General features: G+C 39.6%; 5 protein-coding genes and 1 long non-coding RNA gene across 10 annotated transcripts; 4 read left to right on the forward strand and 2 right to left on the reverse strand.

Annotated features, from left to right (window-relative positions):
* Positions 1–47,294: 47,294 nt before the first annotated feature.
* On the forward strand, positions 47,295–96,002 carry RAB3GAP2 (RAB3 GTPase activating non-catalytic protein subunit 2). 2 transcript variants are annotated; one of them, XM_082050079.1, is made up of 35 exons: positions 47,295–47,438; positions 57,903–57,967; positions 61,411–61,534; positions 63,058–63,139; positions 65,151–65,198; positions 65,316–65,391; positions 65,582–65,683; positions 66,774–66,873; positions 69,431–69,529; positions 70,409–70,557; positions 71,552–71,631; positions 71,744–71,833; positions 72,614–72,753; positions 74,505–74,721; positions 75,044–75,187; positions 75,445–75,527; positions 76,068–76,132; positions 76,532–76,622; positions 79,286–79,413; positions 80,145–80,358; positions 81,460–81,557; positions 82,420–82,525; positions 83,522–83,682; positions 85,152–85,368; positions 85,934–86,107; positions 86,235–86,341; positions 87,356–87,422; positions 88,228–88,298; positions 89,832–89,867; positions 90,433–90,507; positions 90,732–90,950; positions 92,622–92,711; positions 92,796–93,014; positions 93,690–93,848; positions 94,121–96,002. In XM_082050079.1, the coding sequence occupies exons 1-35, from the start codon at positions 47,330–47,332 to the stop codon at positions 94,265–94,267; spliced, it is 4,152 nt and encodes a 1,383-aa protein (XP_081906205.1). In that variant the 5' UTR covers positions 47,295–47,329; the 3' UTR covers positions 94,268–96,002. The 2 variants fall into 2 exon arrangements, with proteins under 2 accessions (XP_081906205.1, XP_081906206.1); XM_082050080.1 differs by having other exon boundaries at positions 69,437–69,529.
* A 223-nt stretch (positions 96,003–96,225) lies between these two features.
* Positions 96,226–124,917, reverse strand: IARS2 (isoleucyl-tRNA synthetase 2, mitochondrial). Its single transcript, XM_082049219.1, has 23 exons — positions 124,531–124,917; positions 123,930–124,052; positions 122,731–122,887; positions 121,439–121,587; positions 121,301–121,350; positions 121,093–121,202; positions 120,916–121,006; positions 120,426–120,541; positions 118,667–118,836; positions 117,688–117,778; positions 117,334–117,485; positions 116,200–116,360; positions 108,435–108,537; positions 107,742–107,835; positions 101,972–102,080; positions 101,094–101,196; positions 99,889–100,014; positions 99,377–99,508; positions 98,609–98,715; positions 97,619–97,764; positions 97,263–97,453; positions 96,729–96,873; positions 96,226–96,597 (listed from the first exon to the last, which is right to left on the reverse strand). The coding sequence occupies exons 1-23, from the start codon at positions 124,774–124,776 to the stop codon at positions 96,446–96,448; spliced, it is 3,024 nt and encodes a 1,007-aa protein (XP_081905345.1). The 5' UTR covers positions 124,777–124,917; the 3' UTR covers positions 96,226–96,445.
* Positions 124,918–125,083: 166 nt separating this feature from the next.
* BPNT1 (3'(2'), 5'-bisphosphate nucleotidase 1) lies at positions 125,084–139,698 on the forward strand. The gene is made up of 9 exons (XM_082049220.1): positions 125,084–125,243; positions 128,474–128,598; positions 131,893–131,997; positions 132,233–132,340; positions 132,837–132,885; positions 133,869–133,960; positions 134,942–135,139; positions 136,001–136,106; positions 137,470–139,698. Exons 2-9 carry the CDS (start codon positions 128,482–128,484, stop codon positions 137,616–137,618), a joined length of 924 nt encoding a protein of 307 aa, XP_081905346.1. The 5' UTR covers positions 125,084–125,243; positions 128,474–128,481; the 3' UTR covers positions 137,619–139,698.
* A 1,173-nt stretch (positions 139,699–140,871) lies between these two features.
* Positions 140,872–181,119, forward strand: EPRS1 (glutamyl-prolyl-tRNA synthetase 1). Of its 4 annotated transcripts, none has more exons than XM_082048783.1 (34): positions 140,872–140,998; positions 143,585–143,669; positions 149,343–149,442; positions 151,297–151,453; positions 152,635–152,774; positions 153,439–153,533; positions 154,824–154,950; positions 155,496–155,688; positions 156,072–156,243; positions 156,853–157,086; positions 158,506–158,590; positions 159,079–159,138; positions 161,474–161,584; positions 163,228–163,364; positions 164,181–164,388; positions 164,805–164,917; positions 165,538–165,655; positions 165,756–166,127; positions 167,024–167,254; positions 167,784–168,032; positions 168,867–169,097; positions 169,429–169,694; positions 170,825–170,876; positions 171,750–171,959; positions 172,101–172,173; positions 172,713–172,792; positions 173,136–173,237; positions 173,893–174,048; positions 174,170–174,367; positions 174,721–174,894; positions 176,121–176,281; positions 177,258–177,336; positions 180,430–180,494; positions 180,752–181,119. In XM_082048783.1, the coding sequence occupies exons 1-34, from the start codon at positions 140,953–140,955 to the stop codon at positions 180,900–180,902; spliced, it is 5,031 nt and encodes a 1,676-aa protein (XP_081904909.1). In that variant the 5' UTR covers positions 140,872–140,952; the 3' UTR covers positions 180,903–181,119. The 4 variants fall into 4 exon arrangements, with proteins under 4 accessions (XP_081904909.1, XP_081904910.1, XP_081904911.1 ...); XM_082048784.1 differs by having other exon boundaries at positions 165,547–165,655; XM_082048785.1 differs by lacking the exon at positions 167,024–167,254 and having other exon boundaries at positions 140,874–140,998.
* Positions 181,120–192,076: 10,957 nt separating this feature from the next.
* Positions 192,077–197,516, reverse strand: LOC309437265. The gene is made up of 3 exons (XR_014183517.1): positions 197,270–197,516; positions 193,639–193,743; positions 192,077–192,171 (listed from the first exon to the last, which is right to left on the reverse strand). It is a non-coding gene; the product is annotated as an uncharacterized lncRNA (long non-coding RNA).
* Positions 197,517–197,617: 101 nt separating this feature from the next.
* On the forward strand, positions 197,618–208,369 carry SLC30A10 (solute carrier family 30 member 10). Its single transcript, XM_082047448.1, has 4 exons — positions 197,618–198,250; positions 198,711–198,794; positions 202,252–202,488; positions 203,244–208,369. Exons 1-4 carry the CDS (start codon positions 197,761–197,763, stop codon positions 203,717–203,719), a joined length of 1,287 nt encoding a protein of 428 aa, XP_081903574.1. The 5' UTR covers positions 197,618–197,760; the 3' UTR covers positions 203,720–208,369.
* The last annotated feature ends 79,989 nt before the right edge of the window (positions 208,370–288,358 follow it).

The following is a 288,358-nucleotide window of genomic DNA, read 5'->3' on the forward strand; positions in this document are numbered from 1 at the left end:
GCTTGAGGAGTGCTGGACACTATCAGCTGAGATGTGCCAAAAGTGTTTGTCAGAACAAGTTGGCAATAATCTGTGTAGCTCTTTTTTTTTTAATCAGCATGTCTTCGTCAAATGTTCCTGTCCATATATGGTATGAACTTTTTGCCTTTATTCAGGAATTTCCTTTTCAATTTCTGCTTTTCTTAAGGCAGCCTGTACTGTGACAACAGGAAAAAATTCTGGACTGTGATCCAGTCCCTTGCATTTGTATCTGATAAACAGATGGTTCTGTGAGCCTCAGGCAGTGGAGGAATATCATCACATTTATAGAGTTTTAGTGAAAACGCAGATAGTTATTCCAAAACATCATATGTTACACCAATATTTTGCACCAACTGAGTAACTTGGGGTGTTCTGCCAAGGCTCCTCAGTGTGCTTTTTCACAGCTGTGATGCTGTCAGCCCAAAGACAATGCTTGCAGTGAGGAGCCCAGTGCTCCTGCAGACGCTCGGCTGTCTCGAGGCTGTATCTCAGCCAAAAGTCTCCTGGAACATTTTCCAAGGGCTGTGTCCTAATGTATATTGCCTGTGCAATATACAGGTCTTTCTAATGGGAGGATGGTTTTCAGGATAGCTGCTGGGCTGGCTTATAGTCCCCTCTGGAAGTGTGTAAGGCAGACGCCCCCACTGTAGAACTAGCATTGCATTATTTTCTATGACAGCTATGAGTTTACACATAGATACTGTGTTGCATTACTTTGTTTGCTCAAACCTCATTAAACTATGTGGTGTTTAAACAAATCCAAGCCATGATGGTTTATAGTATCCTCCTTGTTGACCACTGTGTTGACCACGACCTTGTTTGACTGCACGGCATGGTGTTCTGGGAAGACAGCCCCTGGTGTGATGACATGCCCCTTCGTTCTGCATCCACCAAAGGGTGGCCACCACAAAGTACAGGGGCTGGGGGCTTGGAGATTCATGTCCCTGCTTCTTCTCTAGGTGTTATGAAGAAACCGAGCGCGTATTTCAGCAGAGCATTTATCTGCAACAGCTCTGCTCAGCGCGGCATCACTTTGGGTGCAGTGGTGGGTGCAGCAGGGTACAGATGCCATCCTGCGATCACCAACGAGAGTGACCATTGCACAGAAGGGCTAAAAGCGCCACTCACACCTGCATCAACAGCTGCCACGCACACAGAGCTTCTCTCCAATTGCTACTGCTAATGGAATCATAGAATAATGGGTGTAGCAAGCAAGTTTTGCAATGACTGATCAACAGTGGAGGTTGTTGTTGTATAGACATTTGTGATTTTGTGAGAAGGTTGCTGCTATGTCACTTAAGAAGACATAGCAATGCAAAGGAGCTTATTAGTTGCACTACGTTTCAAACAGTTTAGAAAAAAATCCTTACTGACAAGTGGGCTTTATCAGGTGTCTGTAACAGGTGACACATTCGTATTTTGATTACTAATAATAACAAATATAAGATGACTACAAAAAATTGAATCACATACCCCCAGTAACAGGCTTCTTCTTTGGTGAAGAGGTAATTTATGCAGATCTGAGTTGCTTTCACACCCTTCATGCAAAGACATAATCAGTAAGAATGGTTATTTCCTAAACAATTTTGACATATGTTGGTTTAGTGTTCCATGTCATTATAGAAAAAACACCTTGTGTTATGCTTCTCTGCTTTCTAAAACTTTTAATCTGTTGGCTGGACAGGAGAAAACAGTGGTCTAATTCTGAACTGTGTGTTTGCAGAGTGCGATGAATACATACTGGAATTGCTGAAGTCAGTAGCAACATCTGTGTAAAAGCTGATGTTTCTTGACATCATGAGTCTGTCATGCTAAGTGCCTGATGGCTTTTGCACATTTGTGAGTGTAAGAGAAAGAAGCTGAAAGACTGCTGGGAACAGGAGGTCAAGAGATGGTCTGGACATATGTAAGCCAAAGAGGGTATGTTAGCGAGCTGCCTCATGTGGTCAGAGAAACAGGATCAGGAAAGTGTTATGCTCCCATTTAGAGACCAGAAAATAGTTGGAGGGAAGGAATGTTGTGTAACCAAGAATATGTGTTCACATTTGTTCATATTTGGAGTTAACAGCATGGAAGGATATTATGCCAGGTGGTACCACAATGAAGTTTTGCAGCTGAGTGGTATCAGAATATGTTTGTTTTGCAATAAAAAATAACAGAAAATAAATGTAAAAATATAGGTAGCACATTGTTTCTTGAATAACAAGCCCCTGGTGAACTGTGCTTTCAGTAATTAGATAGGTAAGTAATAAAGCAAGCAGATGGTATAAGTTAATTGAATACAAATCAGGACTTCTGCTGGAAAAGTCCGCGAACCACAGACCACAGGTTAAGAATGACCAGTGTAGGTAACGCATTTGTTCTTGTTCACCTTCTGAGGAGTGGGATTGCACAGTGCATGCTGTGGAAGGGCCCTCCAGTTACGCCTGAATGGTGTATCTTCTCCAGATTGCAGCCCTCGGGGATGCAATCATTAGAGCTGATCACAAAATAAGTTAATCCATGACATTCCTCCACTGCAGTGCCTGTGTCAGGGCTCTTCTCAGGGCAATGAGCTCCATTTCAGTCCTCTGAGGATTCTCCGGGAAATGCTTTAGGGCCTTCTGTTGGGTTAAGTCCAGTAGTTGCTGGAACAGATCCCTCTCTTGCTCCTTTTTCTTTCTGAGCTGCCTGTTGGCCATTCTGTCTGCGTGCACTGCTTACCGTTTTGGGGGAGCTGTGGCATCAGAAAGCCTGAAGCAGATTTAAAAAAAGAGGAAAGAGCTTAAAACTGTGCATTCTTAATATCAGTCCTCATGCTAAATGCAACAAAACTGCTCCCTTAACACTACCCCATCTTCAGTTCATACTCTGTAGTGAAGCAGTAAACTGTCATACAAAGTGCTTTCGCTTGCTGTAGGTCTTCATGTAGCAAAGACAAGATGTTTTGGAATATGGCAAGACGGGGAGCAATTAGCAGTGATGGGGCTGTGGTGGCTCATGTAGACAGAGGACATCAGTCTGCAGGTTAACAATTCCGCTGTACCCCAGGTTCTCTTTGTACAGGAGGATGTTACAGCCTCAGGAATCAGAAAGACCCTTGCAAGGGTCTTGTGCAAGAGAAAGGACTTTGTCACGACAGTGGCTTGGTGGGTTCAGTATTCCTCTCTGCGCTGGACTCTTGTGCAATTCTCAGCCCTGTTGGATTGTGCAGCATTGGCCGCTCTCATAAATCTCCCCACTGAATCCCAATGCACACACAAGATCAAAGGAGCTTGCAGTGGGTTTTATGCTGTTTGTTTGGCTGCCTTCAGTGCCTGTGCTGCAGCCTTGGGTGCTTTGTGAATAGATAACCACCACCTAAGATTCAGAGCCTCTGCCTGCAATACTTACAAAAAGGTGGTTCAGCTTGTCCTTGGGTAACTCGCCTGCGGCTCTCTAGCTTTGCCTTGTTAGAGCAGCCAGCGCGGTGTATTTATTATTCCCTATTTGCCTTGAAAGTATTCTCTAATGGTGTCTGCACTCTGGTGGTTCTTCTGAGAGAGACCACAAAGGTCTGTACGACTGCCAGTAAAACCTTATCTCAGAAAAGTCACACTATGGCATAGTTGCTACAGTGCTGGCAGTAACTCTTCTTTAAAATATTGAATAGTAGTAAACTCACACATAATATTCCAACCTGGGGGCTTTATAGACCCCAAAACTAGCCCCACGGGAAATGCTGACCCCAAATCCTCTAGCTCCTAATCTAAGTCTAGCCTGGGAAACTTAGCAAGTCCCAGCCATAACCACAGCTTGCCAGCTCTTCCATACCATGGAGCTGTGTGGGGTGAAGTGGTAGTGACCGTGGCCTATATGTGAGTCCACGAGCTATAGCAACAGTTTTGGGAACTAGAGGTATGGAGAACGTGACCGTAACATCTGAGGTTTTTTTGCTAAGTTGTTCCTGATGGTAACTAACTTTGCATGACACATCTGCTTGCTGCTTTTCTAGTTTTCATTTTACCTGGGAAAATTTGTTTTAAACTCGAAGACACCACAAGATAATTCAACTTTGCTCCATTGCAAGACTGCAATCCAGCATTTTGTATGGCTGCTTGTGATGGTCACAAGCCACACACTGCCTCTTTACAGTCTGCACTTCTGTTAAAAGAGCAGCTAGTTCTGATTTCTTCAGACTGAATATTTGCATGTGTGTAGCAACCTGCTCCCTGCCTGCCTGTGTGAAAATACAGGTTCTGTCATCTTCTAAACAGCTATCCACATGTTCAGTGTTTTCTGGAGACTTAAAGCTAAGTGATCAATGCATGCATCTCCTATTCCAATCCAAAAGGTACAACTTTGCTGTTTTGTTAAAATCACAAATGACCATTATATATTACCCTTTCCCTGTGCAAGTTATAGAGAAATCGGTGCAGGCTGGTGATGAGGTTTCTACCACCATGTTGGACAACCTTGTCCGCAACAGTGGCCTGTCGGGCATTCTCAAGCAGGAAGCAATAGTATACCAGCACATAGGAACACTTAATTTAATTTTAACATCCATAAAGGGGACATTTCCATCTCTTCTGAAAAAATGAATGCTGATTATCATTCGATGAAGTAATTTGACGAGCACACAGGGTTATGGCAACAAAAAATATTGCAGCAATTATCTTTGCCAGATGATTATTACAGTGGAAGAGAGTGAATTAGGAAGTTGAACAAATTATCACAGAAATATATATCGTAGAACCATAATTTTCAAGTGGTGTTGTTCTCTTCCAACAGCACCATGTACATAATTTAGCAGAAGAAATTAAGACAAATATAAGCAGTTACTGCTGGAGGAGAGCAACATATCAGTCTCTTAAAAATACCACTGACTGACTTCACATTCCAGAGACTCCACATAGCTTATTCCCTGGATAGTGTTATGAATCATTTACCCATCCCAACATTTTGTTCGAACTACAACTCTACTAGTCATCTGATTTGTCAGACAACTGGATGATGTCAAATTTCTCCTCTGTGTCTCACTTTGTGCCCCCGAGGCTGAGAAAATTGATTGATTTTAAAATGGGACCTATTGTGCCAAATTTCCTGAGCACTTCAAATGAATACTCTCACTTGGTCATGACTAATGCCTTCTCTGATTCTGAGAACATGTCCATGGCTTGTGTGCTCTCCTTTTGGTTGAATAACAAAGAACCTCCATTCATAGAGACATCTTTCAAGAAACTTCTTGTAAATCAATCACTGACAACTGCATAAGTCAAGTCTTCTTGGTCTTGTCAGTTTTTAATTAAAAAGCAACGAGTGATGACAGACACGAGCAGCACAGCCTGCTTCAGAATGTCCAAATATGTCTGAGGGTGAGCACACAGGATGGGTTACTGTGCCACTCACAGAATACCAGCTGAAAATGACCTGCCATGGAGCAATAAAAAACAAACGTTAAAAGGCAGATTTTAGTCCTTTGCAATTTGCATGTATGCAAAACTAACTTTCTGCCCTAATCAAGGCCTAGATGTAGCCCCGGAACAAACAAGGTGACTGTACTGACTCTTCTGTCATTTGATGGCACAACAACAGCACTCACGTGGTGGTGCTAGCCTACAAGGAGTGAGGGAATGATGGCTTCGTGTTTCCATCCATGTATTCTCATGAAAAGCACTTTTCTGTTTGGATTTTAAATTAATTAATTTGCTGGAGGAAGGAAGCCTTGGTTACAAAGCTATCCAGCACTGAGCATGTCTTTCCCTTCACATCACAGTTTTAACCAGCATGTGAGAAGTATTGATACGCATCCTTAGAGGATGCCAGCAGATGTTCATGCAGAATTAGTGAAGACCCAGAACTGACAATCCAGATGATATAAGGTGAAAGGAAAGGCAATACCATTTGAAGGTTAAATCTTCTCAGGCTGCATTTGAACATCATAAAGAGGGAAAGGGAGAGAGAAAGGACAACTCAGTTTAAAATCATTTATTTCAAGGCAGATAACCTTAAAAATTAAGAGCAGAAACCTAGTGATTTGGGGCTTGTGAAATCTTCTGTCCCTAGACTCGCAACTCATGTAGTTTTTCTGCTTGCTCAGGGAGCAGAGATTAAGGGAACTGGACCAGAATCACAAGAAAACGTGAAGCTCATTTGGAGACTTTTTTTTATCTTTGACCACAAATATGAAAGTTTACTTTTTTATCATTCAGCTAGTCAGTTCCAGATTACCTAAGATATAGGGGCTTACTGAGGATTTGTAGAAGTCTTTTCAAAAGGTTTTTGTTTCTATGCTGTCAAGTAGTTCAGGCTGGCAATTTCAGAATTTCCCACTGGTTTTATTGTTGTTTTATGTCAAGAGGTGTGTCATACAGCTTAATATGAATGTTATTATTTGATGTCCATTAATAATTCAATGTCCTAAGAAAATGCCATGATTTTGTCTATTTTTATCTTTCCATTCTTTGTAGCAATGTCTGAGAGTAAAGTAACTGGAGGAGAGTAGAGAAAAAAAAAGCTGTTTTCTCGACTTTATTTTATCCCAGCACATTGCATAGCTTTTACTTTCTCACTTTCTATGGTATTTCACCTGCACTGCCAGTTAGGGCTCAGTTCTACCCGTGGATTGTATTGACTACAGCAGTTTTGTGGTATTTTATTCCCTCAACCCCGTTTTCCTTGCATTCTGAGTAGATCATGGCCTTAAAATGTAACTTTCTGCCTATTCTTTCACTACAAGAACATCCTTTTAGACTGTGCATGTTTCCAGCAGTGCTTGATGCTTGGTGTACCCAATATATGCAGTGAATATATGTGAGGTATTTTACTTGCATGGCCCAGCACATTTTATAGCTTATACTATCTGAGAAATATATTTCACTGTAGGAAAGGCAGAACACAGTGTTAAGCAGGCACATAGATGTTCTGGGAAAGCAAATGAAAATATTAAAAAGAAAAAAAAAAAAGAGGAGAGAAAAGGTAAAAGACTAAATCAATGCTATGTAGTTAACTGCATAACGATCAATAAAACCCTGCACTTCGCAGAGACAGGCAGGGCAACCACAAGAACATTTACAGAAAAAATTCAATAATTACAGATCAAGAAACGACATGCTTATTCATAACTTTGTCATTACAAACAAGTGATATATTTGTAGGAAGAAGCCAAACATATTACCTTTCTCCCAATAAATGGCTTTGCCCCTCTTTAAATAGCCAGTAACTTCCCAGACAGAGAACTGCTTGTCCATATCTACCATACTTTATTTTCCTGAGGTTTGCCTTATTGCTTAAAAAAAAAAAAAAAATTGAAACATTTTGGCTTGACCCACAGCTTCTAGACCTTTCTGTAACTTGAGGAAAGGATAGTATTATCGTTAAGGTATGGCATTTGCACTCAAAATATAAGGCAGCAATTCCCTACCAGTTATCCCAGGCCTTCTTTGGCAGAGAGCTGTAGGGCTTGTTTTCAAAACTGGCTTCTGATGTTCGTTGTGTTTGGTTTTGTTTGCCCAGTTGAAGGCCTGGCCTTTAAAGCCTCCAACTTAATATGAAGTACATGGGTCCTAGGGCTTTTACTATGTGCAAACCAAGATCAAAATGTTCCTGGAACAACCAGAAATGGCATCTCCCCAGATTAGAAGCCATGCTTGAAAGTCAGGGTTTTAATATCTTTGTGATAATTCAGAATACCGAATTTAGGTGACTGTGGACTTGACTGATGCTATAAGGACCCCAAGGCTCCCATGTGCCAAGCCAGAAGCTTAAAGGTTGGCAGTGTGAATATGCAGTCCCTTGTAAAAGGGATATCCTCCCATCACACAAGGCTATTGTGAGGTTGAACCCTTGCATGCTTTTGAAGTGCTTGGACACTACCATGTGTACATCAACAACAATATATAGAAAAAGTAGAATAGGGCTCTGATGAGCCTTCGGTTATGCCAACTGCAGGCACAGAGCACTATGCCATCAATTTCCCCCAACAAAATCCCTTGAATAGGCCCCTGTTTATCTACATGTAGAAATCACAGCAGCATTGATGTCTGTATGGGAGGGATAAGGAATGATGGTGGGTAGCCAAGCAGAAGGTTAATTTATTAATATTAGGGTACTGATTCTCATCCTTTTCCTGTACTTGTTCAAACCAAGAGCATCTCTCCTGAAACTGATGGATTTGCCTCTGTGAAATTCCTTCAGTTAAAATGAAAAAGAGGCTCTGACTGACCGAGACTCTTCTCCTCAGCTTCAGATGCCAGTACATAGGCAATAGATATTGACAGTGAGAAAGAGCTTAAATTTGGTTTAATCCTCTTACTGACTTATTATATGTTCTAGTTAGCTTGATGTCATTTTGGGATATTATCCAAGACTAATAATAATTATGATACTATCGCAGGAAGGTTGGCTTTTACCCTTACCAGAGCCCAGCGCAGCAGCAAGGAGGAGAGAGAAAAGACCCTTCATGACTTTTCCCCATCAATGCAGAGCACAGGCGTTCAGGGAAAACTCACTCTTCTGCAGCACAAACATGCTTTGGATGCAGGTCAAAGAGAGAATAATGGCACTGCCAGTGGCTATAACTCTGCCAAATCCCTTCCTGATGTGGGATTTACGAAGGTTATCATAGAGTGGGGAATAATTTCAAAGGACTTCTTTATTGCTATGGCCTGAGGTCAGGGGAATAAACCTTCTGGAGCAGAGGAGGATTCCCTTTACCTTAGGCTATTCACTCTAACTGTGAAAACAGAGCAGAATTGGACCTACCAGTCTCTCCCCTCCAGAGGATCCCCAAAGTCTCTTCTCACAGCACCTAAAGAAAATCAGCTGCTTCTGGAGATGAAAAGATTAGAGCTGAATTTGCCACTACCCAAAGCACATTGTGTAACACTGTGGAGGGAAAAGGCTGGGCCAATATCAGGGGAAATACATGCTCCTATAAAGGCAACGCCAGCAGAGAGAAGCCAGGAACTGATTTACAAAAAAAAGACAACAAAAAACTGTACAAATAAACTGAACAGGTTTTTTTGTTGGTGGTTTGTTTGTTTATTTGTTTGTTTGTTTTTAATTCTCTGGAATCTGTGGTCAGAGTCAAACAGCTTGTCACCTCTTTCAAAATTTTAAAAATTACTTATATTTGTTAGCAGATGGTTATTACTTTTTTTTTAAAGTCAGACATCACCTAAAGCTCAAGCCAGGCAGTTATTATAAATACTGAGCTGTTTTCTTCTTCCTAAAATCGAAGTCTGGGTGCTTCAGAGTAGACACAATTATACTGAGGCAACAAATGGGAAACTCCTGGAGTAGGTGTCTGATGCTAGGAGACCACCCTCGCCAGCAGGACCTCCGCAAGGGGTCTGGCCTTATCACAGCATTTCTGTTCCCTTTTGTCCCCCAGCCCCTTGTTTCATTGAACTCTGGAGACTGCTGGATCACCATGGCTGGTTGAACTCAGTATATGCCTTTTTTTTGCTTTCTAATGGAGATGCCGTGAGCTTGTGTGATCTCTGCATCCTGGGCAGGTAGACATAGTTATGGTTTGTAAATGAAAGAAGGCTGGAAACTTTCTTTCTTTGCTGTTAGTCAAATGGCTACAGCACTGTCACTCTGTTTTGATTGTGCTCTACATTCTAATGTTGCAGAAGTGCTCAGAGGCTGATTTCTGGTTTATTGTGGAAGATACTAAAGCCACAATTTTTTCTCATATCCTTTATTCACTTTTCCAGTGTCTTCTTTACGTGACTATCACAACTGCCATCACTCTGCCTAAAAAAACACCCCATCCAGTCAGGAAACAGACTGAAATCCTGGGAGTGGCCACATGGTGCTGTCAGCTTTAACGCACATCCTTCTCATCCGCGTTAAAGCTGAAGATCACGTGGAGCAGATCATCGCGGACCAAGGACAGGGTATGAACGTGTGTGTGCAATCACAGGATTTACCCCTCAGTGGGAATATGAAGCCCATCCCCAGGACATTATTCATTTGGAGTCCTGCCTTTTGATCAGTTAATTAAGACCTACATTTGGATGATGCTATGTACATCTAAACTCCAACTAACTTCAACAGGACCTAAGACCAAGCCTTCCAGACACTGAAGACAGAAAGATAACAAGAAAACTCACCCCTGACCAGGTCTCGTTACTTTGTTGATTCCCTGCTCAGAAATGCGCTTGTGACACAGCCTCAGAGCAGATCGTCTACTTGTCTTACATGGTAAGACAGATGCAAAAGAGGGTTCCTGCTGCAGATTCCAGCCTGAGCAGCTCCTTCTTGGAATGGCTTCTGAAAATGAATTTACAGCTTCAAGACTACACCTGCACAGGAGATGCCTGTGGCACTTAGTAGGGAATGTGGCTAATTAAATAGGAACAGATTTTCAAAGATTACTTCATCCAAGAAGCGAAAGCTAATAATTATATGGAACATGATGATTACCTGGAACAAGATGATAAAACTGCTAATGTTCCTGTTTATAATATGACTGTGAAGCTTCTCTGTTAAAGCTGCACTGCAATGCATTCCAGTTTATTGTCTAATATTACAAGGAATAATGCTGGTGGTATTCTGACAGAATCACGCTTTTCTTCCAAATAAAATTCCACCTGGAACTGACGTGCCCAAGTAATCCCCATGGTTTTCCATGGGTTATCCTCACTTGGGAGGAAGGAAGGCTTAAGAAGGGAGAACTCTGGCTGCACACAACAAATGTATCCAGGAAGTTTGGTAGATACTGAAGGATTGGTCCTTTCTTTACAGAAAAAAAAAAAAAAAAAGAAAAAGAAAAAAAAAAGGCACATTTCTATGAGACAACAAGTTGCGATCAGTGGGGTAGATCTGTGTTCCTTTGTCTTCTCTTTTGTGTGATGAAAATGTGCTGATGCAGTGGCCAGAGCTACCCCTGTCTCCTGGACGTTGTTTTAAATGGAGGGATCTTCCACTGTGTGGGCACAATCCAAAACTATAATACCAGAGATCTTTTGTTCACTGTCAGCTGGGGGTGTGATTGCAGGGTGTGCCTGGTCCACGCATCCAGCCATTATACAGGAAAATATAGCAGTTAAAATGTTGATATTTCATCTATAGTTGCTGAGCTAATTCCTCTGATCTCTCTGTGGCAGAGTCCCAAACTCTGTGCAGGCTCCGGTCTGGTCTCCACCCAGCCTTCATGCCTTTTTATTTATATTCACTTTTTTCCTACATTTCTGTATTTCTTTTAAAGAAACCTGAGATTCTGGAGAACAAAATAGAAGCTCGCAAGAGGTGCCAATGTGTCATACCACGAGCATAGCTCAGTACTAGTGCTGTCTAGACTCAATCACAGTACTCTCTATATTTTACCCATGACCCTCTGCAGAACATGAAATTACAGCTTCTCTCAAAATTAACTCTTTCTCCTGCTTTACCGTCTCCCACATCTTCCCTGAAGCCATTTATAATGACTTCCGCAGGCTGGCTTCAAAAATTTGAAAGCATCTTGGTATCTACTAGCTTAAGTGGCCTCAATGCTGTAGCTGCACACCCATGTGAAACCCCTCAAGTGAACCTGGGCAGTAGGGGTCAGCACCACTGAGGTTTCAATGCATCACTTAGGTCTTTGGAAATTCTTTAATTCTTTCAATTTCCATCAGAAAGTTCACATCTTGAGAGCTAAGTATGACTTGAAAAGGCTTCTTGGACCAGTACTTAAGGCTTTACCTGAGACAGTATCTCAGAATTGGGACCTGTATTTCTATATGGCCTTTAGTGTGCCTGTGTAAAATCTCCTACAGGCAGGGATCCAGAATTCTCTGCATTTATAGGGCTGAGCAACCTATTTCAAGTTAAAAAAAAACTTTGATAAGTAATAGCTCTGTTTCAGTTGCTGTTTGTTTTTAACCATTTGTGCAATACCTCAAGCCAATTGGCAGGATTAATAAGTTAATAATGCTATATTAATTAATATCATAAAATTGCTTTACAGGAGGGAAGAGCTAATTAACTATGAAGCATTAATACTCCAAGCAAGAGGGAACCCAAGGGAAAAAGTCTATGGTGTAATTAAGAGAGAATACATTTTTATTCCCGCCCTACTGTCTCCCCATTGTCACAGTCACTAATGACTTTTGCTTGGCTTTCTGAAAGGTTTTCTGCTCTCTGTCAACCTGTGCCACACATAAAAATACCCAGAGGTGATTTGTATAATTTTTCTTTCTCAACTTTTTTTTTTTTTTTTCCTGATGATACCCTGGAAGCAAGCTATGAACTCTCCTCTTCGCTTTCCTACTGTGAAATACTTGTGAAGCAGCTTCTTTCTTCCAGGAGAATGGCCATGCTGGTTAAGATCCAGTCTCCAGCTGTCAGTAACACAGGCACAGCAGGAGAACAGGGCATGCCACAGCAACCCTTGCCATTCGCTACTTTCCCTTCCTACTGTACATCCCACATTTTTCCTGCGAATGTCAGATGACTCACTGATTTATTACAGCCTTTTTATTATTTTTATCTAGTTGGCAGTCAATCTGCTTCAAACCACACTGCATTTTATTCGTTTGCCGTTCTCTAGTAACAATCCTCGAGAAACAAACAAACAAAACGACAAATTATAGGCAATTAAGGGGGTAAAAAAAAATAACAAATATGTGCTTGCTTCTATAAAATTCCAGCTGTCTTGAGACAGGGTTTGAAATGAAAGCTTACTGCCCTGCTTTTTGTGTTTGGACTTCAACCACCTGCGCAGCAAACGTTTGTGAAGGTGCCCCCGAGTGAGGAGCTGGGGAAGGGCACAAGGAGAATTGTCAAAATAAACATCACATAAAGCGAAAATAGCTACCTTCTCCCTGCAAAAATATCTCCATGCTAGAGTTTGGGCTCAGTTAATTGATGGCATCCAGGAAACAAATGTTTATAAACATCTAAACCAGAATTTACAAACATTCAATAGCAGCTTCAGTGAAATAGCCATCAAAAATTAAAACCTTTGTCCAGACAGAAAAGCTTAAACTACATTGGTAAAATTGAAAGAGTAGAACAAACAAACAAATAAAACCCAACTGTAATACTGAAGCATTTCCACAATATCTAGGTTATTCCTTGGTAAGAAGTATTTTCACGCATCTGCAGCAGTGATTATGTCTAATTTTTCACTTTACAAAAATAAATCACAATAATCAATTAAATTTATCTTAAAAAAGCCCAGGACTCCTTCTACACAGTCCTTAGAAGTTATTAAGCATCCTCCATCTCTGTTTTCTTACTGGAAAGCAATTAGTACAATCCACACACCTGAGTCAGGAGGTTCAGGTCTGAGTCCAACATGGAAAATACAGCTGTGTGGTATCGCCAGAAGAGTACTGTGTCATTAAAGAGTCCATCCTTCAAAGAAGAAGTTAAATCAGGCTCCCTAATTTCTGGATGAATAATCTCATTATTTTCCTGAGAAAACCTCTCACTGAGCAATTACAGTTGAGTCTTGCCCAGACATGTTTTCTGTAGGTGGGAATTGATAATACGTGGATGAGGGTGTGGAACGGCCCTTCTTGATGAAGTCTCTCTACATTAATCATTACATGTCTCATACACAACAAAAAGTGTTGATGGAATAGGTTTGGACATACTTTTGAGTTAGAACAAAACCCATGTCACACCACCTCAACTAACATTAGTTTTCATGTTGGTGGTTGTCTGGTATGTGATGCAATGGAAAATTGTTTATAAAGTTCTGATGCACTGTCAGCTCCCGTGAACTTTATCTGCAGGCAGGAGGGTGTCACAGAACCAGAGCAGCTCCCCAGGTCTTGCTACAGACACCTTCTTAGGACAGGAGGACGGGAAGACTAAGATCACCATTGTGAGAGAGGACTTTTCTCACAAAAGGGAGTTTGACTCTGAGGGCTTTGCATCTTTATTTTATTTACCTAAGGCTGGATTTCCTTTGTCACCTTGTGTTAGTCTGTTTAATCCACGTAGGCCAAATTCACCTGTCAGCTTTATAGAGATAGGCAATGCACCGTGATCCCTGTCGCTGGGCTAACACTTCATGCAGTGAAAGGTTCCTGCCACCTATTCTGAGAAGCTCCAGCACCTTTCTTATTTGTCTCATGCTTTGAAATCTGGCAGGAAGAAAGTGATCAGCACAGAAAAATACCTCGTTTTTCTTCTGTGAATTTCTCTTCAGGTGTTGCCACAAAATAAATTATTGAAAACTTACTATTTCCTCACTCCTGGAGGAATTGCTGAAAGAAAAAGCATTGGCAGCACATCAAAATCATAGCTGACTACAGATATTCTCAAGAGAGGGATTCACGCACCACCAATGCAGCTGCAAGAACTGATATGGCACTGGCAGTGCCTGGAACCTGCCGGAACAGATGGACCAGCAAGTCTGGGAAGGAAGAGCGAGTCCAGGCTTCTCCAGTCATCACCTGGTGATGTTCCCCGCCTGAAAGACACACAGGATCCTCCAAGCTATTGCCTCCCCCATCCTCTCCCCACATTACTCCTTACCACGTCCCTGGAATAGAGTTCTCCTGTTATGGCAGACAGGCTGCAGGCTCTACTGCCTGATACTAGGTCCTTATACCTTTTTATAGAATCTTGCCTATTCTGTGGGCCACAAAAAGCCCAAGCTTCAGTCCAACCCCAAGCTTCTCACTCATTTTACTCTGGGCTGAGTGGTCATTGCCTGAGGGAAGAGTGTTGCAATCTGGCACTTAACCTCTTATCCTGGCCATCAGCCCAACTGGCAGGTCATCCGTAGCAGCCTTGGGAGAGAGCTGGAGTAAGGGTTTGGAGAGGAAGTTGTATGAGGAGCAGCTAAAGTAACTTGGTTTGTTCAACCTGGAGAAGAGGAGACTGAGAGGAGACCTCATTGTGATCTACAGCTTCCTCACAAGGGGAGGAGGAGGGGCAGGCAACAAACTCTTCTCTTTAGTGACCAATGACAGAATCCGAGGGAATGGCAGGAAGGTGAGCCAGGGCAGGTTTAGTTTGGACATTAGGAAAAGGTTCTTCACCCAGAGGGTGCTGGAGCACTGGAACAGGCTCCCCAGGGAGGTGTCACGGCCCCAAGCCTGACAGTGTTCAAGAAGAGACTGGACAACACCCTCAGACACATGGTGTGAACTGTGGGGTTGTCATATGCAGGGACAGGAATTGGACTCGATGATCCTTGTGGGTCCCTTCCAACTCAGGACATGCTATGATTCTGTGAATAGATTTGGGACTAGTGACAGCTTTCCTTGGTAGGGTCAGGAGGTAGAAGTAGCCTTGTTTGTGGAAGTAACTGAAGGTGGAGCCAACAGTCCCCTCCACTGGGCTGAACAAGTGTCCATGCAAGATAAGGAGTATCCATGGCTCACAGGGATGTTTGCACCTCCCATCTTGAGCTGCCTTGACACACAGCTCACAAGGTGGCAGGTTCAAAAACCAAACTTTTGACAAGCCCTTTTGTGATATTTCCTTACAATGCCGTTGTTATCATGTGTCATTTCCTGGAGTCCTTACAAAGTGGAAGTACAAAATGGGTAGAAATCCCTTCAAAACAAAGCAAACCAGTGGAATAGCAGAGTTCATCTCAGCCACAAGCAGTACAAAAGCCATGGCTTGCTTTATCTTCACAACCCACCCCCCAGGCTTCTCCAGCTTGTCAAGTTTAGTGCAGTTGCACACCTAACAGCTATGCCGAAAGTATGTTCGTTTAAACTCTAAAACCAGGAAACAGTTATGCAAAAACTTCTTGCAATATTCACCCAATTCTAGGGCTGCTTTTCTATATTTATTACAAGGGAAGAAAAACAGGTAGAAAAATCTATGTTGTATGCAATGTTCAATACCGTTTTTAAAATGTGGGATTTGAGCCTAAGGAAGCAAGCCACATCTTCTGCTCCTCCTACATTTTTGCAAGATCTGCATGATTCAAGTTTGAGTGTATGGCCAAAAAATAATGCAGATTTGTGAGCCAAATGTAATATCCCCAACTTGCTGGCACAAAGCACCTTCTCCCTGCAGATACTCTACACTGCTTCGTCATTTGGCTCTTTATTTTTAGCAGCTTCCAAAACTGATAAAATGTCTATTGTTACAAACATTTTTGGATGTACATCTTCAAGGCCTTATGACCATGAAGTCATGCTTGTGCATGTCATTCTTTCCATTAGTGATGAGCTCAAGGTGCTGAGTTTATTTCTGAATCCAGATGGGTATTTGGAGCCTGATTTTTCATCTGGGCACATGATCAGACATATTTCCTGGCTAAACATATATCAGTATCTGTATTATTTTGAGTATTCCGAGAAAACTATGGTCAGCTTTATGTTACTACTGAATGGGACGATCAGTATTTCTTTCCATGCAGAGGACAAAATAATGTGTAACTGTAATAAATGAAGATAAAAAGCGGAATCCCCGTGACCTTTTGAAAGTTTTTGTCTGTTATACGTCTGTCTGGGTTTAGCATCTTTTCACACTTCCTTATTTTTAGCTTGAGAAAGAGAGAGAAAGTGTTGTCTAGACTGCATCCTTAGAGCTGATTAACTGTTCAGGGGCAAATACACAGCAGGCTGTGGGGTGGGAACCTTGTTATGGATTTGCACACTGTCTCCTGCAGAATACTTCATTCCTTTGGGAATCCACAGAGTGCAGACCACTATATTGTGCTACAAAGTTATACTGAAGTTGGTATTTAGGTCTGTTGAGACTGCTCAGGCTCTGCAGAAAGAGCCTGGGCAGTCTCTTGGTGCTTGTCCTTGAATCAAAAGTTGCAGTTCCTGAAATCAGGAAAATGAATGTGTGTGATATTTTCTGCTATATATATGCCAGGCAAGCTCCCTTTGCCCTCAGCTTCAAAATTTATGACTTGCTGCAGAGTCCTGGTTTCATCTTCTACCCAGATCAGTGTTTTATCTGGGTAAGAGCTAGCGCTAGGGACCCAGAACCCTGGGTACAGGGTTTTTTACTTACACCACCAGCAGGGAGCACACCAGCCTTCTGGAGAAAACAGCAGCACACATCTGTAAAATGGTCATAATAATCCTTACTTGTCTCTGGTGTAGGAAGCTTAATCAGCAATTTCAAATCATCTTGAGATCCTCAGAGGGATGGCACATACGCTAGTAGAGTGAGTAATTTGGCGCAAATGTGTTATCACACCTACAACATTATTACCATGTAGATACACTAGGGCAAACGGAGCAGCATGTGCCCCAAATGCCGTGGAGACAAATAGCTCTGGAACTGCCCAAATGCCTCTAGCAGAAGAGAGCACACAGCACACAGGCTTTATCATAGCACATACCGATCTATCAGTAGCCCACAACTTTTCGGTCCTATAGACAAAAACATCCACAACCACAGGCTTTCTGGCAGCACAGGGATACACCTACAGTACAAAACCTTTCGGGAACCCTTAGGGATACAGCCACAGCCACAACTTACTGGCAATGCACAAAAGATATGTCTATGGTGTGCAGACTTTCTGGCAACACAGCTGCATCCCCAGAGCCTGGTTTCCTGCGAGCAGTGATACACCAATCATACCACATCCCTTAAGGCAGAGAGATGATACAGATGCCTTTGAAAAAGAAAAAGACTTAAAAAAAAGTACGCTGGATAACAGGGGCTCTTATTGTTACTTAAGTGCCAACAATGTCAAAAGCTATCTGAGCGTGAGGTGAATGCTCAATGTTAATAAAATACATCCAAACTGAATAGTCTGTACATTCTGCTGAACTGTACAAACCACGAGAACTCTCTGCTCTTGTGGTTTATGTTTCCATCAAGAACCCATAATAATGAAAGCACTGACCTAGCAATCAGCGTTTGGAGTGCAGGCCCTGAGATTGCTCAGCTGGGTGTAGTTTCTTTCTCTAGAAGAGAGCATGTAATGCATTAATCCAGCCAGTGGTACACGGCATGTTAGGGAATGGCCACTCCTCTGTGTGAAATAAACAGCTGGCGTTTGAGTATTTCCTTATTTCTGAGTACTTGACTGTCAAAGCTTATGATGTTCTTTGACATAGGGGAGACAAAAAGTAAGGGATGACTTATTCAATATTATACAGCAGATCCAGATTTGTTGTTATTTAGGATTATAGACAGAATAAAATACTCTGGGATTCACTTTAATCTCCACAAGTGAGTAGGACTGTTTGGCAATGTCAATGTTTATGCTATAGCTGATCCACTGAGGATCACCTAGATCCAGAGCTTTTCTCATGGTGATTGTCATCATGTTACACCCAAGAACTATGCAAAATGGGGTCTGATTTCCAGGTATTTTGCAGGCTGCAGCTAAGCTATGTAGAGGAAATGTAAAGGAGTTTTCTGCTACGTTGTGGCTTCTGCTCTCAGCTGGGAGGGCAGCCAGGAGGGCTGGAGGCAAGCAGCTGCCAGATTGCTGTTTGTCATCTTGCTCAGTCCAGAGCAGCCATGCATCTCCCCCAGCACCATGTCCTTCAAGGACTCCAGGAGCGGACAAAGCAGGATATCTCTGCCATGTTCACACCACCAAAGCAGGAGGAGAGTGGAGCCAACACTCTCTGTGCAGAGGAGAAAATTATCAGAAGTCATTATTAATGGCTTGCCAAGTAGTAAATAAAAATCACTTGAATTTTGTCTATCACACAGCAATTAAAGACGCCCATTACCCTGTAGGATGTGACTACACAAGGCTTCTGGAGAAATCCAGGTTCGGATGGGGAGTTTCTTGCTCAGGCTTGTCTCCAGTAGCCATAACTCACCAAGAGTGACTCTGCCTTCTCTCTGGCTCATTGCTATAGCCCAGTGGTCGATTAGCTGCATTGCACACATTAATGAGAAGACACTTTTCCTGGAGTATGCCTTCAGGTGTGTGACTGTGTGTCAGGGGTGGTATGTTCTTACGGTTGGTGCAGATTTTTCTGTAGCCGATGCTTATTCACCTTCTTCTGTGGAATGAAAGGCAGGAAAAGGCTCCGTCTGTAGGCATTGAGGAGTCATAGTGGCAGAAGAAATGTCCCATGGAGGCTCAAGCATTGCAGATAGAGAACTGTGAAGACCTATATGGTTATGAGTGAAGAGTATGTTGCTTCTCTCAAGAGCCTGCATAGACATATATGCCTTGAACCATGAAATAAACCTTTTCAAGTATATTTGACAGGTCTGGAAAATGCCACTTGGCATGACTGCTTGCAGCGCTGTCACTTGTATGAGAAGTTCTACGTGAAGATGAAAATGGAGGTGGATGAATAAGTGCACTGAGGCACTTACGTCCTTACACCTTTTCTTGGCCTTTATTGATCTTTCTGCTGCACGGTGGCTTTGTGGGGGCACTGACAGCATTCGTTGTGTGCTAGTGGAGCTGGGGAACTGTATCGGTCTTCTCTATGGTAAAACGCTATCAACAGTGTTTACAAAAAAGAAAATGGAGTTCCTATCTTTATGGAAAGCTTGTAAAATAAGTTACCAGCACAGCTTGTACTTAATGGCACTGAGAAACAAAAGATGCAATAATAATAATAACAATAATAATAAAGTAAGTCTTAAGGCTGGTATCTTGGACAGGAAATTGAAAATGAAATATTTCCAGTTTGTTGGGTTATGCCTAAGTACAGTATGTCTTGCTAGGCTATGTCAGGCTCTATTCCTACTTCAAAGTTTACTTTGATCTTCCTTTATTTACATTAGCCTTTGCCACAGTACTCACAAAGAGTTTTCAATGACTGCTCCGAGTCATGTATTACACTCTGCTAAGCCAAATTTTAAGTCAGTATTGTGGTGGTGCACATTATCTGGAATAATGATAATACCCTCAGCATTATGAACTATTATTCTTATTCTTTTATTGCACTCAGATCAGAAATTATACCACCTCAATGGTTGTTCCAGATAATCTGTAACAGTTTCTAACCAAAACTCCCCAAAGTTCTGTGAAGGTTGCCTTATTGATCCAAATCTTGTACTCAGTGTGGTTTTCACAGAGTATGTTCCCTCAGAATGGTACATAATGGTACATAATGAGCAAACTCATAGATTTCTTTGCCCAAGAGAGGTACATAGACAATGGCACTGGGACAACCAGCCAAGTAAGGATCAAGCTAGGCACCAAGTATGGTGGCAGAAAGTGACTCTATCCCGGCTATAGGTATCAGCAAGGCAGAAAATGTGCAGTCTTTACACCTTTTTCACTTAGGTGTAAGCAACCCATATGTTTGAGGGAAACAGAATATCAAGTTCTAAATGCAGAATCTCTTTTGCATCTCTTGGCCCTCCCTTGCCTGACACCATGGGTAAGGGCAGAGAGAATGGTCGTTGGCCAGATTGTTCCCATGGAAATCACAAGAAAATATGGCTTCTCCATCTTTCTAAATGTCCTGAGGACAAGGCAGGAAGTTTCAAAGTGTTAGATCATTATTTCATTACTTATAGCCAGGTCTATTTAGGAAGTATCATAATAATAGCATTGTAACAAGTGTCATGATAAATTAGGTAGCATTTTGCAATGCAAAATTTTTTCCCTGCCTTTGACTTTGGCTGGGTAGTTGAAAGGGTTACATAATGGAGAAGCTAATGAGATGATCAAAGCATTACACCATGAGCTTCATTTTCATTAAAGCCTTCTTAGGTCCTGTAGAGCAAGGGAATCCTAAATCAAGCAAGTATACCGGCAGAGACAGACCGTGTGAGAGGGCTATGGGTGACTTCAAATGCAGATTTTATTCTGTAATTTACACTAGTCAGAATGCTACAATAACTATATCGGTCATGTAGGGTGTGGAGCATGAATATTCCACCACATTTTCCAGAAACCAGACAGCTGCTACAGAAGACATTCTGTAAACATGGAGCTTCTCACTCCCGTTAAGAATCTGTTGCAATCCAAGTAATGTTCCTAAATTCAATGTGCTTAGGAAAACACAGAATTCTTTAGATTAAAAATCTTAGTTTTACTTATGTAGCAATCTACCATGTTTCCATCACCATTTAGAATAACAATAGGAAACTGAGTAATGTGTTCTGCCAGCCACACTGAAGGGTGAAGGGGAGAAAGCCAACCTGACACCTTGCCACATATGCATAGAAGAATGCTTAGGAAAATAAACTCTTTTCCATAATGCCATTTTAAGAACAATTGTATTCTTACCAGTTAAAAACAAAAACGTCACATTAATTACTGCAAAATGACCAAATAGTACTAAATCAAGAACGAGAAGCTATGGCAAAATATTTGGATGGTTTTATTTAAAAAGTGAGCTGGAATTACTACTTTGTGAGCTGCTGGTTTTTCAATTGATTGCATTGTTAAAAATGGAGTGCTAAATGCTAAGTAATTTTTGTTTGAAATACTGTAGTGTGTGCAAAGTGTGAAAGGAATGAAAAGACCATTAGAAATCCAGGAATTTAGATGTGATATTGGACCCTGTTCATTTTTCTATAATTCTCTTAAACTTCCCGTGTCCTAATTTTTCTGTCTTTCAATCTGAGAAAATAATGTATTCTTATTTTAATAAAGGTCCACGAGATCATTATATACAATTTTATTGATAAATACAAACCATTCTAATTTTACATACAGAAAAGATGGTCAGTATTTTCAGTGAATACGGACAAGTGGTTTTTCACTTCTCCTCTTTACCAACATCGCTAACAGAGGATTGGGAGCGATGCTGTATATAAACAAAAGTCACGCCCTTTCTGCTTTCATCGTGTGCTCAAGGGGATGGCATGCACTTTGGTGAAAAGACTCTATTACAGTGAAGTGCTGTAAAAATGAAGCAGGACGAGAGATGACTACGATATTCCAAACTGGAGGTCAAAGGGGAGCTGAACACTTTGCTTTTGTTGCCACTGAAACCACTCTATCAGTAAGGAAAATAAACAAGTGGAGAGATGCAGCTGATGCTGGATATTAGAAGTCTGCGTCTGCTGTGTTGTTCTGGGCTGACTGGTTATAAAATCAGCAGAGCAGCTGGAAGAAGAGACTGTAGGAGGTATCGTCTGTGGGAAAGGAGACCGCAAATCCTGCAGAGCACAGAGGCACCACAAATTAAAGGAAGGATGCTCAGATGGGTACATAAACATTTCTAGACTTCAGGATATTCAGATTCCAGATTTGGATGCTCCCCATTGGAAAATCCAGAACATTTTTTTTTTCGGGATCCAAATCCGAACTCCATCAAGCTCATAAAAGCATGAACCAAATGTTTTTTATACTTAAAGGCCTAATCTGCAGTGGCTATAAATCTTTGTAGGTCCATTGATCTCACTGAGAATCTGACCTAGAAGTTTTAATGCTCTATTTTTTCCTAAACATTTGTTTAGGAGATGTTAAGAGCATTATCGGTCATACACTGGAAATGTCAGAAATGGTTCATTAAAACTCACAGTACTGAAAATTTAATTTTAGAGAGGCATTAGTTGAAAAAATGTAAAGATGAGATCTCTGTGTTCGAGAATGCATTGTAGCCTACAGCAGGCAGGTTATCTATTTTCTGACATGTCTTTTTTTCTAGAGTCTTTATTGCATTGGATGAAATTATATAGCTCCTGCTTGTATACATTTTTCTCTTTCAAAACAAAAAAAGCATCACAATGCCCATGAAAACTGAATTGTGCTGTCAGGCCACCATCCCAGGTCGCTGTGATCAACAGGGGTTCTTGGAAAGCAGTATTAATCTGGGAGGCTTTTCCATAGTAGGATCAAAGCTTTGCTGACCTGCCTTGAAATCATCTTGGGATGTACAACTATAAAGCAGCACCAATTTTGTGTTAAGAGCAGTGTGAAACAGAAAACGTGTTATCCAGTCTGGGTGAAATGCCAGCCCATTTGGGTATCCCCATGCAGTAAGCCAGCACAGATTCAAAGTAAACTTCAACTGGGGAGAGGTTTAGTCAGAGAAAATACAAAGCTAACAATTCCCAAGCAACAAGCTGAAAAGTTTTAAGGACCTGTGCCAATGAAATGTCCAGCACCATCTTGTGGCATTATCATTAATTCAACCAGTTGGTCTTTCTACTATGGTAAATACATAACTCTTGTGTTTTTCTCCCCTAAGAGAGCTGATCAGAGATTTCTTGTTATAAAGCAAGCGTACGGCTACAAATCTGCTGACAAAAAGGAAGAGCTTAGGACTAGCAGTGTCATTAAAGATAAGATATGCTCCTCAACTTCAGATGGAAATGTAAACATTTCAACACTTGTCATTATTACTTGAAAAGTACTTAAAAGCTAATATTAAGGAGTGTTTGTAAAATGCTGTTAAGCAGGAACTAGAAGAGGTGGCATCGTGCATACCCAAAGCATGATGGGGCAAAAGGTGAGAACACCAATACCCAGGGTGAGATTTTGCAGCGCCTGCGCCTGTGATCTGGATCCTGCCTTCCCTTGCACTCCAAGGGTCCAGGAGGAGGCTGGGAATCAATCACTCCTTAAAAATAAGCTGGGGAATAATTCTCCTTCTGATGGCCTGGCCAACATTCCATTCTCCGTAGGATGGGATCGACTTTGTGCCAGCTATTAGTGAAACAGAGCTTCTGCCACATTTGCTTACATAGCTGACGCATTACCAGTATCTAAGTCATTGTTCGTAGAGCACTATGCAAGATGTTTTGCACAAATGTGTATATAAAACCACATCATGCTCTCAGCTAAGTTTATAAAATACACCCATGCAGCTTCACAGATTCAGTCCAGAGTTAAACCGGGCCAAAGAATGGAAAGAGTAATTTACAGGAAGTTTTCAATATTCTGTACTAATATTTCTTCATCTTTCTTTGTTCAAACAACGAAACCACCCAGCTGAATCGCTTTGTTTTCTCCACATCCATGTGTGAATTAAATACCACTGTGAGGTGCTTGGTTCACAGATGTGAAGGTTTTATCCAATTCAGAGGAAACTCTGGAAGCTCCCTCTATTATTGCTTGAAAGTTGGAGTTTCTCTCTCTCTTCTATCGCAGTGCCTCTCAGCTTGGACTTTAAAAGCCTGTATTTATGAATAAGATTTTTAGTTCACTCAGTCTTTGGCCTCTTCTGAGACTGGTAAAACATTCCAACTTTAAACAGCACCTGGCAGGGAGATTGTTTCTTTAATACAGTTTGTTGCAGCAGAAGCTGCATTATCATTACGAGATTTATTTCAGAGGTCATTGGATTCTTTGACCTCCACCCACAGCTAGTGCAAACTGGTATAGCTCCACAGACATAATATTTCCTGAGGATCTGGCTACATTTCTGCAGAGTGTTCATAGCTATGCTGCAGGTGTTGCTAATGCAGAATGAACGTGTGCGTAAATATCCACATATTTTTAAAGCCTTTGCTTTAAATTTTGAAGCTCATCCAAATAACTTTTATGACCACTTCTTAAATGGCAAAAAATAAAAAAGGCAAAAGGAGGTAGTACTTTCTCTAATTCTGTAATTATTAGTTAATCAGAAAGCCATGATCATGCCCTGAATTCAAATGATGGAGATGATGTCCTTCTTATAACAAAGACCTGCTCAGGTTAACTAACCTCTGACAGCCGGGAGTGTCCTTGTATTATAGCAGGCTGTACCCTTGCAGCCAGCTGCTGCACTCTTTGGTGTGCCCTTCCCCAGAAACCAAGAATGGGATTTCAAAGGCAATTAAAATGGAGCCTTAGAGTCAGCACTTCAGAGAGTATCCTCCTCCCCTCTGAGACTGCATTCAGAGCCACGGAGGATGCTGCGCCAGAACCTGGAGACACAACACAGGGAACCTGCTTATGAACTCGCGGTGACTTGCTCGTGCTCCAGTCACAGCAGTGGTGGATACTGGATAGATGCCTAAAATGCCTGCTAAAGGCTTGATAATTTAGATTTAATGTTTTGTTTTGTAATGGCCTTTTCAAGCCAGGAGTAAATGCAGGTTCTCAAGGTGCACCCTGGCAGTGTTGACACCTGCAGTCTGGTGCAGCTACTTTTAAAAGAATAAATTAATATTTTGGGATAAAACCAGTTGTTGACCAAAGGTAAATGTACACAGATATTTTTTAGACAAAACAAAGTTAATAGATATTGAATTTCAGGTGTACTTGATATTTAGTTTAGCTATCAGTGTACATACTATTTAAGCAAGAGAAGGCTGCACTTTGCTGTAAAACTTCAGTCCGTAGCTACTCCTTCTTTACATTTCACAATAAATCAGGTGAAATAGAGCTCTGAAATAAGACACATGCGGACACATGATGTGTTGTCAGTGGCCACTGCAAGGTATTTTAAGTCTCAAAGCAAGTGGATAAGATTACTTTACCAGAAACTTGAAATATAGTTGGGAATATATATATTAACCAGATGGGTGCCAGGAAGACTTCCCTGTGCTTTTATAAAAAATTACTTTATGAACAGATGTCTGATCTCTAGCTGAAGGGATTACAGAATAAATAGCAGATTTGTCCTTCTAAGTGCAGCTTAGTGAATCATTGGTAATATGTCAAACTTGATGCACATCAATAAATTCACTTGAAGTTTAAGTTGTTGGGTGTGTTGTTTAGCTTTGGTTTTTGGCAAATGTGATTTCAGTCTGTCAGAAATAAAGTAACCTGAACTACAGCAACAAAGTACCTTGATGTGCATGAAAAAATAAGGAAGAATTATAAAAATTTAGCATAGGCAAAAGCAATTATCTGCTTTAGGCTAGGAGAGCAAAGTGTGGTCTTACTAACTTATGCAGGATAACTAAATGAATTTATATTCAGAAAACAGTGCTAGAGCTATAAATTAATACATAATAATAATAGATAACCTCAGTGAAGAAAAAGTAATAGTTTTATTTGCAAAACTGTTAGAAAAAGATACAGTATTTGGTAGTTGATCATTGAAAGAAATGCTGCTGAATGCTTTGAATATGTTTTTAAGAAGTGATTCTCTCTCACCATTGTCTACCTGGTAACTTGACTGTTAGCTTTTAATGGAGGATTACCGAAAATGATTTTTCTCTAAGTTGTTATTCAGCAGCTATGTTGGCCTTTTTAAATTAAAATAAAGACAGGGCATAGACTTTGACAAATTTCTATAACGCCCACAACTATGCACTAAGGGATGAGGATGTTTTCTTTCAGACTAGAAATAGGCTGTTTCTGTGGGGCCACTTGGCTCTTCCTGGGAGCAATGCTTGTCCCAGGATACTTTAGAAAGAAGGAATTATGTATAATTTGACAAGGAGCAGGCCCACATAACCTTACAACCAACCTTAATAGAAAAGGCATATGTTTGATTCCTGTGACATTGAAAGGATTAACAGCTGAGATTGAATCCAAACCCCTGTATTAATCCACTGGATGAGCAGAACAGCAGTATGAGTGCTGGCAGCGCACTGGAGACATTATACTGTCACTGCTCTCTGTGCCTTAAGTCATTTTCAACATCAGTAACTGTGGCACATGGCATGCCCACGCTCCTGCAGGATGTTCCCCCGAGGGATGGGGCAGCTTCTGTTTTCACCTGCTCCAGCATCAGCATGGCTAAGAGGGCTGGTGATGGGAGGCTGCTGACAGTTCCATTTCTGTTGCTTGGAAACAATCTGTTGGAGAGGGTCCAGAGGAGGCTGAGATGATCAGAGGGATGGAACACATCTCCTGTGAGGACAGGCTGAGAGAGTTAGGGTTGTTCAGCCTGGAGAAGAGAAGGATCTGGGGACACCTTATTGTGGCCTTTCAGTGTTTAAAAGGACCCTATAAGAAAGGTGGGGACAGACTTTTTAGCAGGCCCTGTTGCGATAGGACAAGGGGTAATGTTTTTAAACTAAAAGAAGGGAGATTCAGGCTAGACATGAGGAAGAGATTTTTACAATGAGGGTGGTGAAACACTGGCCCAGGTTGCCCAGAGAGGTGGTAGATGCCCCATCCCTGGAGACGTTCAAGGTCAGGCTGGACAGGGCCCTGAGCAACCTGATCTTGTTGAAGATGTCCCTGCTCATTGCAGGGGTTTGGATTAGACGCACTTTGAAGGTCCCTTCCAACCCAAACTGTTCTGTGATTCTATGATTTAAAACACTTTTCTTCCAATTTCCACATCTCTGGTCTGCCAGGTGGCTCCTTGAGGTGATGTAGAGGGTGAGGTCCCCTCACCAAGGAGGGGACTTGAGCCCTACTGTGAGCAGGAGAGGACCCTTCACCACCCTTGGCAGTCTAAGCAGCATGGCAGCCTGGTACTCAGGGTGCTACAGCACTGGCCTCCCAGCAACCTCTGAAGCTCCTTGGCTCATTTAGGTGCTCTGAGCCTTCATGCATCCACTCTGCAAGTCTCTGCACCAGTAGATTGGCACCGACTCCTGCCCTGGCTGAGAGAGGGCTGAGGCTAGGAGCCAAGCAAGAGTGAGAGCCCTGCAGCCAGGCTGTGTGTCACCTGCTGCTCTGCAGCCCTTGTCCCCATGAGCTCGGTGCCCATGCTTCAGCTGGGAATGATCCCTCCAGCCCTGTGCAAAGGGGCAGCTGGAGGCAGTCCAGTGGTTCCCATTGTCTTCCTCCCAGTATGACCACCTTCTTCACCACTGGAGCAAGGTGTGTCATAGTTTCTTGATAATATCTGGTGGAATCTTAGTACTAATGTAGACATTTTCATGTAGGATCTTGCTGATGGTGCAGTAATCCTGTGGCAATTTTCAAGTGGAAATTTATTGACGGGATAATGCTGTTGTGGCATTTTTCTTGTAGGAGTTTGTCGATGGTGGAGAGTTTTTGTGGGAGTGATCATCCAGAAATTTGTTTATGGTGAAGCATTACTGTAGAAGGACTGCTGGATTTATTTGGAGGTGCAATGCTGGAGAGGACAATTGTGGTTTGGTATGAGTTCATGAAAACAGGACTCTTGTAAGGGGCTGGTAGGTGCAGAGTAGAGGGCAGAGCTGAGGTTGCCTGCGCAGTGCAACGAGACTGGAGTGGTGAGCTAGTGCAGGTGCTTTTCCAAAAGTGAGGAAAGCCAAGACATAGCTGGCTGCTTCAGCCCCTTCTGCCTGAGCTGAGGAAGGCCAGGTGGAGCTGGAGCGTTTCCCCAGCAACTTACTGCTGCAACCACTGTAAGTCTAAACTTCCAGAAATCTGAGAGAAAGCATAAGGTTTGCAGAAATGCCTATTTCTACGTTATACCATCTATTAAACACACAATGAATGTTCCTCTGCATGGAGTAGATTTGGATAGAAATGGCACTGTTTATTTCAAGAGAGAATTTGAAAATATATTGAAGTTTACTACAGGAGAGGCCACTGTAAATTATTAAATAAGATCACTTCTTATAGTGCTATTATAATATAATTAAATGAAGTTCAGAAAGACTCTGGACTTAATTAAAGAAGAGAAAAAGCAACACAACTGTCAGCTTTGAAGTGAAAATGAAATAAATCTTGTCTTTCATGATGTAGGAGAGTCTTTTATTGTAATGTCTTGCCTACTACTTTACTTTGTATAATAGACACTCAAAGTTCAAAGAAAATCTCACCTAAACCAAAAATAAATTGAATAAACCTGGTGGGTTTTGGTATTCAATGTAAATTACACCCACCTGAGAGAAACATGGGGGCTTGAAACTGGGAGTGGAGAATGTTACAGTCAAGAAGGGTGTCTTCTTTTGAAGAGGTGGGCTGTGCTTTTGGGAATGAGGGGGATGTGGTTAGAGCGGCACTCAAAGCTTGCCTCCTATTTAGGGGTGAAGGACAGTGCAGTTGTAGAGGTGGTAAGAAGGATAAGGGCTGTATCCTTTCTGGGAAAGGTGGGGTTTGTCGTTCAGAACAAGTGCAGGTAGACTGAAAATCGATTTTTAGAATAAAGTAGATATATGTTTCCTGGCTCAGGGTTATGCTGAGACAGTTGCCCTGGCTCCTTCTGCACAGTGACCTGATCTGGAACCAGGACGGTGTAAAAGAGTGTGACTGCTGAGGAGTCTGCATCATGATGAGAAATGGATCTATAAGCCACTTTTTAAATTCAGTTATGCTAGTGCAGTTGGGACCTTTTTCAGCAGGGATTTTCTTCCATGTGGCAGAAAGAGAAACAGTAAAGCAGACTCCCAAAGCTCTGGGGTGCGCAGTCATACTGCATGTTCCCTTGGGGCAGAAGTACCTGTTAGCAATAGAATGGCGGTTCAAAGGCACGGGATGCAACAGGGGCTCTAGAAAACCAATCATTTTACAGTCATTGCAGATAGTTGGGAAAAGTGAATGGGAAAAGAACATGCAGGCTATTGCTACACTGTTTAGATCAATTAAAAAATCCAAACCATAAGTCTACTGCAGTCAGTTCAAAAGACAGTTACACTGAACCCCAGAGGAAGACACTGAATTTAGTTGGAATACTAGTACAGGTTTGCTTCCCTACCTGGCTAGGGTATTTCTGGTTTCCCTAAGTTAGTCTATTTGCACTTGGTTTATTTTTTCTTCTGTTCTGTTCAGCAAGTGCTTGCCAGTGCCATCAAAAGAAATACAGAAAGGAAATCTCCACTGGAGGACCTCAGGGAGGGGGAAAGCTCCTGTCTCCCTGGGAAGGGGAATAAGTGCAGCTGTGTGATCTTAGTACACCTGTCTTGAATCTTTTAATCTTCCCCAAGCTAAAATAAAAGCCCAGCCTGCCGCCTATAAAGATCATAAGTGAAATTGTCCTTGGTTTCTGGGGGATTATGGGGTAATACCTGGAACAGCCTTGTACAGAGGTGAAAGAGCATTGCTGGCTCTGTTCCTTTTCTAATTCCAGATGAAAAGTGCTTTTCAGCCTTTGCTCGTGGAGGTTCAGCCTGTGCTCCCTGGGCTGAGGGAATGTGCTTCATCTACTGGTTTACATTTGTATGGTTCAGGCTTTTATTCTGCTGGTGGTCTGCAAAACTCAGCATCTCTCATTTTAATCTGATATAATGACTTGACATTTAAATTGCATTCCCCTGTCTGCAGAAACACAGCCAGAGAAAGCTCTCCATGACAGGCCAGTGTTAGCAAGAAAGTGCATGTGGGTTTATTCCCTTAGCTGTGAAGCAGGTTCAACTAGGACAAAGCAGTTAAAAAAATGAAAGAGTAAGGTTTTAGAGGTCTCATACAACTAAGGATTTCCAGCTACAGCCTGCCCCTAGAGCGACATCAGTGGAAGTTAATTAGTGGATATTTTGTCTGTCTGCTCAAACTATATCTCTGCATTCACAGAATCACAGAATGTCAGGGATCGGAAGGGACCTCGAAAGATCATCTAGTCCAATCCCCCTGCTGGAGCAGGAACACCTAGATAAGGTTACACAGGTCAGCTAGGTCAGAGTACCTAAATAATAATAATATTGTCTAGAAGTGATGATAGACTGCTTTTTTATCCTCACTCAAGCCTTTTTTCAGAAATTACTTGAAAAAATTTTGTAGCTAGAGGTGTCGGTGGAGACCATAGGAGAGCAGCCTTGCCCTCAGGCCAGGACCTGCTCCCGAATGAACATATGCTCCCACATACCCCAAGAGGAGCTGGATGTTCCAGGTTTTCATTCTCTGCCTTCTCTGATGTGCAACCAAGCCCAAAACACCTCACAGGAAGCTTTGCCAGGGGAAGAATCCTCTCTGCATCCGCTGCAGCCCCCACAAAGCCTGCAGCAGCAGGCGTGTGGCAGCTTAACCTGCACGCAGAAAGGTGTCCACCAGAGAAAGCTCCTGGATCTGGCACAAGGTAACAGGTGTTGATTTATTTTTTTTTATATATTTATTTTTCTTTATTTAATATTCTCATTCTGTTCCTATTGTTCTGAATATGAATAACCCATGCTCTGCTTGTTTTGTACTGTATTGTTTCCTTAAGGTCTGTTGTATTCTACAAATGCCCACAGGCAGTTGCATGTCTCCTGTTTTCTGTTGAGATGTCCATTGGCTACAAAGCATTAAAGTTGTTGCTATCTACCATATTCAGATTGAAGGCTTTTCCTTATTTATACAGGAAGTAAGTACCAGCTGTGGTATTGACGTCTGGGTGAACTTCTATATGCTATGAAAATCCAGGGGTATTTGTGTCTGGATTGCAGGTTGAAGCTTTTATTTGAGAATGCATCATTGTTAATTCCCCACCTGCAGTCTGGTCTCAGTGAAGCAGATAGAGAATAATTCCTAGACAGCCTCAGACTCTACACTGAGAAACTGGTGCATATAAACATTTCCTTTCAGTTAAAAAAACCCGCAAAACTACTATGTTGACATTTTCTCTTCTGCTTTCAGCTGAAACAAATTACTACTGCTGCTAATAGCTGTTTCTGCAGTCATGAACTGATTTATTTTGTAAAACTAAATGCATATATCAGAAATACAGTTGTTGCTGTCACTGACCTTGGGGTAATACCTGTGTACCAGGGGAAAAAAAAAATAGTAGTACATTAGGAAAGAAGAGGACTTTAAAAAATATGAGAATAAATAATGAGTTCTTAAATTACCACAGGTCAGGCAGAAATGCTTAAAAGAAAGTAAGATATTTAATGAAGTAATGAATAATTCCTTTAACAGGTTAGAATGAAAGTGGTACAGGAGCCTGGATCTTCTGGCGGTTGGCATATGAAACGATAAGGTGTTCTGTTTAAATAGGCTGTTCTTATTAACCACCCACAGAAATGAATGTTAGAAAGGAGACAACACTAGATTGTATTTTGCTGAACTTGAGCTCAGCTCATTCATCCAACAGGAGAGCATATGAATTTCACTGGACTGGCTGATGTCCACCCTCTGTCATCTTCACCACTAGAAAAACTCCTTGCAGCCCCTTTTCTCTGCAGCCCACACTTCCCTTCCTCAGCCCCTTTGCGTTCCCACTCCAGCTGCAGCTCTATGCTTTTACTAAACCCAAACCCAAATCCTAATGCTAAAAGTAATAATAGCCTGTGGATTATCCTTCAATGTAGGCAACCAGTCATCACCCAGAAAAAAGGGTTCTTACAACACAGGTCTCTCCACAGCCCACACATCCCTTTGAGTGCCTCCTCTAGCCCCCCTGCAGTTATCCCAGCTCTCTCTCTCTCAAAACTAAAACTAACTTTTATTTAGGCTGAGCCTATAAAAAAGCCTCCTGGTTATTGTCCAGATTAAAAATCTCTCACGGCACAGTCCTCTCTGCAGCCTACACTTTTCTCCAACATCCCTTGTGACATGGATTTTTTTTACATATTGGGGGTGCAAGTCGTCATTGCACTTGAAAACTTCTGACTTTCTTAATTTATTTGTGAGAAAACTTTTATATTCAGTATCTTTAATCAAGCTGGTGTGTTTAGTTAGGTTTTCTGAGAAAAACAATCTGAAACTAAGTAATTGCTTAAGGTCTTTTTTTTTGTGTGTGCAGTACACTAATTATTTGTGTATGTTCTTCTGAATAATTCTTCCAAAGGAATAGTTGTCCCTGAAGTGCAAAATCACATGATGAAGTAGAACTTCTAGGCAGAGTTTGCATCTGAAAATTGCATTACCAAAACAAAAATACCCAAAACCTGATGAGGTGAGATTCTGAACTCATAGGGCTAAATGTGGAAGAATGCAGACATTTATTTCCCTATCTTAGTTCTTTTATACTGGCTTGGTTGCACAAATCAGCAGGAACACCGTCTTCAAGAGCAAGAAAGGCATTGAGGTGCTGGTGAGAGTTCAGAGAAGGGTAACGAAGCTGGTGAGGGGTCTGGAGCACAAGTCTGATGAGGAGCGGCTGAGGGAATTGGGGCTGTTCAGCCTGGAGAAAAGGAGGCTGAGGGGAGACCTTATTGCTGTCTGCAACTACCTGAAAGGAGGTTGTAGCATGGAGGGGCTTGGTCTCTTCTCCCAAGTAGCAAGTGATAGGACAAGAGGAAAAGGCCTCAAGTTGCGCCAGAAGAGGTTTAGATTGGATATTAGGAAAAAATTATTCATGGAAAGGGTTGTGAAGCACTGGAACAGGCTGCTCAGGGAAGTAGTGGAGTCACCATCCCCAGAGGTGTTTAAAAGACACGTAGATGAGTTTCTTAGGGACATGGTTTAGTGCTACAGTTATGTTATGGTTGGACATGATCTTAACAGTCTCTTCCAAACAAAATGATTCTGTGATTCCTGTGAGTGTCCCTGAATAAGAAGGGCTGGGGGGCCCAGCAAGATGGGCTGGGGTGCTACAGCTGGGCCCCCATGGGCAGAAGTCACCAGTGCCCATAGAAGATCTATCAAGTACATGAACTGAAACGGTTCACTCCTTTGCCATACTGATAAATTTTCTTAACAAATGCTACTCTTCACTTCTGATTCAGGCATGGATTTTTTCAAAGGGTTTGCATCTGCTTTCTCCAAATTAAAATGTGGCCTGCATAAACCAAAGTTTACTGTCAGCTCATTGCTGAGTTTTCTTTCTTTTTAACACAAACAATGAAAAAAAAAAAAGTCTGTTGGTATTCCTCTTGTTCAAATTCTTTGTTAATGAGATGCCCCATATCCAACAAGAAGTATTAATTTATTTATTTAAATAAATCCAGCAATTAGTAATGGGTGGTAAGCAAAGAGCTTCCAATGGGGAATGTTCTTCTCTAGCTGAAACTGAACTTTCTGAAGAAGCTGCACTGAAGCAAGTGATTTTATTTCAGCAGTGAACTTGATCTACTTATGCACACACTCATAGAAATTTTAATAAGGCCTAAACCTATGCATCTCTGCACTGCTAAAAGGGCTTTTCTTTTCAATGCCTGGAAGAAAAAACTGTATTAATTTATTAAAATAGCAAGTTACAGTTTAAATTTTCTGCTATTTTATGTTGGGTGTCTACCACTAGAAAGATATTGTGCAATAACAAATCCCTTGAGTTGTTAATACAACCCAGAGATATTAAAATTCTAACTGCAAGCTGTTTAGTGGTACTTTCTAGGGGGCAAGAAGCCAGAAAGGAATACAACATCTACATCTTTTATACGCATTATTTTGGCTATGGTATTAATAACTCCTCCTATTTTGTGAAATGAATGGGAGATGCTGCTGCCCTTGCCATCAAAACACTGCTGTGGCCAGAGGAGAATCCATGGGGGCTGTGACCTCCCTACCAGCTTTGAAAAGCAGTTTTCAAAGTGGCTCAGGCACTCCATTACTTTAATATAGGCTCGTCCTGCTTTTCTTCTAGTTGGTGAGAATTTCTGATGCTTATTTAAATGGAATCAGGACCTGTGAGTACTTGGTTCACTCCTGGGTCAACAAGGTAAGTGATGTCCTTTTTTTAACAGAAGACATAACTCAAGCACTTTAAAATCAAGCACCTGGCATCAGAAATGCCAGAATTAATGCTGTGTGTGCACCTTCAGTTCTTCCTTTAGGTGCGTGTGTTGCAATACAGCCTATATAATGATGTTCTGCGTTTTCCAGGAGACACTTGTTCTCTCAGATGCACAGACAGAGAATATAGCAGGAATGTGTTTGGGATGAGCTGGTTCCTGTAGGATCCCTCTTACCTCACACGTGAATATTGGTTGGCAGATGATGAGTCATGAGATGTGGGGACAAATGTTCTTGCAGGTCTTGGCTATGAACTTAATTGTGGCATTTCCAGGTATCTGGTGTTTGATTATTTATGTAAAGTAATAACAAAACCAGTTTGTTCTTGATGCCGTTGACTGCACAATTTTTGAAAGAAAACCGAGGTTTCACACATCTGACTCTATGACACTGATGTGGAATGACAGTAGTGACTCCTGAATCCATTTATTAGATTTCTTGGGCTGTTGAGTTCAACCAGTCAGTAAAGTAATAAGCTATTATATTTTTTTAAAAAATCTATTTTGCATGGCACCTTTAGAGGGAGATCTAACACTTTTCCAGAAAGAAAATATTTTGAAGGCTCAGGCCTGAACTTTCTGCTGTTTAAACAAAAAAATCCAGAGCAGCCAATTAAATGCCTTTTTAGAGTAGCATTTATAGGTAACAGAGCTAGGTGAACAGGCAATTTCATTGGAAAGTGGTGTAGTTAAATGGACAAAAATTAAAGATGTACTTCATATACTTGGGAATTGAATGGGCAGGACTTAGCTCAGCTGCCGCAGGATGATCTCCTAGGTCAGGCTACACAGGTTTGCTTAGCACTTTAACAAATTGTTAAATCGACATCATTGAAAGAGTTGAAACTTTAAAAACCTCCAGAATCCAAGGCCAGTTTTTTGTTTGTTTCCTTTTCCCCCACCCCCAAGATCAGAGACATGTGATGAGAACTGAAGGAGAAGATGGACATGAAGGTACTCTGATAAAGAGAGTAAAAGCACAGTATTGATTAAATATCTGCAAGCTTAAAAAACAGATTTAAGTGGTTATATCAGAATTTTACAGTAGAATTCGGTATGTTTATGGAAATTTTAAAAAGCTCTGGAGTTCAGCATTATACTTTTCTAAAAATTTCACTTCTGAATGTTAGAAACATCAGGTGATTTGAAGAAATGTTTGGTAGGAGTATTTTTGGCATTAGCAGAAATGATAGATTTTAGATGATTTACCATGCTGAAGATGGTTGGAAAGCTGTTCAAATTCTCAAGAAAGCCTGAGTTATGAAAAATAGAGTGTGGAAAATATTAACCTGAAAAACTAAAACCTAGAAAATTCATAGCTCTCTAGACACCAAGGTTGAATTGAGTGCTGGGCAACATTTCTCTGCTATTGCAGATGCCACAAAGCCCTGGTAGAACTAGGTCATAATGTCCGGAGACCTTATTTAGGATATCTGCTGCCCTCTAACAGCAATATATGGGAATCACATATTGTTTTTCACTAGTAAACTAGAAAACACAGGACCAGATCCTGCTCTGAGCTGCACACCCTCCTGTCACTCTAGAAGCGTGTGCTGCTTCTGTTTCACTGTAGCTTAAAAGGCAAACCGCACTCTGCTTCTGCATATCAGCCATCACTCCTTTGATTTTAATCAGCCATCAGAAATGTAAAGAGATTATCAGTAAATGCATAGCTTGGAGTCTTCCCTCCAACACCATCCCACTTTAAAACCAAACAAAAATAACTCTTCTAGGGATTAAAGGTCTTTTGGGTTGATTTTTTTACTCCCTCAGTAGCTCTGCCTCCCGCACACATGCAAAGTCTAGTTGATACTGAGTGAATCACAGCTGTGGTTGCACTTAACAAAAAAAAAAAACAACCCTGCCAAACTAAATTTCAAAGGCATGTTATCTTCCTGAACCTGTGGAAAAAAATGTAAAGGCTAAGGTATTGATATCCATGCTACAGAACTCAGGAAATCTTCTCCCTACAACTACATGGCTGATATATCAAAAGAATTACTGTCATTTCTGAGATAAGATTGTGAAAAGGTGGCTGTGTTAGCTACTCAGTTTGCTTCTATTTCATGAACGTAATACTCTGATAGACTCTTGAAAAGATAATGGCAAAGGTAAAAATGCAGGAAATAAAATTTTCTTCCTGCAACCTATACAAATACAGTTGGATAAAAAGGGGGTTAGCATTTTTAAAAAATCATTTTAAATTAGTATAACAGGTATATCCAGATTAGATCATCTCTAAACATTTGTTTAAAGCACCAATTCAGAAAGCCATTTATGTAAACACTGTAATTGCACTCTTGTTTTGCACGATAAACACACACTCTTCTGGGCAGACAGTTTGAAAGGGGGGAGGGAAACTCCCTGACAACGTAATTTCTTTTAAGAATTTATTTTTCATGATATGTAGGTCTTCAAATCTGAAGGAGAGCTCTAGCTAAAATAATGAAGCTGAATAAGACTGTCATCCAGTATTTCAGTTCCAGTTTTGGAAACTAAGCAGCTAATGCTAATGGGATTAACTGTTAGCCCACTGGCACACTCGGTGCTTGTGACGCTGGCCAATCTAACAAGCCCATGGCACTATGAAGTTAAATGAATTACATAGAGCTTAAAGCTGGCAGCTGGTCTGTCTCCCTTCTCTATCTAGAGATGGTTTATTTCTCTCAGGAGGCACAAATCATGCAATGTTCATAGTTACAGCCAAGCCCTGGACTCCTAACCGTGTTAGCCAGCTCAGCAATACGCAGCTGCTTGCTTTGTGCATGCACTACATCATCTCAGAGGCATTTATAGTTGCTCCCTTTCCATATGTCTCCGAACAACAAGATATTGACTCTGGTCTCTCCACTTCTCCAGAGTTACATATAGAAGAAAAGTTAGCAAAATCACACTGAGTGACAGATTAAAACAGGATCTAAATTGGTCATATCTTAACAGACACTAATTCTCCATGATTACATAAACAGATGGTTATCTACTGATGCTCTTAATTGGGGATTTAAAAGACAAATTACTAGTCGCTTAGCATTTGGGAAAGCATGTTTACAGATCTTTAAGTACACCTTAATAAATGGCATTCTGATTTTGATGTGATTCACTACCATGGTTAGGTGGGAAGATGACAGAGAAAAAACTTCAGTAGAAATGTTATGTCTACAGCCTTAACGCAATTTGCAAGTCCAGTCACACCAACCACATTCACACTATTTACAATAATAGGTAGTACCAATCCTGTTTCTACTCCCATCATGAATAACCACTACTATGGATTGAAGAGTCAAGAGGACAAGCAAAGCTTTTTCCTCTCTAAAATATCCATGAGTCTCTTTGAGTGTTAACTGTAGATTTGTAACCTCCTGTGCATGCATAAATAAGCCGCTGCTACATTAATAATTATTAGGAAGAAAGATTATTCTGATGATGATAAGAGAAATTCAGTTGTTTCCTGCTAATAGGGTACTACCTCCACAGGGAAAAAGGAAATAATTTAGAGATCAATGTGGAAACAAAAAAGAGAAATTATAGACAGCATTGGGTATCTGTCTGCATCTCTAAGATAGACTTCCCTTAGTTTAGTTTAATCTTCTATCTTTTTCTTTCATGCTTCTGAATGTATAAAATAATAAAATGAATGTCGTATGGAAAGAATGGTAGTTTGCAGGCTCCAGTTTTGCAGAAACTTTTCAGATACTACCACTACCCTGATCACAGCTGGAAAAGGCTGCTGGCTTACAAACAGCAAATTTCATGGTTCTCAAATAAACACTACAGAAGACTACTGAGATTCAGTGCTGAGCTTCTCTGTTCTTAACCTGTGAAAGAAAACCAAATGTAATGCCAGGCTGTAAAGCTTACTCTGGCACAGCTGAGGTTGAGATTTCTCTCTCTGTATAGGAAAATGTGCCTAATAACCACTAACCAGCTATATTTATTTCAGAAAAAAAAAATCTCAAAACCAGGCTATACAATGTATTTGTTTAGGATCTGCTTTTTACTCAGCCTGCTTACATCTATGTAGAGAGGCATCTGCGATCACCCCTATTTTCATTCAGTGTTCCGTTCATGTCATCATCTAAGCTATTGCAGAAAACAGCTAGATTCAGGTCTTATAGATCTTACTATAATCACCTTTTAAGCTGGTGGTTGATAGAATGTCAATTTTGTTTTTATCAAAAACATAGAGAACTGCTTCCAGTGTGAGGGAGCTGGCTGAAGTAATTGCTAGGCCACTCTCCATCATCTTTGCTAAGTTGTGGGAAATGGGAGAGGTGCCTGAGGACTGGAGGAAAGCAAATGATAGTGTTTGTGTTAGGTTATTCATAAATTTTTACACAAACCCAATGTTGTACGCACAAACTTTAGGGAAGCGTTTCCCCAGTTTCTTTTGAACACTTGGGTAGAGACTGATGTTCTTTGCTCTTCTGCCGATGATGACAGACAGGTGATCTATGACAGCGTGATTTTTTGTTTATTAATCACTCTTTATCATTCAGTATATTTTACTTCTCTCTTTAAAAGGAAATTATGTGGGAGAAAATCCAACAAAAATTGTACGTAAGTCTTGTGTAAATTAAGTAAAATGTCACAGATCTGAAACGCATTGAAGAGAAGTTTGAGAACAGGCTGTAGATTGAAAATTATTAATCCAAACAATTCCACAAGTACTCAGAAATCAGGCCAGGTTTGCAAAGACATTGCAAACTGAACAACTCGGTAGAAAGCTTACTGGATAAGATATTTGCAGCGAACACTTTGGCTACTGGAAAGTATCCAGTTAGATCCACCACGCAGGCTAAATTTCTCAACCCTTCAGTCAGATTTATCAGCCCTAAATCCCCCAGATGGCACTGTGAACTCATCCTCTGAGATGGTAAAATTGCTTTGCTGACATTCAGGTTTTTGCTCATTAAGGATCACAAAGACTAGGCATTCATTCTTCTCTGTGTTTATATCTCTCCCTGATATTTCCCCTCAGATCTGTGACATCAAAGTCTCATTGTAATGAATAAAGACGTTGAAAAGATGAACTTCAAATGCAGAAAATGAGTATTTTTTTCCCTGATTGACAGCATGTTAGCAAAGTAGGAACGACACAACATCTGTAGGTATGGCAGCTGCATTCTTAACAATACCAAGAGAAGTCCCTAAGTTTCAAGCATCTCTCTAGAGAGTTCTAGCCTGCATACTGAAAACCTGGATATATAACATTCTACGGTGACAATAAATTATTTTTTAAAAAGGTACTTTGGTGACGTGAATTATATAAGAAATGCATCTTAGTGGACCCTGTCACTGAATAAACCTATGAGATTTAGATATCTTCCTTTATGTAAAACTCAAAGTAGTACCTGAAAGTTGTCTGAAGATATATTTGTAAACTAAGATCTCTTAAAAAACTATTGCTGACATTTAAGAGCAGGAGAGAAATGCAACAAATGATTGACTGATAGCCACTACAAGCAAAGCTGCATTGCTGAAAAACCTTTGTTATTTCTCTTTGCTCTTGTTTTCAATGTTCTGAATGCCAGAAAACTGTTAAGCTTGTTTAGATCCACTCACACGTTCATTGTAACAAAGAATTATTGGCCTGTCAATTTTAGAGTCTGAGTATTTGATATTTGAATTCTCATTCATACTGATCTGTCATGACTAGACCAAAAATTCAGTGGGGTACACATATGCTCCATGGCTGGGGGTGTAACTGGTAGAATCACAGTTGTAGTACAAGGTTTTTTTGGCAACATTCTTCAATATTTGCATACTTTTTTTTTTTTTTTTTCTCTAAGACTATTTCAGCCTGTGAGATTATTTGTTGAAATATTCATGAAAAGTGAGCATAGCTGGGGGTAAGTACTATTGCAGCAAATTAATGACAAACCATGAATATGCTTCTAAAAACTTGAATATTTTTGGCTTGGCCTTTTTATCTCTAGAAGAATAATGTAAGATATTGAGCCCAATAGCTGATGTACCTTTTCATGGAGTGCTACGATCTGGATTCTGGAGCAATTTAAAATTCTGGATTCTTGGGCAATACAAAGAATGAGATTTGGCCACGCTTAGTTAGCACAGAATGCCCTTACTGGAAGAAAAATTGTTTATGTTCTATGCGTGAATGCAGCAGTGACATTTGCAGAGTTACGAAAAAAATGTGGCAAGTCCCCAGTCACTGTGCAGTCACCAAGGCTGCTGCAGGCTTGATGTCATGCCAGCCATGGTGGCTCAAAGAGTCAACATAGGTAACAAACCCCTAGGACAGATGACTGAATTATTAAATTCCCTTACTTTTTTTCCCCATATTCTTTATCTCCTATTAGAGGTGGCTGTGAGGCTGTGTTTAAATCAAGACCAGCGAGAGGTGGAGGTGGCAAGTTCTGCGGCAGCACTTTTTGTTCACTTTTTTCATACTATGATAGTGTCATTGAAGACTCATATATTTGGAGCTTTGCTGTGCTAAGTGATGTACAGCTATGGAGACAGCGCTTGCCCTGAAGAACACCTGATTCTCTATTTATTTCTTCCACTTGGGTCACATACATCCCTCCCTCTTTGCTTTCAAAACTCCCCTTTCTGCTTGGACACCTTTTGTTCTCTAGTGCAAATCATAACTGCCTTATTCTTTTATCTTGCACCTGCCCGCTCTTTGGCTGTAAATTGTCTTCATCAAAACTAATTTAGTTAATTCTCCATTTTAAACCAGGCTGTGGTGCCTGGTCCATGGTTGCTTAGCAACAGCTACCCTCCTCAGGCAGAGATAAAAGGCAGGCAGGGATGCCAGTGTGTCAGTCTGGCCTAGGAAGGTGAGAAAAAAAAGGAATAAGACAGATTGTCTCCCTCTAGGCTTTGATGCTGCATGTCGTACTGCTCCGCGCTGACAGATAGGTCAGAGGGATAGGGTTTGCCTTCATTCCCAAAATGGGCTTTGGAATAAAAAATACTGGCTCAGGACACAAATTAAGTATGTACAACATTGTGTGTTTATATATTTTGGATGCATATATACAGATCTAAACCAGCATGAAGCATGGACCATTAATCACATCCCAACACTTGCAGCTTCACATGAGCCCAAGGTGTGCCAAAGGGGAATGTGGGTAACTCTATTACACAGAAATTAGGGGACTAAGTGTTGCAGTCTGCAAACAGAAGGCCTAGCATTTTCAAGATGGATATGTAGGATTTATGGTACAGATCCTTTCTGTCCCAAGACTGCCTTCCAAAAATGCAGAGGAAACTGTGGTAAGAAAACTTTGGGGGTTTTCAGCATTCTCTCCAGGTATTTGTATGTGGGAATATACCTTAGCTCTCTGTTAAAACAGTGTTTAAACCACATCTTTAGGTGAAAATCAAGAAATGCAAAAGATAAAACTCTGAGTGGGCAGCATCAATCATAAACATTAAATGATGAAAAAAGATACAGGTTATCTTAAAAATCTTATTGTTTCAAAACTAAAAATCTGGAATATGAATTCAGGATTCAGATTATCTAGCATTTGGCTGAAAATTTTCTTTTAATTGAAGGCCAGGACAGTAAACACATTTCTCCAGAAAGATTTGTGAATAAAAATCTCAGGAGTAGTCAAGCCAAGACACTAGTCTTCATGCCTTCCACATTACCTCAAGTTGCAAAGCATGAATTTGGAGAAAGGCACAGCCAGAATCTTTTTAAGATAAGTTCCAGATAAGTTCCAGATGGAGCTGCCTGGAATGTCCTGACTAAGTATGCAAAAAGAAAAAAAGGTTGCTTAAAACCAGACTTAACCCAACTCAGAATGATCAGAAGAGATGTACTGCCTTGCCCTCCCTATCCTCATTCCTATCCTGCCTTTGCTGTGAGTCAGAATACCTAATTTATGGACAAAATTGAAGTAATTTTGAAAAAAATTACGAAATTTCATAAGCTGTCTGTAACAGCAGTGATGAATCTTCACACTTCTAGCCCTGCCCCGGTTCTGCCTTTTGCTTATGTGGGAGCTCGGAACAAAGAATTCGATGCCTTGTCCACTGGATAGAAAAGTCTGTTACACATATCCCAAGATAGATAATTTTGTGACATACCACTCTTTTTTAGATTTTTATATATTTGTATTGTATATGTATTTTTCTAAATGTGAAGCTTTGCGAATCGTGGATATTTGGCGTGTGTGAGAGAGATGTCGCTTACTCAGGCCCCTGAGGATGCAGTTCTATGCTCAGCTGTGATTAGACAGCAATGACGAGCTTGGCACAAGCAGGAAGGTTTGACTGAGACTCTCTGTATTCTCTCTGTTCTCTGCATTTTATTGAACACTGACTAATTCTTGCTCCCTCCTCAGGAGTGCTAACTGCATTACTTGGAAGCCATTTACACATGTATTCAATAAGGTGACTGTATCAAGTTGATATTATGATATAGATGTGTCTGCTTTAACTATTATTAAATTGCTGGCTTCATTTTCCCTTTTTATAATATCAAAGACAAAATGCAGGGCTCTGCGTATGATAGTATAATCACATTCATTTATGCTAACTAGCATGAATGAACGACAGGTGGAGATCATAACTGATGATGAAGAAAGCAGAGTTTTACTCAGAGTACTTCACAGATCTGTGGACTGACACTAAGCAAATCACTTAATCTTTCATTACCTTCATTTTCCCAAGTGAAAATCTGTAACATCCATAATCATGCATTTTTGTAAACTGCATTAAGGTCTCCAAAAGACAGGACCTATGTAAATGCAAAGTATTGTTGTAACTGTAAACATATGGTTAATTTTAGATATTAAGCATTTACATGAATGGCTTCAAGAATTTTGCTTAATATTTATGACAGAAGTTTTTCAGTCCTTTTTTTTTTTAACAGCCTCCCACATAATTATAATGAATATTTAAAAATTAGTAACTATTTAAGAAGGTATAACAAACACACAAAAGGTAATTCAGTAGCCAAAGCAATAACATCAGTTCATCAGGGCTCAACCCTGCCTTGAAATATTAATTCATTTGCTGAATTATTCATTGCCTTATTTTCTGCATTAATTAGTATCTTAGCAGTTTTGTAACTGGACTTCTTCGTGTACAGCGAACTAGGCAGGGATATGACAGTGTCTTACACTCTTCACTAGTCTCTAAATAAGAAAATGTTCATAATGTGATGAAAGCATCACTGAATAATGACAAACCACGTTGTTAATTTTTTGCATACTCTGTATTTAGTCACTTGGCATTACTAGTGACTTTGCATGTTACACATTATTAAATGGTTTTTTTTCCCTACAGGTTTTACAAATTTAAAGCATCTACCAAGTCTTGGGCCATTCCTCCATACCAGTTGCTTTCAACCTTTCCCACACTGTGACCTTATTTTCAAAGCGCCTCCTTCCCATTGGTACACAGCATGTAATTTTATGCCTGTTCAGAAAAACAGGATTCAACAGCTCTGTAGTGAACAGTTACAGGATTATTCGTGTGCTTAAATTCAAACCTAACCCATGTGTTGTGGGTGGAGTCACAGATTTTAAATGTAAAAACCAAAATGTCCCTGCTGTTGCTAAGGGTAAAACTGCTATTGGGTCCTGATAACTGCAACAAAGTACAACAGCAGAAGACCTTTAAAATTGTCAGCCAGTTTCTTTGAAAATCTGACAGATTTTTCTAGAGTTTATAGCCTGTTACAGTCTGTGCCTTCAGGACAGTCCAAATGGATTCCAGTTTGGAATGAAACTTCTCGTAGTAAAAATGTGTCTTAGAAGGTGTTTAAAGACCACTCGAAAAAACTAGACCACAAACCAAACTTTCAGAATGACTTTGACTACTTGCTCTCAATCATTTCTACTTTCAACTATTAAAGACACACACACTGTTATCGACCAAATAAAAGACATCTGTGTGAAAACATGCAACGGTAGTTTATATACCTATAAAAAGCCTGATAAAGTAGGATCCGTTAAATAAAAAATTGTAAAGTCCTGTGGACAGGGCAATTGCTATTTCTTCAGGGCCCAGAAAACATCCCCTGGTGCTCTTCTTCCACTGTATAACTACTACTGTGTAACTACTCCTACATTTATACAGTCCTAAAATTACATTTGGCCCTTTGAAGGCAACCGTGAGGCTGATGCGGGCCCTGGTAAAAATGAGTTTGACACCTTGCCCTAAGGGGAGATTTTTGAGGCTGTGGATCAACTGTCAACGCTATAGTGATGGCACTCCACAGCAAATCTCACTCATCATAATTACCGCTGCCATTAAGATGCCTCGGTGTCCAGAAAAGAAATAGAAATTAGTTGACATTAAGCCCAAAAAAAGCTTTCTATTTGCAACAGCAATTAAGATTTAAAGAAAGCCTACCCTCGTTACCTGTTAAAGGTGTTCCCTGTTCATCAAAGCAACATGGACATTTAGGGCTGTGTTGGTTCATCATTAGGCCTGGATGATAAAATTGTATCAACACCTCACAGCACCTTCCTTTAGATGCAGGCTGGCTGGGAATCATGGAATCACTTTGGTTGGAAAAGACTGTAGGAAACCATCATCTTGCCAATATAATAGGCTCGGGTAGGATTTCTCAGCAAAGCATATTTTATTAATGATTTTGCAAACACGGGTGTTCTGCCTAAAGGCAGGCACACAGAACTGGGCAAAAAGCCCCTGCTTATATCCCCCCGAATCCCGGCTGCAAACTCCCTCCCCTGTTCCCCATTGGTTGGGTACTGCGGGGTTTACAGACTACCTGACACCTGCCTCAGTCTATCTATCTCATTTATCTAATTCTAGCAAGCCACTCTCCTTATTGATTTATTTAAAATATGGATTCCTGGCTCTTTGGCTACCCTTCCCCCTGGTTTAATTTTTTAAATACACGAATCAGTATGCATTCCGAGACTAGTTTGAAGAGACTTTGTTTTATACTGAAGATTCCTAGTCAGATGTCTCTCAGTCCTCAGCTGGGGTCAAGTGCCAGGTTCACAGAGACCCTTAAGATCACAGAGTCCAACCATAACCTAACTCTGGCACTAAACCGTGTCCCTAAGAACCTCATCTACACGTCTTTTAAACACCTCCAGAGATAGTGACTCCAGCACTTCCCTGGGCAGCCTCTTCCAGTGCCTCACAACCCTTTCCATGAAGAAATGTTTCCTAATATCCAATCTAAACCTCCCCTGGCACAACTTAAGGCCCTTTCCTCTCATCCTAGAAGCGGTTTTGGTTTCCCTGCCAAGTACATGCTCATTGTCATCAGTGCAACTCTCACACACCAATTACTGTCACTGACTGCAGAACAAGTTGGGCTCAAAATGCCAGCACAGGACTTGGCTGCTGTTCTTCCTCCTGGGTCTGTCAGGGCTGGGCGTTCACAGCTGCTCTCCGGTTCTACTGCCCGGGGCCGTGAGCAGAGCCAGCCCTGGGGGGCAAACAGCAGCTCGCACCCCAGCGGCTCCATCCCCAGGGACAAAACGGACACGCAGGCCACAGTTCTCCTCGGGAATCACGGTGGGGAGGCAGCAGCGCCTGGCACCGCTGATCCCGCTGAAGAGAAGCTGCCAAATTCACGGATACTGTGATTAAGTTATAAAAGATGTACCCATCATTAAGCAATTGACATGAGATAAATGCTTTCTGACCATCTGCAAGACGAGGGGATATTTTTCAAGTTTTAGATCCTTCTGCATGACAAGAGGGAGACAGAAGATTGTGATACATTGTTTAGAAGCAGAGTGCTTAGTTTATATTTAACTAATAATTAAGAGGTGTGTTGTAAGTGATAAACTAAACAATTATAGAATCATATGATCACAGAAGGTCAGGGATTGGAAGGGACCTCGAAAGATCATCCAGTCCAATCCCCCTGCCGGAGCAGGAACACCCAGATGAGGTTACACAGGAAGGTGTCCAGGTGGGTTTTGAATGTCTGCAGAGAAGGAGACTCCACAACCTCCCTGGGCAGCCTGTTCCAGTGCTCTGGCACCCTCACTGAGAAGAAGTTTCTTTTCATATTTAAGTAGAACCTCCTGTGTTCCAGTTTGTACCCATTACCCCTTGTCTTACCATTGGTTGTCACCGAGAAGAGCCTGGCTCCATCCTAGTGACACTCACCCTTTACATATTTATAAACATTAATGAGGTCTCCCCTCAGTCTCCTCCAAGCTAAAGAGACCCAGCTCCCTCAGCCTTTATAACTAACATCCTATTGTTATGGTTAGCTGCATTTTGCTTTGTAAACTGTATCCAAGATTCTTACCTTATCTTTAAAACTATGCAGGTTGTATATGAGTTTCATATTTTAGAGGACTAAAAGTTAGTACTTATCTTATCTTGAGAGGATAGGATGTGCTGAGAAGGTACATTTGCTATCATCCAAGAATTTATATAATTTTGAGAAAAGTGTGCATGTGCTGTGATGAAAGGTGAAAAGTACACTAGTGATGAAGACTACTTACTTCATCCTGAAGACCCCCAAAACGACCACCAGAGGACACTGCGCATGCTTAGGGTAGTTCCAAGATGTTGCAACTGATATTGTGAAATAATTGTGTAACCTAATGAATATGCAGTATACACGTTGTAATTCTAATGAACATGTATGTAACCAAACCGTATAAATGTAGTAGAGTTCAAATCAGTGGTCGAAGCCAGCTTTGGGTGCGAACCCCTGGTTTCCCAGCGCTGAAATAAAGCACCGCATATAACTATGCCCGTGGTTATCTGTCCTGATTGCTAACACTATTGTTTCTTAGTATAGATGTACTGTATGTCAAAATTTTCAAAAATTATAACGCATGTGTAACAATAATGCGAATATAAGCAATGCAGTCGCTGGAGCACTTATGGAGGATGGTCCCCAGTGTTCCCCAGAGCCGATAAAATAAAGAATGCCATTTAACGGTATAATTGACTCTGCTGTTAAGTTTTATTTCTTCGTCTCACCGCCACCGCCGATCCCGCCGCCTCTCCGCTGGGCCGCTGCTACGCGACCACGAGCAGCCACGTCGCTGCCTGGAGGAGAAGGAGAAGCGGGCTCCCAGCCCCGCCGTCACCTCCCGGACTGCGCCGCGACCGCCGCCCGCGCCCCCCTCCAAGTGCTGTGGCGCTCACGCATGCGGCTGCGCATGCGCCCTGCGCAGGGTGTCGCGGCGCCGGGCGTGAGGGAAGTCCGGCGAGCGTTTCCGGGTTGGGCGGTGGCGGTACCGGCACCATGTCGTGCGCCCTGGTTCCCTTCGGCCACTTCCAGGACCTGGAGGCGGCCCGCGACTTCCTGTGCCCGCACCGCCGCCAGGGCAGCGCCGCGGCCGGCAGGGAGAGCGGTGAGTCCGCCCCGCGGCGCGGGGGAGCTGGGGGCTCGCTGCGGCCCGGGGGAGCGTGTGTGGGGGTGGCGATGGTGGCCCCGTTCCCCGCGGCCCTTTCAGGGCTCTGTGCGGCGGGAGTCTCGACCCAGCCGGCGACGGCGGCTTCTCCCTGCCCCGGGTCGCAGCCCGGTGGCGGTGCCGGCTGTGGGCAGCTCGGCCCCGCTTTCCTCACCCGCCCTGTCCGCTGCAGGGGGAGCCGGGGGCGTGCGGGGGTGACCGCGGGCAGCGGAGCGCTCGGCGTCCTTACTGTGGTAACGGGCTGTGAGGGGGTGTCCTGCTGAAGTGCCGCCACTTCATCGACGAGTTCTGGTTTTCCTGCTGTCTGGAAGTCTCAGGTGTTCGTCTGTTTTCACCTGTCGGTCCTTATCCTGTACCGTGCATGGAAGCTCTTTGCTCACAGACCCTCCGTGGCACAGACTTGGAGATAAAAGTTTGTAATTTTTTCATTAAGAGAGTGTGCAGTTGTCTGAAGATGTTCTAGTACAGTTAACAAGTGCTGTGCGTGCAGGATTGTCCAATAATGCAGAATGCACTTAAACTACACTAAAGATTTAGTTTGGCAGCTTAAATTAAAATACAATAAATCTTAGAGCAGCTACAGTCCAAAGCTGTGGTCCAGGTTTCCATTGTGTGAGGCAACGCACAGAGCAAACTGAGCTGTCTGGAACAGAAGCGATATTCTCAACAGATAAGAGGAACCAACAGATCCGTGCCCAGGATAGAGAGCACAGGGAAGCAAAACACTGGGCTGTATGTTGTTAGTGCTGTACTGTGTTGACTACAGTTGGTTGATGTTTTGGCTTTCTGGCAACAGTGTGTAGGGAAGGCGTTTGAAGAGGTTAATGAAAATGCATGTAAAGTCTCCTCCACTGTAAACAGAGTGATGAAAGCAAGCAGCAACATGCTTATTTAAAAAGCTTTAGAAGTCTATAAGGGAATTTAAAAAGTGGGCAGATCATAGTATGATTTAGGTTGGAAGGGACCTTTAAAGTCTGTCTAGTCCAACCCCTGCAATGAGCAGGGACATCTTCAACTAGATCAGGTTGCTCAGAGCCCCATCCAGCCTGGCCTTGAACACTTGCAGCTTCTCTGGGCAACTTGTTCCAGTATCGCACCACTTTTATTTGTAAAAAAATTTCTTCCTTATATCCAACCTAATTCTACCTTCTTTCAGTTTAAACTGTTGTCCCTTGTCCTATCACTACGGATCCTGGTGAAAAGATGACACAACAATTGTGAAAAAGTTTTAAAAGTACACTATATGTTCAGCTAGTTAAGTTTGCTACTTAAACTTCTGTATGCATGTTGTTTTATTTTATTATTGCTTTCTTTTTGTGTTCAAGATTGAATTTAATTTATTGTTGAAACACACTTGGAAGAAAGGAATTCTGGAAGAATTTTATATAGCCAGTCATCTTTGTCCATAACTTTTGGTAGAAAACAGTTATGTACTGCTACCTGTGCTGCTCGTTTGACTCTAATAATGCTCTAAAAAATGCACACAGATTTCACAAGACTGTTCTTTTGGTATCATCCATATCTAAAGGAGGGATTCTGAAATGGTTAGGGTCTTGTTAGTGCCTCTTGCATAGTGAAGATAAAAGCAAAAGATTGTAATGTGTTTGTGTTTCTAAAAGTATGTGCTGGAAAAAAATTGAATATTTCTCTCATATTTGGTGGTACGTGTGAGAGAAGTTTGTGAAAAGTAACTCTTGGATAATTTTGATGGAGTGGATATAGCAACTGTAAAGAGAGAAAACATTTAGTATGTTGTAAAACCACAAAAATGATAAAGCAAAGAAGATACACGTTCTGAAATGTGCTGTTCTTCCATTTTAATGAGTCGGCTCTATTCTGGACTATTTTTATATTTGCTTATTCAGTCATTGAGGCAAAGTGTCAGGATGTTACTCATTTAGACTCTTTAAATCTTTTGGATTTATGCCTTTAATTTTTTGATACAGCAGCTGTTTTCATGGTTCAGGGTAAATGAGCATAAATGTAAGTGAGAGTTCCGAAAGTGACTTTTACATGAGATTATAAATTAGTAATTTTGAAGCAGAAATCCTTAGTGTGTTCATCTTTGATGAGGAGAAACACTGTTAAAACTTGCAGTTATCTTAAGTGAGAAGTAAGTAAATTGTGGAGGTATCCTAAATTAGAAAAAAATGGGTTTGGCTGCTTGGCACTGGAGATTCTTTTCCCCTTAGGCTTGTTCCTCCAAGTCCGTGTTGCTGCTGCCTTGTGTCCTGGCCAGCTAAACAGCCAAGCTGCTGCATTGTTTTGAAACTCAGGTTGTGATGAAATGGTAGAGATCCTGCAGTTGCTGCTGGTCTCCTGGTCTTGCACCCACAGTTATTGCTCTGGTTGGAAAGACTTTATTCAGTTTTTCATTCTCTCTTCCTTTTTTTTTTTTTTTGCCTATATACTAATCCACTCATTTATCTTGGTAAGCAGCTGACCTGTTACATGGCAGTACAACGTTACTCCCTTTTCTCTTTGTTAATTGTTGTGTACCTTGACTTTTACATTATTCACATGGAAGAACATTTTGCTGTAAATAAAGTCTGAGTGAGGAAGTGCGAGAACTTATGCACCAAGGAAGGAAAAAAATTCTGTCCAGACAAGTTTATTTTGTTGTTTTTTTTTTGGTTTTTTTTTTAAGTGCATATTGCCAAGGCAAATATTTTTAACTAAGCAAAATATAAATAAATGTTTTTTTTTATCAGGGAATGCTTTAGTAAAAACTGTTCCATTGGCAGAATGTACTGTTTTGAACCAGTAGTTTTTCCTGATAAATTCAGCAAGGAAAATGTATTCATTTCCTATCACATACAGTTTTTGTACTAAACTTAATATTTATATCATTGCTTATATATGAATAAACATGGCTCAATAAACACATGTCAAAGTTATAAGTATTTTTTATTTTAAACTGGAGAACTAGCACCTTTTATTTACTTTTTCTGGTTTGTGCATTCCTTTTTAAGTTATGCTGCATTTGTAGGGAAACTTTTTCACTAGTATTTAAACTTTATAGTTAAATGGAAAGTGCTGACTATCTTAGTAAAATTAATGTTTGTTAAATATTTTTACTTAACAAAGAGTATTTAAATTAAGAAATTGATTACTTTTTTTTTAATGAGTTATAACAGTGTTTTAGGTGCTTAGTAGAATTTTCAAAAGCTCATGTCACATTTTGCCTCACAAATGCTTTAGAAAAGGTGCCTCCAGAATCTTCAGTGTGTGGGATTAAAGGCTTTTTGTTAGAAGCTGTAGGTCTTTTTTTTTTTTTGCTATAGATCAAAGAAGTTTTTTCTGCTGTTTTAGCTTTGGCCACTTTTTCATTCTAACAAAGCTAAAATATTTTGTGTTAGTATATTTGCTACACTAAAATCTATGGTGGTTAATGTAAAAGCATTTTTCTAGATGCATTTTAAATGAAAAGAATTTGCTTCCTTCTGAAAATGCAAGAAGTGTGCATTTCTAAATCACTATGTGATACTATGATCTTAATAAAAGTTCATATGAGTAAAAACGCTGTACCTTCTAACCTAGTCATGTTTGACATAGCAGCGTACTTCATTTAATTATAGTAAGGAAACAGGTTTTCAATTTCAAATTTTATTTGAAAAGGCTTATCAAAGTACTATATAGATTAAAAATACAGATGTAGGTAACTGACTTCAAAAAAATCTGCATTTTTGTTCTAAGTGAACTTGATAATTTGTTTTTTCCTTCCGTTGAACATTTAAACAGTTGAAAACATTCAGTTGTAGAAAAAGGTGTTGGAAAGCATATTATCAACTACCACATCACTCAATCATTTTCTGTAGCCCAACAAGCCAGTTCTTCAGGTCAGGAAACACTGGAAGAAAGGGTTTGAGATGTTCTCCTTGCTTGTGTTATGCAATCATACGTTAAGATTGCAAATAATGCAATGCTGAAATAATGTAAATGTTCTTAGACTGTTTGAGGTGACCATTGATCGTGAAGTAAAATGTAGCTGCTTTTTTACTCTACATACTAGAATAAAAGGTGTTGGGGTAGATCTTGCCTCAGGTGACAAATAAAAACAGTATTATGGAGTAAACTGGTTAAAGATGCTTCATATGGAGTTCCCAGTCTTTTATTCTCTAGGAGAAATAAAAAGGGTTTGAATGCTTTTTCATATTTTAATGAACAGGAGTAATAAAGCACATGAATTTAATAGTCTTACACAAATCTTGTGTTAAACCTAAGCCTAGTTGTATTTGAATGGCTTTGAAAGCTGCTTTTTCAAATATGTAAATACTGGGAAAAGAAAGTATTTGCATTACATTTAATTTGACAGCTTGCTGTGTTGAAGGTGTTTTGGGATGCATGTTGGCTAGGTCAGAAAACAACTTTAACAGCTAACTCCATTATACAACTGTCTATAATAAAGCATACACATGAATGAAAAAATCCATCTTGTTTGCAAAATGTGATAAAGCTTCATAAGCACAACAATATTTTAGCATTAAGACATTAATGGATATTTAACTGAAAATGGAAGAAAACTGATCAATAAAAACACATAACATTTTTCAGAATCTTTATAATTTGATTAACTTCAGTTGATTTAAAGTGATATGTTTTTAGAATCTTTATAATTTGATTAACTACAGTTGATTTAAAGTGATATGTCTCTTCCTGTGGACTGTGATCTTGAATTGTGTGTTGTTTTAAAACATTTGATGGGCTCAGTGACAGCAGTTCACTGACATAGGTAGGACTACTGGTAGCTAAACTTTGGGGGTATTAATATGAAATAAAAAAATAGTACTTTTCTGGTGTGCAGATATTTTTAGTTCCCAAATGTGTTTATCTCCCGTTACTTAAATGAAATTAATAAGAAAAAAACCCAAAGCCAAACTTGTTATTGGGAGTTCCCAAGCAACGATACCTGCATCTGTGATAGCCAGCTGGTCGCTTCAGAGCAGTGCATTGCAGAGCACACAGCTTCGAGATGCTGCTGCTTATTCAGGGGGAAGGAAAAAAAACAACCCTCTGACTTGGGAGGTTGCTCGGAGCTATGAGGTGTCACTTTACTGCTTCTTTTGATAGTGGGAATGATGGCTTAAGCCTGGCAGAGAAACACTTCTCCAAAATCCAGCCCTCTTACACCGACAGCACCTTGAAAAGCGCTCTTCAGCCCAGTTCCACTAAACAACATCTTTGGAGTTGTGCCCACACACTTTGCTTTATGTGGACCAACTAATTTGATTCAGTAATACAGAAGGCCAGGCTTTTTATTTCAGAGTCACAAACAAGGTTACAAAGAAAAAAGTAAATTACAAAATCAAATTGTAGATAGCATTTAGCATGGGGGTTCTTCTTAACTGTTTCTGTATCTCTCTTATTGAATTTCCTATATTTCTATTGAAGAGTCTTTTGACAAGCTCTTTTGTATTGCCTCTTTAATCAGATCCTCCCTCTCCAGATTGCTTTATATAAATCTAATGTTCTTTCGGTTTCCATGTAATATATCATAAAAATACACACTCTGCCTCCATTGTGTTACATCTGTAATTATTAATACATCCTGAGATATGGGCAAGACTAAATGACATGCTCTCAACACACATGACAGAACAGTGTCAGAGTACTTTGTCCGGCTTATTTTTGCACCTGATTCTTCTTCTGTTTTAGCACCCTCTTTACTGGATAGACTTCATTCTTCTTGCTGTAACTTAAGCGAGCGGTTGCTTTTATCTGAAAGAAAGCTTAAATATTATGTTTTGTATGTAATCTGTTTGGTTTGTTACTTGTGCTATATAGCATCACAAAACTTTTTTTCCCTGCCCCCCTCCCCATGGTATCTCAAACTTTATTTTTGGAGTAAAGTTTACTACTGTAGGCCATGGAAACTTGCAGCATTACTTTAATGAATCTATGTAGTTGAAAGCAATTTTGACCATCTAAAGGAAGATAAATTGCTCAAGTGGTTCTTCAGATTAGTGAGCTTAGTTTGAGTGTAATTTTTTTTTTTCTCTCACTTATGGATGTCTGAAGTGATAAAGAGCAAACAACTGTAGTACTACTCTCAAAAGGGGTTTCCTAGTAATGCTGGCAAAACAACATTTTTGTCAGTCCCCATGTTGGAGGAGCTTTGGAAATAAATGGCCTATGATTACTGAATAGCAAGAGATTCTAAAATATTTCTAAAATTCCTTGGTCTGAATAGAAAAGAAACTGCTTCTAGTTCTTCGCTAATCATACAATCCAATGGTACCAGAATCACAGTGAATATACATAGAAAAAAAAATCTGAAACTGTTGAACTTAAATAATAGTGCAAGAAATGATTGCTTATTCATTTTAAAAATTCTTAAAGCATGGGTGGAAAACAAGCTGGAAGATCCCAAACCCAACAAACTACACGCATGCAGTTAAGTGTCGTACTTCAACCCTGGTAGGCAGCTAAGCCCACTTAGCCACTCAGTTGCTTATCCTACGGTGGGACTGGGAAGACAGTTGTAAAAGTGAGAAAACTTGGGGTTTGAGATAAAGACAGTTTAATAGGTAAAGGCTATAATAGGCTTGTGCATGAGTCAAAACTTTTCATATATATATTAAAAAAAAATCTGTGGACATAAACTTGTGCACTTCAAAACTATATATATTGATGTAGATAGGGGTGGTTTGACCTTTTTTGGCTTTGGAGGTCCAGTTTTCAACACATGCTTTACTACTTGGGCAAACATAGGCTCTTCTGGGCAAGCCCACCACTCCAACCATGTCCTCTGGTACCTGCTGCAGAGCTGGAACCTGGAGGTGAGGGCAAGACGGAAAGGCTTCTGTTGCCCAGCCCTGGTCATCACATGGGAAGTGAGGACACTGGCAGTTTTCTGTGCCCAAAAATATGTTCTGTGAATTGGGGAGGAAGTCTTAAACTGAGTGAAAACACCTTTCATACAGAATTTGACCTGTTAAATGCCAATTAGACCTTATTGGTATAGAGCTGTTGCTAAAGTTTCTCTCTCTTTTGTTCTTGTCTTTTAAACAAAACGTGCTTATTGGTAGAAATTGTTCTTTAGGGTATTGAGTTTATGATAAATATGCTTGAAATGAGTTCTCTTACACATCAACATCAATGCTGCAAATGGGCAGCGTTTAAAGCAGCTCTGATGTTTCAGCTGTGCTACTGATGAAGTTTTACTGCTGTGTGCTTCAAATTAAAGAATGAATTGGTTCTTGCAGACCCAGTAGTTTTTATTTTTGTAATGTCTGCAGTAAAGTGAAATCTGGTATATTGCCACTGCTTTATCAAAATAGGGAGAACTGTTTCCCAGACATCCACTACTGCTCAGAGATGGACATTTGCACAGGAAAGCTTATTTTTTTCCAGTCCCCTGTTGGGAAAAATCAATATGTTACAAGTCAAGAACTCTTTAGGGCTTGTTTAGGTATTGGTTACCTAGATTATGTCTTTCATTTCACAGTGGCTAGTTTTGATGTGTAATGTTACTAAAGGAAATGGTGGAGTGTTTCTTCAAAATCTTCATTGTAAACAGAACTTGGATCCTTGACCAATCTTATCAGGTGCTGGTGCATGGGAAAGTCTCTGCAAGCTGACAGCTTCTGTAAGATAATTTGTATTTTATTGGGACCTGTGAATAACAGTGTGCTTGAGTTAAAGAATGATAGGTGGAGTATTCCTCTGTTACTTCTTGTCCATAATTTCAGAGATTAGTTGCCTATTGTTTAATACCTGTCTTCACTAGTCATTGCATAGGTGAAGTGTCTGAATAATATGGATCAGGAAATACTTAAAAAAAAAATAATGAAGAATTAATATGTGGAAGAAAGGAAAGAATGATGCAGGGGCTTGAGAAATATGTATTATTAGTTTATACAGGGCATTCTGTACAATGTGGAGGATGGATATGAAGGAGCAAATTTGTAAACCCTTATAAGCTGGAGAGGATGCTGGCTTTGCAGAGCATGTCACAGTTCTGAAGGATCTCCCCAGCTTAATCAGTGGAATGGTGACTCACTGTTACCTCATTTTTCCATTGTTTTCTGATTAATCTAGCTCCATCCAAGGAAGATGATGACAGCCATGAAAATGTAGCTGTTTGTGAAGAGGCAGCAAGGATCCTCACAGCTGAAGTTTTATTTTGGGTGTTCCATTTAAGTAGCTGGGGTTTCCTCGAAAGATTGGTCTGCTCTGTGCTCTAGGGGGGGCATTGGCCCTGACTTTGGTTTTGGATATGATTATGTTCCTCTGTGGCACACTGACAGATTTCTTTCCTCCATGAATTTTATAGGATGGAGATTTTGTTGCCTTTTGAGATAATAAGACACAATCAGAGGTAGAGTTTTGTTAGCTATCTTAAACTAAACATTTAAGTTAGTTAATGTTTTCTTCTTGCGGATTGTATTCAAGAGTATTTGCCATAATTCTCCTTTATATATTTGTACACTGGAAACATTCTCAACCTCAAATACAAGATGAGATCATGACCCTTGGGAGCTGTTGCAATCAGATCTGTATTGATGATGATGAAGTGAAGTAAAACTGGCTGACTTGTTCATTTTGGAGACGGTACAGACCTTTCAATTTTAACAAGTTATTCAAGGAGTGGGCCTTTTCTACAGTCTTGTGAAATACCTTCTGAACAACATTGGTAGAAAGTTTCTTAGGCTAATTTTTTTTTTTAAGTTTTTTGTCTTCGTTAGCCATTACACAAGTTTAAAAATCTGCTTAGAGAGAATACAGATTTCTGTTTTGTTGTATTGGATTCTGCCTTTGGTGGTAAAGGAACTAGAGTTTTTAGACCAAATTAAGTGTTGTTGATAGAAACCTTCTTGTTTGTACTGTTTGACCATCCAAAATAGCAAAATCATGCTTGCTTAAAACTAAATTTAAACTAATTTGAGACATGGCATTAAACTATTTTTTACGGTCAAAGTAGCCACGGCACCAGTTAATGAAAAACTTGAAAGAAATCCTTGGAAAACCCTTGAAATCTAATTGATGTTACTACTTCAGATTTCATGCTTATGCTTCTAGGTGGAATTCAGTGTTTGCTTTTCTACTGAACTACAGTGATATCTAATTAACTTGTTGAAGTTCCCAATGATGGTGGTGTTTGAGAATTGTACATCTTCTACCATGAAATGCCTGTGCATAATTGCCCTTTGCATAGGCTTTTAAATTTACATCAAATTCCATATTTTTAGATGAAAGGATTTCAGGTGCTTTTAATGTAAATTTTTTACATTAACTCTTATAAGACAACTGAGAAGTAGGCCAGTCTCTGTGAATCTCTGTTTTCTCAGGTGTTGGAGGTATTTTGTAAGCTCATGGTTTCTCTGAGGTTTCTGTATGACAGAATTGAATCTGATCAATGTCTTGTTAATTTTCCTCTGTGGTGTCTTGCTGAACCCTGAGCAGCCCAAGGTCCTTGTGCTCATTTTCCCCCCAGAGGCCACAGCTTCAGCTTCTGCTTTGAGAGTGGTGGTGATCCTGGGCTTAGGTGTTTTGTCACAGATGAACTTCCATGTGCTGTCATTCCTGTTAAAATGAACTGGCGTTACTACTGTCTGATTCTGCAATTGACTTAAACCAAAACAAAATCCACCATTATGGAAAGGAAGATATTTTACTCATCTATAGAAATACTGTTTCTCATGAAATTGTGCATATGAGGTTCTCATGGTGTCTTACAGGTCATCTTATGCCAGTTAGTAAAACATCTAGGAGTCATATACTTGGAGTCCTGCAGGATTGGAGAGAGACTGCTGTCTCCTTTCCATCTGTAGCTGCCTAATGTGTACAAAATGGGGGGTTTGTAGTCTTTGGGGTTCTAATAATCAGATAAGCTAAAGCTTGCATTTTGCAGTAAGGTCTTAGGTCTCTGTACCCATCAAAGAAGGTTTTTGTCAAATGGACACATAGGGTTTTACCCCTATGCCCTCACTCTTTGCTTCAACTTGCTGTATAAAACTAGAAACATGTCTTGGCTCTCTTGAAATGGCTGTGGAGAAACTAAAAAAGACAAATTTGATTGAATAATTTGTTCTAGTAAACTGTGGAGAAGCCCCGTTGAAGGGTCACCTATGTATTGTACCAGGCACTGTAAGATGTTACTTGGCCTGAGTTCTAGATGCAGGCTGTCAGAATTAGACATAGGTGGTGTTACACCTGTTTCCAATTTGTACTTAGGTAACATCTTCTACTATGACTTTTCCATAGTGTCAAAAATGAAAGTACAGAGAAGTAAGACACATATTTCAACCACTTCATGGTTCTTTCTGTAGAACCCCGTTAGTATCTGCCATAAATGAAGTTATAATGCATTGGTGGGGAAAGGAAAACGACCACCAAAAATCCTTTTTGATTGTGTTTTTCCTTGCCTATGCTGTATCCATATGACAAATCTTTTTTTACTAGGCAAATCAACAAGCTGGGAAGATGGTGGCTGGGGAGCCTGGGATGAAGCAGAATTACAAGAACCTGTAAGTTCATATCTGTATATCTATATATATATATCTATATATATCTATATATATGAGTTTTCATTGCTATCTTGCTTACTCTAAAAGAGTTTTCCACTTGTTTGTGTGTTGCTTTTTCTCTTACGTAGTTATCACCTGGGCAAGAAGGATCTTGACCAGTGTTTTAAATGTCGCTGTTTGTTTGTCCCTTGCTCCTGTAATTGTTTCTAAATATAGCTTGGATGTTATCTATTGTTGTAATTATTCCTATTATTGTATTCTGTAGGTTTTTTTCTCACTAGAGTATACATACATCTTTCTGTGCTGCTGCAGCTGGGAGCATCTTTTTTGTCCTATAGCTAGCCACAGGCAGTAGGGCATGGCAGTGAAATTATAGTAATCTATCAGGTATTAAGATAAATTAAAAACTCCTAAATCCTGAACCACTGACACAGGTGTCTTTCTGATAATCGTGTAGTACTGCTTTTATGTTGTGTGGCTGTTGTCACAAGAGGGGTCAAATTCTAGTTGCAGGATGGGGCAGCACAGTTGCTTTTTAAAGGGAGGGAAACATCCCTCTGCCCAACTAGTTCACCTAAGAATAACGCAGCCAGTCTGTAATTGTTGGTAAGAATGAGGCTTCTAGTTGACTTGAATAAGATGTTAGGGAAGCTGTGTGTGTAGAAATTGTCCGCATCTGAATGAGTCATCTGAACAGAATTGCTTGATTAATTCTGTGTTAGAGAAAGCTAAGGGCGTAGAATGAGGAATCCAGACCTCACTTTGCCAACAAAACTCTCTTATCTGCTGTCTTTATCTCAGTATGCAGGAATTGTGTCCGAGTAGTTGGGCAGAATCCTTGTAACTACTTACCTCAGCAGGGAAACAGATTTTTCAGCCGAGATGACAAGTTGAAATGACCACGGTGTCTTGCAGGGATGAATCACTAATGCTGATGTCAGGGAATGACAAGCATGAGAAGTTTTAAATAGGACGAGTATTCAGCTCCACTATAATTGCCATGAAATGAATGTGTTTCTCAGGCCCCATCTTTGTTAAGCGTGCTGTAATGTTTATAACTTCCTTAATGAGGACAAAAATTGCTATATTTTCTACTTAAGTTTTAATTTGAAAGGACCATCATGTATTGCTAAATTGAAATTGTCTTAGTTTTCTCTCTTTTCTTTAAAATGTCAAACTCTTCTGCCAGGTAGATCATACCCTTGTTGTCAAAGAACCTCTTTCTCCTGCGCTTACATGTTTCCCTCTAAAATTGCTAATGGTTCCAGGTCAAACTCTTCAGAAAGAAAAACGTGTCATCCACAGCAAACAGGTTGTTCTTTGTAGGAGCATAGAAATACATGAGTCTGTATGTCTGAACACACACCAAAATGAGTGCATCAGTCTAGCACAGAGTTGAGAATTATTAGTATAATATAATAATTAATTCCCATGTTTAATCTTTTAACTGTTTATTGATTTGCATGACAGTTGGTGTAAAACTTGTTTTTTTTTTTTCTTGGAATTACTCAAGTCACCTGGACAAGTATCTATTTCATGGAACGTAGCAACTTTTGAGAAGGCATTGAAAATTAAAAAAAAGGGGGGAAAAAGTTTTCTTCAGTAAGGTTTCTTTTTATGGAACTGATTAGCCATTTTGTAGGGATGATTATGTTGAAATCTTAAGTGCTGATTTTAATAATTCTGTCTTTCACCTTTTAAAGTAGTTTCTTTTGCAAGTTCACTGCTTTTATTGTTTTAACCCTTAGCTTATTTTTGTCACTAGTATAAGATGGCCATATTTTGTCTTTAGATTTCAAGTTCTTTTTTTATGCATACAGATAATTTTATTTAACTTACTTGTCTGAAATAAAATTCTAATTCCTTTTAATTTTAAAACAAACCTTTCATTTCTGTTGCTTTTTCCTCAGTTTGAAAAGTATTGCATTAAAAATTAGTACAAGGCTTTTCTTTGGGTTTTGGCTATGTGTTTTGCATATGTTACATTTATCATTTATCTCTGTCATGAGAAGTTAAAGTTGTAATGAGTATCCCAGACAACTTCATCACCTTTTTGTAAAGTCTTGAAAAATGCCAGTAATTAGGAAAAAAATGTTACAGAACTTAGCATCCCTCAACAGACAAAAATGATATAAAAATTGGTTGTTGTCTTGCATAAATCAAAGATAGTTAGCAGAATGTTTGTAGTGTGCTAATCTAGACCTCATGGCGGATATACAGGGTATTCTTATGTGCACAAAGTGACTGTTTTCCTTAGGAAAGAAAATAAATACAGTGAATAGCTGATTAAGAGTATGATATGCAAATTCTTCCTACAGTTGTGCTGTGTGTTGTTTGTTTGTGTTGTGGTTAGTTTGGTGTTTTTTCTTCTTCTTCTGGAAGTAAATGTGTATATTTTCAAGTAGATACAACTTTATTACAATAGAGTAAGTCACACAGATCAGAAAATGATTACGCTGAAGTTGTTGTTTTTTTTTGTTGTTGTTGTTTGTTTGTTTTTTGTTTTTTGTTGTTTGTGTTTGTTTTTTTTTTCTTTCCATTTGTGCATAGCTGCTTTGAGATACTAGAGGATGGAGTAATATTTTGGAGAGCTGGGAGGAGAGGTAGCATTGGGTAGGTGGCTATGGAAGTGGGGACTGTGGACAAGAGAAGGTGTTTGTATTGCTGTGATCAGGGTAAAAGGATGGAGCCAAGAAAGCAGGGGTAGCATCTCTGAGAGTCCTTGCAGCAGCCTGCTCAGAACCTGTTAGCTACTTGCTGCCTTTGCACTATGGTTAGCAGGAGCTTCCTTGGTTGTTCTGCAATCAAATATTTGGCTTGTTTTTCCAAGGCAAAAAGATGCAATCTTTTTGCCTTTTTTAAATAACGATGGTATCTAAGTCTTTATGTACCCATCATTAAACTCTTAAAACTTGACACTTTGTAGTTTGAATTTGTTTCTTTGTAATGTTCCTTGGTGTGGAAAGGCATCTGGTACCTATTGGTTGTTACCATGAAGCTTTAGTGTGAATGCCAGCTTAGTTACTTTCTTCATATGTGAATATATTTACTTAGTGCTGGTCAGTGTATGAACTGGGATAAATTGTTCATTTTGAGTATGCCTTGTAATGAGAATGACTAAAGAGATTCTTACCAATCCTTAATCAATAATAAAAAAAAACTTTAAGTCTCATTCTTCTAGTTTCTCTTTGAAAGAGGATTTTGAGGAGTAGAGTTAGTGATGAGCACTTCTTTGTTTTCTATTTTGTAAATGCACAGATAGAATTAGTGCACGGTTGATGCATTTCTCATGGCTTTTCATGCAAGTTGGATCTCTAGTGTCTTGCCAAGTAACAGTCCATTCAGTGCTGGTGTTGAATGCAAGCCAAGTTGTTGTCATGAATCTTGCAAGTTCTGCTATGTTTAGAAATTGTTGTATACATTGACTAAAGCTTTACCTGTAGGAAGAAGAGGAATCTAACTCCAAGAACCAGAGAAATTACTGGCTTCAGGACTGTGTGTTGTCCTTGTCACCAACAAATGACCTGATGGTAATAGCTAATGAACAGAAAGCAGTCTTTTTAGTGCGTAAGTATACGTTCTCTTAAGTATATATACTAGTATGCTTAATTGTAATTAGGACAAGATTTGTTTCTCCCACACCCATCTGCTCCCCCGAAGTCATACCTTCAAGGATTTTTTTTTTTAGTACACATGATGCATTTTCTAGGTGCTGGTTGGCAATTAAGTTCTTTTGTCTTTACTTCTCAGCTGTATTTTGATCTGAGAAAACCATTTTGTCTTTTATAATTAATATATACTATACCTGGCTGTTTGAGATGCTCAGAGATATTGATATTAATTTTGCTCAATAAGGAAAAGGAAACTTTGTATTAATTTTATCCATTAAGAAATACTTGACCTTATTTTTCTTTTTTTTCTTGAAAAAAATGTGCCAACTAAGCTAATCACTTGTCGGAGGCAGTATTGAGGTGGATTGTTCTTGAGATTTCCACATTTGATAGAAAATTGTTCCCCATTTTGAAGAATGTGTGCCATTATATTTTACCCTAAAGTAGTGGTCTCAGTGGACTGATTGAACACCAATCAGTCAGCTGCTGTATACAAAGGTGGTGTTGCCTGGGGTGCTGGTGCTATTAACAGCTGCAGTTGCTGACACATGAGCATGATGAAAGGAAACCTCTTGATGTGGGGAATATTGTACCATTTTAAAACAAAACCAGGCTGTTGAAACTCAGAGTTGCATAATGAGACAGATTGCATTGAGTTGTCATGCTGCATTGGTCATTCCCTGCAAAAATGTGTATTCCAAAAGCGATACATGCTAGTTGCTAATTTTTCGGCAAAAATGAAAAGATAGCAGTGTGCCTTGGAAAGTTCTCACTGGATCAAGAATAAGGAGGTGATTTAGCTCATCTGCTGGAGAACTGCTTTTGCTGAACTGCACAGTGACCGCCACACAGTGGCAGAACCCTCCCTGTCTCTCAGGTTTTAGGTGTCAGATACATGGCACACAACACTTACTTTTTTTTTAGTTGTCCGCTGGCACCTGGGACATGATTCAACAGTGAAATGGCAGCTGTGCTAGCACCTTGTGAATAACATAGTGTTTTCTTATTGTGGTTATGATGCAGTGATTAAAAATTGTCAGATTTAATGTAGGATTCCCATGTCCTTCTTGGTGGTTAAAAATAAAATTGGCTATTTGGTTAAGCTCATCTTCAGTAATTTTCCCGGAAGTAGTTTTCTCTTGCTTAATACTTTTCTCCTAAGGATCCTTGTTTAATTAATTGAACCTTTAAAAATCTGATGAAGTAGATATTACTGTATAAATCTTTTTAAATGAAACTAGGCATTTCAGAATTTTAGTAGCATGTTGTTCCATGTAAATTTCTAAGAAAAGAGTTCTTTAGAAAAGTCACTGAAAATGTAGTAGTATTTTTATGGTCTTCAGGTTTTGTAATTGGTACTTAGTTGAAGTATGGTAGGATGCATTGCACAAAAGAGAAGGATTAGGAGTAGGATTAAATCTGTGAGATGCAAAACATATATAGATGTTTTATAGATGGTGTCTTTATTCCTAACTGCAGCTAAATGGAAGCACAGTGACAAGGGAAAAGAGGAAATGCAATATGCTGTTGGCTGGAGCGGCTCTCTGAATGTTGAAGAAGGGTAGGTGTTGATATGCAGCTCTGATTAAAATGTCGTTTTCACATTTAATAATTAGTAGTAAATATTTGTACTCTTTTTCTTTGGTTGTACTTTCATTCAAGTACATTTGTGGTCTCATGCATTTTAATGTTGAAATCAGAAATGGAATAACCAGGGTGATCAGAAACATTGTCTGCAAAGGTCATTCTTCATGCATAATGTGGTATCTCAGGACAAGTTCATACAAATTAGCCAAAGTACTTTCTATGCAAATCAATGTATTTGTATGTAACTTAGACATTTTAATAGATCTACTTATCATGCTGCTTATAAGTTCCTGTTATAGAAGGAAAAAAAAGTATCATTTTTGAAAAATCCACTTTTATAGTAGAGATGAAATTTAGTGACGGGATGTTGCAACCAAAAATGTATGAAGTTGTTTTAGAAATACTTCTCTTCATCTTCAAAACCTCAAGCAAATATAAAGTAATGCTCTGATCAAGGAATGCTTTTGGGCTCCAAGGCATTTAGTGGACTTGGAAAATTTGCTTTGGTCATACATTTGCTATTTATACAATATTTCTGCTTGCTATGCCTTCAAATAACCAGGCAGACATTTCTCAAGTGTCCCATATGGAAGAAGATTTTGCATTTTGTTATGGAGTTTGCAGCCTCGAGTTGCTGTCTGCCTTTGAACATGTTCCCTATTGGGTTCAACCTTCTGTTATGCTGCAGGAGGTGTTGACTTAATCAGCCTCTCTCCAATCTGTAAAAATCATAATCCTTTTTCATAAATCTGCTGCTGTCACACATTTGAACTGTTTTACGTGCATCTCTTTTTTTCCCCCATACTACCACTGAAATTACCCTGTCATCTTTTATTAAAAAAAGGAAAAGAAATTCTGTTTGGGGATGTGTTTCTTACTACTGGTACAGCCCCACGAGACACTATCCTATGGAACAGGTAGCTTTCTTCAGATAGACACGGTTATATTCACTACATCTTGATTTAAGGTTTGCAGGTGTTTCTTGTAGGTGAAGGTTTTATTTCTGTGGAACTGTAAATATGGCAATTGGTGTCAGACTGGCAAAAGACTTTTTTTTGTTTTTCTTCCTTTTGCCCAAAGTTGCCTTCAGCTGATAATATTCTGTGGTGGCTAATCTTTGCTATTGGAAGATGGGATTTCACTGAGATACTTAACATTGCTTTGAAGTTGTAATCAAATTGCAACTCATGTCAAACTTGCATTTAGAACGTGCTTTTTCCGTAATTGTCTAGCCTGATTATTTAATCACTCCTTGGGTATTGGAGATGACCTGAAATGCAAATACTCAACGGTACTGTAGGCATTTATACTTTAAGTGCTGTTTGGGATGTTGTTTTGAATTTATATGCTCTTTCATTAAACCTTTTTACTGCTTCTGTTTCCCTAGACAGCGTAAAATTTTCTATTCTGGTAACAGTTAAATAACTTTTGATTTGAGATAGGATGGCCTGCTCATCTGCTTGCCTTCTGCATGCTTGGCCTGCCATGCATTAAGCATGCTCGGTTATTGCATTAACTGGAAAGACTGTTAGCTCTTCAAATGCTCTCAAATTATTAAAGTGGTGAAATGCAATGGATTGAAAATCTACCTTATTGTGCAATGTATTTCAAAAGTTTATTTTGATAAGTAAGGTTTGGTTTATTTTTTTTGAGTGTTTGTTCTTGGTGTATCATTATAGCTACATGAGATTTAACTTCAATCTTTACTGAAGAGTACTGGCAAAGTAATCAGTCTGTGAATGATGAAAGACAACATTAAGAAGATGTAATAAGCACTTGTGCAATCTATTTGGGTGCTCTTGAACTTGTAATTGAAAATGTCTTCAAAATGAAAAGGTTTTTTTCACCTCCTTAGTATAAATTTGGTAAATTGTGTGCTGCACTAATATATTGTTAAAGTATTAAAATGGTGACTCAGCAATATCTCTTGAGCAAAATTTCAGAATTGGAGAAAAAATATGCTTATTTTATCTTTCTGTTTCTAGTGAATGTGTGAGTAGTGTATTGTGTATCCCGTTGGCAAGTCAGAAGAGGTAAGGATCAATATTCTTATGTGAATACATCTTCAGTCTCCTTACGTTACGTTTTTGTATGTCTACAGCTTTGAGCAGGATTATGTTTTTAACTTTTAGTATATCTTTGTGAAACAGGAGTTCCACGGGCCGTCCTGACTGGACCTGCATTGTTGTTGGCTTCACCTCTGGCTATGTTCGTTTTTACACCGAGGTGAGATTCTCAGCATGGCAGGCCTGCAAGCAAGCTGTTTAATAATAATAATAATAATAATAATAATAATAATAATAATAATAATAATAATGATACTCTTTCTATAAAACTTGTTTCTGCAACTAGTGCTTTTTGCCTTCCTTAAGAAATGGGACAGAAATGTTCATTCTCGTTATTCTTTCTCTTCTAGAGTGGCGTTCTGCTTCTTGCCCAGCTTTTAAATGAAGATCCTGTCCTACAGCTTAAGTGCAGAACCTATGAAATTCCCAGGCATCCTGGTGTCACAGAACAGGTTTTGTCAGATTATTTCAAAAGCGAAGTGGCAGTGTTATGGGGTATGGAAGGGAGTCTTCTCTGTGAATCCTCTATGTCCTTTACCAGTTTTTGATGGGTGGACAATTCCTTAGAACAAGATACTCTGGATTTCTTGTTCTAGAAGTATATACGCCCGTATAGTTTGAGGATTCCAAATTTCTTTTTATTTTTTGGAGCATTTAGTTAGCTCTACAGATTTCATTTTTCTCTGTGATAACCTTGCAAAGGAAGGCTTCATTCATTTCTTGTTTATTCATGTACGTGCACAAAATACAATAATGTATGGATGAAAGGACAAAATGCAATATGCCAAGAGCTGTATGTACTCATTCATAAGAACTTATTTTAATTATTTAATGGAGAAGATAGCTAAAAATTTAATCAATCTTTATAAGAGATAGTGTTAGGAACCTGCATGCCATTGTGAGTATTTCTTGCAGAGCTTAAGCTGTTTAATAGAAAAGCCAGCTTTCTTTACTGTTGGCTGAGTTTGCATGCTTTATGAAGAAAACTAATGAAGTTACAGAAGTTTCCAGCTTTGCTTTATAGAAATGCTCAAGTGATTTAGCGTGACATTTGGGATCAGTTTTGAAATACAGAAGCATTAAGGAATTTGAGTCTTGAATTTATATCACCAAATTAGCATTTATGTGCCCAAGTGGTAATTCAGGCACTAATCCAATTTAAGAATTTGGCTTATAAAACGTTGATACTTGCATTCTAGATAAACCTGTTTTTCTGTGTCCTTCACAAGCTGCTGTAACTTTTGTGTTTTCTCCCTAAGCCATGAAACATATTAAGCAAATGTAAAAGTCATTGAAAGAAGATAAAAATATAAAATTCTGTGCCTAAATAACTTTCTTATTCATATATTAGATGGCTTAATACTGAATTTCTGTAGTTTGTCCTTATTCTGTTGCCTGTGGCTTGTTAGAAATTAACTCTATGGATGTAATCCTTGTCTTCCTGTAGTTACTAGTATAAAAAGCTTGAAAAGAGGCTGTTATAATAGTAACAGTGATTTTTGTTTGTTTGTTTTGTCTCCCTTCTCTCATTTTCTGGCACAGAATGAAGAACTAAGTATCTTGTATCCAGCAGCAATTGTGACAATTGATGGTTTCAGCCTATTTCAGTCTCTTCGTGCATGTCGCAATCAGGTAGCAAGAGGTATGTTTAAGAGGAAATGTTTATTTCTGACTCCGTTAATACTTTAGGTGAGATTTACTTATGTTTGTTAAATATCAAATCAAGGTGGAATTTGGATCTTCCTTGTTTGTCCATCAATATATTGGCACCTGCTGCATACAAGGAAATTTCTTGCTCCACGGAAAATGTTTTCAGAGCACAAGTTGTCCGAGTAGCATTGACTGTCTCGTACATTCTCCCCATAATACTGTATACTGGTTTTAGCTGCGATAGAGTTAATTTTCTTCATAGTAGCTGATAGGGTGCTGTGTTTTGGATTGCTGTGTTGACAAAACACGGATGTTGCAGCTGTTGCTCAGGGGTGCTTACACAGCATTGAGGCTTTTTCTGTTTCTCACACTGCCTCACCAGCAAGCAGGCTGGGGGTTCACCACAAGCTGGGAGGGGACACAGCTGGGATGGCTGACCCCAACTGACCAAAAAGATATCTCACACCATATGATGTCCTGCCTGGTGATAAAAGCTGGGAGGAGAGGAGGAGGAAGGGTGGAATATTCAGGGTTCTGGCATTTGACTTCCCAAGTAACCATTGTGCGTGATGGAGCCCTGCTTTCCTGGAAACAGCTCAAATGCCTGCTGATGGGAAGCAATGAATGAATTCCTTGTTTTGCTTTGCTGACATGCAGAGCTTTTGCTTTACCTTGTAAACTGTCCTTATCTCAACCCACAAGTTTTCTCACTTTAATTCTTCCAATTCTCTTCCCCATCTCAGTAGGAGGGAGTGAGCAGCTGTATGGTGCTTAGCTGCCTGTGGGGGTTAACCCACAGCATAATGCTAAGGTGCTTCTTAGTGTGTCAGGATGGTGATTTTGCTGTCATTGAAATGCTTTTCTTACCAGTAAGGATGTTCTGGGAAGTGATAATGCTGTGATGATGATGTCTGTAATGGTCACTGGTTAATGTCTAAGAGCTTTTAATACCTGGTTTGATTGTGCAGCCTTTGATCCAGTTCCTTTAGTATAATGGCTGCTTATACTCTAATTTGGAGACAGGGTCAGTTTTCTGGTGTGAGAAGAGAACCGCATAACAGTACTGTGTGGTAGATTGTGTAAGTGTGGTGCTGTTACTATTCTGCAAGATAAAATGTTAAACAGGTGCTGTTGCTGATTTGTTCTCCCAAATTTCTTGATGGTGGTTCTGATTGAACCTCGGATTTGTCAGATTCTTGTTTCATCTACAGCAAGCTGCATCAACAGGCAATCATGAGGTGGTGTAGGTGGGAAGCACAATGGATTTACCAGCATGACAGCATTAGGAACTGGTGGGACAGCAGCACATTGAAACTAAGGCTTCAATCTTAATGCAGAAGGATGAGTGGTAAAGAACTGAGAAATGCTACTGTGGTGAGGCAGCTGTTCTCGGAATCATATGGGGTTAGCCAACAGGAATGGATTGCTCACTTTTTCTTCCAGTTCAGGATGAAGTGGCATAAAATGAAGCTATGTGGTAGTAAATTCAAAATAAGAAATAGCTGTGGGTTTATGCAGTGTGAGGTTAAATTGTGGAATTCTTTGCCTGAGGTTGATGTGGATGCTGAAAGCTTCCTTGGGCTCAGAGGGAGAGTGACACATCAGTGGAGAAGGTGGCTCTGGAGGTTTACTGACTGCTTAGAGCTTCCCTCTGGCTGAGAAGGACTTCTCAGAAGCTGGTTTAGAAGAGGCATCAGATATATGTCCTCGTTCTAATATTCTTCCCTAGACATTTGGTTTTAGCTTTGCTCAGATCCTGATCTACCATGCTAAATGGATCCCTGGGTCTATCTCATAATGTCTGTTCTTATTCTCTTAATGAAAAGGTAGCATTTCCATCAAATATAAGAGAAGGCAAAACTCCTGTAAATCAGAACTTTAAAACTTTATATTTTGTGAATCATGCAACACATACAAAAGGAAACAGACACTATGATGAGAAATATCCATCTATTTTCACAACCAGAACACACTCAACTCTTTCAATAAGAGATCACCATTTGCAGAGAAGCACTTACAGCTAGTTGTAGTATCTGCAACCACAGTGCTGTATCTTCTTTAATTCTTAATTATTTGTATTTGTTGTAATAAGTATTTTGAGGAATTTCAATCACTACCTTAGTTTTGTCACTGTTCTTACCTCATACTGTTACGTACCTGGGGAATGTGCTGACTTTGCAAGTAGTTTGACTGAGGGATTTCCACTTAAACGTGCCCAGACCACAGAGACAAATTGTAGTAGCATTTTAAAATTGTACAGAATATTAAACCATGAATGATTAGTAAAACAAAGAACTCTGCAAGAAGAAAATACAGTTGTGTTGGAATATCAGGTGCAGTTTTATTTAGTTACTTTTAAAAAACATTTTAATTGCCTTAAGGCAAGTATTTCAAAAGGCCATTTTAGTTCAGCGGGTGTTTAAATGTATGTTGATTTAAAACTAGGTTATTTTTTGGCTTCAGATGGCATCAGGTTTTTTTCCTCTGTTATCCTATTCCTTTGTCTTTGACTCAGTAGGAATTTTTTTTGTTTTATCAACTTTTGTCAGCTGCAGCATCTGGCAATGAGAATGTTCAGCCTCCACCATTAGCTTATAAGAAATGGGGTTTGCAAGATGTGGATACGATTGTTGACCATGCTAGTATTGGTAAGCATTTCTGTTTTAATTTCAAATATGTGGCTTAAATGAAACTGAATGTTTTCATGCTGTTAATTTTGGTGTGAGAGCACTTAGTGGTACTGGTTGGATAGAAATTAATAGTGGGAGAAGGCTGTCGTAGTGAATGATCTCATAAACCATCATCAAAAGTATATTTCACTTTCTCTTCTAGTCTGATTGAACCTCCCCTCTCCACTTGAGAGGGGAGAGGACGTTACAGCTGTAGCTGTCTTGTCCTCTCTTGTTTGGTAAGAAGCAGTGAAGAGAGACTAAATTGGATACTGTTATTTCCCTTTCTGCCAGGTTAAACAACTGTCTGGCAGGCAGGTGGAGACTGGTAGGGGTCTTACCTGAATCTACCACATGGGGAAAACTAGAATTTGAGATTACTCCTTTCCAAAAAAGACAAAGTGACTTCTAGGCTCTCAAAGACTTCTACTCCTTAGGAACTCCCAGTTTCTTGTCAGACAGGCAGATCTGAGGAACAGTAAGCTTCATTTCTTTTCCACCATTTTCACAAAAGCAGGAAAAAGGTCAGAAGGGGGCTAATGAGGCAGGTGAAGTGAATTCGGTAGATGTGCTTTTGTTGCTGAACTTTGCTTTTTGTTGTTGTGTGTTTTGGGTTTTTTCTTTTTCTTTTTTTTTTTAAATTCTCTTCTAAACAAACCAATTATGCTTTATAATTAACCTAATTACATTAGATTATTTCACTGTGTTCTTTGGATTTTCCGTGGTTAAAACTGCTTCTCTTCCATCCAGAATGTTGGCTGGTCAGTCAAGAAGGCTGGGATATATTCAGGCTCCTAGAGCAATTGCATGTCTTTGTTCTGAAAGTATAAGACATTCACTTTATAATGTTTTTGTTAGGCATCATGACACTGTCTCCTTTTGATCAAATGAAGACTGCCTCCAATATAGGTGGATATAATGCAGCTATAAAAAACAACCCACCTGCTATGTCTCAGTATGTTACTGTTGGATCCAATCCTTTCACTGGTTTCTTTTTTGCCCTGGAGGTATGTACTATAAAGCTGACTTACTGAAACTTTAAATAATTAATCCCTCTCTTTTCTGTATGGGTATTTCTGAAGTGTTCTTGTGTTCATTTTATGCTGACATTTCCCCTTCTTCTTGATCTTCTGAGATTGGAATGATTTGGAGTGGAAGTGATAGTACTGTCCACCACAGGTTCCCGCTAATGAGAAATTTTATTTTCTATCTTAAAATGAAGGTGTTAGACAAGTATTTTAAAATTTTTTTCAGTTGTTCATTTATGCTGATTAAGCAACCCAAAGTTTTTTTAAATTTTATTTTAAATTATGTTGAGATTGTGTAAACATGCATCTTATGGATTTTTTTGGAAGCCTTTAATGTACACATGTGGCCTGAGTAAACTGTGGTGATTTCATGTAGTGGAATGACTATTTGTAAAAGAAAACTGCAACTTGATGATAACCTGTAGCACAATTAACATCATCTTCTGTTGTATTGGAGGAGAAAGACGACAGTGTAGCTGTGTGTTGTGTACTTTCAGACCCTATGTGTGCGCTGTCCTTATCAGGACTGAAAGTTGATTGAAAATGCTAGAATCGGAATTTTGATTTGTAACTTGCTTTTCCATTATGCTTATGAAAAAAACTGCTTATGTTGATATTTGCAAGGATGCCAAAGCCATACACCAGCTAACTCTCCATGATAAATCATACACAGGGTTTTTTTAACTTCTGTTGCAGACAAACATACTGAGCTACCACTGACTTGCAGGAGGATTTTGAAATGGTAAAGAGATGTCAGAATGGCTTTTCTGGGGGCAATGAATTAAAATTTTGCAGAGTCTTAAAGCTATGGTTTCTGAGCTGAAAGTCCATAGGAGGCCTGAAAAACTATTCTGCAGTTGAGTTCAGTGTAAGAACTATTTCTTGGCTTTCTAAACACTTTGTTCCTTCATTTCAGGGTGGCTCACAGCTGACTATTTCTTGACTTGCTAAACACGTTGTTCCTTTCTTTCAGGGTAGCTCACAGCCGCTGTTGTCTCATGTTGCCTTAGCAGTTGCAAGTAAACTGACTTCTGCATTATTTAATGCTGCCAGGTAATAAAAAAGGAAATGATACAAAATTTTTTTTGTTGTAGTAGCTGCATAATAGTTTGAGGATTTTTAAGACCATTAATATGATTCTCCTAATGTGTTTTTCTGTTGCAAGTGGCTGGCTTGGTTGGAAGAGTAAACATGAAGAAGAACCTGCCCAAAAACAGAAACCAAAAGTTGAACCTGCAACCCCACTGGCAGTGAGGTAAGCTCTACCTACTGTGTCAATTGCTTTAGAGCTCTTGTGCTTTTAGTTATTGGAATTATTTTGAAAGGTGTACAATTGATGAACATGTTTGTTTTTCTTGATGATAATAGTTTGCAGGTCATTTGTTTTAAGCTTTGTTTCATTTCTGTTTATCATTCTGGACTCAGAATGACTCATCTCTTTCTCTTCCAGTGTGTGGGTTCATTGTTACTATAAAAGAACAGTGCGCAGTTTAATGATAGTAGAAATACATTAATAGAAGTCCTGAAGTTTATCACTGAAGTGCTTCAAAGAACCTTCATGAGGTGTTTGCTGCTTATAGTTTAAAGCCCCTCACAAAAACTAGGAGGTATCTTGCTTCTCTGTTGTGGAGAGGGGTGAATAGGCACAACAGGTTGTAGCCTAATGTTATCAAGAAAGCTGATAAAGGCTAAATTCCTGATTGTTTTTCCTGTTTTTTTTTAAAGTATTCTCAAGACTATTCAGCAATAAGAGAGCTTATAAAGTAACCCACTGCTCTGAGATCCTTGCCTGACAACGCATGACAAGGCAATCACTTATCCTTGTTTCTGAACTTTGGTTTTCAGTAGGACTTTAATAGAACTGTGAGATCAGACAGCACAACCTTTTTCATCATTTGCTCTTCGTTTTACCCATACCTTATCTTACCTTAAAAAAAAAAAGGAATCTCAGTCCTTATAAGATACTTTGTTTATTATTTCTGAAGAAAAATAGATACCTAGTATGTTTACTTTTTGTTTGTTTGGTTTTTTTTAGGTTTGGGCTTCCAGATTCCCGTCGTCATGGTGAAAGAATATGTCTTTCTCCTTGTAACACTTTGGCAGCAGTAACAGATGCTTTTGGAAGGGTTATTTTACTGGATGTTACAAGAGGACTTGCAGTCCGCATGTGGAAAGGTATGACAGTGTATATTAGTATAGCAAATAATATTCTTCAAAACAGTGTGGCTTCTTATGTTCAGACTTAGAATTCCAAGTGGTTTTCCATTATTAACACAGACTTTACTACACCGCGTTATTACAAAGCAAAGGCAGATGGAATAAAAAGTCCATAAGGGTATTGTTGTAGCAATCCCTGAAATTCTGGTATGGCTTATAGAAGAAAACTGTTCTGTTTGGTTTGTATTCAATAGATTTTTACATTTTTTTCCTCACAGACTGTATCCCAACAGAAAGCTTCTGACCAAATAATTTTTTAGGAAGAACTTTAGCTGTATTCTCCAAGATTCTTTCTCTCAATAAGGTCTAGCATATTTTTTAATTCTGTTGAGGAAGATAAAAAGGAGTTTGGAAAATCAGCAACAGGACGTACAGCTTGTTAGACTCTTAATTTCACCATGGTGACTGCACAAGAAGAGAGTGCTCAGTCTCTTCTAAACTGAGGTCTTTTGTAAAGTAATGCAGATGCTAAGTTCTCAAATTGTGATTATACCTAATGTTACAACACTTCTTATCTTCTCTATTGAATTAAAATTTTGTAGCTTTTTGCGAGATGGAATGTAAGTTTTAAGACCAGGTAGAAAATCTTTAGCTCTTATCTGTCCCCTGCACTACCAATTCAGAAGATTAGTGGTCATGAATGTAGTAGCTAATTCAGTGACATAGCGTTATAGAATCATTTTGGTGGGAAGAGACCCTTAGGACCATGGAGTCCAAGCATAATGACATGCTAACAGTGTAACAGTGGAATAATCATGTTTCCTCTGTGCATTCTCCTTCTCTCATATTAGCTATAATATGTGCTCCTTGATATTCTTGGACATTTTTTTTCCTTCATTACTGAGAGCTTGATATTTTCTAGGAAGTGCTGTTAGAGTCCCAAACAAGTGCTGTTAGAGTCAGACACATATTTACAATTTACCAGGTTTTCCCCAGTAAGGCTGCTGAGATATGAAATTGCTTATATTTTTTAAGCAAAACTGTCTGCTGAATGGAATACTTTCGATCCTACCTTTTCTTGTTAATTGAGTTGTGAATACTTCTAACCTTGTCAGTAGAATATATATTCTTATAAACTTGTTTTATACATTAGTATTTCACTTGTGGTTTGGAGCCTTCGTTTGTACTTGCTGAACCATTACATAGTTTATTGATGTCATTAGAGCATCTCTGCCTTTCTTGTTTAATAAGATTTGATGAGGGAAAGTATTTGTGTTACCCAGGGAGAACTGAGAGAGAAGATTAACATTTTTATTGGGTTACTAGAAATTGCATTTTAATGCTGAAAATATACGAATAAAAACTTATATCCTATTCAACAGGTTATGCAATTTCCTTCCTTAAATCTTTTTTTATTGTTTTGAAAAATGAGAAATCTGGGCATTTACTACAGACCTTTCCTCTCTGAAAAACTTTTGCATTGGTGTAAAGTCCAGAGCACAGACCTGATGAGTTTTGGGTTTTTTGTAGCTTCTCCCGGAAGAACTTGTTTCTCCTCAAAGCTTTGCAGGAGGCTACATTTGGCTCTGGTGGGCCCAGCTCCCAGTAGATAGACCAGGGACAGGAGTCCTGCTGCTGGCCAGAGTTGCGCAGTTTGAGACACAGTTTATAACAGTTTGCTGCTGGAATAGTACTGAAGTGGGCAGTGATGTCTACTTATCATGTATTAATTTCCGTACATGAATGAACTTTTGTCTTCTCTTACAAAGGATACCGTGATGCGGAAGTCGGCTGGATACAGACTGTAGAGGACCTCCATGAGAGGGAAACTGAGAAGATGGATTTTTCTCCTTTTGGAAATGCTCAAGGTCCCAGCAGAGTGGCTCAGTTCCTTGTGATCTATGCTCCCAGGAGGGGCATTCTGGAAGTGTGGAGCACGCAGCAGGGGCCTCGGGTTGGAGCCTTCAATGTGGGGAAGTATTGTAGGTAAGGAACAGTTAGCAGGTGGGCACATGGGCTGTGCTGCTGCAATAAAGTGATTTGTGGATAGTGCCAGTGGTAAAAGTGCAAGGTGCTATCAGGGACTTCTTGCATTGCCCTCAGTGTTTCTACTGAATGCAGCTGCTTTGTTATTTTATAGAAGGGGATTTTGTCACGTTTCATCACTCTAGTCTTTCCTGATAACCACATTTAGCAGTTGTTAAATGTTAGCTTTATAAAATTTCTGTTCTTTTTATTCAGTGTGTGGAAAGGGAAGGTGGCTAATTTTGTTCCTCACTGTAAAGGCTGTGTTTTTTGTTGGTTTCAGATTGTTGTATCCTGGTTATAAAATAATGGGTCTAAACAATGTTACCAGCCAGGGCTGGCAGCCCCAGACTTACCAGATATGCCTTGTTGATCCGATCTCTGAAAGTGTAAAAACTGTCCATGTACCTTTCCATTTAGCACTGAGGTAAGGAGCTTTTGTGCTCTGTATAACCAAATTAATATCATTATTGTTTTTGGAAACAATGTTTTATTTAGAACAATTCTGCTGTTCCTTTTCAAGTTAAATAGTCCTCTGCTAATAATCTCATTGGTTTGTATGCATTAGCTTAATTTTTATTTATGTGATGTTACCTTAAAGTAGCATAAATAATTAAAAAAATATATATTATTTCTGAATAAATCACTTTAGTTCTTGTCACTTATAAAATTATTTCCCTTCAGTGATAAGAAGAGTGAGCGAGCAAAGGATATGCATCTAGTGAAGAAGTTAAATGCCTTACTCAAAGCTAAAACCTCAGATCCAGGTAGGTTCTTTTGTATAATTTCTTAAGATTGTATGTTATCACATGGTTCCAGTATTACGTGTTCTGTAAGTGTACAAACACAGATATGATTGTGGTGCATTTTGAGAGGTGTATGTGCTATGAATTGTGATCTTCAAGTAGATTGTATTTTTCTTTAAGCTACTAGATTTAATTTATATTATACGAGGGTCCAGTATAAGCCTTGTCTGCTGTGTAAATCTTAACTAAACTCTATTTTGAGTACTTACATAAAAGCTGACCTATTTGCAATCTGTTATGCTGTGTAACAGAATTCAGCATTTGACTCTAGATATCCTCCTTGCTGTAAGTAATGTATATTTCTTAAAAAGACAAGTTTGGAGGAAGAGATGCCACTGAACTGTTGTTTTGTTTCATTTTCTCCAAGCTTATTTTGGCAACCTTTTTAGTGTCTTCATCTCTATAGCATGAACGCACGTGCATCTTAATTGTGGTTCATGTTGACTTGCTTTTCAGAATGCATTTGAAAAATATGAATTAAAGCCATGATTGTCTTTGCAGATTTGATTGAAGCTGAAGCAAAGGAATTAATACTTGATATCAAATACCCTGCTACAAAGAAACAGGTGAATATTTAGAAGACAGTATACTTTAATATTAGAAAAAAAATGTGTTATCAGGTTAGAGTACTAAATCTTTTTAAATCTTTCAGGTTATGCTATTATTTTTTCTAGAATTACTTGAAACAAATAATTGAGCTGTTTTGGTGGTTTTGGGTTTTTTTACAACATTTCGACTGGAATTAATTTTGACTTGTGACTTCCCCAAGGCATATGGCATAATAAAAGTCAAAATATCAAAAAGAGAGCAGATGTTTCAGTAGGATCAAATTATGCCACAAGTATATGTGAAGACAAAATACAGATGAAAAATCGTTGTCAAAGTTGTGCTTTGTTGGCTTACTTTATATGTTTTGACAGTAAAAATAAGTAAATGTTTAATTCTGTTGAACGTCTGCTTAACAGGCTCTGGAAAGTATATTGACAAGTGAACGTGTGCCACTTTCATCTCTTACAAACATCACTCAGACATTAATGGATAATTTAAAAAAACAGGGTAGGTGGATATTTATTTTGCGAATATGAAGAGGCATTTGCACTTCGTCTGCAGTGCTGTAAGGCTATTGTAGAACTATTTTATTCCACAGGGAGACCAGACTTGGTGTGCTTAGTTTTGCTGCTAGATATCTTAGGATGTTGGTTCTACATATATATACTTTTTTAAAATGCAGACTGCAAATAGCTTGCTAGTAAGTATGCTTCGCTATGCTTGCTATGTGCATACTAACTTGTCACGATATTAAAAAACAAACAGTCCCAACTGGGCTGAGTACTTGCATCCAGTAAAAGCTTCCTTCAGAAAGAAACTTTCACAGAGTTTTGCGTGTAGAAGTTTTTAGTCTGTTCTCTCTCTCCAAGGATGGCAGTAAGCACATGGTGTTTTAGATCTGCAAATTTTAATATACTGGAAGCACAAAATCCTTATCACTAAGGATCTGAGCTCTGGCCAGGTGCCTGGTATCTTTTCTTGGTAAACTTTGCAGAAGTTGCATTTCACGTTTTGCTAGAGATTCAGGAAATATCAGGAAATGCCGTTACACACTCAAAATCTTGTTTCTAAAAGTCTGAGATTGTTTCTTTGAAATGATACACTTGGATCTTTCTAAATTGGGAGAACCTTCTTTGTACTGGAGGTGATGCCAGTTTGGAGATCCAGCTGGATGTTGATGACCAGAGTGAAGAAGCATGTGCCTGCCCCTTTTGCATGTACTGAGGCTTCTCAGCAATAGAAATCTGTTGTGGTTTTTTTGTTTGTTGTTGTCACTGGGTTAATTTCAGCTTTTTAGAAGAAGAGGCTTTAGCAACAGGAGTCAAGAAATCCCCAAGGCTGTTGTGTGGAAGTCCTTAATAAACCATATGTCAATTAGGCTGTGTCCCCTGTCCTACCTCAGTGAGAACCTGACAACAGATTTTTGTCATTTCAAAGCCTTGAGAGGGAATCTTTCTTTCACTTGCATCCAGAGGGTTTGTTTTTTTTCCCACTATTTTCTTGAAGTAAGTAGAGTTGATCGAGAGCTTCACATGTGCACTTCTCTACCTAGTTTTGGCCTGGCATTCTAAATCACTAACATTACACATTTCTATTAGAACTAGCAAAGAAAAATGGAAACATGCCCATTTACACTGAAGAGAGATTGACAGAACTGTATACCGTGTTTCCCCGAAAATAAGACCAACCCCAAAAATAAGCCCTAGCATGATTTTTTCAGGATTTTTGAGGATGATCAAAATGTAAGACCTACTCCAAAAATAAGCCCTAGTTACAGTTCATAAAAAAAAGTAAATAGCGTCCAGGCAACTATACATGTAAAAAAGTAAAATTAATTGGCAATAGAAAGCAGCAGGGCAGATAGACCCTTCACCAAGAAAAGCAGACAAGTCCAAGAGAATTGCACTTGAAAATCCCCACAAGACCCAAAACAATAAGGGCTGGCAAGTGCCAGGCTCTCACACACAGATCAGAGAGTTCCAGAATGTGATGACATGACTATATTTGAATAAATGTTAATTTTCTTTTTTGTTCAAGAATAAATGTAAACTGTTGTTCATGGAAAAAAAAAGACATCCTCTGAAAATAAGCCCTAATGCATCTTTTGGAGCAAAAATTAATGTAAGACTCTGTCTTATTTTTGGGGAAACAGGATACTTACTGAGGTCTGTTTGAGTTTGTATTTTTCAGCATTAATCTTTTATTGTCATACGTAACATTAATTCCTCACAGTCACAAAAAAGAACAAACTTGGCTCATGTTCCAGCCATCTAATTTCAGAAGAGTAGCGGTGTATCCTTCTGCTTGTGCTTAGCAGGTGAAAGATAATGTGAAGCAGATGCTCGGCTCTGTCAGTACTGGGGTTGTGAAGAAAAGATCAAGATCTGTGTGTTTCTTTTTTGTTTGTAGGATTTTTAATAGCAATGTGTCAAAATGTGTAAGGGTTTGGAAGAAGAAGATTGTGTTTAGAAGCTGTTTCAGGTGAAGACGATATATTCAGAGATATATTTTGTATAGAAAGGTCCTTTTAGGATCTCTGTAAAATTCTTTATTTTAAAACAAGTACATTGGAATAGTTTTGTTGGGTTTTTTCCAACATTGTGTTGATGTCAGTTTCCTAAATTCTGATTGCTTTAATTGTAAATGAAATTTGAATGCCAATAGAGGCATGAAATTCCTGAGACTAAGATTGTAGAAATACAAAAGGCAGTGTCTTGCAGAGTTGAAATTGAATTGGTATCAGTAGATATCAAGCTCTCATGCAAGGAATATGCTTAAAATATTGGCAAAAAGAGTAAAATATTGTTGTTTGGTATTTTTGATAAATGAAAACATGTTTGAGACTTGGTATATTTCAATTTTTGGCAATCTCTGGTTTGGCCTTAAACCAGTAAAACAGTAAATTTGTCTTTGGTTCCACATCGTCAACCTCTTCAGGTTTAAAAATGAGCCTGATGCCTTTCTCTAATACTTCTCATAAAAGTAATTCTTTTTTTTTATACTGCTGTGAATGAAATATTATCATTGCAAGCAGCAGTGCCTCAAAAAATTACACTGAGCGACATAAATCCTCTGGTTCTGGTGAAGGAGGAGTTTAATGCAGCTGCAAGGTATGTTTCACTATTCTGGGCTATATATTCAAGTTCAAATGTAGTTTTATGTCTCCTCAGAGCTTGAGTGTGTGGATGAAGGACTGTTGCAGTTCTGTGCAAACAAGTTAAAGCTGTTACATCTTTATGAACTAGTTAACAAACTAAATTCCCAAAGCATACGGAAAGACACTCCACCCTCGGACAATGTGAGTAAATTCAAAATTCAATTGTCTTATAGAATCGTGTGATTTAAGCATAAAAATAGGTTTTCAGGGCCTCTGATAAAATAAATAGGTAAACAGGCTACCTCTTTTTGTGGCCCGTGACTTTTAAAGAAGTAATTATTTCATAATACCTTTTTTTCTTCATATTCAAATGCGTAGTAATTCGTCCACCTAATATTCTTTAGCAGTCACATGAAATTGAGATAGAAGTGCAAATAGAACCGGGATCTCCTGATTTAAGTCCTTTATCCTAAGTACATAGCATATTCTTAACTTTGTTTAGTTTTTGAGGACTATTTTTGAGACCAATAGAAATTACAAATTCTGACATTTGCTTGTGTATCATCATACTTTGGCTTGCTTTTGATATAATTTGTAAAACTGCTTATACATTTATAAAAGCAATACAGAGTGGTATGATACGGGCTTATTTGCTTGATTGGGCGTTTGTTATATTATAACCAGGATCTAAATATGTGAAATGTATGTGCGAAGTCCTTAAAAATGAAGCTCGACAAGGTCTTCGTTCGAGCTATATGAATAACTGATTTTGAGATTATTCCATCATTTTGGCCCTTTAAAAATAAAATTTAGTGTCCAAAATGAAATATTTTTACTCTGATGACTTTTGTTTCACCTTTTACTGTGTTTTGATAAACATCGTTTTGCATTAGTCATGTGTTGTGTGATTTTTGGGGACTTTTGCTCTTAAGGACTTGGCTAAACTGCTTCGACTGGAAGAAAAGGATTTCCATAGACTCCAGACTTTACTGGAGAACTACAAGAAAGAAAACACTCAAACCCCTGTTCAGTTTGCTGATGAGAAGGATGGTGCATTGTCTGTGAAAATGTTCTTAGAGTATTTGGAATATGAGAAGGACATGATTAATGTGAAAAATATGGAAGACGGAGAATACGTGGCTTTAGGTAAGAGATACTGAACTGTTCGCCAAATGATTTAAAGACTGATTATAACCTAAGATGGTATGAACATTTATCCTTAATTTGGGGCTTTAACAACCTGAATTGGCCTTGAGGTAGCGTCTGACAGTGCTAGTACATCACTCTTACCTTCAGCCATAGAACAAGTCTTTCTACCTAGATGGATATTAATACAGGCTAACTACATCTGTGGATATAATTATCCTAAAGCCATGTCATCACCGTTCATTCATTTATTAATGCCACTAACTTGGACAGTGGTAATTAGGTTCTTCACAGAGCAGCTGGATGCTGTGGTTCTTTCATGGTCACAGCACCTGAGGAGTTCACTTCATGACAGGACATCTCCCCTGAGAGTGCAGGGGGCTGACCAGGGACAGCACAGGACCATGAGGTGAGGGAATAAAGACCCCTCATTTGTGGAGTTGAGGAGGTTTTGGACAACATTAATCTGAAATATTAGGGATGGGGAGAGTGTCTGGGGTGTGTCTTGGTGTGTGGGATGAGGTTACTTTCTGTAGTCTGCTTTAGTTTGCAAATCTTTTCTTGACTGTCCTTGAGGGGCTCTTGAGAAATAACTAATGAAGGCAGCTTCAGTTAAATCTGTCTCAAAGGCACTGTCTTTCCAGGTGATTTATTTTCTGTGGAAATTTTGGTGCAAAACCAGATTTCTGTGCGGAGGTGTTGTATGGTGTTCACTTTGCAGCCTCTTGCTTTTCTTGGCTTTAATTGTCAGACTTCTGAGAGGAATTGGGGTTGAAAAGTCAGGCAGAAAAGCTTGGCTTTCATGTGTATGAGGGTCTGAGGCTATTTCTAAGTAATCTTAGAATTTGCATTTCTCTGCTATAACACCGTACTTGGTTTTAAGAACTGGTGTAGAAATGCTCTTCTCCCCTTGGCCTTGGACAGGGCTTACCAGCAACTTGTACTCCTAAGGGTAAACCGTCAGGGTATCCTGTGGGTGTAACTTGGTCCTTCATATTGCGCTCAGTGGGACCTGATCAGCAGATGATCTTTTGTATAAGTGTAAGGGGAGAGGCTGTGACTTCAGGTGTCATATATAACGTCAACTAATTTTTCCTTCAGGCAGCTTTTTCTTTTGGAAGTGTTTGTGTGGGGAGAGTTCCACGGAAGAAATGTGTCGTGTGTTGGAATCGGCACATTTTAGACCTCAAGGCTTGTTGGTAAGGTATTTTTAACATATTTTAAAACTTTGATTTAGAGTTTGGAAAACAAAACATTGAAAAGAAAAATTCTGAGTATATTGACCTTTTGGATTAATGCTGTATTCAGGCTGTGTTCAAATACGCCCACATTTAGTTCTTTCGGTGCTTATATTTCCCACTTAAGAGATTTCACCAAAAAAAGAAGAAAATCTTCTAGTAGAAAATGTGGGTAATCTGATAGGAACATTGGAGTATGGACTTAGGACTACAAATGATATAAAATTTTGCAGAACATTTCTTCTACAAAGCAGCAAAAATTATGACAGTAGTTGATTTCGAGCACTGATACATTTGTTATAATTCCTTTTGCAAGCAAGGAAGTTTAAAAAGAAATAAAAGTACATTTTTTTGAATCACTAGTAGAGTTCAAAAAATCATCTTTATCTTTCATCTGCATGTACTTTTAGTCTTTTGCTACTTTTCTTCCATCCACTACATAATGGTGGAAATACCTATTTCAATATAACTTGTCTGTGCTAAGATTTTCAGCTATAATATTAATAACTACTAATGTTTACCAATTTGAGATTGCTAACATACTGGTGTTAGCTGGTTGTACCTTCAGAAGAGGGCATTTCCTAAGATACCTTTCTGAATGAAAGACACAGGCTGCTTCATTTCAAAGTCTGTCATAGAGTGCCTTATGCAATATATTTTTTACTTGCTATGTTCATATATTAAGGCTTCATGGATATAACATTTCTGTTACATGACACAAAATTTGTTTGAGAAAGTGTTTGCATTAGGTATAGAGTATGCAGTATAGAGTTTCATTCTATTGCTTTAATTCCATGTGATCTTTTTGTTTTCTTTTTCACAGTCACTCCTTCTCAATTTATGGCTTTCCAAGGAAAAAGATATTCTAGACAAACCAGATTCTGTCAGTTGCCTTCACACTATGCTGTCACTTCTCAGCAAAATGAAAGGTGAAATGTGCATTTGGAACACTTTAAACAAAACTGATATTAATTATTATTAGAAATTTGCTACTCTGACTAGCCTGTATTATCACCTCAGGCTTTTTCCCTCCTCACAAATTCTGTCGCAGAGCTAAATGAAGCATGTTAATGAACCAACTAAATATACAATCAAAATTTGGGGAGTGTCACAGTTAAAGGCCCTGTAGTTTCTACTCTCCGCCAAGTTGACACAACTCGTGTTTGACACCAGAAGGTGGCTCTCCAGCTCCTCCTCCTCTTTTTGAGTGTATAGTCCTGTCCCTCTCTCTTGTGCTGACTGGCTCTGCTTTGAGCTGCTTTAACTTGTTTAGATGCCATTATTCTGGCAACATTTGTATATTGAACATCTCTATAACTTGAGGGGTACTCTATGAAGTCACCTTGCCATTATTTGGGTAAGTTGTGTGATCAATAAATACTGATCCTCACACAGAGCTGCTATGGATGCGTCTGTGCCAGGTTCCTTTATGTCTGGTTCACCATCGGGTACCATTATCAGCTTGAAACTGGAAGCGTGAATAAGCTCCTGCTGCTGTCTCAATAAATTAATTCCGATGAACATGAGGTAGCCTGAAGAGAGCCAGCTTGAGTACATCGAAAATGTGTGGCATCTTGAAATCACAAAAGAAGCTGTCTTCATTACGAAGTGTCATTTTGTAGTAGTCCTTAGATCTAGTAAGCATGCAGCAGGTTTTACTACCTTGTGATTTAGATCTATTGCCTGCTGCCCACAAATGGAACTTGGAGAATGAATAGTTCACATTCTGCTCTTTATTTTAAATTTGAGTTATAATCTAGAAATTATATGCTACATATTTAGAAAGAGGTAATGTAGAGTAATTGGAGATCGCTTCTGATATAAGCTGTATATTAGTAAGTGCTGCTTTCAGGGTTGGTTGCTGCTTTACTGTTGTTAACACCCGGTGGCAGAGATTGATTTCCCCTCTGCCCCTTGCTCCGCAGTTGCTATAGATGAGACGTGGGACACACAGTCGGTTTCCCCCTGGTGGCAGCAAATGCGTTCAGCTTGTGTTCAGTCTGAAAGTAATGCCGCTGCCTTGTTGTCTGCTCACATTGGACATTCTGTAACTGCACAGATAATCGACAGCGTGACAGAGAAAAAGGTAAGTCATCTTGGACCTCCCTCTTCTGCAAACTGCTGTCTTTGTGGTGGAATAACATCCTCAGCGTTCATTTGTCGACATTGTAACGTGAGCACAAACATGCTGTCCTGCATGCCTGAAAATTTGTATTTGAATAATATTATGCTGAGGAGAATGAATGAATGATATATCAGAATTTTACTAAATGTATTTAAATATATGATGGGAACTGTACAGTGAGATTTTTCTCTTGATAGCGAGTAATGTTGACAAACTTAAAGCATATACAGTTTCCACATAAGTTTGAGAAGTTCACTGAACTTTGAATGGTAAGCCTCTTTTACCGTAGTTGTGATTTTTTAAATTATTATTATTTTTTTAAATATACTGGTAGATTTTCGTAACAGTTCTGTAACTGTGCCTTAAGGTGATGGGTGTTTAGTTTTCTTGGCAATAAGTATCTTTTCACAAAGTTGGTATTAAGAATGTCAAACTACACACAGCATTGCAATTCAAACTGGAAAAAGTTATTCCATTCCAGGCATATGTGTGTTTTACTGCGTGTCTTAACAGATTAGATGGGGTTTAGGTGATGTTCAGTTTAGTAAATATTCTCCTTATTTATAACTAGATTGCCGGGAAGTGTTTTAGTTTTTTTGCACATTCATCTTAACTATTGCAATTCTCTATGTTAAAATTGTCAGCACTGCCCAAATAGGAATGTTGGTGTGTTGCAACATATTATGCTTTACCCATTTGCTCTCTCCTTTGTCACATTTTTTTCTCTTAAGCTCTTAAAAGAATAAAGAACAGCTTTATTTCCCTCAAAATATACCTTCCATGAAGCTGTTTATCTTTTACTCTTCATTTTCCTACCATCCTTTGGCTTGAATCCCAGAAGTGTTAATGGCCAGGCTTCTGAGAACTCTGGAGTTTGCTGTCTTGGTGCACAAAGCTAAAAATCAGATCTGCACCCTACTGGGAAGATTTTTGGGGTTCCTAGTAGGGCATTTGCTGATAAACATGAAAATTATCAAAATAATGCACAGAAGTGTGATGTGGTATGATGCAGTATTTCGTGGTGCATGTTTTATACTTTTTAATATGGTAGGAAATTGAAATATTGGTGGATTAATTGTATATGTAGGGAATGTGTATCTAGTGGAGGATTTAGAATTAAAGTATTTTTTAAGGGATTTTAAAGACTTTTCAACTAAATATGAACTTTGAAATGGAACTATAAGGTGATCTTTCAGGTCCTCTTATTTCCTTATGCTTTTGTTTAAGAATCTGTGCATCTTGTGAGCAGTGTGGGATATTAATTGATGGTTGCATGAGAGTTAAATGTGCATGTCTTGAACTAAATTATTCTTTAAAATGGAGTAGCTCTTAGGATATAGCTTTCTGTTGTAATATTATGCATTTTTTTTTTAAACAAAACTTTGCTACTTGAAGTGAGGAGATCTAAACCAGTTCACGTGTTCTGTTAGTTTTCCCAAATAACTGTAGGTTCGGACACGGAATCCTGGGACGCACTTTCCCTTGATAGCGAATATTGGAAGCTTTTGCTGAAACAGTTAGAGGATTGTCTGATACTTCAAACACTGCTGCATAGCAAAGTGAGCAACAGGACAAAAAGAGTTTCTTCACTCCAGACTGAGCCTTTGGGCAGGCTTTCTGTAAAGAAATTGCTCGAAGCTGGAAAAGGTACATTTTTTTTTCCTCTTGGAAAGACGGTTGACTGTCTTTCTAATATCCTTCTAAGCCATCCTTACCTTAATTTATGATATACAGTGCACTGGAAATTGTTCTGCTGGTTAATTTTCTTAATTAAAAATCAAAGCAAACCACACAGAATAACATTTTAAAATTGTTAAAGAGTATTATTGTAAAGACTGCATTGAAAACCTCTAATAAGTTCATTAGGAAGTTTTCTAATTGGCAAAGTTATCCTTATGCGATTAACGGTGCAAGTTAAAACTCCTTTCTCCTCTCCCTCTCCCTCCTCCCTCTCCCTCCTCCCTCTCCCTCCTCCCTCTCCCTCCTCCCTCTCCCTCCTCCCTCTCCCTCCTCCCTCTCCCTCCTCCCTCTCCCTCCTCCCTCTCCCTCCTCCCTCTCCCTCCTCCCTCTCCCTCCTCCCTCTCCCTCCTCCCTCTCCCTCCTCCCTCTCCCTCCTCCCTCTCCCTCCTCCCTCTCCCTCTTCCCCTTTGATTCTGAGCCATAAAGCTTCTGGGATGGGCTATACCTCATAATTTTTTTTTTAATGTCCTAGGAGGTATTGCTGACACTGTAGCAAAGTGGGTTTTTAAGCAAGGCTTCAGTCCTCTTGTACTGAATTTGGCCCAACACAGGAACAATGCAGATAGTACTAAAGAATCTATGGAAACACATACTAATATCTCTCTTGAGGAACCAGAAGCAGATGCAGGCTTGGAAACAATCCTAGGTAAGAAAATAGCATGATTTTTTGAATTCTAAATGTCTGCAGAGAAGTTCTACTTGCTACTGTTGTGAAATAGCAGAAATTATAGTGGAAGAGGTCTGTCTTGTAACTTCAGATTTTCTTTTTCTAGAGCTGCTGCAACTGGCGTATCGGCAATTTCCATGTAGTCTCAAGGTGGATGTGCTCCATGCCCACTGCTGTTGGGAATATGTCGTGCAGTGGAATAAGGATCCAGAGGTAAAAGAATTTCATTTGTGGGGAGTAATGGTTAAGACCAACTCAATAGAAGCAGTTTCACAAGTTTGTAATAGTTCATAAAAACTTTCATGAAGAAGTGTGCTTTGAAAGCACATTTGTTACAATTTTTCTGGGATAAGTGACAAGAACAAACTGAATTGGGAAAATGAATACAGGTCCTCAGCTGAGTGGCACCTCACCAAGACAGGACAGTTTGTTTCTAAGCTATCAGATTCTCAGAACTGGAAGTGTGGAAACTGGATTCAAATAAGCAGCGTGTAGGAGGATTTTGACTCTATTTTGTGCAAGTACAAAACAGTTTTAAGTACTGCAAAATAGTGATGCACCTTTTCTCAATGTGCTGAAGCAGACCACAGAATACTAAATTTGTTAGACTAGAATTGATTCCATTTAGAGAGGGAAGAGTTTTCTTGAATATTCTTGGATTCCATCACCACTGCTGGGAATTGTCATAGGAGAAAAGAAAAAAAAAAATTCCGTTTTTGCACTGCTCTTCTGTAGCTTCTCTAAGATTGGAAAATGTCCTAAGTTGATAATAAAATTGAGATTAACACAACTTAGATCTATGCAACATAACACCTTGCTATAGAATGGAAGATTCCTTTAAGGTTGTTAAAAGCTTACTCCATCATAATGAAATGGAGTAGAGATTAATCCTTCTGGCACAAGTGGATTTTGTATTTGATAAATTACTGTAGTCAGTGGTGGTACCTTTCAGCAAAGGGTATGTTAGCAGTACACATACTAAAACAAAGCCTTGAAAATAGCGCTGAAATCACAATGTGTTTCATGAATACTGAAACATACTTTATCATGTGCAGGTATGTTTGTCAAAGATTACTGCAATATCAGAATAGCTTCCAAGTTTTATAACTGTCAAAATATTAGCTTTAAAATAATCTACCCAGGTCCTTTAAGAATCAATATTTTACATTTAAAACAAGTTTTGAATAACATAATAACTTGTTCTTTTGCTTTTTTGTTTTACATAAGGAAGCATGTTTTCTCATTAGGTCTATAGATCATCTAAGATCCATCATTAATGCTCACGTTCAGCATGGTAAGTATGAAGCTATTATTAATGTTTGAAATTATAAAACAGAATAATGACTGTCAACTAGTGCGAATGTATGCAGTTCGTAGTAGTGATGAACGTTTTGTCTAAAAAAACTGAAACAATCAAAAAATCAAAGCACCCCCCCCCCCCCCAAACCAAACCAACCAAACCAAAAACCAAACCCATAAAAAAAGCCCCTAAACTTTCTGCTGACATTCAAGCTTCTGGTTTTCATGTTAAAACTCAGTTTCGATCAGAAGTGTGAAAATAAGTTGGTTAGATAAAGTTAATGTGCGTAACTAAAAACAATTTAAAATAAAATTGCTCTGAAACTATTTAATTTGTATTTGAATAGTGGCACATGCTTCTTGACACTTTTCATACATTTCATGCATTTCTTGATAACTCTGTTTCAGTGAATATGCTGACGATTGTCTTTTTTATAGCCTGTGTACGTAAATAAGGAGCACTCTATACCTAAAGCACCAGTCTTCAGCCTTCACGCTTACTGCCAAAGTTTCTGTGTACCTATGATGTTTAACCCAGTGTGCATAATATAATAATTTTAATGAATTGTTAATGGCACTTCTGATTGTATTTGATCACCAAGGTGGTCTCCTCCTGAGAAATCTGAAGTCTAAGTCTGAAGCAGGGAGGATGACTCAAAATTCCTTCGTGTTCCATTCACCATCTTATTTTAATTCCTCTTCCCCCTTGTTAAAGCACCTTCGTTCTATTGCTTTTCACTCCATACTTTTTAGATCTCCTTTTGATTCACGTGAAGTTTACAAGTTTGTAATGGTTCTAGGTATCGCTCTGATGATGTGGAATACATTCATAGTGAAAAGGCTTTCTTCTGCTACCTATTTAATGGACAAGGTGAGTGCAGTATTGTGACAGTATTTTTGAGGCTGAATTTTTATTATTAACTGAAAAGTGAAACTAGTATTTTTAAATCGTTGTGTTTGTGGGTTTTTTTTTAATAAGTTTGGAATATCTTTTATTCAAGCATTGAAATCCCTCTGCTTGCTTGATTTATTATGTAGCTAACTTTGGGGATTGATGAAGGAATGCATTTTGTAAAATATGAAATCTGTGGAATGATCAACGATAGGCAGCTTTAAGTCAGGACTGGCTGATGTGTACTGAGGGTTTATATGCAGTGTTAGCTTTTAATTGGTAAATAAAAAGTATTGTGAAGCAATTTGAAACTCTATATGTGTGTATATAAAAATTTAAGTTAGAAAACAATTAATAAAGTGTTTTCTCTGTGCCTGTTTCCTTTAAGTTATTGCCATGAAAGTTTCAGGTTCCCACAAGCAGCAGCTTTACCCAGTGTTGTGATCCAAGTTCTGCATGTGTGAGCTCTTATTCTGCAAAATACGGAACATTTTGTGGATGTTGTTGAGCATTCTTAACTATTGCCAGCGTTGTAAATCAGCTTCTGTACTAGTGTGCAGCTTGTTCACTAACTGGTTTTGTGTAAATTATTACATCAAGCAAATATCATGTAATGACAAATTTTGCTCGCTTTGAATAGTTCTTTTAGGTCTGTTTGAAGGCTGGGAATTAGGCCTCAGGGTTTGTGTTACAGAAGCAGTAGCACAACTGATCTCTCACCAACTTTCAGAAAAATATGATTTCTAAATCTGTTGGCACTTAATCAGTCCCAAAAGTGACAGCTGAAAGTTGTCTTGAATTCAGACTTTGAAACAGCATGATAGGTCACTTGAATTCCAGTAGAAATAATCCCTTAACTCAGGACTCTGGCATCTCACTTCAGCTGTTGTATAGGCTCTGCCATGGTGTTGTAATCATCACTTTCATTTTTTTGTTCTACGGGAGAACTTCCACTGATGAGCGTGTGCTTCATCATGTGCAGCATGTGATTCAACCTGTAGAAATTGCATCTCATAGTAGTATTCCTAAACAGCTTGTGATTTAGGCGTCTCTTCTGAAGAATTCAGATGGGCAAAGCATGAAAACTGTGTCATAACTTTCTTATTAGACCTTCTGCATCACAGTGAACGTGCTGGAGCAGTCACTCTTCCTCTGCCCTTGTGCCCTAGTGTTTCTTTCTAGTATCACACTTAGTATTATAGCTCTAGTCCTGGATTATAGAATTCACTGGGGACTTTTTAGTGGCCTTTTGAGATTTGAATGAGGACCCTGGGGGGTCTTTTTTCCCATCCTGGACTTTTAGAAGGATGAACCAAATATTGGCATCAGTGATGTTCATTTCTGGGTTGTGTGATCTGTATCAAATCTTCTGTTGAAAGCGAGCTATGCAATGTGTTGCATTCTGTAGCCATAATGAACTATTTTCTCATTTTATACTAGAAAAATACTAAATAACATAACAGATACCTTATGATGAAAATTATTTAACTATGCTGATTTTTTTTTTAACAGGTTGGAAAAGCTCCAAAGGACAGATTGTGCAGAAGGGCAAGTAATACTACTTCTGTCAAAATGGAAATAATAAATAAAAAGACCTTAATTTTAATGCCAGTTTGTGATTTGAATTTCAGAAAAATTCAGAATGCGCCCCTAGAGAAAATGTTACTAATTTTAAGAAATGTAAATTAATCTTTTTCTGACAACGCAAATTTGAACAGTAGAATAACTTCAAATATTATAGAAGGTAGACTTGAGACTATAATATGACTAATTACTACTCTTTTTCATGTGTAACTTCATTAGTAAACATTTTTGGAAGACATCTGATATGCTCAGAAAATAAAACTTACTAAATGCGATTACTTGAGCAATTCAGCCTTCTTTAGAGATACAATATTGCAAATGGCTACATTTAACTTAATTCTTATTTTTTCCCTGTTATTTCCAATTCTTTGTTGTACTTAAGTGAATATCTGTTTACCTTTAAATAGAATAGGTTAATAAACTGAGCTTAACAATGTGTTTTATGCCAACAACTGTCTTCTCAAATATACTAGCTAATAAAAGCCTGTTTCAATTCCAACTGAAACGCTTTAACTCATACTGTTAACAGGACGTAGGTATGGGTGACACTGCAATGACAGCTTTTCTTGGCTGCTGTTCAGATCTTCTGCAAACGTTGCTAGAGGTAAGTTGTTTTTTTTCCCGTGGAAAGTAAGGAACTACTTGATTCCAATTTAATTTTAAAGAATATGATTATGCTAATTTCCGTACCATTCAGTTCAGACAAATGTTCATGAGCTTTTAGAAAACATGAAATTTTGTTTTGTAATTTTATCGCAGATAAGCAATAAGTTGTTATTAAAGCCGTGTCGTTTTGTGTGTGACCGCTTCTCTGTGTTGCCCTGGCAGGCTGACGTTAGCAGTGATGAAATGCAGGCCCCTGTCTTAGACACTGAAGATGCTTGGATGTCGGTGGAAGGACCAGTATCGATAGTGGAACTCGCCCTTGAGCAGAAACGCATTCACTACCCCCTGGTCGAACACCAGTTTGTGTTATGTATGATCTTGTATGCCATCATGAGGTTTTCTTTGAAGAGCGTCAAGCCTCTTTCGCTGTTTGATAGCAAGGTACATCTTCTGAAAGCTTGTGTGCGTACATCTTAATATTGCTGTCCTTCCTCTTGGTATCTATAATGCACGCTTTCACTCTTTAAACAATCCATGCATAATTTTATGAAAGACATTACTCCACTGTGGTGCATTAATGAAGTTGTCACCAGAATTCAGGCTGAAACCCAAACTTCGCGCTTGTTCTGATGAATAGAAGATTTGTAGTGACCTCAGATGCATGAGAATCAGCTCCTTAATGATTAGCTGGCCTGAAAATACTGCATGGTAAGAACATTGAAAAACAGGGTCTTCTGGTTGCTTTGAGAAGTGTCGGATCAAAGAAAACATAAATATTTAAGGTCAGAAATGTTATGTTAGTGTCACTGTTGTACCCGTTATTGCTCATGATTATTCCAGAATTCTGAGCATCTTGAAGAGATTAAAGAGATTGACATTTAATGTATATAAACAAACAAAAAAAGTCACTGCATTTAAAATGCAGTATATTTCCAATTGAAGTGTGACCCTAATACAAAGCAGGTACCACACGTTGAGCTCTACCACACCACAATTCTAAAAGAAATTGAAATACTGATGTGGACTGTTATTTAATCCCTTTGGGGGAGAAAACGATTTAATTCTGTAATACCGTGCAGAAGATTTCTTAATGATTTACTAGAATTTTATAAATGCAGAATGTTACTCTTGTTTTGCCATAGGTTCTTGTTTATGTGCCAGCTCTGATGAAGCAGTTGGATCCTGTTTTAGCATTTTACCATTGATCAAATTCCATCATTCTTACGCCTTTTTTTTTTGCTTACCTGTTAACAGAAAGCACTATATTATACTACCTTTTGTCACTTAAGAATGCACATTACGTCTCGAGTAAAATGAAATTGTGTTCCTGTGCCTCCTTTCTTTCAACTACAACTCTTATTCTCAGCTGCTGCCTTTTTGCCATCACTCACGCAAGATTCCCATTTGTTCTGTGAGCTTTATGTGAGAATTTCTAACAGGCCTTTAGAGGCCCTTGGCTGGTGACTGCAAAAGCGATTGAAGGTTTCAAAGACCACTTCTTACTTTATTTCTAACACGGCGGGTCACTATCTAGATGCACACGTTCATCACTGTTGTTTAACATCAGCATTTTTTGGTACCGGTTTTCCTACTCCCTGCTTGGCATTGAGTGTGTCACTGCTGGAACATGGTGGGCTCAAACAAAGGCTACCACATGCCATGGTTCAGCAGTTTACCTAAAATTTGATTAATCCGTAGTTCAAGAGACCTTAAATTTGTGGCGTCAACGATATCATTAAGTAGTAAAGAAAATGTATTTTTCTATCAGCTGCTTTGCATTTTTTCCTACATATTATGCTTGGCATGTTGTTCTAGAGCCTGGGACCGCGAAATGAATCCCAACTCTCAGCTCCAGTAGGTAGAATATCAGATATCTACTTTAGCAGGCAGGTAGTTTTAAATTTGAAAGCAAATCCTTGACATGTTATGATTACATGGACAAAAGTTTGTTTTCTTCTGTCCCTTTAACTTGCAGTATTGATTTTTGTCCCCAAAGAGAAGATACCATACAAATTAAATGTAAAAAATAAGTGGGCTTCTTAGTATTGGATCAAAATGGATTACTTTTATTCTCCTGTATCTCTGAGGCCTGACTTTGGTTCTCAATTTTAGGGCAAAAATGCGTTTTTCAAAGACCTTACTTCAATTCAGCTGCTACCTAGTGGGGATATGGATCCAAATGTGTTATCCATACGACAACAGGTAGGTATAATTTTTGTACTCAAAGTTCTTCAACTGCTAAAATTTCAAATAATACTGAAGTAACTTGACATTTTTGCTTCCAAGTTCTTGGTCAAAGTTGTGAGTGCAGCGGTCCAAACACTATGTTCATCACAGAAGGCCAAAGAAGTCTCCGAAGAGGAATTGTTTCCTTTTGAAAAGGGGAAGAATTGGCCAACTTTGGCTGTGGACCTGGCTCAGTATCTTCAAGTCTCTGAGGATGTGGTCAGAAGGCATTATGCCTGTGAGCTGTATAGTTACGGGATGGATCATCTTGGTGAAGAGGTAATAAAAGCTTTTAGCGATTATAAATCAATACAGCAGTATGTCAGAGATTCTGCTAAAATTACTTTCTCACTTGCCTAACCCTTCCAGGCACCTTAAGTATCATCAGGCTCAGAGAAAATCCCCAGGCTGAAAAAGTCAGAGGCTGGAAAAGTACTTTTTCAAGACAGATGATTACCCTCAGTTTTGCTTCTTTCCAACAGGAATCTGTATAGCAACTAGTGGAAACACAAGAGGAAGTTACACTACTAGTTTGAACCAGTACAACCTGTTTTATGGTACTGTATTTGGTAGTTTCAGGAATCTGCTTTTTTTGCTTGCAATCTCTTGTTTTCCTAAAAGTTTACCAGTCCTTGGACAAGAAAAATACCTTCCGTGAGAGGAAAAAAAAGCAAACCAGAGATTATATGGAAGTGAGGAATATGTTGCTGCATTGTAAAACAGATCTCATGCTTATCACTGTGTAAAGTACAGAGTAATTCTTTTTGTTCACTTTTCTGCTGTTTTGAAGCATTTAATAACGTGTTTTATTACAGTATCAGGTAACACAAGAAACAGTTTCAAAACTATTTGTCCTTTCAGTATTGAGAAACTTTTGATACAGCTTCTCAAGCCCCCAGATGAGTTGTGTCGTGCTCAACTGGTTTCTATTTCCTTCTGTTTTTCTGTTTTCAGGCCTTTCTTCAGGTGACTGACAAAGAAGTGCTGGCATCGCAGCTGCTCGTGCTGGCTGGGCAGAGACTGGCCTTTGCTTTACTTCATACGCAGACGAAGGAGGGGATGGAAGTCCTCGCTAGGCTGCCTCCAACACTGTCTACTTGGATCAAAGCTATGGTAAGTTAAGCTCGATTTAGGAAAACAGCTTGATTTTTCAGAAGCTTCTCTTCACCAAGACAGAGATTACATCTGAATGGCCCTTTCTTATTAGTGGAAACAAGAGTTAGTTCTCATTTTTCCTGTTGCTAGGTAAAAGCAGTTTTGTGGGTCAATGCATCAGCTTAATTGAGTTAATAAACCTTGGTAATCTGTTTTATACAAGTTTGGGAGGTCTTCTATGCAGATGATCACCTGTAAAATTACTCTAATGCCATGTTTATTTTATATAGGATCCCCAGGAACTTCAGAACGTTGAAGTGCCAATCGCAACGACAGCAAAGCTGGTTACCAAGGTCATCGAGCACTTACCGGAGAACCACGGGCAGTACAGCCTGGCCTTGAACCTGATCGAGGCCGTGGAGGCCATCGCATCGTGACAGTGCAGCTCTGCTATGGATGGAGCACGACAGTGCATGATGTTACACAACGAGGCTGAACCTTACAGAAGTAGTGAACTTTAGTGTGGCTCTTGTTAAAAACACCGCTCCCCATCTCAGAAGGTAATTTTAAATTGGAGTATATTTTAAATTCTGCACTAGTACAAAGATGTTTAGTTTCTAGTACACTTGTCAGTATCTGAAATGCTTCGTTATTTATTTCTGACTTGAGCGCTTTTTGCGGTAGTCTAAATTGGATATATATTTGACAGCAGTTTTAGTCCATTTACAAAATCACATCTTGTGAAATTCTGTATTTCATGCTGGCAGTCACTGCTGCAGTTTCAATGTTCCATGTATGATTTGTTTTTCAAAACAAGCTGTAGAATTAGACCCAAGAAAAAATTCAGTCTCTGAAGTTACCATGTAAAGCCAATGCTGCTTTTTCAGAAGCTCGAGCTGGTGTTGGGCTCATGCCTTGTAACCGCATTATATGTGACAATGACGACTGCACTAGACGTAGGATGAAACGGGCTGGGACCTTATGCAAAGGGAGAACAGCCCACACTCAGAAACAGCTTGGGGAGGACAATCCAATTCTCCAGACACAAATACAGACTCAGCTTTTAGTCCGGATCTCCCAATGTTGTCTCTAGGCTGCCGGGCTTCAGCTAAAACTGGATTTACATCCTTCTTTATTACTATGCTCTGCTGAGTTTAAGTAGGTCAAGGGGTGTCTTGCTGTAAGGTTGTTCCCCCATCTTATCACTGTAGAAGACGTAGTATGCTATAAATCTCTGCATATGTTAACTTGTAGTCAAAAACTGCTTACGTAGTTGACCCAACTTCACTGATGATCTATAGTACTTACTACTTTAGCCTTAAAGAAACCACTTTTATTTACGGTACCTACAGGGAATCATATAGTGAGTATCTTCACTCTTGGAGTGGTATTAAACATGATTATCTTTCATCAGTTAGTAATGTTTACTTTCTACCTAAAGGAAGCCAGGAGAGGAAAAATAAAATTGTTGTAAACTGTTTTTGTGTTGAAGTCAGCTGAAATTGCCATCTCGTGACCCGCTTTCATAGTATTCTGCCTGGCTGGAGACAGAATTTGGTCTCACCTTTCTGAAGTATGTGCTGCTGTCATCTAAGGGTTAGACTCCCCCTAAAAAAAAAAAAGGTTACAGAGGTGGCTTGTTCTACAGCCTCCTTCATAGGTTCAGCATCTGCACTTTAATGTAGCTGATGAAGGCTTCTTGAAATGTTTTGATATTACATGTGTGGCTTCCTATAGTGACAGGAGATCAGACAGCGTAAATAGCAAGAATTCTAATAGGAGTAAGTGGCCAGCCCTGATCTGTGTTTTGCATACTTCCATGACTGAGGTTTAAACAGCTGTAGGGGAAAAATGGGAGAAGGCAAGATTGTACAGGTGGCTTTACTACCTTGCCTGACAGCACTTCAAACTTCTGCAGAAATGAGTATGCCAGAGATTTGGTCATTATGGAACCTGAGGAAAACCAAAAATGTTCCTTAGTTGCATTTACATTCCTGTATCCTGGTACAGCTGTGTGAAGGATTTTACTGTAACTGAGTATCATGTCAGAGCGGACACACTACACCAATCAAATCTGTAATGTATTGTAAGTAATACTCTGTATATAGTGCTTTTTTGTGTCTAATTTGCTGTGGATTTGTGTAAATTGAATAAATAAAATTTGAGGTTTCATTGTGTCTTTTCCTTCTGTTCAGGGAATGGTGGTCACCACCTTTTCCTCTTCTGTTCTACAGGAGTAGCCACTCCAGGAGAGAGAGGACTGGTTCTCTGGGGCTCTGCAGAACTACCTGCTGACAGTATAAGAATTAAGCAATAGCTGGTTTACTGTGGAGTTCATTAAACAGAGGTGAACGTCAGAAGAACAGAGGCTACTAAAAATAAGTAGATCAGTCAGTTATTTTGAACAACCCTTTTTATTAAGCTGAAAAGTGATATACACAATTGGGTATATATACATAAGCTTCCCTCCCCAAATACATGATAATTCTGCTCAGGCTGGGGTGTAAAGCATCTGGTTCTACAGGCTTTGGTACACAAACCTTCCGCTGAGCCGCTGCTTTTGTGTACCTCAGTCCTTATGATTCTGGAGCAGCTTGTGCGGAGCCGTTTCCTCTTCACGTGCTCCCTTTCCCTGCAATGACTTTGAGGCACCGCGGGCAGGGAGTGCTGGAGGAATCAGAAGTGTATCTCCTGCAGCGAGGGCATTTTGCTTTGGCAATTGGTAGGGCTATAACTTTATAGGAAGATTCTTCACGGATATCGCCACCTGTTGAAGAAAGCGTTACTGCTGAGATTGCGTAGGTGGAGTTGGCGTACTCGGATATTCAAACAAAGCCAACAACCAAGTATGCAGTAGTGCAGAAAAGAACCAGAGCCTGGCTGGAATAGTTCTCTCACCTTCCAAGTTGATCAGAAAGGTCCCTTTGGTGATGTTTGCATCTGCAGGTGTTTCTTTAGGTAGCTCACTCAGCAGGGTTGTCTGGGAAGCCATCATTATTTCATTCAGCTGTGAAACACTAGAGGTTTCTTCAGCCTGCAGTGCCTAAGGAAGAGAGTTAGTTTTCAGACTTGCAACCTGTTTTTTGTTCCTAGAAAATGTTACAGAAAAAGCAGAATTACTGCCTATGTGACTGCAAGAGCTGCCAGAGCCTTGTCATGATGAAAGCACAAGTTTGTTTACACATGTTAGTGCCTTTGTGTGTCTAAATATAGAATCATTTTGGTTGGAAGAGACCCTCAAGATCATTGAGTCCAACCGTTAACCCAACATTACTAACTAAACCATGTCCCTAAGAAACCTCATCTACACATCTTTTAAACACCTCCAGAGATGGTGATTGTCTGATTTTCTGGAAAGTACAAAGGAGAAGAAAGTTCACAGAAATTAGTATTTTTTGCACAGATAACACTTGGCTTAGTTGCATTTTTTACCTCCATTAATTCAAAGAGCAGTCCAGGCTCAATTACAATGACAGCTTCATATTCCAAAGCGTTCTGGCCAGAGATGGACCCAAGGAAAGAGTCTCTCATTGCACATGCTCCTTCTATAGCTTCCTCAATGCCAGGCTTCTTCCACGCCGAGCTTGCATTAATCCAGCCAGTACGAAACACACCCTCTGACTCTGAAAAGCAAAGCAAACAAAGGAATTCCTAATTTAGTGTCTTTCTAGTCAAGTGTTTATTACATGAGTGAAAAATAATGGCATTATCTCTGTATTTGTGTTCCTTTTAACTGTGCAGGTAAACAGTGCACTAGAAGAAGTCCTTGGAAATTATATGTGCTTTACCTTTCTTGTAAGGGAGGTACTGGAAAACCTCCTCCGCCAAGTGAGGAAGAATTGGTGCAAATGATCTGACTACTATGTCTAAAGCCTGTGCTAGCACAGTTTGACACGAACGACGCTTGGGATCTTTTTCTTCTTCACAATAGAGCCTGCAAGACAGAGATTAAAGTGTTTGTTTGTATGTTCATGTTACTGTTCTTGCTCAAGAGCTGTGCTTTGCAGACTGCCATTGAAAGTACAGAAGTCAGGCCTAGCTTGCCTTTCTAAGGAAAGCTTTTCCTAATTGCCATTCCCAGGCAAGCTCTGTGGCACAAGTATGTGACCATTTGCATATTCAGCCACATTTTGTCATAGGAAAGGAGATTTTGTACATGGGATGTTGATTTGCTGCATTGATATTGAAGAGAACGTTCTCAGGGAGCTAAGCCTGCAGCTTTCTTAGCCCTTTGTTCTAGTTGAGCATTAGGGTTTTTTTCTTCTTTTTTTCCCCTTTACTTGCATTCTGGAAAATGAAGATCAGTAGAATCCCCAACCTCCTTCCTCCGTCAGACAGCCCTGTCAGGATTTACCAAGCTATCCATCACATCCTTAGGATTCTTTAGCTAGTTTTTAGATCAGTGAAAGACAATAGGTTGCCCAATAAGTGCTAAAAGCCCTTCCCAAATCCATATGCACACACTTCTAGGCAGAAATAGACTCAAGAATCTGTCTTTAAGAGCATTTAGTTTTAAATGTGTACACTTGATTACCTTTTCAAATGATGCAGTACCCCTAGCAGACAGAATATAGAAGCTGAGTGATGACAAAGATACTCAGCTGAAAGCAGTTTAACTTTCACCTGGGCGCTTCAGTGCACTAAAGAACAAGACGTAACTGCGAAATGTTCTCAGAGAGAGCTGTAGTCACTCAGCTTTTGCCTGGGAAGTTACTACCTCCATCTCAAGCTGATTAACTTGTTTTTTACTCCTTTAAAAGCAGAAGCAATGAACCTACCTGTCTTTGATTATGGTGAAATAAAAGTTAGATAAGTTTCTGGAACAGAACGCTTGCAATAATCGAACAACTTTGCTATAATCATATTCCTTGTATGCTTCTGTAACCTGGAGAGGGAGCAGAGACAGGATCAATTTTCATCCGTGGTATACAATGCCAATGAACTAGAACTTAAGCAAACTGTAACGAGTGACACAAAGTCTGGGAGAATCCTTTAGTTAAAAGGTTATTGGAGGGGGAAAAGAAACAAAAAAATCTTAATTCAGGTAACAATGAGAACAACGAAATGAAATAATTTCAATTCAAATTTGAGGGGAGAGGACATTAGCAACCCCAGCAATTATGTCCATATTTTCTCCTTCAGCAGAACGCTTATGATTGACAGAAATGACTAATTTTTGGGCTACAGCAGGCTGCCAAAGCTCTACAAGTTTTGGGTTTGTGTTTTTTTTTGTTTGTGGAATTTTTTGTTTTGTTTTTATATCCTATTCTAACTATTTCTGAAGACTTCTAATTTGAGGCCTTGGGTTGGGGGGAGTCAGAAAAACTGGCCCATGTCAAAACCAAGTTAAGAATGTTAAAAACAAAGCCATCCTCTCAAAAGTTGAAACAGGCTTAAGGAATTGCACATTGCAAATAAACCTTTGTGGTTGTCGTTCGCCTACTTGACACATACTCTTTACTCATACACCTAAAGAATTTGCCTTAGAGGGTATAACCAATGAAAAATGTTACACATATATTCATCTAAACACAATTTACCCTTACCTTGCTGCCATAATCTTGCAATAAATGCAGCATGTACTGATCTACTATGTACATCTCTGAAGCAGGGATGGAATCGGTTTCTGGATTGAAGCCAGTCAAGTTTCCCAGCATGAAGCGGAGCGTATTCCGAAGCTGGGAACAAACCAAGCAAATCAAACCTTAATGGTCCACAGTTCAGATGAAACACAAGATGATAATATTATGTACTGAATCAACTGAGGCTGGTTATTTTCCAAAGTACCAAGAAGAACATATGCCAAAAGGACCTATCGAAAAATGGAAAGACTGGCTATTGCCAAAACATGCTGCAAAAAACAGTCTTTTCCTTAGTATACTTTACTATTTTATCCACAGATGTAAAGAGCAACAGTACCTGCCTAAATGAGTTTGGAAAAGCTTTCTTTACTCTAAAAGCTGAAAAGCCTTGCAATGAATTCTACTCAGCAAAGAAACCGCAAATGTAAAGAGAACCTGTCATTAGAATGAGGAGCATTAGAATATCTGCCTCGTACCTTGTTGATGTCATCTCTTGCAGCATTAAGCACAACGGGCCCGATCAGCACCTCGGTGAAAACATTTGATTCTGCCACCCACCAGCGGAGAACGTCAGCGCCGTACGGAGGATCCGTGGTGTGATCCTGGGTAGGGACAGAAAGGCACAGGAGTGAAACTGCTGGGGCTCCTGCCCCACAGCGAGCAGCGCAGCTCCCTGCTGCCAGTGCTGCGGCCACAGCTGCGAGTGTGCCCAGAAGCCACTGGATCTGGGGGCTTAATGGTAATTCTTGCTAAGAGGCTAAAGCCAGGGCTACAATACATACTCACAGCAATTGCCTGTGTGCGGGCAGCGCTAGAACTCAGCTGAGATAAACTCACCTTACAGCCTTGAATCCTTTGAATGCTTAACATTAAAATAACCATGTTAATATCTAAAACTACACACTTTTTTTTCCCTTTCAGATTGTTTTTCACCTCATTTTCAACTCTGAAAATGGCTTCTGTCCTTTTTGAAAGAATAGAAACTATTGTGTGTTCTATTGAATCAGATAAGCAAGTCTTTGTGAGGACTGATTCTGTTGTCTAGAGCAGGGGTGTCAAGCTCATTTTCACCAGGGGCCACATCAGCCTCACGGTTGCCTTCAAAGGGTCCAATATAATTTTAGGACTGTATAAATGTAACTAATCCTACTAGAGAGTTGCAAAATCTGCTTAGCAGCTACAGAAAGAGCAACAGCAGGACTGGGGAGGGGAGAGATTCAGAGCATCACCTGCAGTGCAATCCCCCAACCACAGAACGAAGCAAGTGAGCAGAGCCCAGGCTGGCAGCAGACGGATCACTCCGACTGCCGCACTGCCAGGCCCAGCTTGCAGGTTTCTATTAATTTGGAAACAAAGGTTAATTTTTTAATCCACCCCCATCATCCTATGCTCTTAAGTAAAAAGGAACCATTCTACACCTTCTATATAATGCATTTTCTTCTCCCTTAGCACAGAACAAAGGTGGTTTGTAATTTATTTAGGCGCTACAGCTGAAGCCAAACAACTCAAGGTTTTTACTCCAGCCAAAAGGAAGTGCAGTGTAGCCAAAGTCTAGAAAAGCATATGGAGTTCTGCTCCAAGACAGCTGCTTGGAGAAAACCATGCCACAAGACAGCTGCAGAATCTGGTAGTGACAAATTGTAACCAGCGATTCTAAGAAACTCAAAGGAGCTTGACTTACTTCGCCTCCATTGATTACTACATCAGGGTCAACCACGTTGCCAATAGATTTAGACATCTTCTCCCCTTTCTCACCGAGGGTAAATCCATGAACTACTAGAGTCCTGAAGAAAAAAAATTCATGAAAACAAAAAATATCTACGTTAAGTATATATTTCTAATGAGGATACTCCTAAGTCAGAACATACAGAAATACTTTCTTTTGGTAAGCCCGAGGTTTCATCTGTTGAGTTCGATCAACCATGAATATGCTGCACTACCCTCCGAGTGGTGCATACGACTCTATTTTCCTCATTTAATTTTACCACGCGAGCAACAGATTTTTTGCAGACACCCAGGGCACACGTATTTCGGATGAATTAAAGATGAAAGTATTATTTACTCTTTAAGCCAATACGTGTCCAAAAATTGCACACCCTCCTTGCAACTGACCCGCATTCCCCTTCCCTGTGCTTTTCATCTTCAAGGCAACAAATAGTCACAGCTCCAGCATAAGACATGTACACAGTGATTCTGAATTCTTTACAGCCTAACATGCAATTCACACATCTGTGATTGTAAGATTTTCCTAGGGCATGTCCCATAGAAATTATGTGAGTGAGAGAGATGGCAAAAGAACAGACCCGTATCTGATACTATAACAGGATATATCTGAATCACCGAGAAAGAAAATGTCTATTAAAATCATGACGGAAAAAAATTAAACAATAAATCCATTACAATCTAACCTGAGAAAAACTTTATACTGAAAACATATGAACATAAATCATATACTAAGCAATGGCTTGGTTTCTCTTGTTTGCACACTAATGTCCACACTATCAAAAGCCTGATATTTAATAAATGAACTAGCAATGTGTTTGCAATCCATTCACTTACTTATATGGTGCTTTTTTCCTTGTGGCCACGCTAGTTAATAGAGAGGATTGAAACCAGCCTCCCAGTTGGTCTTTTCCTTCAAGGTATGTATCTGCTCTTTGCTCTGTACCTTTAAAAACAGAAGATTTTTTTTTTAAAAAACCATCAGCCTAAATCTTTAAACAATTAATACACTTAACAGAAAATCTCTGTAAGTAAAAGTTATTCTGCTCTTCAAACCCCGTAGATGAGTTGCTTACACAAATGGTGTATGTTTACTTCAACGTGATACAAGTGATTCATTAGTATCACGATTTTTTTTATATCCAAGAATCGCTGAACTCCAAAATTTAACAAATAAACTTGCTTTCCCCCAAACAAAATAATACATTTGAAAACAGAGGCTATTGTGCTTAAAGCACTTAATAAGAAGTTCTCAAAATACTTTACTCTTAAACCGACTGAAGGACCCAAGAAAAGACCACATACTTTGGAATTAATAAAAACTGCGCTACCACCTAGAACTCCATCAGTGGGGAATCACTCAGGATACAAGTCACAGATGTAACGCGCCTGACCGGCCTGTGTAAGGCATCAGGGAGTTTTGGAAGAGACCAGGGGGAGCTTTGGCAGCGACTGCAGCTCACCTGTGACAGAACTGACATTTCTGGTCGCTGGAAAGGATTAATACAACGTGGGAAACAGCCTCTCGCGGGAGAGAGGGGGCTGGAGGAGCTTAACCAGACGAAGGCTGAGTAGAAATGTTATTCCCTATAAACACACGACGAAGAGGAATGTTGGAGAAGAACAGCTGGAGCTGCTGAGTACTGTGGGCATCAGAGAAGGAAACGGGCTGCAGGGCACACAGCGCGGCCCTTTGCCGAGCACACCTGCACACCCGGCCTCCCCAGGGGCTGAGGCAAAGCTTTGATGGCTTGACTGGTGGGAGTCAGTCACCATATGACATATGACAGTATATATGACAGTATAATCATAAAATATGACAGTATAAAGAATATATACCATGCCTTCTGGGCATAATTTAACTTATAGCGACATAAATCAGCAGTTACTTCAAAAAAGCTGAAAAAAAGTTCTGTATGAAAGAAAATCAAAGCCAGAGTGCTCCAAGCTGATTGGGATACAGGTGTAAGGGTATAACAGCTCTTTCCCAAACATACAATTTATTAAGGTGACATAAAATTGTCAGGAGCCTGGCTATTCAATAAGAAAAAAAAATGACACAAAAGTGAATATGTAACAACCCATGAATGTGGCCTCTTCATGTTAGGTTTTCTGTGTACCATACTAACTGGCCCATGTGTTTAGCACACTGTTTTTCTGCCATTACTTCTAAGAATGGGACTCCAGTACTAATACGATACAGATACTGGCAACAAATGTTTGGCTTAGGACCCTTTCTCTTTGTTTCCTCTATAGTTCAAATTACAAATGAGTTAAAAAGTACAACATGTGTTGACTCAGGCAGTTCCTCGGTCCTAAACGAGGTCAGAGTGAGACCAGAATAACGTGGAGCGCACACAACATGCAACTCAAAGCGTACAAATGTGCAACGTTACACACGTTTGGCCCGAAATAAGTTTTGACTCTAAAAGTTAGTGATGTAATTTTCCAGATACTCAGACAAAAGTTTCTCTAGTCATTTTTTATCTAGTAGCTCCTTTTATCCTCTTTCCTCCAAGGACCCCTGAAACAATGCTTCTTTCTGCTGCTGACACACTGCATTTATTTGTTTAACTTAATGGAAGTTTCGATATTTAGAGCCATCCTGCAATAAAAGGCAGTTCAACATTACAAAGGTCAAGGCCATGTGGCTCCAGCTAGCACAGGAAAAACCTGTGGGTGGGTGTTACAGTTCTTTTACACATTTGCTTATTCCTTCAAGAAAATCTACAAAAAGCTTGGGTTTATATGGAGAATAAGCAGGGATCAACCTTTGTATTGAAAGATCACAAAATTACTTGTGAGGACAAGATTAAAAAAAAAAAAGGCATTTTTGGTTAAGAAGAAAGTAACAGTGAAAAATCTGTAACAATACATTTGTTAATTACAACTGGTTTACTAGCCACTGGTTTTAGAAAGGTGAACTTCTCATGGAAATGCAAGTAGTTACAACTTAGAGAAGAATTTAAAGCTATAAGTGATTACAAACAGCAAACTGTATTGGTCTTTCCTGACAGGAACTGGAGTACATCTGGCAGGCTGGCTCATGTAGCTTACACATTTAATGGACGCCTGAACATTTTATCTCTGTAAAGTACAAACAGGGGCTCTGGATGTACAAAACCTTGTAAGTGCTCGTGTAACCCCCCTACCTCATTTCATTAAAGTTGCGATGGTTATATATAAATTAATTCAAACACTGCGCACATTTCTTTGCAAATGGAAGAGCATGTCTGACAGCCCAGAAGAGACTTCGCAGTTGTTTATTTTACACTGAGGTACAGTACATAGGTCATTAAGGAGAATTACAATTACGATTTATGATCCTTCTGGTTCATAACTTTGATCTTACAGACTTTGACTTTTAGATTAAAAGTCTTGTATTTTAATGCCAGGAATGAATCAGCTAAGATAAATTCAAGTCTCTCAGTCAGCACAAAAGTTTAAACACTTAGATAGGTAAGTTGTAAAATACTCACATTCATTCAGTTAAATATTAGCCAATAAGATAGGGGAAAAAAGTTATGATGCTGAAAACCACCATCGTTGCGACACAAAACTATGGGTGAAAAGCTGTGTGACTTTTACCAATGACATGTCACATCACAGTATGGTCCGGTGTGCCTTTTTATATGAAGTATTTTGAAAAATTATAATCTCAAGTTTGTAGTGCAGATGGAACTCTGCCCATGAAATGTCCAGACCCATAAGAGAATTTTAAGACAAAAGAATTCTCTAATGGATACTAGAAGGATACTAGAATGGATACTAGAAGGACAGCTACTGAAATAAGCACTGAACACAAACTGAATTTCAAAGAACTAAAAAAAAGTCATAGGCAGCACAGCATTGAGTACATTGAGTATGCAAAACCAGCAAATGCTTCTGAATCAGATTTTGCTTTCAACACACCTTCTTTTTAGAAGCAGGGTATTAACACTCCTCTACCCCACAGCAGCACTGTGAAAATGAATTTACTCATGTACGAAGTATTCAGACTTAAAATTCAACGCTGCATAAAAGAATGTGGAAACAGTTCTTTCAAAAAATAAGAAATAATTAGATATTTTTAAAAAAGGGATCACATAGCACAACAATAAATTGTTCAGTGAAAACAGTGTTAGGCAAACAGAGCATTAAGGAAGCAAGTCATATCCCAAAAAAACTTTAGTAGCAGTGGGGTTTTTCAGAGCACGTTGCACTTGTGGATCTGCTCTTGACAGTGCAAGTGGGGCAGTATTTACTTTACAGACAATCTAGTTGTATCTGAACATTTTTGGGTTTGTGACTACAGTAGCTGAATCTTTGATCTTAGTGTGTAAGTCGCAACCTCCTGCCTGCCACACAACCGATGTAGAACAGTTTGGTTAATTTGTCATTTAGCTAGAAGTGGGACCTTTGACACAGCTCGGCTGGAAAAAGGAAGCCAACCATAATTTAATGAAATAAAAGAGCAACTTTACGTCATTTCCATCAGAACTATGACCAGTCTCTGATAGGAAACGCAGCAGGGCAAGTGTTAGAAGTATGACTGTATCCATGCAACCTGTGATTTAGGTCACTGAGCTTGCTGTCACTGAGCAATTCCTTTAACGTGTTAAAAACCCTCATATTGCCAAATATCTCTCTCCTCTTTTTCCTCACCCCTTTCCCAACCTGCCGTATTTTTTGAAATGAAATCTGTGAGGCCATCAGCTAAAGGGATGCATTTTATACCCGCTGCATCTCATCTACTAAGCTCAGGCATAGCTAGTCCCAGTCCAGTGAAAACTCAGGCCTAAGTTCTGCAAGCTGCAGAGGCACTGAAGACAACAACTTACTTTTGAGAGACTGGAAGCGGCAGAGAAACCTGCAACACAGTTTATTCCTGCTGGTTACTAACAGACAGATCACTCACTTCTAATTTTCAATAACTTGAGTTCATGGTAGAGTAAAACAATTCTAAACATTAGTCATAGCATCACAGGATGTCCTGAGTTGGAAGAGACTCACAACGATCGTTGAGTCCAACTCCTGGCCCTGCATATGACAACCCCAAAATTCACACCATGTGTCTGAGAACTCACGAGAAGGCAGGTGATAAATGCTGGTATCACTCACCTCCCGCTACAAAATGAACAGGCAGCACTTCACAGGGAGCACGCCAGCTCCCATGTGCCCACAGGAAGTTTTTCTTCCCATTGTGACATTCTCTAAGCAATTTTCGATTTCTCTGTGGATTTCATCTGGTTTTTTTTCATCCCAAGAACACTTTGGAAAAGAATCCCATTGCTTAGCCTATTTCTAAGCCCTGCCAATTATTTTTATCGACACAGGAAGAAGTTCTGCAAAATGTTTGAACAGCTGGGAAATACAAGAAAAACTATTAATTCAACAACTTCTCCTGCAAAGTGCATTTTTCATAAAGGGTCATTAAAACAGTGATTTCATATGAATCACTGAGACTGCACTTCAACTTCTGGCAGTGGCTGGGAGCCTCCATTATAAAGGAGAAAATGTAATGCAACTTTGGTGTCATTTCTGAAGAGGCTTATGCTGGTTAGTCCTTCTCCCAACTTTTGAACCAGTCCTGGCAGACAGCACAAGGAGATGCCTTACACACCCCAATTCCAGCAACTTTAATGAAAATAAATTAGATAGAGAAGAGGAACTTTCAATGGTTCCATGAAAGAAGAAGTCTGTACTACGAAAGAGCCAACATTTGTTAGACATTACAGAATCTATAAAGGAGCTCTACACAAATTAACAGTGAATGAGGAAATATTAAAGACTACGAACATTAATACATGTAAAGGTCTTCTAGAAAATGACTGTTTGCTGATGGTACTATTGCCTGACCACGTTGCTAAGAAATAAAACCTCTGGTACTAACGTGTTTTACAATTCAACAAGATTGTTATCACGCGATTGTGTACTAAGGGGTTTAAAGTCCAACAGACTTGAAGTATGGGACCAGATTCCTCCTTTAGAAAAGACGCCTGACTTCGGACTGTCCTCCAGACAAACAGTGTGTATTTTATATATTTCTACACAAATATGTATCTGCTACCTGCTGAGTAGCAACTACTGGCAGTTGGAGCTAAAAGTAGCATATAGCAAGTATAAATATTTTAAGTGACAATATACTGCTTTGGTTACTGAAAGTAATCAAAACTGGAAAATATACCTACACTCTTATAATTATAGAAGTTACTTATATTCAGCATCTGGTCTCAGTTTTTTTATGCTTCAAATAGCATGCACAAGCACAAACTGAAATTTGTTAACTGAAAATAATTTAAGAGTTACCAACTAGCAGCAGAGTACCTTGGCTGTTTGTGTCACGAAACTTCTATACTCAAAACAAGTACATTCCAATTAGAAGATATATGGTATGACACATAGCAGAATGAGTCAGAATATTAGAAAAATCTCATCTTCAACTATGCTGGAAATGAGTTTGCCAACATTAAACCCTTATCTTTACGAGCAAAAGCAGTAAGAAGTCACGACCAGTTTGCTGCTGGAATAATCTCACTCAGTTTTGCTGCTACCAATATCACCACGGAAAAGTCACATTTTGTTCTCCAAGTATTCTAAAAGAAAGATCAACATTTTAATTCTGTACCTTCCAAAACATGAGCCCAGGAAGTTCCACTGTCAAACCAGATGTCTAGGACATCCTGTCCCTTGACATAATCCAAAACATCACGACCACCAGCCTATTGGAAAAACAACTGTTAAATAACGCAAACAGAACACTCGGTATCATCAATGCTTTTTGAAGACAGACCACTCTTGTACAGGGTCTGCTACCAACTTTGTGAGTGAATACCAAATAATTTAGATAATTCTCCACAGTAGTTTTCAGATAATTACTGATGAAAACCCAAAACTGAACAAAGAAAGATGACTAAAAAAACTGAGACGGCAGACAAGCTAGCACACAAGCTGCGGTGTTAAAGAACACAATAAATAAATGGAGAATAAAGAGTTAAGAAGAACTAAATGAAAATTTGAATCTCTTTTAATGACAAAGACTTAGTATATATTTGGGCTCATTATTTGGTTAATTAGGACGTCACTTGCCTCCTGAACTAAAAGAGGGAGGAGGGAGATCTCTGCTCTGAATTAATGGCGCAAATCTGATTGTGTGTATTTTGCCATACTTGGATATCACTTTCTGAATATTCCTTTCACAGGACGCCTTCTCATGAAGGTACAAGACTGAAAAGCACCATGGGACTATATGAAACTTTTATATTATTTCCCATCACTGAACCAACTTGAGCACTTTCTGTATTTGAAGTAAAAAAATTACCTTTGCTACAGCCTCTTTCGATAATAGTTGTTCAATAGGAAGGGTCCACCATGCATCTGTTCCTTGCTGCTCCACTATTTTGATGACATCTGTGACAGTTTCACTGGGTTAGAAGGAAAAAAGGGGTTTATGAATTGATGAGTTAATTGTACCTTTCTGCAAGTATCCCAAATCCAAAGTGATGAAATATACTGATAAACAGATCAAGCTACTTAAACTTGTGATTTTCCAGCTTCTAATCCAGACAAGCCTCCAGAGAACTTTCTACCTTGTATTAAGAAGACTTCCTATCTTTGCAGGATGGGTAGAGTTGTGTAAAACCCAGACATACAGAAACCTGCATGTATTCCAAACAGCTTTTCCTGCAAATACTCAATAACTGGGACCTCAAAAAGATGCCAGCAGCTTAAAAACTTATAAAATCCCTTTCCCTTGTTATTTCTTGACCTTAGATTTACAGAAACTAAACAACTGCTTCCCACCCCCCCCCCCAATATTTGGTCTTTTTGACAACAGGCTTCTTTTCTCCACTGCAAAAAGAGACCTTGAGAACTCCTGCGGAAATGGAGAGTTAGGTAATGGCAGCATTTCAAGTAACGTACAAAAATATTCAACTCCTGGTTGTCTGGATCCCCCCTTTTCAGCAATCTATTTTTTAAATTGTAAGAAACATATATATAAATACATTAGTCCCAACAATGTGGGAAACTGAAACTTCTGTACCCAGTAAAGGAATGATGTAAACAACCATTCAACATACACTCTGAAGGCAACATATAAGTTCGTATGGTAGAGCACCAGCCAGGACAAAGGTCCTGAAAAAGTAGATACTATGGAAATAAGAAAAATTAAAAAATAAACTAAGCATTTTTTCTGATGTCAACAGGTAACACTACCACAAAGCGTGCACTTCTGTCTACTATTTATGATCCATTCAATCATTGTCCCCAGTAGGTAAGGCTACGGGGAATCAATTTTTAGTATCATTTAATGCCAAGTCTAGACATAAATTAAGATATCTTAAAAAAAAACAACGTAACTCCCCTCCCCCACTTTGTTTTGCTGACTCACAGAACACAATAAAGAGGTGATTTTTAAGACCAATGTTTGGGCATCATTACCTTGAGAACACAAATAGCATATCTAACTTCTTTAGCATCATCACTTCGATATTCTGTTTGGACTTCAGCACAATATTTTTTTCTCCACTGCTAAATCAGTTGAGCTACATCACTATAACATTTAGTGGACTCTAACACACACAGATTATAAGCATGAAAACACATATTTTCCAAGAAGATATAGAACAAATTATTATTTAATTACATTACATGAAGTGCAACATTAAGAAGAAAATGCAGTTTTGCTCTTCATTCTGGGAATAAAATGGAAATGATGGACCAACAGTTTTTTATTAATGAATCAATCATCGAGTAATCAATTTACCTCTCAAAGTATATTCCTGTAGAGCATCCCAGTAGGTTTTCAAGAGAAAAAAAATCCCAGTAACCAGTAACACTCCAGCTAGCATGCCACCACCATTCTTACTGTTTCAGGCTAAAATGGGTATCACTCACCTTCCAGTTTCATGATGACAGGACACAATTTATGGCTTTGTAAAATATCTCCTAATATTTATCTTGGTGAAACAACATTTAGGAGCTCTGGTTCTGAATAGTATTGTTGCCTTCCAGAAATATTTGCACAGAAGCCTATTTGCCTATACTTCCAGTTGTGAATTGTTACTTTTCCAAGACAAAAGCAAACTACTCCAGCCATGGCAGATTGCTGGCACGCAGCTGATAAGTATCCCTTACATCTTGCCTCCTTCAGGCTAAATCTCCAAGTCCAGAAAGCTTCCCGGAAAAAATTAAAAAAATTTAAAAAAAAAATCAAATAAGCCAAGGAGAAATTTGTTTCTTAGCCCAGACTAAACTACTCCACTGAATTTTTCTCTCTCTTGCAAGGTCAGTATGTTCCACTGAAGAGGCTTTACACCCAGACCTTCAGCCATGACACAGACCCTACAACTTGTGAATATTAAAAAAAATAAATATATATATAACATTATTTTTCACTCCTTGCCAACAGAAGGCTCCATCTTTGATTCTTCTCAAATAAATTATCAGTGTATTTTTAAAGACAATTACAGATAACTAGTTGGCTTCAAGTTAAAATTTCAAGAGCTCTCCCCACAGTCTCAACGTCTTCATGTAACTGGTCAAATCTTATCCATGGAAGTCACCAGGAGAAGCCACAATAGCTGAATTAAAAAGAGGATCATTTACCCTAAAACATGCCTATTACCACATAAAATGTTAGTGCATGTTGAGTGATTCATGGAAGAAGTCAATCAGTGTTCAGCTCATGGATCTGGCACCAGAGCCAGAATTTTTTTCTAATCAAGAATCATACCCATAATTAGTACAGAAAAGCTACGAGCATGCCCTATAAAGCAAATAGAAAATTTAAACAGGAACTAAGCTTGTCTTCCACTTCACTTTTCCGTATTGCAAACACGCTTCAGTGGAGGGACATAAACTCTAGTGACAAATTAATTTCCAATCTATAGATTTTTAAAGCATTCAACAGGTATTTGTTGACATCGGCGTTTGTAGAGATTTTTAAAAGCTGATAAATGAAGCTACAGACCCAAACTTAACAGCTACCTTGGAGAAAATATTGGAATATACTCTTAACAACGTTTTTCAGCAACAGTCTGGATTCAGTTTGATCACAGCAGCAATCTCAGTTTGCCAGATGTTCTAAGCTTTGAGCAAAGGAAATACGGTCTGAAGTGCCTGCAGCTTTCTGACATTGCAACTGTTACTGGCAGTGACATCTCAATGGAAGAGATAATGACTAAGGTCAAGCCTATTGCACAAATATTTGGAGAAATTAATAGAGGTGGGGGGGCACACCTGAAACACCGTGATAGTGCAAACTGTGTGACCTGTGGTGAGGGTGACCTGTGCTCCTTGCCACCGGAGACAGGGACAAGAAGGAAATACAAAACCTTGCTATCAGTCTCTCTTGGGAAACCATCATAAAACGACTGCCTTCATTTACAGTAAGTATTGCCAGTGCCACACAACAGTGCCTACCAGAGCAGAGGCACATTCCTAAAAAACACACTATGCACCGACCTCTTACCAAGCGTATTGCTGTGCAATGCAAAGGCTTATATTGTTAACTCATGGAGGGCACAATTACCTTTAAGACACATTTTTGTGACACGCGAACTAACACATACAATTACGCTATGGATAAAAGTTTTAAGACAACTAGGAGGTCAGATTTTTGTTATCAATCACCTACAAGAAATAAGCAGTCAATGACTGTGAAGTCAACTTCCTATTGACCAATATTCTCAAAATTCTATCATAGTTTCAAATCAAGTAAAGAAAAAATTAGCAGTGCAAGCTTCTTTTCCTTATATGCAGTTTCCCTACTGAATATAAGTGAACATTAACAGGCAAGTGTTTTATACAAGGAGACAGTTAAGACCAAAGATTTCCAGGATACTGTTTCAACAAACACTTTTTCCTCCTACAGTTTGAAAAACCCAAGACAAATAACAAAAAATCCCATTCCTCTAATCTTTCCCATGATCCTTATGATTAACTATTACCACGAGAGAGAGAAGTAACTTTATTTGAGGTACTTGTATTGTAAGGAGGAAGATTTTTGCAAAGTACATTTATGTAAGGTGCAAGTGAAAACCACCTTTCTCAAATAACTACTCATCACTTTATAATCTGTGGGCTTCACCGTGAGCATGATAATTCCCCGAGTTAGCAATAAACACCATTGTAAAACTTTGCCCTGTGTTCATACGCTATCTGGAAGGACTCGCATTACGTGTCACTCGCTACGTTTTAACACTGCAAGCTCTACGGCAATTCACGCTACCACGACACCAGCCAATCACTCCCGAGTCTGATATTGATTATGCTGAACACTTATTTAATGTGTTAACAGAAATTAGGCAGCATTAAGATACAGTCGTGAAGAGAAGAATACAGTGCCTGATGTTCTCTCAACCTCTTTTCAAAAGGCAGTAAAGAGGGCAAGTTAATCTTCTTTTTTACACGAACGTTGATACTTCAGCAGTAAGTACTTAGATTAAGACGCTATTGCTTACAAGTCACAAGCCTTAACATTTTAAAAACAAATTAGAGTGCGGGGCAGATCTATTTGAAAAACAGGTGTGGGGTTTTTCGTTTGGTTGGATATTGTTTTGTGTTTTGTTTGTTTTGGTTTGGTTTCTTTGTGGTTTTTTTTTTGGTTGGTTGTTTTTTTTACATTAAGTTACTTGTTAATCAAAGTCATAGAGAAGGGGACAAAAGTTCTCAGGCATTAGAATAATCTTTGCAATAGTACTTATTATTACGAGTATCTGAACAATGAATTTGTAAAGTCAAAAAGTTATTGCATGAGGTCAGGTTAAAGTTAGATACATCTCATATTTATGACCTGGTTTGAGCTACTACTGGAAATACAAAAAATCTCTTGTTTTACATTTGGATGTCTTTCTCTCTTTCACCAGCTACAGAATTTCCTAGAATCAGAACACTTTCTCAAGAAGTCTGCTAAATTCTGAAAGTTGGTAAAAATATACGCATTTATTTGTGCATGTATTCTATTTAATTTTTTTCTCCACTTGCACAGAAAAATCACACGGACTCTTACCTGTGTACTCTCATAATTCTTACTGAAAACTGCAATAATGGAAAAAATGTTCTCTCTTTTCTCTCATGGAGGTGTTGTTTTTGTTTTTTTTTTTCTAATTTTAAAATTTGTCATCACAATATGATGTGGTTTGCTCTACAGGAGTAGTTACTTTATACAGTCCTAAAATTACATTCGGCCCTTTGAAGGCAACCGTGAGGCTGATGTGGCCCCCGGTGAAAATGAGTCTGACACGCCTGCTCTACAGAAAGGATCCAATTTTCAGTAGTGTATTAAATTTATAACCGTATACAATGTGTCATGTAATCAAATGTGTTTTAGGGCTATGCGGGGCCACAGCAGAAAACAGGAAGACTCACGAGGATCTTGCATCAAACTTGTTGCACACAAGATCACAATCTGGCTCTTGGCTTTCAAGTGAGCAAAACAGGATTGTTGGTGTGAGAAAAACATTCTGGTAGAGATGAGCAGGTGCATCTTGACAGAAAAGCTTTCTGCAGATTTTCACATAACAAATTCAGGGGAAACTCTGACTTAGAGAGGGAAACACAGTGGTTTATTTTAGAGATTTTTTTTTTAGAAGTCTTTTTACAGGTGATACATATACAGGATCACTCGAGACTGACCATGGGCGCTCTCAGATGTAACAGCAACTCCATGTGGACTACACTGACTTCCAGTGGAGATGCTGTTACTTTTGATAGCCTCTCAAAAACTCCGGAGCAGCTTCCAGTGAAGGACATTTATCCGGCATTCAAGATAAGAAAACAGCTTATGTTTTGAAATGTAAGTTATTTAATGTTGTTAAATGACATCAGTTATTCACGCAATATTAATACGAAACTTCTCCAGTGTTAGAAATATGTCAGCAACCTACTGTGATATGATTGCAAAATGATAATGCAAATATAACAAAATATTTAGGCTTAATAAGAACTGGTGTCCAGGAAAATGACCTATGAATTGACAGACTGCTTTCTAAACTTGCCTGTCATTTCTATAGGCCAATATTCTGCACACTTTTACTACTCTAGTTACAGAAGTCTGCTACAGCTAACTTTTAATATTAAATGTGTGGTTTTACAGTTTTCTTTGAAAATTTCACTTCTACTGTAAAACGTGTTAGAAGTAAGGAGTACCAATTATAAATGAGCATCAGAAGCTGCCAGTCAAATGAAATAAATGTACTTTTCAAGCATATTGGATGTGGTTTTGGTTTTGTTTGTTTGCTTGTTTTCCCTAAATGTCTCTCTTTTTTGCCAGATCAACTCTAACCAAACCTGTCATACTGTCCCGTTGTTCATTCACTGACATGCTAGGCCAATACCTACACACAAAGGTCGACTTGTTCAACTACTGCAGAGTTTATCACATCAAAATGCCCCCATTGCCACATATTGTACAACTCCAGCAATAATCTCCCACCGCTCAAGTACTAACAAAAGACACGCTTTTTATACAGGTCACTGGCTTTCAATGTAATTTTACTGCAACCTAAAGGGATTGCCATGCATGCCTCCTTTCAAATGTGTTCTGTACCAGCTGAGTTAGCTTCTCTATGTTCTGAAGGAGCTATTGCTTTGTAGTGCCCTTCACGTTTGACTGCCAACTGCAAAACTGCTTTTCAGTACACTCTTATTTTGTTGTTAAACAACATATTTAAAATTTTTAAGCAAGCGCAATTAACACACTCAAGCATACTCTGCAAACACACTATGATAAGCATTCCTCAGAAACTGTAAATTTTTCATGTGAGCATATGCTTCCTTTTTAATACAGTAACAGTTTTTGCAGGTAGAATGACTTAACACCCACAGAGCCTCCATCCCTTTATTTCCTGATGTGCGTCAGCATTATTCAGGTACTATAAACGGCTACAGTTATTGTGGTCTTTTCTCACAGCTATTGCTGTGAGGGAGTCAAAGTACAGATCTGTGCACCTACACACCCAGGGACACTAAGTGAGGCTGAAGACTAACTGCTTAAAGTCCGTTCCCTGCTCTCCACACCCTAAGCCTCACCTACTACAGTACTTATGTGCTCAGTCAAGCCTCTGCAAAGCATGCTGGTCTCTCTGCAGTGTATTTATTCTGCAACACTACTTCAGTTCATCTCCAGCTATGCAATCTTGTTATCCATAGTGAATTTGCACAAACTGCTGTAAGGTTAAGATGTATAAAATGCAGTTACACTAGCATATCTCAAGCCAAAAAACAATTCCGGAAATAAACTATGCATGTGGAACTCCACAATATTATTTTAATGAACTAATCTCTTAGACGATATTCACAATTGAAAACCTCTGTTCCCAAAAAGCAGAACTCTGTTACTCCTCAAAACACAGGAAAGGATCATATTTGTTTGAGGTTTCTTGTTTTAAAGCATAGCTTGGATTTCCTCTGAGTTACATTGTCTGGAATTCCTGAAAGGCAGTGTTTGCAATATCTGGATACTATTAACTTAACCAAAAGACGGCAGAGTAAGACTACTATCTGAAGCTTTAGACATACCAAATCATAAAGCTAAATGCCGCTTACAATTTTTATGGCTGGTTCTTCAAAAACCCTCTAATTTTATTTCTAAACAAAATGCAGTTATTTATTCTGCAACCGATTTGGTTATTCCATTTCAGATATCTCCTTGTCACTTCTTCAATTGGAGAAAGCTATTTTGACACAGTATCTGTATTATTCAATTTACAGTGCTACCATTACAGTTGCAGTCTATTCTAACTACACCTTGCATTTTACTCCTTGCTTAAAGGCAAAGGCCAGTGATTACTGGCAGCCCACTTGAAGATGAGGGATGAAAGCAGCAATTACTATCAAGGGGACTTTTCAGGTAACTTAAGTATCTAAGTAAATTGATTCCTATCACTTACATACAAGTCACCTTCAGCAATGAGTTTCTGATTGTTCTAACTTGTAGGTGAATCAGTTCTGTGTATAAACAATTGCAAGTAAACCCATGTATTTATACTTAAATAGTTAGAAGTTTTATAATATTGTGTAACTGCAGCACAACAGAGAGTGCTCATTCTTTCATTTTTCAGTATATAAAGCTGGACAAATACCTGTTTATCAAGCTCTCTCCTGTGTTCTTCTGATAAAAAACAGGGATTGGAACACCCCAACATCTTTGCCGCGATATACACCAAAACGTCCTTCTGTCCAGCATTTCAAGCATTCTGTTCACCGCAGATGTAGGAATAACTTTCACTTTTTTCAGCGCTTCCTGTAAGGTAGACAGTGAATTGTTGAACACACTTCAGCGTTCAGACAAACACTGGTTATGCTACCAGTTAGAAAAGGTACAAGTCTACACTCCCACTCCCAGTATTGAAAAAACGTGTCTTGGGCAACTGTCACTTTTACTTAACCGCATGTGGCTCTTCAATAAGATACTTAGTACACGTCCCCACAGAGTAACTAAGGCTTTTTTGCCAGCTCTGATTCTCGAGCAGACCCTAAAATGAGTTATAAATGGCATCAGTAGCTCTATCTGAAGTTTAATAGCTCATTGTGTCTTGGGCTCTTGTCTACTTTGAAACCACATCTTGATACATACTGAATAACCATCATATTTTCCTTCATTCTAGGTAAAGAAGAATATGGAATAAATACCTCATGCCCTACTTAGAATGAAATCCCTGTTACCCAAGCCAGCCCAAGTGCTGGTCTGAATTTTCTGTGTGAATGTACATAATTGCAAAGAGCACTGCATTAAAACAAAACAAAAAAACAAAACAAAACAAAAAACCCAAACAAAACCAAAACCAAAAATGTTTTAAAGTTATTCAAAATAAGACTGTAGCAAAATTAATAGAGGAGCAAACAAAGATGTCTGGCCATGCAAGGCTACTGTAATGACAAAGGTAATTTTAATAGGGATAAAATTGTCTCTTCTGACTTAATTACTTGAAATCTATTTTGGGAAAAAAAGTTCAGTAGCTCCAAGAAATTTATATGTCTCATGTCAACACTCTAAACAAATACCTCAGGCAATGTATTTATCCTGAATTGTTTCAATATTGGCCAAAAAAACAACAGCATTCATCACTTCAACACATAACTAACACTTTTCAATTACTCTTTGTAAACCCAAGAGTAGAACATATTCTGGAGTGAGATGTAGTAAGATTGTTTTGCTGACTTCAAATAGCATCAGCTGTTTTTAAATGCCCCATAAAGAAAGCTAAATTATATACCTGTGCTGCAGCCTTTACACTTGCTGTGTTTACAAACCACTGTTTGCTGGCACGAATGATCATTGGTTTCTTAGTCCTCCAGTCATATGGGTAACTGTGCACATACTTCTCCTCTTTTAACAAACTCCCGGCTGCTTGAAGCATCTGAATGACTGAGAGAAAGTATGAGACAAGATTAAAATCCAATTTGAACATACTGCTACTGTTAACCTCAATTCATCCCTTTCCATGATCCATGATCCTGTACCTCATTCATATTAAAAATGTATTCAGTTCATATGAATGAACCCTCAAAAACATACCTGCAGGAATGCAACTGATCAAGTAACAAATGGCTGAACACCAAATACTCACCAGCTTCATTCCCCTCTTCAAGGACATTCTTGTTTTTAAGTTGAGGACCTGCGGCCTCAGTGAAAAAACCACCTTCATCCACAAGGCAATCCTAAAAATAAGTAAGTTAATCAAGTCAATAAAGAACCATGTGGCAATTAATTACCTTTTGGTATTCAAAAGCCAGTTAAGTACTCTGCAGAGTAACTACTTTCCTGATGAATAGCAAAGTATGTTGTATTTCAGTACACTTCAGACTTAGTTAACTGCAATTCAGTAATCTATCAGGCAAGTGAATTTCATGTACCAGAAGAAAGGAGCCCCATTATGTTTACAGATATACCACAACTGTCTTACATCAAGTCACTGGTTATTATTTCAATGACTTTTCAAATTGAAAGTGAAAAACATAAACAAACAACCCAAGAAAAAACATACTCCAAAAAACCCCCAACCAGAAATAGGAGTATAATCAAGTTTTGGAACATCTCAAGAGTCAGTGCTTTAAAAAGGTGAAAAAGTATACCCTGCATCTTCATTTCCATCAAACACAAACTGATCATGCATAACTGAACTGTATTTATGTATATGTTTAAAACCAGCTTTGCTGAAAAAGAATAGTATGAATGACCTACATAACTGGTGATTTAAAGGTCTGCAAGATACAGCTTTAGAAGACAATTCTGAGCACTGAAAGACAGTGGCTGAGAACTGTTGTCTGTGTTATCCTTTAAAAAAAACAAAAACACAGAGAGAGAAAAGAGAAACTGGATTCTATTCTACCACTTCCCTGTGAGTTTTAATTAGCAGATGGATGAAAACCTTCATCCTTTTATTGTGATTCACACTTCAAGGGTGGTTGTGCATTCCTGCAGGCCATTAGTGATATTCACACTTATGCGAATGCCTCAAATCATTTTCAAGTTTTACGCACAAATTACAACAATCACATTAAAAGCACATGATCAAAAAGTTGCAGGAAACCAAAACCAAAACGTACTGTGGATAACTGATGGTGGGAAGCCACGCTGTAGTCTTCCATACCATGAGCTGGGGCTGTATGAACTAATCCTGTCCCTTTTGCCATTGTCACGTGATTTGCAGGCAACAGAGGAGAGACTCTGCCAGGAATTGTGGGATGAGCACAAGAACCATCTGCCAAATCTACACCTGGAGGTGGGGAAAAAAAAAAAGGGGGGGAAGAGAAAACAGAGAAACAATTTGTGCATTCAGATTCTTTTAGCAGAGAGAAGAAGTAAAATAACTGACCAGCAAGTGTATGCACAGGATGCTATTCAGATGTCCTACTTCTTTATCTTGTTTGTGGCTCCCCGTCCAACTACTTTCAAATTCTCTGCATTGTTAATCTTGAACAGGTTTTTTTGTTTTTTTCTCCTTTGAAGAAAAAGCTTTTCTTCTACCTCAGACAATGGTATTTTGTTAGTAGTAACATTCAACCTAGAGACATTCCACACTTGCCCATTCCCTGGCAATCATTATCTCAGTGTTCCAGAAACAGACCTCAAGAATGATTTAATAGGCTAAAATCCTTGAATCTGGGATCTATTCCTAGTTCTGCCACTAAGTTCAAATATTATCGTGAACAATTCATTTAAATTCTCTAAATTGCATACAATTAAAGAGAGTACAGTACAAATTAAGCTAGTGATAATTTAAGGTTAAAAAAGAACATTGAAGCCTTGCTGAAAGTTGAGAATTACATCATGTGACAATATGGCCTTCATTGAATTCTTTCTTCTTAGAAGGAACATGTTTAGAAACTGCTGTCAGTTAGATACACAAATACAGTAAGGTAACAAATATAACTAAATATATGAGAAGATAAAAAGAAAAGGTTCTAATATTAAACTTCTTTTCAAGAACTCTACTGTTGTATGTTATCTGCAAATCATGTGATTCAAGAAGGCAGAATCTGTAAATCTGTAAAACTACCTTCAGGTAGTTTTATCATTACGTAAATACAAGATTATGAAGCAGAAACAGATTTTTTTTTTCCCCTCTGAAAAAGAACACGTAGAAAGACACCGAAAGAACCTGAAAAGAAAGTGACAGAAACAGCTTTCTCACCTCCTTTAGATAAGCATATAACCATCACCGAATCACTGATAAATGCAAATGAATAAATTTCACAAATGACAGTTAAATCCCAACTCATGACACTGACTCAGAAGCATTAAGAAATATCACTTTGCAGTTTGTTGGGACCCAACTGCTTTAGTTTTTCCATGCAGACAACAGTCACTAGGGTACCTCAACAGTCTTCATGGTTGTGTCTTCATGGTTTTCATTAATAATGAAAAACTTGGAAAGTAACATCAAATAACAAGAGCAGCATGTAGCTAGAGCTATATATTCTGCTACACTAGGTAATTTCAATACTTTTTGTAGAATTTAGCCATCAGGCAGTCAGCAAGCATACTTGTAATTAGCACCTTGTTCTCATCAGCTAAAGACGAGAAAGACAAAGTGCATTCAGTGTAATTATTATTTCCATACTGAACAGACTTCTACTCCATGTTTAAGTTTTCAAAGTGTGAATCCAGATTTTTAAAAGTACTTTGAAATCTATAAATGAAAATTCGAGCTCCAATAGACCGAGTCTGACAGACTACTCCTTTTTGTATTATTTCAGTGAAGCATGTTCTCAAAATATAAACAAACTTAATACATTGAAAATGAAGCAGTTTTCAGACACCTACAAGCAGATTTCTAGGCAAACTGACAATATTAAAGCCTACCTTTACACGTTGACATAACTTCAAACTGCGTATCCAAAATAGCAGCTGTAGATTCAACTCTATCTGCAGCTAGAATGAACTGTTCACCAGTCGTTGTACATTTCACAATTGAGTATCTACAATACAAATATACACTTGTGATACTAAATAATTACAAACACCATAAAGCTACAAATTCTTTAAATGCTCCATCTCTAAAAGACAGCAAAATATGGTTTAAGACCTACGTGCCAAATTCACTCTTAAATCTCAAAAGAATTGCAAGATAATGTAACATTAGGAAGAAGAAATAACTTTAAAAATCAAAGCAGAAATCAATATATTAATAGAGCTACAGAGCAAAGCTTACAATTGTGTCGCTTAAAAAAAATAAAGCAACCACAAAAAAGATGCCTTAAATAAAATGTAATGACAGTCCAGAATGTTTTAACTTTGCTGAAAGTAACTGATAAGTACTGATGCAGATCACTGAACCAAGTCAGACACATACGCTGAATCCGGCATGTAACAAACTGCTTGATTGGCTGGGACAGTCCAAGGTTGCGTGGTCCAGACCAGCACACTAGCAGGAGATGATCCATCTACAGATGTAAATTAGAAGTACTTTACTCACAATTATAACAACAAATAAAAGCTATTTGTCTCAAAATCTACAGAGAAGTCATACCTATCACAGAGGCCAGCTTAGGTGGTGACTTTAGCAGGGGAAATTTCACATACACGGCACGACTGACATGCTTCTCATTGTATTCAAGCTCTGCTTCAGCCAAGGCTGTTCTGGGTTGATATCAAACATAAGTTAACACAGTTGAACATGAAAAGCTACTGATATCCTTGCTAAAATTTTGCAGACAAAACAGTAAGTTGATTCTTACTTTGTTGAAGGAGACCAGAACACAGGTTTATAGTCCTGATAAATTAAACCCTAAAGAGGAAAGGGAGGGAAAAAAGAAAGTTAGGAGAATCAAAGCTCATGACAAATCAAAACACATTTCAGCAAGAATTCAACATACCTTATCGTACATTTTATAGAAGACTCTCAGCTGATTTGCTTCATACTTTGGATCAGATGTACGGTAGCAGTTATCCCAATCTGCCATTACACCCCAACGAATGAAGGCGGATTTCTGTTTCTCAATTGCTCTTTCTGAAAATTCTCTGGCTGAAAGGGAATAGTCCCATTAAGCACACGGTTTAGGCCACAAAGATCAAGATAACACCATTTAAAAAATACTACTGACAGTTTTTAGAAAAGGCCGAGCTGAACATATTGAAATTATGCACCAATTATTGATGTGTATTAACTAGACTATTATGGCTCAAAAAATATCTATTTCAGCGTAGTTGTTACACAAAATGACTGCAAGGAGTAAAAAGATCCTGTTTGACTAATAATGGGACATAGGGCAGACGTCTCTAGAACATAAACTTTCTTTTTAAGAAAGAGGGAAAAAATATTTAGTTAAAAAGAGCAATTTCTCAAAATGTATTTGCAAATAATGTAAAATAAGTAAGAGTGAAAATTAACCACCTGTTGATGCTGATCCAAACATTTTAAAGCAACATGCATGTGAAAACAAGTTAGCCCATTTCACTGCTGCAATTTCGAGCTAAAGAAGTGTAAATTGCTCATTATAAATAGTTTTGCAGCTGAATGTTGTTGTCTTTCAATACTTAAGGTATTTGAAATTATTTTTTCAAAAATATTTCCATATAACGCAGACTAACTTTCTCTGAAAGGACCACTCATATAGTTTTGTAGTACTGTTAAGAGCAGAGTCAATAAATACATCCCTAATTGTGATATTGAGCCAAGCTGTACTGAAAGTCCAAGTTTTATCACAGAATGGTCAAGGTCAGAGGGGACCTCTGGAAGTCACCTGGTCCCACTCCCTGCTCAAGCAGGGACTCCCAGTTTATGAGGAACTTCTTTTTAGCTCCTCAGCAACTACAGGCTTCAAAACCCAAGAGCATGCTGATCTGATAAATACTGATTTCATACTGCTAGACAGTTATGCAAAGCAGAAATCCAAACCCTCAGTCCTTTTGTTTTTTTAAACACATGGTCAATGCTACACATGCTCATGACAGAAACAAATCAAGCCTGTGTTCAATTATTCCACTTCATAAGATTACATTGTACTCAACAAACGCAGTGATCCTAGAAAACGTTACCAACAGCTAATAGAAAAGCACCCACTAACGTATAAAAGCTACGTGTAAAGCATAAAATTCAAAACATGCAGAGTAGCATGTACAAATACTTAAGCCAGCTTTTTCTACAAAGATACTGACAGTAGTTTACCTTTCTGTCTAATTTCCATTGGTGAAAGATTTTCAGCTCCTCTGACTTCTGACAATGCCTTCAATTCAATTGGCAATCCATGACAATCCCATCCTGGCACATAATGTACTTTATAACCTCTCATCACATAGAAACGATTAGTGATGTCTTTCAAAATCTGAAAAGACACAAGGGTCAGCTACCACTTTAGCTCCCCCGTGTGGAATAGCTACATTATTAATTACAATATTCCTATTTAAAAAAAAAAAAGGCTGAATGATACACTTACATTTAAGACCATCTATTTATGATTTTGCCTTGCCCATCATTTTATATTCTGGCAGAACCTCAAAGAACCTCAGATAGCAAAGGAATTTACATCCAGTATAACTGAAAGATGCAGTTTATAAACTTGCAAGACTTGAAGCAAACAAATTCTACTTGCTCTCATTTTTAAAGTATTGAGTTGCATCTACAGCGTTGGGCTAGTATACATTCTTGCTTTTTGATATACGTGATCACCTACCAAAATCTGTCATTTTCAGAAGCCCAAGCTTTAGCACTTGTACCTTAAGAAGCCGTGGGTCACATTTTAGTCTTTCCCACCTTGTAGCATAATGTAATACTGTCATTCGCAGCACTGAATCTAAATGTATCCAAACACATTTAGGAGTACTATTTCAAAGCTGAAATTTACTTTTTTAAAACTATCAACATTTAGTCATTGTGGTTCCATTGATAATACCCAGATAAAATAAGTTTAACAAACTCACGAAATACTCAAATGAAAAAAGAACAGCAAGGCACAGCTCAAACACACATTACAACAACATTATTACATATGGAAATAAACACTCAGCCAGCAGTGTGTATGTGATCCATTCAACAAACAAATAAATTGTGCATTTCATATTGCTTAGGAACAAAGGCTGGATCTTCTCTAAAAAAAAGCATTCTCTCTTCACTGAAGCATTCAGCCTCATAAATAAGCATTCAGCATATAGGTACCATATAACGGTATACGGTATTTTTTTCATGGTATGGTATCTGTAGCACCATGGTACCATATGGTATCTATGTTAGTGTGCCACTTGCTTTTTAAATGGCCCATCTTCCAAATGCAAAACACATGAAAGTGCAATTGACTTAAGTGGGAATGGGGCAGACAGCACATAAGGGGAAGTATCAAAACAGTAGGGTTTGAACAAGTAAATATTTACTTTATTTAATGCATGACCAACATGAGGGTCTCCATTGGCATAAGGTGGTCCATCGTGAAGACAAAATTCCTGCTTTGTTTTCCTTTGCCTTTGCCATGAATACAGTTCCGAAAAACCACATTTCTGTAAAGACAGTGAGAAAACACCTAAATCATCACAGGTCTTTGCACTTAAACAAAGTCTGTATTTTGGCTAGGTGGTAAAATAATAAAAGAAAATCTTTTAAAAAGTGGAGAGTTAACTTTTCTAACTCTGTAACAGAAAGCATCAGTAGTTCAAAAGTATTAAAAAACTTGTGGATAGGCATGATACTAAGGCAAACATTATTCTGGCTCTCCATTGTGAGGAGGGTCATTAGTCTTTCTCCAAACAAAACTATAACACACTTTAGAGTATCCACACTACAACTAACTAAGTAAAGATCCCGAGTTCTTCAGCCTTCTTCAGCGAGCACCAGGCGGCCTGGCCGGACGCCCCACACAGCCCGGGCCTACACACGGGTCCCCGCAGCAACCGGCGGGCCCGGACACAAACTTCCACCCGCCGCTCCCCCGCCTTTCCCGGGCCGGGCCCTCCGGGGCCCACCAGCCCCGGCCGCTACCTGCTGCGTCTCCAGCTCGGTCTGTGGCTGCAGCCGCCCCGGCAGCTGCGCGGGAAAGCGGCTGTGCGGCAGCAGCACCGTGTCCCGGTACTGGGAGTCCTGCCGGCTCTCCGCCGCGGGCTGCTGGCTGTTGGCCTCGGAGGCGGCCGAGCGCGCCCAGCCCCAGGCGGCGGCCCCGGCCCGGGCCCGCAGCCCGACCCGCGCCCCGCACCGCGCCAGCGGCGGCGCCCGGCAGACCCACAACATCCTCACGGGCTCCCTGCGCTGCGGAACTGCTTCCGCCTGCGCTACGGCAAGCGGCGCTGCCGCGACGGGCCGCGGGAAGGGACGCGTCACACAGCAACGCGTTTTCCTCCCCGCCGCGGAGAGCGGCTGTTGCGGGGCCACCCCACGGGCAGGGCGGGGGAACAGGGGAACGCTTCAGCCTTCCCCGGAGCCGGAAGGGTTTGGGGCGTTGCGAGCTTATTTTGTCAAGGCGACGGCGCGGCCCTGACGCGAGAGCGGCGAGCGCTTCCTGAAGGAGCCGGCGCGGAGGCCGCGGGGCGGACAGGGAACTCCCGGCTGCGGCGGAGCGTGAACTTCGGCCGCTTCATCACTTGGGAGAGGGAGCGGTCGGAAGGGCTCCCGCTCGTCCCGGAGCCCCGGTGAGCGGTGCGAGGCGGAGAGGAGCGGCGGGGGCCGAGCGATCGCGGGGCCAAGCGCGGCGGGAGCCGGTGAGTCGCTGCGGCACCGCACGGGGGGCTCTGCCGGCACCCGCGGGAACCCCGCTTGCCTCGGGCATCGTGCCTTAATACAAACTGAAAAGGCTTCAGAGCACGTCGGTGAAAGGAGGTGGCACAACCCCTTTCCCGCTGGAGGTCTGCAGGTGACCCGCAGTGGAACCTGAGCGTTCCCACCCTGCCGGGGAAACGCTGTGTCCTTGCGTTACGCAGAAAAAAAATACCTTTAACTAAGTGTGAGTCAAAGTTTATTGTAAAGAAATAGGGAGCTCTAGTCACCTGGGCTTGGAAGAGGTGAGGGGAAGAAGTCGTAGTTAGCACTGTAAAGGCGTGCTGTGCGTGAGGTCCGTTTTCCCCCTTTATCAGGTGAAATGACAATTCTGCAAAGTAGATGTTTGTAGAAAAGACACTAAGACAGCGATTGGTTCTGATAAATTAATCGTAGCCATCCTGTAATATTTAAATATTGCAAAGTTAAAATGTGTAACAAGAAGTAGAGAACTCATTTATTTTAGTATCACAGAATGTCAGGGATTGGAAGGGACCTCGAAGATCATCTACTCCAATGCCCCTGCCGGAGCAGGAACACCCAGATGAGGTTACACAGGAAGGTGTCCAGGCGGGTTTTGAATGTCTGCAGAGAAGGAGACTCCACAACCTCCCTGGGCAGCCTGTTCCAGTGTTCTGTCACCCTAACCGTGAAGAAGTTTCTTCTAGGTACCAAAGCAGACTGATTTGCCAAGTTGAAACCGCTATATTCAACAAATTGGTTGCTAGGCTAGGAGAAAGGATGTATAGTCTTTGAAGGACAAGTTTTGAAAGTTTTATGCAAATTTAATTTGAGGGATAGTTGCTCTGCAGTCTTTGTAAACGGTACAGTTTTTGTAAGAGTCAAACTTGTTTGTGCAAAGCAAGCAATATATTCTTGAATGTATTGTGGAAGTACACCTTAGACATTGCCCTCATCAGAAAGAACGTGCCGTGAACTTATAAATAAACTAGCTAAGATCAGACAGTTATAGTGATGAGAAACTTATGGCCAACCAGCATACGTGCTTTTCCAACCAAAAAGCCCCAAAACACCAGAAAATGTGCCACACAGCCCTATAAAAATCTAGGGCACCTTTTGTGGTAATAACATACCTTGCACTTCATTGATTAGTTACTCTATATTGGGGGAAGGAAGTATTAAACCTCCCATTTCAGTTTCTCTTAATAAATCTTGTTTTTCATAAGAATATTTTAACTTTAAGGTTTGCTTAGAGATTTCAGGTACAGGTTCACTACAGAAAGTAGACTTGTTTGCCCTAAGAATGTCCAAGAAAAATGTACCTAAGAAACACCTTGGGTCAAGCTTCAAGAACATAAGATAGTGTTTCTGTATTTTTTTCTGAGCATTTTGAAACTTCATGAAAACATTAAATAAATCAAGGCTTAAAAGCAATTAGGTAAGTTTTAACCTCATTTTACAAAGCAGGATCAAATGTGCAGTAAAAGGTCCTATAAGGAATGAGAAGCTGAGCATAAAATCTTAATTATCTTCTTGTGAGCTCAACTCTTTAACTCAAACTTCCCATCGAATATTCTAATTTATGTACTCCTTCTCAGAAGTACTCATTTTCCAGATATTTTCAGTATGGAATTTATTCCATTCAATTTTCCTTCCTGTTAACTTGTTTTACATGATGGTATATACTTAAAATAGTATCTGTTCTCCCATTTGTTGTGGCACATATTTGATCTACGACTTTCAATGGCTTGAGAGGTGCTTTGTGCCACAGGTAGTGTTGCCAAATTTCCTCTGTAACTGTTGTTACCAGTCCAAGATAGCACGTGTGCTTTGGGCATGGACCTTGACTGTTTTACAGGACTCCAGAGCACTTTGCCCCCATCCATAAGCAGTAAATAATAATTAACAGTAGCAACCGCGCTTTTTCTATATATATAGACAATCATTCCACCCTTTTAGCTTCAGAGATCTTCGGACCTTTAGTTACCTGTACAGTGTTTATAAAACACTGAAAAAGCTTTTAAGCAGCTACATTTGGGATTTTGATATGTCTAACATTGCTGTTTGCTGTAAACAAGCATGAACTTGAGGTCACGTCAATACAATCTACAGTAGCTGGCCTTATCACCTCATTAAATGATAATTTACTAAGTAGATTTCTCAAGGAAGAAAGGAAAGGTATTGTGTAATGACCTATTGCCGCTTATGCAACACTTGTGGCAATTGCTGCAAATGTGGATTGTGAGGGAAGCCTAATATTTCATCATCTATGTGGTGATTAAGGAGTTCCTTGGTATTTTTTTTCTCTGTCTGCTCAAGTGTTTACTTGGAAGTATATCATACATGTAAGCCCAACGCAAAAAGCATGTAATGTACACAGAGAGACAAAACTGAAGAGAAAATAAAAAGCAATTAGCTCTGTGCTTTAAAGGATACAACATGGTTATCAATACTTCTTTTTCCTGAGGTAGAGAAAAGCTGGGAGGGATGGATGACTGTGAGCGTGATAGTTATTCTTCTGTTTGGGAACTGAAGTGTTCTGGGGAAGAGATATAAAGATGATACAACAGGAAGAATTAGAGGACTTGCGGTGTTGAGGGGAGAAAGGAAGATGCAATAGATTTTCTCAAATGAAGAGAAGTTAAGGAAATACAGAAAGGACAGTAAAATTTAGATGAACAGACTTCCACATACAAGCACAGTGTGTGCAGTATCTCCATATCATTAGCCTATTTTGTGTCCACAGTTAGACCATCTGCAAAAGCTTATATTATATTTATGCAAATAAAAATAGTAAGTAAAGTTGCTCTTGTCGTCCTGTCTGGTAGCCTTGTACTTGAATCTGGGCACAAACCAAGTCTGTAGGTTCTATGTGTAGGCCGCAGTTTTTTTTAATTTTTATGATAAAGAGTTTCTGCTGCTGCTGTTCTTTAATGCCATATTTTATTTTAATGAGAACTAGGTTTGCTGTCGGAGACAGCATGAACATTTAAAAAATCTTGTCTAAAATAACTTTATTTCACTGCGTTTGCATTAGTTCTACTTTTAAGAAAGTCAAAGCTCACTTCATTACTACTCACTGGCAGCAATCCACTTTCCCGTTCCTACTCAGCTTAAAGAAACTGTATCTGTTTGGGTTGTTATGTAAAATATTTTCCTTCTTGTCTTCTCTTGAAGAGAGAAATGTACAAGTTTGCTTTTTGTTTCTTTGCAGCATTCAGCATGGCTTCTCCAGCTCTACTCATGCGTGTGGTCGCCTCTGCATATTCTGTGGCGGAAAAAGCTGCGACAATTGTTAGAAATGTAATGGCTGCAGGAGATCTGGGGATAGTGGAAAAGGTATTACTTTTACTTCTTTCCAGTTTAATGTCTCTTATTAACGCTGAATTAGATACAGGTCAAAGGGGTAATTTTGAAGATCAGCAGCTAGGGAGGGAAATACAGTCCATGCAAGTTGCTCAACCTTACTTCTCTGATAAAAGAAATATTCCTTATTAAAAGAATTAAAAGAGCACTGGAGAAGTGTCTTTTGACCAGTATTTCTAAAGAAGGTTCAGACACTTAGAAGAACCACACCATAACTTTGTCCCAATTCCCCTCACAAAACACAAGCTTTGGATAGCATGGCAGAATTCATAATGTACCCTTCCCATTATTTTCCCTACCTATGTCCTAACACCAGTAGTACAGCTTGAAGTACTGTGCCCATGATTAATTTTGGATTAGGATAAATCAGTGTTTAGTTTCTTAAAACAAAAAAGAACCTTATATTTTATTGTAAATCACTGTTTTCAAAATTAATTTGGAGCTTCATGTTTAATTCTAAATAGAAATGAAACTACAATCATGTGCATGAAGGATCTTAATTTGCTCTAAGTTAGTAAGCTGCACTGATAAGGCAGGATCTTTGTTTTGACTATGGTACTAGAATAGGTGGAATTAACTTTTAAAGTTAATTCTAGCTTTACAGCTGTTTTCATAAGATTATGGACTGCATTAAGTGCGTATGTTATTTTTGGCCTTTACATTGAAGTAATTGCTGGTATTTACATTTTTCTAAAAGTAAGCCCTTTCAGCCAGTTCTGAAGAGAAGCCTGATCCTTTATGACTTTTATTGTCAGTTCAGACAGTAGATGCAAAAAGAAAGTTCCCTTTTTTCCCCATTTGGTCAGTTATATTCAACACTAAGGAAACATTTCCAAGTTTCTTATTCCCTTTTTTCTAAGCAATTAAATTCATGTGTATGAGGGGAAAAATAATTTTTAAAAATGGAGAACAATGATCTGTGTTTTCAAAAGTACTTGAATACATAATAGGATTCTCAGACATATAAGTAGAATATACTTTCCCACATAGCCTGCTTTTCGGGTCTTGGGAAAACGAATCACCTGCACTACAAGAAAGCCTTAAAATACTTGCATCCAGAGGTACGAAGGAAGCACTGTCTGTACTTTGTTTGATTAACCAGTTAATTTTAAATGTTTAAGCAAGTTTAATTAAGCTTATTTTTTAAGAGCCCAGAAAGGCTAAGGTAATTTTAACTTAAAGTACATGCTGGCTCTATCTGTTTATTGAAGTTTCACTTTAAAATAATGCAGGTATGTTAATATTTTTTCCCAGTACACTGGAAATCTATTGCTCAATCATTATAATTTTCTAATATTAAAAAAGCACAAATGATCACATTTTAAGCTCTATAATCTATTAAGTAAATAATTGTAAATGCCTTATAACAAAAATGATCAAAAGTAACAGCAAATATTGGTTTTAAATAAGACTTGTTATACTTTGTTGTTGTTGTTTAAACAAATACTAGAAACACAGAAAATTAGACCGAAACAATGACCAACAGAAGAGGCTCCTGTTTGCAGGACTAGCGATCTCAGAATTCCCGCAAGCTTCGTGACAAAGGTGGCTGGTGAGGAAAGTGAGAGAATGGAAGAGAACCCGTCTGTGCCTCTGCTTTACAGTCCGGAGGGAGGAGGTGCATGAGAGCAGAAAGTGCTCCTTCTCAGCATTCTTCTTCTTCCCGCAGTTACCAAACATCAAGACTAAGTCCAACTGGCCTTATTGAAAGTGTTAGAAAAGCGAGGAAGACAATGGTCCACCTTTTCCGTCAACACAATCGACCTTCCATCCATTTATCTAGATGCAGAAAAATAGTTCAAGGACAGTTAAATTTTTGGCTAGCTCCACTCCTCCCTCTCCTGATATCCAGAGGTTTCTTTTCCCCAGTCAACTCCAAGTTCTCCATTTGTATTGCTTCTCCTTGAAGTGTTTTTTCTCCTCCCCCTAACCCCGATCCCTACAATTGATAGGTAGACATTTTGTCCAGTGATTCGTACATTATTGATGACCATTTTGAAGAACTACTTTATACTGCTTTATTAGGTTGGTGTCCTGGAACAAAGGACATTCTCTGCAATAACTTGATGTTGCCAAGTCTAAAGTCAGTGCTAAATTTGACCCAATTTATTAGGGGATGAGAAGGAAATTTCAGAGAAAAATACCAGGTTTCCTAAAAATAAGCAATTGGATAAGGGACAGACTAGGTTTTGAGCATGTAAAATTTAACCCATAACATGATTCTAAAAGGAATATTCCATTCCTATGGCTGTTTTCTGTAGCTGAATAGAACAATTTTCATGTTGTCACCAAATAAGATACAAGCAGATAAAATACAATTTTTGTTTGATTCCTTGGATGAACTTGTTTGCTTAATTCCTGTACTACCGTAAGTACTTCTTACTGAGACTGTCTCTGAACCTAAAGGGCTCCTCTGTTCATAGATACATGAAGATCAAGGCAAGAAAGCATTAATAAATTACCCGCTTCCAGTAGGCTATTGATGTTTAAGAAGAAGTTACTGTAACCCATCTGGCAACCTGTGTTTGGCTACATCTTTTGGGAAGGCTTTCAGTCATTGTTTCATATCATCTTGAGACACCAAATCCACTGTTTTCTCTCTAGTATTTTTGCTGGAAAAAAGGTATGGGTGTTACTGTCCAGTTCAATTTCCCTGTTTAGCTTCTTGGCCCTCCTTGGTCCTTCTCTGCTAGACTTTATATTCAGTACAATTGCACCAGTGCAATTGATGGGGACAGACTTTTTAGCAGGGCCTGTTGCGACAGGACAAAGGGTGATGGTTTTAAACTAAAGGAGGTGACGTTCAGGCTAGACATGAGGAAGAAATTTTTTACAATGAGGGTGGTGAAACACTGGCCCAGGTTGCCCAGAGTGGTGGTAGATGCCCCATCCCTGGAGACATTCAAGACCAGGCTGGATGGGGCTCTGAGCAACCTGATCTGGGTGAAGATGTCCCTGCTCATTGCAGGGGGTTGGACTGGATGAGCTTTGAAGGTCCCTTACAACCCAAACTATTCTGTGATTCTATGAGAAGAACACAGCACATAAATATTGTTCTGATATCATATCTTAGCTCTGCTTTGTTCATTTTTTAGCCTGCCTCTCTCAAGATCACTTACTAGATCGATAATTTATCAAATTAGACTTCTTTTCATTACAAGGTACATTCAGAGTGACGTATGAGCCTGGTTGTATTGGCCATATTGAACTGGGTTCTTTTGTTGTCGTTCCTTTGGAATGCACAAAATCCTGTCCTTCCTTTGACAGACTGGAGCCAATGACTTGCAGACCAAAGCTGACAGACTGGTACAAATGAGCATTTGTGCTTCCCTGGCACGGAAGTTTCCCAAGGTGACAATCATAGGAGAAGAAGTAAGTACCAAATTGATTTCATGCTGACAATTTAACTTACTGTAACTTGCAGTGGAATTTGCTTTGGCAGGTTTTAGGAAATGATCTGGTTTAAAAAAAAAAATCATTTCCATCCTATTTTATCTTTCCACTGCATTAGCTTTGTCAAGTAAGCTGCAAGTAAATCCACAGTTCTAAGGCAAATCAAGGTGAGTCCAACATATTTTTCTAATAATTTTGGGAATCCTTTTGTTAGGACCTGCCCGCTGATGATGTAAATGAGGAATTAATAGAAGATGGTCACTCTGAAGAAATACTGATGAAAACTTGTCCTGCTCAGTACACAGGAATTAAAGAGGAAGAGGTAATGTGCTATAGATGTATCTTCATGTTACACACTGTCCCTATTACTTACTGATTTCAGCTAAGAATGTATTAAGAATAAAGGTTATTTCAGTGTTGCTGATTTTTTATTTTTTTGTTTGAAAACTGAAATGGCATGAGAATCACATCTCCAGAGCTGGAAATGCTGCATATCTCTGTGTGCAATAGCGGGAAATAGAAATTTGCTTCTAACAACTTGTGATTCAGTTTTATTTGGAAGGAATCTACTTTGGACATAAAGTAATGTAATTTCCATGTTCAGCTTAAGCTTTCATACCTCTATTAAGATGCTTACTGGGAAGTTCCAGCCAGTTTTTAAGCTTTTTTTGTGTAAAACTCTATTGTAGGCTTCAGTCATAATGTTAAAAATGTGAATATTTTATTTCCTTACTGTAAGGAAATAAAAGCATTACATTAAAATATATACTTGGGTAATTTACATGATTTGTATTTATTAATTTTTCTTATTTTTAAAGCTTGTAATATGGGTTGATCCCTTGGATGGAACCAAGGAGTACACTGAAGGTAGGCCTCTCTTTTAATTCTGCTGATTCAAAAAAAATTACAGCAATGTAATAAAGCAGCATGTACCTGTAGATGGTTTTATGACAGAATTTATATACAATATTGTTTCGTAAGGTTGATGTTGTTTCTGTACTTTTTGAGTTCTGTGGAATTGTTTAATCATTCATTTCAGTTCTGACCAGTATTGAATATACCTGCTGGGCTACTGAGTGTCCACCAGTTTTCATCATTTCAGGGAGCAAAGGGCTACCTTTGATTGCTGGCAGGTTGTCTTAAGTTTTTAGTCAAACTTACAATTTCACATATACTTTGAATTGAGGGACTAAATCTCCCATTCGCACAGCAATGTGCTGAATTATGCATCCTCCTCTTCAAACAACCCAAATACCACATCTGTATTTGTAGCTCTTTCAAAATAAAACATCTTCCCCTAACTCATAATTCTTTAGTTATGGGAAGAAAATGTTTTCAGCAAAGCCTAATTTAAAATAAAACCTAAAATGAATTAAAAAAAAAAAAAAAAAAAAAAAGAAAAACCTCCAAAACCCGATATGCTGAAACCTCACTTTAGCTTCTTGCTGCATCTTTTAGTTGATTAATGTAAAATCTTTTAGGCAGATTTTTTTCCCCTTTTCAGGGGAAGAGATGTACAGCTGTCAACAAGTTGCTATTTTTAATACCATTAAAGAATTCACACCACAATTATAGAAGAATGTCATAATATACTACTATTTACTTGTCTATTGTTTATAATATATTAAGAGAATTCTATAAAGGGAATTTTTTTTGCAGACCTGAAGGCTAAATGACTAAAAAAAATTACATCAACCAATCTATTACACCTGAAAAATCATTATTAGTATTTGCATTTTTAAGATACCAACCTGCATACCGATTTGTGGACTTTTATTGAAGGTTTATTTTATATATGTATATACTTTCTCTTTTTCAAGCATGACTACATTGTTATTATTTCTGTACAGGTCTCCTTGATCACGTAACAGTTCTAATTGGAATTGCTTATGGAGGCAAAGCAATAGCAGGAGTTATTAACCAGCCATACTACAACTACGAGGTATTAAATGCATTGATTTGTTTAAAAGCATTAGATGATTTCTAATTGTCACTTCTAGTTAGCGCAGTCTCAACTGAAAAGCACTGTGTAGTGGAGCTAATGTTGTAATACAAAGTGGTGGTGTTTTTATTGAATATATAAAATTATGAGTGTTGGTTTCCAGGAACCTCAGGGACCTACTAACAGCCACACTAAATCCTAAGGCTTGTGTAATGCACTAATACAGCATGTATTATGTATGTACTGTACATATTACTACAGTACATACAAAGTACATATTGTAAAACAAGTACAGATTGTTATTTTTGCAGTCTTTGCTAGAAATTCTTTAGTAAATCCATGCAATAGGCGCATTTGTGATGTGTGGTAACTGCCAGAAATACGCAACCCTAAATAAACCAAGCGTACCTGTCACTGACAGCTGGGTTACAGTGCATCAGGCCGGGTTTCAGATGTAAGTCCAACCTACAGGCATTTATACATGTTTGGACATTATTTCAGTACTATCTGTGAGGGGTTGAAAAGCTCATGAAGCAGTCTGATTAGTGACACTCACTAGAATATAAAGAAAAATCTGATGTAATGCATATCATCAGCTGATTCTATACATTCTAGGTGATATCTATGATGAAATGTATAAAATGACAGTAACAATATCTTCAGTTACAGATTGTGCATGAAGTAGAGAAATACACAAATATTAATTTACCAGTCATTAGACACAGGACATAATACATCACCACAATGTCACAGATAAGAAAACAGTAAATGATATCATTGCCTTAGAGGGAAAGAGAGCCAATTTCTCACTCTGGGCTCTAGGGTAGTTCTTTTTACGTGCCACTGTTTAAATGTATATCCCAGTAGTAATATTACACTCCTTAATAAGCAAAGTTTTGTCTAGGTACTTCTCTCCACTTGTGCTTTAAATGTTGATCCCTATGATAAGCCACTACCTGGAGCTGTGTACCTTTTTCCTAGGCAGGACCTAATGCTGTGTTGGGCAGGACAATCTGGGGGGTCCTGGGCATGGGTGCCTTTGGATTTCAGCTCACAGAAGCACCTGCTGGGAAACACATCATTGTTACCACTCGTTCTCACAGCAGTACTCTGGTAAATGACTGCATCAGTGCCCTGAACCCTGACAGTGTCATCAGAGTCGGAGGGGCAGGAAACAAGGTATGAAAACTCCGAATCTTTTTTTTTTGTTGTTGTTGTTGTTGGGACAAAGAAACCTTATTACTTTTAGGAAAAGAAAAATATTTTTTAAAGAAGTAATTTGCTTACTTGCATGAATGTGGCGGAGACTTTGTCCTCCTTCCCCAGCACAACTTCTCTCTTAGCATTCAGGCTGCTATAGGGCACAGAGTAGAATTTGGTACAGGTTTATTTGTAACAATGGCCATGCTGGCCATGGCTGAGGTCCATCTTCCCCAATATTCTGTTTCTAGAGAAGAAAATAAAAAATAAGACCAGAATGACTAAATGGGAGTACAATTTAATCATAATTTTAGGCATTTCCTCCTGTCTACGTTAAGATGGTTTTTGTTCCAGCTATCTAGAAGCATATACCAAAGGATAAAACCAGAAGTAAACAGTGATACTTCCTTTGAAAACCTTCTCTGCATACACAGAATACTCATTTGCTACAGTTTTGAAAGCCTAGTTTTGTCATGGTTGTCAAAAACAGACCCTCCAATCTCCTTCTTCCAACAAATGCAAGGCCCAAAATGGCACCAAGACAACATGGATATAGTTTCCACTTTATTTTTGTAGTACTTCCACAAGGTGGGAATTCTTGTTTCTGAAACTAAAACCAGATTTTCATCCTATAGACTGTATCTATAACCATCAAAAATAGATGATGCAGAATGGTAATACGGTATAGCTTTCTAAACCTTAATATAATTTATTGTAATATTAGAAATGGCTGGTGTTCCTTTTCTGACAGTGATCTAATGCCTGTTTCCTGGTGTTATTTTTACCTGTTTCTAAATGCCTAGATCCTTTGCAATAATTGCGACTTTCTCTTCATAACAGATCATTCAACTTATAGAAGGCAAGGCATCTGCTTATGTGTTTGCCAGTCCTGGATGCAAGAAATGGGATACGTGTGCACCTGAAGCTATTCTACATGCTGTAGGAGGTAAGTTAATAGCATTCAAAATTCCAAGATAAATGAAACTGCATCAGTTTAAAGTTGTTTATACTTTTTATAGGAAAAACAAAACAAAACCCAAAAAAAAACAACAAACAAAAAAAACCCAAAAAACCTTCCAAACATGTCTTTGGAAAGAAAAATGTATATATTTTTAAATAGTCACAATTCACTAGGAGTTTGAGCCCTTTGAAATCAACAGTAATTCCAAAGGAGCAGTAAATTATGCTCTGGAAAACATGAGATGATCTGTTTTGCCCTGGACTAATACAGTCAATAACTGTCAAATGATTGAAAAGCCAAAATCCAAAATTTTCGGTATAGTAATTTCAGTATTTTCAAAGCAAATGGCTTTTTTACTCTTTTTTACTATTTCTTTCTATTTCACAGTAAAATCACACTGTCCTACTAACTGGATATAGTAGTTTATTATTAGTAACATATTATGTAATATGTGGATGTTGAATTATTTAAAACAACCAAAGTAGGCCAAATCGTACAGTTGTTCCTCAGATGTACACACTCCAGAATTGAGTCATTCATGCAATTCCGTAAAATTAGTGGTCTTCAGCCAACATAAGCCACTTCACCTTTCTAGGGGGTTAAGTGGTTACAGAAGTTACAAGAAGTCTCACTGACAAGAATTTGAATACAAGAATGATTATTTTTATTATACTTTTTCTGCTGTTCACATTGATAGACCTACCACCATATGCTAAAATTGTGGGCTTTGATCTCCCAAATTCTGTCAAGCAAGAATAAAAAGCTTCATAATGACCTTATTTCACTCTGCTGCAGTCTCTACTGTTGATAATTGGGATAGCTTTAAACAGGTTAGCACAAGAAAACCAACCAATCTGGGGCAGCACAGGGCTGTATTTAGCTTCCTTGTTATGTAGGTATCTTGTGGTTAAATTAGCTTGCATAAAGATCTGTGTTGCTCTTGCCAAGTGATTTCTAGAAACTTACTTAAAACCAGCTGGGGTGCTTCTGTATTATGTTAAGAGTTTATTGTACAGACTCTGACTTTTACTTGAACTAAAGATTTTTCTTTCCTTCTTGTCAACCACCAATGTAAAAACTACTCAGGAAGCATTTTAATTAATCCATAAGAGATATTGTTTTCCTGAAACACAAGGAATTTAAGTATTCCTGAAAGAAAACAAACCAATTAGTTCTTTCAGTCAATAAAAAACTGTTGTGCTTAGACTGGGAGCAAAGGTATTTCACATCTGAAGACAGCATGTGTATGACAAAGACTGGGGGTTTTTTGTTATATTACTTGTACTAATAAAATAGAATCTCTCTCCCCAACTCCTGTTTGAAAGAATATTTTTTTTTTTTTTTTCAGGCAAGATAACTGATATCCATGGAAATTCATTTCAGTATAACAAGGAAGTGAAACATATGAATTCAGCTGGGGTCCTTGCCACTTTGAGGAATTATGACTATTATGCCAGTCGTATTCCTAACACCGTTAAACAATCTCTTGTGCCTTAAATCAGCGAAGCGTCTTCATTTGGCCTCCAAGGCTGAGAAAGTGAGCTTGGAGAAAAAGAAAGAAAGAAGATAACCAAGCTTGGAATTTTTTTGTATAGAATCTGAATTGAATTCTTACATTAAGGTGTTCAATAATTTCAAAATTACCTACAGAATCTCTAGGTATATAAGGGATCAGATTGTCTTGCTGTATTTAGAAGACAACATCCAAACCAATAACATTTCTTCAACAGTACTTTTTGATATTCTTTGTGAGTATTCATTCCTCATGTGGTACGACTGTACTTAATTGTGGCATAATTACTGAAAGGGCAAATTATTGAAACTAATTATGAAGGATATACTTATTGAGAATAAAGCTATATCCACATCTTCAGCATATAAGGCAGCTGCACAGTGGGGAAGAAATCACCCCCCACACACCTAGCCTGCATTCTTAATTGGTAGTGCCTGAGGAAGCTCAATGTAGTATCAATTAAAAGACTCGGGGGGGTTGAGTGATACAAAAGTGTCATGGCTGGGCCCTGTTAACAAGGCACATGTACAAGAAGCAGATGGTAGAATGCTAGTTTCGGTAGATGCAAGTTTTGAAAATAAGTTATAGTTGCTGTCAATTAAAGAGGATGAATGTTCATTTCTGTCCAAATTCCTAGTTACTGAGCCAGAAATTTGTCTGATGGATGAATGTTGCTCATAATCTCATTATAATATGAAAACACACCTCCATCTCAAAGGATACCTGCCTCCAGCCTACCTTCAAGCATGCATAGTAAGGTTTTTACCTTAAAAATTGAAGGGAGGATTTCCAAACCAAATAATAACAAAGGTATGTATGACTAGAGTCACTCAAGCTCCACCTAAACATAGAAAATAATATAAAATACCCTAACAACAGAGGAAGGGTGGGGGGAAGACACCATCACTCAGAAGTCAAGGGAACAGTTCAGTAGGACTTTTGGGACCAGTCAATGGGCTGAGCCTATCTCCCCTACCCTCAGGAGGATGCTCTTGGGTAAAATTTGTGCACTTAATTATACCAAGTTTAGACATCAAGATCGTATTTGTAATCACATTAATGGAGCCCTATAGTCATCTTAGAATTTATATAGATATATGGTACCAATACTTTCTTAAAACTAACATTATTTCAACTAAAGTGTGTTTTTGCAACTAAAGTGTGTTTTTTGCAGATAGTGTTTATCAACAGCATCTAAAAGAACCTGCACCTGTTGGTTTAATAAACAGTTATTTGTGGATCTACTAATGAGAATTTCTCATTGAATGTGCCCAGACCTATAGTATATGTTATACTGTTCATGAATCTGTGCAGCACATAGATTTCATTACACTATTTGTGAATCTGTACAGCACCTAGATTCAATGATTGTGACTGGCCTGCACTATTCGTGAATCTAATTGTGTGAATTCAATGTTAATGTGCTCAGACTTACAGTATGTATTATACTATTTGTGGATCTGCGTGCCAGGCTGGCCATTGAGTACGATCAGACTTATAGTGCTGACTTGCCGTTATTTGCATCACTCAGGAGTTCAATCTAGCCGCCTTGCATAGGGCTTAACTTCTGCTAAATTAATCATCTTAACGCAACATTATTATACTGCTAATCACACCACCACAGTTAAAAAATCGTCTTAATATTCAGGGCACAAAGTTATCACTTACCTCATTCTATCATCATCAGCCAGTCCATAATGTTGTCATGATACTGGACTAAAGCTGCATGTATGGGAACAATGCATGCTTCTAATCCTTTCATCTAGAGCTTACCTCCTCCTTCCTCAAGTGCATGACTAATAAGAGCAAGCAACACAGATAGAGCCTTCTTCATATTTTGCCCCATTTTGAGTTTAATCATTCCACATACTGGTTGTGACTGAAGTTTGAACCACACAGCAAGTACAAGATCAATCTCATTTCACTGCCTCAATTATACATAATTCTCAGGTTTATCTTCAGTAGAATTCTTGGATATGCATACTTTAGTATTCACATAAAAATCTGCTTGTGAATTTGCAAAACACCTGAAGATAAAATGTAGAACGACTTGGACAACACAAAACCTGCCTTAATAAGGCTTGCCATTTAATCATTAAAATACAAAGTACAGAACCCACTTATTTATCTTCATCTATATCTTTATTTTAATCTGATATGTACTATATGTTTGAAAATTTCCTCACCATAAGCCCCTTTCTAATTCTGCTGTAATTTATCTCTCTGCTTATTTACAGTTACCCCAATGGGAGTGGAAGACACATGGCATACACCAGCTTTTACTGGATGTGCAAAGGCGCTTATGTATGGAAGCACTTTCCATGCTTATAAGAAACTGTAAAACTGCTAAGACAGGAAAATATTAAGGAAAAGTTGAGATAAAATCCAGCAGCAGGAAGCAGGGATAAAAGCCACCACAAAAGGTGCAGTCATGCTCTGGCTATACCACTATGCCCATTGCACAAAACAGCTCTGGGCCACCAATCAAGCATTTGAGAATTTCTCTGCTGGCACATTTGGTGCTATGGTACAATCTATAAAATAGGCTGGGGGAAAAAAAAGCACAGTGACACTGCATTGTCCTTGTAACAATGTGATATTGAGTGCCTCCTGTGAAAAACTGCTGACGTGGAATTTTTGTAATCCATCCCAAAACTACTTTGACCCACCGCAAAATGTGTAGTTGTGAGGAATGTGACAAGTAACATTCTACAAAGGCAGATAGCTTAAACTACCCTACTCAAGTGAGTCAGTATGTTTCACTATTTATTTGTATAATTATATAAAGAAAAGACATTGAAGCTGTCTCTACAGACGTTACCAGACACCTAACTCGAGCGTTTTTACACTTGACACCTGCAAAGCTCTCGGGACAGCTCTGCTCAACCACCGGAGCAGCTGTGAGGGGAGAAGCCCCAACACCAGACGCCGCTCCCGAGCACACGGCCCCATAGAGGCCAGCGGGGCGCCCAAAGGCAGCGCAGCCCCCGCCGGGCACCGCACAGGCCGAGAAAGCCCTGCGCACCGCGCACTAATCACCTCCCACCGGCTTCGGCCTCACCGCCTCCTCCCGGCGGACTTCAGACTGTGACCGAAAAGCGGCGGCCCCAACCCGGCCGCGGAAGCCCCTACGGAACCCAACCAGCACCAACAGACCCCACCAAACCGCCCGCCGCCTCACGCACCGCCCCGACCCTCTCCCACCGGAAGTACAGGACGCGGCACCGCCCCACACCGGCGGGCGGGGCCTGTGAGCCGGCCCTTGCCGAGCTGGCGGCGCTGGGCGCCCCGCCCTCTCCTTTGGTTCCGGCGGTGGGGATGGCGGCGCTGAGCTTCAGCTTTAACGTGGGGAGCCCCCCGCTCGGTAAGTGCGGGCCGGCCCTTGCCTTTTCCCCCGCCCTCCTCCCTGGGAGGCCCCAGGGAGACGCTGTCCCCTCGCCACACGCCGGCCGTGCGCGGGGCGCGTGGCCGCCGTGTTGCATCATGTCCTCGCGTGCGGGGACGGTGAGGGGAGGCCCGTGTCCGCCCGCCCTTCGGCGCTGCTGCGGGCTGGGGCCGCGTGCCCGCTGCGGCCTGGGCACGGGCGCCCGAGGCGGCCGGCGGGTCCCCGGGGTGCCCCGCTCGCTGAGGGGCACGGCGGGGCCGGGCCCGGCGGGCAGGCCGGCGCTGAGGGGGCCGTGTCGCCGCCAGGAACAGGCCCCCGCGGGGTCCCGCCGGCACCTGAGGTGCTGAGGAGGTGCCGGCCCACGAGCCCGGCCGCGTGTCGGGCTCCACAGCGGCCGCTCCGCCGCGCCTGCACGGGCCCGGGCTGCAGGGATCGGGAGCCCTGGGCCCGCCGCCATGGGGTTGCTGTTCATGTGGCTGTTGGGGCAGCGGTGACAGCTGTCGGCAGTGAGCGGCATCCACGCCAGAGAAACTGAGTCATAGGCAGACCCCCCTCGGGTGACTTAGCACGGTGAGGCTAAGTTTTCAAGGCAGCCCTGATTCAGATTGCTTGTTGGCGACCTCTGCCCGATTGCTGATCTCTTTTGTTGTCGGTTCTAAGATGCTCCTAAAATTCGGATTGTCTGGGGAACTAGTTCGAAGTTGCGCAGCAAAATCTTGCTTTCTCTGTTGCTCACTGTCCTGTGATGTTATTTTACCTTTAAAAATATGAGGACATCTTTCATTATGCTTTCTGCCATCTGGAAACAGCCTTTTATGTATTCCATACCGTTTCTTCATTTTGTTACAACTATTCAAAATACATTCTCTTCCTCTTCTTTGTCTTAGTGTATTCGTTTCTTTTTCATGCTGTTATGCCCAAATGCATTTCAGAGTTGACTACAACTTGCGTGACTACTGATTTAAGGTATAATAGAATATAAGTTTTAAATTACTTTTTTCATGATACTTGATTGTACTGATTTGCTAGAAAAGACATGATGCAATATGAGCTGTGATTAACATGGGTTTAGGGGCTTTGGAGTATTTCTTCTCTTGACACAGCCTGGCAAGTGGTACAAGAGATTTAGTTCAGGAGATTGTATAATTGTGTCAGAAATAGTACATATTACAGACGAAACACTTTGATAAATATTTATATCAAGAAGACAAGCACACTCAGCCTACTCATACCTACTTTGCACTATTCATCATGGCTGTGTGCTGGGAAAAGTGTAGTAGCTTTTAATGTCATTAGTATTAATTACATAGCTTGGTGTGCATAATACTTGTAATTTTCAAAGCATTTCCTTGCATGTTATTAAAGTACTTCCATGTCTTACAAACATATTGCATAAGCAGTGCCATCCTGACTTTCACAGATGGATAACTGAGGGATGAGGAGAAGAAGAATGTTGGCTTACTGTTGATAAAAGCGTAATGCCACAAGAAGGGTTTTCAGCTGAGCAGAGGTGAGAGCTAGGGAATTCCTAGCTCCAGTGCTTTGTATTTAGGCCAGTGTATTAATAGCTTACAACATTATCTGCCTTGGGGAGTCTGTGCATTGTTCTAGGGAAGATAAAGTGCACGGCACACTATGAAGACTGTAACAGGTTAGATGTCTTTCAAGACCTAAAGTATAGTCCTTTGGCTAGTTTCATTTAAGTAATATTTGCCTATGCAAAAGCTTGGTGTCTTTGTATGTGCTTCTGAGCAAAGCAAAAGAACCCAAGCTCCTCTACTTATGCTCAGCAGGCTGAATCTGGACCAGAGCCAATCCAGAAATACAGCCACGTTAGCTCAATGCTTTATTTGAGCTACTGTGTCATGCTATAGAGCATCGAGATTGGAGCAGGTTTGCATCAAGCCACTTTGAATAAGGGCAGAACTGTCTTGCAGTTGATAATGTAGCCTAAAAACTTCAATATTTCTTTTATTTCCAGAGGCTGTCCTTTACTGTCACTGGTGAACTACTTAGTCTGAAAACCCTGTAGAAGCTTCCTGCACTTTTACATGGATAGAGGTTCTTGGTTTTGAATTGCTAATCTTTTCATAAACATTAAAGCAGGTTAAAAATAGTCTCATCCGTGTTCAGAAAGTACTGATATATGCAGTAATTGATCTCCTTTGTATATGTCAGGGATGGGATGGAGTATGTTACTATACTGTTCAATAATCAAAAGCAATTTGATTATGTTCTCTGTATATATTGGGGGAGAGTACTAATTTGTGCAGTACTCTTAGGAAGCAAAACGTATGGCTGCTGACGCTTGTTGAGCTCACTGCAGGTTGCTGTATGCTGGACATGATCAATTTGAAGCTGTAAGGATTGCCAAGAATAAGAAGCCTCTTGTATATGAGACTGAACATTGATTTCTTCTCTGGGCAATCTTGCTTGAAGGAGCCAGTTCTGTCACCTGGTCCTATTTCGTAAGAAATGCAACTTTTTTTTTGCTGCTGCTGCTACGAAAGATATTTGTCCTGGAAGAAAGTTCAATGTCTTTTTCTCCTGTGTTTTTTTTTAAAGGTGCTCTGCTGACAGTGGAGCATGTGAAGAATGATGTTGAAATTTCAGTGGAAGAAGGCACAGAAACCATCCTCCGTGTGTCCGAGTAAGTGACTTTGCATCTCTCCTTCTAGCTTTGGGTCAGCAGTTTTAAAAAAATCACATGATTGTAACATTGACAGTAACCTTTTCAGGTAGGAGGAAGAGAAGAATGCAATTTTATTCATCACTGCATTGCTGATGTCTCTTTGTAGCACAAACAAAACATTTACAATATATCCTAAACTTGATCTTTATGGAAAGAGCTCTAGTATTCTTATTTGCATGCACTTAGGTCTAATTGCTTATGCTGTACCAGTCACTTCATTGTTTAGGTATTTGCCTTTTTGAGGTGACATGGATTATCAAAAGCAAGGCCATTTTCTGTTAGGCAAAATTGGCATAGATGATTCCTTGGACTTGTGGAATGAATTGTGGTGGAATGAATTTTAAAGGTTTTTAATGGCATTATTGTGGGCTCACTGCTGCATTTAAGTGAAGGTTTGATTGTTATCTCAGAAAAGTGCTAATTAACTATGGCATGCTATCCAGTGTATGTGTCTGCATCCTATAGAAAGAATCTTGGAAATCTTTGTAAGTCTGTTGTCCGTCCTTCTAAAAATACTTTGCTATTAGAATAAATATTAGAATAAATACTTTGATGTTGTTTTTTATGATCTGAGTAGGTCATATGCATATCAGAAATGCAGGACTAATGCTGTTAGTTTGGGGAAGCTACATTCTCATCTTAGATTCCATGTCAGGTAAGATACCTGAATATATCAAGAGGAGATATCCTGATAGCTTAAGTGCCACTGACATTAGTGGAAATCTCTGATGTCTAGTATCTACAGTAAGGAGCATATTTTGACCCATAAACATTGCAGTCCTAACTTACAATCTATGAACACTATGATGAGCTTGGAATTAGTGATTATTTAGTGTTGGTTTTGAATAGTAATAGTTTTTGAAAGAACAGGGAAAAAGTCTACTGTTCATGGATTTCCTGAAAAACTTGCAATTTTTAAGCTATTTCCGTAGAAGATGCTGTTAAAGCCATTGATGTGTCATAAATTGATATTCCTGCATGTCTATAGTATAGTATTTTTATGTTGTGTTGCAGAGATTCTGACTTGATCCCCGTAAATTAACACTGACTGAGCTTTTCCATTGTCTTCTAATCTCAGGGAAAGAGCTTCTCACTATGTACATATTTCTGCAAAAAATTCAAAGCACAGGATGATTCACAGTCTTCAGTCATAATGATTGTTGTACTGGTTGCAGATACCTGCTCTCTGTGTAAAATGTTAGACTTGAATTCAGCTATGAGTTCTTCCCTTACTGTAATCTGTGATTTTACATGTTGTCTTTTGCTGCGTCTACTCATGGCATTGAATTTATAAATTTTGAATTGAAGTAAGACAAATGTGGCAGGTTGTATTTGGACTTAATTGGTACAGTACAAATAATCTTCAGTGTGTGTTATGCACATGTGGGATACAGCATATATAACAGAGTTAATTGGATATTTTTTAGTTGGATGAGTTTTCCCCTTAAGTAGTCTTAGTTTTTGGTTTCATTTTCTTTTCTCAGTTTAGGCAGCACATGTGTGTATGTACATACCAAAAGGTATATAGGCACACATACACTCCTGTAACAAGTGGGGATGATTTGAAATAATACAAATCACATTCACCAGGGGGGAATCATTCTTGACCAATCTGATAGGCAGTCTGATGGCGTGACTGGCTGGGTAGATGAGGGGGGAGCAGTGGATGATGTTTACCTTGACACTGTCTCCCATAACACCCTCATAGGCAAGCTCAGGAAGCGTGGGTTGGATGAGTGGACAGTGAGATGGATTGAGAAGTGGCTGGATGGCAGAGCTCAGAGGGTTTTGATCAGTGGTGCACAGTCTTGTTGGAGGTCTGTAGCCAGTGGTGTTCCCTGAGGGTCAGTCCTGGGTCCAGTCTTGTTCAACCTGTTCATCAGTGACCTGGGTGAAGAGACTTGAGTGCACCCTCAGCAAGTTTGCTGATGTTACAAAACTGGGAGGAGTGGCTGATGCACCAAAAGCCTGTGCTGCCATTCAGCGAGATCAGGGCAGCGTGGAGAGTTGAGTGAAGAGCAACCTAACTAAGTTCAATAAAGGCAAGTGTAGGGTCCTGCACCTCGGGATGAATAACCCCAGGCACCAGTACAGACTGGGAGTTGACTTGCTGGAAAGCAGCACTGCAGAGAAGGACCTGGTAGTCCTGGTGGACAACAAGTTAACCATGAGCCAGCACTGTGCCCTTGTGGCCAAGAAGGCCAATTGTATCCTGGGCTGCATTAGGAAAAGAGTGACCAGCAGATTGAGAGAGGTTCTCCTGCCTCTCTGCTCTGCCCTGCTGTGGTGAGGCCGCATCTGCAGTATTGCGTCCAGTTCTGGGCTCTCCAGTTCAAGAAAGACAAGGAACTATTGGAGGGAGTCCAGTGGAGAGCTACAAAACTGGTCAGGGGACCGGATCATCCTTTATGCGAGGAAAGGCTGCTGGAGCTGGGTCTGTTTAGCCTGGAGAAGAGAAGACTGAGAGGGGATCTTATCAATGCTTATAAATATCTCAAGGGTGGGTGTCAAGAGGATGGGACCAGACTCTCTTCAGAGGTGCTTAACAATAGGATAAGGAGCAGTGGGCACAGAGTGAAGCATAGGAAGTTCTGTCTGAATATGAGGAGAAACTTATCTACTTTGGAGGTGTAAGAGCACTGGAACAGGCTGCCCAGAGAAGTTGTGGAGTCTCCTTCTTCTCTGGAGACATTCAAGACCTGCCTGGACACATTCCAGTGCAATCTACTCTAGGTGAACCTCCTTTGCAGGTGGTTTGGACTGGATGATCTTCAGAGGTCCCTTCCAACCCCAACCATCGGTGATTTGGCGATTCTTGGCTTTGAAATAATATTTTATTTTATTAAATAATTTCATATTACCTTGCCTTCTTGCCACTGCATTGCAAACTGACTCATTTTAGCTGCACTGGAAGTTATCAGAAATGTAAAGCAAAAGCTCTTCTTCTGGGCTTCGGCTATGTAGGGATAATATCTAGAATCGTGGCTCCATCAAATGGAAGTTTTTTTTGTGTTGGTGTCCTCTTGTACCTGGCATTGGATTATGTTTAAGAAGTTATTCCAAACATCAATATTGCATTCATTTTCTCTTGCTTGGTTGTACAATCATTTAAAAAATTGATTCTCTATTTTAAGTCTGTTAAAAGTGTATCTGTAACTTGAGAAGCATCAGCTGAACTCATATTCCAACTAATGCTTTTGGTAAATGGATTTCATGGCATCAATTCTGCTGAAGCTGTATTTTAGCATGACTTGAAATTTGCTTGGGATATTTCAGACTTTGATTTTTTTTTTTTTTTTTTTCTGGAAACCATTAGTTGTAATGACTTGACTTGAATTAGAGGGAACATTTTGTTTGCTATTTTTCTGGGTTATATTTTGAATGTGCAGTTAAAATCCGGTGACAAACTTTTCAGCTGAGTAGCTGAAACTTTGCTGTTAGGTAGTTAGCTGAAAAGTTTATCCCTAGTTTGAGATTTTATTTTACAGATTACTTTTGAAGCCTTAGCTTCAAAACTTCGTGTGGTAATAGCTCCTAAGCAAACGACTCAGCTAAATGCTGATGCATTATGGAATGTTTTAGTATATCTGCATCTTATCAGATAACAAACTGCAGTACAGCTTTTCTGTTTTGTGTTGTGAGCACATGCATACCTCAGAGTAGTATTACTCTTAGGCAGACGTATCTAACCTTTGCACAGAAACATTCTGCAATGCTTTTTGCAAATTAATTCACATACTGATTTATTAAAATTGGAGATTCTCTCTGTTTTGTTTTGTGTGGATTGTTTTGTTTTGGGTTTGTTTTGGGTTTGTTTTGGTTTTTTCCTTCTACCATCTTGTCTTCTGCTTCTTGATTATTTCCTGTGGTATTTAATTATGTGGTATTTCATGTCACTTCTGAGAGAGACAAATACTATTTGCCTATAACATTACATTGTCATGGTTATTCTTCCTTACTCCTGGAGTTAGCAGGCACTAGTTGCAAAAGGCGGCCTTGATGTTTTGTTACTTTTTCAAAGAAAAGAGGCCAATTAGCACTGTGTTTAGGTAGATTTTTTTTTTTTCTTCAAAGAAAATAAACAACTTTTAAAGCACAGGTAAGCACTCAGAGTAACATTGTCACATTTCATATACTTATTCAGTTTTGCTTGAGTAATCAATGGTATTTGTTTTAGTGTGAACTAGTGAAAACAATAACAACACATTTCACAGGCTTTTTGTAGATGTAAATACTTTAAAAATGTTTTGTTCTTCTCAGTTTGAAAAAAATACATTAAAATCTGGTAGCAGTGAGAAATTATAAGACATACTTTGTGTATGATAACCTTCCCATTGTGACTTTTGTTCTGAGTCATAATTGAAGGATCTTCTTTATACCGGGTCCTAGAAGCAAAAAAAAAATTCAAATGAAGTGTGTTGCTTAAGTTTAGTGCAGTTAAGCTAATGAGAGTGGCTGATCTATTTGTACTAAAAATGGGGCTCATTATAATTATTAATATATCAAGAAGTCTTCTGTACCTTTTCTAGAACTTTCATTCATTTTTGCAAGACTTTTTGAGGTCTATGAAAAATCTTTTAATTTTATAAAGGACATATTAGGTGTAACAGGAAGTATAGAACAGTGACGAGACAGAACAGAAATGGAACCTCGTTTGGACAAATTGAAGTGTAGCATTCAATCCATTAAACTGAGTGGAACAGAACACTTACAGGAACTCTTTTTGTTGATCTCAATATTTGTTTAGAAGCAATTTGAGCTCTAATTTATAATCTACAGCTATGTGGGACTGTGAAGATGAGTATTATCTAGAGAATTGAGGGTTGTGATGCATCTTTCTTCCAAAACTCTTTAGTAAATATTAATGGAAGCATTCACATTTATCTTAGATTAATTCGAAGCTAGATTTCTGACAATATGCAGCTTTTTGTAATACTGTATGTAAGGTGAAAAAGGGAAATCAAAACACAGAAAGAAGTATGCTCTTTGGAGAGCCTTTTCCCTCCAGATCTATTGAGAATTTTTAACAGCAGAATGGGAAAAACAAAATCAAATTAGGCTTTTGTCTGGAGAAGACGGGATGAAAAACAGAAATACAGGCAGCCTGTTCAACAAGGCTGTGTGAAATGTGAATTGAGTAAAACTGAGTAACAAATGAACAGGTTTTTCTTCTCTGGTGCCCTTAAAACCATCACTGAGACCTCTTGATTCCTCTTTAGATTTTCTTCAAAGTCATCCTTCTTATATGAAAATAAAAGAAAACACATGTTGATTTAGCTCCTTATATTCTGGAAAATATGTAGCTCAAGTTATAATTATGCATTCTGTCAGATACGGAGGGAGAGTTTTATTCTTTGAAAGAATAATCAGAGTTTTATTCACTTCTGTCTAGCTAAACAAAGTTGTTTCATGTTTAGAAGCTTCCTGTTCTATCTGGTGATACAAAAGCAAGGACTGCTATATTATTTTGCTAGATTTTTTTTTTTTAGTTCTGGTGACCTGGTACCTGTTGGTTCACCCAGAAAGTATTTTATGTTTGCTTTACACATGTTTCAGCTATGTGTGTACAATTAAAATTGAACTGGAGGTAGTAATTTAACATACCTTTATTATGCCTCTTTCTTTTTTAAGGCACGTTTCATTTACCGATGTGAATTCAATAGCTCGCTATCTTGCTAGAGTTGCTGGTTCTGCAGGATTGTATGGTTCGAATCTGTTGGAACACACTGAGGTGAGAAGGAATCATTACTTTTTTTTTTTTTCCTTTTTCTCATTTTTTCTCCTTTGTTTTGGACTGATAATTTTTTTTTTAATGTTTATTTGGGTTTAGGAACTTGTGTCTGTTCTTCTGCATTTTAGTGTTAGACTGAGATTCCAACTATGTGGGATGCTGAGAGGGTTTTGTTTTCTTAAGTTTGCTTCTTTTTCTAAAGAAGTGTCATAAATCTGAGCATTGGAAATATTGTCTTTTCCCACCCCTGCAACAGCAACTCCTAACCTGAGGGTTCACTAATATAAGACAATTCAGGTTGGAAGGTCATATCTTCACTTTCCTCAGCTCTGTTTCCATCAGTTGCTACCTTTTAACACTTCAGTATAACACCACAAGCACTGTATGGCATTGAAATACTGAATTAGTTTTTGCTGTAATGATGGACAAAACCCTGACCCCAATTCATTTAGTGAGATGTGGTGAGGCATTGCCACGTAGATGGACTGTTCCCTCCTGCAAAATCCTGTATTCTCTAATGCTTCCCTAATGGTACCATGAGGGCACCACAGTTTTTGTGCCAGAGAGGGAACTTCTTTGGTCTTCCTTGCTTACACATCTTACAAAAAGTTACTAGGAACTGTGGATATGACATGAAATGAGAGGGAATTCTTCCTGAGTCCAGCTCAGAAGAATCATATGCTGAATTTTAAGTTGGTAGCTGAAACTAACAGATAAATTGAAATTTATTTCCTCTGAAATTGGGAGAGGGACTGAAGGTCAGGTCTTTTCTACAACTACTTGAAACTAGTAGTAATCTCTCTTCAGCCCTTACAGCTGGTCTCAAGGAAAGTGTTGTCTTAGTATATTGCATGTAAGGTATTTAAAACGTTGTAGGTTATCTTGTGGTTACTTAAGCTTTCTGACTAAAAACCTTGGGTTTAAGTTAAGCCCCCAGACCTCTGCGAGCACACTTTCAAGACTGACATTTCTGGTAAAATACTTCTTTCCACTTCTGCATCTTTCGAAAATAACATTGTACTTTGAGAAGTGCAGTGACAGCTGCATTTGTGGTGCAAATATTTAGGAGCATAACTGCAAATGGCTGAACTGAATTCTGTGGTGGTGTAATTACATCTGTGCCTGCCACATTGGCTTGAATATTGGAAGGATTCCTGCTGCAGTTTACAGAACACTTGCACATGAAATAGGAACAGAGGACTAGAAGAGACAGTCTCTTACACAATTGGGGGATTCCACTTGTAGACAGGGCTACACTATTAACCAAGGGAGTGATTTTTTTTGTTTTGTTTTGGTGTTTGTTTATGTACTGAGATGTATTTCCTTTCATGGGATAAGACTTTTGCAGAAGGGGAAGGGAAATTAGGTGGGGGAGGGATTTGATTTCTTCAAATCTAAAATGAGATGAGGCAGAGAAGATAGCGACCGAGGGGAAAATGGTATACTCAGTAGCAGTTCTGGGAAGATCAAATAGGTCACAAAAGTCACCAAAATATAAATAGTTGAAGGACAATGATGATTATTATGTACTATATGTGATAAATAAGTACCTAAGAACTGCTGATTATTTTTTTACCAATGGGAATAGCTTCAGTAAGTTGGTATTTTCAGCAGTTAGAATGCATCCCGAAGGAAGAAATTAATTTTAATCATTTAGTATAGCTATGGGTTTCAGTATATTTTATTTTTAAAGTTATTTAAGTATAAATTATTATTTATTCTCCAATATATTTGATGCTAATATTCCAGCTAATATTTTCTGTTCAGCTATTAAATTGATTGTATATTGCTTCATTTTTTAACAAGCTTCTTTCTGCTTATTAAGTTTGACTATCTTATATCCCTTGAAACTAGATTGACCATTGGCTGGAGTTCAGTGCTACAAAGTTATCTACCGCCAGCCAGTTTCTTTCAGCAGTCCAAGAGCTCAATCACTGTCTGTCTTTGAGGACGTACTTGGTTGGAAACTCACTGAGTCTCGCAGACTTGTGTGTCTGGGCTGTGCTAAAAGGTATCAGTGTATGTTCTTGCTTTCATTGGCTTGAAATCTCTGTATACCAGGAGTCCTCAAATTTCTTTTTTGTGGTTGCTAGTAGCAACTCTTAAATGTATGCCAGACTATATACTATTGTGCATACTGCTTTGACCTGTGCATTGCTAGTGATGGGAATAGTATAGCTTAAGAAACTCTTATTTTTCTTAAATGGTTGTTATATTTAGAAATTTATAGGCTGTAATTATAGGTGGAATTTTTTTAACTACTTATGTGTTAACTGTACAAGTGTCTTTTTGTTACCTACTGCCTAAATATGAAAATTTTCTGTGGCTCAAAATTTTGGATTAAATATTTAAGTTATTTTGTAATACAGCGTAAAATTACATACACAGACCTTTCCATGACATTATCGTAGTAAATTTCTTTGGTATTTAGTTTGAATTATTAAAAGAGGTGTATGTTACTGTGTGAAATACCCTTCAGAGGTTAAACGAAGCTTTGATGATCTGTTTCTATGGGTTTTGTTTTTATATTCTCTTAGATGTATCTCTAAAATTGATAGCTGTCAGTCTACCATTCAACATAACCGAATTCCTCTTGAAAGTAAACTGCATATTCAAGATTACTAGCTAACATGTTCTCGTATTTTTTCAAAGTTGGTGCTCTTCTGAGAAACCCAAAGGGACTGTACTACTTGGATTTTTTTTTTTTTTCCCTCCTTTCCTCATCAGAATATTTTTAGTGAAGCTGCGAGCCTTGAGAATTGGACTCTGGGATTACAGCCCCTCCAAAATAAAGCGCAATACTGATACATGCTTCACTTCTGGGGAAGCTTAGAAAACATCAAATGTAGACACACTAGAGGGATATCCTATATTTCTGTCTTGAAAAAAAAAAAAAAGTTGGTATTAATTATGAAGTGGGTGATAAAAAGAAAAATGTATGTTCTTCAGTCCCACCCCACATTCTCCTTTCATGACTCCAAGAAAGAATGCGGTATGTTTTGGGTTTGGAGGGAGTCTTTATATTTAATTCGCTTTAGAAGGACTTGTATCCCCGTGACTAAATGCCTTTTCAGAAGAGAGCATAAGTAGATTTTTTTAAAATCATAATTTGTTTTTGTCCTAAAAATTGCTGTTGCTAATAATTTCATTTTTATAATCTAATAGCTTGAAAAATTATTTGTTTTCTAACAGATAATAACATATGGCAAGAGCAGTTGCAGCAAAACAAAGCTCCTGTCCATGCAAAGCGATGGTTTGGCTTTCTTGAGGTACAGCCTGCTTTTCAGTCAGTGGGAGCCAAGTGGGCTTCTGGTACACCAAAGGTTAAAATGGTAAGATATGCTCAGATCCTCTGGAGAGAGTAGTTTTATTTGTGTGAATACAGTATAAGATTTCTTTTTAAGTTAGAGAATTAAAAGGAATTAAATTAAATGGAATCAGTTATACAGTAAATTCCGTTTTTGAAAACTCTTGTTTAAAGATAAAGCTGTCACTTTCATGTTTAAAAAGGCATGAGTGGATGAGTGGTGTTGTCCCATACTTAAATGTAATCATGTGAAAATGGCCCCTCTTAATCAGCACTGCTCTTTAGGTATATTGTTTGCTTTTTCTAAGAGGATTTTGAGATCCTAATAGACCTGCAAAGATTTCAGTCTTTGGTTGATTGAACTTGTTGCTCACATTCAGGTTAAGAACACTAAGATATAAAAACTTGTCTAGCAACTGTTTTATTCTATGGAATAAATTAAACAATTTGGTGCAACTTTTCAGTCCTAGATCAAATTTGAAGACAATATAACTTGAAACTCCAGAATTAAACTTGTTTCGATGTACTAGAAATAACGTGAAAGTTGTGAAGAGATGAATCTGTGGTTCAACGCAGCAGCTTTTTGTTGTCTGGATTGTAAGAAGACCTTGGTGCAGAAGCTATTATCTAGAGTTTCATATCTGATTTACAGCTAATGTAGTCTGTAATTATGTCTGTTAATTTTTAAGGCAACAGAAAAGAAAGCAGATGTCGGGAAGTTTGTTGAGCTTCCTGGTGCAGAGATGGGAAAGGTCATTGTAAGATTTCCTCCTGAAGCAAGTGGGTAAGAAACAAATGCTTTCAGAAGGTTCTATTTGTACTTTTTCTCTCAAAAAAACCCAACGTGTGCTTTGGTGAAGGTGTTAATCAGCTCATCAGACAAGACTTATAAGCCAGATGAGTATTTAAAGCTTTGTCCACATCTGCATTATGGTTTTATGTTTACTTCTTGTCTACAGCTCATTGCAGTGTTCCCTGAACTTGGAATAGGGAGGTTAGCTGCCAGCAGGTGACACAGTGCTGCTCACTGGAGGATGAGGAGATGCAGAAGGGACGACATTTGCATGGATAATGGAGGGGTGTGCATTGACAGGAGCTATGATGTGTAGATATGGTCTTGATGAGTTGCATAAAAGGACTCTTGACTCTTCTCAAGGAAGCTTAGGTTTGAGAAAGGGAAGGTATATAGGTTAGGTTCACTTCGGGAAGCTTGACACCAAATGCATGATGGAAGCTTTTGGCCGCAAAGTCCAGACTGTGTATAGTCCCAAAACACGAACTCCTTAAAGACCACAGAGTGAAGATGTGATGAGCCAATTTTGTAAATACAATTTTCAGCCAGCTTTCAATTGTCCATTTCTTTTTAGAATTGCCTGATGAGCTGTAAAATTTCCATGATTGCATTTCTTCATAAAACTGGCTGTTCAGCATCATATGACTTCTGTAGCAGTGTTCTTAATCTGTTAGTCCAGTGTAAACTGTTGTTTACATATCATGAGTTATGTTTTATGTACATGTATGTGTATAACACATATTTTTCTCACATTATTAGCTCTTAGTGTCTTAATTCTGGTGTTTTACTTATAAACACTATTCTTTAGAGGCACATTTTAAAGTTTTTTGGAAGTGATTTTCATTTTGTACATTTGGGCTTTTACATTCAGTTTAAATTGTCAGTAGCTTCTTTGCTTATGTTAAAAATACACAGCAACCACCATTTCAGAAAATTGCACTCTTTTGAATGTGGTTAAGATTATCTGGTAGCAACTACTGAGTATCATCAACAGTTGGCTTAAGTTAGTCTGTAAATTGCAGTCCTATATTTATATCTATGGTGACACTCTAATTTACAGATTTAGGTATTTTTATCAGTTAACTACTGAATTTGTGGTAAAAAACCCATAATCTACCTCTATAAATGTACACTATTTCACCAGATATCCCAGGCTGGATATTTTTTGTTAGACTTAGGTATTGCTTTTCATTTGTTCTCCTTCTCTCACCGAAAAAAAAAAAAAAAGAGTCTAACTGAAGTAGTGCTGATGTATATATTTATTTCTAATTTCCCTTTCAGATATCTGCATATTGGTCATGCCAAAGCTGCTCTGCTAAATCAGCACTACCAAGTTAACTTTAAAGGAAAACTTATTATGAGATTTGATGACACAAATCCAGAAAAAGAGAAAGAAGACTTTGAAAAGGTATGATAAGAGAACAGGGAAATCCATTCACTGTATAGCTAATTTAAAGGCAATTGACATGCAGATCTGCTCTTGCACACTTTTTTTTTCACTAGATTTTTATGGTACCAGTATTGTACTTAAGTCTGATGCTTGGAAAAGATTTCCATCATCTTTACCTTAAAAAGCTTAAAGCCTTTTTATTGGTAGTTTACTTCTGCCCCTTTTTCCCATGTTTATTTTCCAGTATGTAGGTATGCAACTCTTGCAATATGCTCTTGGTTTCATTGTATAAACACACCTTAGTCCGTTACAAGTAATTTTTTTCAGCTTTCATCTCTTTTTCTTGTCCTGCCTCTTTCTTCAAGTTGTCTAAGTCTGATCTCATATAATTGAAGGCTGTGAATTAATGATAAGTGCCTGCCTCTCTTTCATGCATGTCATATTATTCTTATGGCTTCCTGGACAATGAAGCATTAAAAACACCACATCTGGCAGGAAGAGGATAGAGATTTAAGAAAACTAAGTTTCCTGAATATTACAGCATACATGTTAACACCTTGCAGGTTATTCTTGAAGATGTGGCAATGCTGCACATCAAGCCAGACCAGTTTACATATACCTCAGATCACTTTGAAACAATAATGAAATATGCTGAGAAGCTTATTCAAGAAGGGAAGGCGTATGTGGATGACACTCCTGCTGAACAAATGAAAGCAGAGCGTGAGCAAAGAATCGAATCTAAACACAGAAATAACTGTAAGACATCTTAAGCTTCTTCTAAGCTCACTTCCTTACCTTTTTAATTTGGCATCTAAGACTTGATTTTTATTAACAAAGATGCATGAGATAAATAATTGTATATCTCTAAGGTCCTTTTAGGAACTTGGGAGTGTTTAGTGATTTGTTTTACAAGGCTGGAATAAGCATACATTTAGACAGGTGAAGGAAACTTGTGTATGTATGAATTCATCACTATTCATTACCACTTTTAAAAAATTCAAAATATAAAATGTGTGAAAATGAATTTCAGTACCTAAAGAGAGGGGGTGATGTTGCTTTTTGTTACTGCAGTAATAAAACATGGTTCTGTATCAACTTCATAATACCATAGAAAATTATTTATTTGTTATTGTTCTTAGGTGTTAATAAGAATCTACAAATGTGGGAAGAAATGAAAAAGGGAACAGAATATGGACAAACGTGTTGTCTACGAGCAAAAATAGATATGAGTAGTAACAATGGATGTATGAGGGATCCAACGCTTTATCGTTGTAAAAACCAGCCTCACCCACGTACTGGAAGTACCTACAAGTATGTCCACTTCCACCATGTGTGCCTTGTGATTTTTGCACTTTTCAGGGTGTTTACTATTCCTTAGTAAAATTACTACATTGTGCATAGAAGTAAGCTTACCCAATTGTTCAAGGCTGTGCTTCAGTGCTTATCTGAAACCGCTGTTTACAGCTCCCTTTTTGAAAACATTGATTTCACATTTGTATAATAGTAAAGCTATGTCTTTGGGTAGAGGTTTGTTTTTAAGCATGAAAGCTTTGCACATTATTCAGTCAATTAATTATTCTTTTTGGCATTTAGGGAAAACAACCCCTATAAGTCAGCATTTTATGTGTTTGAGAAGAGCAGTAGCTGTGTAGGATTATTATTATTTTTTTTTTTTTTTTAGTTTTGAATATTAAGGCTATGATCAATTAATTTATTGAAGGCTTTCTTTGTTTTAAAAGTGTATTGCCCTCTGGGTCTTTTTATGGAGAATTTGCTGCGTATGTGCTATTTTAGTCTTGACCTGAAAGTTTTCAGGATAGATATAATATATAAATATGAATTATGCTTAGTTTAAATATTTACATGGGAGGACAGTGTTTTGTTCTTCTGCCCTGCTAATTGAAGCTCTTTTTTTCTCAGGGTTTATCCCACATATGACTTCGCCTGCCCCATCGTTGACAGTATTGAGGGTGTTACACATGCATTGAGAACAACTGAATACCATGACAGAGATGAACAATTCTACTGGATCATTGAGGCACTGGGCATTAGGAAACCATATATATGGGAGTATAGCCGGCTAAACCTCAACAACACTGTGCTCTCCAAGAGAAAGCTTACGTGGTTTGTCAATGAAGGGCTTGTGGATGGATGGTATGTTATGTGGTTGTAGTTCAGCATTGTCCCTTTAGATGCTCACGACTGATGCGTACATTCTCTGTTTTGGACAGCAGTTAGACATCAAAGCAGCATGAATGAATATATAAACACTATTTAAGAATATAGATTAATTACACTGGCTTCTGTACGCACCATGTGTCTGTTTACTACTCTACAGCATACATGTTCATATCCTGTAGTAAAGACAAGTTAGCTTATTTTTGGACGTTGGCTTTTGCTACTGATGCTACTTACACATTTTCCACTCTGAGTCATCAGAGACATTCCTGAACAGTGCCAGAAGGGGGCCTGAATTGAAAAACTACTGGTCCTGTCCATCTAGTCAAATCCATACTACTTTCTTCCTGCCTGCCCTCCCCCCATTCTTTCTTTTCTTTTTTTTCATGTTAACTGGATTTCTGCAGATGGTGCTCAGTGGCCTAGTAGCCCAAGTATTTTCCTAGAAAGGGGGTGAGCTGTGGTTTTACAATTCTGCAAGAAATTTGGAGTCTAGAGAGTCCCCTTTTGTCATTCCCACACTGGGCTAGCTGTTGGAGCACAGAGTCTGAAGAAATCCATGGATAATGCTAACTCAGACAACTCCTTGTAGTGTTTTTTCCTGGGCTGGTTTTAGTTATTCTGTGCTCAGCCTATGGGACCATCTTTTTATACAAGTTCCTAGGCTGCCTGGTTGTCTTACTAAGGTGTGCCAAATGTGCTTTTTTTGTTGGTTTTATTTTTCAGTTGTGTCAGAAGCTTGTATTCCTAGCTTATGCATGGAGCCACTCTGCTAGAGCCAAAATTATTATTTTTTTTTTTTAATTTTATTTCTAGAGGCGTAGCTGGTCTTTTGATGACCTGTCCCTTCCCAAGCCTCCCTGTTAGGGCCTCAGCAAGGTTTGACTCATTCCCACCAACACATACTTTACATTTCAGATTAGCTCTGTTTATTTCTTGCTTTAGAGAATAAAATCACAGAATTCTATCACATATGTAATTGAGAGATAACATTGTCATTGCCACTCATCTCTTTCTGGTTTCTCTTGAGCAAGAAGGGATCATGACCTATTGTTTCAGGTTCCATTTGTCAAGTGCCATTGGAAAGGAAGTAATGTGATAGGGACATAACTTTTGCCTTGCCCGTTTTTGAGAGACTTAAGGTTGAAAAGATAGAGGAAAAGAACCACGTCACTGAGGGATGGCTTCCCTCCCTGGGGTGAAACAGAAGAAAATCTGCACCATACATTTGGTATGAATAAGAGCACAGTCTTTTCAGTTAGATCTTCTCATCTAGCTCTTAATTCCCACAAGCGAAGGTGAATCTTTCCTGTGTGGCAGTATTAGTGAAATTTTTGATCAGTCTAATAGGTAGAATGTAACATGTGATACTGATGTAACATCTTTTCCTAACAGGGATGACCCAAGATTTCCCACTGTGCGTGGTGTCCTAAGAAGAGGCATGACAGTTGAAGGGCTAAAACAGTTTATTGCTGCTCAGGTGGGTGTTCTCTTCTGATTCTTTGACTCTCATTTGGTAAGGACAAGTTTTTGTGAAGTTTCAGCTAAAGTACAACATGCAGAAACATGCAACAACATGCAACAACACACAACAATGTGCAATGACACATAACATGCAAAACCACACAAGAACACATATCAACATGCAACACACAGCAAGAACACACAACACCACACAACACACAATAACACACAACATGCAACAACATGCAACACACAAGAACATGTAAGGACACATAACATGCAGCTTGCAACACCACGTAGCACCATGCAACACCATGTAACATGCAACACGCAACAACACCCAAGACCATGCAAGCCATTTTGCAAGCTCAGTGTGTCTTTCTAAACTGTTTTGATGAATGCCAATGGTAGAGGGTTTGTGGTCTTTGAAGGACCTTTTCTAAAATGAGTTTAATAGCTAGAATATTTATATTAACATGGGATTTGTTTGTTTGTTTTTTCCAGGGCTCCTCTCGATCTGTCGTGAATATGGAGTGGGATAAAATTTGGTCCTTTAACAAAAAGGTATGTGCTTACTTGAATTTGTTGCTACTCCTGATCTTCTCTTTCTGGGATATGTAGAGAATCCAGCATTCATTGGAGTGCTTCTCACAACAAGTAGCAGTTGCAATATGTTGCATTTGGCACACTTTCAGGAAAATGGAATGTCCCCCCCTTTCTAACCCAAACTAGCACTAATCGTATTAATTCTCTTATACCAATACTTACTTGCCTTACTTAGTAGTACTGGGAAAGTTAATGATATTTGCTGTAAATCTGATATGAAAACTGCATTTCATTTTTCTGCTTTCAAGCTGCGAGCTATCTGTAAGAAGGTATTACTTAACGCTTTTTACCTTAGCATATAGCTTACAGTGCTGTAAGCATACAAAGCATAAGCTATCATTTTGCAGCTTCATAGCGCAGTCACATTTGCTTATATAACAGGAGCTCTACAAACCCACTGAAAATGCATTATTCCTAGTTTTAAAGGCTGCCCATTTCTGGTTTGGCTTATTTGTTAACGTAAACACAAATCTTATTCAATTTGAGTCATGTTGGCCACTTTTCCTTTCTGTGGCTAAAGGACTAATGTATTGGGCATGCTGCCTATGTAGGTAAAGCCAGCACTGCTGATGTTTCTGACCAAATGTCAAAGAAGGAATATTGCATCTTGACATGGCTAGTTGCTTTCTGGCAGCGGATGCTTGGACACTATAATAAGGCGAATTGTTATAATGCTGATTGCATATTTTGTGTGATTGTGGAAACACCTGTTATTTTGCATTGGGATTTCTGCTTGGTTTTGCTTAGATAGTACCCAAATCTGTTCATTTAAGTAGTTATTGCTTGTCTGGCATGTGTCTTTGTATTTCTTCATGTATTTTGCATTTGGTCTGCTACATACACAAAGGTTTATGAATTGGTTCTTTCTGTTGCTGCATAAATAGGACTAAGAATTGGATATTAGGCAAAAATTCACAATGGACTGCCAGGGCTTGTTTTTTTAATTGGCTTTTCAACTGAACTTCTTAGACCTCTGGCTCAACTCCTTGGACAGCACCATATTTATTAGCTAATTTTATTCACATGTATCTGTGCAGATAGTTTGCAATCTGCAGTATGAGCAAAAGCAGTTGCATGTGTGAGAGCTCTTATTTTTTATATTATCCTGTAATTATGCTACTGACTTTTTAACATCTGTCATCTGAGGAAGGTTTGGGGGTTTTAATGAGTAAAATAAAGAGCTTGGTAATAATAACGTTATAAAATTCAGTCATTTAGTTATCAAAACACACCTGTATTTTGAGATAAATACACAAGTCCTTTTTTAAAGTGTGTGTCTAACATTTAGGAGTCTGACTTCAGTGATTATGAACTTGCAAATGTGTGACTTCTTAAAAGTATGTCATCATATCACCTTACTTGCTAATGTCAAGCAATTAGATCCTAAATATTTTTTTTCTAAAATTGCCATGTAGTTTTTCACTTGAGCAGGAATAAACTAAGGAGAAGAAAAGTCACTTTATATTAACAAAAGCAGGTATTTTCCTTTGTGTTAGTTTCCAGTTACACTGGTAGATCTCTGATACTCCTTTTGGACCTAGACATCTGTTTTGCTTGAATTATGTTTTTAAGCGCTTCTGAACAGTTTGTCAAACCAGTATTTCAGGTATGAAAAATGCTGTGAAAAACTACATCATTTGAGTTTGAAAATCAACAATAAAGGCATAGGAAGACATTTTAGTGGTATCTTTTACTTGCCAAACTCATGTTGCAGAAATTCTGATGAAGTCAATATTATGGTATTGCCTTATTATAGTATCTAACGTGTCTGTATTAAAAGCGCAGACTTAATTGATACTTCCTCTGTAGCCAGGTCTGTCTCTGATTCTGCTGGAATACTGACCTGGACAATGAGTATGAGATCAGTTCTTGTGGTGCTGCAAAAGGAGTGAACTGCACTGCTAAATTATTGCTTTAAATTCAACTACCTAGAGATAAAGTTGTCCAGATGTAATGGCCGATGTGCATAGTAAAACTACTAACAAAGTACATTTTGTTGTCTTTGCTGTGAGGCATTAGCTCATAAATTTGGTTGCTTCTGGTGTCGGTAGGATCCAATCTATAGTTTTTACTCTAAATATTTTAGTAAAGATGGGAAATGGTGAAGTATTACCACTGCTTTCTTAATATTCTCTTCTATAGATTTACATTAAAGTAACATTAAAGCAAACATAAGAATGCAGTAACATAAAGAATACCAGTTAATATTCCTTTTTGGTGCTTGTTGTTTTATACAAAATCTTATTTCTGTCAGTGTCTTATAGTCATGATCCCCCTCATTTGTTTTCTGTAGGTTATAGACCCAGTAGCACCTCGGTACACTGCTTTACTGAAAGATGCAGTGGTCCCAGTAAATATTCCTGAAGCTCAAGAGGAGATGAAAGAAGTGGCTAAACATCCAAAGGTTCTCCCTTTACTCTCTTAATATTCTTGTATTGCAGATCAGTCAGGCTGGAAGTACCTTGGCTTGGAACAGTCAGCAAGGAAGAGTCCTGCTTTTAACTTGCTCAGACAGCATGAGATAAAACCAAGGTGTATTTTTTTTCACCAAAATGTCAAAAAGTGGGCAACTACTGAATGTGTTTGTTGTGTTAAGCTGATGTGGGAAACTGCTTCTGTATATATATAGAGCGCATATAGACAGTGCATTGAAATGGCTCTCTTGGGAGTTTTTGGAAGAAGCGAGACATTACAAGTATGGAGTAATGCTCAGACAGTTTGTTATTGTTTGATGCTAACTTTCACAGAGAAGTTTAATTATAAAATTTTATTCAAGCTTTATGGCTATAATACAGTAGATACTACTTATTCAAGAGAGTGCTGAATGTAGGGGACTTTTAAAAAATAGTTTATAAAATTAGACTTATGTAGAGAAGAATATATGTGTAGAGAAGAAGAATATTAACATGTTAATTCTACCAATCTCTGGATTTTTTTAATATGACTTTTAAATCTGGATAGCAAACAGTTATTATCAAAAGTTAAGACCTTGCTAATTTGATAGTCTTAGTATCCAGTAAACAGAATAATAAGCTTTAAGAAGCGGTGGATGTTACTGACACAATTCTTTTTTGGAGTTACAATTAGGAAAGATGCTTTCCTTTGAGTGTGGCGTCTCAAGTGGTACTTAAGGCTCATTGAAAGCATCCTCTAGATATCATACTTATAAACAAGTGAATATTGTTGAGGTTTTGCATCATTTATTTGTTTTTATTTTGTTGTTCTGAGTGTTCCTGTTGCTATTTCTTCTAAGTGTGAGGTGGACATCTAGTTTGCCTTTTTACCTGTGGCAGATAAACAAGGTAACAGGTTTTGAGCAGATGCAAGTGAGAATTGTGTCTCTACAAGAGTCAAGAAGTCTGAAGTTTGGTCAGATGCAAGCCAGAATGTTAAAACATTCATATTAAAAATGCTTCCTCCAGTATATAATGAAGAAAGAACTGACCAGAAGAAACAAATCTCAAAACCGTGCTCAGTTGAAAAAGTCAGAAGTCCTAGGTGTCTGCTTTTTTTTTTTTTTAAGGTTTATCTCCACTGTTGAGGTGCTTTAAAGCTGAGTATTTTTAGTGCAATAAGCATATATTTCCAGTGCCTATCTTTAAACATCTACGCAGCTGAGAGAAGTTCCATATTTGTTTCTGTGTTAAGTATATAAAAAAGCAAAACTTAGATTTATGAAATTATTTTTGAAGGGAATTTGCATAGCAAAATGGAAACTTAGAAAAACTTACCTAGTTTTTATCTGTAATATCTTAAAGATGTATGAACCTTAAAGAAACAGGGTATGCTGTCAGTCGTGTTGGAGCTAGTATTTGATAGGAGATAGGATTTTTTTAGTGTACTATTTGAGAAACACTTGTGAGACTTGTGAACCAGAAACCTGAGAGACTTGTGGAAGAGTACTGTAGCTTTGTGTTACTATTGTTGTATGTTTTCTTTCTTCTATGTCTTCTGTGATAATTAAAGCAGTGTTGTGGCACTGCATTAAATTTAGTCAGGCTGTGTGAGTAACGGTGTCTTCTTCCACATAAAAATCATTATTCACAGAATGCTGATGTTGGGTTGAAACCTGTGTGGTATGGCTCCAGAGTCCTGATCGAGGGTGCAGATGCAGAGACCCTGACAGAGGGAGAGGTGGTTACATTCATAAATTGGGGCAATATTATCATCACTAAATTAAACAGGTAACTAATACTGGGAGAGGAAATGTTTATTTGCTTTTCACCTTTTTTAATATTTTTGTAATAGGTAGATTGAAACAGTAAAATATGGTTGTCCATATATGTCTGTTTTATGATTCAGTTTATAAATATTTACTTTTGCTGTGGATTTGGATCTGAAATCACCAGTCCTGATACTGTGTGTCCCTCTCATCCAGTTTTCTTCTCATATCTGTGGTAGTATTTCCACCGTGAAACAGCATTTTCAGACACAAAACCAAAAAAAAATCACAACAAAACAACAGCAAAACCAAACCAAACAAAAAAGCCCCACCAAACCAAAAACCAAACCAAAACACAACCACCACCACCCACAAAAACAAACAAACCCAGAACCACAGAACACTTGGAATTTTAACAGCTTTCACGCTGTAACGAATACCCGCTTTTGCCTACTGAAAAACTACACCTATCAAAATTTCGGTTGCCAAACTGTTAAGGTGGGGGAAGGAGACCGTTGCCATCAGACTATCTTTGAAATGGTTGTGTTGAGACGGTGGCAGAATGGGGTGAGCTGGGATAGAGAACATAAAGCAAATAAGGAGGATTGTTTTTCCTCATGTTCTTTACTGTCTCTTTATGTTTAAGAAATCAAAACTAAAGGAGAACCTCAAGAATGAATACACTCTTTCCTGCCTGTCTCCCACACTTCAAAAATGAACTCTGATCACTTGTATTTCAGTGAATCTGTTGATAGAGTGCAGTATAAACTGAGAACAAATCACTTAGGCTTTACTCTTATTAATTTCAGTTTTCCTGGTAATTTCTGTTTTCTTGTAGAAATTCAAGTGGAAAAATTGTGTCCATTGATGCCAAGTTGAACTTAGAGAATAAGGATTTCAAAAAAACAACTAAGATCACTTGGTTATCAGAAACTCCACGTGCACCACTCATCCCAACTGTCTGTGTTAATTATGAGCATCTGATCACTAAGCCAGTTCTAGGTAAAGATGAAGATTTCAAGCAATATATCAACCAAAACAGCAAGGTAAGTTATCTTCTTGTCCCCTTTATTCTACAAACCTTAATTTTGTGGGGGTTTTTTGCCATCGCTATTTCTAGTTACCTTTTTAAAAAAGTCTTAAGATTTCATTTGTCAAACAAGTAAGTCATGCTGATATACCTAGTTTCCATTTAACCTCTCATAATTACGAAGTTAAAATTTGACTTATGTTTTTTCTCAGGCATTACCTGACTTTTAAACATCTGTGACCAACAGTTTGAGTTTTTATCTTGTGATCTGGCATATTATTGCAAGTACTTGTTCTGCTGCCCCTGGAATTAACTAACATTTCAACACTTCCACAATCAGAAAATCACCGCTATCCGTCAACAGCTCTACTGTATTTCTTACTATTTGTTATGCACTGTTAGATTTGGACTGATTTCTGTTAACACTTACAGCAAGAAGAACTGATGTTAGGTGATCCTTGCCTTAAGGATTTAAAAAAAGGGGACATCATACAACTTCAGAGGAGAGGATTCTTTATTTGTGATCAACCGTATGAGCCAGTGAGGTAAGCTGCCTGAGAGTGGTCTAAGCAGACTTCACAGAATTTTCCTTAGCTTGCTGTATTTTAATGTTTTCACACATGTATTGGCAAGAGTAAAGTTGCCTCCAAAAATTTTCACCTTTACCATGACCATTCTGTGGAATATTTCTGTGGTCTGGCATCACTTTTAGCTTGTACATTCCTGCTTCTTCAGACTGTCTAAGGCAAGCACATTTTGCTTCTGGTGCACCCCAGCTAACTTGGACTTAGTAAAGAGATCATGGTTTCCTTCTAATTCCAAATATATAAATTAAGTAATAATGTTACAGAACAAAACAGGCATTTGCCCAGTTTTAGTGTGTGCATGCTATTTAATTGTAACAGTTCTTTAGCAGGCTACCAAGTTACTAAATTGCACTGCATTTCAGCATAATACATTAACATTAAAAAAACCCCACTTGTATGTAACAAATCAGTGCAGATCCTCACTTATGTAAATATGGGTAACTACAGTGGTGTACAAAGATAAACTTGCAGTTGTGCCAGAACATTTTGTAGAAAGAGTAGAACATTTGTTTCAATAACTGTTTCATGTTTATCTTGTATTTCCTTTATTGTTGTGTTTTCTGTAAATACTTTTATAGTCCTTACAGCTGTAAAGATGCTCCGTGCATTTTGATTTACATCCCTGATGGACACACTAAGGAAATGCCAACATCTGGGTCAAAAGAGAAGAGCAAAGCTGAAACTGCAAAGAAAGAGGTAAACCTGTGTTTTATAGAAGTTCTATAAAATGTATGACTGTACATCTCTTACTGTACAAGATTATCATGCTGAATACTTGGCTTTTTTTTTTTTTTAGGCTAGTTCAGCTGTAAAAGGAAAATCTGCTCCGCTTGTTGGTGATAATTCTGCTCCAACCTGTACTGTATCTGGAGGTCACCTGGAAATGTACAACCGAGTGTCTGCACAGGGTGATATAGTTCGTGACTTGAAAGCTAAGAAGGCAGCAAAGGAAGATATTGATAAAGCTGTGAAACAGTTGCTGACCTTGAAAGCAGAATACAAAGAGAAGACAGGCCAGGAGTATAAGCCTGGAAATCCTCCAGCATCTATAACTGAACAGTCTTCAAAGCCTGAGACTTCTGGTACCCTGGACAGTAAAGCTCTGTATGATAAAGTAGCAGAGCAAGGAGAAGTGGTCCGAAAACTGAAGGCTGAGAAAGCACCTAAGGTGGCTGTTTAATGTTTTTTTGTTTGCGTTTGCATAGCCTATTGTCCTCTGTCTGTGGAGGTGAATGAGTGCTTATGGTTCCATGTCTTCATGGTGATCATCATTTGGACTGGGCTCTGTTCTGTCAAGACTTGTATTTTCCAGTACTCACCTTTTAGCTAGGCACGTATGACAAAGTTTGTGTTAATATGCATAAAAATGCAGGTAAATCCCTGTGTTTCTTAGACTGCTGCTCTGAAATGTGGACAAGATTCACCCCACAGCATGAGTTGATTAAGCGTCCAGTTCTGGTCCTTGGGGTTGAGATGTCCTGCAGTATGAATGTATTTATTTAACTAAATCTGGTCAAATTATATGACTTCATAGGACTGGCTTGTTGCTATTTAGACCTTAAAAGCAAAACAAAACAAAAACAAAACACAGAAAAGAAAAAAGAAAGTAAAGATCCAAATAATAAAGAGATTTTTGAAACCTCTTCCTCTCTGGAGCTGAGTATTGAAAACATAGCTACTAGTAGCTGTTTTCTTTCTGTTCTTTCTAATGCAGAGCAAGAAAAGATGGGAAATAACACACTTTGCCTGCTGGTTAAATACTGTCCATAATAGTGTCTTGGTGGCACCATAAAATATAAACAAATGTGAAGAGCTAAGATACTTTATTGTTATAATTCTATTTAGGACTAGCAGAGTTGTATATCCCTTAACACGAATTACTTTTTCAAAGCAGGAAAATAGTAGAGAAAAGTTGTCTGAACAACTCTACTGAATAATTAAGAAAATGGAATAGGTGCACGTAAACTGCCAGTCTTTTCATAGAATTACTTAAGGTGCACTTTCGAGTCTTACGTCTCTCTGTCTTTGTTCCTCCCTCTCTCTGCCCCTTCCTTTCTCTTTCAGGATGAGATAGGTGCTGCTGTGGAAGTCCTTTTATCCCTAAAGGCAGAATATAAACAACAGACAGGCCAGGAGTACAAACCTGGAAACCCACCTGTGGTCTTTGTCCCTCCTCAGTCTTCTCCTGTTTCTACTCTTCCATCCCCAAGTCCAGTAGACAGCAAAGCTCTGTACAGTAAAGTAGCTGAACAAGGAGAAGTGGTCCGCAAGCTTAAATCGGAGAAAGCTTCAAAGGTGTAATAACAGTGAATACTTCTGAGTGGAACAATGTTTTTAATTTAGGGTAAAACCTAATTACAGGTTTTGTGAAACTTGAGGAACAGAATATAAACATGTACTTTCAAATTCCATGAAGTGCTTTTCCAAACTCTCTTAAGCTGATATGACTGATTTAATGAGTTCTGTGATAGTGTGTGGAAAACCTGGAAAATAAACAAGTACTTTTTTTAGTGATACAAGATGAGGCAAGCAGGATATAGGCAGTAACTTGAAAAAAGGCCTATAACTTAAAAGCTTAAACAGCAATAATAAATTTGGTAGTAATTTGATAGTGGCCAGGGAACCATTCTTTATTCAGAGTCTGAATATGTTTTACCACGGAACTCAGAAATGACAACTTATACTAACAAGTTAACTCTAGAAATTTTAATACAACAGTTCTGTTAGTGCTGTTCTAGAAAAGGTTGTGTTATCTTAAGTACTGTGTTGCATCTCTGGGGTTTCTGTCTTTATCTGCAACTGCTGTTTTCCTTTCTTGCTTCAGGAACAAATAGATGAGGCTGTGAAAATTCTTTTAAATCTGAAAGCAGAATATAAACAAAAGACAGGTCAAGAGTACAAGCCTGGAAATCCACCTTCAGCTCCTCCTTGTATACCTTCCACTACACTTCCATCTTCTGTATGCTGCAGTAACTTGGCACCTGGTAGCTTAGTGGATGGCAAAGCACTTTATGATAATGTAGCTCAACAAGGGGAAGTGGTACGCAGACTCAAAGCAGAGAAGGCTCCCAAGGTATTATAGTTAATAGAGAATAAGCAATTGTAATTCTTACCTCATTTTGCCACTGGGGGGACATCTTTCACCAAGTAATGATCAAACAGTGGACTAAGCTCTCTTATGTCCAGGTCATGGCTCAGTCATCAAGCTTGGATGGCCTGATAATGATACAAGACTACTCTGATGCAGGATACTTTCTTGCCTCAGAGATACAAATTCTAAATGTGACTGGTGTAGAAAGCCAAATTTAACCTCTCACATCTAGATGAATAGGCACAAGCGTAGCAGATACCAACCCTGCAGAAGTTTTTAATGTATTTTGCTTTTTCTTGCTGTTTTTGGGACAAGTGAAGATAAAAGTATGTAGTGTGCTGCATCAATAGCACAACTCTTCAAAACTTGACAAATTCAGTGATAGCTGTGGAAAAGAACACGAGACAAACCTATATGTTTTCAGGAGCTGCTGTTTTTTTCCACCTATATTTCTGCCTTGTAGAATTGGTTTTGGTGTTGGGTGCTTTCAGATTGTTTGGGGGTTTTGTTTGCTTGTTTTTAAAAAAAGCCCTTTTTAAAAACAGTAAAACAGTTTACTGTATTTTTCCAGTGTAGATTCTGCTATTAACAGGTTGTAGCTGACCAGGTGGACTAGAGGAACAGTCTGGTACAATATGACAGCTCTCAAATATACTTCTGTACTTGGCGGAGAGCTGTTACTTGAGTCCTTCCCTAATTTTGAAGCACTGTTTATTGCTAGGTGAAAATTTTATTTTCTTAGCCTGAAAATCATGCTTCTTGTCAGTTCTCTCTTTAGTTCTCACCAGTACATCTTCCTATTTGTCCTCCATATAGGATGAAGTAGATGGAGCAGTAAAACTCCTCCTTTCTCTAAAAGCTGACTACAAGGAAAAGACTGGGCAGGACTACAAGCCAGGACATCCACCAGTAGCTCAAGGTGCTTTGCCCCAGGCCTCAAACATGGTACTCAGCGGTCCAGACACACCTGAAGCTAAAGCCCTGTTTAGCAAAGTAGCTCTTCAAGGAGATGAAGTTAGGAAATTGAAATCAGAAAAAGCAGAAAAGGTAAAAATGTCCTGTAATATAAAAATGCAATATATGTATTTAAAGCTAAAAATCTATTTTAAATTCAGTGTGACTGCGGGAATTAAGAAATGTACATTTAGAATAGGCAGCACTTGAATTCTGAGATGTGAAATGTACTTCTAAAATTATTCCGATCAGATCTGGTCCGTAAAATGTTTATGCATTTAAGTATTGGCTTTTTCATATTGTTTTTCCCCAACACTGTGTGGATGTCCACAATACCATACATATCCATTTTATTTTTTTGATATAGCCATTTTATTCCTGTGATTTCTGTGTGAATTTATCTTTATTTTTTTTGTTCTTCAAGGAAAAGATAGATGCAGCTGTTAAGGAACTTCTTCAGTTGAAGGCTCAGTATAAGTCTGTTACAGGAGTTGACTATAAACCAATTTCTGCTAGTGGTGCTGATGACAAAGACAAGAAGAAGAAAGAGAAAGAGAACAAGTCTGAAAAGCAGAGTAAGCAACAGAAGCAAAATGATGGCCCAAAAAAAGAACCTTTGCAAGGACAGAGTGGTAATGAACTCTCCTCAAGTGGATCAGGAGAGGGTCAAGGGCCTAAGAAACAAACCAGGTAAAGATGTGATCTTTAATCTATTTGCTAGAGAACTCAACTGTTTACTGCTATTCAGATTTAGAGTTTTACATGTTTCTCATTTCACTCGGAAGTGTGGACACTTGCAAACTAACTGTGTCAGTTGTACCTCGGCATCCTACTGAGAAAAATTCCACCTAGCCTGTCAAAAAGCATAAAGCAGAGTGCACACTCTGCTGCTCTGGGTACTATTACTGTCATTGAGAACTTGCTATGTTGCTTCTGCAGATGTGCTGCTGTATCTTGCTCAGTGTAAACCTTGGAGAAAAAAAAACCCTTACACTTATTTCATTGTACCAAAATACTTACTGTGAGTACCCAACCACAAGGAAGGCACTGCTGGTGGTGGTGGTGTAACTATCCAGTGATGGTTGCTGTGCATCCCCTCTCCTGCTTTCACACTGAAAGTTTAGAAGTTTTTCCACAGCATGTATTATGCAGCACTATTTCTTGTCTCAGATACACAAATCACACGTTAGAGATGTGGTTAGTTTGTGTAGGAAATACGCCAGAAAAATACATTTTTCACCTTTAAAACTTTACTTTTGTCTACTGTCATGTGAGTCTGGTGAGTTTAGCCTTCTTTAGAATCTTGCCATTTTAGTAGCTATCTTTATTTTGGTGGTAGGGTCAGTTTTCTGTCTTGAACAGTGTGACTTTCACATGAATGGTGAATTCAAGTTGCTTAAGTTTCCTGAAATTGTAGCCACTGGCTAGATAAGAAATTTTTTAAATGAAGACAGCTTGCACGCAGGTCTGGTTAATTTTAGGTTCTTGTTGGCATTGCTTTTTTAATGCATCGTTATGAGGTTCTTCGATGCAACCATGGTGAGAATTAGTAGGTTCAAACAGCAGAAAAGAAACAGGGCTGTTTTTATTAAATACTCTGGTTAGCCAAGGCAAAGAAATGCTGGCAGTTCCTGCTTGCCAATATGTACTGAATTGTCAGAAAAAATTTGGGAAAAGTTAACTTTATGAAGTAAAATTAAAATATTCTCTTCCACACCTCACTTTTTCTGCCGCTACCCCCAAGGAAAAAAAAAAAGGGTTGGGATAAATTTCACTGCTAAATGCTGTGCAACACATCTGGTTCTTTTCTCATACCATAGGCTGGGTCTAGAAGCTAAAAAAGAAGAAAATCTGGCAGACTGGTTCTCTCAGGTAAGTACACATCAGTTTGACTTGAATAATTACTACATTTGCTTATGAACCAAAATCTGTTTGGGATTTATATCTTATCTTGTATTTCTGTTTTTTATTGTTTGGTTTTTTTGTGCAGGTTTGTTTAATAGAAAACAAAATACTTGCTCTTTCTATTTCTTACATTGTTATCATGGTGTTAAATAGAAGTGCCTGGATTGAAGAGTTCAACAAATTTAGGAAGCTGTGAAAAAGATGAGTGTCAACCCACCCATATGTATATAGGACTTTCTCAATTCATGTATGAATTCCTCTTTCGTCAAGAGTGCAAAACTTCACTGAAGTGATCAGAATTTCACAGGCTTGGGAGTTTTAGTTCACCTCAAGATGATTTGTAACAGCAGTTAGCACCTGTTGATAGAGAACGAGTTTGCTGGCTCATGATGTTCAAAACAATCAGAGTAGGGATGAGTAGTTTAGATTAGTCTACTTATGGAAGATTGGAAATAAATATCAGTGGTGTACATTGCCTCTCACTAGTATAATTTTTGCATATACCCTAAGGATTAAAAATGTTTTCTGACATGCGATCGAGATGTTTCTTACAAAAGTGCGGATTTGTTGGTTTCTGGAAATTAGCTACTGTCTGTTGCTTGGATTCATTGGTTTTAGTTAAGTGTTTACATTATTCAGTTCTATTATTAAACTTAATGTTCCTGCTTAACTTTAACTATAGATAACAACGTCGATCTCAAAGCATAACTTTGCTAACTTTTTGAGCGCAAGGACTTCTAAATAGGAGACTTCTCTTGAATCGCATGCTAGACACTTGAATTACTGAATGTTCTTCGTGTATTAAATTGAAACTTCAGTATTTAAATCATCTTTTGAAAGGTGATCACAAAAGCAGAGATGATTGAATACTATGATGTGAGTGGCTGTTATGTTCTTCGTCCTTGGGCTTATGCTATTTGGGAGGCTATCAAGAACTTCTTCGATGCAGAGATCAAGAAACTTGGAGTGGAAAACTGCTACTTCCCCATGTTTGTGTCCCAGGCTGCCCTAGAGAAAGAGAAGACTCACATTGCTGACTTTGCTCCTGAGGTACACTTCAAAACTTTATTTTAATATGAGTACAAGAACACCAAACCACTTACTTACTCTGCAGCTCAGTATGAAAGTAAGGGTTTTTTCAAACTTGTTTTCTTTGATTTTATTTTTTATTTTATTTTTATCTTCCTTTAGGTAGCTTGGGTCACAAGATCTGGGAAAACAGATCTGGCTGAACCTATTGCTGTACGTCCCACAAGTGAAACAGGTAGACCTCTTTTCATGTAGTTGGGCTGTAAAGAAAACAGTTACAGATATAGTGTAACTGACGCAAGCATCCCTTTTGAAAAGTGGCAACCCATTTTTTAGAATGTTTTCTGTAACTCCTTACTAAGTTTCCTCTGACTAATTTAAACAAACATTTTAAGACCCCAGGCTAGATAAGTTTTTAATTGAATCAGCTGTGGGGTAACATCCTGAATTCTTGATGTCAGTGGATTTTTATTTGTGAACCTAGATGTGTTTGCACACTCTAAGCCAGTGACTCAAACATGGTGTCATTAGATACTAAGGTTTGGATCATACTTTGACCAGCAAAACAAGCAAGCTATTTTGCAGAGACACAGGACAAAGTGAAAGTATTCCCTTCAGTGAAAATATTATGGTTTAAACATGGTTTAAAGAGAATTAAACATAAAAACAGAGTTCTCACAGCAGGGAATATTAATCTTATATGTAGCAAAAAGAGAAGTTTGGTGTAAACTGGCTGTTATTGTGCAGAGACCCAAAGCTGCTTTCTTTTTACAGTCATGTATCCTGCCTATGCAAAGTGGGTGCAGTCACACAGGGATCTTCCTATCAAGCTTAATCAGTGGTGCAACATTGTGGTATGTCTGTAGATGATTTCTGAGTCACTGTCATATCATAAGTGCAGTCTAGGACAATTATTCCATGTCGACATAGCGTGATGATACTGATCACAGCACATATTTCGTGGCAAAAGTATGAATGTGGTTTATGTGATTTGTTTTTCTTACTTTTTTTAATAAAAAGTACTTTTATCAAATGTATATTGTTGATGATATTGTTTAAGTAGAAACCTGTGAATAGTTGAATTTTTATCTTTTATTCAGCATTTTCTAATACTTATTCATAAACACTATTTTTAACAATAATTTGACACTTCAGTGTTAATCACGGTGTTCAATTCTTTTATTTTGCCCCCTCCAGCGTTGGGAGTTCAAACATCCCCAACCTTTCCTTCGCACTCGTGAGTTTCTTTGGCAAGAAGGTCACACAGCATTTGCAACGTATGAAGAAGCAGCAGAGGAGGTAAAAAGCCAATGTGCTGGTGCTTGTGCTTTCACAAGTTACCTTGCTCCATAGCAACACAAACAAATCTTTTTACTAGGATGTGATAGAAATCTGTCTCCTTTTCTTTGGGAGCCCTCATGAAAAATGCCAGGAACCCATTTTTTTCTTTAGATGTAACCTATGTCTGCGGCTTTAGTCTCTTCGAACAATATGGGGAGTTTGAAAAGTGTGATACATAAAGAATGCTTTCCTTAAGAATTACTTTCCTTAAAAGTCCTTAAAAAAAATAAATAATGCATTCACATGTTAACTACAAGAAATTCTAACACTCCCCGTTGCCCAGAAGACAGATGTTTTATTGTATATCACGGCATATCTTTATTTGGTTAGCAGATGTTCAGACTTTTAGCTGGAAACTAGAAGTCAATATAGCCATTGGACTGGCATTTCTGCAGTGACTCTTCCTGTTTTCTGTCATGGCTTATTGGTGTTGCTATTTAATTCGTAGAAAATAACAGCCAAAGTTTTAAGCAATTGAAGAAATCTTGGTTTTTAATCACAATCTTGAGAACGTGTTACATTTTTAAAATTTCAAACTCTGGCATATAAAAATATTTCATGATTTAGCAAATGCAAAATACTGAGTTTTCTTAAGACAGTATATTCATCGCAGGTGATGCAGATACTTGATCTGTATGCTCAAGTTTATGAAGATCTCCTGGCAATCCCTGTTGTGAAAGGAAGGAAGACAGAGAAGGAGAAGTTTGCTGGGGGTGATTATACAACCACTGTAGAGGCATTTATATCTGCCAGTGGAAGAGCTATCCAGGTATTAATCTAATTTAGAAGAATATTTTTTTCAATAAATACAATAAGGTGAAAGCCTTAAACTGATGCTTGATAGACTTAACTTTCCATTGAATAGAATTTTCTGTGTGCAACTATTTCAGGGAGCAACGTCACATCATCTAGGGCAGAATTTCTCAAAGATGTTTGAAATTGTATTTGAAGATCCCAAGAAACCAGGAGAAAAACAGTTTGCTTATCAGAATTCCTGGGGCATCACAACTCGAACTATTGGTGTAATGACAATGATTCATGGAGATAACATGGGTTTGGTTCTCCCACCTCGAGTAGCCTGTGTTCAGGTGTGTAAAAATACTGTAAACTAACATTTTGTTTCCTTTCCTGTCTTGGAATTCATGGGTATTTCACACTGGGCACCTGGAAGACTTAACATGGGATAGGAGCTTTCTGATTACAGAGCATGCTGTATAAATTTAATAGAAATCATTAGAGTATTGCAGTGGACAAGCTCCCTTTAACAGGCCATCTGTTTGAAATAATCTTATCTGTATCATTTGGATGAAAAGGGAAGTGTATCTTTCTGAGAACTTGAAAGAAATTACTGGGATATAGGGCCACAATATTGTTTTTATGTTTTTATAATAACTAGGAGCTATTTTTTTAATAATGTAAAGTACATGTCATTGTATTTCAGGTTGTAATTATTCCCTGTGGTATCACAAATTCCCTGTCAGAAGAGGACAAAGAGGCTTTATTGAAGAAATGCAATGAATATCGTAATAGGCTGCTTAGTGTTAATATCCGTGTACGGGCTGATTTGAGAGACAACTATTCACCTGGCTGGAAATTCAACCACTGGGAACTAAAGGTACATTTCTCTCCAGGAGGTGTTTTGAAGCTTTTATGTGGAGTATGTATGGGGCATGTTATGCATGCCTTGTATGCTGAAGAAAATAATAATACAATTAGAAATACTAGGTACTTTTCACCAAGTTTTCATTGTGGAGACAGCTTTTTTGTATGCCATAAACTAGAATGTTTGTTCAGTTTAAATTGTTTGTCAATAATAGTTTTGAATAGCTTTTTGTGTAGCTTTGCAGGAATAGATACTTCGCCCTTCAGACAGATTTTACTATGTTATCTTTTTAGCAGAAATAAGGGGGGGATAGGGAAGGTGAGGGTAGGGAATCATTTGGAAGCTGTGAACTTGAAGAGATTCCAGAGCACAAAATGCATAGAAAGCTTGGGTAGATCTCTTTTGATTCTCCTGTTCACCTGTTGAAGACTGTAGAATGTTTTTAGCTTTCTGATTAGATTTCTCTTGGCAGGGGGAAGAACAAACAAACCACCAAAAGGCGTTTGCACTTACTCTCTTCATTGCCTGTGAAACAATATGTACAGCTTGGGACACATTAGCAGGATGTAGAGAAAATAAGTTAGACTCAATAGACTTAACTGACTAGTAAAATGGAAACTATCGATCTGATGGTATATGGGAGATGAGAAATTACATAGTTCTTATCACCAATGTTTATGAAGTGTAAAAAGTTTTACATAAATTGAGTGACTATTTTTAGTTAAATTTTCTATGTAGTTAATGTTGATACTAGGGCTGTGTTTAATAGAACTTTTGCTATTTGCCATACATGCAGTTGAAAGTGTTCTGTGAAAACAGAATTTAAAAGTATTATTGGATGAACTAGGACATTAAAATGACTATAGAAGTCTTAATCATTCAGAGGTTAAAAGTCTGGTTTGCACTGTCTGAGATAGATAACTCCGTGTAGTTTCAGTTGTGCTTTAACTGTCTCAGTATTAGTTGCGTGTTGTCACAGATGCAGTCTCCAAGCTAATGAAGCCAAGTTAGAGCAAGGTGTAATGCACAAGTGAAGAAAGTGTGGATGGGAAAGACAGAAATGCATAAAATTGGTGGAATATATGCTGATTTTTTTTCAAAGACATGTGAATGTGTTGAAGTGATTCCGTATTAAGACTGGGCTTTAGAACAACCGGGGTGGGGGGGGAAGAAAAAGAGAAAATGAACTCTTCTGAGAATTGCTTACTCATTATATCTCCTAACTTTTTAAAATGAAGGGAGTTCCAGTCAGGGTTGAAGTGGGACCACGAGATATGAAGAGCCAACAGTTTGTAGCTGTTAGAAGAGACACAGGACAGAAGCTGACCTTTTCTGAACAGGAAGCAGAAGACAGACTGAAGCAGATTTTGGAGGAGATCCATGCTAACCTTTATAACAGGTAAATTGGGAGGTACAGTAAATGGCTGTGCTAATCACAGATGCACTTTACCTGTCAGAATTTCTCACGTTATTGGTTCATCTGTGCAGAAAGGCAGGTTAGGCCCATCTTTTGTGATATTTTGTTTTTCTGCCTCTGAAACTTGTTCATATACAGTGATAGAAGTTTCCTACTGTGCTCATGAAACAGAATGTTAAAGGCTGTGAACTTCTTTTAAAAAATACTTCTGTGAGTTTGCATTTAAAAAGTGTTAATAAACAAATACATCATAAATAATTCATGGAATAATAATGCACAGGATTAATTCCTGAAATATGCTTTTGGTAGAGAATTTTGAAAGAAACAAAGTTGTCCAAGAAACTTCAGTGGTAGAAGTTTTGTGTTCAGAAGTGTATTTTAAGACCCTGTGTCCTATTGACTGTCATAGTGTTGTTTTATAAGCAATCAAATGCTTTTGGAACTGTTATTTGACTGTGTATGCCAAATCCCCTTGAGTGTCTCATTGAAAATTGTTCTTTGTAAGGAGACAGAAAAAGAACATTGTGCTGATTCTGCACCATGGCAGATGAGTTTTCCTACTTTCTTCTGTGGTGATCAAAGTTACTTACAAGCAGAGTATTTTTACCTGGTTAAAAGGCATTATCAAAACATAATTAAAAAAGAAAAATCGACATCTGTAGCACTTATCTGTTTCTGTCCACAGCTGTTTGGTGTTGAAGTGACATGTGCAACCGTGTGACTTAACAGGGTGAAATGTGCAGCAAACTGGAGAACAGCCCATTGGCAATTAATCAAATTTTATCTCTTTGAGAGCAGGAGCGGTAGAAAGACGTAATGTGATTAGGAAGATTTGAATGAATATATAGCTTCTCTTCATGTAACTTCCTCTTTTGACTGACTCTGAAAACTTAGTCATCTGGCCAGTGAGGTTATGTGCATAAATCTGCACTGACTGATTTTTTTTCCCCTTATTTAGAGCTTCTGAGGACCTAAAAAGTCATATGGTGGTGGCCAATACTATGGAGGACTTTCAGAAAGAGCTTGATTCAGGAAAGGTAAAGAAATTTACTTCATTCTATCCTGTTAAGTACCTTCACACACTTTCCCTTACAAATAGTCAGGGGCTAGAACTTTTGAAGCTTATATATAAATATTGTTACAGTTTTTATGGAACTCTCCCCTCATAAGAAGATGAAGCTTCTTCTGTAGAGCTGCACAAAAATGAATTAACTTTCCTCAAATTTGTAACATACGCTGCTTTCTTCTTCCGCAAAAATACTGTATTTACTAAATATGACATTTCAGGCTATGACCATTCAAAATGTAGTCCTATGCTAGAGGTGACAGGGTGTCTTGAAGTGATTTACAGTGCTGCAGTTTAGTAAATTGCGTTTAAGTTGTTACATTTTTATCAGAAATTACTTTTCAGAGAGATTAATGTAAATATTTTTTTCAAATTAAGATAAACTTACTGTCATTATTCTACTGCAAACAGTGAAAAACATCTGTTAAATCTCGTAATAGGGTTCAAGTAAGAGTTTAAAGTACATGCTATTTACGTCAAAGAAGTTTTGCCTTTATGACCTGAGTTGGGTTCATTGAGGATAACTGCAAGTCAGAAACCTCCTTGGGTTGATAGTAATAACTCATAATGTGGGTGACTGAGCTCTATTGATCTAGAGATCTGTGAAAAATTCAAAGTTCTGGCAAAGTACCTGAATTTCAGATGAAAGATTAAGTCTTCAGTAGAGAATTGAGCTGCTGCATCTCTTTCAGAGATCAGACAGAATTTTTTAACCCTGAAATTCTGTCACAGACCTCACTTGTGAAATTGTTCATGTTTAAATTAATGTGTTCAAGTAGTAGGATTCCCAGGATCAATCATTAAGAATTCATAGTACTTTTGCTAACTTCACAAGTAGTTTTAAGTCATTCTTGGTTAGGCTTGACCTTCCATCACGCTCTTTTTTTGCATTTTTATTGCTCTTAAATTCAGTTTATAATAAATTTTAGAGGGATAGTTATGAACTTCAGAGGAGGGACTGATTAAGCATGCTTATGAAGTTGAGGATACAGAGCTTTTAGACATTCTGTGCATAGGTACTGGAATAGGTGTACTGCCTCGTTTTCACACTTGTATTTAGTTTTGTAGAGGAAATATTCTATTTCCGAACAACTTTCTTCCTGTCTGCAAAGTATCATTTCCTTGGTGCATGTCTCTCTAAAGCATCTGATGATTCTGGTGGTAGATTTGAAAAACAAAAATCTTTAGTCTTTGCTTAACAAATAATTGTGCCCTGCATGGGTGTTCAACTAGTACTGCTGCTCTCATGTATTGTGATCTCAAGATGTGCCATCACGTATCTTTCACTTCTGATTTAAACAAGCATTCAGAAACTATGTTTGACTGTCTTCAAGAGCAAGAAACAGTCAAGGAAAACATAAGCTTTAAAAAATCTTGAGATGCAGTAAACTTGTATGTAAAAATCAACTGGAATGGAGAGTCAGGCTCTTTGCAAGAGGAGGAATGGAATGTGAAGCTAATTCTGTATTTGTACATGCACATAAATTATGATCATTTAATTATGATAAAATGGTGTAGAGCCCTCCTTCTCCTCCTACTGCAGAGGTTCCAAATGATTCCCTCTGCCTATGGAGAGGGTAAAATGCCTGGTCTTCAGTGTCCAACACTCACAGTCATTTGCAGCTACATTCTAGAGAAGGCCAAGAGAATCGAACTGTTTGTATTATGTTTAACACTTTAGTATTATCTAATTCATAGTGTAGTTAAACTTGGAAATGTGAACAAATATTTTCACGTTCCGTATGGGATACTTGTACCATTTTGGTGCTTAGGTTATAGAAGTTTATTACAATTGGCATATCCGAATTGAAAAAAATGACATTGCATTGTTTTATGACTGTTTAACTCTCTACCTATATAGATTGTATGGAGGAATTTTTATAGTATATGTATACCGTTATTTACTGAAATTACATTGACTAGTGTTTAAGAATAAAATCTGTAAACTGAAGTATTCCTGCTTAATTCCTGTCACTGTTTTCCCCTAATTATGATTGCAGTGTTGACTATTAGTTCTTTAAAAATGCAAACTGCTTCTGTGTTCTTCTAGGTTGCATGCAAAGTTTAGTTGAAACTGGTAATAGTTGCACAGGTATTTAAACAAAGTTACATTTAACTAGCAAAAGATTAATGCAAGAGCAGTATAGTAGAGTGGTAGTAGTTCTCTTTCTGCAGTTGCAAGAAAGTGAAGCTATGAAGTGAAGTCTAACAAAGGTGTGTTCCAGTTCAAGGCAAACTGAGAATTTTGCACTAAGAATGTAAATTTGGTGAAAGAAAGCCACAGATCAGTGAACCTTATTCATAGTTGGGACAGAATTAAAATGATCGTGAAGGCTGAATTTAGGAGCTGTTGTTGCTGTTGGCTAATGGGTGTTCAAATGTGTGTAGGGGGTGTATTTTTAACAGTGATCCTACTTTTTAGTACTATTTTCCACTGTGAAAGTCCATTAAAAAATGAAAAAGATCAGTAAAATGGAATATAAAACTTGGGAAAAGAGATTTGCTACAATAGCTAAGCATGATATTGAGAAGTCTGTATGAGATTATTATTTCAACTTTACTTTCTCAATTTCATTCAGTTAAGCTAACTGAAGGAAACAGCAGGAAAATATGCATTTTCCACTGTCCCCAAGAAGAATGCTGTTGACAATTGTTTCCTTAAAATATGTAGGTCCTTGTGTTGTTCGGAAAATATGAAAATTCATAGTAATGGAATTAAAATGGAAGCTTCATTAGGAAAGCACTGTCTTGCAGTATGTAAGCAAGCATTTGTTCTGCAGTTCGAAAGATTTAAACTTTTCCTGAAAAACAGAGTATTTCAGGACAAGAAGTATTTCTACTTTCCACAGAAGGAAGATACATTGGGTTAAAAAAAAAACAACAAAGGAGCTATTAAAATTGTTGCAATTGGAACTTTTCCCACTCTGAGTGTAGGTGAGATCTTAAGGCTTTGGAAGCTTCCAGAGACAAGGATGATTTTTTTATATGTATAACTGGTTGTTTGGGGGTTTTTTTTGTTTGTTTTTTATTTATCTTTTTTTCCTCTCTCTTCCACTCACTTCAGATTGTACAAATCCCTTTTTGTGGGGAAATCGAGTGCGAGGATTGGATCAAGAAGACCACTGCCAGGTAAAATACAGCTGAACTGGAAACTCTCAACCAAAATCAAAATCAAAATGTTTGGAATTTAAAACAGGAATGTAAGATGCCTCTGAGTATAACACTGATGTATAATCCTCACCCTTGACTCTCGCTGTTCTGCGTAATACAGTATATTTACTCAGTTCTGAAACTTTCAGACTAATTTGCATGCTTTTGAGATATTAGGTCTCATACACTTTATTTTTAGATAAATGTATTTATTTATGAATATGTTTTTATTTCAGGGATCAAGATCTTGAGCCAGGCGCCCCCTCCATGGGAGCAAAAAGCCTCTGCATACCTTTCCAGCCCCTCCGTGAACTACAGTGTGGGGCAAGATGTGTCTGCGGCAAAAACCCTGCCAAGTTTTACACCCTATTTGGTCGTAGTTACTAAATTACTAGTGAAAACACCTTCTCCTTTATCTGTGAATTGAACTTTTTTTAAGAAGACTGAAATAGCCCCCAAACTTAATCAGTTTTGCGACTTTTTAAATGATTCAAAAAACAAAGCCATAAACCATAACCCCTCTGTTTGTCAGTCTTATGCTAGCAGTAATTCACAGACTTTTCTGTAAAGATCCCCAATAATAAACATGTATCGTGAGCTGTAACGTGCTGTGGTTGTTTTTTCTGTGTTGCTCAGTAGGGAGGATGGGTGTCTTTTGCTCAGGTCTCTCTTTCTATTTTGGTGCATGTATTTTCATCTAAACTGAGAAAATGCTTGAAGAGAATGTTGTGAACACTACAGTTTAGTTTACTGGCATAAACTTTATAGATAAACATCTGTTTTTAATTTTGCCTTCCCATTTTTCAGTTTTTAGTACAGACTTGCTCCTAACTTGTAGGCATGGTAAATGTTACCATTTTTGAAAAATCCCTCTGCAGTCAGGTGTTTCAAGGAATATTTTCACCCCATTGTGAAATAAGTTTGAAAGGCTATCTTAGATTAAATGCCACATTTTTTGCAAGATGCAGGTGAATGTCCTTTTTTGCAAATATTTTGCAAAGACCTGTTTATCTTCTGAAGAGTCATTTTGTAGCTGTCTCTCAGTGATAACTGCAATGAGTAATGCAAAGAAAATCTGAAGATATTAAAATTATTAAAAAATTAAAATACTTCCACTCTGAGCATAGGATTGCCTTAAAATGTGATTGTCATGGCACAAAATAATGTTTGGATGACACATGCTTAATTTGTTCCTTGTTTCTCCTGTCTTTTTGAAGGCTGTCTACATATAAACCCCTTTCCCTGAGAAGAGTTGAGTGAAAACTTGGCAATTGAACAGTTGGACCAGTAACATCCTCCCCAAACTCTTTCCAGGACAGCACTACTACCTGCCTGTTTCCAAAACCCTATATTTATTTAGCATCAGTAACCCAAAAGTCTTAAGCATACTATTCCTAGATGTCCACACTTCTCTGCTTTTCAAAAGCACGTATCACCCAGATTCCTGCGGTCAGTCAAAATGTTGAATATTAAATTGAACCAGTGGCCTGTCCAGTTTGGGATCATGCACCTTGTGATAGTACCCCAGTTTGTCAGAGAAAAGTGCAAAGAGGTTTAAACATGTCAGATCAGCTTGCTTGAAATCATTGAGCACTTGGAAATTCTCTGTAATATTCCTTGGATGATGATTAGTCCTGAAGTTGCATCAGTTACATCTTAAAGTCGCTGCAGTTGCATTTTAAAATCACCTACCTTGCATTCACCTGTTTAGGTATTTTCTCACTATATGGACGAAGTCTTGGGGATAGTAATGACAAAGGACTTAGGGAATGATATGTCAATGCACGTATTCATCTTTCATTCTCAGTTGACACCAGAAGAGTGGCCCTAAGGTCTTTCTATCCTGGGACATTGCCTGTAGCACTGGCTGGAATGATATTTGGAGAAAGAGCATAAGGAGTAAGACCAAAGGGGTGTTCTCTCAGCCCCAAACCATGGGTGACTAAGACTGATCTCTGGGGATCTTGCCTGCTCCCCCACACTCATGCTGAGGGAAGGGGAGAGGCAGGAGCCAGCAGCTTCAGTGTCCTCAGGCATAAGAGACAGGAGAGCACCAAGACTATTTTGACAGAGCAAACCGTATTATTATGAACAGATGAGCACTTTCAGCTCCCATTGAAACACTTAACTAACATTGATATTTTAAAAATGAGATGCAAAAGCTGTTGATAGCACATTGCAGAACAACGGATAGACAAAACTAAATGCAGTCTCTAACGCTGCTGCAACCTTATCAGTTTGAACAAACAGCCAACCTTCAACCAGTTGACTTGATTAAATTCGTGAGCAAACATGTTGACAACACTGTTCTTAGAAATGGGTTGCTCTCAACCTACAAATGGGTTTGTTTGAAGCCAGAGGTTTCATGGAAGCCCGGCCCCCTTCTTTTCCCCTCTATCCGGCCTGATTTGGTTTTGTAATACTTCTCCCCAGCATGTTTCTTCCTGACCGTAGTAGGGCTTGAAGTTGATGGAACACGGATGACTCCCCCTGCAGATCTCCCTCTGGTGATCTTCCACAGAGCAGAGGCTCACACATGCCTGGGAGAGACACATCTGTCTCAAGTATCCTACCAGAATCATAGAATCATAGAATGCTAGGGATTGGAAGGGACCTCGAAAGATCATCTAGTCACAATCTGAGCTATCTGTAAAGCACTGAGAAACATCTGTACTCTTAATTATACTGGTATAAAAAGCTTTCAGAATATTAATAAATTGCCTCTTGAAGAATAAATATATGAATCAGAGTAAAGCACTGCAGTTGATTAAATGATACTGCTTTCTGTTAATACTAGAACTGCAGAGCTCTTGGTGTTCCTCAATTCTTGTATGCTGATAAATTTGAATTAAATAGCATAGTAAGGTGGGATGTAATAGAACTGCCTTAGCATGGTGCTGCTGCTTGTGGACAAAACAGAGCATATTTGAGCATTTTAGCTCTGCTGCAAGGGGATGTTTTGGTAATCAAAACCTTATGTAAGTCAGGACTTTTGAGAGCTCTGAAGTTTAACCTTGCTCTGTTCCCATTGCAAGGAGAATAACTCTTAAAAAAATCACACTTTTCATGCTCTGTAGTTCAGCTAATAAAATAATTAATTAGTTGGACTTTAATAAAAGAAGGAAGGAAACACCATAGAAATAGCTGGAATAGAATTAACACAGGTGTGAGAGGATGAAGATGAAGAAGAGCAAGTATCAGTTTCAATGTTATAATTAGTTCTAATTTACCCTACCAGGGCTAGTGGTGTTCTTAAAAGGTGCTGGTGTGGAAATCTCAAGAGCTGCAGTCTCTACGTAAACAAGTGACCAAATGTTAAAAATTACATCTGTTGGCAGGCAAGGCTTCTAACAAACTGGACTTTAAACATAAATATTTCGGCTGTTGAAACCCTGTGAGCAAAAAAATAAACGAAAATTGGGGGTGGGTGTTTGCGTTTTTGACCTGAAACTGGTTCACCTTGGGAAGTCTAAGGCCAGCAGGGACAGTTGGTCAGCTCAGGTTATCAGTATTACTATCTTATCTCTCTATGGCTGTACTGCATGTAATTTCCTTCCGTTGTATCTTGTAACTAACTGTGTGTCTGTATGTACGCACTTGGGCATTTCAGACAAAAACTAGATAACGAACTTTTCAAGGAAGGCACCTGGTTTTATCATCCTTATTGCCCAGTGTGCTGTTAGCAGCTAGATTTCCTTCCCTGGGGTTTGTGAGTGTGCATAAATTCCTCTGCCTACCCTCAAGGCATCAACAGGTACTACAATGAGTGACCAAAAAAAAACCAACAACCAGTTACTGCCTCAGGTTCTTACTCTGTTCCAGAACTGGCACCAAGTACAAGCTGGGACTTCTTCAGCTCTTATTTCCCTCTTACTTTCTGGTTGTGTTTTCCCCAAATCTGACTCCTCCTTGCAACTGTATGAGGATTACTTCGGGATTTTGAGATAGGCAGGGTTTTCTAGATGGGTTTATTTTGTGCTTATTGTTAAAGCTCAGCTGCTGTGTCTACTGGTCGCATATTTAGCAGATAGCCTCCAACTTTGTGCCCTATGTATGGGCAACATTAAAACGTACCAAAAGTACAAGCAGCTGAGAGCTCGAGGTTGCTAAAATGGAAGATCAGTTGTCTTTGAAACTTGCTCTATGGACAACATGTTCAACTACCCGTGCAGGCAGTTCACATTTAACATCTTCTTAAAAATAATGTAAACCAAACATGGATTAAGAATGTCTTCTTCCACAGGCATGTAGTATTTTCTCAGTACTAAAGTTACCAGCAAACAAATCACCAAAACGGACATTGAAAGAAAGTTTTATGCAAAATAAATGCCTTCTCTAACAGCTTAAAATTCTGTGCCACCCTCTTATGCTCTCCTGTCTGGGCCCTATTCAGTTTTTAGGACAGTGTCCTTGGGTAGAGCAGCAAGTGCCGGTGTTCCTAGTAGTCTTCATTGGTTTATTTTTGTTTTTGTAGAGAAAAAGCCTCCTGAGGGCGGAAACCTTACAAGACTGGAGCCTTCAGCCTGCCTTCACTTGATGAACCTTGCTAAACTGCCCTTTAAACTGATTTATTGCTTTATTGCTTCCTATAAAAGTGGCTCCAACATGTGAGCAGCAGTGACAGGTGGAGGGCAGGATCGCAGGCAGCAAGTTGCTTCTCGCACAACTCTGTCTTGTAGGACCTCAGAGCAAGGGAAAAGAGAGCAAGAGAGATGGGCCGCTACTCGGGCAGGAGCATCAGGCTCATCCTCATGTGCGTGGTGTGCCTTGTGCTTTTCGCTGTTGAGATCTCAGTAGCCTACGTTGGCAATTCTCTCTCCTTAGCTTCCGATGCCTTTGCTGTTCTCTCTCACTTGCTCTCCATGATCATCGGTTTGTTTGGTGTTAGGTTCAGTCGCATCAGGTGGCACAAGGCCAGCACTTTCGGCTTCAGCCGGGCAGATGTGCTGGGAGCTTTTGGCAACTCTGTTTTTGCCACCGCTCTGATGTTCAGCATCTTCGTTGAGGCAATCAAGAGGTTTATCAATCCGCAGAAGACCGAGAAAGCGCAGCTCGTCCTCATTGTTGGGATTGGAGGTCTGTTCTTCAACGTGTTGAACTATGTTATCTTCATGGACTGCTGTTATTGTCGGGCACCTCAACAAGACACTGAAACAGGTAAATAACCTAATGCAGTTGCTCACCATTCCCAGCCCTCTACAATTCTGCTTAATGACTTTTCTAGAGGCGTTTTACTGCTTCTCTGAGATGGATGAGTCAAACGTTGTTATTTTCATCGTTCTTTTATTAGCAAGGGTCATGGATTTTATGTCCGAACCCATACATGTTTCCTGCTTACTCTGCAAGGCTGCTGTCACCACATGTGTTTCTCAGTAAATAATGTTTAAGTAGTGTATGCATTGACTTTCTAAAGAGTACAGTGATCTACAAAGGTATTTTCTCCCTAATCCCCTGGCTGGCCCAACTTAGGTGTACAACCACCCTAAGGAGATACTTTTTAGGAAAGACCTAATCCTGAAATACCAATCATCCACAATCAGTAACCCTTCACACTTTAGTAACTCTGCTGTAATTTTTGCCTAGGACGTGGTTATCTTTGGAGAAGTGTTCACAGTTTGTATGAGACAGAAGTATAGGTAAGGGCGAAAGGAGAGTCTCAGCTTTCCTGGGTTTGGGAGTAAAAGGCAAGTGGTGTGAGAATACAGAGCTGAGGTTTTCTTTGCTGATGTTTGCTAACCTGGGCTTTAGAGAGCGGCAGGGGAGAAACCGTGATACTCTGCTGCACAACCTTTTCAGCAGGTTCTGTTGAGTGCACAGAGCTTCAAACATTCAGTTTCTTTTTCTTAGCATAGGATTTTCAAACCTCTATATTTGAAAGGAGGGATGGGGACTGTGGTTTTATTCCTGCAGAAAATACCTCACTTTATTTGACATAAGATACAAGCATATTCTCTCACGCTGCACATATATACACACATACATACAAACATATTTCTTAAAACCAGAAATATTTCAGTTGGGATAGGAACCAGAAATTTGCAAAGTGTTAACTGGGCATCCTGGGGGGAAAGCTGAGAGAACCCATCTAATAAAGCTGCTATGTACAGTTCTAGGTGAGGTAAGCTAAGTCTTACATTTGACTTCCAGGCTGGACAGGGCTTTGGAACTAAAAATTAGAAGTTTGTTAGCTTACATTTCAGTGTTTAACGTGTTTTCTGTAGGACTTAAAGTGGAAAACATTTCTGTTCATTATTAAAGACACCTTTTTGATGATAGTGAAGCTTTAACACTCAAATCAGATGCACAACTTATTTTGTCCGCCTGTTTGTTTAGACATACAACTGTTTAAAATTTGAGCTGCTCTTAGAGACAAAAGTTGTGGTGATATGTAAGTAGCAGGGGGATTTAATGGGCTTTTATGTTAGGAACTGTCAGCAATTCTTCACAAAATCTTAGTCTCTGTGACAGCTTCTTAGAAGAAAGACAGTTTCATCCTAAAAGAAAATGGTGCCTCTGGGTGAAATCAGGGAGGAGGAACCCATCAGCACTTAAAAATAAAGGCAGAGGGTGTCAGGCAATTAGGGAATAAACTAAAATTAATGGCAGCTGTGTGGATAAATGCCATTTTCACTGTGTTTCCAGGATCCTGCTCTTAACAGCTCTTTGCAACAACACAGCCATCCCTTTCCCTCTGATAGACACGCATCCAGATCCCTGGCAGCTCCACCTGGTTTTCAATTGAATTTCAGTTGCATAAGCCAGAGGTGAATTTTGTGCCACCCCATAAACACATGTGTAGGTTTGTCGGTGGTTTTCCCTCTCTACTTCTGGTACAGTGAATCTTCTCTGCTTACGGTAATGCCTAGGGGCAAGACAATGCCATTTTGTAGTGTAGAGGGAATGCTTTCTTCTGGACTTGAATTTATAATCACCACTCAGGTAAAATTTCACATTTATTTCCTCTAATTCTCTCTATATTCAACCTGAGTGAGGTATTTATTACATTTCTTTTAACAGAAATGTTATTCCCCAAATATCTGTACTCTGAGAAGTGTCCTTATACACTTTATATGAATTTTATGTGCATATTAAAAGACATGAAAAAGGAGGGATTCCAACTCTCCCCCTTGTCATCCTTTGTATGAGGAAAATATACTCTTTCTTGGAGATGGAATTTAAGGCAAATTTTCTAGTGTGCAGCAGCACTAGCAGAAATTCAAGTGGATGAACACGGTCTCTGAATCCTGGTGGTGTAATCCAGCTGTCCACAGGCAGTCCCCTCAGTGACACCTGAGCAATGTCCCGACATCAGTGATGGTTTGCTGAAGGGGAAAGGTTTGTAGAGCAGCCCTCTACCTCTTAGGCTTTCCTGGGAAGTGGGGGAGCTGCCTTCAAAGCGGTAGGGAATGGATTTAAACAGCCCTCTCCTCTCTTGTTTGTATCACTTTGAAAAATACAAAGCAAAAAATAGAGTGGTTCAGTCACCTGGTGCTGAACTGCGGGTGCCGAGTGGGAACATCTACATCCACTGGAGCATATTCTTCTGTGTGTATCAGTGCCACAATTAATCGCGACAGACAATAGTTCATCTCTTTCTTCTGTGGTCTGTCACCAGGGGTGGTAAATTAGCTGGTGGGTTTCCTGACTGCTGCTGTGGGCAGGGCAGGGCCAGCCGTGCTGCTGAGATCCCGTGGGTGCCAACCCAGCTCTCCCTCCTTTTCCCTTGTTCTGCCTCTGTACTTCTCAGCTCACTGCAACATCCATGCCTCAGCTTCTTGTCTGAGTACAAATATTTTTGTTGAGCAGAAGTTGCCATCCCTGCTTACTCAGGCAGACCCGATTTCCCTCCTCCAGCCATCGGCTGGGGTTGTTTTTCCTCTCACCCTTTTCTGTCTCTCACCTTTCTTCTTTTAGTTTTGTCTTTGTTTTTTAAGGGCTCTTGCTACCCTTTTGTTCTGTGTCCAACTTACTAAGTCTTCATCTACTGCCTTCCCCCTTTGCCTCTCACTCTCATTCAAATTCCCATCTATCCCCTCTGCCAGCTGTCAGTACCCACCTCTTCCCACCAGGTTAAATTAAGGTTTTTCTGCCCTCCGGCACCACTTTTGCCTTGACTCAGACAGTGTAGTTGCCCACGCTACATTAGGACTAAGAGGACGGGTCAGCAAGGGGAGGATGAGCCCCTGTTATTTCTTTTGATGCTGGCCCAGAGCAGCTATTACAGGTGTAAAATATTTCTACACTCTCTAAAGGAATTGTCCTGTGGAAGTGCTTGGGCTGGTTGGGCCACCTATAGCAGTGCAGGGCAGCACAGGTGAGTTATTGCTTTGATTAAAATCCGGGCAATACTTGTTTAAACATAGAAATATTAAAACTTCCCTAAGAAACTTTTGCCAGAAGTTAAAATTCACAAAACACTTTTCTTACTGTTGATGTTGGAAATGACAGAGCAGGTTTAGTCAGCATTTTCTGACAATTTTGAGGTCTTATATCTTATGCAGAAAGTTTTGGCATAAAAATTAAGAACATGGCAAAGTAATAAGCAGCTGAAAAAAACCAATCAGGCTCTTACAATAGTACCAGACAACTTTAACACTGGCCATACCATTTATAGTCAGTCATAAAAATACAGAAGAGAAGCCCGTTTTACTGCACACAGATAAACTCACTCTTGTTTGTATAGTTCAGTGTAATTGTCTCTTCTATTCATTTATATAGTTTCAAACTGGTAGGGGGCCCACAGTTTGAAAAGCACGACAGTAGTCTGATTATAGCAATTATCTGATGTTTGTCTTGGGAAAATGAATAAAGATTTAACATGGAGAAAACATTCGTCCTGTTGTCTTGTGATTTGTGCAGGGAGGTGGGAGGGAAGCAGGAAAGGAAGATGTCACCCAGCCCGTCTGATGCTGAGCCACTCACAAAATGGCTGGGCCTGGTAGAAACAGCCTGAATCCCCTCATGAGAGACCTCATGGTCTTTGCACAGTTCATAAATTAAATAAAACACATTCTGTGCTAGCAGCCAAGTGGCTTGCTTCTGTATTCTGGTAGGTGCCATTTACCAGGCCATGTGTGTGAGCTTTTTATGTGGTAACACTGTTGGGTCTTGATTCTCCTATCTCAGTGTGCACCAGCAGCCTGCCTCCCAGATAAGAGGTAGCATGGAGGCTGCCAGTCACATATGTGGCAAACATACCTTCTTTATCCTCCTGAACCTTATGCAGAGTGAGGTTGTTTATTCTGAGGCTTGCTGGGAGGCACATCTCTTTTTCCAGGCTTTTGTAAGTAGGAGAGAGTTGGTGGTATATGTGTGTCAATGAAGCAGGATGAGGAGAGGCACTAACTTTAACTGGCTGGGTGACTTGGGAAGGCTTTGTTGCTGTAATATTCTGAAGTCAATTTTCACGTCTGTTGTCGCAAATGTGCTGATCCCAAGAGGAACTGAGACCATTTATTGGCCAAAATAAGTGGATATGTGGCTGCTTGACCTGTTATCTTAAAGCCATAGGCTTTCCCAGGGGAGACCTGGTGAGCTAAAGTGCAGGTACTGAAAAGCAGTTGTATTTTTAGCAGCACCTTCAGCTTCAACAGACCCAACAATCTATGCTGCGGGAGTCAAAAGTGCTCTGGGGATGAGAGATCCAGAACAGAGCATTTCAGTTTCTTAGGCTGGCAGTGCGAAGAATTTCACAATCACTTAATTCACCTGCATTTAAGAAGGGAAGAATAAGTTCCCTGATCTGAACAGGTTTCTCTCTCAAATATGCTGCTGAAAGGGTGCCGGACTATGCCAGTCTGAGGGTTTGGGGACCTTTCTAAGGAATGAGAAGGAACCCTGGATATAACAGCTGTAGCAACAAACCTCTGGCTTACTCTGCTTTTCACACTTGAAAAGCCTGAAAGTTTTTCCTCAAGATCAGTGTTACTACCTCTATTTTACCTCTCTTTTGAGTATATCATCACCAGGTTGATACTGTTGTTTCCCAAAAGCACTAACCCTTCAATAAACATGCCAATTCATCCCCTGGGTGTGTTCATAGACAGGTGATTGCTGAATGTGCAGCACAGGAGTTTACTGGCATCCAACTCCTAAACTATTCCCAGCAAAGTATGTATAAATAATGGGACATATGCGTTATGCAGTTATTTCCATAAATCCCAGAGGTGTTAATGCCTTGGCATGCAGGTAACCAAAGCACGCCCTAACCAAATATTTAGATTTTTCCTGGCTTTGATTTCTATGGCATTACTGGAGGTAATCCTCTCAAACAGAATAAAAAGGCCAAGGGAAACTCTCAAAGTAATTTTAAGTGTTTATCAGATGCCTAAACCTGAACATGTATCTTTTCTGCAGGTCTTTAGTTTAGTAGTGTACCAAATAATCCTCACCAAACTCTTCCAAAGCTTCTCCAAGGAGCTACCCAAAAAGTAACCAGATCTATGTTAACTTATTAGAGCTGAAGATCTAATCCAGAGTCTTCACGAAAGACAAGAGAAACAGACCATGAAAGTCTATTTATTTTTTCTTAACTTTTTTTTTTTTTTTTTTTTTTTTTTTTTTTTAATTTTTAATGCTTTGTTCTCCTGAAAGAAACCTCAGAAGCTAGTTGAAGGAGGAGACATTTTATTTCCCCAATTGTTGTCAAGGAGAAAATTTTGCATGAGAACAGGTAAAATGAAAGGTTTTGGGGCTACCATTTGGGAAAAATGAAAAGTACGGAATGACAATTTTGACTCTGTAAGTAAAGCAATCAAAGCATCCCTGAGTGGTTTGTGCAACAGAATAAAAGTAAGATCCAAACTTCTGAACCTAGATGCCAACAGCGCTAGTACCACTGAACTTTGGGTAACCGCATTGGCTCTCAACCTTGAACCAATTTCATAGTAAGGGCTCGCTGACTTATATAACAGTATCTGTGGTGAGCTGTAAGGAAATAAAAGGACTGTAAGATAACTGAGTTCAAAGTCATAAACAGTTTCAATACAATAGGGGATTTTAAGGCTGATATGTTTTATATGTTAACTGCAACTGTTTTATTTGGGTGGCTATTCTGCAGTGAGTTTGCTACAGGCACAGGTTTGGTATCAGCTTCAGTCTAGAAATGCTGCTGGGATAGAAAATGAAGTTTTTGCAGTAGGACTCAAAGTAATTTACAGCGATTAAAGCAGTGACTGGCTTTCTCCTCTTCATGTTCTTTGCAATACGCAGCACTATCTCCCAGCAGGAAAAGCTTATATGGATGTATATATATGTTTAAATATATGGGAAACTTAACAGTACGAAACTTTTAAAAAAGTGAATTATCAAGCAGTTGAAATATTCAGGGAAGCACTATCCAGGTAGTAGAGCAGATCCTGGATCTATCTTAAGGTATGTAAAAGGTTGCTTTATGCTAGATACTAAGAGCAGGGAATGGTGGTTTGTAACTAACAAACTGAACAACCATCTTAGAATAGGAAAAAAAAAAAAAAAAAGAAAAATAAAAAGACATTCCAGGCTAGGAAATAAATAATCCCATAGGTCGGTTGTTTCAGATTGACCTACCAGTGTATTCAAGCCCTCTTTGGAAGGGAATGAAAAATCTGTTCTTTGTGTCCAGCCAGACTGTGGTCTCTGCAAGGGACAGTTTCAGGACTGTTCTGAAGAGTCACAGCTGCAATTAAAAAAGCCAGGGACATTCACCTCTGCACTCTGCTGAGGATGCTGATAAAACTTTCAGCCAGGCTGCTGAACTCCTGCTGGAGGGCTAACTTTTAGGCTTCTGCTCCCTGGATTGAAACGGACCTAATGAAGTGATTTCCCAGCCCTCCCACCCTTTAGCGTTTGCCAAGAGATCCCGTCTTCCTCTCACAGGCACGGTTCTGGGCAAATTTAGAGGGAGATATAAATAAAATGAGCAAACAGCTAGGAACAAACTAACTGCAAACAGAAGAATCTTTTACTAACCATCTTGCACAATAAGGCTGGTGTTTATTTTGTGGTCAAATTTATCTGTGGCAGAAGCCAACCACATTATTTCAGTTTAGGTTTGCTATGAATTTGGCCCAGCTTTCCTAATTTAAAGAAAAAAAGCTTCACAAGAGCCATCAGGTCTTGTGGAATGAAGACGGTTTAGGCTTCATACAAGAAGAGAAATGCAAGCTCAAATGTCCATTTTCACCCACCCACTGGATTTCAAGCTCTTACAGCTAGGGATGCCACCTTTAAATGTGAGGTGCCTAGGGTCAGCCTCAGCTTTTTTGTGCAAATATAACATTTTTCACCCCACAGTCTGAAAGAGACAAGACTCCTTTAGCATCATGTGCAGTAGTGTGTGAGCATTTGTTTCTTTCATTCTCTAGTTTCGTCCAGATCATTCCTGAAATATCTTTTGTAAATCATTTTTATGATGGGTTAAAATGTAATCTCTGCCAGGACTTTGATAAGCAGGATGAAAAATGATCTTTCTTAATTATAGTGTTCAGAATTTTTTTACTATTCAAATTCTATAACACCACAAGGCTATGAGTGATATTATTTTAATTCTTCATTCTGCAGTGGAAGAACCTTACTGATGTTACTGCTGTCACTGTTGTCTAATATTTCACAGTAACACAGATATTCTATTTGCTAAGGCTGATAATGGCCTCTCTGCAAGGAACAATTAAGTAGATTCTAATCTGTGACCTTAAAAATGGTTAACCTAAGGAGGGTGTGACAGAAAACTGCAAAGCCAAGAGTGACATAGGGAAGGTCAGTAGTTGTTTCTTCTGCCCTCTGATAGAAGAACTAGGATATATCAAATTAAATCCAGGTTGAGCCACGAAGATGATTGAAGGAGTGGAGCATCTCCCTTATGCGGAAAGGCTGAGGGAGCTGGATCTCTTTAGCTTGGAGGAGACTGAGGGGTGACCTCATTAATGTTTACAGATATATAAAGGGTGAGTGTCACGAGGATGGAGCCAGGCTCTTCTCGGTGACAACCAGTGATAGGACAAGGGGCAATGGGTATAAACTGGAACACAGGAGGTTTGATTTAAATTTGAGAAGAAACTTCTTCTCAGTAAGGGTAACAGAGCACTAGAACAGGCTGCCCAGGGGGGTTGTGGAGTCTCCTTCTCTGGAGACATTCAAAACCCACCTGGACACCTTCCTGTGTAACCTCATCTGGGTGTTCCTGCTCCGGCGGGGGGATGGGACTAGATGATCTTTCGAGGTTCCTTCCAATCCCTGACATTCTGTGATTCTGTGAAAACAAGGAGAAGGAGGTGATTCTTCACACCCTGGGCAGAAGATGTGTGGAGCTTGTTGTGAAGCAGTGTTAAGTCTACACTGGTGAGTGAAAGGCTGGACAAGTGCATGGAACAGCATTGACAGCTGCTAAATATAGAGATACCTAGCTCAGAAACTCCCCTGAGCTGAAAATACTTGAAGGATGGAAGAGTATTCTGGGGAAGTATCACCTACACTTACCTGGTCTTACTGCTACCTGAGCATCGCTGTATAGCCACAGATGGGGATAGCCTGTTGGCCTGAGGCTCTGACTGCCAGTGGCTAAGTGTTAAAAAATGGTTGTAGAGAAGCTTAAAAACTTGACACACAGAAATCTCAAAGCTTACAGGAGCGCTTTGCATCTTTGGGGTTCAGAAGGAAAGTTGTCTTGTTTGTAAGAATTTCACCAATTCACAAGAACATTACCAATTCCTTCTCCTGCTTAGGATGAGGAAACTGCAATAACAGCTTTTTGAGTGGACTTGTAGCTGAAACTAAGGTTGGCAAATAATTCAGAAAACTAAGGTGTTGGACAACCTTTTCTGAACCTCCTAAGAGAAGCTTCCTCAGCTCAGCATAGTTAGAAACAGAGAGACCAGGATATTTAGGCTGATATTTTTAATAGTATGTATCTTACTCAGGGAATCTCAGTACTGGATGAGTAAGTAGAACTGTAACATTATATTGTTGAATGTCTGCAGTCAGAGTAAAACACACAAAGATCTAAGCACACTGCAAAGAAATCAAAACCACAGTTTCTTTCTGACAGGATTTGAGATCAAACTGTCTGATACCGCAACTGTGGTGCCTGCAAGGGGGGAAGAGCCTGAATGAAAACCCTGGTAACAGGATGGGTGCCTCTGACTTGCAGGATCAAGACTTTCTTTTGGACTATGTGGAAAAAGATCAAGGTGCGAAAGAGCTACAGGGATTGCATACCTTTCATTCTGAAGACTGAGCTAAAACAATTATTCTTGTCATTGAAAACAAGGACTTACTGAACAAGAATGATTAGTGTAGCTTGGTTCAGATCACAGTTTCAGGAGCCATTTGTCTTGAAGTGATAGTGGTACCTGGATGAAGGGGGCCAGGGAGGTTTGTACATGTAGTAGGGTGCATAAAGGCTTGGATTTCCAAGAGGCTTTCTAAGCAGCCATAGCATGAAGGGAAAGGCCCTTGGGTGGATAATTAACTGGTCAGAAGACGTGAAACAGAAAGCAGTAGAGAATGATCCGTTCCATAAAAATGTTTGCTGAACATTCAGAAGACAGAAAGTGAATCAGCTATGAGGCAGCACTGTGAAAGGAGGGAAGGAGACACTCAGAACCTTTGCCTCTGTAACAATCTGTGGCTGAGCCATGTTTTGATGACTGTGGAGGTTTGGTTCCCTCATCTCAAACAGACATGGACAGGAACTGAAAATAATTCAGAGCTGGACCTCTGATCTCACCCAAGCACAGACGTTGCTCTGCTCCTGTGTCAGCGTGTGGCTTTCAGACCAATGCTGTGTCCTGAGAAGCAGATCGAGATGCATGAGCTTAACAGGCAGGAGGAAGAATCAGTGGATGAGCATACACAGCTTCAGAGCTGAGCCTCTGGACACGTATGTGTTGCTGGTGGTTTCTTCAGCGAGTCCTCTGGAATTGTGCTCCATGTCAGAGGACTTAGTCACAGCCTTATTTGCTGAAAATATTTTCAGCACTATTTCTTTAAAATAGCCACGATATTTCCATGTTTTTGAAGTGAGTCCAGGGCTATGATTTTTTTTTTCAAAGAGAATTAATGTATATTTTGCATGGCAGGATTAATGATGTTCCAGCTACTTTACTGTACATCTTCCTAATATAAGAACCGATAGAAATTGTGTTCAGTTCTATGCAGGTGCAATGAGCTGGGCTTCAGTGAATTTGTTTGATCGCAAGTGAAGTGCCAGGGGCAGAATTTTCTATCCTTAATTGTAGTTAAGGATGATACAGTCTGTCATTTTGAAGTTTTTGTATAATAGACTAGTTAAACTTCCTATAACTTTCATATATTTTCACTCTTTTTGTTCTGTGTATGTGACACTCCTTTTTATTTGGCCCACCTGTTTGAAATCTCTCATCGTATGTTGGCAGATGTAATGTTAAAGCTGAAATGTGCGTTGATATAATTCTGCTATATCTGCTCCCACTATTGTGTTTGTCTTTATGTAAGAGTCTTCTCAATGCATTTATTTTTATGCATTTTTTAATCTGAATATTGCAGGGTACTTCTGTTGCTTGGGCATTGAATGTATGAAGGACATGCAAAAGAATCTCCAGTTCAGTGGGATCTGTGCATTTTGGTCCTTGCAGATACACAGGTGGTGATCCTTGAATGGCTATTTAAGTCCACTCCAGAGGTTAAGATGCATCTTGGCTTATATGTAAGAAAGGTTTTAGTTGTGTAGACATAATTTAGGTGGAATTGAGAGGCCTCATTTAAAAGATGTATTCAAGCAAGGGACCAAACTCAATTAACAGCAGTAACTATGTGATTGCTTCAGAGTTAAAGAGGAAATTCCTGGGGCACTTTATTAATTTTTGGTTGTAGAGAACAATGCCTTTGGTAGGAGGGACATGATAGTGTTCCCTGGCCAGGCTGCCTTATTATCTAATAGCAATATATGATTTGTCAAGTGTGGTGAAATGTTTGATGTGGCACTTCAGTTTGCAGTTGCTGAAGCAGCACCTCCAGCACTGGTGTGCCTCTTTCCTAGTGGAAATACTCCAGACTCTCGCAGAATATAATTTTAAGGACACTATTTTCCTTAGTTCTTATGCCTTTTATTTAAGTTTATTATTCTTGGGCCCAGTTCTTACTTTCTTTTTCACCTACTTCTGAAGTCAAACACACAAAAAAAAAAACCTGTGTGATGATCAGTCCAAGTCTAGTCTGGGGCCACTGAAAATCTAGTGACATAAGTAGTTGTTTTTGACAACCCCATTGTTAATGGTACCTCCATTGAGTATCTGGTGGCCCCCATCATCTTGAACTGCTGTATTGGTAGTCCAGCTCTATCCTTCTCCCATTTGGTTGCAGAGGCACCACTTTCCCAAGAACAGCTGTAACAACAATAACAAAAATCTACAAAAACAAGACAGAGGTTTAGTTATTTACTATGCTGCTTATAGATTTTTCTGTAGGGTAAAAAACAAAACAAAACAAAACAAACAACATTAAACTACAGGGTGGTTCAAAAAGATGGACCCAATTTGAAATCACTATATGTCTACATGGTTCTCCTGAATGTGGAGGTGACCTTTTGAATGTGTCAGGGAAGAGGGAGCTGCTTCTGGTATGACTGGACAGGTTAGGAAAGAAAAAAAGAAGAAGAGATGGACCCATGCAGAGATACAGTGATTTCAAATTGGGTCCATCTTTTTGAAACACCCTGAATTGTTCTCATAGGCTGATGAGAGGTTCGTACACCCTCAGGTACCTTTGCTCTGAAGTACCTGCTAGCTGCAGGAAATTACCTGCTTCAGTAGATGGCACTCTCGATTTGGCACTTCAGCCCCCAACAAAGCACCGAAGGAGTCGCAATTATCGCATCCTTCACCGCAACTTCGGGTGGTACCCGGCATCCCGGAGAGCTTTTGGCTTGATGACCGGGTGCCTCTGCCTCCCCAGGCAAGCCCTTCTGCAGCCGGCGTGCCAGGTCGGCGCCTCCCCGGGCGTTTTATTTCCCATTCATTTCGTATTTATTTTCGTTTCTAACCACCCCGGAGGGGGCTGCGCAGCGGGACCCCCGCCCGGGGTTCCCCCGGCCCCTCGTCCGGGGGGAGCCCCGCTGGCGGAGCCTCCCCGCGGGGGCAGGGCCGGCGGGCGGGGCCTGGCGCGGCGGGCGGCGGCGTTAAGGGCCGGGGCGGCCGCACTTGTTGCGGGGCCGGTGGTGCTGGCTGCTCGGCGGCTGGGCACGCCCCGGGGCTAGGGAGAGACAGCGGCACCGGCCGCTGCTGCCAGCGCCATGGGCCGGTACTCGGGGAAGACGTGTCGCCTCATCTTCATGCTGGTGCTGACCGGCGGCTTCTTTGTGGCCGAGCTGGTGTCGGGCTACCTGGGCAACTCCATCGCGCTGGTGTCCGACTCCTTCAACATGCTCTCGGACATCATCTCGCTCTGCGTGGGGCTCACCACAGGGCGCATCGCTCGGCGCAGCAGCCGCGGCCCCCGCGCCACCTACGGCTACAGCCGCGCCGAGGCGGTGGGAGCCCTGTGCAACGCCGTCTTCCTCACCGCCCTCTGCTTCACCATCTTCGTGGAGGCCATCCTCCGCCTCGCCCGGCCCGAGCCCATCGACGACGCCCAGCTGGTGCTCATCGTCGGCACCCTCGGCCTCGCCGTCAACCTCGTGGGGCTCCTCGTCTTCCAGGACTGGGGGGGCGCCTGTTGCCGCCGCCGCCGCCCGCCCGACCCACCGCCCGCCGCCGCCACGACGGGGGAGGCGGATGAAGCAGGTGCCTTTCGGCTGCATCCTTGCCTCACCTCCCCGTCCAGCCTTCCCCTCGTGTCCCGCATCTCTGCCACCCCTTCTACCCCATCCCTTCTTCCCTGCCCATCCGCTCTCCTCCTCCCGTTTGCCCTTGGGACCCGCCGAGCTGCCGGACCCACCTTCTGGGCCCATTCAGAGCCCCAAGCCCATCCGTGGGCCCCGGGGAATTTCACTGAGCTTACTCAGGCACCCGCCACCTCTTTCACCTTGTACTTTACACCGGGCTGCTGGATGTCCCCTCGGGATGGGGGAGGGAGGCATTGCTCAGGGAACTGCATGGAAAATGTTTTGGCTTAGCTCTTTTTAATTTTTTTTAGATTTTTTTTTCTTCTTGTCATCTTTGAAATAAGTTGGTTTTGAGAAGGATGATGTCTTTTCTGTTTGTAGAACTTATACACAACACAGCGTTTCTTCTTTGAATGCAGGTGATTCACCAAATGACCAAAAAAGCCCTGAAGAGGGGTCTGAGAAGAAAAAAGAGAAAAAGTCTGAAGCCTTGAACATCAGAGGTACAGTATGGGAGTATACTGCTAGTATTATATCCACTTTAAACACTTTGATTTTTGGTTTTGTTTTTCTTTCCCCCAAGTACCAGTAAGAAATAGAGCAAAAGCCCAGGACTCTTCTATATATGTGGACACAGATATCTTTGGCAGAAAGGTTTTGTTTGTATGAAATAGCATAGATAACAAAATACTTGTGATACTGATTTGGCTCTGAGTGTGCTCACATTTTGATTTTAGTTCTTTAGAAGAGTGCAGCTGAAGTTTTTTGGAAAGGAGGCAAAGTCTAAGGAGGAAAGGAGGCATTAAACCTAAGTCACTATAGGCCTAATAGGAAGGTGAAGTGGGTAGCTATGCGGAGCTGCTTTCAGTGTCACTGCTGTAGTAGTTGAGCAGTTTTCAACTCTCAAATGCTTTTGGGCAGAAAACAGAATTTCTTTAAATCCCAGGGGTGATAGCGTTTTGTTGTCAGGACAAGGAAAAAGGGGCTGAAACTGGTGCTTCAGCACAGTGTTTTTCTAGATCCTTGAACTGTGAACCTGTCCCAGAGAGAGTCTGTGACAGGATCCGCCCCTCTGATGTTGTAATTCGGCAGGTCTCTGGGTACGTGCGGAGTGAGACAGTAGAGCTACTTATAGGAATAAATCAACCAAGTGTCTCTCCACCTCTCTGTATAGGTGTTTATCAGCATATAAGTTTACATACCTATTCTGAGCAGAGCCAGAAGCACATATCTTTGACTATATTAAACACTGAGTTTGTCCCCAAGGAAAGGGCTGTCAACGCTGAAACAAGATGGTAGTTTCAAGCTTCTTGTTGTCACCTACCAGCATCTGATACTCACCCAAAGCTGTGTAAGTTGACATCACATGAATTCAGTGTAAGAGGTTGACATGGAAGTCAGGAACCTTTTTTTTTTTTTTTTTTTACACCTATCATTCAAAAGTGTTTTCAGAGTTACACAAATGTGTCTGTGGGGGAAGATGCTTTGAAAATCAAACCACATGCCAGAGCCACAACACTTTCCTGAATATCTAGAAATTGCTGTCACTGGATATTATGGCATAACAGTGGTAAGATTATTGGAGCAGGAAAAGCAAACTCACTTTCAGAGGTGGAGGAGAGAAGGATAAGAAACTGATGATTATTACTTTAGAGAAGGCCTTACTTGCCTGAACGACAGTGCTTAGGCATAATGATGCTGGAAACTTTAAAAAATGTCTGAAGGATAAGAAGTTTTGTATTGTTTATTTTAAGTTACATGTCATCTTTGATTTTTAAAAAGAGACTTTTTCTCTTAGTGGTCCTATCTTTGCAAAATCTGTTTTTATTGTCCTTACAAATATTCCTTGCTTCTTTAGCCACTGTTACAGATGTGTCTTTAAAATTCTGATTAAAAATCTATGTTTTCTCTTTGCTGCTCTAAGTTAGTTACATAGCTACATTTCATAATCACTTGGCAAAAAATTCTGTATATTATAGAATTGGAGCCACCCTGAAAAAAATGGCTGGACAAAATGGATTGCTAGAGGAACTGCTTCCTTGATTTTAAAAGTAGTAGGAACAGGAATCTATGTGTTCTGCCTGGCAGGATTAATTATTGTAGTATAAAATTATTCCTTTTACTACTTGAGCATATGCAGAGTAGTTCAGACTTCCCAACACAAGCTGTTGGAAACAATGTATTACCTGTGGTCTTACCATAATGACTTAATTTAATAAAAAATTGTTTTCAGTTCTATCTTATCATTATAACTTTTGCAGACCTATAGGAAAATGAGTTCATTTCTGTCTACACCCTTATTGTGGTGCCTAACCAAGATGTACATATTAACAATGTTAGTAATATAAAATAAGCATTTTCCAATTGCTGTATTCTCAAATTATAATTTATCAAAATTCTGACACACTTTTTTCTTAGTTCAAAAGAAGACTTTCTGAAACATCTTCCTGTGTTTTTTTTTAAGCTGTGCTCTCTAATTAGTTGCCTTGGCAATTGCGTCCTGCCGTTCTTTCTTGTTAGTGCAATAGGTGATAGCCCGTGCTCCCTCGGGATTATTTGTAAGTGAAAAGAAAACACTGCAACACTGTTAGGAGGAGTAAAACCCCCTGGGAGTTTGCCAAAGGGGGCAGGACATGTCTGACTCCAGCAGAAAGGGCTGGACTCACTGGAAGTTTGTGCTCTCTTATTTGAGCCAAGTGATTCAGAGGAACTCCAGCGGTTGTTGACTTCAATTCTTGCACAGATCAATGTTCCTGCACAGAGCTGGCGAGAAACCACAGCACAGGCACAGCTCTAGGTCTAACCCAGTGTCCAGCAGCACCAAGGAGTCAAAACCCTTTGCTGTGTTGCTCATGAGTTTCGGAGGGAGCCTTTTGCAGCTTCTCCAGCCCAGAGAAAGTTAGTTATTATATTGGAGTGGAGGTCCTGAAAGTGCTTGTCTTAGAGATGTTAAAATGAATTGGTACATTTTGTCCTATCACGGGGTCCAAATAAAAAGCATTGACAAAGAAATTAACTTTGTATATTTAGAGATGCTGTGAATTAGGCATGGGTTGGAATTAAATCTGAGTCTGAATAGTAAAGACTAACAAAAGTGGAGTGCATTTGAGCAAAGATGGGAAGAGGGAAGATTATGTAAAGCAGTGAAAAAAAGAAGAAAAGAGCTCTTAGATGATTGTAACTTTATAGAAAGAAAACTACTTTGGTCATTGTAGTTGAAAGAGCAACTAAAAATATGTTACTACAAAAGCTGGTTTTGTATGTTTGCCTTTTGTGCTAAAACATATCTATAGATGTAAAAAGTGGTACCCACCATTCCCCTCAATTTAAAGTAGTCCAGGCACATAGTAAACCATGGTGTCCATGTGACTAACTCTCAGACCAGATTCTGATGTTTTTTTGAGTCTGAGGGCTAGTTGTGTTGGTGGGACAGGGTTTAGTATGACTAGTAATCAAGCTTGATGTGAAAATTGGAGTTTGGGATGTTTGGAGCCAGAGGAGTGGGCTTAGGTTTCACTTAGGTACTTTTTCAGCTTTCAATAGTGTCATAGAAGCTGCTAGAGAATAACTGTTACTGGGGGTGGTCTGTGGCTCTCTGAGCTTCCAGGGAAGAACAGATATATTTAGTCATCAATTTTAATTGAGAATTGAGATTTAATGTGCCAGGATCTCTTAATAATCTGCAGGCATTTAAGCAAACACATTTTACGTTGCCATGGCATTGCAGTTGGACTGCAGTTGCTAGCACACCCTACATGTTTAATAATGCATCCCACTTAAGCAGCTGCGGTTCAGAGCTGTTTTGTTCTGAAAGCTGTTATTGAAAACTTTGGTTATGATATTAGTGCTTGTAATATTGAGTTTTTCATGTCAGGTAGAACAGACTTTTAAAATGCAGCTTTACTCTCCTCCTCCTCGCCAAAAAAACCCCACTAATGAAAATTGTGCCCTTTATTTCAGGTGTTCTTTTGCATGTTATGGGAGATGCACTTGGATCTGTGGTCGTGGTAGTTGCTGCTACAATCTTCCATGTGCTCCCTCTGGGGAATGCTCCGTGTAACTGGCAGTGCTACGTTGACCCAAGCCTGACAATAATTATGGTGTTCATCATCTTGTCTTCTGCATTCCCACTTATCAAGGAGACCTCAATTATTTTGTTGCAGATGGTTCCCAAAGGTGTTAATATGCAACAACTGAGTAAGTCAGATTTGTTTTTGAAATGTTATTGATTTTAATGATATATTTAAATGCATATGTTATTTCTGGAATGACATGTTCGGATTATTTACTCATAATAGCTCTAAATTCTCAAGAACCATGAGAAATAGTCACATGCCTGTGTCCTAGCAACATGACTCAAATCTCTCTGGATTAGTGAAAGCATGCATTTTGAGAATGTGGTACTCCGACAATACATCAAAAATACCAGATCTTGAGCTGTTAATGCTTTGTGTGGGGTGTTTGTGGAAGAAACAACATTGAATTACAGTATTTCCCAACCCTGCAGTAGCTGCTTCTAAAAGGTTTCCAAAACAACTTAGAAATTTCTGTGAAGGCTGGTTAATTTTGTAGCTCTCTGGTGTTGTTCACACTGGTTGATTGTGGGGTAGCACTGGTTATTTCTGGAATCCCACCATGCTCAAGGCTTAGACAAACCAGAAGAAGTGGGTCTTGGCCAAGGAAGTGGTGCTCCAACGTTGCCTCTATGAATGGCTGGTAAAGGGCCATCAGGGAGCCTGAGGGACGGGGTGAACCCAAAGGAAGAGTGGCCTGCTCATGTGGTCATCTGGAAGCTGAGCCCAAGGCAGCTGGGAGTAGACGTATTTTATTAAGTAAAGCTCTTTAAAAAAGATAGTTTGGACACTGCTGTTTTTGGATAAGGTGCTTAATGAGAAACCTAGTAATTGGCCAGTATGCCAAAGCCTCTAATGTCTTTCTCTTCTCTCTTCCAGCTGAAAGACTATCTCTTGTACCAGGGGTTAGCAGCCTTCACGAGGTGCATGTTTGGGAGCTCTCAACTGGGAAGAATATCGCTACTCTTCATGTCAAGTGCCAAACCTCTACTGATTATCAAGATGCTGCTTATAAAATACGGAAGGTTTTCCATGAAGCAGGGATCCATTCGGTGACCATCCAGCCCGAGTACATTGACAACAAGACCTCCCAGCTCCTGTGCAGCTCCCCTTGCATCTCAACAGCTTGTGACTCTCAGCTGTGCTGCAGCCAGCGGGAGCCCCCCCTGGCTAAAACTAATGGCTATGCTGAGAAAAACAACAGTTGCTTTTCTGCACTGCATAAAGACGATGGTTCGAGTAAAAATGATATTGAAATCCCTATCGAGTACTCAGGGGCAGAGGATAGTGTTAAAAACGTGAAAAATTGTGATGTGTCTGCTGACAAATCACGGTTGGGCAGTACACGACTTTAGGCAGTTCCCTCTACTCTGCGTAATGTTTTCATAGAACAAATGTATCCAGGCTGGGAAGGGGGGTCATCGGTGGTCATGGCTGAAGTTGGTGTGGCAAAAAGATTTCTGTGCTTTAGCTGTAAACCAAAATACACCTAAAAAAACCTCGTATCTGAAATAAGGATTAATATTCCCACAAAGGGTGTTGCATTCATCTAAGATTTTTTCCGATACAGCCTAACACAGTTCCTGACCAAACTGCGTGTGAATTTGTGTTGTTAGCGAGGATAAGGTGTATTGCTGTCTGCACTGATGCTTGCAGTTCATGGCCAGTGGCACTGGGAATGAAACTCTGGCCTTTTCTGCTGAAGCGAGCTGTTTCCTGGAATCCCGGTGGCCAGTTCACGATGGCACTGGGCTGAAGTACTGTATATTTATAAAGGACTTCAGTAGAGATGCTTTACTGAGCCTTAAAACCCATTTGTGCATAGACAGTTTGTGTTTAACAGTAACACTTGTGCTTCAGGCCACTGGGGTTTGTGAATGAAAGTAAGAGTGTTTAAGGGGGAAGGGAAGCACTCAGGAATTTTGACTTGCATTCTTTTCTTGATTGACTCCTGTATTTAGGGACAGAGCAGAAGCTGGTCTTGCTTCTCTACTAGTAATACTGGAGTCTTAGCCTAATCACAGATAAGTATGCTAAAGAATAGACTTCTCATCATGAAAGCAAAGAAGTACTTACTAACGTTGCCTGTACTGATTCTAGCAAATGGAAATGCAGGCAGTCATCAAATTACCTTTTATCTTGTTCACTGTTGTGATTGTACAACTCAGTCTTTTTTATTTATTTTTTTTTTTTTCTCCCGACAACAGAAGTCACAATAGCCATGGTCTCAATTCATCATTGTGCAGGATGGTTGTATCTTTAACATCGAGAATCTGTCATTATGCATGCCAAATAAATAAGCTAATGTGTTTATTATGAGCAGTTAAAATTCAGCAGTTTTATTATTAAGACATAATTTAATATTGTATTAATTAAGAAAGACCCTTCGAAGTTTTATATACAGTATTATCACTTAGAAGGAGCTTTAAAAAAATAACAGGGATTTTTTCCTGGTTTAATCTCAGTTATTTCTTTCTGGATTCTTTGAAACATCTAAGCCCTCCCCTCTGCCCTGCTCCTCCTCCCCCTGCCCAAAGGTGTATTTCAAAGTGTATTTACTGAAGCAATTCCATTATCTGTTTGCTCTTTTTGAAGGCATGCAAGGGTGCTCTAAGGAACACAAGGTGATATGTCCTGTCACCAGTGCTGGATTTCAGTCAGGTCTGTTCTCCATATTTCTGGGAGAGGAGACCCACTACCTAATCCTTAGTGCAGTGCTTAGCCTCACTGGCTAGGCAGATCAGATCCAGCAGCTTTCAAATACATTTTGCTGTCATAAGCAGCCTTTCAATGGCCTGTGTGGCCTGGGCAGGCTGTTTTATTAATTTATTCATGGCGAACACTTTTATAAAATAGTAGTGTCTTTACCTCAGTGACACCCTCACAGAAAGGGCAAATTGATTTCCTGCCTGGGCTGGGAAAATACCGGGACCTCCTTGTAAGACTGGCTTGAAAGCAGCCAACTCCTTATTAATAAGGACAATTACATGAATATTTAAATGCACAGCAGGATATTTTTCTGCTCAGAAAAAGGTATTTACTGAAGCAGTGATTACAGGCTGAACAGCACATTTCTAGATTTGTAGTTACCCCTTTTGAACAGATTCTTGGGTGAATTAATATATTTTATAGCCTTCCATTGTGGATTTGTATAATATAAATTGAACTATGCTTTGGTATAATTAAAAGCTTGATCCTCCAGTCTGATTCTGTTGGCAGCAGCAGAAGAGAAAGCAGCAGGATCTTGCTTGGCAGTTATTGCACGACTTAATGTAAATCAGGAAACATTTTAAGAATTGCTCTGTCTTTTAAAAGTGTGTGGCATAAAGTAACACAGCCTTTTCTGTTATTTTTGTCCTTATTTTAATCTATGCTGCTGTTTAAATGTCGAGGTTTAGATGTAAATAACGAATATATTTATAGGTTTGTTTGAGAACTGAAATTGAAGGCTCCCAAAATAACAACAAAGTCTGTGGGAGAACTTGCTTCCCAGATGTCCTCTGAAACAAGCACCCTTTCATAATTGTGCATTTGTGTCTTAAATCAGGTAAATTTTTTATGTATACATTTTATTAAATGGTTGAAAGATGGAATTGCAGTATTGTTTACTCTGGAATTAGAAAAAACTATTATGTGTAATATTGGGGCATTTGACAAAATGGACCGTATTTTCCTTTATCCTTCCAGTGTTCTGTTAAAACGGTGGTTATCTATTTTTTTTAAGCTTTTGGAAGTGTTGTAACCTGAAAATACAATGAAGTAACATTCTTAAACTTTTTTCTTGTCTCGTTGAATGTACTGTAAATGTTGTCTGTAAATAAATAGGAAAATACCAGGGATTATGGAAGTCTTCAGGTTTAGAAAACAATCAGATTTAAAATTTCCTTTAATACTGAAGCAAGCAAACCCAACAGAGCTATGTTACTGATGAGGTGAACCTTGCCTTTTCTGTGTAGGGACTTCCAGGGTTTCTGACCCAGTATCCTTGCCTTACTTGGAGTCCTGCAACAAAATGTTTTTCCCCTGTTTTAAGTGTGTCACAACCAGGCTGTACTGGGTGGCCCCTCTCTACTTCTGTTGAAGACTTAGTTCCAATCAGGAAGTATTTTGTATTGGCTTATTTCCCTTCAGTTCTTATCTTATCTTTTCTAATTCTCTTGAAGTAGGCTTACCTCATTTTGAAATATTGGATATTTCAGTTTTTGCCCTTATCTTTGGGCACTTGTTCTAAATTCAGTTTTATAGTATATTGCACTGTTGAAAAATCTCTTTTCTGGCCTCTTTAGCTTAATTGCTTTGTTCCCCTCCAATTCAGTAACATAAAATTTCTGATGATTGCTGGTCGATTGTGCTACTCTGTCCTCTTCAAGTGCTCCTTTATGTTTGCATTGTTATGGCATTCAGGTTCTCTTGCAGTGGTTGCCCATATCTGTCCATCACTGTCAGTACCAAAGGAAATCTGCTTAAAATACAGGCGACTTTCAACTGGTTCTCCAGCTTATGTGAAACTCTGATCCATCACCAGTAATACATGTGTCCCAGTTGTTTGACGATAAAATGTTTGCTAGCCTTGCCAGATAGTTTTGGAGTAAATGTGAAATCTGGGATAAATTCATTTGGCATTGAATGCAAAAGCAACTTACTGACTTTAATCAGTCATGACCTTTTCTTAAAGTGAATCAATTTTTTGTCACATTTCCGTATGTACTACATGTGCCAATTCAATTGTTATTTTTTCCTTCTTCTATAACTCTCTAAATGCAGGTATTTCCTTTACTCTTCTATGTAAAGAAAAATAACTGATGCTATTTTTAGGAGTATTGCCTTTGTTTTGCCACGTTTTCCATTGACTTCCTTTTCCTTGCGTTCTACGTGATACTTATTTTGACTTGTAGTGCAACCACGTTTCTTTTCCTCCTAATGTTTTTCTTATTCTTTATGTCTTCAATAAAAGCAGTATGGTTTTGCTAGCCTTCTGGTCATGGTGATGTATCTATAATACAGTTTAGAAATACCTCTTTTACACGCTCATTTAATTTTTGTACTCCATTTCATTCAAATTCACCCTGTGTTCTTGCTTTTTTGTTTTTGTGTTTTACTTTACCATTGAAAACCACTTTTTGACCTTTTCAGTTCTTCATATTCTTTCTCCTACTCAATTACAATGCTTACTGTCCTGAATGCTCCCTTTTATTCTCAACTTTGAAGGGAATATGCCAGCATCCCAGTTTTCCCCAAAGTGAAGTTCACCAGCCAAGGTCTATGGATGGCTTGATGTGAGCTGCTCCAAGGACTGTTTCATGTCCTGTGGTCTGTGCAAATGTATTATCCAAGTAGTCATCCTGAGACATAAATATATAGATTTATATATACTTGAATTCTTTCTAAACACTCCACCTGAACCAGCTTTTTAAAGAAGGTTGGTATCTTAACCCTGAGAAGGTATAATTAAAACAATAGGGTTCATGAGTAATTCATTAGCATCCTAAGGGAAAGCTTGGATCACTAATTGGAAAGCAGGTAAAAGGGACATCTCTGATAAGATAATCCAAACGCTATGAAGGTTTGTATAGGTTCTACTACTTACTCTGCTGTACAGTGGAAGCACTTTCTATGTTAAATACTTTATTTGGACAGTGATACCTTGATACGAGGATGTCACTGTATAAGATTGTTACATTTATGGAGTTGTGTTGCTTAAAAGTTTCCTCCACTTCTTCTGTTAATTGTGTGATTTAAATAATGTGCCAAAATGTAATTTCCATGATTGCTGAATCAGTGAATTGTAAATCTCACTGTGGTTTTACTAACTATTAGTGAAAAAATACTTAAAGTTTCATGTACAGTTATATTCTTTTTTTCCAAAATGAAGTTTGAATGTCTTGTAAATAAAGTGTATTTTTAAATAAACCAGTTGTTCTGAGCTTGATGTATGTAAGCAATACGGAGCTTGTGTCAGTTTGGATAGTTTTAAGATCTTTGTACAAGTAAAGTTTGTTCTTATCATGTGAGCTTGTTAATGCTGCGAATTTTGTTATGCATATGGAAGAAAAGGGGACAAACACTCAAAAGCTTTTCCTCTGCAAGCAGCCTAGTGTTCCCTAACCTGGTGGTGAATTTAGAGCCCGTGACTCCGGGGTACCAGACGAGGATCTTGGCTGCAACCGATAGGCTCTTTGCAGAACACAGGTGCTGTGTGGCTGCCTGGCCCTGCTGGGCTCTGCCTGCTTGTGTGTGTCTGGCTTCTACCCAACATCTCTCCTCCTTCCTCTGGTTTCAGCTACAGATCTCTGTGTGTGTGTTGCCTCATGGAGAAAGTTGACTGTGTATGTAACATCAGGCCCAGCAGTGAGAATCTCAAAGCTCTCCTGAGTTTCATGACCTGAACTTGTATGTTAGAGATGAGGCCTAACAGTACAAGATGCTGGAGAGCAGCTCTGCAGGGAGAGAACTGGGGGTTCTAGTCAACAGCAAATTAAACATGAGCCAACAGTGTCCCTGGCAGCCAGGAGGAGCAACCGTGTCCTGGGTGCATCCAGCACAGCATGGCCAGGCGGGCAGGGAGCTGATTGTCCTGCTCTGCTCTGCACTGGTGCAGCCTCACCTGGAGCTCTGTGTGGAGTTCTGGGTGACACAGGGTAAAAAGGATATAAAGCTACTGGAGAGTGTCCAGAAGAGGGCTAGGAAGTTGGTGAAGGGTTTGGAGGGGAAGCCGTATGAGGAGCAGCTAGTTTGTTCAGCCTCGAAAAGACTGAGGGGAGACATCATGACGGCTACAGCTTCCCCACCAGGGAAGGAGGAGGGGCAGGCGCTGATCTCTCTGGTGACCAGTGACAGAACCTGAGGGAATGGCAGGAAGATGTGCCATTGGAGGTTTAGGTTGGACATTAGGAAAAGGTGCTTCACCCAGAGGGTGCTGGAGCACTGGAACAGGCTCCCCAGGGAGGTACCATGGCCCCAAGCCTGACAGTGTTCAAGAGGGGACTGTACAACGCCCTCAGACACATGGTGTGAATTTTGGGCTTGCCCTATGCAGGGACAGGAGTTGGACTTGATGACCCTTGTGAATCCCTTCCAACTCAGAACATTCTATGATTCTATAAGTTTAGGTGCTGCTTTTGGAGCAACAATCATGGAGGTGCCCCCATACTTTCCTCTCTGCCTAGCACCAATCTCAAGTAATCTGCTGCCTGGGTCCTATCTCATTGTGTCTGATTCTCCAGTTGCGCACATATCTACACATTTTTGTTAATAATGATCAGTAAGAAGGCAGTAGTAGTTGTGCTTGACTTTTTAAAAAATCTTTTGAGTATGTCCAAATTGCAGAAACTACATAAATGCTCCATGAGAAATTCAATTGAGTTTTGTCTAATATGTTGCCTTTGATCAAGTGCCTGGTTGATGTTCCTCAGCCTGTAGCTGGTGGAGAGCCTGTTCTCATCCAAAGTTGTAGTAAGAAGTAGGGAAATAATAGTGGTAACAATTGTGTGATTAGTAGTCTGTTACATGCGCTGGCAAAATTAGAATATAGTTGGTGTGAAGCTAATGAATCTTCCAGTTAGGACAAGGTGGAGGTTTGGTAAAACTGAGAGTAGGAGATGTGCAATGAAATGTCAAGGGAAGTTAATGATATATTCAGCAGGGGCAAGTAAACCTCTGCCTCTTCAAGGACACAAGCTTTGCCCTCTGATGCAAATATGGAATTTATTATTGAGTTCCAGCTGTATTTTACAGGCAGTTAGTTATTTTGACATAAAATTCTAGATGGAGAGGCATAGTTGTAATGGTTACTATCTGCTCTCCAGAGGAAGTCACTATAGTAGCCCTGTAAGTTTGTGGCTGGACTTTGCTAAAGTGACATTGCCTGTCTGATGAAAGAAGTACGTGTCTCAGTACACAGAGAGAGCAGTAATTTGAATAACTGTGAAGCGTTATTGATGACTAATATATTAGTAATGTAATTATACCTGGGAATATTCCCAGGCACAGAGACCAACCGGCATAGAGGAGCTTGCATCTATGCTAGTAATATACCATCCACTTCAAAAATGGCTCCATGCTGATGGCCAGCTGAGATTAGGTCCTTGACTCTGGACTGTGCCTGGGAAGGGCTGCTGAGAACAGTAATTGCTGCTTGCTAATACAAATGATCATGGTTCATCCCCAGTTGCTGTTTAATTTGCTAATAGTGATGAGGCTCTCAGTCCCTGAGCCTCTGTTCTGTTTTGCAAGGTGGAATTACCTGCAGATAGAAAAGAAAATGAAGCTCATGGTGGTTTCTTGGGACCTGGGGTTGAAAGGTTTCCTCTCTTTCCACACCTATGCCGTGTTGTATCAGTGCACAGGGTGAGCTGGGAGGGGAAGGGCTGCAGGGTCAGCAGTGTAGTCAGCAGATAACACTATCATTGTGGCTGCTTGCGTGGCTTTGGAAACAAAAGGCGTAAGGCAAGTGGCACATTCGATATGGCGTTGAACTTTGCTTTACCTCCTTCCAGTCCTAGTACTTTATTTATTTATTTTTTTTTCCCCCAGCATTCCCCCATGTTTAATAAAGCTCTGTGTCTGTTTAACCACATGTCGCTGACCACCCTGTGGTGAGGAGATGGAAACAAAACTACAGCAAGAGCCTTCAGGGTACGTATGAGAAAATAAACCTGCGAAGACATTATGCAAGTCATTGAAATGACACAGTAGGTTCCCAGTTTTATGAGTAAAGTAAAGTAAGTTTTATAAGTAAAGGATTGCATAATTCAAGAGGTAGAAAACAGTCCTTTTTTCAATATCCACTATAAAAATTGATCTTGTAAAAAGTATCTGATGCAGATGAGCTGATCCACCAAGCTTTAAACAAGGAAGTCCAACAGGCAGTAGGAAATCAGTACAATGAATGCCATGACAACTTGCAGAACAGCACTTGCTTTAATTAGCTATTTCTTTTTAAAATTGCCACGTGAAGTAGGGAACGGTAGCCTATCTGCACACCACAGTTTCCTTTGCCCACATTGTTCACAGTGAGTGTTTTCTTACGGCTGGGCTTAAGAGCACAGCAGTGTGCAGGGTCTACCCTGCGACAAAACACCCACCAGCAGTACCTGCAGCTTTTGTGCTGGCTGGTGCATGCTTCAGACTTTTGCACCCAAATGATTTCTGGGACATGGCCATCCAGGGAGCACCTTTCTACTTGTGGACGTCTCTGGCACTGTGTAATTTCTAAGAGTGTAAGTGGGTGTTCGGTCAGCCCTAAGTTGTCTGGGCGTAGGTTATCAGAGGGACACAATCAGGGCCCCCAAAATAATTGTGAGCCTTTGCATGGTGCCGAGAGGAGATGCTCTGTAGAACTCGCTGAGGAGGAAGAGGGCCTTTGCTTCTCCCCCAGAGCCATACCAGCTCTGGAGAGGACTCGTGGTAGAGCAGATCTTTGCCCTTGCTGCAGCAAAGGGACATCATACATCCCCCAGGACAAAAAACTTCAGCTGCTGTCGAGGTAGGATTTGCTGAGGCTTTTGGCAAGGGAAGAGCGGGAACCTGCACAGCTCCCTCGGTGACCCCCAAAACCCCATTCTCTGAGTACCACCTGTGTTTTCCAGCACAGTTTCTGAGGCCATCCAGAAGTGAGCAGTGGTGTATATGTCTTCTTTCTGCCTCCTACTCCTGGATGCTTTTTACATGAAGGGAAGGGGCTTGTTTGAAAATATGTTGAGACTCTATTATGGCTTCCCTTAATCCCCATTGTCTCCAGATGTGAGCTTTTTATTTTGTTTGTAGTAATTCTAATTTGCCTCTGCGCTTTAGTATCCGAAATATGAAATCTGATCTTAAGCAACCAGCTCCTTAAACTCACAGTCACAATAATTCCATCTACCCCAACCGTAACACTGGCTCATGTTTAGTGTTAATTTGCTGACACTGTATGAAAAGAAAGGAAAAATCAAAGGTGGAGTTCCCAAGGCGTAGCTCTACTTAGGGCTATGAAATTCTATAAATGATTAAATGGATTATGCTTCCTCCTGGTTGTAAAGCAGGGTACTGCTACTCCAAGAAGCAAACTGATCATTTTGGGCTAGCGCTTAGGCTGACAGGAAGGCAGTCCCCAAAGACTGCATTCATCAGATTGAACATCACTGTCCTTGCAGTTCTTTCAGCTTTGCCAGCCCAAGAAGGAAGGGATTCAGCTCCTGATGCAGGAACATGGGAGGAAATTATCTGCTGGTGGAAGTGAGCATAAGTGTGTTTGCTAGAAGATAGTTCTGGCTCTTTTTGCCAGCTGAAAATGTGTCTCTGTGCTCTGTTTTTCTCCACGTGGCAGGGAACTGGGCTGCCCTCACAGAAAGGAGGGGTTACATAGCGGCTCAGTGGTCACCTTCAGGGGATGAAAATTTATTTTTCTGTCTACAATGGAGATCTCCAGGAGCCATGGAGAAATAAGGCAATGACTCCCTCTCCTGCTGACAACAGTGCTTGTTCCTGCACACATATATATATATATATATGCATTATTTCTGGCAGAAGTCAAAGGCTTCTGCTAATTTTGTTATATTTGCAACCCCTGACTAACACTGATGTTAACGTTTCCTTCTGAAAAACAAATACTGTCTCTCTTAAGCACTCTGTGTCCTGGCCAAAGAGTAATCATGTGAGGCAGCAGCAACGGGAGACCGAGGGAAACAAAGAGGAGCCCGGCTCACAGAGCTCTTTCAAAGTAGTTGTTCACTTGGCCAAGGAGTTCGGCAACTTGCCTGTGCCTTCTGCGAATCCAGCATCCCTTGTACAGCCCCGTGCCAGCCACTGCATGGGTAATGGTAACCTTCTTTGTATGGGACACACACACACACAAAGCAAAAAAAAGTCTGGGCCAATGTGGCCTGGGGACAAGGAGCTGTAAGGAAGAGAGGGATGGAGCACGTCTCTCTCATAGGATGGAGGTTGTTTCCACAGCAAGTACCAGCAGCAGCTCTGCTGCCTGAAAGACAATCAGCAGAGGGGGGCTGATGGAATGGAGAAATGTCTTATATTTAAGACACACATACGCATATATGCATGCATTTATCTTTTGCACACACACACACACATATATACTGACATATATATGAGTGTATGATGCTAACTATATATGACCATATTTATTACCATTCAGCAAATTGGAGTTTTTGCTTTAGTTACAGTACCATAGAAATAGCGCTTGCTGGGTATCCCTGATACCTTCTCTCTGGTATATCCTTCCTGCTTATCACTTTGAAATTGGACCAATTCAGTATGTCAGGAATGCATAGCTGCCCTTTAAATAGTGGTGCATCTGCCAGGCAGAAAGTGTCAGGGTCTATCAGCAGGGTTTTGTGTGTATTTGGTATATTTTCTGTACCATTAATGAGCATTGCTGTGTAGATACCAGCTGTGTGAGGCAGGTACTGAACTTGTATAAAGGGCAGAGGCATAATAAGTGGACTTTCCTTGTTGTGAGGTTCACATGCATTTTCCCTGCTGTGGTTGATCTGGGCAGAGAGAAGCAAAAATAGTAATCTTTAAAAGTTAGCTAGTTAGCAAGGAGAAAAGAATGGGACATGGATGACCAAGTACAGCCAGTCCCATGGGGAAAGTCCTCCTGCTTCGTTCAGTGGGTAACTGCTACTGCAGCGTGTTTCTCAGTTGGCAACAACGGCCATAATCTGACCGGCTCTTATCACCCCTCCTCAAATGTGCCGGGTAATGCTCCACCCTGGCTCTATCTGGGGGCTCCAAACTCTGGCCCCTCCGATCCTTTTGTTTTCCTTCTACTTGCTCTTCTCAGATACTTTCCCCCTTGTCACCTAGTGCCTCCTTAATCTCCTTTCCTCCTTGTCCATCCATCCAGGGCTGACAATCTCTCCCTTGCCAATGCTGCTGGCCACCTTGTGCTTGCTGTCTTTCTGCTTGGAGTCCTCTTTAGCTTAGTCCTGGAAAAAATTGAAAAGGGGGTGGTTCAGAGTGGCCAGGTCTAAGGCTTGAAAGAGCAGCCAGCTCAAAAACTAGCTCGCTCTTTATGGAACTGCTGCTCAATTTTATGCCTAGACTTGGAGGCTGAAAATACCCTGCTGGTCAATTTGCTGTATTTTATTGAAAACTATCAAGTGGTGTGTTAGAGGTTAGAAAGTTTGAAGACGTGAAAACTCAGCTTGGTTACTGCGGCTAAGCAGAAATGTTTTTTTAATGCTGCTGCTACTAACAACAACGTGAAAAGGAAAGGCTAGGGTGACTAGTTTCAAGCAATTTAGAGAAGGGGACCAATACAAAGATAGCCTACAATATAGCTACTTAGGGAAAGATTTGTGAATTCTTGAAACTCTTGCGGGAAACCATGTAAATTCAGGGATGTGGGAAGATTGTTTTCCACAGCATCTTTCAGGATCACACAGTGACACCCAAGACAAAGCTCCCTCCAGCTACTCAGTGCTCTCCCTTTACCAAAGACCACAGATATCCTTAAGACCATCTTTAAGGTTCTGTCCATCACAGCACTGACAAACCCCTCTTTTTTTAAACCTGGTTTTCATCTTGCTTCAGACCAGGCTGTCTAGACTGCAGCTGAATGGGGCTGCCACAAAGCTGACCTGAACTTCACGTGTTCCTTTCTGCTTTTGTCACCTTGGTCTGCTGCCTCCAAACAGCAGCGCGTGGAAAAACCCTGAGCATCTGTCTGATGTGTGATTTTTCTCAAGACATCCAAAGCATTTTAATGAGCTTGGGGTGACTAGAAAATTGAGAAGGATGCGCCTGCCTGTGTCTCTTGTTCTCAGTTTATTGTCTGAGGTGGAGAATGGAAGAGGGTATTTTGGGTTCGTTTACAATAGAGATTTATATGTACCCTTTACTCAGCACTATATGCTTTAGCATAAACCTCCTGACCCCAGAGAACTGTTGCTGTCATGATAACAAGTAGACATTACCAGTTAATGCTTATAATAACGTTTTATATGGTAAAAGATTTCCAGCATTTACAGCTTTGAACCTGTTATCCTATACCAGATTAATACAACTGTATTTACAAAAGTGATTACAAGGGCACTTCTGTTGAGATAGGCAACTTTTCTTGTATGAATGATTAAACAATTCTGACTAATTTGACTGTCATTACACTTCTTAAGGAAAGAAATCTAACAGATCTTGAGCAAGGATTCCAGGTGCTTAACCTTTTAACCTGATTAATTTAAAATGAGGTTCTACTGATTTGAAAGACTAGGGATTCTACCTTGACTGAAACCATAGGTATTGCGAGAGCTGTGAGACCGAACCTCATGAACCTCCACGGTGACACTCATCACTGCTACTTGTTTTACCTGTCTGAACCAATGCCTCTGTTCTCTCAGATTTTTTCTTTAACCCCCTGTCCCTGGGCATTCAATGATAAGACTGTTAATAAGGCTGAATTTTATTTGCCCAGCTGACATTGTAAAGAAACCCTCTGAAGTCTTGTTTGACTATATACTAAGGAGTAAATGTTTAAAAATGATAGTCTGTAGAGAAAGGTCCTGAAGTTTATTGCTTTTAACATTACTAATCATTCCTTTATTAGCAGAACACCTGAGAGCAGGTGAAGGTCAGAGCCCTGTTTTGCCAGAGGTTCTAGAAACATAAATGAGTGGCACTTCTGAGCCTCAAAAGTTTAAAATACAGACAAAGTTCTCAAACTTCTTGTTCATTTGGGGATTTTTTTTTTAATGTGAGTTTCACTTTTAGCGGGGTTTGGTGTGAGTAGCCAGTCTAGCTATGGTGAAAGGGTTGTCAGGAGCACATGTAACTTCTGCTTCTTGTTTGCTTGTCTTGACTTCAGATTTAGTGATGTTGAGTCCAGTCATGAGTTAGTACATCAGGATTTATGCATGTAGCTATATTTTAATCAGTGAACTCACTGACTTTGATTGCTCTATTATATAAATAGCTTAGGCTTAGTAAAGAGACTAAGAAGTCAATGAGCCCATTCTTCAGCTCTGACAAGATTGCTCAGGCTGGCTTCCAGCCCTGATATCTGGGTCAAGCTTCGTGCTTCACCTGTGAATTCAAAAAGGAAGTTATTTGTTCCCTGGTCCCAGGCCTGTGGCAGTCCAGGGATAATACCCTTCTACAGATTTTGGGTTGTCAATATAATTCCTTTAGTGCATTTCAATAAATATTCCATGGAGTCCTACATGAAGGGCAAACACAAGCAGCCAGGAAACAACATTTACTTTTACAGAAACCATGCTGAATTGCAGTTGTCTGGGAGTACAGGCTCTGTACTATCACTTATTATCTGCCTGAACCAGTTCTCTTTTTTCTTATCTGCTTACCACACTGTGTATCCAGAAATCTGCTTTGCATGTTATATGCAGAACAACTCTAGCATTTATTTTAAATCATGCGGGTTTCTTAATGAACTAGTAATGAGCCACATAGCCTGCCTTTTGGAAGCATGCACCTCTTATTTTACACTGCCCAGGGACCTTCTGGGTCTGACTCTGGGTTTTGCAATCTGAGGGCTGGGAATCCCAGTACTGTTTCTAATAGGCCTTGAGCTCTCCAGTCATATAATGAGTCTCAGTAGGACAGTGAAGAGCGTCAACAAGACGTGCAACTGTACCAAAGCTGGAGAGCTTCTTTGAAGGTGAGATGAAAGAAAAACCTTAAAATAAAGAGCATTCAATTATCTGATGGCTTGTTTCTCTGCTTTAATGTCATTTGTTGAAAACGAGCATGTTGAAACTAGTGGCAGCTTAGTTTATATGTCAGAGTAATGCTAGGAGGGTTTTTTGTGAAGACTGCAGGGTTTCTAGACAATAAAAATCTTTGCTAGTCCTCTTTTCAGTACAAGATGGACTGGTACACGGAATCTTGCTGCAGGGTGGCAGGAAGACTCAGTAAGACTCATCTGGTGTGGGTTGACTTGACTGACAGAAGGACAAGCTGCTCTCTGGAAAGCCAAACCTCTTCACACCAAGAGAAATTTCAGGAGATGAAAAGAAATAGCAGAGTATCAGCATTTGACAGCTCCTGTTGGACTTGCTTTCCTGATCAGAAACCGCTTAGTGGTGAGAGAAACATAAACTTGACTTGGTAATTCCCTGTCAGTCTTGCGTGGTGCTTAAAAGGCATTACCCTGTACTTGCTATACAGTTTCAGTCAGACACTTGCATCTCAGAATGGAATAAGCTAGCTTAATGCAAACTGAACCACACCTCAGATTTTATTCAACAGAAAATATCAAAATGGATTATGATATCACTTTTATCTTAGCGATGTCTTTGGTCACACATGCATCTGTTAGGCCCTGATGCAAATAAGCAGAAAACAACACAACACATGGGATCTGATGCATTTGTCCTTCTGCAGTTGATGTTATAGATTCCCCCTCATCCCCAGGTACTCAAGCTTTCCTTCTTACTAATCTTTTCAAGCTCTAACTGTTGAATGCCTGTGTTTTTCTAGCACTTTCATTGTTTTTTTGACTTACCTTTACTATTAATACACAGCTTCCTAGGGCTTTTTTTTTTTTTTTTTTTTTTTTTAAACTTACATAGGAACAAACTGAAATGGCAGTGCCCTCTGGGGTCTGGAGCAGAGCAGTGAGGGAACATCTGACTTGAGCGGAGACCTTTCATGTGTGCCAGCACCTCAGTAGGATGAATGTTTTTTTGATGGTGAATTTCACAGACAGGCAATGAACGTGCCTGTTGGACATACACTTTTGACAACAATATTTCCATCCTTACTTCTTTTTGGCTTTCTCTTTATTTTCTTTCACATCTTCACCATCAGGAGCAAGTCTTTTATCCTTTGCAGTTTCCCCTGCAGTTTTCTCTCTTCTAAGTTCATCTAGTCACAGTCTTCAAAGTGCTGGGTTCACAACCTTGACAGTTACAGCCTTGGTCAGTGTGAGCAGTATATGCATGTTTTTAGATTTACAAATAACCTCAAGGAACAAGCTGGGATTGTAGGTGGGAATCCCACAGCACCAGACTCCCAAGCAAGACTTGTCATGCCATTTACTGATATCCCTCCTACCCATCCCACACCTATACACAAAATCCCCCAGGGGAAAGTGAGATGTCAGTAAAATAGAGGAATTAAGTGGGAAGTCATACTAAATGGTCGGAAGAGTAAGGGCTCAGTCAGCCTTCTTTAGACTTAAAGATCAACATAATCTACAGCGCAATGATGTAAAGGCCTGGCTCTAGGTGTTGCTCTCTTTGCCTTGACATAAACCAGAGTCGCAAGCCTGACAGATATCGTATTGAGTTAAATTTTTCACTTGCACTGGCTTCATGTTGATGTTGCAAATGGAATTAATCCTGGTTCATGCTGAAATAAATCAGGACAGAGTCTGTGCCATGGTATCTCAGTAAGAAGTCTAACCTGAAGCACTATAGATTTAAAATCCTAGTGAGCTTGCTAGGTGCTGGATCATAGTCAACGTTTATGATGACTTGTGTACCTTTGGTATCTACAGGGGGTTGATTCTTCAGTCACTAATAATTGTTAATAATGAGTCACAGAAGAGGTAGAAAGTGGTGGTCAAAGGTGAGATGAATCGTGCTGCCAGTGAATCTCCATTTTGCTACTGATCCATGCCTTCCTAAGCCTTGGGGCTTTCCTCTTTCAGAAGAAATAGCGATTGTCTGAAAATGAGCTGTGAGAATGGTTTCAGGGGAGTCTGCATTTTTAAACTATCAATGTTTTGTGAACAAAAGCATCCTAAAACCAACATTTTCTCTCCTCATTGCCAGTCCTAAACATACTCATGTTTCATACATGGTTCTATATCCTTACACATTAACCTCACACAAAGTGAGACTTGTAATGTCACATGGTTGACTGCCAGGGCTGTTCCTCCAGCAGTGCAGAGGAGGACCTGCAGTGTGGAGCAGGTCCTGAGGTACCTGGGACCATGACAGCTGCTGTCCCTCTGCCAGGAACATCATGGCCTCATAATATTTCCTTCTTACTCTTCATTTCATCTCCTTACTAAAGGTGCTGCAGGCTGAATTGTCACCTCTGTCACATTGCCGTCTGCAGTACTTTAGCTACAGGTAGGCTCCCTCTGCAGAGGCAATGTCAGATCTTTGCTAACGTTAGCCAAATTCAAAGTCTGTCGAAGATCTGAGTTCAATTAAGTCCTTCCAGGGTCTCATACGTCACTGTTTCGGGGATCAGGAGCCAGCTCTATGGGTTTTTGGATGTGGAAAGGACCTCTTGCCTGAGTCCTCACTCATCCTTTAGTTCAAGTCAGTATTTGAGGGGGAAGATATATTTGTTCAAAGCATGGGCAGGTTAATGTGTGCTAATACCCCCTCCCAAAATAGCAACATTTATTTGTGCTTGGTACAAACAATCCCAAACTTATAAATCCAAATGTTTCAAGGTGCCCAGAGGGGTGGTAGATGCCCCATCCCTGGAGACATTCCAGGCCAGGCTGAACAGGGTTCTGAGCAACCTGATCCAGTTGAAGATGTCCCTGCTTATTGCAGAGGGGTTGGACTAGATGGGCTTTGAAGTTCCCTTCCAACGCAAACTATTCTATGATACTATGATAACATGCTGTTGTACAAAAGCAGACGAAGCAGCATACGAGAGGAGATGTGCTGTGCTCCTTTACTGTAAGCGGACTGGCACATTGTCTAATAGTATTCCTCAAACAAGGAAATTATAATGATTAAAATAGTGATGTTATGCCCAGCTTCAGCTAAAGTGTGCAGCAAAGCTTAAAGAAGTATGCAAAGGAAGATCTTTGCACATTACTGTTCTTTCTTGAAACTTCCCTTTCCCCTGAAATATGATTTAAAAACCTACTTAGTGAAATTTCTCCTGCTGAAAGAATATCCTTTAGGGAGTTAATTTGCAGTATTATGAACAATGTCACATATTCATCTAGCAAGCAGAAACATAAAGGTAACTTAATAAAATATTTAGTAGGCCACTGTTATTATTAGTGGGCAACGTTGAAAACAGGCTGTGTTAAAATATTTCTTATTGAAAGGAAAGCAATGCTGCAGTTATTTCAGATGAACACAACAAATTCAGGTCTGAAAATCTTAAGGAATTGAACAACCAAGGGAATATTTGTCAAATTAGATATTTGTCTCAAAGAGATAGCCCAAGGGAATACATTTTCTCTTTGCCTTAGGAGACAGTTTTCTTTGAGATATCTGTCCGTTTATCACTGAACTCTGATACAGTGTGGAGTTAAAAGCATTTTTAAGATCCATTTCTGCATGATGTCGTTAAAGTTTGGGAGACATAAACAGTTCTAGGAAGGCTATTTTAAATTTGATTGCAGGAGACTAATGATCCTTGTAAATAGATGTAGATTTTTTTTTTACAGTCATTGTCTTCCTCATTCTAATTTCTGAGAAGGCAAGAGGTTTTAATTCAGTGTCTGCCTTGGAACACTAAGAGTCTTCCCGAGGTGAGTTGTTTACTAAAGGATTAGATATCTCTGGTGGGACACAGTTGTGATAATGGAGGTGACATCTATGTGCAGGGAAGACTGGATTTTAAGAAGGAGCTTCCGAAGGAAGTTAGAGCTCTTACCCAGTAAAAGTGGTAAAATATTCCAAGCAGGACAGACTAAAAAAAAAAATAATTCGAAGTCAGGGAAATATCTAAGGAGAAAGATATAAGAAATATTAGTTAAAGGCTATCCCATTTCATTTAATCTGAAACCTTTCCTCCTAAAACTTTTTGAAAACTGATTTTTTCAAAAATTCATCTTCTTTTGAACTGTCTAACTCTGAGCTAGGAGAAAACTTGTCTGTTTCACAAGTCCCAACACAATTATGAGTTAAAAAATAAACCAGACCAAGCCACCACCCCAAACCCAGTCCCTTTAATTAAAGGTACTTAAAAAAGATCTTCTTACAGCCTCTTTAAATTAATTTTTAACTATTTCTTCCCCAATGTGCGTGACAGTCCTTGTTTCTTCTCTGTTCTGTAAACTAGAAGATAGATCAGTTATTATTGTTGGGTGCTACTAACAGTTGACACAAAGGTAGCAACGCCTGTGACGCAGATGTCCACATGCATTTTTGACATTTGAGTCATTTTAAATAAAAGCGAGAAATATGGCAATTAAAGAGAAGATCACCTAGGGTAATTAACACAGTTTGAACCCCGTAGCTTTCATGACTATAATAGGCAGGAATTTTCTAGTGCACTTTCTCCTCTACAGTCGATGTATCTGTTTTTCTTTGGAGATGGTTGACTAGATAAACACCGAGAATGAATGTACTGTAGCCAGGGGACATGGTGTAGGGATTTGCAGCTAGAAGTCAATGTTGCAGATTCTTTCTCAAAAAACGAAAATGCTACTGTTTGCTGAAAACCAGCAATAAAACAGAGGAAGAACGAGATGCTTTCTACCAAATAGCAAGATACCATGACAAAAACCTCTGCCTACACAGCAGTTTTCAGATTCAAGTGACGCAGAACCTGGAGCCCATTTGTGCAAGTTATCAGAGCAGTCTGGTGACAATGAGTTCGCTTCTCTGCTATCAGCCTTTCCTAGTAGCTGTTGGGTTCACCTTATGGTTTGAGGTCACATATGAGGTAGCTAATAACCCTTTAAGAATTTGCTCTTTGTATGTAAAGATGAATTGTATACCCTGAACTCTCTTAATCTCCGAATGCTATAAATAATTGCATGCCCTTGATGGACACATCGCTTTTGCAAACAAGGCCCATTCGGTTCTCACCTTGAGCAAAGGCCTCTGGGCTACCTGCATCCACAGGCTCTTTTAGTCACCATAGGACAGAGGTCACCTCTGGGGCACCAGCAGCATCCACTCAACCCATTGCTGCCTCCCGTCTGCGTCATTCCCCAGTGCCCTAAATGAGATCAGCCTCTTGCTCTACAGACAAACAAGAAGTAATTTGCTCAAGGGTCAGTCTCAGTCCACACAACTTACCTATTCATCTTATTTTACAGCTGCTTTCCACCAAAACTTCTGAGCACAGTTCCTGAAAAAAATCCGTAACAATAGCAAACATTTTTTGGAGTGTCAGATGTTTATACATACATTCATGCTTCTTTGTTAGTTTGGAGCGATTCATGCTCGGGTACATTGTGAGTATGGTTCTTAGGGGATAAGGGCCATTACCTTATGTTAGAAAGAGAACAGATGGAGGGGAAGAGATAGGCAGGGCCTCTACCCCATCGATGAATGAGGAAACTGGTGCCCAGGAAACTGAAGACCAAAGACCCTGCCTGCAGGGGCTCTCAGCTCCCTCCTCTACTTCGGAACTCTCTGGGTGGGATGTGGGAAGGGAGCACTAGAAACCTCCTTTCTCTCAAATGAAAACTGAAGCCACCAGTGATTTAATGTGGTGGGTGGATTATATTATAAAAACATACAACAACATGAGAATTGCCATGCTTTTATGCCTGTTGGTGCCACTGTGGTTTGTGCAAACTCAAGCCAGCCCAGCTCTGTTGGCAGAACTGCATGGTGTGGGTGATGGCTGGTTGTTCTGAGGGCACCGTGCTGCCTGCTGCAGTGCCCATACCTGGATCTGAGGCAATGGCAGGAAGATGTGCCAAGGGAGGTTTAGGTTGGACATGAGGACAAGGTTCTTCACCCAGAGGGTGCTGGAGCTCTGAAACAGGCTCCCTGGGGAGGTGTCACAGCCCCAAGCCTGACAGTGTTCGAGAAGAGACTGGACAATGCCCTCAGACACATGGTGTGAACTGTGGGGTTGTCACATGCAGGGACAGGATTTGGACTTGATGATCCTTGTGAGTCACTTCCAACTCAGGACATTCTATAATTCTATGCTCTTGGCTTTCTTACCTGACTCCTGGCAATGACAGCAACAGCCAACTTGAAAGCATGTGAGATTCAGGTGTGATTTGTTGTGAATTTATGTGGCTGTAAGTGGGCAGGCTCCTTAAGCATGGTTTAACATCCAGAAAGTAGAAGGTCTATACTCTTGTGGGATGGACACGCAGGCAGTGAGACTAATTTTTGTGTTTTATGCTTCTTGAAGGAGACTGGGAATTTTACAAGATGAAGAGTTACTGCCAGTTTAGTGAATTTTCATTTCACTCCTGCCTCAATCTTAACTAAATCCCATTTTGTCAGAAAAGCCTTTCATTTATTTCAGCAGCCTTTAGACATATGTGTTTGTGACACACATATTTGTATGCCACCTTCCCCACTCCCGCCCCAACCCCTGCATTGAACTCTACTTTGTTGCTGGGTTGTAAGGTTCATTTTTTTTTTTTTTTTACATTGAGGGTGGTGAAACACCTGCCCAGGTTGCCCAGAGAGGTGATAGATGCCCCATCCCTGGAGACATTCCAGGCCAGGCTGGAGGGGGCTCTGAGCAACGTGATCTGGTTGAAAATGTCCCTGCTCATTGCAGGGGGTTGGACTAGATGACCTCTGAAGGTCCCTTCCAACCCAAACTGTTCTGTGATTCTGTTCTATTCTATTCTATTCTATTCTATTCTATTCTATTCTATTCTATTCTATTCTATTCTATTCTATTCTATTCTATTCTATTCTATTCTTGCAGATGTAAAATAGCTTGAAGAACTGAGTAGAATAATTCACTCTCATAAATCAAGCAACAAATATGCATCGGATAACTGAGCTGTTGCTGCATCATTAACACTCCACAACAGCACAAAGGCGTATGGGTGTTCGTAATGGCATGGTTTGATTGACAGGCATTTGGATGCTTCCGAAGAGATTTGCCCTTTCTGCAGCTGCAGCCCTGTGGAAACGAGCCCTCTAGTGGGCACTTGCAAAATGAGCCGGAGTTGCTGCTTAGCAATGCAGGATGCCCCATAAAGGAATGAATGAATGAAAAAATAGACTAATATTACGGAAAAACAAAACAAAACAACAAAACAACCCCCAAAAAAAGAACTTTTATTCGGACTTTTTTCATTGAAATAATGAGATTGTTTTATGTATCATCATACACATGATCTCCTTTAGAGAAAAAAAAAATCAGAATATTGATGAAGTACCTTCTGAATGTTCAGGAAAAAAAAGTATGTTGTGATTTCTTGCTCAAGGAGAAGGCACGAATATTTTATTGAAATGACTTTTTAATTTTTCAATCTTTTTCAGTTAAAGAAATGCGAACAATTTGCAACCAAGAAACTAAGTCAGGCTTTGTGCTCTAATAAACATTATAAACACCACCTGCTTCTGGGCCTGAGACATCATGTGCCTCTCATTACTATGGTTACTCATTACTATCGTTACATCTAATTAAAAGCAAGGCATGAATAGTGGAGCTTGCTGGCCCCGTAACACAAAGGTGTTCTGCTTATGCATGGAAATGTGTCAAGCGTCTACACAGTGTCTGATGTTTTCTTTAGACGACCTGAAGAAATAATTTGCAATTAACATCTTCTTATGGCTGCTACTGTAATACGTCTTTGCGGAACAACCCATGGTAGCCTCTGTAGTGGTGGTGGTGGTACATCACTGTGTGCTTTCCTGTAGCATCAGCAGAGTAATCTGTGTTGCAAGAAGTGCTCTCTTGTGAAAATATAAACCTGACAACTTCTGGCTAAACCTGCAGGTGATCCTGTGCCATCATTGGAGTGTAGGTCCTGTCATCAGCCCCTTACTCAGCTCACTGGTGAAAAGGGTAGCCCTAGATAGGAGTTATGCTGCTGAAGTCTGGTTCCTTATGGGTTTGTTCTATATCGCCTTTCATCCTCTCCTATGTCTAACTCCAGTGGTTCTCCCCCCAGGTCCTTTGTCCTGTAGCTGCTCTGTGCCTCCCACTCACTGTGATGCTCACAGGTGCTCCTGTTCCACCAGGAGATCAATGAGAAACCACCTTGTTCCTGACCTGGTGTAAGCTCCTGCTTCAGCCTAGCTGGGTACCTGGCCAAGGGTGGACCTCTTTAAGCTGTTCTCCAGGCCACAGAGCCACTTCACTAAGATCTCCATTTAAGGTAAGAGTTTCAAATGTTTTTATTTTTGAATGTGTCTGTTTTTAGACTTTTCCACCATTAGGCATTGTGATTTAAATGCTTTAGAATAGAGATATTTAAAGCTTTGACAACAATTGTAACTTTCCTCAATATCACACACAAAGTTATTATCTTGCAGCATTTTAGTTTGGATTTAAATGATGACTGAACAAAAAGAGTTTGTCATGTTCGTGCTTTGCTTGACAAAGTATGAAACCACTGAAATGTACGGAGTTAATTCATTCTGGGTATTCCTTGCAGAATAAATGTTTGGATTGTTTGTTCACACCAGTCTTGCATTAGATGAAAGTATCTGTGGAAAACTACTGGTTTTACAGGTTACTATTAAAATATTCCATCGAGCTTTGACTTCAACACACCAGTAAGACTCCTGAGTGCAGCTCCAGTGATGGTGTTGCTGATGGTGTTCACCACTCACTTGTCATAGTAGGGAGGATGCCTTTTTAAAAAAAGTTGGGATTTCTTCTCTCTTAGTCTGTGAATGTGTCCCAAGATGAGATGGAAATAAAGGACTTTTCATGCCTGCATTGACTGCACTTAATGGGAACCATTTTTCCAGAGATTGCACTGAATTGAGCTGCTTATAGGAATCCTATGACAGGATATTCCATGTCATGGAGAGCAATATAACAGAAGTTTGGGTAGCAAGGAGTCTTACAGTAGGGCAGGTTCACAACTGATTTCTTCTCATACCTACTCAGGGGCATCTTGCAGTGATGCTTCCAGATAAAATATGGATAGAAGGTGAAGCAGGTCATTGCTTTTTTTTTTTTTTTAGAGACTCCTTTGCTGTGTGTGGACAGCTTATTGTGAGTCTTTATTTGGATGTATGTTGTTCTATTAATAAATGTGCAAATTTAGTAAAAATCTTTACCTTTTCCATAGAAGGAACTGGATCAGGTTCTTTACAGACTTGAACCTCTCTTTTAAAGCTGCCTTTGGGTAGATCTGTTATTTTTCTGAAAAAGTGAGCATGATTTGCAGAAAATAGTTCTGTATTTGGGACTCCAATTCAAGGAAACTGAAGCCTAATGCTCTGTCTTGGACTGTTCCAGGTAAAGAGAAGTTTAGTGAAGTTTACAATGCATTGCCTGCTTATCTTAAGACTTGCAAAATTTGGCTTCTGTGCAAATAATTTCTGAAAACTTCCGTAGTAGCATCAATTGCCATTCTGTACTATGCAACTCTAAGTAATCAACATTAAAATGTTAATTAATGTTATGTTTCCACTGAGGAATAGGTTATACAGGCTAATGATGCCCAATCTCTGCTCTTTCAACATTTGAGTTGTATATAGTGTACAGGAAGTGAAAGCAATTTATGCAATTATGTAGGTCTTCGAAGTGATCAGACCTGACAGACCATGGATTTCAAGGGAGTGCTGCCTCAAAGGTACTCTTGGGCAGGGGGTTGATTCCAGCAACTCAAAGAATCCATAGACCACCCTAAAATATATCACCCACAGGGTTTTCCTGCCATTGAGAGTTGTATGGTGGTGGCTTTTTTTTTTTTTGTAATTGTAGGTCATACCCTTGCAGTGAACTAGGAGTGCAATGCAACCTTGGAACTGGCAATCACAAAACTCTGTACCCTGCCTTTTAAAATCATGTCAACAATGTAAACATCAAATGCTCCCAAGGTTATTATGAAGTGAATCTGATGTGGGGATTTTGAAGCACTGGTAAAGTTTTGGCTTTAAGTACAAAAATCGATTTAGTTCCACATTATTTTCTTTCAGAGCTCCTGGCAAATATTCTCGTTGAAGAAGTGTTCATTTGCAAGGTTGAGGATGAAAAGCTGTAATGAATTTCTGGATGCAGGTGACAATCCAATCTTTGAAGGGTTCACCCCACTTGAATGACCGGGGTTTTGGAAAAAAACAGATTTGAAAATAGCAGGCTCAAGACAGGGCAGTTTTGAAGAGCAGCCATGTAGGTAGTTAAAGGAACTTCAGGGCTAAATTTGAGCTGAGCAAGGCGTGACTAATACGATTTTTAACAAAGCATTTTTAGAGTCTGTTGAAAACATCTATTTCCCTTGAAGGAAATCAAACTCTTGCAAGTTTTTCTTTACTAATTCTAAAGTAAAGCTCACTGTATTACACTTAGTTTGTGTGATGGGAAACTGTGTGCAATTCATTTTGGAAACCTTGCTAGGATTTAATAATCAGTGAATTGAACTACTCAGGTCATTAAGCATTCAGCTGTTCTGCCATCTCAGTGTAAAACTGGGTGCCTGCTTTTTGTGTCAGCTAGGGTGAGTGTGTTGGAGAGCAGAATGCAGGATTAATTGGCAAACTAGCATAGACTGAATTACACTTGTGGAAGCTGTAAGTGACTTGGACAGGAAGGCTGGAAGCATTTACTTGGGGATGCAGCAGTGTGGAGAGTGGACATGGTTTATAAATGCACGGGGGCAGGAGGATGTTCTGGAATGTGGTAGTTCTTGGCTGCAGAACAGGTGGAATTCAAGCTGTGGTGTTACAAAAAATTATTAAAACTGTGTAACAATATATGTGTGATGTGTGTGTGTTGTGTTTTGTTTGTTTGTTTGTTTGTTTTTCTCCTTCCCCTCAGTGGCTTTATGTTTTGGGGTTAGGCATAATGTAGAGGATGACTTTCACTGATTGCAAGTGTGTCTTAGCAGACTACCGATTAAGGGTGTAATTCTATTAGTTTACTGTGGGACAGACTGTTAAGTAGAGTCTGTAGCAATAGGACAAGAGTAATGGTTTTAAACTAGAAGAGGGTAGGTTCGGACCAGATATGAGGCAGAATTTCTTTATGATAAGGGTGCAGAAGTACTGGCCCAGGTTGCCCAGGGAGGTGGTAGATGCCCCATCCCTGGAGACATTCAAGGCCAGGCTGGAGGGGGCTTTGAGCAACCTGAACTGGTTGAAGATGTCACTGCTCATTGTAGGGGGTTGGACTAGATGACCTCTGGAGGTCCTTTCCAACCCAAACTATTCTGTGATTCTACTTAGGAACCTTCTTGTTGAGGAGGATGTTAGCCAGCTTCTGTATAGTTGGCAGATGCCATTCAGAAGGTGGTACTGCAGTTGAAGAATGAGCAAACATTGTGATTTCTTCTTAGTCCAAGGGCTTATTTTCAGTCTTTGTATGACAATATGGGTATTCCCCTTTCAAGTTTGCAAGTCCACCCACAACCACAATATAGTAACTCTGCCTATTGCCCATGGAGACTGTTATTCTGCACTTATGCTTTGACAGCAGAGATAAGTGGAGAGCATTTCCAGGTATTTCAAATAAATTTCATCAGCAGACACATATCTCTGTGAGGTGATGAGTATTTTGATGTACATGGTGCCAAAGCAATCACGTTAGGGTTTTTTTTTTTTTTTTTTTTTTTTTTACTGTTTTGGGGAGAGTCTAAGTATAATTATGAGTGTTAGCAATACTGAATATTATTGTAAAGTAGACCCTGGATCATGTGAGCTCTCTATGCATTTGCTTGGATATGATTGATATGAGTAGACTTGAACTAGGGAGTGGGTTGCTTTTTTGTTATAGAATATTTGTTTTCATGTAATGTTTTCTGGAGGTGACTGCAAATATGTTTCTTGGAAATAGTTTAATGTCTATTTTCTTTTCCAGCTTCTGGAAACTCTTGCATAAGATAGTAAGTTCTTCAGTTACTTTGAGGAGATAGCACCAACACCTTAGCTGATATCTCTACATTTTGGATGTGGAGGTTTGAAGTACAGCTGTGAGTATAACCGCATCAAAGATTTGGCATTGAAATTCAAAAGCAAACTTCTGTCCTAATATATTTCAATGAAATGTCTGCTATTTATTTAGTTTGGTGCCTCCAAGTTAGCCTAATTTCTCAGCTAGAAGCATCTGAGAAGATGAAAATCTCTTTGAAGGAGCATGGTTTGAATGTTACACGCCTAGGTATCTCTATATATGCCTGTGATTTTTTTTCATCTATAGATGGAGTAATGAGTTATAGGTATAGTAAAGCATATTAAGATTTCACGTGGCTTTTTATTTCAATAAATGCTCTGTTTTATGTGTGGTCAAGCAGTGATAGGGGATGATATTGGTCTCAGCAGAATAGATGACTGTGCTGCTGGGGTGATACCTCAGGATCTTCACTGGTGTTAAGAGGCATCACAGTGCTCCTCAACATTATTCTGTCAAAAAAGCTTTTAGAATGATATGGGGTCTTCTAGCAGTTTAGCTGGGAACCCTCACTGGAGTAGAGGCTCTTGGTATTTCTGGTTTCACCCTTCAAAGAAGTAGATAGTATTTCTTTTAAGACCATACTGAGCTGAGTTTGACTTCTGGATGCACTTTAGTTTTGGGGCCCCATCTCAAGTAGCTTGCCTCTCTGGAGTCCTCTGAGGAACTGGGGTGAGAGGAGGAAAACAAACAAAAAACCCCACCCAAATCAAACTAAAAAACCATAAACAAACCAACTCCTCCCCTCAAATATAGTGAACAATTGGTTTACTATTCCTTATAGACAAAATAATTTATTTTTTTTCTAAACAAAAGATACTGGGAATTTTTATTCTTTAGAAAAATCTCAAATAATTGAATTTTTATTCCAAAGTGGAAATTGGTTGTTCTCAACACAAAGCATTTTCCAAGGAGTTTCAACTGGCTTAGGCACAGAAGGGCTGGGAAAAATTACATTACATATCATACGTATTCGTAAGATCAGTTTCTCCTGTCTTCTGTTAAACTACACTATAAATGTTAAAATATGTCAAAAAAAGGAAGGATTTGCTACACAACAGATCATGTTAACTTGTCAGGTATGATCACACTGGTCTTTTTTTAAATAGCAGGGTAACACAGATGTCTAGTTCACTGCTAACGCTTGTGCCTGTGACACGATGTTACTCTGCATACTGCACTATATGAGGCATGTGCATTCCAAGAGATGCATGATGATATTTTAATAGGGGGAAAAAGTTAATTGCCAATGGAGGTGTGGATATAGCTTTCCTAGAAATATGACTGGATGGAGTGCAGTTCAGGAAACTGGGATGTTTTGTATATTTTTATGGGACAGTTGGGTGCAGTTGTGACTAGAATTGAGTGAAAGATTCAGATTTCTTGGCGTTAGCATGGGAAGCTGTACGTGACTCCCTGTCTTCTATCGCTTCAGTTCTGCAGCTTGATCCACATAGTGGCTGAGCAACGTTGTTCTGTGCTGCTTAGTATTGCCCATGTAACACAGAAAGAGCCTGTAATGCAGTCATAGCAGAAGCAGGTTTTGTGTGTGCTTTATTCATATCATGCCAGTGTAAATTGAGAGATGCAGTGAATAGTCTCTTGTACGGAAGAACAATTGTTACAATTCTTTTTGTCCCCATTATAGGTAAAGAAACGTACATTTTTTACTTGAGTAATAAGGAATACATTTTGAACTTTGAGCGTGGCGTTCTATGGTGCAAATTAAAAAAGGGGTAAAAACCCCCCATATATAAGAATCGTTAGTGAGAGTGTGACTATGGAAAGCTTATCTGGAAACTGCAAAAATTGCATCTAGAAAATTCTTCTGTTGGGGTTTGGAGAAATCAGGAGTATAGTAAATGTGTGTGTGTGCATATGTGTACATACATATAAAAAATATTTCTTCACAGTCTTGAGGGCAGGAAGTAGAAGAAAATCAAAGTGAAACAGAAATGGACAGCATTTTTCCAGAAACAAGAAATTTCCCATGCTTTTTTCTTTTTCGGAGCAAGTGAAGCATATTATCACACTTTTGTGTTGAATTTGGAAAAAATTCGTATCTTCTTCACACTTTCATTTTAAAGTAGCCAGTATTTATAGCACGATTTTGCTCTTGATTTTATAAAATACGGTATATTTGGAGTGTACTTCGGTAAATATGAAAAAAATGTATTTTTAAGGCATAGGCACCCGTATAAAGTCTATGTAAAGTGAAGGTGTTGAATATTTTTTTGAGGGTGCTGGTTTTGTCCACGCATGAATACGTGTGTACATACATATGTAAAAGGTTAATGGATAGTCTGGATTTTCCAATATCTCGCCGTACGTTTTCAAGCATATTTTGAGGCTCAGCACGTCTCTCACATTCTGTCCCAAAGCCATAGAGACGTCTTTGTCCAAGGATGTGTATACGTTTGTGGAGGGTGTGAAGTTTTTTACGATTTCCTTGGCAACCTAACAACATTTACACCACCACAACTTTCTTATGCAATAAACATTGGCTGTTCAGCTGGCTAGGGCATCCCTGCTCTTCCTTCAAGCTGTGTGACAGTGTTATACCAGATAACACTTGTGAATTGTCATTTACTGGGCATATGCATGGACAAAGGACCTGTTTGGTCTCTGTAACTATTTTATTCATGGAAATGTAAGCAAGAATTCTTTGTGGTCCCATAAAATTTTTGTCAGGGGTGCTTATAGGAAACAGGGAAGATTTCCCTGGCAATATACTAATTCTGTGGCTTTTCTTGCTGCTATTTTATATTTCCCACAAGAAGCCTTTTTCCTCATTTGCTGAGGATTGCTTCAGTGCTTGGTTCATGCAGCTTTTTCTGCTTTTTGGAGTGAACACTTTGAAATCCAGAAGGTATAGTCAGCATTTGTACCTAAGTACATAAGTGAAGGATACATTCAAACAGATGGAGGAAGGCGTTCTTGTTCCAAAGAGCCTTTCAGGAGTGCACGTGTCAAGAGCAGGGAGCTCTGAAAATTTCTCTGTCGTGTTGCTGGGGATCCAGGCTGGATAACCAGCAGGAGCCTCCTTCCTTCCATGCAGGATGGTACTTCTATTTCTAGTCCCCAGTGGAAACTGCAGACATTAGCAAGGCCTGGAAATGTAAATAAATAATAACTGAAAAAAAACCCCACCCAAAAACCAAAAACCCACCAACATTATTCTTACTAAAAAAGACTGAGATTGGCTTAGAAATTGGAAAATTACTAGTCAGTGGAGAATTTACTTTTGAGTTTTGTAACAGCTCTTCTTGCCTCCTCTTCTGACCTGGGAATGCTGTTTATTTTATTTTAAATGGTTAATGTAAGCCTGCATTGTAATGTAGATAACAACTCCAGAAATTGAGGGGTCTGCTGTGGGTGTCGGTTTGCCCCCGTATCAATATGTATTATTGACCACAGAGTATCAACACAGCCTTGAACTTCTTTCCTTGTTTTTTTTTTTTTTTTTCCTGTAATAATATCATGCTCTGAGGGAAATGGCAGGAAATCCCACTTTCTGGAGGGGACATATTTCATTATCTGAGTCACACACAAGGTGAGGGCTACCTGAGCTGGCAGAGGAGTGATAACCGGGATTGCCACATGCCACATAAATATCACCATTCTTGAACAAAAGGGCAGAGTGAAGCGTTTGTCAGCTCCAGAGGGACGAAGGCGATAGCCACAGGAGGGCACCAGAGCCTCAGGAATGGTGATGTGGCCCCTGTCCTCCCGCCCGGCTACAGCTGCCCTGTGCCAAACGCTTGGAAAGCAAATCTGGAAATAACACGAGGTGGTCAGAGGGGTAAACATGTCCCACAGTCATAACAGTGGATGAACTCAAATTTAACTAGCCTCTGCTCCTACTTCCATGTGTCATTCTTTAATTATCTATGTTGTGTCCATCCAGATTAGGCTGTAAGATCCTTGGGGTAGGGACTTGTCTAAACGATGTATTGCTTTGCACACCTGTGACACTGTGTGAATAATTAACTGCTGTAATTGTTGTGCATGTAAAGCACTCTTACTTGACATTGCTGCTGGGCAGCTACTATCATCTGAATGTGACTCTGTCAACTAGACTAAGACCTTGAATGTTTAACTGGTAGAGGCTAAGCCCTTATTCACTAACATGTTCTATTGCTTTTAAGCGTTTGTAGAAAGAAAACAAAATTTTACTCATTAAACTTTTCTTTAAATGTTTCCAGGGTGAGAGTGGCCAGAGTGGGAGCTAACACTTCTCAGTAGTGAAAATCTGGGAGAACCATGCTCTTGCAGAGGGGTAATCGGGGACTAACAGTTAACGAAGGGAGCTGTCAACAGAGGAGATGTGTGGAAATAATATTATATCTAGAATGTGCAGAGATCAAGCAGGATTAACATTGCAGAAAAGCAACACAGGTGTGTGAGTGCTTGTCTGTGTAGGGAAAAAAAAAAAAGAAATTGTATGGAATGAAGAGAATATTAGCATGCCGAGAGCCCCCAGGCATGATGCCACGGTTGGCCAGGGACCAGCCAGAGACCCTGCTGGCATGACACTGGGATCATGCAGAGACCCACCTGGCTTGATGTCGAGGTTGGCCTGGGACCCTGTGGGCATGACCCAGGGGTCATGCTGAAAACCCCCCTGGGCATGATGCTAGGTTCAGCCCGGGACCCCACCAGGTCCCCGCTGGCACGACCCTGGAGTCATGCCGACAGGGTCTCAGCATGACCCTGGGGTCATGCCGGTGGGGCACCAGGGGTGTCATCAGCTTAACCCCATCATCACACTGAGTGGGTTCTTGTCATGACCATGGGGTCATGTTAGATGGGTCCTGGGTTTGACCCTGGCATCATGCTGAGGGTGTCTTGGCATGACCACAGGGTCACACCAGTGGGGTCCTGCAGGGGTCCCAGGCTTGACCCTTCCATCATGATGGGGGGTCTTGACGTGAGCCCGGGGTGATGCTAGTGGTGTCCCGTGAGAGTCCCTGTCTTGATCCTGGCATCATGCTGGAGGTGTCTTGGCATGATGCCAGGGTCATGCTGGTGGTGTCCCAGAGGTATCCCAGGCTTGATCCCACTGTTACTCAGGGGGTTCTCCTCATGAATCAGGTGTCATGCTGGCAGGGTCCTGGGCTCGACCCTGGTATTCCACTGCGGGGGTCTTTTCATGACCCTGGGGTCATGCTGATGGGCCTTTGGCATGATTTCAGCGTCATGTCGGCAGGATGTCCACTAGGTCCCAAGCTTCACCCCGTCATCACGCCAGAGGTGTTTCTTCATGACCCTGGGGTCACGCTGGTGAGATTTTGGGGGTGTCTCAGACCTGACACCAGCATTAAACCAGGGGTGTATGGACATGATCCTGGAGTCATGCTGGTGGAGTCCCTGGCTTGACTCCAGCATCACGCTGGGGCTCTCGTTATGACCCCGGGGTCCTGGGCTTCACCCTGACATCACACCCAGTCATCTCCCCATGACCTTGGAGTCATGCTGGTGGGGTTTTGGATGGGTCCCGGCCCTGACCCTGACATCACACCAGGGGTGTTTTGGCTTGACCCTGGGGTCATGACGGTGGGGTCCTGGAAGTTCCCTGGCTTGACCCTGACCTCATGCCAGGGGGGTCTCAGCATGACCCTGGGGTAATGCCAGCGTGGTCCCAGGCAGGTCCCGGGCTTTACCCCAGAATCACGTTGGGTAGGTCTCACCATGGCTCCGGGGTCATTCTACTTGGGTCTCTGGTGGGTCCCAGGCTTGACTCCAGCATTCACACAGGCGGAGGCTTGGCATGATCATGGGGTCATGCTGTCTGCGTCATGAGAGTGTGCCAGTGTTGGCGCTGGCAATGAGCTTGGGGGGGTTTCAGGTGGGTCCCAGGCAGGTCCTGACCTCATGCTGGGGGGGGCGCATCTTGGCATGACCCTGGGGTCATACCATCAGGGTCCCTGTGGGGCCCCAGGGTTGACCATGGCTTCTCACTGGGGGCATCTCGGCATGACCCTGGAGTCTTGCCAGCAGGTTCCCTGGAGACCCACTTGGATGTGACTCTGGGCTCATTCTGAGACCCTGGGCATGATGTCAGGGTCTGCCCAGGACACCCCCAAGACCCTGCCGACATGACCTCGGGTTCATGCTGGGAACCCCCAGGCACGCTTCTAGGCTGCATTCTGAGACTCCCTCTGTATCCTGCCAGCGTGGCCCTGGTGCTGTGTCTAGACCCCCCCAGGCACGATGCGGGGATCAGCCCGCACAACCACTCCAGGACCCCTCCAAAATGTCCCACAGGTAATGCCAAGATCCTCTCCACACACTATATGGGGGTTTCCCCAGGACCTCCCCAGCATTTTGCCATGGTCAGCCCAGGACCCTGCCAGCGTGGGCTGAGACCCTGCTGCTGTGATGTTGGGGTCAGACTGGGCACCCCCCAGAACCGTGCCAACATGACCCCTGGGTCATGCAGACACCCTCCCATGGTTTCAGGGAAAGGGTGATGTTTGCTGCAGGAAGTCTGCTTTTCCAGCAGGAGCTTGCCTGGCTGTTTCAGGGCTGCAGTTAAGAGCTTGTGACCAGCATCTAGAGAAGTAACCAACCTACTCAGCTGGAAGGGATAATCTGGGGCAGCTGGTCACGGCTGCCTGGGTTACTTCATTTGTTTATCTCTAGTGGACAGTGCAACACCTGAACAGCCCACTAACAGGAGGAAACAGCACAGGTCCCCATCTCCTCAGCTTAGCACCTCAACTGCTTAACTCTACAACTGGGCTCCTCTGATTTCTTTCCCTCATGAGTTTTACCTTCTTGGCTGTTCACTGAGATCCTTCAAGAGGGGAAATGGACTAGGATCTCATCAGGTTTATTCTCTCCTTGATGGTGAGGCACAGATTAGGAGGGGGTATCCCACAGATTCACCCCCTGCTTTGGCTGAAGAATCCCTAAGCGTGTGTGTTAGTGCCCTTTCACCACCCAGGGCTTGGAATAGCACGTTTTGCACCACAGGTCCAGACAGAGGGGTCTCTTGTGGTACCAAGGAGACTGTGTCCTAGACTTTCAGATATGGCCTCAGGTACTACGTCTCATCAGTCATCCTGCAACTACATGGTGCTGTACTGACAATTTTGGCCTGAAGAGGTCATGTGTACATATAAGCACTTGATTCAAAAAAGGCCAAAGAGCCTGTTGTTGCAAATTCATACCAAAAAGGTCTTGTGACATGAATGTGCTTTAGCTTTTCAGGTCTTAGAATCATTTTGGTTGGAAGAGACCCTCAAGATCATTCAGTCGAGCTGCTAAACCGACAGTAGCACTAAACTGTGGCCCTAATAACTTCATGTCTTTTAAACACCTCTAGGGAAGATGACTCCACTACTTTCCTGGGCAGCTTGTTCCAATGCCTGACAACCCTTTACATGAAGAAATTTTTTGTAATATCCTCCCCTGGATTAACTTGAGGCCCTTTCCTCTTGTTCTATGGCTTTCAACTCAGGAGAAGAGGCCAACACCCTCCATGCTACAACTTCCTTTCAGGTAGCTGTAAAGAGAGAGGAAGTCTCCCCTTTAGCCTCCTTTTCAACAGGCTAAACAACCCCAGTTCCCTCAGCTGCTCCTCATCAGACTTGTGCTCCAGACCCTTCAACAAATTATTTGCCCTTCTCTGAACTTTCTCTAGCTTCTCAATGTCTTTCCTGTAGTGAGGGGCCCAAACCTGAACACAGAATTTGAGGTGGGACTTCACCAGTGCTGAGTACAGGGGGACAATCACTGCCCTTAGTCCCTTTGGCCACAGTGTTCCTGATACAAGCCAGGATGCTGTTGGCCTTTTTTGCTTCCTGGGCACCCTGCTGGATCATGTTCAGCTGGCTGTCGATCAACACCCCCAGGTCTTTTTCCACCAGGCAGCTTTCCTTCTGGGAAGCATGTTAGTGCTCCTCCCACTTTAAAAATGAGGGCTAATTGACTTTCTCCTAAGGGCTACAGCAGGTCATGGCTATGCACCGTACTGAGTTGTGTGCTGTTCTCAGGCTGTGCTGTCACATGTCAGTGTCCCCTCTGTGTCAAGGCCAGAGGCCAAGCTCTGCAGCTCTCCCCAGCACATCTGCACCTCTATTGAACTCAACAGGATCAAACAGGAGAGTGGAACTTGGTCCTAAATATGGGAAAGATTTAAATGGGTGATTTGAGACACCAGGACAAGAGAGGGATTTCTGAAAAGTAACAAAAGGTTGTGAAATTGCTAAGGGATTAAGTTGTTTGAATCATTGTTCCAGCTCTATTAAAAAAGGTATAAATTCATTTCAATTCTTAGTGGATTTAAGCTGCCAGTTTTTGAGCTTTCACAGCCTTTGATGGGATTCCAGCTTTCTATGATGTAAGTGGATTATTTTTTCCTTAATTCTGAAGAGGCCATTTCCCTCCTCACCCCCTCCAGAAAAACATTGCAGCAATCAGACTCTAACCAAACACTGATTTTGACTCATTGTGGATATAACCCACTCTCCACAGTGGTCTATTTCATATACTTTTTTCAAGACTTGAGTGTAAGACGAAGATACCAGTGGTAAACTGCTATTTTAAATAACAATGATCCTAAGCCACACAACGAACCGTGCATTCTAGTTCCAAACTTCGTACATAAAGAACAGTTAATCCATCCTTTAAATACAGCCAAGTTTGGGGTGGAATATGGCAGCTTTTTAGCATGCAGAGCAGCAAAGCACAATTTAGGCTGCAGCATGAGGAATAGTTTACCCTACTAAAAGCAAAATGGAAATGTAGACAGGAAGAATGCAATTATGTACCTGGACTTAATCCAAGACACCTGAGCTGACATCTCTACTCAAGCTGAAACAGCCCCAGAACCCTTAAATCAGGGCAAACAGTAGAGACTGTTCACCTTGAGCTGTGGCGGGGACCTCCGGTGGTACCATGGTGCTTCCTGCTGATGTGGATAAGCTGGATCACTGCAGGTGCAAAGGAGGACATCTGTCTATTGAATTATCACTGTTACAGCCTGTACGTTTCTAGCATAGTAATAGCTCTGACTTGAATAATACACTGTGTGAGAATTGCTGAAATCACAGCTCAGGCAAGTATGGCTGAAGATATTGATGTATATTTGGGACCCAAAAAGTATACAGCTTTTAATAGAGTTGCAAGGACAAAGTTTGTATTTTCTCTAATTTGGAGAGGTTGTGCTTCCTTATGGGGCATCAAACATCTTTTAAATTACACTGGTAAGCAATGTCCCAAAGGGTCTGGTGGAGCATCCCGGAGGAAGGAGGTGCAGAGAGCTTCTTGTGAGAATTATAGAAGAATGATGATTCTACACTGAGGCTGTATGAGGTTGGACCTCCCTTTTCTGTAACTGGCATACACTGCAATTGTTGTACCATGAGCGGAAACTTGGCTATTGCCCAACCTGAAGAGTGGTTAATTTTGCATTGGAGCATACTCCTGTAGATTAAGCTCTTGGAGCACAGCATCTCCTTCGCCTTGCATAGCACTAAACATGTACTATCATGGCAGAGATGTGCATAATTTGGGCAAATGTGTCTTTATTATGAGCTTGCTCACAGGTGGGCTGAAGATTACCTGCTGCTGCTTTGGCAGGTTTTATTTTTGATGTATTCTGTGCTATAAGCAACATATTTAGGCTTTCTGTATTAACTGAAAATGTTGCTCCCATGAGCAAAACAGTGGTTCATAATTTTAGATGTTTAGCTCTTATAAACACCTTATTAGAAGGTTTTAATGAGCTATCATAAACAGTCTCATTCCTTGCAACTCACTAGTGATTCTTCTTTGATTGTTTTACTCTTCCTTAGGAGAATTCACTACACAGGCTGTGAAACTGATACTGCTGTGACAGAGATACATGCCTAATTTTGGAGGTGGCTAAGAATTTGTTCTTGTTTGAAGGAAAATGTTTTCTCTGCATTAACGTTTAATGGAAGAACTAAAATGTTGAACAGATATGATTAACTTCCTATTAGTCCAGACCTAAATTTTACAAACAAGTGAAATCTGGAATGTGGTGCTAAAGTCATGTCCAGCAGTTACTTTTAGGAAGTTTTTCCTTGGGAAAAAAGGTTGTTTAATATCCACTGTGCACTAGATGGCACTATTTTATAGTGTGTTTGTGCTTCAACGGAGTTTATTACTTTGCGGGGAAAGTTAGTGCTCAGATAATTATTACATTTGAAATACTGGTAAACAAAATCAACGTCTTCCACAGGATCTGATTATTGTAATTTAATATACAAATTGGCTCAAAGCAAAATACTGAAACAACACTTGGTTAGGGATTTTGGCCTGGAATCTGGAAGCAGCTGAAGCTTTCAGTCACACTAACTAAAGCAAAATCAAGCAACGTTTTTGGGAGGTTTATAAGGAATTCGAACCCCCACAACCCTCCTTAACTCCTGGTCTGGGCAGTTCTGGATGCTGTGTGGGAGCACAATGTCAAAGAAACCCTATAGACACACATGTATACCCTCGGACACTAACTCACTGCCATCACTGAGCCCTGAAATTGGCATAAAATATACAGTATAAACATACCCTTTCTGACTTTGTAACTTCACTGCTCTCATCTGTAAAATTAGGATTTACCTTTATTTTTCCTCTTAGTAGATTAGGCTGTAAATCGCAGCTATGCTCAGGCTTCTGTTTTTGGGGCTGAGGCCTCATGATTGCTATTACTATGAATAATGCTACCTCTTCCTAATGTATTATGGTCCCAAAATCACAAAGCGCTATATGGAAAACTGTGTCCCAGAACAACAATAGTGTGGTTCTACAGTCCAAGTAGATATTCATTTGAATATTATTGATTTCCCCCAGAAGAACGGCAGACACTAGTTGTATAAGTGTAGGTGTTATACCCTATATACCTGGACAGAGAATGATATTGGGTTGCTCATTACTCTATTGTACACACTTACTGCTCATGTCACTTACAGGGCTGTGAGAAGGCAAGAGTGAGACCAAGCTATGTTTTTTTTTCCCCCTGTAACACAGAAAAGCTTCTGGTGACTCTGGATTTCCAAGTCACACGCATTTGCAGTCCTTCTAGGGTTTGAAACTGGTTATTCATCAGTGATGGACAAAAGCAGCAACACCGTGAGCCACGGAAGTGCTCTTAAGAGCCAGTTTGCAAGCATTTCTGAGTAGGCTAAGATATGTTTTGTCTCTAGCAAAAACATTTCAACTTGTTTTTGTTCACTAGATGGCACAAATGCATAAGAGATTGATTTGGAAAAGTTTTCTCGGCAGTTTTACAGTTGATGTTGTAAATGTGTACAGGGTAATTTTGAATGGGTTTCAAGAATGACTCGGGCTCTCAAGTTCATTTTTGAAGAAAGACCCATACTGATATGTTCACTGGGGAAAAGCCAGCACACTGAACCTTAGTCATCTGAGCAATCTGGTGCTTTGAAATGAGCAGCTACATACATGTCCTTCATGTTCATCACCATCCTTCTTTGGTCTTTTCCCAGGGCACAGAACCAGTGGAAGACAATTTTTCACTATAACAGCACTATTGTAATGATGATAATGCACATTTTTCTTAATTGAGAGGGAAAAACTTTATTTTTTCTCAGTTTTTGTATTCTCATGTACTTTTAAAAAACATGTTACATGTAGATAATTAGTTATTGGGACTTTATCTCCCACCCTGGCCACATCAGAAGTAGAATCCATTGGCAAAAAAACCCAGAGTTTTATCAGGAAGATGCATTTCTTGATCCTTCTTTTTCTTTTTCAGAATGGAAAATGATTATCTGAACAGAAATTAATTTACCCATTTCAGTGAGGAAGTGGGATGCGTCGGGGATCCAAAATTGTTTGTAGAACTTTTAAAAAACAATAAAAAAGTTCAACAGTGAGAAAAATCCTATGAATTCCAATCATAGAGGAAAAAAGTGAAGAAAACCCCAAACTGAGTAGCAGCAACAGCGTGAACTGGACAGCGTTGAAAGAAATACCAGTAAATGCAACAGATGGTAGCAATGTCATTCCTCACCTGAGGTTTGAGGGAGTGGGGAAGCGGAGGCAAAGCCAGTGGCACAGCCATGGGGACTGACCTGCCTCCCTCCTGCCCACCAGCCATGGGCTTCTCTGAGATCTGCAAGGGTTGGGCTGGAGACGGGAACTTGAAAGACTTAATTTGTTGTTTGAGGTTTCTTTTCTGGCTTGGTGATACAGGTTGGCTTCATATGTGTGCTTTTAGAGAGTGCTAGCATAAATCCCAAAAGATCTGTGTCTTCCTTTCTCTGAGGATCTAATTTACTGCTTACGATTTCCACAATTTCACCAAAATGGTATTTTCCACATATAACTTTTTTTGTTAGGCATATATTTATATACATATGCATATTTTATTTTCTGGCTTGATAAATTCTTTCTGTTAAGGGATAATGAGCTCTTGGGTTGGTCTCCCTACCTCCACTGCTTAACTTTGAGGACTATGGAAGTGATGTGATTTCAAAGTCAGGGGTGAATGCAAGACCTGCTGACTCATGAGGTTTGTGCTATGAATAAGGAGGGAGCAGGCAGTGGCAGAAAGCCACCGCAACCATTAAAATGCAAGTGGAATATTGAAGGTAGGGAGGGCTCAGGCTTTGAAAACGAGTAACTTAAACATTTTCTTTCCAAACATCTGTAAATTGTTAGTCTGATTTATTTTGAATTACAAAACTGACAGCTTATTTTAGATTTTAGCCATTAGACTTCTCAGCCATTTAAATTAGATACTGCACCATTGACTTTGTTAGAAAAAGGTACCCCATATCATTTGGTATATTTGGGTCCTTTACCAATAAATAATGTTTTTTTTCTTACCCTGTGGATAACACCCTTTTACCAGTTTTCAATCCCTTCTGATCAAGTCCTTGAGGCTGTTTGCTCTCTCTCTCGACACTGATATGGTTTTCAGTCCTACTGAAAACACTGTCAGCTCACTTCCTAGGCCAGCCAGATGAAATAGTGTCTTGGTTTAAAGTGATGTTGCCAAACACTATAACAAAAGTGGGATGTCTGTGTCTCTGAATGGAATCAGCCAATATAGAAAATTTCAAAACTGAAAGCACCTCTTTACCCACTGTTTCCCCTGCACCAGTGGCATTTTGCTTTTGTCATGGTGTTTCATCAGTGAAACTACTCACTTTTTCTGGAAATCACAAACTCAACTTGTATAAGCATTTTCACTTCTAATTTCAAAAAGATTTACAGAAGAAAGGAAATGTGATGGATTATATTGCTACTATTCAGTTTTGTAGCCAATACTCACTGGAGTTCAAATACATGCCTGTGATACTGAGTTTGGTGCTCTGACAAGTGAAATATCTGGACTTGATTTTTTTTTTTTTAAATCTACAGCTGAGCGAGGACTTCAAGGTGGTTCAGATCTGTAGCTTACCCTGACCATTCCAGCAAATAAATCTAACCCTTAAACTCAGCAAAAATTAAAATCTGAATTTAATTAGACTCATTTCTACCTGAAACTATATGAGGCAAAAGAAGAGTTAAGAGTTTCTATAGGTCACGTTCCTCATCAGTTGATGCACCTATATATGAATTTCAAGTAATCTGAAACTGATGAATCTTCCTTGTTTTCAGGCTCACACTATAGAATTTCATATTATTTTATCCCAGGCTATGAAATTCTTCCTTGTTATCTGAAAACCTTGCAGGTTCTGCTTGAAAGCAGTGTAGCAAGCTCAACAGACCTTTGGATGCATGAGTTATTTTGATAGGTCCAATAAGTTACTTATCTCTAATAAAAGCCTGACAACCCTACAACTGAACCCAGTGTAGGTTGTGGCAATGACACCACAGAGTGTTTCACTTCTAATGATTCCTCTTCTTAGTATTACAAGCATGTTTATGGCCCGGACAATTTTTTTGTTGACCATGGCCAGCAGATAACAGATATACCCTCCAGTAGATGACTTGATTTCTGAGTATTGTTGGATTTAGACTTTTTTGTAACAAGCAAGTGTTAATGTTTCTAGATTCATGCCTCCACTCTGCAGACTTCCCTATATGCTTGAACTTGAAACCATTATGGCCACCACAGCTACATGGGTTTCATCAGGAACAGTCTGATGAGCATCTTGCTGTGTCTCGGAAAGTATTTGGTTAATGACTAAGAGAGCAAAAATCTCCTTCCACCTCTGCCCAACTCCTTTGAATATCTGGCAAAATGTGCATGGATAGATTCCTGAGCAGTCTTCCAAGGCAAGGGGTATCCCAAAGCTTTCCCAGACCTTCCCCTGTTCTATCTTGTTGTGACACAAACTTGTTGTTAGACATAGAAGTAACAAGCTACTTACATCTCATACAAATATAAAAAGTACAGGATAAACGCAATGGAAACCCATGCAAAAAATCCAGTCACAGAAACATGTAAATACAGGTTGAAAAAATGTCTGCCTGTTTAAATTCTCAATACTCTACCATTTGTACAGTGTTTTGGGGGTAATCAACATAGAGGGACTCTGACAAAGAAGAATTACTTTTCATGGGAAGTGTTTAATGACTAGGCATAAACGAGATGCATCAGAAGCACTTGTCCAGCCTGAAAATATTAGGTATTGATAACTTTAATCACTTCTTTTATACAGAATTTTGACTGAATATTTTGCAAGATCAGTTTTTGCCATGTTATTCCTATTTTTTTCCTTCTCCTTTCCCCTCTTTCGTAGCTTTTCTTGTACCTTTTCAGTATTGGTGTGCTTTTTTTTGTGTGTGTATGTGTTGTTTTATTTTTTAAAATTTATTTTAATATTTTTTTTTACCAACCTTTCTGGAAGCTCAGAGTTTACTTTATGTACAGTTGTGGGTGAAGTGTGATATGGATAGGAATCAGGTAATGCAGCTTTATAAGCTACCAAACATTTTATGGCATTATACCGAGAAACTGCACCTCTGCAGTAAGTGGTGGATGAAAAGCACCTCAACAAATCAGAGGGAATCCCAGAAGTTTTGCAGGAAGCGTGAGCAACTTTTCCACATCTCAAGTGTCTGGCTTTCTATTCCTATCAGCCTCCCATCAGCCATTCCAGCAGTAATGGTCTTGCTGGCCTCTGGTGCACTGACAAGTTCATGTAACTTAAGAGTTTAGGGAAACCCACAGTAGTTGCTGCAATTTGTTCTTCCAGTTTAACTGATGGCTTGTGAAGTTGGAAATCCTTACCCTGAGCATGATGGATTTTATTTGGAAATTGATCCCAGTGAATAATTAATTCGAAAGAGTTCCTAGAGACCAGACATGTCCAGGGAAACCTATTTAAAGCAAGGCTCATCTCAACGTGTGCAGTCAGCACAGAGATGTGAGAAAGAATCCTTATACAATAAAAATATTCATGTATATTATACTGTGTGCACAGTCATGCTTAATGATTTTCAAAGCCACCTTCTTCCTTTATTTATTTTTTTTAATTCATACATCGTTCTTCAAGCTGTCTTTGCATGCTCTCTTTCCCATGGCACTTGGCCAAGAAAGCGGACACAGGGGTACCCTATAATGGAAATCCAAGAGGAAAAGGTCAGTCATTCTCAACCCCTGAAAGAGGACTTATCAAGCAGTTGTCAGACCATGAGGCCGGAGTGTCTAATGCTAAAGAAGTCTAAAACAGGTCATCACAAGCACCTCACAGCTCTTCTGTAGCAAGTGTGCGGAGGATGTGGGAGGGAACTGAGCTAGCTGTTCCTTCAGGTCTGAGAGAAAATGTCATCATTCAAAAACATTTTGATAAAGTGTCTTACAGTTCCAGCAAAAACAAAGACAACCGCATGCAGGGTTAAGAATTTCAGATCAGCAAAAGAAAGGGATGCATGGGGATGATGGAGAGTCAGGAACACCGCTAAAAGATTTTAGAAGATTTATTCTTAGTCTCCTCTGTGTTGCTAAATGTTTACATAACCATCTTTTTTTTCATGTTTGTGTTCACAATCTTGCCATCAATGACACAAACCAAAAGGTGTCTGGGAATGTATGTGTGAAGCAGCAGTTGCAGACAGAAATTCTCAAAAGGTATCAGCACAGCAAAGCTAATGCATAGTAGGTAGGACTTTAATACAGCTGGGTAACTTGAAGATGCAAACAATAATGTGAATAATTAAGTCCAGGGAGATCCACATCTGTATCTGAAATGTTCCATCTGCCCTCTTCGTGTGTACAAAAGGCTGAATCATGATGCTGGATCCAAGAAGACATAATCTGGGAAAATTCAAGGCAACAAGTAATCTTCATACTGGCAGTCATCTCCATAGAGAGAACAAAGCAAACTGCAGATGTGAACTCTAGGAGCATTATGGGCATTTGTGATTTTGATATGGATGCTATGTCTACAGTTCTTCTTAAAGAAAATACTTAGACAGCTGAGAGAAATGTTAAACTTAAGTCAGAGGGAGACTTCAAATCCATTTAAGTAGGTACGGTAATACAGACTTCCCCATTAAGGGCAGTTGGTCCTATGTTTATTTATATACACTTATTTATATATATTTATTTATACTTAGAGGAGAGGCCTGTTGGCTGGAGTCGGACCTTGCATGACTTCATTCAGGATGGCATTTCCTGGGTTAATCAGGGATAATTTTAGTTTTGTAACACCTAATATTAATTCAGGTTTAGGCAGCAAATACAAAGCTGAGACTATCATAGATTCTTATCTTATTTTTTCAAAGTATCTGTTAATGGCCTAAGGAGAAGGGTTTGGATTAATCCAGGGATGGACTCAAGATGCTGCCAGTCTTGAATCCGGACACACATTTAAAAGCTCCAGTGTGGGGTGGGTGGAGGGCTACTTGGACCATTGTAAATATTTCAAGATGATGAATAAACAGAAGATAGATATTTTGATTTCATTCTATTTCTGTTATCAGCTGCCAATTCTTTACAGTCCCCACCCTAACTCTTAAGGCTAAAGCCAGACTGCAGAACCATTGTAAACCTCCTCCTGACACTCTCAGCTGTGACGATTATTAGACTGAATCAGCGTGCATTGCTGAGCCATGTCTTCCAGCTGAAAGTGTTCATGAGTCACTGCTCATCAAGATACATCTTTAATGTACTCTTGAAGTGAACAATTCATCCATTTGCCACTTGTAGCTGACAGGCATTGTCCTGCACGGGAACATGGGTGATGGAGAGGGAAATTAACTTGAGGATTGTGTTGAGCTGAGCTGTAGTGGATGAGGTGTGCTTCTTGCTCTTCTCCAGTGTTGCTTTGGGATGACCAACCATGGCAATCTTCTCACAGAAGACCTTGCATAATGTTTCTTTCAAATATTGTTGCTGCCTAGGCCACTAGTGAAATTATAGGTAGTGTTTCTTGTTACTAAACCATTCAGGTGCCCTCCCAGAGAAGAGCCACACCCAGAAGTAGATGAAAAAGAAAGGCAAGAAAAGAAAGAAAAGCTAGAAAGGAAGAACTGGGAAATAAGGGAAGTTTTCATGAGTGTTTTAGATTTCTGGACTGTATGTTGAATCATGTCTCTGAGTTGATTTACAGGACAAGAGAAGCCCATGCTCTGAAGCAGCCAGATGTGAACCAGCTGTAAATTGAGAGTGCTGTCATTGAGCTAGGGCAGCGTTGAACCTGGGGTAGTCTAAACCTGACTCTTAGCAGGGCTTGTGTTCACTGCTGGGTTAACTACAACTATCCCATTTCACATTTGGAGCTGGAAGGCTTGGAAAGCGCAAACAGGGTCACCTTACTTCAGCCCACAAAACACGATGCAGATATGCCCTTCATAGAATCATCAAATAGTTGGCTGGAAGAGACCTTCAAAGACCATCTAAGTCCAATTCCCCTGCCATGAGCAGGGACATCTTCAATTAAATCAAGTTGCTCAGAGCCCCGTCCAGCCTGGCCTTGAATGTCTCCAGCATCTACCACCTTTTTGGGCAACCTGTTCCAGTATTTTACCACCCTCATTGTAAAAAATTTCTTCCTCATGTCTAGCTGAATCTCCCCTCCTTTAGTTTAAAACCATTACCCCTTGTCCTATCACCCCTGTGCTGGTAAGAAATGCTGGCAATCTTTGTTCCACTGGCAGTGCTGAGTTTACTGCCAGAGTCATCCATCAACACAGATGGACATGCTGCACTTTCTTACTTCCATGGGGGTCTAGGGCATGTATGAAGACCATCTCTGTGTGCAAGGTAGTGTTACACTCAAAATGTTGTTTTGCAGAAAGAAAACGTACCCTGTATGTAATGTCAAATATTATTTGTGTGGCTGAATTGCTAACAGTATGATTAATGCATAATTATTAGTCCAGATCTAACTATTACAGCAAAGAAAAGTTGAGTGCCATCCTACAAATACCTGAGTAATGATACAGTTAAAACTGTAGTATACACATTTCCTTATACTGACCCTTGCTTGGCTGTTTTGCAGACCATTCCTCTGCCTTTTGGGTCCTAAAGTTGCTGGCTTTGGTCTGGAAGACGAGTTAGTGTCTCATCAGTGTCTTAAGTCCTACACAGGGAGGGGTATTGAAGTGGTGTTGAAGGCTTTTTCCTCGTAAATTTGAGCCTATTTTTAGTTTTTTCTTTTTCTAGCATACTTTAACACTTATTTTTTCTTTCATTAGTCTACAGCTACGCATTACACCCTTATTTGCTGTTTGAAGTGTCTTACATCTATTAGATATTTGTATTTTGTTCACATTATTCCCCCTAATACTAGTTTTACACCTTCATGAAGTCTGAAGGTCTTTTGATTGGAGGGGTGTTTACAGCCCTAGGGCTTCCAGTGCTGTCTTGTGTCTCCTCTCTGGTCACTCCTCTGTCCCGTGATCTGTGTCTCCACTTGCAAGCTCTCTGCTGACAGACCTTGCCTGTATTCACCTAAATTATGGAGTTCTTCTAGACAATATTTAATTCTACTTCATTCATTACTGCAGAAGCTACTAGTTACAACTGCCTCTATAAAAATGATGGTTGTACAACATAATTACACAAAGCAAAATAAAATAGGTAAAGCAATCACCACCTGGTCATTAAAAAAAATTAATTTTACAAGGGAATAATGCTGATAGAAAGCTCTAGGCAGCTGAAACAAGTCCAGACAGGGCTTGCAGAGTTAGTATGAAGCCTGTGGTCTGTTACTAACCATAACAATACTGTATTTTCTGAGTTTTGATGGAGAGGAGTATGAGACGGCTGGTAGTACTGTTCATTTCACCTTGCATGGTCTTTGCCCATTTTGAGTAAAACAGATGCTTCAGCTACTTTATAGCTGACCCTTCCACTTTCTTCTGAAGGATCTCTGTATTTCCAGCGGAGCCCTGCAGCCCTCTATAGCCTCATGGATTATGAGGCATGAGGTGGTGCTGCTCACTGTTGTGGTTCACAGGAATGTGAGAATTCAGGTTTTCTTGCTCTAAAATGTTCAGTTCTTGTGAACTGTAAGGCATCAATTGGTATTTGCTGTTAGCAGCAGAAGGCTTTTGGCAAACTTCTTGTATAAGTTAAGGGACATTTTTCATACACAGGCACACATGTAATTGGCATAAAGCACTGGAGAATTCTGTCTAGGTTGCGTACAGATCTATAAATGTGCAGGAATTAGGTTTTCCATCTCAAGGTACATTTTACATCATTATGTAGGAAAACAGCAGGATCTGTGGCTTTTTATTTTTTTCATTTTCCAGATGTTAGGAGAGGACACTTAATTTGCACAAGTCCTAGAAAATATCCCACTTGCACAAGGAAAGGATAACTCATGACAGCCTCTGCACGCTCCACTTGGGAGGGCAGCGCTTGTCTCCTTTCTCTCTTTTCTTTCTCAGGTGTGTGGCTATTTTTCATACGTGGGACAGTTCCATTTCTCTGCTCAGTCAGGCACTCAACCATTTTGCCTAATTATATCTCATGTTTTACTCATAGTATTATGCTCTTCTTCAGAGGAAATGAAAAACAGATTGTCCCCTTGGCAGTGAAGAATAACAAATGTGCTGCATCGAATAGCTGCTAGATGAAAAAGGGCCACAAGCCTCCTCTGTGCCAACCAGTGCTAAGGACTCTCTGACAGACAGGAGTCTGCTCTTAGAGATACCCCCTGTTCCCTTGATGTCTAAAAATGCTCTGGAGCAAAGTTAAGCTTATTTTTCTGAGATGGAATTGTGGCTATTGCAGGCAAAGAGTGTTGAAAAATTTCCAGTGGATTTTAAAAAAAGTTATTTCAGCAAATTGTCATTAAATAATGATGATAAAAAAATACCGCACTTCAATAAGGTTGAAAGACAACATTTCTTTATCTGGACACACATTTGTATTTTGGCTCTTTTTGGAGGCAAATTTTATTTATGTATTGGACTTGTTGCAATTGAAAATGGCTCTCTCTGAAAGTAAATATCTATGGAAATTAAAATATATTTAAAAAGCAAATTCAAATGAAATATTTTTTCTCTCAAAGTCTTTCTTTTCATGCTTGGTACAATTCTCCCTACTGTACTGAAATGAGATTCTAGAATTTGGCTAGTTTTGTGATTATAATGGTGCCTAGGCTATCTGTATGTGTTACTTACACATTTAATAAGGTATTTCAAATTCCTCCTATCTACATCACTGAGATGTTCTTTATTAAGAATGCTAATTAAAGTAAGTGAATGTTCACGACTTTTTATAGAGGAAGCACAAGTCCAATATTTGTTTTGCTTCCTTTAACATTTGTGGATACGGGCTGTTAGATCGGAGTCACAAAGGTGGCAGAGTGAGCAGAAAAATTGTAATGAAAAATACTTATCTCAGCTTTGTGTAATTCCATTGTATTCTGTTCCACTCTACACTGATGGTCAGGGTCTCTTTGCAGCACCGTCCCTGTTTCTCTCTGGGGACTTCCAGCACTTCTTCTATGGGAGGATCAAACAGGAAGCCATAAGTCCTCCACTGGTGCCAAATGCAGACAATTCTGCTCTAAAAATCGGACTGGATTTGACAAAATCCTTTGTCCAGCTCTTGTCATAATGCGTATTAGGCAACCTCTCTTTTCTGACATTGGTACTTCTAACCTTCCACTGTTGCCTAATTTCAGTGAGAAACGTGAAATGTGAAACTCATGATAGTTGTATGTTCTGCTGGTGAAATGGATAGTTTTCATGTGATTTGACATACAGTTCTGCAATGGGGCCTGTTAGATACCCTCTTAGCATATGTTCGGAAGGAATGTATTTCAAGGAATATGCAATGACGGTCTGGAGTGAGGAAGCCCAAACAGAAAAGCCTGTAGAATTAGCCTCATCACTCCAGGAGAGGTGGTGGTGGAGATCCCTGTTCCATCCCATTCCAAATGATTTCTCATTTTTCCTATCATGCTAGTAAACTTCCCAAATATTTTTTTTTTTTTAAAAAGAGTATGAGTCTGAATGTCATCACTGCAAACATGCAGAGTTTCAAGAATAGGTACTTCTTGGTTGTTTAATCTGTGGTGGTTTTTGTTTGTTTTGTATGTGTGTGTAAACTTTTTTTTTTTTTCTTTTTGTGGTTGTTGTTTTCTTCCCCAGTTTTGCTTCTTTGGGATAAGCATCTTACTGCACTAATTTTACATGCCATGTCTGCTCACTACTCAGGACAGGATTGTTCATATCTAATTTTCCCTTATGATCTCCTAACCACAAATGTCTGGTTTATTTATTTTATATATATATATATATATTTTAAGTTTTTTATTGACTGCTGAGCCATTTCAGGCTTATTTCAGCCATTTTTGTTCCTAATGTTTTTATTGAAAAGTTGTCTTCTATGTCTTCCTTTTCTGTTTTCAGCCTGGCTCTACTTCTGATGTTACCACTTCGGAGACCTGGCAGGTTGCCCTTGCAGAATAAGGAGCTATATTCCTACCTTGACATATCTGCCGGGTTTTCTAGGTGAGCTGCCAAGTTGTGTGAAGAGACTTGAGATTGTGACAATGCTGTTATCTCCTCTTCCTCTGCAGCTTCTCTGCTCCCACTCTAGTTCCTGAGCAGCAGCATCGAGTCAACCACTGTGAAGGCAGGCAAGGTCTCCGAGCATCAGAAGAACATGACAGTGCAGGGACCTGCCAGGAGAAGATCTAGGCTTTGCACTACTGCATAGTAGGGTAAAGATGAGGAGAATAATCTCCCATAATGTTGGAGAGTGTAGGTATGTTGTGGAAAGAAAAGAAACACTGATGATATCCGGAGGTTTTATAGTGCAGAGATTGCATCCTGTAAGCAATACCCACTTGTCCTCCACAAAGTTTGCTCTAAGAAAAGCTTGCGACAATTGGTGAGACTTTACAACTTGTAAGCAAAAGATATGAAATGGAGAGAAAATTAAGATGGCACTGAAGTCTTAATTACAGATGAAAAGAGTGTATGCCATTCCAGATTTTTTTGGGTGGTTGTAATTACTAATCTTGTTTAAAGAGTTTGGACTCATTCTTAACTTCTACTTCAGCTTTCTTTTTTTTTGCGTTGTCATTTAAAGAGTGGTTTTTTTTTTTTTTTTTTTTTTTTTTAATGTTGTTAATCTATCTTAGAAAACAGCCATTTAAAAAGTGTATTTTATTGTTCCATGCAGTCCCTGCCTTCCTACCGGCTCAAATCATATTGACCTAATCACACAGTTGAAGTTGGCATTTTGACACTTGTACACACTGTTTTCATCTGCTTCCTGAGGATGACTCTGATGCCTGAGGTTTCTTTTAACACTCTGAAAAGCCTCTAGCTTTGTGCAAGGCTACATTCCTAAACAGTATACCAACTCTGAGGTTCAGCCAATGTTTACTTAGCAAGAGAACTTTTGAATATCAAAAGGAAAACAGTCCTCCTACATTTCAGATGGTTAGATGCTATTTTCCATTAAAAAAAAAAAAAAGCAGTAATAATAATAATAATGATAGATGAAATTGCTATTTCAAGGGAAGAGTCATAATTGCAGTTGAATCATGGCTGTGGGCTGAAGAAAAGATAAGCATAACGTGTTTTGCCGAGTCAGGCATGTGATTAAGAATACATCTTCTTGCTCTGCCCTTTATGAAAACAGGAGTGACTGGTGGTAAGGATATATTTCATTTTTATTGGAGAACTACTTAATATATTCTGCTTCGGGGGAGACTGCCTATAATAGGACAAATTTTTAGTTAGTTAAAGTCCAGACCTCTATAGTGATGATCTAACTTTGTTGACTTATCAGCAAAGGATGTGGCCCAGTACATCTGAAGGATGTGTTTCTTGTTGATGGCCCCCCAAAGCTGAGCTGACTTTAAGCTGTAGAAGTGACTATTCCACTCTTTCCACTGCATCTAACTAAATGCTCATGCCCATCTCTTGCTTTAGCAATAATGATCATGCAGCAAGCTGATCTGACTAAAAAAGTGGTGTTTTGTTTTATTTGTTTGGGTAGAGTTCCCATTCTGCCAGCTCAGCTGGTTGATCTGGCTGATTGCAGGACCACACTCTTGCTGGAATTTGTACAGGGAAGGCAACAAGAATGTGGATGGGGTGAGGGAAGGCACCCCTCTCAAAGGCACCTCACAGAGTGGTTTAAGACATCTGTGAAAATGCTCCATTAGATAGAGAGTTGCAGACTGGGACCTTGCTCTTGCTGAAGTGAGCAGTAAAACGCACATGTGGTAGGACTGGGCTCTTACTGAATAAATCTGATGATGCTACAGAAGAAAAGTCTTTGCCATCTGTGTGAAATGCATGTATCGCAGCAGTGACGAGAACAAGAAACAGACACAATCCATGTATTTTATTATACAGTTATGGTTCCCAATGGCAAGGGATTAAATCAATTGTGGATAATATACATTCTGGAAATTGAAGCATGTGGCATATGGAGCATGTGGAATGCCTCGGTGAGCTGCGGAACCAGGAGTCGTGAGGGAATGGGGTAACATCTTTCAGTATTTGTTGAATTCTGATCTTCAAAAACATTTGTTCTTGTGAGTGGCATGCTCTAGTAAGAACAATGATCACTGGATAAACGGTGCCACTAAAGATGATTTTAAGTTTAGGGTTTGTGCTATTTTTCCCAACTTTAGAAATGAGCTTTTATTTTTAAAGATGGCTTTCACAAACTGTCAACTGTTCATTTTGGGAACCAAGAAGAAATCTTTCCAAAGCCATATGAGGTTATGTTAGTTTTACCCAGGGTGATCCTGACATGACCACACTTCCCTGCAAGGATGACCCTACTTATTTGTCTTCTACTCAGCAGTTTTTACGATGATCTGTTTTTACAATGATCCAAATGGATTCAAAGGGAAGGAGGGAGGATCCATTTGCTTTCTTCCCACACAAGACGCATTTCAAATGTTTTGCACTTTCGCAAACATTGTGTAATCAATCTCATTCAAAGATATGCAACCCACAATATTTAGTCCTGACAGCTGTGCCGACATGTAGAAAGAAGGTGCAGCTTTGTTGTTCTGAATCACTTAATGAAGACCAGCCAATCCAAACAGATTTCATTTGGGTGTAAGGCTTTTCTTTTAGTATTATTGCCAAGACTGCTTCATGCTCAATTAAAAACTAAACATGCTGAAGCCCTAAACCTTTTAGCAATTCCAGATCTGCTAATGATGTCAGATTGGGCAGTTCCCCACCAAGGAGACACCATTTATTACAAAGGCTGACATCAGCGAGAGACGATGGTCTGCTGTCAAAGCTCTTTACTGGGACACAGGAGAACTAAACTCAGTTTTCACCTTCCCTGTACAACCTTTGTGTGACCTCGATGAAACCACTCTTCTCTTTGACTTCACATCATAGTTCTTAGGGAGTTTATGACACACTTATGTGCTGGATGGTAGCTTCTGAAAAGAGTGGTTAAAGTGCTGCGTGGGAAGCTTGTCATCATTAGTAAAGTGCTTGTGCGATTTAGAAGGTACTTGAATTCTGGCTTATATGTTCGGGTAACATTTCACTGGCTGTAAAGTACCAAAATGTATCAAGTTCCTCACAACACCGTAAGTGTGCAAGACCACCGGGATCAAGTGGACGCATGCCTCTTTCCTGAAGCCTTCAGTTTCTTCTCTAGCACTAGTTTGCCTCCATTTAAACAATTCAAACAGCAAGTACTGTAAGTGTGTCTTCTTGCCAAACTGTCCTTTTGATTGCCATCTAAGAGTGGTCTCTGATTGTCATTAATTAGAACTAGTTGCTGCAAATATTGAACTTTGGAAAATGAAGTTTATGGAAACCAAAATCAGAAAGAAGGACAGTTCGTACCTTTTCCAAACTTTTTAGGTCATCCTAGAGAGTGCAGTTCCTACCAAATTTCATGATTTTAAGGTACCTGTTATCTCAATGGGTATCCGCTGCAACAGGAGTGCTTGCTTCCACAATCGCTTTTGATAAACAAGTGAAATTTTGTCCTTAAAAATGGTAAAGCCTTCTGCCAAATGGCTGGCTGAAATATTACATTTGAAATGAAAAATGGAAGGAAAGAACATTGTGTCAGGTCAACCTGAAAGACTTGCAGTGTTCTCATCCATCACATTTTGTAATTAAATATTTGTTCAATTCAAGATAAAATGCATTAAGAGAAATATTGTTTCAGTGAAAAAAATGTAGGTAAATTTGGTCTCAAAACTTTGCTTCAATATGGAAAAATGGAGGAATTCCATGTTTTTTCTTTTCCAAAATTATTACTTTTTTGGCTGTTCTTGTGACAGTAGGGAAAACTCGGAAATTTCAGGAGACAGCCTCTTGTGAAATCATAGTCTAATTTCCCAAAAAAGAGAGCGCGAGCAGAAACACATGATAACAGCAGGGAAGTTGCACTCTCTCAAAGTTTACTGGCATCATGCACTGGGTGAATATCTGTATTCATGTTGAGCAGTAACTTTTTTTACAGAGGAAGTCTCACCAAAACTAGTGGGAACAGTATTTTATAGAAGAATGAGAACTGCTGAAGGGTAGGAAATATGGGGATTTAGTTCTTGTTCCAGGGAAATATGGGAGGCTGCCTTGCGCTTAATGGCAGAGATCACATTTGGTTGGCACTCTCTAGAGGTTTTAGTTTGTTTGTTTGGGTTTTTTTCCCTCTTTTTTTTCTCCTTTCTTCTCTTTCCCAAAGTGCTATGTAGATTTTCTCCTTTTCAAAAGCTTCTCCTAGGTTTCCAGACTGCCGCTAGTACCTGACAGTGACCAGCCTACTGCAGTGAGCACAAATCTTGATGTTAGTGGGATGCACAAATGGATGTGTGCTTTTTTTTTTTGTTCATGTTTACTTCACGGCTTGTGAGGAAGAGCAACAAGCAACCACCTGCCCCTTCCTTACCACTGAATGGGCTGGTCTTTCCAACATTTCAGATAATCTTTTTATGCTCCTGACAGAGGAAATTATCAAAGTCAGGAGATGACAGACCTAAAAATAGCAACCCAAAATGTAAGTCTGGAAGCCTCATAACTTCTATGTTGTTCAGTCTGCAAAGCATCCTGAGCTATTTGCAATAGTGATCAAAGCAAATGTTGTCTTCCTATTGGAAGACAGAGGGAGCTTTTTATATAGTTTACTTCTGTAATTGTTTTTAAATTATACGTTGAACCTAAGAGTTTGAATCAATGCTGACTTTCTTTCCAATACAAGTGCCTATCCACTTTTCTTATTCTGCATAACATTGGTTGACGTTAAATTCCAGATGGGTAACAGGCAAAATAGTGTCTCAGAGCTTTGTCTCAGGCTATCGACTCCTTCACACCATAGGTTAGATGCTAAACCACACCGGAATAGATTGTTCCACAGACTTGTTGAATGGATTTAATGGGCTCTGCTTATCTATCAACATTCATGCCTTAGAAATCCTTGACAGGCTGGGCAGCAAGAGCCATGGTTGCTAGCAGACCTGTGGTGTAACCAAAAAGCAGACACTGCATCATGCTCTGCTTTGGAGATGTTCAGTCAGATCCATGAACATGCAACATTAGCCAGACAAATGAGAGATACTTGCAGAGCCACAGCTTGCTGTAGCCGATCTGCATTTCACTGTGCAGGATGATTGTCCTGGCACCCTTTACTAGCCAAGAATTCCAAAGGATCAAATGGTGCTTCTGTATCGGTGTTGTGGTCTGGATCAGAAGAGTATAACCAGCCATCATTTCTTACTGAGCTTTGATTTGCAGCAGCAGAAGGTTGTGATGGTCATGAGCTGGATTCCTTTTGTATGAAACCAAAGTGGAAGATGTGCATGTAAATCCCTACGGCTGCAAATGAACACTCAGTACCTGGGATCAGACTAGACTTAGCTTGGGGAAACTGGGTGTCAGATGCTCAGCAACAAGTGGTTTGCCCTAGAGAGTTGCTTCTATTGATTTGCATTACCTGCTGTGAAAACTGGGTGTACGAATCCAATTGAATTTGAATGGGTCTTCAAAAACATGATTCCTGTATATGAATTATCCTTATGCTGCCTCTGATGGCAAGGATAAGAAGAGTCAAACTGGAAGACTCAATACTGCAGGTGTGAATAAACAAAATAAAGAAACCACAACACACTCTTGCTTAGCCTCATTCAGGGCAATGTTTGCCACAGGTTCTGCTTCAACTCCAGCAAAACCATATATTTGCAACTGTTAATATGGGTCAGAGGATGAGAAAGATAAGTGAACCTTGTCTTCCCCATGTCAATACACGGTGGGGAAGAAATTGGATGCGAAGTAGGAATGCAGTGTTTGGACAAGAAATGTTATTGTACTGAGCCGAAGAAAAAGGCTCAAGATCAATCAGCCAGAAGACAAAAAGCTTTAAAGGCAGAAGAAATGCTAAAGTTAGCATGTGTGGCTTACTATAAATTGGGGTAATCTGAAACAGATATTCTCTGAAGAGTACTTCCAATGTTTCCTGGCTCTGCTCCAACTACTTCAAAGCCCTGTTATCAGTGAATTGTGGTCCCAGTGTTAGGAAAGCTGAGTGATGTTCTAAGGAAATGTCAGCTTCAGATCACAGTTTCCTCTCATTTCTGTGAAAAGAGGTCAAATTAGCAAAAGCACTGCCCGCATGCTGTCTCTGTCACAGCCCTCTGTGGCCCACTTTGTTAATGCTTGAACTAATCCTTAGGACAGGGAATGAAATTGCTTTGAAACAGTAGGCTATTTGATTTAGGAAGCAAAGTTTAAAATAATACTCCAGCAGTATGTGTTGCCAAAAATCTGTTAGGCTTTAACATTCGTTAGGGACATGCAGAACAATTAAGGGAAGTTTTTAATTCCCCTCCTCCACTTTAGGATCCTTCTCACCCTTAGGGATCCCTTAAGGCATTGGGTAAACCTGTACCTTGCTCTCTGAATGATAATTAGTACAAGGTTTGATCAGAGAATTGGGGTGAAAGGAAATCTTCTGTTGTATTCACTGTATGCACCAACATATGAAATCTCCTCTTTTAGATAAACAGTACTTATGCTGGTCAACACTGCTTGGTTCTCAGTGGTCTGAAGGGCAGGTCAAGAAACATTGATTATTTTATGTAATGTGTCTGTTTCACAAATCCAGGTATTGCTCGTGTTAAAATACTGAGATTACTTGCTCTGCCAGGATTCAATCTTGTTACTTCAAAAGTGGCTTTGGTAGCAGGCCATGTGTAAGAGACCTTTTAGAGGATACATATTGCAGTCAACAAACTGTCTGAGATCATTAAACTGAATCACTTTAGTCCAGCTGTTGAATTTCAGTGGAGCTTGATCCAATGTTTGTAGTGAAGATGGTTTACATTGTAAGACTTTAGATTTATGTCTGATCACCTTCATAGTTCATCAACCCAGGCCAGGAATATGCTGAATCTGTGCATTGACATGGCACAGCTTGGTGTATCAGCTAAGGATCTGCGGAGGAGTCTGCATAGCTATTGCTAGCCACCTAAATGAGGAATCATCTGGTCCTCACTGCAGTGTCCAGTCTCATCTTGGCCAAGTGAATCTGTGGGTACACTCTCTCTCCTCTACACTAAAAGCTTTGCAATGTTAGATAGGCAAATACAATGCCATCCCCAGAGCTGAGTCAAACTGAATGGAAAGGGACATGGTTTTCCATGATTCCACATCTTATAAAGTGGAGAAGAACTAAGCTAAGCCTTGCTAAAAATCTGTATATGTATCATGGCCATTAAATTCTTCTTAATGCTACATCCTGTGGCAGAAGCAGAAATAAGTATATAATTTAAAACTATTCAATATCTCAGTCTAAAACCAACTCCAAAGAAACAGTCTTTTAACACATGATGAAAGAAAATCAAAAGACGACAGTGTTTTGGATGTGTTTATTTTTGCTAGCTCTGGGAGCACTAATAACTGACAGACAAAATAATTTTCTTCACTGAACACGGATGTAGCTGTAGTAACAATACAGGTGACCCTTACAAAACCCTCTGTGAACTTGCACCCTCACAACAGTCAAGGTCTTTAATGGTGTCTTCCTCCACACCACCAGGCTGCTCATGGGCAGCAACGCACATACACGTGCAGTTTAGTTACAGTATTTGTATGGATCACAAGTATTTTACCTTCATTATATAGTTCTAATTTGAAAAATTGCTCCCGATAAAAAGATGAAATTTGTAAACCATTATTTATCAATACTTCAGAATCACAGGCTGCATTCAGGTGAGGTATGAAAGGCCACAGTAACAAAACAGAAAAGGCATGCAAGAGTCAAGGAGAAAGATATCTCTGTATTACTCATCTGGAATCATGAATCATGCTCAAGAGTGTCTTGAATATTCAATTCACACATACTGTTTTTCTGAGGGAAGAGATAGATGAAATAAAATATTACAAGTGAGAGCTGTTAGACACTATGTTTACTGTAGTAATAAAAACAATGCTCAGATGCTCAGCCGAATATGCCAAAAAGACCTATATGGAGACAGGTAGAATAAGAGTAAGAAATCTGAAGTAATTTGCCGACAAGAGGCCATTGTGAATTTAGAAATGGCTAGATAAAGCAGACTCCTTATGTTTTATTACTGCTAGTGGCAAGTTGGTGATGGTTCTGGCCTTGCTTCTTACTTCTGGCTCACAGCTCCCACCTCTCATAGAAATGCAGAAGGTAATTGCTGTGCTAAGCCAGCAATGGTGTTTCATGCATGATCTGAAGATTCATCTCCCTAAGATTAGGTCGCTTGTCTTTCAAGGCTTGGTTTGCTTTTTTATCACTCTTGTTACTTTAAAAGGCAAAAAAAAAAAAAAAAAGAGATTATGGCCAACTATGAGTACTAAATGACTTTCCAAAGGTTAACCTTTGCTCTCTTTTCAAGTTGTTTATGAATAGCCAGCTATTCAGTTTGCTCAGTTATTGTGAATCACTTCATTTCAGATTTGGAAGTTTGTCATGAACTATTTGTTCTGTGTTCAGGTAGTCTGACTAGTGGGGTATGACTAGTCTGCAGTTTTGCTGACTGGTACGCTAATAGATGGGAGGAAAGAATTCAACATTTTTGGGATGACTGGTTTAACTCTCACATGTGAAACCTTTTTTGAGCGAACAGCCACAAAAGTATTCACCAGACTTTCACTTCCAGAAAGTAGTCACTTACTTATAGATGTAGAAAACTACTAGAATGGTTTCTGAGTGCTGCAGAAGGGGTTCACTTTGAACCGATGTTCAAATGGCTCATTTGGTGAGAGTGAGCTGTCATCACATTTCGCTGGGGGCAGAAGATGTTCCTTTTGTTTAATGTATAGTGGTTTCAGTCTCATGAATATCTGATCCCTAGGGATTGAGCTTCTTAGAAATAGAACTTCCTCCAAATCCATACTCTCCTATTCCCAGAAAATCATCCAAAGAAGTAGAGCTCATGTAATTGAATAAATGACTGTGTCTGTGGAACAGATTCATCTCAGGCCAGGTCTCGAATTTATCATAATATTTCTCCCCTGAGGTACAGCAGCAGAAAAGAAAATTCAGGACTCCACTGATGGAAATAATTTTTGGAAAGAAGGAGACCCACTGTCACAATGAGTCAAGGCAGACTAGTTGTTAGATTTCAAATATATGGAGAGGGTAGCCTCATGATTTTTCCATTTTTCTGGTCCTTTTCCATTTAACCCTAACAAAAGAGAAGCAGACAATAGGCTGCTAGATTTCCTAGGTTTGATGTGTAAATAGAAAAACGACTTTTCAGTTCTGGAAGAATTCAGATTTCAGGAGTGACAGAGACATGTCTTTTCTTGGGACTTTGCTATGGGTTTGTTTCTTCCTAAGGGCAACCCTGTTTGGCCCTAGAGTTTCAAAGGCTCACTTGTTTTTTTAAAAATTCTTCTTCATTGCAATGTTAAGGGACTTGTCATCTTGTCAGGGAGGAGAATTGAGGGTAGTACTGCTATGTGACCCAACCTGTGAAGTACTCTCTGCAACTGAAATAAAGACAAAATAAATAATTTTGGGATCATACAGCAAGAATATTGCCTTACGCTGACCCAGAAACTGTTGGCTGAGAGTAGTTACTGATTCCAGCAGGACCAGCTGTATGGTAATGGATTAATCACTGCAGTGCTCACCGTTTAGTTCTTCACAGTAAGAGTACGTCTTCCCTTGTTGTTGTTATCCAGGGCCGCCTTTGCAGCACAATTGTGCTGCTGCAGGCAGTTATTAAAAAAAGAAAGCCTGAGAAGCAATGGATATGTTATCTTCTCAAGAAGCAGGGGCACCTCTCCTTGCCTCTCCCATCCTGGGGTCTGACCTTCCTTCCTCAGACCTGTCTTTAATGTCACTTACTAAGAGTTACAAAGTGCAGTGCTGCTGAGAAAGGTCTGGATAGTGAAGCCTGCCTCTCATCAAGGATGAGTCCTGAGAGCCTCCAAAGGACCCTGACTTCCTCTCTAATCTTTCAAAAAAGATTATGTGAAGAGATGGTGACTGCATGTATGTGTTCAGGGAGGAGAGAGGAAGAACATTTCCAAGAAAAAAACGAAGTAATTCTCTCTGTTAGCCTGATGCATCCCTCCACTAGCTCACTGGTTAGCTGGGAAGATCCCTGCACACCCTACAAGAAACAATTTCCAACCTGATTCTCACAACCTCTCTGGGATATTGCAGACAGCTGTCTTTCTCTTTTTCACTGTCTTGGCTTTTAGGAAAATTTGCACAAAATCGGTTTGTCCCAGATGATGCAAAGTTAAAGTTGTGCGGAAAAAAAAGATTAAAACCAAGGAAATTCTGAATACTGGAGTTATTCCAGCAACTATAACTGTGCAGTCTTTGATCTCCTACATATTTCATGGTTTGCATTACCAACACAAAATTGTCTTTATGTCCAGATTTAAGCAGAGAGAAGTAAATTAAAGAAATACATCATCCCAGTTTTACCCTTAAGATGATCAGAGGTTCTCTCTGTCAGTGACAGCAGGTGGGTCCAAATTAGCAGAAGACACAAACTTTTAAGTAAAGGAACAGTAACATGAGGAATTCTGATGGCTCCTTTTATTGCTAAATCAGCAAGATTAATCTTACAGGCATAATTTGTTTTGGATGTCCCTTGTATGTTGAGAGGTCACTGTTTCATAGTGGGCAGATCATTGCTGGGTAGACTATGAGAGGCAGAAGCTCTTACTGCTAGCAATGCTCTGTAACCTTTTGCAAGTGGCTCCTTTCCATAGGTTCTTCCAGCTTCTCCTTCCTAAAATGGGGAAATTAACTTTTTATTTGATTTTAAAAGTACTTTGAAACTTAATGTGGGGAAAGGGTTTTGCTCATAGACTTTTTTTTTGATTTAGAAAAAAATAATAAAGTGAAAGCCACTTTGTCTCTCAAACTCTTGTAGTTTTTGCCCTCTTTTCTGAGAATGCCATCAACTGAGACCATGATAATGCTTTTTGAAGTGAAAAGCCTTGTGCCTGTCATATCAGCTGAGAATCTTGAACACACTTAAATATGCCTTGGACTCCTAAGTTGCCCAATGAAGCCAAACATAATGTTGCTGTTATGGTAAGGCCAAGATTGTTGCACACACTTTTTTCTATAAATAGGACTGGAAAAACTGCACGAAGAGCCTTTTCTTCTTTTGTCTCCTTTTTTTCTGTTCCAGACTAAGCCAGAGTCAGACCTTCATGAAAGTCCAGACACTTTTAAAAAAGTAATTGTTTGATTCTGTGTATATTTTTGTGTGAGGGTTACAGTACATACAATTAATGTGACTCAGGCTCAAGGTCAAAAGTCTGGGTTGACTATGACTGGACTTCTAATTTCCTCCATACTAAGTCACCCATCCTTTCTCTGAGTCATTCTTCAGCAGACAGTTTCAAATTTAAAATTAGAAAGTAGAAACATATACCACGAGAAATTACTGGTGAGAATGCTGCAGGCACAGCTTGTTTAAGTTTTGTGAGCTGATGCAGCCGCAGCTACCCCAGGGGGGCCCTGTTCTAATGTCTAGAACAGATAACCCTTAAGATATTCATAAATAATTCAGGCTGTAGAACATCTGGAAACGTATATGACATGGATGCATCATGAGCTGGTAAACACACCCATTGTTGGTGTCAAACAATCCCTTTGTGCACACAGATGTCTTTTATATGAAGACTCTTCCACAGTGTACCCTGTTCATGTAGGCTCTGGGAGTATAAGCAAGGGCTACCAAGCAACAGCAGTGGCATTTGTTAAGTACACAGACCTTTTCAGAGGGCACAACTCCCTTGCTAGAGGTCTTTGGCACTCACCAGCAGGCAAAGGTTGCAAATGAGACTCTCACCAGATGTATATGAAAGGACAGCTGAAGACCTAAGACATACAGAAATGGTAGAATAAGTTGCTCACTGTCCTGACTCTCTAGTCCTTACAGTAGTACACTGATTTCCTTTTCAAGACAGGTCTGGGAAGGTGTTTATCAAAAACTAAATCATATATCGTACTGATGAGCTACCTATTCCTCCTGGTTATTTAAAATCTATTCAGTTAAAATTCTGGCACTCAAAAGGCAGGGCTGAATAAAGCTGAGATCACTGTGTACATGAATAAAAAGAACACACAATCTATCATCAATGAATTTGGAAGGAGTTGAGAGAGTCTATTCTGATTGCATAGATTTCTCCCTTGTGTAATTCCCTTTGCACTCCAGTCTGAAGCTCATGATGTCCACACCCTGCGCTCTCTTGATGGCCGCCAGACTCATAGATGTTTTTAAATGCTCTTTATGTTATTGTAGTGAATGAGAGACTAAGGAATAGAAAGGGACAAACAGATGGGATTGTAACATAGAAAGGAATGAGATGATTGTCCATTGAAGATAATATGGAATACCAGTCTGGGTCTTCCACCTTTTATGTTGACTAGGTCTTCAGTTTTAAGTAAAATCTTTGACTAAAACAAAGTCAAATATGAGTTCATGAAGATGTCTACCAGTGACATTCTTGGAATTCACTTTTATCACCCAAGTAACATAGGGAAATTATTGCCAGGAGAAGAGGGATTTCTCTATCTGAAAGAGATGGAAAATTAGTTCACTAAACCAAAAAGGAGACAAAAAACATTTGCAAAGTTTGTTAGGTATTTAAGTCCATAGCATTTAAAATTGAAGATGTAGCATCTCTATGTCTCAACTTCCATCTCTGTAAAAAGGGATGACATTAATGCCAATTCAAAGGAAACTATAATAATCAGTTGCAATCCCTAAAGATGCTCATATGTCATGGTGACAGATACAACAAGAGAAGATCCTCAGCTGTCCCATTGGAGCCAGCTGGTGGTTTGTGTTTAACTTCATTAAGACATGATTTCTCCAAGGGCAAGAAGCTGATAGAAAGTGTTCTCTCTAAGCTACATATCAGCATAAAATTTCCAGACATTAAGCCAAAGTAGCCAGTGTTACTCACTAAGTGAAAAAGAGAATGGGTATTGTTTTCTGACAAGGCCAGGTAAAAAACAGTTGCAGTTTCTATTTAAAGATAGCTTTCCCCCAGCCACCAATAGGTCTGATTAATGTGTCTGAAAATAGCTTGCATTTTCCTGAGGTAAAGTGTACAAAAGCTAAGGAGGAACTCCCCCAAAATCACTGCTACATGTAGCTGTTTTCTGTAAGAGTCGGCACTGGGTTTGTTCCTAGTAAGGATCCCAAATCGAGGATGGTTTTCTGAAGTTCTATATGACCTATTTAAAATGCCAGCATCTAAAAAACTGGCTTAGATCACTTGTGTTAGGTCAGGAAAGGAGATAAATCCTGGATTGGGCTGAACCACCAGCTAGCCTACACAATTCCTTGGGAAAAAGTGTGCAATTAAGAATGTACCTGCCATATTTGCTTTGAAAACTTGTAGAGTTGTGTTGTAAAACTTCTGGAAGCATTTGGCAGCATGAATTGTTTGTAAAAGAAGCAGTGCAATAGAATGAAACATGGAAGAATGAAACTGTAAATTTCATACTTAAAAATGGTGGCTGGTTTATTCCTCATAAGAAGGATCAATGTTCAATGTTTCGCTCAGTGTCACTTATAACAGTTGTTCTTAGGTCAAATACCTCATACAGCATATACAATACCAAAGCCAAAAATACTTCTGTGCCTTTGCATCTGACTTTTTGCTATATTTCTATGACAAATAAGATGGAACACTGGCAGCCAAGGAAGAAATTTTCAAGCCGTAATATTTTATTCAAGTAATCGTGGTTTGGAAGTGCATTAGGTGCTATACAGAGTATCTTTCTGTCTCTTTCTGATAAAGATCAACTATTTGTCTTTCATTGAGCAGAAAAAGCTTTTTAGAGGAAAGAAAAATACGACAAAGAAATGAAAATATGCTCTTAAAACCCACAGCTTCTGAGGCATCTCAGTGACAATCTTGGTATAAAAACCTGACTGAGTAGCCTTTCAAGTATGAATAATTTTTTACTTATGGAAGTGTTTTTATAAAGTGCTTATACTGAAGGTTCTTGCAGCAATATTTGCTGACTTCACTGAAATGTCACAGGTTAACTTTCATGACCATGATTTTTTAATATACAGAAAAGTAAGAAATATAAATTAAGCTTGAAATTTATTTAATTATGATGGAGGAAATTATGCAGTGACAACTTTTCTAACTCTTCAATTGAAAACACTTGAGATAAAGACATAGAACAGTTTCACAGAAAAAAAGCAATTTGTATAGAAGAATGATATTTCCAGCCAAAACTCTATGAAAAGGGAGATTTTGTATTATCCAGACTGGAATTGCTAGAATACCCTGAAATTAAAACCCTGTATTTTTCTAGAAAGTCATGTAGTGGTTCTAATGGCCAGAGAACAACCTCCATGTTTCTCCGGAAAAGAGAGCCTGTGCTCTCCATACGACACCTCCCAACACTGTGTTGAATAACTTCTTTAACAAAACTGGAAGCCTGTCATTGACTTAATTAACCTTCCTCTTTCCTAAAACACAGATATTTCTTGGACGTCCAGGAGAAGAAACTTGACTATTATTTTGTGAAATCTGATAATGAACATCTTTGTAAGGTACATAAAGAGATTTGTAATGGCATTCACTGCTGTGTTGTGCTTGCCCACATCTTGAGGGTGATGCTCAGGTAGACTTGCAGCCTTGAAAGACTCCAGAAGGATGGTCGATGTAGGTGCAATTGGCCTCTGTCTGCATTAGAGGGCAGGGGCAGCAGCCTTTTGTCAACACTCAGGAGCATCTAGTCTCTTCTGAACTGCATCTGTTATCGTATCTGAGGTTCATGATATTGATGCCTCTTGCATCTTGCTGCACATTCAGGACTTAATAATCAGCATTTTGCCTGTTGTTATGAGTTTGTGCTTGCTCTTTATAATGTGACATGTTTCATCAAGCTGTTCTGTGTTTTAGGAAGTTCAAGCCTTACAAGAGCCTTGCACTAGGTAGCTCCATCTGTTGCTGCTTTTACTTGTCTAAACAGTACAGGCTTTTTTCTCTGCGTTTTGCTGGAATGGCATCATAGGGCCTGTTTTGAGCCAAAAGGATTAGTGTAGCGGCATAATTTTCAGTATGTATTTTCACACTGAAGTTAAATGTGACTAATGTATGCCCCGCAATACTGCTTAAATAAGATTAGGTAACATTTTCATTTTTCTTACATGATTTTATTAAGTGACAGAGGAACTACGAGCTGGTTTATGCTACAGGTCTAACTTTTCCTACTTCTTTTTGTTAGCCTTCATTTCACCGGGGGAAGAAATTGTGAGCTAATGTGGAACAAAATTGTAGTGAATACTGTTAGGATTTATAATTCTTTTTAATGCTAGTTGGCTGATAGAAATCTTTCCAGCTATTTGCACATTACCTGCTAATTTGGATTTTGTAAGATGTTTTGCCAGTTCCCCTGTGGAAACCACTCTGAGCAATCAGAAAGTGGCACAAGAATCTCTGTCCCGAAGGAGGACTATGGGCAAGTTTCTTCTAAACCTTCCATGTAGTGTTATGGCAGACCGTGGAAGGTGAAAATTTCAATTTATTTCTTATATTTTTATTATCCATGTAGAATTAAGTTGGGCTTGGACATTCTTGCTCCTAGCTCTTGTGTAGTATAAAAAATCTGTTTAATGAAAATTCAAGTTATGAGGCCATCTAAACTAAAAAGAAAGGAGATTGGCAGCCTTTGGGAAAAGGTAGGTAATTTCTACTGACTATTCTGCAGTCAGTATTGTCAATGTGGGCTCTTATGGACAATATTTCAAATGCATCATGTACTTAATCTAAATACTGTAAGAACCTGAGTCTGCTACACTGAGGATAGTGAAACCCAAGATAAAAGTGTGAGGCAGACTTCTTTGCAGTAGTTTTTTTCATCGTTTTCTCAACTCAGAAAAATAGGCTTAATGTAAAGATATATGACTATATATATATATATTTATATATAGATATATGACTATATATATATATTTATATATATATATATGTTTGTGTGTATGCATATTTCAAATTGAAGAGATAGACATGTATTTCTTTTGCAAAGGGGAAAAGAACAGGAGAACCATTTCTGTAAAGGATTTTATGCTGCTGTTTCCAGCAGTACATCTAGGGACATTCTGAAGATAATTTTTATGTATAATCTTTTGAAAAATGAATGAATAATCTCTGTCATATATCTGCAACAAAACAAGAAAAGACAACTTTGTGTAATTCAGCGCCAAAAAAGTGGTTCGAGGATGCGGTCAGTACAGTTTTATGGCTTTTAGGCCATGGCGCTTCTTTCAGTTCATTCTGTTCCAACATCTCAATGCGAGCGCTGTCCATGCCCTGGATGGCTTTATTCAATTAAAGCTGCTTCCCAAGGTCTTGGGTCCCTGTGGTGGAATCACGCAGTGCAGACATGTGCATCCGCTGAACTCCAGCCGTACTCGCTGCCAGCTCAGCAGCTTAAGGTCACTTGAGTACTTTCTAAGCGGAAGAAATCACTCCAAAGAATTATCTGCTGGCTTGGCTCCTTTGGGGAGGAAAACTGCTAACTTTCTCAACACCCACGCTTCTGCCAGCGCTTTTGTACGTGTTGCTTTATCTTGTGTTTACAAGTTGCCTCCTGCTGGGTACAAGCTACAACTTCTATCTGTGTTCTGCCAGAAGATCTTAAGATGGCAAGGCTTGGTTCTGAGTGTCTCACCTCACCAGTGTGAGCACCTGGTGAGCAACAAAGCTATGAAGTGATAGGTGCTTCTCACAAAGCAAGGCAGCATGCAAAAATACTGTTCTTCCCATTTAACGTTTGGTTCCCAGAATACATATAGTTCTGGCTTCCTGTGTAACATCAGGGAACATGAACTAAGATGAAGATTGGATAAGATTAAATAAAAGAGCTGAAAGAGGATGCGTTGGTAAAACTGACATGGTTACTTTATTTAAGAGCAGGAGGAATCACACTTTGCTGTAGTTTGATTAAATCTTGGCCTAAAGTAACCTCAGCCCTAAATGAAATAACATATCCAAGAGTTTAACATACTTTGAATTCACACAGTTTGTAGGCTTTTATTCTCCTGAGTGGTCCTATCTAGACAGCAATGCAAATGTGCATTCTAGTACCCAGTAAATCCTAAATAACTAATTTCACCATGTGAAAAGTTAGAGCAAAGGTAGTTAAGAACAATTGCATGGCCTTAGATCTTACTAACAGAATGGAAACCAGAATGACCCGTTGTCTGGTTGACTGACTATTTAACTGCATGTGACTCAAGCTCTGTATCTTGCAGATTTGGTGATAGAGAAGTACATTTTCACTGGATCATCAAACGCATTTTTGACCTAGGGTTGAATTTTAACTCTCTTCCCCTTCCTGCTGAGATGCTGAGCTGTTCAAAATATAAAAGGTTGCCAAGATTAAAAAATCAAATTTACACATATGTTTTTCTGTCAACATTCTCAGAAATGGCTTAACTGCTTGTGGTCAAACTTAGCATAAACTATTGTCTTAAGCAAAACCCAGGTGGAGAAAACTGAATGCTGAAAAGATGATAAAACTGTGTAAATGGAAAAAAACCCCAAACCTTTGAAATGGAAATGCTCAGATAGTGTGATTTCTGCTTTATCCCGGACAGACTGTTTAAACCTGTACTTTTATCCACTGCTCTAGGTAACAAGAGTAATGGTGTATACTCTGCCCAGGGAGGGACACAGTTGGAGCTGTGCAGAGTATGGGTGAGGCTGGCATGCTTAAGGTTGGGAGAAACAAAAATTAGTAGTCAGAGCTCAGTATAATGCAGCAACGGTTAACCCCAACCCTGAGCAAAAGCTTGGCTGCGGCTTCACGTCCAAATTGCTGCAAGGAGGGGAGAGATCCGAGTCTTGGTCTGCTGAAAGACTTTGTTTTGCTTCTGTCCTGTGGCAGGATGACTCTGTTTTTCCAGTCTGTGATGTTTTAGCCTTTCTATTTAAGGTGAAAAACCTCAGAAACTGTATGTTTTCTTTAACATCTCTTAGTGTCTTCAGTCTGAGAGGATGCAGTTATTATTTATGTACACCAGCCCTTTGTTCTTGTTTAGGCTTCTGTAGCTTGTCTGAAATCACTCATTGGGTTCATGTCCCTGAAACTGGAGTAAGCTTTGTGACATGGTATCCACGCTACAGCACATCCCCGGCTGAAGTTCACTCTGTCGTAGTTACATTTCTGAAAACATGAGGCTTCCTGAGGGAAGGAGGTTATGATAGGAAAGATACTATAATCTTAATTATCCTGATCATGACCCAGACTCCGGGACAGGCACCCCAAAGTATTGAAGTCTACTTCTCCCCTGACAATCTAGAAGGAAATGACTCAATCAAATGTGGGCGATTCTCATCTTAAACAGTGTGAGCTCATTTGAGTAAAGCAAAGTAGCGTTATATAACTTCATTAACAGTAAGTGGTGAGTGCTTTAAGAATCTTCTCTTTGGATGCCAAGCAGGCATTGGTGGTCAGATGCTAATACCAAAAATTCGTGATAGATTTCCTTGTGGGGGTCTGTGAGGCTGGTAAGCTCCCTACACTGTGCACTATTTGAAATCAAAATGTGGTTGCCGATGACGCCAGTTGCGGGTGGTACCAGGAGTGGCTCTGTGGGGTGGTAAAAGGTGGTGAGGAAGAGCAGACAGCCTGGTTCATCTGGGCTGCTGGTTGCTTGGAGCCTGTGCAAGGAAAACCTCTCCTGAGAACCTCTGGGATTTCTGGCTCTGCTTGCAGGAACGGGGACTGCCTCTCAGACAGCAGGGCTCCAAAAAATTTGAGGAGTCACAGTGGTGTGAAGTAACTCAACCTGAACTTTAGTGTGGCTGACGGGAGGAATGAAGAGGCAGGGATGATTGTGACTCTCTTTGATATTTGCTGGGCCAGTGTTCGGCAGTTCACATTTTTTGTTTTCACAGAGGAGAGAGGAATTGGGAAAAAGAGACACAAACTTTATGCTAGGACCTGGTAAAAATGCCTTAGACTGAGATTAAAAATACTTGATTTTTCTGGTGTAATAATAAGACTCTCCTGTTGTAGTTGAGTTAGGGGTCGTAACTACCTCAGCCAGGAGGGAATGAGAAGATTCTTTAACCAACAGGACAAAAGCTTTACAGAAACCCATCAGTTGATGTTAAAAACAAATTCATCTTTTAGAAATAAAGCTCCAGCTTTTAAAGTGATGGTGGTGATAAATGTCTTGTGTTTGGTACTAAATAAAGACATAACTGCTCCATGTCTCTATAGTTGCTGGGGCATCATTACCAAATGGGTCTGTTTCTACTACAGTTCTGCAGGGACGGCAAGAACCCTGTAACTTTGACATTTTTTATTAATTATTTGGAAAGAAGTGCTGATGCCTTTGTGTTGACACAATGGCTGTTGGAGTGACTGTTCCTGGAGCAATCAGACTGAGAAGCTTAAAAGCAAGATATTTTTCAAGTACCATTCATTGAACTCGCTACAGGACTAAGCAAAACTCCCTGCCTTGTTTTATACAGGATGCAGAAGGAATGACCTAATAGGACTGATTGGTCTTAGAATTAGTCATATTGCTTGTGTGAGTAAAATAAGCAGCAGCAGACACACCCATGGATATCTGCATAATTTATTTTAAATCACTTTAGGCAGCCAAAAAATATGAGATTCAGTAGCATTTAAGTTTAGGGGGATAGTTTTGCTTAGGTTGTCAGTGGGAAGAATCACATGCCTCCAGAGGCCCTCCAGAGCACCTAGGTGAGCTGGCTAGAAATACAGTATTCTTCATCATCTCCAGAGGTTACTTGATGCCAAGGAACCCTCTTATACAGCATATTGCATTTTAAACTATGAAAATAATAGTATTTTAATGTTTCTAGTGTTTTTGGTGGCAGTACAGAAATTTCTCATTGAGAGTGTAATGAATGATGGGAATCTCTGTTTTGATATTTCTCTTAATATTTTGAGTGAACGTTGTAAGAATGGCAAACCTGACACCTCAGGTTTATTTTTGGTGTGATTTTAAGTGATGGGGTGCTGTTATAGTCAGCAATAATATGGTGTAAAACATAATGCTGCCAAGGTTTGGGAGTTATAAAATATTGAATGTTCATGTTGCATGAAATTAGAAATTTGAGCCAATGGTACAGCACAGATTTTCATATTTATTTATTTATTTATTTATTTATTTATTTATTTATTTATTTATTTTAGTGCAAAGATAGAATATGGATCTGAAACAGTATCTAATTACATTCCATGAGCTGGGATGTCAGCATTAGCATAAAACTTCTGTCCGAAAGGGTAAATCCACAGATAAAAAGGACACCATGAAGACGCAATAGCAAACTGCACTAGGAGAAATGCATAAATATCAGACAGTAACTCTTCCTCTTAAATCCTTACAGTCTTTCGTTCTGTTAAAAATGAGATATATAAAACATCATCTTATGCTCTAGAACATAAGATTTTTCATACCTTTCTTTCCATCACAACAAGAGTTAGTGGTAATGACTCATGAAGTTATTCAGGCCTTCATAAAAGACCAACTTTTGTTTGACTGCATGACCTCCTTTACAAGCAAATTCCACAAGATGATTCCAGCATATGTCCATAAAGTAGCTGTGGCAGAATTTATTGCTTTGTAATTCAGCAATAATCTCCTTGTTCTACTGAGCAAAAAATGAAGGTGAGGAAGATGGACTAGTTTTTGCTTTATTTTGTTCTATAGACCTTATTTAAAGCCTAAGAGCCAGATCTTTTGTTTGTAGATTTAATCTCATGGATAACAAAATGGTTATAATTCAACTTGGTTTGCTACCTTAAAGCTTTTAATTCTCTCAATAGGAATTTTGTTCCAAAATGTGAATTAACATCCTTCCACACAATCTGTTTTTGTCTTATGATTTTTCTTTTATACCTTCATGAAAGAAGTGTGATTTTTCCAGAGCCTTTCAGGGAGCAGCAGTACATACAGTATTATAAGCAATAGATTTGTAGCATATGAACTGCCTGGCTTTGAGATAGAGTATGAATTAGTGGCGAGGGTACTCGCTTGAAAGGCAGGAGGCATGACTCTTTCTCCAGCTCTTCTACTGACTTGTCTAAGGGCTGCCAAGTCCTTCCGTCTCTGCATCTTTGTCTCTCCTCTCTCTGTTTTGCATTTTTGGTTAGATTTCAAATTATTTTCAGCTGGGGGATTATCTCTCACTATGTTTGTGGAACGTCTAGCACAACAGAGCTTCAATGCTGACTGCAGTCTGTAGGCACCACCTCAACATAAATAAGAGGGAGGGAGTTTCATTCTTTCCAAGGTACTCTGTTTTTGCTGCCTGCAGACCAAAAACAAAACACAAAATCACAGTCTTTGATTGCTAATGACCCACCTCTTCCTGGGTGTCTTCACCTAGTCACTACCATGACCTCTTTTTTCTCTGCGTTGATTTTTTGATTGCATCAGTCTGTTTCCAGATGCCGCTGCTGGAAAGATTTGAGTAAGCTGGTCAAGTGTTTAAGGCAAAAATATGGTATGAGTTAGAGGTACAGTGTAAGACATATCAAGCCTGTGCCATGCAGAATGGTGTTGAGATCTATATGGCAAAGTCCAGGGCCACATTGGGACAACAAAGTAATAACCTTCGCTATTTGTAAGTCAGCATGGGCTCTGTAGTCTTTGCAGGCTGCTGTGTACCTGCACCTTTACTGTCCCTGGAATAATGTGGCTGCTCCAGGGATGCTAAAATCCCTGTATTTTCATGATGGTGGAGAGTTTAAACCATTTACTTTTGATTTGCCTAAAACTGTTACTCTGCAGTAGTTTTAATGCCAGGTGGCTGCCTTTCAAGTTCTGCTGTGTCTGTCTAGTTTGCAAAATGCTTTAAGATTTTGTTCTCTGTTCTCAGCTAATATGATAGAAAATCTCTGGGTTTTTTTGTTAATTATTTGTTGCACCAATACATTTTTTTTTTCTCTCAAGTAGAGACTCACTTGAGCTTCCTGTTGTATTAGAAATGAGATTTTTGTGAGAAAATAATATCATATACTTATTTAGTGGTAAAAATGAAGTCATTAGGTTATGCTGGAAAACTGTCCTCCATACACAGGACTTAAGACTTTCTGGTCTACCCTGTGAGCTGCAGTGCTGCTTGGGGTTGCCACAGTGGTTGATATTGCCGCCCTATAATCCTTTCTCCACTGCTGTCATTGTTGCCATGGAGCCTCGCTGCCTTCTTTCTTGCTTGTACTGTGGGACTGACTTTGTGACAACTTTCTTCATGGACTTTCACCTGACAGAAGGGGTTTGGGGCACTTACCTTTTGTAGATGAATTATATTTACCATAAATCTCTACAATTTCTCAGGACCAATGTCCTCCTGCAGAGCCCGAATAAATAAACAGACTTTTTCTAAAACAAAAAGTGCTGTAGGGTCGTGGAGGAAACAGATTCTGTGACACAACCCAGTCACAAAACCAAAGGAACAGTAGCTCTTTGCCTTTATTTAGTTTATTTATTCTTTATTTAGAGTTTATTTATACTTTATTTAGTTTAACAAGGGAGTGATTTTGGCTGGAATATGAAAGCAGCTGAGCTCCACTGTACTGATTGTCCTGACTTTGAGGTTGGTGAAAGGCTTGGTCCACCCTGAATAGCAGTCTTCCCCAATTTGTACTGTCGTACTTACTCTATAGGAACACACTGGAGACCCATCCACTGTTTATCCTGAGCTCTTTGAAATGTGAATCACTCCAGGACAGCCTATCCCAGGCTAGACTAGGAAAGCTTATTATCACTGATTTACAAGCCTTTAGAGATCAAAATGGGCCAAACCAACATTTCCTCCCTTATCCTTTAAAACCACAACAGAGCATCAGTCTGCTTTTGAAAGTAAAAATTTTTCCATAGTGGTTTTATTCTTTTGCACTTCTACTGACAAATAATTTACTAATTCCTCTCTATTGTTTCAAGACAGCTTGCAGTTAATGACAGTGGTTTTTTTTTTCCAAATCACTAATTTTTTTGTTGTTTGTACAGCAGCATCCATACTGGCTTCAGCTGAGCTCTGACAGTAACCGACCTAATTCTTGGGCCATACTGTAATGTGTGTGTGCTGAAGACAAAAGAGACACACCTCATGTCCAGAGGGAAATGATGACAGCCACTGACAAGCATCAGAGCTTCACAGCATGGGCTACTTCAATGGCCTTGCAGTGATAAGTGTTATATTCCCTCTATTTTTAGACCATATACCCTTTCTTCTTATTAGGTTAGGTGTTCACCTACTGAAAGTAATCTGCTGTTTCATAGCTTAGTCTATTAATAGAAAGATTGGGAAAGTGCACAGAAGCAGTTTACTGGGCTGATAGGATTGCTGGGTTGTAGTACTTGTAAAATAGATTACCTCCCTCAACCGCTAATGGAAACGTGTTTTGCCACAGCACTGAAATCTCGTGTAAGGTTTTCTAGGGATATGCAGTGTGACAGATACCAGCACCAGTCACTGGCACAGCAGATGTGGGGGCTCAGCACATTGCTCTCTGCTGTTTGGTGTTTTGCTCTCATGGTGCAGGTCCCTTCATGTGTGTGCCCTGGATGGAGCAGCAGCTCTTGCTCTTTGAGAAACTCCTTGGCCTGAAAATCCTGCACTCTTATAAGCATTACCAATGACACAATCCTAATGTAAAGAAGGGTTCATCAGCCAAATACTGGCTCTCGAAACACTAGGGGTCACACTAAAAGAATTCTATAAAGGCATAGAAACCAGTGTAAAAGAAAACAAAATGAGGGAGCTCTTTTGGATCAGGGAAGAAATCCTTTTCTGTTTTGGTGGCAACCCACAGGTGAATTCTTAGTCTGCTGTTTCTTCAACTTACTGGAGTTGTCAAATAACTGCCAGATGAGGTATTTTACTTTCTGAGGCAGCAGTATATGAAAGAGTCAGGTTGGGATTTGTGTTACCATTACTGTGTCTGCAGTGGGGCAGAAAATAATTTCACACTGCTAGAGCTTCTTCTATGAGCCAGTTCAGGGAACAGCCTTGGTTATTAGTTGAGCCACTCTCAGTAGTGTAGGTTGCAGATGCTATAACACAAGATAGGGATCTTGACTAGACCTGTATGTAACAACAGGACCTCAGGACTGTCAGAAAAAACATAATTATCTGCTCTAAATGAAAAACACCCTTCTTTGTCAGCTTATGTAACACAAGTATAAAGATATGCATGTAAGTATGTATGTATCCTAACAGGAAGGTGATAGAAGCAGCATATGGCAAGTGTCAGTTGTGTTGCTTGGCACACTGTTAATGATGAGAAGAACAACCTGCAGATGATAGGAAATTGTATTGGAAGGCTGGGATATGTGCTTCAGGTTGTGGAAAGTGGTTGAACTTATGCATTTAGTTTAAAATGCAACCTGGATCAGAATGTCACCTCTATGGTTCAGTTATAAACCTGTGTATACAGTACGCTGTGCTAAGCTGCATATTCACAAAGTGTGTATGAACAAGCTATCTTCTGGCTTGTTGTCCAGTTTTTCTGCAGAATCAAAGAGTTCATTCTGGCACCCTCAGCCATTTCCCCCGCCTCCTAACCACATCAAGAGCATTCCTAGCATTTTCTTTAGGAGGTTACAATCATTTTAATCATAACTTGAATAAAAAATGTTGGCATTTGTCAACACGTTTATAAAATCTTCACCTGGAATCTCTCTTTTCTTGCTAATGAAAAACACCTGACTGCAGAAAAGCATTAATTGACATAAAAGTGCTGGCAATGCAGCATGTAAACAGCAGGTTTAATCTTGAAAACTGGGCCCATACCACAGCTTTACTACTTTGGCTTTTGTACACCAAAGAACTAAACACAGTTGGCTACATGAGGCTGCCCCTTTTGCTGGAGAGCTGCAAGGAGACAGGGTGTGAAGGGGGCTGCCAACATCCTCCCTGGGAAAAAAGGAGAAGGAGCAGTGAATGACAATGGAAAAGTATGAGCTGGAAGGAAAGAAAGAAGATGAAGACATGTGGAAGTTGCTCCAACAGAAAGTGGGAGATAATGGCATTCATTTGGAGATGGCCACTCCACACCTGCTAAAAACAGGAAGCTTCTGCAAAAATTGTTCTGTGTTCCAAGAATTACAAACATATTGGATCAGGCACTGATAATGGTGATGTCAGCATGTGTAATTTTATTACCCTCATTCTAAGAGCAACTGCTGAAAGTTGTTGCAGAGTTTGTTTTCAGAAACAGAATGACCTTTAGAGAAATGCTCTTACATTTCAAATGCCAAAGGTACATTGTCCCTCTTCATGTAAATGCACAGATCACACCTCACAGAAGTCTGAATTAAGCTTTTTTGTTAATTACTAGTTGCTAATGTTTCAGCTGTGACACCTTGATTTCTGAAGAAGCAGAATGGGAATCCTTGGGGTGGGAGCTTGTTATTGCAGCAATGTTCAGAGGAGATGTTGGTGGAGAGGTGCAGAGATGTTTTATTAACTCAGAATGACAGCTGCGCCAGGAAGATTTCATTAACTTTCTTCAACTACACAAACATTTAAGTTGAGACTGCTAAAGTCAGTGAAGAGATTTAAGCCTATCACCAAAGCTAACAGCTGGAAACCCTCAGATACAGTCAGTTTCTAATGCACTGGTGAGATAGGATAAGGCAGGAGGGGACTCAGGAGGAGTTATCTGCTGTTATTTAAACTAAAAATACAGGAAAAAATCCAGGCAGCAAAATGTGACTTGGGACAATAGCCACTTCCTGAGCTGTGTGCTGTGTGAAGTCCCTGCCTGTGGTGACCTGACCTTCTCTTCCGGAGATGGTAAGAGTCTGAGGAGGGCTGCAGAAGTGAGCTCCTATTTCAAAAGGATTTGTGGCAACAAGCACAAGTTCATGCGCCTACCTAATCCCACCCAAAGTGAACTTCACTTCAGAGTAACCTCTGAGTGTTGGAAAAGTGACAGATTGTCCAACACTCATGGTCATGCAGGGAAATGTGAAAGAGGTTCTGAACACAACACTGGATCTGTTAGGGAGGTTTGCAATGGCAGTGGACCGTGAGCTTTGCAGTGCAGAACGCGCCCAACCCAGTCCTGTTCCCTCACCTTCCTTCCTGCATGGTGCCTTTCCAGAGAAAAACCCAACCGCAACATCAATCAGTCCACCTGTGGAACGCAGCACATAACCCAGACACCTGCATGCCAGGCACAGCTGGATGTTTGCTACTATTCACCCAGTGTAGTGCAAGCTGCGTACTGATTGTTTGATCAAGGTGGTTTGGGAGAAAGGAGTGTTGGAGAATAATTTGCAGCAAAATTAAGAAGCTGTGTTTTCCCTGGCTGCCTTCATTTCCCTACTCTCTTTAAAATTCTCCTTACTTTTTAAACAACACTTGCTTTGGGCATGTGCTCATGGTGAACCTGGGGAATTTGTTTTGTTAAAAGGCCTGCCAGCCAGATTTTCTTCTGCTAGTGTAAAATCAGATGCAGAATACAAACTCTTCCAGATAAAGAAGGGTCTTTGGAAGTGGAGTGTGATTAAGATTAACAGGAATATATTCACACACAGATATCAAGTCCTACCAAGTGACATCTGAGGTAACTGGAGAAAGGCAACAGAACAGTGAAGGTGTGCAAAGGAAACAGGTCCTTCAGTAGAGCCTCAGCAGTAAGGATGTAGCTGAAAAAGTGGCTGGGCATAGGAAAAAGCTGAAAATCAGTGAAATTGGATGTGACTATCAGTGCAGTAAAGCTACACATTAAAAGAGTGACAAGCCATATTGCAGGGCTTCCAAAGGAAAGAAAATGACAATAATGAAGATAGAAAGTATATTATATGGAGATGTGTAAAGTACAAGTTATAATGACATGGCATGGAAAGGATACTCTGAGGAACTGGTTGGACTAAACAACCTTCTAAAGTCCCTTCCAACCCAAATAGTTTTATGGAAGCAAGAAAGCCTACAAGCAATTAATACATTAGAGAATTGTTATATTCATGTTTTGGTAACACTTGGAAGCTTCACAGCATTAAACACCACTGTTGCAGGGTGCAGCATATGCAGATATCCTTGTGCTCTATGCAGAACATACAACTATGTGATTATTCTTAGCTCTTGTTTTATACTTCTGCTTTGTCTCGCTAAGTTTGGAGGACATTAATAACTTTGACAGTTTGTGAAACCATAGTCTAGTTAACAGAGAATGACAAAGATAGTAGAAATTGTGTTCTTAAACCAGTAAGCAAAGTAATCAACTTTCCCTTGAGCAAGAAACTCAGTGAACAGTTTTCCAAAGTGTAAGGGACACAATTGTCCCAGTCAGGGAAAAATTTTTCCGAGTTCAGCGAAGTGCCAGATGTTTAAGTGTGTACCTATCTGGCAATTCCATTTAGCTACTTAAACGAGAAAGCCTGTTTCTGAAAGCCTATCCCCTTGTGGCTTCTGAGCATTGGCTTATCTGAAAAAAAAGTCCCTTGAAAAAATATTAATGTGTGATCAGGTCTGGACAATACGAAAACCACCACAAAACTCCCAACAAACGAACCTTGTTGGGGTTCTATTTCTTTTGCAGTAGAAAAAGGTACAGTAAACTACTCATTTCCTCAATCTTATCAGAATACTTTTGTTGGACAGGATGCAGCTATTGGTATCGATTTTATTGTATCACACTTGCACACATTTTTCTGTCATGTGGAAATGCAGCATGTGGACCTTTTACCTATGGAAAAAATGGTATTTTTCAGTCTCCTCTCTCTCATTTTCCAAAGCTGTACTGGGGTGGCTACTGAACCAAAGTAAACAGTCATGGCTCTGTTCAGGGCACTGAACACAGATCACGCCTTGCAGCTGAGGATCTGCTTCTAACTTCCCATGCACAGAAGCTCTTCCTCACAGCAAATTGTCAGCAGCGTCTTTACAGAGTCTGGAGTGACAAAACCCCTCTTCCCAAGTACTTCAATTCACAGTTGAACTGTGTTGTAATTTTATGTCTGCTTTTCCAGTCTGTTTTGAGTGATGTCTATAACTGTCCTTTCCTAGAAATAAAAATCGCTGAAGTCCTATGGGATAAGGCTCAGGCTTCTTGAAATACATTTGGGAGCTGTGAGATGCTTAAGACTTCAGCATTTCCAAAGATTAATGGCCATTTCTGTGGTTTTCAGCATGCTTCCAAAGCAACAGGAATTGAATCATCTAGAAAGTGACCAGCCAAAAAATCTAGAGCATGGTGGAAAGGTCCCTAAAATGTCTGTTGTTGAGAGTAGTTGTTTGGCTTTTCTGGTATCACTTAAATAAGATGGTTCTCATTATAATCTCCTTTTACTCTGATTTAGATGCCTGCTCTTCACATGGGCTGTAGAACTCACCTCATTTTGAATCCCAAGATACTTGGTGATTTTATTAGGTCCCCTATTGCAGTATTAGAGTATATGTAATCATAAAATTCATGCATCCTGTTTTAAAGTAAGTTTCTAGATTCTATGTGTGTGAAAGAAAAACTTCAAAATATGGTGCAGGTATTCCTGAGAGGCTCAGAAACCAATGGCCAAAGGACAAGAATTGCATGCCTTTGCATGTGGTCACATAGTTTTTAAGTTAAATACACATAAAGCTCCCATCTTTCCCTTTCTTCTTGCTCTTGTTCACTCTCTCCAAATCACTTACCATTCAGGTGATGTATTTGTTTGTTTATTCACCTTTCCAGCACACATCACTCAAAAGCATGCTGGAGGTTCCTGTTAGAAAAATGAGAACTACCAAACATGTTATTGCTATTGCTTATCACCTGAAAAGGACAACCAGAAATTGTTCTGTGGTCATTTGGATGTTATGCAATGTGGGCTGAATGCGTCTTTGTTCCAATTACCAAAAGCACTAAAATAGTATTTTCTGAGAGCTGAAGAACAAAATACTGCCCTTTGAAACACGCATCTGTCTAAATCTTGAAGCCTTTCTCATTGCATCCAATTCTGGAGGATTATTTTTAGCTGTTGAATTTAGTCCTTCAGAACGCCTTGTGGTTTCTTCCAGGACAGAGCTCAATAAATTACTCTCTTCACAAACAACCAGAGTGTGGTTTGGTGGTTCAGATCTCCCACGGGGTTCAGAAGTTCAGAGCACAAAAGCCCATCTTAGAGTCCATCTTCCCATACAAAACCAGCAATGGTTTCCACAGATGGGGTCTAGGCCGTGAAAGCTTGTAAGGATCCATGTGAGTGCTGCTCCCTGCAGCAGCTTCAGAGCGGAGGGGCTGGTGTTTCTGTCCCTGTTGTTTCGGACACCTCTGTTTGGACTCGGGCAGAAGCCAGTCCCCTGAGGAGTACGTGTGCTTACACATGCACACCCGCCTGCCCCCACTACACACACACCACCAGAGCATCCAAGCTTGTGAGCGCTTTTCTCTGCAGCCTTAATTAAATCAATATTGTTTGTTACGTGGGTCTGTTTTCTTTCTTTCAACACCTCCGTTTTTAGGTTATAATTCCTTTATATCTTCATTGTTTTTTAGTAATTGGACAAAGTGTTTCCCAGCTTAACTTCTTAGTGAATGGCAGGAATCCCAGCAGCTGTGTCGTGGGGCCAGGATTTCAGTATTTCCAGAGCCACACATTTGTCCAGGATATTTATGTCATATTTAACTTGGTATACTAGGAGCAGAATTTGAACCATGGAATTTTTTTTTTTAATGTAGATTTACTTCTTATAAATCTGGAATTAGTACCCCAACAGCGATGCGTTTGACTCTGCAGCCTAGGGGTTTAGGCCAAGGCCCTGGGCCCAGCTCTGGCGGCTGAAGCTTGGCTACAGCTGGTGGGTCTGGCTCTGGGAGGAGGTACTGATACACAGCAGTAGTGGTTCAGTGCCAAATCCCTCTCCCCAAAATCCTCAGAGTAGGAACAACACCTGACCAAAATGGGACACAGATGGGAGAAATCCCCCAAGACCTTTTCCTTGTGCCCACTTGCCTAGGCTGAGCGAGGGCTATAATCTATCCCTTATACTGGCACAGCTTCAGACAACCCTACAGTATCCGGGTTCGAAAAACAGAGTTGCTCGGATCCCTATTTATTTTTGAACCTAAGCAAAGTAACAAATAAAACCTGTGTAATAATCTTTTTGCATCACTTTATTTGAAGATGGGCAAAGAGTTTACAGCGATTAGTGGCTTCCAACTAGATTTGAAACTGAGGCTTTAAAAGGAGTTGGTAATTGGGTCTCCTATGTGTCTTTGCAGATACCAGGCATGAATGTTAATGTGTGAGTTCTGCAACTTTCTGACAACTCTTGCTGCTCACCAACACTAACAAGACTTGAAATCTGCTTCATAGGATCAGGCCCAAAGATTTCACACTACAGCTGTCTTAGCAGCATCTGTAAGTGCATATGTAGTAAGTGTGTGCACTCAAATCCTTGCTGCCCCTTTGTTGTTTTGCCAAAATTCATCCTTTGTACATAACCAGGTGTCTTTTGCTGTTGTTTCTTAAAGACCTCTGTAATCCCTGTACATTTGAATGATTCTCAGTGGAACTGTACCTGCAAGGCTGCATACGATTTTGCATTCTTAGACTTCTAATATTGTTAGGATCACCTGTCAATGGAAAATACTCTGCCTTGCCAGTAGGTAGCTCTGGATGCACTCACAGGCAACCTGCAAAACACAGCCTGAATGAATGTGACTTTTGTATGTGGAGGTTTTGCAGAATCAGCCTTTAGATGGATATCCAGCTTTGCATAAACTGCCTTCTAGATAATAAATATGTTTGCGGAGTTCCTTATATCCCTTTTATCATGAATAAATAGTGCTGAAATGCATTTATTCCGTGTATCAAAATAATGATCAACTGCAAGAAAGTGAAGGTTTCACTCACAAAATGGAATTACAAAGGAGAAAAGGATGTTCAAATTAAGACTAAGGCTCTACCTAGGGAACTGATGGACTTGAGAGGGCTCCAGTCTTCAGTGCTGGGTATATTCTCATCCTGACTCTGTGTTGTACTGAGTCAGTGCTGTACAACAGCTCCCCTCCTGTGATGTGCTTTCCAAGAAGGCAATCCTGGGCCTGTGGCATGTAAAAGAATCAGGGTAAGCTCTGGTCAGAGACCCAAGCTGTACAGCTTATGACAGTATTTGTTCTTTGAGGGAAAAGCATACAAAAGGGGCCATAGAGAGAGCAGCCCCTGCTGAGCCTAGTCATAGGTTTTGAAATGTGAGACTTGACAGCATGTGGGTGCCTAAATCTTCCTGACACCTGGATCTGGCTCTACCTGACTTTCTGGCTTTCCATTTTCCCTGGCAGCTCGAGGTGCTCCCCGCTTGTGTTTGCAGACTTTCCAGTCTCAAGAGGATGGTGCAGCTTTTGCACTATGCTTATGTCTGCACCTGAACAAGATCCTCAAAAAAGACACTTCAGATGAGCTCTTTGGGAAGTTTGTGTGGATCAAAAAAGGCATATGGAAGTTACTATTTTTAATGCAGCAACAGGAAAACTCCCCTCCCTTGCTTTAATTTTTTTTTTTTTTTTTTTTTTTTTCTGTTCCCAGTAATGTGATAGGGATAACATTAATTCAAGAAGTTCAGTTTTAATTCTTTCAGTCTCTCCCCATCACACTGCTTATGAGGGTATCTTACTGACCAGGCCAAGCTGGACACAATTCCTTCATCTCATCCCGAGGTTGTATCAATATGACAAAATTTCACTAGACCAGCATGACAGCGTGATTTTTTGACTTGAGATGATCAGAAAGGAGGGTGGAGCCATGGATTATTGTCAGTGTTCCAGGGTCTTTAATGTCTTTTATGTCAAACAAGCATTAGATAAAAAGCAGAAATCATCCAGGGGAGATAGATGATTAGTTTTAGGCAGCTGTTAAATCAGTATATTGACATTGAACAGATCACTACCTAAAGTACTTCAGTTTATGATCTCATTTTGTTTAGCTTGCTCTCTGTTGAAAGCTGCTGTGTATTGCCCATCACTCAGGAATTCTGTTATGGAGGCCACAAACATAAAAGACATCACATCTCCTAGGTTTTAAATACCTCTTTTGTTAGATATGCCCCTTGATCCCTTCTGCCCAGCTTTGACAAAATCTGCATTATTGGAATATCTTAATGTAGGGACATTATTCATAGCAGTAATATTTCAAACATTCAAAGCTTCAGCTGTTGTAAGGTTGCAAAGCAGCAATGGCATGAGGAATAGGCCATGGAGATAAAGGGCTTGAGCAAGAGGCTTTGAGCTTAGTCCTGCTTCTAACTTTTCTCCTACCTTGCTTCATTTCCTCGAGGAAGACAGTTTCTTTCTGGACTTTGCTTTACTCATGTGTTAAAGATTATGAGACTTGCTCTGCAGGGGTGTTGTGAGGCTTAATGAGGGTTAATGAGCATAGTGGGGATATCCTCCACTCCAAAAATGTTGAAAGGGGACATGAGCTGTTTACCATAGAGATTAAGAGAAAACTTTCCTATTCCCTTTCTGTCTCTCTCCACTTCAGGTTCCTGTTCATCTTTTACTCTGGTTCAGGCTCCACAGGATGCCCAGTGTACTAGTTAAGACAGATGAAAACTAACATAATAAATAAAGCAAATAGCATCTGCTGGATTTCTGAGTTGAACTGGCTTACTGGGCAGTTAAAAGAAGGAAGCAAAGGCAACAGGTGGGACTCCACAGCTGGGAGTTGGAGTAGGGAGAGGAATGAGTTGGGAAGGGAAAAGGAAGGAGAGAAGGTGGAGTGGGGCTTTCACTGTGTTATCTAACCTCATTCTGGGTCTAAGACATTAGACTCAGGTCAAATATAGCAAAAAGGGAATATTAGAGTTCCAAAATGATTAATTAAGAGGAAACCTTGGAAGAAGGAGGTTGGATAACATAGAGACCTTATAACAATCTCCAAAGATGCAAAAGGCACAAAGAAAGGGAACAGTCTGGCCCCATGTCTACTATGGATAGGGCAGAAAGTTGGCTAAAATTGCAGGTAGATATTTAGATTAGAGATTAAGGAATAAGTTTCAATGGTGACGGCACTTGAGCCTATGAGCATGTTGCTCAAGAACACTGTTGATTCTCTTCATTTGAATGTATCAAAGAACTCGTCACACTAACACTTCTCATTTGTAATGCATCCCAAGTATAACATGCACAAAAGGTACACAATGTTGTATTGATGGTTAGACCTGATACTTCTTTGCTTTATATTTCACCTTTCTGTCTCTTGCTAATTTATTCTACTGAACCCAGAGATCAATTGATCAATTAAGCTTTTTTTTGGGGGGGGGGAGGAGGGGAAGGGGGCATCATTCTTTTTAGGTCAATTGAAATAAATTATTCTCCCAAACAGTAATTTACAGAACTGCAGGATCATGGAACACATCAGGCTGGAGGGGCCCTCAGGAGATCTGTAGTCCAGCCTCCTGCTCACAGGAGGTCAAGGTCAGATATGAGATCAGACCAGGGCTTCATCCAGCTGAAGACCTTGAAGGACGGAGACCACAACTTCTCTGGGCAACCTGTTCTGCATCTTGAATGTCCTCATAGGCAGTTCATTGAAGTCTTTCTTCTGATGGCCCCAACAGTGGACCCACTGTTCTATATGGTGTCTAAGAAGTGCTGAGTAGAGGGAATGAATCCCTCCCATCATTAACTGACTATGATCCTGTTGATAAAGCCCAGGATGCTGCCACCCACCTTTCCTGCCATGGCACCCTGCTTGTGCTCTCTCAAGACCCCCAGCCCCTTTTCAGTACCGTTGCTTCCCAGCCTGTACTGTCGCAAGGAGCTCGTCCTGTGCAGTGGGACTCTGCACATGACCTCCTTGAATTTCATAAAGTTCATTTTGGCCCATCCCTCCAGCCCATTTCTGTCCTTCCAGATGGCGACCCGGCCCTCAAGCCCATTCCCCCCACTTTAAGGTCATCTGCAGACCTGATGAGGGTGCACTCCTGCTCCAGGTCATTGGCGAAGATGTTAAACAGAATACAACTTTCAAACAATATAGTCCTTCTAGTCTCCTATAATCAGGACCACCTTGTAGTCAGCACTTTTATAATATTTCCAGTAAGAATGGGTGCCAGTTTAGAAGTGTCTATTGTACTCCAGGCAGGTGGCAGCTGTGGAAAAATAAGAACATTTTACTACTTAACCAGCTTTATTAAAAATATGGAAAAACAGCTGACCAAAGCAATCAACCTCTGTGTTGGCCTGGTAAACAGAACATATACACTCTGAATTGCATCTACACTGTGTGTTATTCTTTCTAGTCATATTACTTGCTTACCATTGCCAATTAGGAGGTAGTTTTCTTATATTACATCACTAAAGAATGCAGTGATTGATCAATTATATCCAAGTGAACTGAAATACAATAGCTGATAGCCCACATTTTTATGTTGTGACATTTATTTAATTTTGTGTGCATGTGTCTGTAGGCACATTATGGTAGAAAGCCTTTAATGAGAACAGTTTGTTGATTCTCTGAATTCTGCATGTACTTGCTTGTTCTTATTAAGCAGGCATTCTGGTCTACAGAAACAATCGAAACCACCTGCATTTCCTTTGAACTGGAGCCTTGCTTTCAACTGAGCATCCTAGTGTTGTAATACCTCATCATACACACAGTAGGAAAAAGCACTTACACATTTCACTCCCTCTGTGTGTATCCAGCGAAAATTTGCCAGGCACGTAATCATGCATGTGTCATTACAAGAGAGCAAAACCAATTTAGTCAGTCTTTATTTATTTTTAAACGAGCTGCTCCAAATGCATGGCAGGGCCTCAGCAAAAGGCAAAGAACAGTGTGGCCGTGTGGGTGACCCATGGAGCTCCATGCTAGCTGGTAAGCAAGTCAAAGAATCATAGAATCATAAAACAGTTTGGGTTGGAAGGGACCTTCAAAAGTTATCTAGTCCAACACCCTGCAGTGAGCAAGGACATCTTCAACCAGATCAGGTTGTTCAGAGCCCCAACCAGCCTGGCCTTGAATGTCTCCAGGCACGGGGCATCTACAACATCTCTGAGCAACCTATGTCTGTATTTTAGCCCCTTGACACATGCCAGCCCTGGTCAGAAATATATGAGGCTCTGGAAAGCAGATGGCCGTACTGGGCAGGTGCAGCACTCATACTGGTTAGCCCTGGTAAAAGGATAACTGTGCCAGATTTGGGTGGTGCTTCTCAGCACAACAACAAAAACGTGACTCAAGAAGTCTGAGTTTCCAGTGACAACTGTGGAACCTTAAGGGATTCCCAGGATCTTGAAACACTCACTGCCAAACAGGGAATTACCGACTGTCCCATGGGAGCACTAAGGTATCAGTGAAGGAAGGTGTAGTGCTTCGGCCATGGGCTTTGTATCCTATGGGTTTTCTGTCTTATTCATCCCTGCCCTAAAATAACATATTAAAAAACACATTTTAAGTCTCATTTCAAGTGCACAAAGAAAGCACTTGGGACTAAAGACAATAATATTTGTATCCTTTGAAGTTACAAACCATACTTAGTGGCAGTGATGAGTTCTACAGGGTGATGCAAGTAATAATGGCTAAAGTACAGATGGATCAATTCAGAGATTGTATAAAAATTTTTGGGCCTGATTCTGGCCTCACTCCCAGATATTCTAGCCTGTCATGACCGTTTGAAGTAAAAAAACAATGTTTTAATAGCATTATGGGGTGTCCTTGCCTGTTACTCACATGGTGGGTTGTACAGTTGCAAGGCATTTTGAATACCACTTTTGTTCTTCTGCAGATTCACTGCTGAGTTTTCTCCAAATTAATTTTCACCTTTTAACTCTCAGGCACCAACAGAATTCTATATTGTATTGTTTTCCAGTACATAAGGGAATGACTTAGTTGCATGGAAAGAACTCTCTGCAGAGTCAGTCAGATAAGATTTAAAAAAAATAATTAGATTCTTAAATAGAATTAAAACCATGCTCTGAACTATTCTGTGCTTTATTATATCTCAACTACTTAAAGTATCTCTTTATGTGCAACTTCGCAAAAAGATGATAAAAACAGCAGATTCAAAATCTCTCAGGTGGGTCTTACCTGTTCCTTGCTGATGCATGTGTGTGCACATAAGAATGGCTCCACCATTGTGTTGCAACCTGAAAATCACTTATGCTGGAGCACAAATGACTAGATGTTTTCACCTGTTCAAGTTGTTGGAGATTTATGATACTGCTATGCCTTGTTGTCCATTTCAACAGATATGACTACAAGGTCCAGAGGAAGGTCCTCCATAGCAGGAATTTTGTTTTGGTCCAGTTCATTGTTATAGTTGAGGGTAAAAAGAGGTAATAGGCTTCATCTACTTTAATTTAGGTAATAGAGAGTTTTTCCGTTTCTCATTACTCAGCCTCATATCAGGGAGAATTTATCCATCTTTTTATTTATGATGCGATTGATCTCTACTTAATCTTTGACCTGTGATTCCTAAGGTCTCAAATGTTTTTTATTTTCAGTGTTTAGCTCTGTTATCATGAGGTCTTTCAAAGCCTGACCCTGAACTCATCTGGGCTGCACTGGCAGCTCTGGGTGATGATGGTGGTAGTGGTGTCATTGATTAGCTGCAGGCTTCTCTATCCTGAACTCAGCTAATAAGAATTTCTCAATTTCAGCAGATGTCTCTGCTCCTTTGCCAAATGGGGAGTTTACAGATGGGTGATGTGCAAGTCTAGAAACTTGCCACTTAGTCCACCACCTAGGGAGCTTCTCTGATTGTGTAAAAGCAGTTTATCAGAGTGCAATTTTATGAAATGCTATTTGCAATTTTTTTTTTTCTGTCCTATCAGTCAGTAAAGTGTTTTAAAGACAATTTAGAAAATGCATAACCATACAAACATAGGTATTATAGATCTCTTTTTTGCATGTCCACATGTGTCCCCAGAATGCAGAAACAGTCCTGTTACTATGTAGTGTCTAGATGACATACTGACCCCTGTGCAGTCCAGGCTCCTGATCCTGAGTAGTCTGGGTAAGGGGACCCAATGGAACCTTTTGCCTTCCCTGTGGGACCTTAATTTGGTTCCTCACCTTGGAAACAGATTTACCTGTCGCCCACCTCTAGTGAATTGAATTTCAGTGCTTCAGTTGTCACTGCCGAAAAAATGAGTGTCATGGCACCTAACAGAGTAACTGGAGGTAGAAACCCATTAAAGATACTCTCAGTCAGTGTGGTAACAGCAACTAGGGAGGTGCCCAAGAGCAGAATCTCTTGGAAAATACAGGCCAGAGAGGAAGAAAAACCATGCTGTTCCCCTCCAACCCTCCATTTCTACTTACTCTTTGCTCCAGCAGTCTTTGCTCATTCTTATTCAGAGAGGATTGGATGCTGAATGAAATAAAAAAAAAGAAAAATGTCAAATACATAGCAAATCATGATCTTATACTGGCCAAAGCCAGAGTCTGCAGAAATAGAAGAGATGCTAGTATTGCCACGAGGCAAATAAAGCTACAAGAAAGTCGTGGTACTGTCATGAATACAGAAATCAGACACAGAGAGGAGGTCTGGATTTAGGTACAGCAGAGAAC

This window comes from Streptopelia decaocto, assembly GCF_964273445.1.
Source record: "Streptopelia decaocto genome assembly, chromosome: 3".
Lineage (NCBI taxonomy): Eukaryota > Metazoa > Chordata > Aves > Columbiformes > Columbidae > Streptopelia > Streptopelia decaocto.

Excerpts from the sequence above, each read along its gene's own strand:
- RAB3GAP2 (XM_082050079.1), top strand. The coding sequence starts at position 47,330 with ATGTCGTGCGCCCTGGTTCCCTTCGGCCACTTCCAGGACCTGGAGGCG. Across the intron at positions 57,968-61,410 it reads AAGCAGAATTACAAGAACCT|GAAGAAGAGGAATCTAACTC; the intron begins GTAAGTTCATAT and ends CTTTACCTGTAG. Across the intron at positions 93,015-93,689 it reads TGGATCATCTTGGTGAAGAG|GCCTTTCTTCAGGTGACTGA; the intron begins GTAATAAAAGCT and ends TTCTGTTTTCAG.
- IARS2 (XM_082049219.1), bottom strand. The coding sequence starts at position 124,776 with ATGTTGTGGGTCTGCCGGGCGCCGCCGCTGGCGCGGTGCGGGGCGCGG. Across the intron at positions 116,361-117,333 it reads GTGTAAAGGCTGCAGCACAG|GAAGCGCTGAAAAAAGTGAA; the intron begins GTATATAATTTA and ends TCTACCTTACAG. Across the intron at positions 102,081-107,741 it reads CTGGGCTCATGTTTTGGAAG|GTACAGAGCAAAGAGCAGAT; the intron begins GTACAGAATTAA and ends CTGTTTTTAAAG.
- BPNT1 (XM_082049220.1), top strand. The coding sequence starts at position 128,482 with ATGGCTTCTCCAGCTCTACTCATGCGTGTGGTCGCCTCTGCATATTCT. Across the intron at positions 131,998-132,232 it reads TGACAATCATAGGAGAAGAA|GACCTGCCCGCTGATGATGT; the intron begins GTAAGTACCAAA and ends TCCTTTTGTTAG. Across the intron at positions 132,886-133,868 it reads AACCAAGGAGTACACTGAAG|GTCTCCTTGATCACGTAACA; the intron begins GTAGGCCTCTCT and ends ATTTCTGTACAG.
- EPRS1 (XM_082048783.1), top strand. The coding sequence starts at position 140,953 with ATGGCGGCGCTGAGCTTCAGCTTTAACGTGGGGAGCCCCCCGCTCG. Across the intron at positions 164,389-164,804 it reads ATATCAACCAAAACAGCAAG|CAAGAAGAACTGATGTTAGG; the intron begins GTAAGTTATCTT and ends TAACACTTACAG. Across the intron at positions 165,656-165,755 it reads CTGAAACTGCAAAGAAAGAG|GCTAGTTCAGCTGTAAAAGG; the intron begins GTAAACCTGTGT and ends TTTTTTTTTTAG.
- SLC30A10 (XM_082047448.1), top strand. The coding sequence starts at position 197,761 with ATGGGCCGGTACTCGGGGAAGACGTGTCGCCTCATCTTCATGCTGGTG. Across the intron at positions 198,795-202,251 it reads TGAAGCCTTGAACATCAGAG|GTGTTCTTTTGCATGTTATG; the intron begins GTACAGTATGGG and ends CCTTTATTTCAG. Across the intron at positions 202,489-203,243 it reads TGTTAATATGCAACAACTGA|CTGAAAGACTATCTCTTGTA; the intron begins GTAAGTCAGATT and ends TCTCTCTTCCAG.